This window comes from Phyllobates terribilis, unplaced genomic scaffold, assembly GCF_046119375.1.
Source record: "Phyllobates terribilis strain yellow unplaced genomic scaffold, ASM4611937v1 Scaffold_11__3_contigs__length_659146591, whole genome shotgun sequence".
Lineage (NCBI taxonomy): Eukaryota > Metazoa > Chordata > Amphibia > Anura > Dendrobatidae > Phyllobates > Phyllobates terribilis.
This window is the reverse complement of record NW_027362771.1, coordinates 337,895,317-338,182,509: the sequence shown is the minus strand read 5'-3', so window position 1 is coordinate 338,182,509 and position 287,193 is coordinate 337,895,317. Positions and strand designations below refer to the sequence as shown.

The 287,193-nt window shown below is 44.1% G+C and overlaps 3 protein-coding genes across 4 annotated transcripts; 2 read left to right on the top strand and 1 right to left on the bottom strand.

Annotated features, from left to right (window-relative positions):
- Nucleotides 1-13,354: 13,354 nt before the first annotated feature.
- On the top strand, nt 13,355-105,375 carry ISLR2 (immunoglobulin superfamily containing leucine rich repeat 2). The gene is made up of 2 exons (XM_073652773.1): nt 13,355-13,576; nt 101,059-105,375. Exon 2 carries the CDS (start codon nt 101,067-101,069, stop codon nt 103,095-103,097), a length of 2,031 nt encoding a protein of 676 aa, XP_073508874.1. The 5' UTR covers nt 13,355-13,576; nt 101,059-101,066; the 3' UTR covers nt 103,098-105,375.
- Nucleotides 105,376-125,174: 19,799 nt separating this feature from the next.
- On the top strand, nt 125,175-128,603 carry LOC141166254 (immunoglobulin superfamily containing leucine-rich repeat protein 2-like). 2 transcript variants are annotated; one of them, XM_073652772.1, is made up of 2 exons: nt 125,175-125,597; nt 126,229-128,603. In XM_073652772.1, the coding sequence occupies exon 2, from the start codon at nt 126,246-126,248 to the stop codon at nt 127,356-127,358; it is 1,113 nt and encodes a 370-aa protein (XP_073508873.1). In that variant the 5' UTR covers nt 125,175-125,597; nt 126,229-126,245; the 3' UTR covers nt 127,359-128,603. The 2 variants fall into 2 exon arrangements, with proteins under 2 accessions (XP_073508873.1, XP_073508872.1); XM_073652771.1 differs by having other exon boundaries at nt 125,185-125,597; nt 126,243-128,603.
- STRA6 (signaling receptor and transporter of retinol STRA6) lies at nt 127,540-238,295 on the bottom strand. Its single transcript, XM_073652770.1, has 18 exons — nt 238,140-238,295; nt 233,596-233,723; nt 233,410-233,476; nt 231,553-231,638; nt 231,307-231,446; nt 227,724-227,890; nt 223,847-223,966; nt 185,468-185,535; nt 182,015-182,085; nt 173,947-174,008; nt 173,691-173,853; nt 163,928-164,003; nt 162,393-162,526; nt 162,157-162,274; nt 159,838-159,933; nt 149,732-149,895; nt 149,200-149,316; nt 127,540-127,986 (listed from the first exon to the last, which is right to left on the bottom strand). The coding sequence occupies exons 2-18, from the start codon at nt 233,694-233,696 to the stop codon at nt 127,826-127,828; spliced, it is 1,911 nt and encodes a 636-aa protein (XP_073508871.1). The 5' UTR covers nt 233,697-233,723; nt 238,140-238,295; the 3' UTR covers nt 127,540-127,825.
- Between the last annotated feature and the right edge of the window lie 48,898 nt (nt 238,296-287,193).

Genomic DNA, 287,193 nt, shown 5'->3' with positions numbered 1-287,193 from the left:
GGATGACCTGTCTCAGCACTGAGACGTGTCCCGGAGCAGAGCAGGGACAGAAAGTTGTATTGCACCTAAGAGGAAGTGTGGCAGGAGAAGAGCCACAAGCCAGAGACAAGAGGCGAAGTGAGCCTGTCTTGGCAGATAAAGGACCTAATTTACCAGACTTTGGTGTCTGAGGCTGGGAGGATTCCACATCCCCCAGCAGATAACCAGTCCGCAGGGGACTGTATATTCCTTGGCCTAAGAAGCCTGGAGGCCCTGCCACAACAGAAGGGACCAGCAAAACCGTACAAGGCTGGGAGCAGAAAGGAACCCACGTCGCAGGTCATACAGGCGAGAATACACGGAGAGCTCGGAAACGTGGGTTGTTACCCTATAAGGAGGAGATAGCCAGAAGGAGTGCAGGAAGCACGGTAGGCCTACACCCTCACCCTGACCAGGGCCAATTTCCCCATTGCTCTCAAACATCCAGGTCTCCTCCTAGCCGGGACTGTTTGTGGGTCAGTTTACCTGTTCTAGTAAAGACCCTGGACTGCAACCTGTTGTCTGTGTGCTCCTTGCTCCTCCAGCACTATTAGCACTGAGACTCTCACTACCATCACTCCCACCATCCACTACACTGCCCTGGGGCCGCACTCTTCCCGTGGGGAGTCACACCATCCCAGCTGCATACATCATCAGCCCCAGCGGTCTGCCTTGCAGCGGCGGTTCCAAATGACCGCAAATCCACGGGTGGCGTAGTCGGACATAATCATCAGCACATAACGGACTACCACTGGCCTGACCACCCTGAGCCACGGAACCGGGTTGCTACTACTACTCCCATCGTTCCCCTACTGCCCGGATCCGAGTGCCCCACGGCCCAGGGGGCGAGTCAGTCCCTACCCCATTCCTTTGAATGCAAGCGCAAGTATGCAGGCAGCCACCCACCCACAGGCTGCAATACTATACTGCCAAATTTTTGACAGCTGCTTTCACTTGAAATGTGGCCTTTTAAGCTCGTGGAGGTGGAAGCTTTTCACAACCTCATGCCGGCGGTGGCCAGGTGTCCATACTCGGTCCCCAGCCGCCACTATATTTCCCGGTATCGCCTCCACCTTCCACAAGCACGGGTCCTACAGCATTTCCAGTGCCCTCCCCAGTGCACTTACTGGGAAGGACAGCCTAAACACAAACAAAGGTGAATGTGGCCAGGGACGGTACGGAGCCAGTCCACAACTTTTTCTGCTAAGAGTTGTATTTAGCTCGGTGAAAGGACTGGCATAGAGGGAAACCGTATGTACCCTGCGTGTCATTTCTTCCAGGAAGTCCTGTAATTGAGCTTGTTGTAGAAGCAATGGCAGACCGTCCAACATCAACTTGCACTTGTCGGTGGTGCTTTGACACACACACACATCTTTCTTTGCGCATTTAATTTCTTCAATACAAAGTTGGACAATGGCCTGATCTGTAATACATTTTGAGAAATAACATGCATAAGCATGGCCGATCCACATTAAAAAAGCAGCCATAGAGTGTCCGGGAACCTTCCCCCACACTTTTCTTAGCCAGGGCTGCTTTTCGGCAGGGTTGGACGGGCTCACCAGAGAATCGGAGATTCCTCCGGCGGGCCCTTGGTTCTCCTTCAGGAGAGTTCATAGTGCCGAGGTGAGGCCATGATGATGATAGAGGCCACCATCTGCTTAGTTTTCTGTTACTTGGAATGCAAGTGCAAGTATGCAGCCAGCCACCCACCCACAGGCCGCAACACTAAACTGCCAGATTTCTGGGCAGCTCTTTGCACTTGAAATATGGTCTTTTAAGCATGTGGAGGCGGAAGCTTTTCACAACCTCATGCCGGTGGCGGCCGGGTGTCCATACTCGGTCCCCAGCCGCCACTATATTTCACGGTATCGCCTCCGCCTTCCACAAGCACGGGTCCCACAACATTACCCGTGCCCTCCCCAGTGCACTTACTGGGAAGGACCGCCTAACCACAAACACGTGGACAGGTGAATGTGGCCAGGGATGGTACGGAGCTAGTCCACAACTTTTTTTGCTGAGAGTTGTATTTAGCTCGGTGAAAGGACTGGCATAGAGGGAAACCGTATCTACCCTGCGTGTCATTTCTCCCAAGAAGTCCTCTAATGCTGCTTGCACTTGAAATGTGGTCTGAACATTACTACTGGTACTTTTCTGTGGGAATTTGCTTGCCTCCTACCAGCCTGGAATATTTCCAGCAAACTATGGTATGACGCCATGGTATTAGCACTGCCCCCAGTACCAGTAGCGAAGCCATCCCCAATTTCCTTCTCAGGAATTTTATTTGGTAGACTGAGTGGCTGCCCAAATACATTTTCTCACAAAGGAGCTGAAGATACAGTGGCAATAGGTGCAAGTTTCTCCAGCCTGTTAGATATTAGAGGGTGAACGGCAGCACATTGGATCAGTGGTTAGCACTGAAGCCTTTCAGCACTGGGATCCTGGGTTCAAATCCCAGCAAGGACATCTGCAAGGACTTTGTATGTTCTCAATGTGTTTGCGTGTGTTTCCTCCTCAGTAAAAAAGCAGCCATAAAGTGTCCGGGAACCTTCCCACACACTTTTCTTAGCCAGGACTGCTTCTCGGCAGGGTTGGACGGTCCCACCAGAGAATCCTCTGGTGTGCCTTGGCTTCTACCTCAGGAGAGTTCATGATAGCGCTAACTTTGCAACTGCTATGGGGCTCTTGAGTGGGTGAGAAAGGTTAGCCCTCAGAATCAAATCCTCTGGTGGGCACAATGTTTTTCAATCTGAAACAGCTTCTCAGTGGGAGTTGTATTTCACCACAGCCATATTCTTTAGCTCGGTGAAAGGACTGGCATAGAGGGAAACCGTATCTACCCCGGCTGTCATTTCTCCATCACCAGGTTCCACCCATTGTCACACACGACCATGCCTGGCTGTATGTTCAGTGGTGAGAGCCACAGATCAGGCTGCTGTGTTACAGCTTTCAACAACTCTGCAGCGCTGGGCGGTTTGTCAATTAAGCATTAAGCTTGTTATCTTCAGCACAGCCTGTTGCCGCTTGGCCAAGGCAGTGCTGCAGTGCTGTCAGCTTGTGACTGATGTGGTCATTTCGGAGATGGAGGAGGAGGTGCATGAGCTGAACAATGTGATTACATTGAGGTTAAATTGGTGACGCTGTTTTTTATACTAAAGAAAGACCCTATTGTTTTGGGGGTTTTTACGTTATTTTTTAAGACAAATGCATTCACCGGGAAATGTCACTTTAACATTTTACAACCTTATCTGGCAATGTGGTGTGTGACACATCATCAGACACATCCTTTTCTATTTATGATGGAGGAACTCTGAAAGTCATAAAGCCTATTTTTACAGGGACATCAGACGGTCCTTATTATTCTTAAAAGGCCAGCAGTCAGCCCTAGCTATTGTTAGAGAGTCATCAGCCGGCTATGCTTTGTTGTTCCTATTATTAACAAGTGGGTCTCCTATACTGTTATTGCGTATCCAGTGACTGCAAGGGCTGCCAAAAATTTGGACGCAACCCAATACCCCTTTGAAGAGATATAGAGGAGGGTCTCAGTAAAAAAAATGTTACCATTATAAAGGAGCGGGTGTCCTATAGTGGTAATGCCCATGCTGTGACTGCAAGGGCTGCCAAAATTTGGGAAAAACCCCACTAAGAATTTAAAGACACATAGAGCAGGGCCACAGTAACAAGGTACAACATGTTCCCATTAGAAAGGAGAGGGTCTGCTATACAGATATAGGGTATGCAGTGAGTCCAACGGCTGACCAATTTTAGGAAAAACCCCACTAAGAATTTAAAGACACATAAAGCAGGGCCACAGTAACAAGGTACGACATGTTCTCATTAGAAAGGAGAGGGTCTGCTATACAGTTATAGGGTATGCAGTGAGTCCAACGGCTGATCAATTTTAGGAAAAACCCCACTAAGAATTTAAAGACACACAGAGCAGGGTCACAGTAACAAGTACAACATGTTCCCATTAGAAAGGAGAGGGTCTGCTATACAGTTATAGGGTCTGCAGTGAGTCCAACGGCTGACCAATTTTACGAAAAACCCCACTAAGAATTTAAAGACACACGGAGCAGGGGCACAGTAACAAGGTACGACATGTTCCCATTAGAAAGGAGAGGTCTGCTATACAGTTATAGGGTATGCAGTGAGTCCAACGGCTGACCAATTTTAGGAAAAACCCCACTAAGAATTTAAAGACACATAGAGCAGGGCCACAGTAACGACAAATTCCCATTAGAAAGGAGAGAGTCTCCCATAGTGTTGGCCTATGCAGTGAATGCAAGGGCTGCCAAAAATTTGGAGGCACTTCAATGCCCCTTGGAAGAGACATGGAGGAGGGCCTCATAAAAAAATGTTCCCATTAGAAAGGAGCGGGCCTCCTATACCAGTAATGCCCATGCACTAAGTGTATGGGCTGACAAACATTTACCCCTGGGGGGTACACATGAACATACTGTATAAAAAAAAATTTTCACGGGCATCATAAACACCCTTTAAAAAAATTATGAGGGTGTTGCATCACGGACCATGGTCACCCTGGTGATATGGTGGTGGAGGATGAGGAGAAGGAAGAGGACAACAGCAAATAGACAAAATCAGGAACCGTATACCCATGTTTTGGTGTGAAAAGGTGCATGGGAATACACCTCCCAAAAAAAGACACTGGATTTGAGTTTATGTTACGCTGCTATCATTCGGTGGTGTTGAGAAGTCTGGCCCAATCCAGCCCTTGTTCACTTTAATAAGAGTCAGCCTGTCAGCATTTTCAGTTGACAGGCGGATGCGCTTATCAGTTATAATTCCACCAGCGGCACTAAAAACCCGCTCTGATAAAACGCTGGCGGCGGGGCAGGCCAGGACCTCCAAGGCATAAAGAGCCAGTTCATTCCACGTATCCAGCTTGGATACCCAATAATTATAAGGCACAGAGGAATCACGGAGGACGTTGGTACAGTCGGCAAGGTACTCCCTCAGCATCTTCCCAAACTTTGCACTCCTTGTGAGAGTACCCCGCGCCTCAGGGCCTGTGTGATGTGAGGGTCTGAGAAAACTCTCCCAAAACTTTGACAGTGTTCCCCTGCCTCTGCTGGATTGAAGTTGTGTCTCTCTCGCCTGTACTCCTTGGTTGTCCAACGAAGTGTGCCCTCTGCCGCCAGCGTTTTCAGATGGGAATTTTTTTAATAGTTCCGCAACAAGGGCCTTCTGGTACTGCCCCATTTTTGTAGACCTGTCCACCTCAGGAATAAGAGATATAAAGTTCTCCTTGTAGCGTGGGTCTAGAAGTGTCACCAACCAGTAATGACTGTCACCCAAAATTTTGAGAACGCGAGGGTCATGGGAAAAGCAGCAAAACATAAACTCAGCAATGCGTGCCAGACTACTAACAGGCAAGACTTCCGTGTCCTCACCAAGAGGATGACTGAACATGCTCTCCTCCTCCTCCTCTCTGTCCTCTGGCCATCCACGCTGAACAGACGGCATGACAGCTGTGCAGGTAGTACCGTCTATAGTGCATGAAACTAGCTCCTGTCCTTCCTCCTCCTCCTCTTCTTTGTCACCCAATCCACGTTGGGATGAGATGAGGCTTGGCTGTCTTTAATCACCCAGTATGGTTCCTTGCTCCATCTCATCGTGCTCCGCCTGCAATACATCCTCTTTGATTGTGAGCAGAGAGCATTTCAGAAGACAGAGAAGTGGGATGGTGACGCTAATTATGGCGTCATCGCCGCTCACCATCTTGGTGGAGTCCTCAAAGTTTTGGAGGATGGTACATATGTCTGACATCCATGTCCACTCCTGAGGTCTTATGTGTGGAGTCTGAACTGAATACCGACCGCATTGTTGATGCTGGTACTCAACAACTGCCCTCTTCTGCTCACAAATCCTTCCCAACATCTGCAGTGTAGAGTTCCAACGCGTCAGGACATCACACACCAGTCTGTGAGCCGGAAGCTGCAAACGCTGCTGAAACACTGCAAGGGCGGCGGAAGCTGTAGCTGACTTTCTAAAATGGGCACACAGGCGGCATACTTTAACAAGCAGATCCTGCAGCTCCAGGTAGGATTTTAGAAACCGCTGAACCACGAGGTTAAACACATGGGCCAGGCATGGTATGTGTGTGAGCTTGCCTCACCTCATAGCCGCCACCAGGTTCCGGCCATTGTCACACACGACCATGCCTGGCAGTAGGTTCAGCGGTGTGAGCCACAGATCTTCCTGCACTTTCAGAGCTGTCCACAACTCTTCAGCATTGTGCGGTTTTTCACCTAAGCATATTAGCTTCAGCACAGCCTGTTGCCGCTTGGCCGAGGCAGTGCTTCCAGCTTGTGACTGATGTGGTCATTTCGGAGGTGGAGGCTGAAGAGGTGGAGGAGGCTGAGGAGGATGAGGTGCAGGAGCTGTAGACCGTGGGGGCAACCCTGATTGACCTAGGGCCCGCAATCGTTGGCGTCGGGAGGACGTGTTCCGTCCCAAGGTCCGACTGGGTCCCGGCTTCCACTATGTTAACCCTGTGTGCCGTCAGCGAGATGTACCATCCCTGCCCACAAGCACTTGTCCACGTGTCCGTGGTTAGGTGGACTTTACCGGTAACTGCGTTATTGAGAGCACGGCTAATGTTTTGGGACACGTGCTTGTGTAATGCGGGGACGGCACACCAGGAGAAATAGTGGCAGCTGGGGACTGAGTACCAAGGGACGGCCGCTGCCATCAGGTTGTGGAATGCTTCCGTCTCCACGAGCCTAAAAGGCAACATTTTGAGCGCAAGCAGTCGTGAAATGTGAGAATTTAGTAGTGTGGCCTGTGGAGCGTTGGCTGCATATTTGCGCTTGCGTTCCAAGGACTGGGGTATGGACAACTGAACGCTGCGCTGGGACAAGGACATTGACGTGCTTCCTGATGCTGCTACTTGAGAGTGTGCAACGACAGGTGCAGGGCAGGAGGCGTCTTCGCATGCACCATGGACAGGGGATTGGCTTGCATGCACAACAGCGGAAGAAGCAACAGTGCCACCTGCAGACACTTTTCCTGAACCCTGGGGTGCTTTGCTGCCATGTGCCTGATCATGCTGGTAGTGGTCAGGCTGGTCATTTTGCCACCCCTGCTGATGCTGGCCTGGCAGGTGGTGCAAATGGCCTTTTTGGGGTTATCGGCAGAGTCTTTAAAAAACAACAAGACTCGGGAAGACCTAACAGTCGTACTGGCAACTTCCTTCAGGTTGGTGTTACGGGGAACGGTTGCCTGCCTTCTGTCTGCGGCCACCACACTGCTTCTTTCTGCCTGTTGGGGTGCTCTTCCTCCCTCTCCCTGTGTGCTGCTGTCCTCGCTCTGCATGTCCTCCTGCCAGGTTGGGTCAGTTACTATATCATCCACCACCTCGTCTTCCACTTCCGCACCCTGGTCCTCCTACTGACTTTCTGGCAATTGAGTCTCATCATCGTCCACCTCTTGTGACACTTTCCCACCGTCGCCTTCGTGTGACCGTGGCTGCTCAAGTATTTGGGCATCGCTAAACGCGATCTCCTCTTGCCCCGCTTCAAGTGGACCGGGCGAGAGGCCCAAATCTATAAATGGAAAAGTGAACAGCTCTTCAGAGTGTCCAAGTGTGGGATCAGTTGTCTCTGGTTACTCGGCATGTTGGGAGGAAGGAGGATCATGGTGTCAGGGTGTGGAATATGCGGTCCAGACTCACGGCTACTGAGACTTGACCGTGTGGAAGACAGTGTTGTGGTGGTGGTGGCTAAGTGACTGGAAGCATTATCCGCTGTCCAACCAACAACCTTTTGACACTGCTCTGGGTTCAATAGTGGTGTGCTGCGGTCCCCTAGAAATTGGGACAGGAAGGTCAAGCGAGAAGATGTGGGTGTTTGTTGTGGTACAATTTCGGCTTGCCCACGGCCTTGTCCTCGGTCTCTGCATGCACCATTACCATCACGTCCAGTTCCCCGTCCCTTGCCACGTGCCTTGCCCATTTTAAATGGAGGACAGTATCTTCCACGCTCACTACAAATGACTGAGTTTGGAGCGAACTTATATGTGATCCGTGTGATAGAGAAAACAGAGTTTTAAATACCTGGCCTGTAGGTAAGTAGTTTGAACAGCAAACTGCGGTGACTTGCTTCAATGACACACTAAAGGAAATTTTTAATGGAGGCCAGAAATGGCAGTATTTTCTGACAACTTATATGTGATCCATGTGACGGAGAAAACAGAGTTTTAAATACCTGGCCTGTAGGTAACTAGTTTGAACAGCAAACTAGTGTGAATTGCTTCAATGACACACTAAAGGAAATTTTTAATGGAGGCCAGAAATGGCAGTATTTTCTGACAACGTATATGTGATCCGTGTGACGGAGAAAACACAGTTTTAAATACATGGCCTGTAGGTAAGTAGTTTGAACAGCAAACTGCGGTGAATTGCTTCAATGACACACTAAAGGAAATTTTTAGGAGGCCAGAAATGGCAGTATTTTCTGACAACGTATATGTGATCCGTTTGACGGAGAAAACACAGTTTTAAATAGCTGGATTTCTAGCGCTCTAATATGGAAAGGACCTGGCTGTATTCTGCAGTGCCAACAAGCAAATGGAGCAGAAAAAATGGTGTTCTCTGGATTGCTTTTTAAGCAAATAATGAGGATTAAGATCCAAAGAAAAGTATTCCTGGCCCCTGAGACCTGGGCCTTTGTATAGAAATATCTAACAGCAGCAGAAGGCAGAATTGGAATGGAGCCTCTTGTGCTATATTCACTGCAGTCTGCTATATACACTGCCTGCCTATACACCCTGCCTGCCTGATTTCTCTGCAGATAGATTAGTCCTCAGAAGGACTGTTTGTTAAGATGGATATGTGTAATGTACGGTTTTTCTCCCTACACTACCGAATACACAAGCAAATCTGTCCCTGACGCAGCAGCACCTCTCCCAAAACAAGCAACTGGCGCAGAAAAACTGTGTTCTCTGGATTGCTTTTTAAGCAAATAATGAGGCTTAAGATCCAAAGAAAAGTATTCCTGGCCCCTGACACCTGGGCCTTTGTATAGAAATATCTAACAGCAGCAGAAGGCAGAATTGGAATGGAGCCTCTTGTGCTATATGCACTGCAGTCTGCTATATACACCGCCTGCCTATACACCCTGCCTGCCTGATATCTCTGCAGATGGATTAGTCCTCAGAAGGACTCTTTGTTAAGATGGATATGTTTAATGTACGATTTTTCTCCCTACACTACCTAATACAAGATCAAATCTCCCCCTGACACAGCAGGAGCTCTCTCTACACTGTCTGATCCGGAGTAACTGTGACGAGCATGGCGGCGCCAGGTCTTATATAAACCTGATGACGCTGTGCGGTCAGCCAATCACTGTAATGCCCACAACCAACATGGCTACGGCATTACAGTGCATGGCAGGCAATCCCTGCATGTTCATTGGCTCTCTAAAGCTCGCCAAACATGCAGGGAGGGGACTTGAGTTCCCGCCCGAGCAACCCGGAAATATTCGGCGAGCGCCGAGCATCGCGAGCAGTGAGATGCTCGGGCGAGCACCGAGCAGTAGCGAGCATGCTCGCTCATCAATACTCCTCACATAACAATGCTTTTATTGTCTCTGAATATTTCTATCTCTCCATCCAGTTCTCTCTTCATCACTCTACCTGTGTGTCTGATACTCTCATCACCTTGTATATCTTGGCACTACTAACGCTCCCCAGTCTATTCTGCACTAGATTACTCAGGTGTGAAAAAGAAGGAATTACATATCACGTTGTTGAGTCTCAGATCCCTAGAGCTAAGCGAAGAGCAGACAGTTTGCAGATCTGCTTATTTTCTGCATGAGAGAGTAGATATCAGCTGTACACGTACAGTATGCTCAGAGTAACATATTCCTACATACTGGGCGTGCCCTGCACATAAACAGTGGATGACACAAAGAAGAGCAACATTCTGCATAAGCATCAGTGAGAATACACATACTATTAGTACGCTACTCAAAGTAATGATCAGACAAGGACATGATGAATCAGCTAGTCATGTGGCGAAGACATAATATATGCCACTCATTGTAACAGTAGTCTTTTAGGTGTACATTTCAGGGTGGTCATGGATGTTAAGGATATAACAATTCAACCATACAGTACAACCATCAATTTGACTAAAATGATTATAACTGGAGTAATATTTATTAGATAAATCATTTAAAAGCTGAAAGCCTTATTGACCTATTTATTGTTTGTGTATTTATTATTGCAAAATGTTATTGTATGTCATAATAACAAATAGGAAAGAATGTCCCATGAAGTTTAATCATAGCTAAATATTTTTTATCTATAACCTCCCTAAAGAAACACTGGCAAAACTGAAAGAGTATGTTATGGCTAATGCAGAGTGTAAGGATATGGTGTATGACATGAGGATTGAAAAACCAAACAATGACTCTTTGTGTAATGCATTGCTTTAAACTAGGTATGATAGTATACTATTTTTATTTTTATTGGCAGTATGGCTTATTGGCTCCTCTTTTCCGTTACCTGGCCCATTGACCCCACCCTAGCTATGCTAATGTCACACAGTGATGATCATTTGGGGGTACTTTGATATATACAGCAGTTTTCTGCAAGCTGTGGCTCTACAGTTCAAAGTTTATTATTCTTAGCGGTGTCAGTGTCAGTATGCCTTTCCTTAGATTTACATGTATTTTATTTCATATACAATATGCTGACTCTTGGAGTACCGCCTCATAAGTCTACATTGAAATGCTGCTGGTAATTATAGACTCATCATACAGAAAATGCAGTCTTTAGGACCAGGCATTACTAACAATCTTAAGTGAGATCAGATTAATGGAACCCACTGAAATGAACAATTAAATTTTTTTGTGTCTAAGCACAGTGTAATGGCATTTTTATTTTCCTATGACTTGCATGATATTTATGCATCTTTACAGCTCAACCAGTAAAGTCCCTACAGTACAAGCTATAGAACACATACTTTATAACACAACAATCATAACACCACCTGTATATCAAAACCTGTACAGCACAGCCTTAGAAAGACAACCTGTATAGCATAGTCTATATATCAAAATCTGTACAGCACCGACTGTAGAAAACAACCTATATAGCATAGGCTGTATGACTTAGCATTCAACATGCAGTAGATGGGATTGAATACACTATAAAACAAAGCGTGCAGTGTATAACAAGGAGCCTTACATGTTGCCTGTTCACTGATCACTATTGTGTTCCGCCACGATGACGACGACAACAATGATAATCAGCCTGATCCAGTGTATTATAAAACAGTATATAAGCCAAAACAACCCCTTCAATGAGCCCTGAATCCAATCCTGTCCGTTTTATCTATCAATAATATTTCAGATTTTACTTTGCTGTGCAGTGATAGATAGATCGATTGATCGATCTAGGCAGACATATAATTCACACACACAAACAAATATAATACATACATGCACAAACACACACACAGATATAATACACACACACTAGAAGATCTATATACACCCACATACACACACTAGTTTATCTGTATATACACACATAACACACACACGGGCACACAAACACACTTGCTGATCTGTATACACATACACACACACTAGCTGATCTGTATATATACACACACACATATTAGCTGATCTGTGTATTCACACATACCACATATGCACACTAGCTGATCTGTATATATAAACACACATGACACACACACACTTGCTGACCTGTGTATATATACAAACACACACATACGTACTAGCTGATCTGTATACACACACGCACACACACAGTAGATGTTTTATATATATATATATATATATAGTATATGCACACATAACACACACAGACATTCAAACACAAACACACACTAGCTGATCTGCATACATACACACTAGCTAATCTACAGTATATACACACATACATTCACACTAGCTGATCTGTATAGGCATACACACTAACTGATCTGTATAGGCATACACACTAGCTGATCTGTATAGGCATACACACTAGCTGATCTGTATAGGCATACACACTAGCTGATCTGCATAGACACATACACACACTAGCTGATTTGTAAACATACACACGCTAGCTGATCTGTGTACACACACCTACACACATTAGCTGATCTTTATAGACACATACACACACACACACACACACACTAGCTGATATGTATACACATAATAGCTGATCTGTATAGATACATACACACATTTCCACTAGCTGATATGTATACACACACACTAGCTGTTCTGTATACACACATACATACACACTAGCTGATATGTATACACACACTATCTGATCTGTACAGACACATACATACACTAGCTGATCTCTATAGACACATAGACACTAGCTGATATGTACTGTATGCACACTAGCTGATCTCTGTATACATACACACACTAGCTGATCAGTATACACACACATGCACACTAATTGATCTGTACATACACACACACTAGCTGATCTGTATACATACACACCCTAGCTGATCTGTATACACACACAACACACACGCACTAGCTGATCTGTATAGACACATACACCCACATACACACACACAACTAGCTGATCTGTATATACACACACACTAGCTGATCTGTATACATACACACCCTAGCTTATCTGTATACACACACACAACACACACACACTAACTGATCTGTAGACACATACACACACACATGCACACTAGTTGATCTGTATATATACACACACACACTAGCTGATCTGTATATACATACATTCAAACTAGCTTTTCTGTATACACACACACACTAGCTGATCTGTATACACACATATTCACACTAACTGATCTGTATACATTTGTTCTAGGCAGATGGATGGGAAGCACATGAAGATGGCAGGCAGCAGGCTGGAGCTAGCGGAGCTGCCTATGTATATTCATACCCACACCCTTATTACACTGCTGCCTATTTTTCTCTCTCTGGAGTATTCTAAGCTGTCGAGAAATTAAAATCTGGTAACAAAATCAATTATTTATATCGCTTCCTGGAAGGAATGATGAATAAGGTGAACAGAAATGTGTGGAGTTAACCCATTAGACATCGGACTTCTCCAGACGTGTGACATGTATACATATCGGTGTGTGTCTAGCATGAATCGCCAATCTGATTGCTGGAAGCTATTTACATTCAATTACCCCGACAGGCATGTAACCCTGGAATAAGGGAAGAGAGGTGAAGAGCAGAGCTGCAGAGGGAGGGACAGGCACATGTATGGGGTGGAGGGACACTTGTGTCATTAATGTTTCATTTTATTTGCTGAGGGGGGTTCCTGCAGCTTTAGCCCACTCACAATCTACAGTAGTTGGGGTGGGGTGTGGGAGTGGACTAACCATAGTGCACAGATTTCTGATGGGAAGCTGAGAAAACCCACAAACCCCTAGTTCTTTCCTTCATGCCCTAACACCTGCTGCCAATGTAATATTCTTGGTACTCCTGTTTTGGCAAGTTTTAAACTTTGGATACCTGTTATACTGGAGCCCTGACACGCACCCTGGAGGCACAGGCAGGAGGTAAGCCTTTGCTTTCTAGGAAAAGAGCATTGGGGATGGGTATAGCTGGTGAATGCAGAATGTGGCTGGGTACCTATACAGCAAGACTGTAGCATGACATGAGCTTAGTGGTGATCAGCACTACACAGAGAATACGTGTGATCACATAACCATAGGCACTAGTAGACTGTCCTGCATGCTGCCCACAGACAGGGCACACTGAGGTCTCTGCGATGATCAGCGATCAGGCTGCACGAGTGATAGTGATCTGGCAGCAGTCTATGGGGGGATTACACTGGTGGGATCGTGCAGGCAGCTGCAGGATCCGATTCTTATCTATCCTCTGAGGAGATTTTACTTCCAACAAAAGCAACACGTTGAGGCTGCAACAATGTATTCCTTCAAGTGGCTGCGAATTAATCAGCGAGAATTTATTGCAGCACCGTGGACAGCTCCTGATGAATTCAATGAGCCTCTCCCGCTTTATGCGTCCCATAGGAGAGGACCCTGTGCTTTATGGCTGGCCACATTCACTTACACATACTGCATGGGGCTCGCCTGTTCACATGTGCTTTTAGAAAAATGACCTATTGTCTATGTGTCCAAGGATTCTCTTTTTCTATATATCAGGCCCTATACAGCAAAGCATGTATGGTTTTGTTTGAATATGTATACCACTATTTATGTATGTATGCAGATAATAGATGGTTATCCATATCTGGATCTAACTTTGTGTATATCTCTTTATGCCCACATGCGTGAGTGTGTATATATATATATAGTGTATGTGTGTTTTATGTACTCACGTAGGTACCTATATCATATGAATATTTATATATATATGCAGCCTGTATATATGTTTAGACATATATATATATATATATATATATATATATATATATATATATATAAAAGTACAGTGTGCATATATTGCCAGACTTGTATAGAGTATAGATGCATACATATATACATACAATGTGTGTGTATAAACATGTACACATACTCATGAATCCATATGGCCATATAAGCATACACACGGAGATAGAGTTAGGTATAAATATCCATACATCATGTTCATGCATACATATATACTGTTACACTAACACACACAAAGATATGAATGAATGAGAATGCCTCTCTATGTCCATATGTCATATGTTTCTTTAGATCTATCATGTTTGTATATCTATGTCTATGTCATATAATTTTAGACTCATACATGTACCCCTACATACATATATAGACTGTATATCTATGTATTTATCTATCTGTGTGTTAATATATGCATGCACGTGCCTTTCTCTTTAGCTATCAATCTATGACACTATTCATCTAACCTTTTATACAAATATCTCCTCGATTATCCCTCTGTAGTTTCTTTGCCCCCCTTCCTCCATCTCTCGCCCTCTCCCCCTCTGTTCCTCTGTTCTCCCTGCGTATGTTTAATGCATGTATAATTCCCTTGCATGTCTGCATTAGTTTCTTTCTGCCCTCTCAGCATGAGACCACTGGGCTTTTCAGAGCAGGACAGGCTGAATTTGTCCCCCCCCAACCTGCTCTCTTTGTGGCTGCAGCATTTAAGGTTAATTTAGCAAATGACTGGGACAGGACACAGAGAGCATGAATGGTGCTAGGCAGAGCTGGGAGGAGAATTAAAAAGAAAAACAAGGATTAAGAGAACAGCACATTTTCTTGCTAGCCTCAGGCAGTGTGTCAACTTTTAAAGGGTTTTCTTTTTTTTATCGGAGATGTGGGCACCAGTGTGTTTTCTCTTGGGAAGGAGGGAAAGTCATTGTTGAGGTGACATTTACTATGAGCAGGTTACATGAAAAGAGGAATGTGGAAATTAAATCAACAGGAGGAGAGAGAGGGGAGGAAATATGGGCTCTAAACTAATGGATTGTGAATTAAAAGAGGGCAAAGGCATACTGATTGAGATGAATGGAAGGGAATAATGACACCGAATATGAAATCCACAGTGAAAATTGTTATAAGTATGCAGGATCAGCAAAAACAGATCTACTGAAAAAAAAAAAACAGAAATTGTGAATCTATAAAAAGTAAATGAATACAATTTTAAAAAATAGGATAATGTGTTTTTGGGGGGTGAGAAGAGTTTTGTAAGACAGTAGAAAATTAATTGGAATCTTCTTTATTCTAGAACGTGTGCCAAGGTCACAGAGGACAATGCTGGGGCACACACTCAGCACTCATAGAAACATATGGACGAATGCTGCAACTCTCATACTGTGTGCATAAATACAAAGGGGACTAATGCATGTTATATGGATAAAGAAACCAGCACCATGCACAGGGACATAGCAAATTCAAAGAAATCTCAATAATTAAAATACTTTAATAGATGCAGTTATAGAAATAAATAATAACTAGATGAACAAATGCAGTGGATAGTTGTATAAACCAAATAGAAAAAAATAGATGTAGACAATAAATATATAATACCTACACAGCAGATTTATACGACAGAGGATAGATAGTAGAGTTAAAAAAATGACGCATTTAGTAGAAAAACATCTAGAGTGTTTTTAAGAATTTGCTTTACTATATCAGCGCTTACATTATAAAGAATACCCTTGTCACTTTTCACCTGAATATGAATACCTTCCATTACCTCTACATACATGAATATAAAGGAGTGTATATAAAAAAAAACCTATATACATATGTGTGTATATGTATATATATATATATATATATATATATATATATATAAATTAATAAAATTGAATCAATATATTTTCCATCTACATTGTGCCTTGTACTCTTTTCTTTTATAGGTTTTCTCATATTATTGTACTCATTGGCCTTTTACCCTATGCCTATTTTAGATATGTATGTCTATCTATCTACACCTATATATATATATATATATATATATATGCACTTACATCACACCTACTTTTTACATTGTTGTAGTATTAGTCACAACATCAAATAGCTTCTGAAAACCTCTGCAAATGATATCCATAAGCGCAATGGTAAAATATACATTATTTTTGAGCTATAGATTCATTTGGATCTTCGTTAAAATACTGCTAATCGATTTATACATGCCAGGGCTCCAAATTACACTGTTTTGCTATTGATTTAATTTTCCCTCATTTACATTCGATTTTGATTAATTTTTAAATGCTTTTTGCGCACAGACTGATTAATTGTATGTTGCAACGATATAACAAACACTAGCAAGAGACACATATTCAAATAATAGAAATTCATATATATATATATTTTTTTTATATAAATATTCACTATTTCCTGTAAACGAATTATGAAAACACACAAGAAGCAAGAAATTATTTATTCCACGCCAAACAGGGTGAATTAAATAGCGGCCAAAAAAAATGACATGTCTATACTGTCTCCAAGAAACAATTAGCGGATCAGATAGATGATAAAAACCTGTAGATAGATATCAGGTTAGATAGATAGATATAGATAATATATAGACAGACAAACAGATAGATTGATGATGACAGGCAGATAGACAGACAGGTAATATTCAATGTGTAAAGTTATCTCCCTTTATAAGTTCTGAAACCTATTTTTTATATTATTTCTTGATATATCAGCTTATATGCCATATTTGCCTCCTCTGATACCAGGCCATTATTATGATCACGCTGTATTTCCACCCTGTATTGTTGCATGCACTATAGTTCTTCACATATGTCATTTCTGCAGACTGCTTATATTATTGATATTAGTTGAAGTGGATTTATCATCAATCAGTGGCATAAATTGTCTGTTTCCCAAATCAAAACTTCACACACAGAGTGCTAGATTGCGTTTATTGCAGAGCATCAGGCTATGATGTGGAGGTAACATTCAGAGATGGAGGTGAGATGCTCTGCAGGGTGCTCTGCATGTCCCTCCATTAGCTGCACAGTGATTACACGGCTGATAAACTGCAGTCATCCTGGACAAGATAATAGAGACACTTCTCTCTGTGACGATGTGCCCTGCTCTCTCTAGCATGGAGGGATTAGCAGTGGAAGTAGAAAGGGAGGAGGGGGAGGCTGCCATTGTTGTCATGAATGCACACATTCCACAGGCACCTGTTGTCTTGAGTTGTCTTCTCCAAGGCTGGAGAATGCCACCACAGTGCAGACCTATTGCTTTTTCAATGTCAATGACTGTGTGATGATGTAACCAACAGCTTTAAGTACATGGACTAAGGGGCTATGGTGTAGGCTGTATGCAGGCTCCGAAGTCACTGTTGTCATTACTATTAATATATTATGTTAACATTTTTAAATTCCTAAGTGTTCACTATCAGATTTGCTGCTCTTTACATTGACACTATAAGAGTGTGTGCACATACAAGTAACAATTAGAATTTAGTTGGAGAATATATGCAGAAGTAACCCTAACCCTAACCCTAAGGTAGTAAGCTCAGTGACACTATATACAGTCATTGCTGAAAGTGTTGGCACCATTGAAATTGTTAAGTATTTCTCACAGAAAATTATTGCAACATTTTGCAACACACAAGTTTATTTCCTTTGTGTGTATTGGAACAACACAAAAAAAAACAGAACAAAAGGCAAATTGGACATAATTTCACACAAAACCCCTAAACTTGCCCAGACAAAATTGTTGGCACCTTTCCCAAATTGTGGGTAAACAACTTTGTTTCAAGCTCGTTCAAACTCATCTGTGTCAAGTAACAGGTGTGGGCAAAGTGAAAATTACACCTGAAACCAGTTAAAAAAAAAGGGGGAAAAGTTGACTCAATTTTTGCATTGTGTCAGTGTCTGCCACACTAAGCATGGAGAAGATAACTGTCTGAGGACATGAGAACTAAAATTGTTGAACAATATCAACAATCTCAAGGTTACAAGTCCATCTCCAGGGATCTTGATGTTCCTTTGTCCACAGTGTGCAACATAATCAAGATGTTTACAACCCATGGCACTGTCGCTAATCTCCCTGGATGTGGACGGCAGAGAAAAATTGAGGAAAGGTTGCAGCGCAGAATAGTCCGAATGGTGGATAAGCAGCCCCAATCAAGTTCTAAAGAAATTCAAGCTGTCCTGCAGGATCAGGGTGCAATAGTGTCAGTGTGCACTATCCGTGGACATTTGAATGAAATTAAATGCAGGAGACCCACTGCTGGCACAAAGACATAAAAAATCTAGACTGCAGTTTGCCAAAATATATACGTGAGTAATCCAAAACCCTTCTGGGTAAGCATCTTGGGGCCAGATGAGAATAAAATAGAGCTTTTTGGTAAAGCACATCATTATACTGTTTACTGAAAATGGAATGAGGCCTACAAAGAAAAGAACATAGTACCTACAGTCAAATATGGTGAAAGTTCAAAGATGTTTTGGATTTGTTTTGCTGCCTCTGGCACTGGGTGCCTTGACTGTGTGCAAGGCATCATGAAATTGGAAGATTGCCAACGGATTTTGGGTTGCAATGTAGTGCCCGTGTCAGAAAGCTGGGTTTGCGTCCTAGGTCATGGGTCTTCCAGCAGGACAATGACCCCAAACATACTTCGAGAAGCTCCCAGAAATGGATGAAAACAAATCGCTGGAGAGTTCTGAAGTGGCCAGGAATGAGTCCGGATCTAAATACCATTGAACATCTGTGAAAAAATCCTAAAATTGCTGGTCAGAGAATGCACCCTTCAAATATGAGAGACCTGGAGCAGTTTGCAAAAGAAGAGTGGTCTAAAATTCCAGTTGAGAGGAGTAAGAAGCTTGTTGATGGTTATAGGAAGCAATTGATTGCAGTTATTTATTCAAAGGATGTGCAACCAAATATTAAGTTGAGGGTGCCAAAAATCTTGCCCAGCCCATTTTTGGGGTTTTGCGTGAAATGATGTCCAATTTGCCTTTTTTTCTCAGTTTTTTTTGTGTGGTTCCAATACACACAAAGGAAATAAACATGTGTATAACAAAACATGTGTAATTGGGAGAAATGGGAGTTGTAGAGTGATCCTGATAAGGTATAAGGTATGTGGGTAGCGAAGGCTAGCCTGTTGACCAAGCATGAAAAGGAAGTTCGGCACTCACCGTTTCCTAAAACCAGTCCGGGACATACAGACGGTGTACAGGGAGTGTAGGGAAATTCAGAAGACGATGGCCGTTTCGCGTTTAGCACAACGCTTCTATGGGTCCTGTTATCATAATACGCAGTAAATTATAGCTTGTTGCACGTGGGACTGCGTGGCTGCTGACTGGTTGGGGTGCCCATGTTAACCTCTGTCTAACACAGAAAGTTCCTACAATGGGGAGTGTGAGAGTGTGATCTCAGGTCAATGCTCTGCCAAGAAATCTTGGTTCCTGGCATTTGTTATGCACACGCCCGGACTGACTGGCGTGTGCGGGAGAAGTGGTTCCACTGGACCATGGACCGGAGAGTGCCTGGAGGGGCGTGACTAAGTATCTGGCCGATCCGACCAAGGTGGCACGACGGCATACGACGCCAGTGCACCAGGGAGAAACCGGGCAGAGGGACCAGGTGCTACTCCAGGTCAAACTCCGGACACGGGGGTTGACCCACACTGGGATTACTGGAACAGGCAGGTTAGGCTGGCACAGACTGGTGGATGTAAGCAAACACGGCAGGTATGCAGATGGGTGGATACAGGCGAGTATGCAGGCAGGGAGGTACTGGCCGAAAGGACGGGCTGGAGCACAGAAAGGTTAAGACCCAGTACAGACTGGGTCACAGAACCGCAGATTCGGTAGACAACCACAGCAGAGAGGGAACGCCCGAAGCAGTGGGCAAGAACAGAGCAGGACGGGGCTGCAGGAGCAGCGAGCACAAGCAGGGCAGGACAGGACTGCCGGAGCAGCGGGCAGAAGCAGGGCAGGACAGGACTGCCGGAGCAGCGGGCAGAAGCAGGGCAGGACAGGACTGCCGGAGCAGCGGGCAGAAGCAGGGCAGGACAGGACTGCCGGAGCAGCGGGCAGAAGCAGGGCAGGACAGGACTGCCGGAGCAGTGAGCAAAAGGGTCAGAGCGGAGCAAGGCTGCCGGAGCAGTGAGCAAAAGGGTCAGAGCGGAGCAAGGCTGCCGGAGCAGTGAGCAAGGAGTCAGAGCAGGACGGACAGGGCTCTGTTCACACGGAACAGACAGGAAGGGAAAGGCAGAGCCAGATACCCACAGGGTATTTGAAGTGAAGTAGCAAGTGGACCACAAACTCACAAACGGGAGTACAGAGACAACAAGCAGGAGTTAGGTACGAGTTCAGACTCTGCAAAAAAAGGAAAGGAACGGACATAGAGGCAAAACAGGTAAAGGATAGGAGAGAGTTCAGACTGGAACTGAGTGTACGGAAGAGACCGACACTGCAGCGGGATACAGGAGCGGGTCTGGGAATACGGCCCCCAGAGAGGCGGGATGAACAGGCAAGGAGCGAGTTCAGACAGGACAGACAAGATACAGGAGCGGGTCTAGGTAATCGGCCCCTAGAAGGCGGGAGGAACAGGCTAGGAGCGAGTTCAGACTCTGCAGAAAGATGCAGAAAACAGACAGAGGGAAAAGGGAGACAAGGTTAAAGTAGAAACGAGGCACAGACAACAGGGAACAGAGGAACGGGAACAGAGACAGCAAGGCAGGAACACAAACAGGACTCTGTTCAGACGGGAACAGATACCGCAAGGCAGGAACACAAACAGGACTCTGTTCAGACGGGAACAGATACCGCAAGGCAGGGACACAAACAGGACTCTGTTCAGACGGGAACAGATACCGCAAGGCAGAGACACAAACAGGACTCTGTTCAGACGGGAACAGATACCACAAGGTAGGGACACAAACAGGACTCTGTTCAGACGGGAACAGATACCGCAAGGCAGAAACACAAACAGGACTCTGTTCAGACGGGAACAGATACCGCAAGGCAGAGACACAAACAGGACTCTGTTCAGACGGGAACAGATACCGCAAGGCACAGACAGGCAGATCTAGGAATACGGCCCCTAGAAGGCGAAAGAACAGGCAAGAAGCGTGTTCACAAGAACAGACCACAGTTCAGACACAGAACTGGAAAACAGGCAGGAAAACAGGATAGGACCTGGCATGTCAGAGACAAAAAGCCGACTGACAGGACACAATGCTCAGGCGCCATCTTGAGGAAGAAGGTGGTATAAATACCCAAAGATGGACAGCAATAGGCTGAAGGTGCAACAGGGGCGTGTCCGCAGCAGGTACAAGAAACAGGAAGTTCAGCGGGCATCGCCCTATGCAGCCAAAACAGACAGCAAGGAGGGAAGCCAGAGAGACATTCTGGACTGGAGATCAAGTGCGCGCTCTTGCACAGTGGGAGATGGACCACCATGCAAGGACGCCGCCAGGTATGTTACAGTACCCCCCCTCTTACGCCCCCTCTTCTTCAGGCCTGCCAGAATCTTCCGCAGGGAATTCGAGGACCAGTCGTTCACATCAAGGAGATCACTTCCACTGTCCACAGGAAAAATTGATCTCATCTGGTTAGCTAGGATGCTACCTCCTATCCAGCCATCCTTAGCAACAGACGAAATGGGTGGAGTACCAGGAACAGCACACAAGGAAGTCTCTCTCCACATATTTTCAGGTGGCACCCCAGAGGGTACAGGAGACAACTGGAAGTCCTTCTCCGGGTTGGAGGGGGACAGAGACTTGGGGGTAATCTCTGCTTCGAGGTACATCTTGTCAAGCTCACAGGAAGAAATAGACGGGTTATCAGGTACATAATGAGGAAAAGTCACTGTCTCTTTGTTATCTGGTGGTACCCCGGAGAATTCAGGAAACAACTGGAGGTCCTCCGCCGGGTCAGAAGAGTGCAGAGGCTCAGAGAAAACATCTGCTTCAGAGTACACTAGGTCGGACTCACTGGAGGAAGCAGGCGAGGTATCGGGTACCGAGTATAGGAAAGTCTCTGTCCATTCACCACCAGGTGGCACCCCGAAGGGTTCTGGAGACAACTGGAGGTCCTCCGCCTGGTCAGAGGGGTGTAGAGACTCAAGGGTTACCTCTGCTTCAGAGTACACAAGGTCGGACTCACTGGACGAAGCAAGCGAGGTATCAGATCCAGGATATAGGAAAGTCTCTGTCCATTCACCACCAGGTGGCACCCCGAAGGGTTCTTGAGACAACTGGAGGTCCTCCGCCTGGTCGAAGGGGTGTAGAGACTCGGGAGTAACCTCTGCTTCGGAGTACACTAGGTTGGACTCACTGGACGAAGCGAGCAAGGTATCAGGTACAGAGTATAGGAGAGTCTCTGTCCTTTCGCTACCAGGTAGTACCCCGAAGGGTTCTGGAGACAACTGGAGGTCCTCCGCCTGGTCGGAGGGGTGTAGAGACTCGGGGGTAACTACCACTTTGGGGTACCCATTCTCAGGCTCACAGGACGAAGCGGACAAAGTATCGAGTACCGAGTGTAGAGAAGTCTCTCTCCATTTGTCATCGAGTGGTATCCCGGAGGATTCAGGAGGCAACAGGGGGTCCTCCGCCAGGTAGTAGAGGTGCACAGACTCAGAGGTAACCACAGCTTTGGAGCATCTTTGGACATGCACACCGGTTAAAGTGGGTGAAGCATCTGATGCCGGGTGCAGGAAGTTCTCCTGTGTGGAGTCTGGATGGGCAGAAGTCTCTTCGGGCAGGAGAACCGGAGCACTACCCACGCACATTACCCGTTGGGGCTTCTCCGGAATACAGGGAGATGAAGCTTCAGTAGGGACTTCAAGGTTGGGGTCAGGAGGTCTCAGGGAGGACAGACCCTGGCGTGACGGCTTGCCTCTACGTCTAGCACGTCTGGACTGCCTCTTGAGGTTGGGAGAAGTATTCCGGAAAGCGTAGTCACCCTGTGAGGATTCTGGGTGGGCAGTAGTCTCATTGGGCTGGAGGACTATTGCGCTACCCACACACATTACCCATCGGGGCTGCTCCGGGATATTGGGAGGTGAAGCTTCAGCAGGAGCCTCCGGGTTAGGATCATCGAAGACCATTAGAAAGGCCACCAGGAAGGCCATTAGGTCCAGGAGGATCGGATCCTGTGTTTCATATAGGGGGTTGATCCATTCCAAGGCATCACCCGCTAGGTAAGACATAATGAATGCCACCTTAACCCGATCGGTGGGAAAACATAGAGGGTAGAACTTGAAGTGTAGCATGCATTGCTCCACAAATGCACGACTTTGTCTTGGATCCCCATAGTAACGTGGCGGATCCGCAGGAACGAGAGCAGATAGATCCATCTGGACGGGTGCGTAATTAGCCTGGAACTCAGCTGAGGAAAAAAAAATTTATTTATTTATTTTTAATGCATGTATTCGCTGGAAAACTTCTCAGAGCGCGAAGGCCGTGGGGCTCAACGGGAACCATGGCCTGAGCATGCTGTTATGCACACGCCCGGACTGACTGGCGTGTGCGGGAGAAGTGGTTCCACAGGACCATGGACCGGAGAGTGCCTGGAGGGGCGTGACTAAGTATCTGGCCGATCCGACCAAGGTGGCACGACGGCATACGACGCCAGTGCACCAGGGAGAAACCGGGCAGAGGGACCAGGTGCTACTCCAGGTCAAACTCCGGACACGGGGGTTGACCCACACTGGGATTACTGGAACAGGCAGGTTAGGCTGGCACAGACTGGTGGATGTAAGCAAACACGGCAGGTATGCAGATGGGTGGATACAGGCGAGTATGCAGGCAGGGAGGTACTGGCCGAAAGGACGGGCTGGAGCACAGAAAGGTTAAGACCCAGTACAGACTGGGTCACAGAACCGCAGATGCGGTAGACAACCACAGCAGAGAGGGAACGCCCGAAGCGGTGGGCAAGAACAGAGCAGGACGGGGCTGCAGGAGCAGCGAGCACAAGCAGGGCAGGACAGGACTGCCGGAGCAGCGGGCAGAAGCAGGGCAGGACAGGACTGCCGGAGCAGCGGGCAGAAGCAGGGCAGGACAGGACTGCCGGAGCAGCGGGCAGAAGCAGGGCAGGACAGGACTGCCGGAGCAGTGAGCAAAAGGGTCAGAGCGGAGCAAGGCTGCCGGAGCAGTGAGCAAAAGGGTCAGAGCGGAGCAAGGCTGCCGGAGCAGTGAGCAAGGAGTCAGAGCAGGACGGACAGGGCTCTGTTCACACGGAACAGACAGGAAGGGAAAGGCAGAGCCAGATACCCACAGGGTATTTGCAGTGAAGTAGCAAGTGGACCACAAACTCACAAACGGGAGTACAGAGACAACAAGCAGGAGTTAGGTACGAGTTCAGACTCTGCAGAAAAAGGAAAGGAACGGACATAGAGGCAAAACAGGTAAAGGATAGGAGAGAGTTCAGACTGGAACTGAGTGTACGGAAGAGACCGACACTGCAGCGGGATACAGGAGCGGGTCTGGGAATACGGCCCCCAGAGAGGCGGGACGAACAGGCAAGGAGCGAGTTCAGACAGGACAGACAAGATACAGGAGCGGGTCTAGGTAATCGGCCCCTAGAAGGCGGGAGGAACAGGCTAGGAGCGAGTTCAGACTCTGCAGAAAGATGCAGAAAACAGACAGAGGGAAAAGGGAGACAAGGTTAAAGTAGAAACGAGGCACAGACAACAGGGAACAGAGGAACGGGAACAGAGACAGCAAGGCAGGAACACAAACAGGACTCTGTTCAGACGGGAACAGATACCGCAAGGCAGGAACACAAACAGGACTCTGTTCAGACGGGAACAGATACCGCAAGGCAGGAACACAAACAGGACTCTGTTCAGACGGGTACAGATACCGCAAGGCAGGGACACAAACAGGACTCTGTTCAGACGGGAACAGATAAAGCAAGGCAGAGACACAAACAGGACTCTGTTCAGACGGGAACAGATACCACAAGGTAGGGACACAAACAGGACTCTGTTCAGACGTGAACAGATACCGCAAGGCAGAAACACAAACAGGACTCTGTTCAGACGGGAACAGATACCGCAAGGCAGAGACACAAACAGGACTCTGTTCAGACGGGAACAGATACCGCAAGGCAGAGACACAAACAGGACTCTGTTCAGACGGGAACAGATACCGCAAGGCACAGACAGGCAGATCTAGGAATACGGCCCCTAGAAGGCGAAAGAACAGGCAAGAAGCGTGTTCACAAGAACAGACCACAGTTCAGACACAGAACTGGAAAACAGGCAGGAAAACAGGATAGGACCTGGCATGTCAGAGACAAAAAGCCGACTGACAGGACACAATGCTCAGGCGCCATCTTGAGGAAGAAGGTGGTATAAATACCCAAAGATGGACAGCAATAGGCTGAAGGTGCAACAGGGGTGTGTCCGCAGCAGGTACAAGAAACAGGAAGTTCAGCGGGCATCGCCCTATGCAGCCAAAACAGACAAACAGACAGCAAGGAGGGAAGCCAGAGAGACATTCTGGACTGGAGATCAAGTGCGCGCTCTTGCACAGTGGGAGATGGACCACCATGCAAGGACGCCGCCAGGTATGTTACAGCATTCATATGGATATTACTTTGACATGTATTACCTACATATAGTAGCAGACCATGTACTCTCCTTCATGGCAGCAGTATTCCTTATGACCTATTTCTTCAGGATAATGTTCCCTGCCACACTGCAAAAATTGTCGTGGAATGGACTTGAGCCACATGACAAAAAGTCCATAGTGATTTGACCTCCAATTCCCCAGATCTCAATCCAATCAAGCAACTGTTGGATGTGCTGAAAGGTCCAATCCATGCAGGACTTAACTTCTATATTTACCGAACGTAAAATGTTAGTCACTTTATCTTTACTTCTGTTGCATACTTTAATATGTTGGTTACTTGATTTTATGCTATTACTAATATATATGTGTATTGCAAATTATGCTGATCCCCTATTTGGTGCAGCTGGCTTGCTATTGCTGTCTTTCTGATATACAGTACAGCTCTACTATTCTCAAAATGGCATTTGATAGAGACGCATGTGACCAGATTGGTCCTGTACTGCACACGGAAAAGCTGTTTTCAATTAGAGGAGACTGATGGACATTTCTGATCACAGGCTCCTCCATCAGCGGCCATTTTATGAACAGGAGCGCAGCACAGGCTGCGAGGAAAGCTGCACTAACCAGCAGGCAACGCATAAAGGAGAACCTATAATACTTATATATTAATAAGTGCCACAAAATCATGTCCCCAACACTTGTTGAAATAAAGATAAGGTACCTTGATTCATTACAGCTGTTTTGGTGGCATAAGAGGTTCAAGTTCTAACTAACGTTATGGTGGCTCATTGGTGATGAGATATATATATAGCAAGAGACAGAGAGAATTTATACTAACAGTAGAAGTCATGATTTAATATGGTTGTGTAGTAAATGGTTTAAATTATATAATTTCTTGTGATTTTCTACAATGGCGTAGCATTGAGATAAGACTAAACCTACTAAAATCTATGCCAAGATAGAGTCTTTTAGGCTGCAATTATACAGACTCTTCTTGGATATTCTTTATGATGCATTTTCAAGCAGAACAATTTTAGATTTTAGAGAATGCTACATGCCATTCTATAATATGTTCTAGACGGGAAGTCTTTGATTTTTGTACAATGACTTATTGAAATATAAAAAAAAACAAATTATAAAGATATTCTATATACTGTAATATCTTTGAGATTTTCTTTAGAAGTATATTTTGGAAGGCTTCCTAAAACTGTTTCATTATTATAAGATTTAGCTACATCCCATAACAGTTATTGATTCCTAGTATAAAAAAAAAACATTTCAGAATGAACAAAGGAGCCAAACTGATGGGTAAATAAGATCCACTTCCTTAACATGGATCCTTGTGACGAATTTGTAAGGTAAGGGGTTGTGGAAACAGTCCTGGCATAAATGTGCATTTCCATATGAGCTATTTGCCCATTTTTATGCTGCTTTTCTCCAAGAGCAATTTTTTTCATTTATCACAGTGTGTAAGTGGACAAGATAATCATTTCCACCATTGTGAGGGGAGAAATTTATCTGCGATGCACTGAATTATTTCTATAACAACCACCATTTTTGCTGCAATTGTAAAAAGCGATGACAAAAGAAGATCTTACTTTATGGAATACTTTTTATTTTGTTCTTACTATAATGGAAAAATTTTTATGCAAAGATTGTATAAATCTTAAAAAAAGTATTGTTGAACAGCAGGTGAAATAAGTATTGAACATGTCACCAATTTTCTAAGTAAATATATTTCCTTACTCAGACCACAATATGCAGATGGGTATATTCAGTTTTATTAAGTATTCATATACAGTAGATTATGTTGCTTTTTATGACCCTTTTGGCATAGGTTCAGCTCTGTAACACTGTATAAAGTACAAAGCAAGTTGACAGAAGAATAAAATATATACAGTCATGGCCGAAAGTGTTGTCACCCTTGAAATTGTTCCAGAAAATGAAGTATTTCTCCAAGAAAATTATTGCAATTACACATGTTTTATTATACACATGTTTATTTCCTTTGTGTGTATTAGAACAGCAAAAAAAAAACTGAGAAAAAAGGCAAATATGGCATAATTTCACACAAAACCCCAAAAAAGGGCTGGACAAAATTGTTGGCACCTTTCCAAAATTGCACGTAAACAACTTTATTTCAAGTATATGATGATTGTTCATACTCACCTGTGGCAAGTAACAGGTGTGGACAATATGAAAATCACACCTGAAACCAGATAAAAAGAGAAGTTGACTCAATCTTAGCATTCTGTGTCTGCGTGTGCCACACTAAGCATAGAGAACAGAAGGTGAAGAAGTGAACTGTATGAGGACTTGAGATCCAAAATTGTTGAAAAATATCAACAATCTCAAGGTTACAAATCTATCTCCAGAGATCTTGATGTTACTTTGTCCACGGTGCGCAACATGATCAAAAAGTCCAAAATTCCAGTTGAGAGGCGTAAGAAGCTTGTTGATGGTTACATGCAGCGATTGATTGCAGTTATTTATTGCAAAGGGTATGGAACCAAATATTAAGATGAGGGTGCCAAGAATTTTGACCACACCATTTTTGGGGTTTTGTTTGCAATTATGTCCAATTTGCCTTTTTTCTCAGTTTTTTATGTTGTCCAATAAATACAAAGGAAATAACGTGGGTCAGCATGAAAGGAAGACACAATCTAAAGCAATGGCATAGCCATTTAAATTACAGTGGATTCACTTGTGACCTGACCATATAAGTGGCATTTCCAAGCATTTGAGGCACATGGCCTTATTTTCTGGGAAAGATCCGCTTTTAACAGTATCAGTAATCTCAGTAATCTCCATTACCTCTCTAACCTGCGATCCCCTATTTCGTAGACTACAAGCCATTTTTAGCCTACAGCCTATATGATGTCAGTGTCTGCCACGGGACATCAGCATTTAGGCGCAGGAGGTGCCATGGCATCATGGCAATGCAATGTGTATGCCGTGGTCCAAAAGGTGCCACTGTTACTTTGTAAAGTACACTGCTCAAAAAAATAAAGGGAACACTCAAATAACACTTCCTAGATCTGAATGAATGAAATATTCTCATTGAATACTTTGTTCTGTCCAAAATTGAGTGTGCTGACAACAAAATCACACAAAAATCATCAATGGAAATCACATTTATTAACCAATGGAGGCCTGGATTTGGAGTCACCCCCAAAATTAAAATGGAAAAACATACTATAGGCTGATCCAACTTTGATGTAATGTCCTTAAAATAAGTCAAAATGAGGCTCAGTATTGTGTGTGGCCTCCACGTGCCTGTATGACCTCCCTACAACGCCTGGGCATGCTCCTGATGAGGTTGCGGATGGTCTCCTGTGGGATCTCCTCCCAGATCTGGACTAAAGCATCCGCCAACTCCTGGACAGTCTGTGGTGCAATGTGACGTTGGTGGATGGAGCGAGACATGATGTCCCAGATGTGCTCAATCGGATTCAGGTCTGGGGAACGGGCAGGCCAGTCCATAGCTTTAATGCCTTCATCTTGCATTAACTGCTGACACACTCCAGCCACATGAGGTCTGGCATTGTCCTGCATTAGGAGGAACCCAGGGCCAACCGCACCAGCATATGGTCTCACAAGGGGTCTGAGGATCTCATCTCGGTACCTAATGGCAGTCAGGCTACCTCTGGCGAGCACATGGAGGGCTGTGCGGCCCTCCAAAGAAGTGCCACCCCACACCATTACTGACCCACTGCCAAACCGATCATGCTGAAGAATTTTGCAGGCAGCAGATCACTCTTCACGGCGTCTCCAGACTCTGTCACGTCCGTCACATGTGCTCAGTGTGAACCTGCTTTCATCTGTGAAGAGCACAAGGCGCCAGTGGTGACTTTGCCAATCCTGGTGTTCTGTGGCAAATGCCAAGCGTCCTGCACGGTGTTGGGCTATGAGCACAACCCCCATTTGTGGACGTCAGGCCCTCATACCACCCTCATGGAGTCGGTTTCTAACCGTTTGTGCAGACACATGCACATTTGTGGCCTGCTGGAGGTCATTTTGCAGGGCTCTTGCAGTGCTCCTCCTGTTCCTCTTTGCACAAAGGAGGAGGTAACAGTCCTGCTGCTGGGTTGTTGCCCTCCTATGGCTACCTCCACATCTCCTGGTATCTGCTCCATGCTCTGGACACTGTGCTGACAGACATAGCTACCCTTCTTGCCACAGCTCACACAGATGTGCCATCCTGGATGAACTGCACTACCTGAGCAACTTCTGTGGGTTGTACTGTAGACAACGCCTCATGCTACTGTACCTCTAGGGGTGAGAGCAATGGCAAAATGAAAAAGTGACCAAAACAACAGCCAAAAAGGATGAGAACAGAGAAATGGTCTGTGGTCACCACCTGCAGAACCACTCCTTTATAGGGGGTATCTTGCTAATTGCCCATCATTTCTACCAGTTGTCTGTTCCATTTGCACAACAGCAGGAGAAATTGATTCACAATCAGTGTTGCTTCATAACTGGACAGGTAGATTTCACAGAAGTGTTATTGACTTGGAGTTACATTGTGTTGTTTAAGTGTTCCCTTTATTTTTTTGAGCAGTGTACAAAGGAGCACAAAGGAGGCACTTTTACTGTATGGTTTATTATGAGGGCACAATACTGGAACTATCTGTTTGGAACTATTATTTTTTAATAGCACTGTCTATCTGCACAATTGTTTTTAGAGGCACCATCTGTGTGGTACTATTGACCTCCTGCTTGGGCCTGGGCTGGGAGGAATCCTAGTGCACGGCCTAGCTCAGCGGCCGTGGGCGGGCCTTTGCCCGTGACGGGTGCGGGGCCTGCTACTGCTGACATGATCGGAAGTGCGTCATCAGCGGCCGGCCATCGCAGCAATGACCCAGTCAGGCGGCCTACTTCTCCCCCTGGTGAGGACCTGCGGCTGCGATCATCCGCAGCTGTCAGTGAGGACCTGCGGTGCAGAATCCCCTCCAAGAGCAGTGAGGACCTGCGGCGTGGTCTCACCACATATATATCGGACGGTGAGCATGGGGTCAGTGGGTCCCCCTTTTCTGCCCAGCCCATTTGTCTATCCCCAGTGCCAGGGCCTTTCTCCCAAAGCTACCCTGGTTGTTCCGGATTGCAAGGATTCACCTCCCTGCCCTTGTCACCATCTGTAGGGGACCCGTACATCCCCTTGGGGGTCACCTGGGGGGGTCACATCTTTATAGAATTCGGGCACAGAGGACCTGGGCGGACGTGTGGATGCGAGATTTTCAGCTGGTGGATTCACAGCTCTTGCGTGGCCTGCTGAGTATTACTCCATGTCTTGTCCGTTTCCCGCTATTTTAATGTCACAGGGTATAGTGAGCAGTCAGGGTACAGGGGTACTAGGCAAGGAGTCAGGTTCAGATAGTACGGCGAGACCCTCACAATTTTTCTCCTGTCGCAAGGGGTAGCAGGAGTTCAGGATATTTTGGCTACTATAAAAGACTGACGAGGTTAGAAAGGGGTAGTCGAATTCCAGCGCAATTGTCGGCTTGGTTCCTACCAGGGGTGGGCATAAATAGTGAAGTTATCAGTAGCTTGGACGATACTTTTCAGTTTCAGTTTAGACTGAAATTGTCAAGGGTGATAAGATTTATTTAGATGATAAAGCGCGAGACGAAGTTTATGTGCATGCTTCGAGAGCCCATTGGGGGCCCAACTAAAAAATGAGGTGAGGGAACAGATTTGGAAGGACGAGTATGTCAAAATCTTTTCCCTTCTACCTCTTGAAAAATTTAATCTTGATAAAAAGAAGAGTGATGACAGTAAAAAAGAGGATGAGAAAAAACGGAGATGGAGTTTAATCCCACAGACTTTTACTAACTGGATGCAAGCATTTGCGATTTTGGCAAGTGTTATAGGCGAAAAGGCACCTGAGAATTGTTCTGGCCTGTTTTGTTATTTTGATTCCATAGGTAAGGCATATAGAGTTTATGGGGGATCAAACTTGGCTGAGATATGATGAACAGTTTCATCAAAGGAAGGCTATTAGACCGGCAATTAGATGGCATAAAAAAGACATTGGTTTGTGGTTGAGAGTAATGGCCCAGGCTAGGTTTGGGCATTCCTTTCAGGGCGGGGCCAGGTCCCCCGGCCAAGCGGGAAGTACAGGAAGTGTTAGTTTAGCAGGACAATCTGGTGGGCAGTAGCCGGGCTTGTGTTGGCAGTTTAATGAAAGCCAATGTAAATTCGGAGCTGGCTGTAAATACAAACATGTCTGTTCCTACTTTAACGGGTCATCGCACGGAGCCGGGCATTGTTTTAGAAAGTTCAAAGGGAAGGCTCCTTCCCTTAATTCCCAAGGGAGTGACTCCAGTGAAGCTACCCGGGATGCTTCCCTTCCTAAATAGGTTCCCTGATAAGGTTAAGGCTGAGTTGTTGTTAGATTTTGAAGAGGGCTTTTGGATTCTGGCTCCTACATTCGTTATTCCTTGTAATAGGAATTTCCAGTCAGCTTATCAGCATCCTACCGTAATTTCTGATAAGCTGGCGAAGTAGGTAGTGTTGGGCTGGATGGCTGCGCCCTTTGAGAGTTTACCATTTCCTGATTTGGTAGTTTCCCCGTAAGGGATTGTATCCAAAAAAGAGCCTAAGGCCACGGCCCCACTATTAGTATTTGGTCAGTATTTGATGAGTATTTATTCTCAGGATTGGGAGTCAAAACCAGGTGAGGAACAATCAGAGAAAAGGTATAATAGAAACAAGTGCACCAATTTTGCATTTATCACCCACTCCTGGTTTTGGCTCCAACTCCTGAGAAAAAATACTGACCGAACACTGATCAAATACTGATAGTGGGGCCGTGGCCCAACAAGTTTTGTTTAAGTCACCACCTCTCTTATCCACGGGGTCGGTCGGTTATTGATGGTATTGCACCTGAGTTGTGTTCGGTGGTTTATACATATTTTGATGATGTGGCTCGTTGGATTAAAAAAATTGGTAAAGGGACCTTGATGGCAAAGATGGACATCGAAGTGGCCTTCAGATTATTGCCAGTACACCCGAATAACGTTCAGCTACTGGGTTGTTTTTGTGACGGGGCATATTTAGTAGACCCCAGTGTTGTTCCCTCTCTTGTTCATTGTTCGATACGTTCAGTAGTTTTTTGGAGTGGGTGGTCTGAGAGGTGTCTGGTGGGGCACCTATTATTCATTATTTGGATGATTTTCTGTGTTTTGGTCCAAAGGATTCCCCGTTGTGTGAATCCACATTGCGTAACATGAAATGGGTTGCAAAACTTTTCAGAGTTCTGTTGGCTCCAGAAAAAACAGAGGGCCAGGCCTCCTGCATTTGTGTTTTGGGTACTATCATTGACTCGGAAAACTGGGAATTTCAGCTACCTGAAGAAAAAGTTTAGGCTCTGAAGGCAGAAGTTGCTAGGGGTTACATGTTAAAAATCTCACTTTGAGAGAAATTAAGTCTCTTCCTGGTAAGCTTAAGTTTGCTTGTATAGTGATGCCTATGGGGTATGTTTTCTCTTGTAGGTTAGCCAGTTCAACAGCTGGAGTTAAGGTCCCACACCATAATGTTCGATTGTCAAAAGAACATAAGGATGATTTGGCAGTGTGGTCGAGTTTTTTTGAATGTTACAACGGTTGTTCACTGTTGATGGATGAGGTTGTGGACAATTTTGATTTGGAATTATTTACAGATGCAGCTGGCAGTTCAGGATTTGGTACTCATTTTCAAGGGCAATGATGTACTAGTGAATGGCCTGCTAGTTGATGATCGGCAGAGTTGGTATAAAATGTGACTTTTGGAGATTTTTCCAATACTGATATCAGTGATGTTGTGGGGGTGACATTTTCGCAATAAACGTATTCGTTTTCATTGTGACAATATGGGCGTCGTACTAGCAATCAATAGTGTGACTGCATCTTCCACACTGGTGATTCAAGTGTTACGGCGTCTTTTGAGGGAGTGTCTAATGTTAAATGCTTGTGTTACAACGTCACATGTGCCCGGTTTTCAGAATCTGGTTGCTGATGCCCTCTCTCGTTTTAAGTGGGATCGTTTCCGGTCACTGGTTTTGGATGCAGTGGATAAAGGGCTGGATTTCTCAGCACTTAAGGAACTTGGTGTTTGAGCAGGCCAATCCTTGATTAGGGCATCTCTGTTTGTCAGCACGTAGATGGCATACAAACGGTTTGGGAGTTGTGGGAAAATGGATTAAGAGTTGTCGAGCAGGTTTTGTCTAAGGATGATCAGGTAGGATAGTTGTTGTCATGGTTAAGCGAAGGAGCATTAGAAAATTTGTCGGTGTCAAAGGTAAATCGTTTAATTTCGGGTTTGGCTTTTGGTTTTAAATTAAGGAGTTGTAGGGACTTAAAGTATTTTTTGGTATGGCAAGCCATTAAGGGTTTTCATATGGGCAGAGAGTGGAGAGATGGATGGCGCCCAGTTTAGTTTGAATTGTTAGAATGCTTGGGTAGGGAACTAAGGGGCGTTTATCGCTTGGAATTCGAGGTTCGGCTATTTCAATTGGCTTTTTCCTTGGCATTCTTTGGAGCTTTAAGGGTCAGCAAATTAGTTGCTCTTTCTAAGAAAACAGTTGGGGCGCTTTTGGCTAGAGATGTGATTTCTACAGAAAGAGGTTTGGAATTTTGGTTACGGAAATCAAAGACGGATCGGATAGGTAAGGGTAAGCGGGTATAGTTAGGAGCCGTTCAAGGGTCAGTTATGTGCCCTTTACGGACTTTTGAATGTTTTAGGGGTGTTTGTTGTAGAACAAATGGCCCGCAGCTGCGTCATGAGTATGGCACGTTTTTGTCAAAATATCAATTTGTGGAAATTTTTAGGAGGTGTTTACGTCGTTTGGGTTTGGATCTCTTTAGGTTTGCTCCACACTCTTTCTGTATAGGGGTAGCTACTGAAGCGTTTTGAGTCCTGAAATTGTAAAGCGAATAGGAAGATGAGAATCTCTGCGTTTTTTGTCGTACGTTAGACATGATGCATTAGTCGCAGTTTAGGTAAAGTGGTACATTTTGGTATGTTATGGCTAATTCTATTGTTTTTATACAAGTTCCCCTCTTTTGATTTTGATTATGGACCATTCCTACATTGATTGGGGCACCGCCCGGGCAGATGTGAGAAGAGATGGGAGACAGTTCGGTTGTCCGAATGAAAATGCAGTTATCCGATGGCTCGGTTTTAAGGGTGTGTGGTGGAACGGGTTTTACGGGAAGTTCATAATTTCGTTCAGTTTGATCGACCCCAGATATATTGCTATTGCATGTATGGGGCAACGATTTGGGGGTATGCCCATGTAGGGATTTAATCAAGGATATGAAGCATGATTTTTTATGGCTTTGAACATCGTTTGCTGGGATCGAAACAGTTTGGTCAGAGATTGTTCCATGGAGGAAATGGTGTAATGCGCAGTCCATGGAGAAATTAAATAAAGAAATTAAAAAGGTGAACAGGACGATTTCGAATATTGTTTCCCGTAATGGAGGCGTAGCAGTACGGTATTTTGATTTGGAGAATGGTAGTGAAAATTTTTGGTTAGTGGACGGAGTACATTTGAATGCCGTGGGTATCAATTTATGGTCCTTAGCATTACAGGGGGGCATCAAATGAGCAATGTTTTTGAAGGAAAGGGTGGTCTCGAGCATTTGAGGTTTCAAATACTCTCGTGGTAGCGTGTATCAGGGTCTTTGAAGTTGGTTTTAAATTGGTACGGGGGAGTCATCAAAACATGGATCCCTCTGTGATAAGTTGGTTTTTGGGTCTGGTGATTGGTGGGGCTTATGGCAAAGGAATGTCGAGACCTGGTTTTGCAGTTATCCGTTAATGAATCCTTTGAGTTTTTTGATGATCCTGAGCCTGTGAGTTGCGGCTGGGAGTAAGTGTGGTTAGTCAATTTTGGGTCACCAGTCTTTTTGTAGCTTCAAGGACCTTATCATGTTTAAAAAATGTTATAAATGTTGCAATGTTTATAATAAAAGGCTGTTGTGGCCAATTTTGTCCAACCTATGGTGTCTGTCGTCTTGATAGGTATAATAGGGTTGGTGAAGGGTAGGTGTCTAGTTTCATAAGGAGTATAATGGTGATGAGAACCAGCGGATAATTGACAATACCAAGGTCATGGCTGAGTAGAACTGGTACCTTAAACCATGCAGTCACTGTATGATGGTAATATTCATCTGTATATCATCATTTTCTTTAGTAGCAGTATGACTATATTATTGAGCTACCATGTAGTGGATATATCAAAAGGAGGCTGGGGAGAATACAAAGCTCAAAAGGGGTTTAATCCGGTGATGACAACCGTTTAAATGTAGAGTGATTGCTCACCTGATGGAGTTGCATATGCAACAATCTTTAGGCAAAAACCAGCTGCTGCAAACCCATGGGTCACCAGACCAAAGGAAATGCTGTGTGGAGATAGAGTAGTTTATCTGCGCTGTTGGTGATGTTCCATGGAAAGGACCCAGACAGTAGCATAGCTACCGGGGGATCAGAGAGGACGGTGGCCCCAGGCCCCGTGCTCTCAGGGGCCCACAGGGAGCTATGCCAGTGCAACTGTAAGGGCGTGCGCAACACGCTGATACAGTTACACTCTGGGGCAGAGCAGGGAGACTCGATATCCCTGCACTGTCAATCGGCCGCTATGGGCCCTTGAGCAGGAGGGGGTGCCCCCCAGTGCCAGCATCGGGCCCCTCTGCCCGTCACCGCAAGTTCAATAATGAGAGAGGGAGCTCGACACGACCTCTCCCATCAGTCGCCTGATGCAGACAGTGACGGGGCGAGATGATCATTTGGCGCCCGCTGTTCTGAGATGTACGCTCGGAGCAGCACGGGGAACGAGGAGGAGAGGTGAGTATTGTATTTTTTTATGGGGGTGCATCATACTATATACTCTGCCTATGGGGGTGAATCATACTATATACTCTGCCTATGGGGGTGCATCATACTATATACTCTGCCTATGGGGGTGCGTCATACTATATACTCTGCCTATGGGCGTGCATTATACTATAGACTCTGACTATGGGGGTGCATTATACTATATACTCTGCCTATAGGGGAGCATTACACTACAGACTCTGCCTATGTGGGTGCATTATACTATATACTCTGCCTATGAGGGTGCATCATACTATATACTCTGCCTAAGGGGGTGCATTATACTATATACTCTACCTATGGGGGTGCATTATACTATAGACTCTGCCTATGGGGGTGCATTATACTATAGACTCTGCCTATGGGTGTGCATTATATATAAACTCTGCCTATGGGGGTGCATTAAATTATATAGACTTTCCATGGGGGTGCATCATACTATATAGACTGCATATGGAGGTGCATTATACTATATAGACTTTGTCTATGAGGGTGCAGCATACTTTATAGACTGCTTATGGGGGTGCATTATACTATATAGACTCTGGCTATGGGGGTGCATCATACTATATACTGTGCCTGTGGGGCAGCATCATACTATATAGACTGCCTATGGGGGTGCATTATACTGTAGACTCTGCCTATGGGAGTGCATCATACTATATAGACTGCCTATGGGGGTGCATTATACTATATAGCCTGCCTATGGTGGTGCATTATACTCTATACTCTGCCTATGGGGGTACATTTTACTATAGACTCTGCCTATGGGGGTAAATTCTACTATATAGACTGCCTATGGGGGTGCATTATACTATATACTCTGCCTATGGGGGTACATTTTTTATAGACTCTGCCTATGGGGGTACATTATACTATAGAATCTGTCTATGGGGGTGCATTATACTATATGGAGGCCTATGGGGGTGCATTATACTATAGAGGCCTATGGGGTGCATTTTACTATATAGAGTCTGCCTATGGGGGTGCACTATACACTATATGGAGGTCTATGGGGGTGCGATATACTATATAGAGTCTGCCCAAGGGGATTACATTATACTGTATGGAGGCCTATGGGGAGTTCATTATACTATATAGAGTCTGCCGATGGGGAGTGTATAATACTATAGAGGCCTATGGGTAGTGCATTATACTATATTGGGGACTATCTAGTACATTATACTATATGTTGGCTACTTTTGGGGCCATCATACAGTGTGGGAGCTAATGTGGGGTCTTTGTATAGTGTGGGGGCCATCACACAGTGTTGGAGCAATCAGTCTGGAGGCTACTAAGGGGTCAGTATACTGTGTGGGGGGTACTATACAGCGAGGGGGAATTATACTATGTATAGGAGAGCATTATACTGTGTAGAGGGAAGCTGTACATGAGAGGAGACTCAGGACATTATTAAATGTTAAGAGGGCACTTATCGTTATAGGGGAACTCAGGTTATTGTGACTGCCAAAGGGGCACACAGAGGGCACTATTACTTTCTAGGGTGCAAAATGTGGACTTTGTTTTCTAGGGCATTTCTATAGTCTAGAGGTTTGTTTTACCATTTAGGGGGCACACAGTACCACACAGCAGGTGCAGTAATAGGGACACGGCAGCAACGGCTCAATATTGGGGTATCAGCAGGATGAGGTCTTTGTGCAGGTTGGGAATAGATGGGGATGGTGCCTAGAATGTAAGGCGTCAAATGTGTCTTTGTTGTAATCTCTGTAGACGAGTCATGGATGGAGAAGTTGTCGTGTTGGTCTGGGCAAGCTTGAAAATACGGGAAAAGTGAACAATTTCATCAGAAAGAACGTCACCTGTAAGGTACTATATATAACTGTACTGTAATCTCTTCAGTGTTCTGCAGTACTGATATCTACCACTTTATGGTCACCATATAGCAGTAATATCAGTGTTGGTTTTTGTATAGAGATTTATTTTAGTAACAGCGCGGTCATCTGTTGAGGTTCTCCTACATCCACTATTAGGCTGAGTTCACACAATGCGTTTTTCATGCGTTTCCGCGGCGTTTATGCAGTTGCGGAAGAAGGGCAGCAATGTTCCCCAATTGAAATCCGCATGTGCTATGCCCATGATGTGGATTTTTCCGCAGCGTAAACGCTGCGCTCAAAAATCCACAGCATGTCAATTAATTTTGCGGAAACGCTGCTTTTTTGGCGCCACTGACTTGCATTAGACCGCATGGAATCCGCATCACTGTAAATGTTGATGCGCTTTTCATGCGGTCTAATGTGCGGATGGTACCCGGGTGTGGATGAGAGGACTCTCATCCAGACCCAGGTACCATTAAAAAAAAAAGAATAAAATAAAAAATATATATATACTTACCTTCTGACGGCAGGCGCAGCGCTCCTGCTTGGTTCCCCGCACTTCGCCGTTGAATGAAGAAGGACCTTCGCTGACGTCAGAGTGATGTGACGGGTCACGTGACGCTGACGTCGGCAGGTCCTTCAGTCTTCACTGCCGGTAGCCGGGACCGAGCGAAGCAGGACACCGGGGGCCATCAGAGGGTAAAGTATATATTTATTTTTTATTTTTTGACATTCACACACTATATAAATCCATGCCGGTTGCATGGATTTATATAGTGTGAAGTTGACAAGCACTATCCAAGTCATGCTAAAATCGCTTGGGAAGCGCTTGTCAACCCGCATGCGGAAATGAAAGTGAAGACCGCTTCATTTCCGCATGTCCCTGGCAGGAAACCGCATGTACAATCCGCATGCGTTTTTCCTGCCAGGGAGATGCAGAAATGCTCAGGAAAAAATCCTGAGCATTTCTGCATCGTGTGCACATACCCTTAGGGTGCTCCACCATAGTTGTAATCAGGTTTACCTGGTTAGGGGCCCACTTAGAAGTTTAGCCCCCCCTGAACCAAAACCCTAGCTACGCCTCTGGACCCAGGAAATACAGGATGATTAAAATGAGGTTTTAATATCTACACGTTTCGAAGCTATCCAACTTCTTCCTCAGGATACAACCACAGTGAAGATCCATTTACAAACAGACAGATTTGTAGAGTAGGTTCATGTTTGAATAAGAGCGCCAAAAGGGCACATGTCGTGTCAAAGTGCAACATCAGTCCATTGTAACGGGATCAAATGCAATTGCACAGGGGATCAAATAAAATAAAGAACATACCATACTGAAAGATTAAAAACCTTTAAAAAAATTATTTATAAAAATTATGGTAACAATTTTCTATTAAAATGATGAAAGTAAATATAACATTAGAATTATTTATTAAAAATATATGTGCTGGTAGGATTGAACCAGTACTAACACATCTCGAAATTGTTCAACTGATGCTTGTTGGGCGGAGAGCCACAGGAAACAAGTAAGAACAAATGAAAAGAACGTGTCTAGAAGAAAATAGTATCTAGTGTAGAACAAGTAAAGTTACATGTGTAGACAAAGTATTTAAATTGTTTTAATTATTTTTCATTATTTATATTAAATAAATAACTGAAATTGGGTGAAAAAAATGTTGAAAAGGAGTGGAAACAAAAATATGGACAATAAAAAACACTTACCGATAACAGAAATCTAGATAGGTGAGTTCAGTTAACAGTTTGAAACATAATGAACATTATGCTGAGCCACACAGGAGTGCTTGATGAGAATTCTATCATCTGGTGAAATGGTGAGTAAGTTCAATAGGAATCAGCAAGACTGCAGAGTAACATTAAAAACTATTAAGAATAAATTATTCTTGTGAAGGGTTAAAAGCGGGGCTGAATTTAGCCCTCATGCTGTCCTAGGCACTTTAAAAGTAATAAAAATAAAAGACCGCACTCGGGTGACCAGAGCAGAATGACAGGGCAGTCAGGGCAGAGTGGTGGGTCAGGGCAGGGCGGTTAGGGAAGAGCAGTCAGGGCGGTCAGGGCACAAAGGTGGGTCAGGTTAGGGCAGAGCGGTGGGTCAGGGCAGGGCAGAGCAGTCAGGGCGGTCAGGGCAGAGCAGTGGGTTAGGGCCGAGTGGTGTGACAAGGCAGGGCTGTCAGGGCAGAGCAGTCAGGACGGCCAGGGCTGAGCGGTGGGTCAGGGCAGGGCAGACAGGGCATAGAGGTGGGGCAGGTCGGTAAGGGCAGAGCAGTGGGTCAGGGCAGGGTGATCAGGGTAGAGTGGTGAGTCAGGGCAGAGTGGTCAGGGCAGAGCGGTGGGTTAGGGCAGGGCAGTCAGAGCAGAGTGGTCAGGGTGATCTGGGCAGAGTAGTGGGTCAGGTCAAAGCAGTGGGTCAGGGCAGAGTGGTGGTCAGGGCAGAGCAGTGGGTCAGTGAAGAGCAATGGGTCAGGGCAGAGCGGTGTGGCAGAGCAGAGCAGTGTGAAAGGGCAGAGCGGTCAGGGCAGAGCGGTGGGTCAGGGCAGAGCAGTGGGTCAGTGCAGAGCAATGGGTCAGGACAGAGCGGTGTGACCAGGGCAGAGCGGTGTGGCAGAGCAGAGCGGTGTGACAGTGCATCGTGGTCAGGGCAGAGCGACCAGGGCAGTATCACAGACCTGTAGATCCCTTAACTCCCCCTCCCCCACCATTAGGTGTGACAGTGCAGGGCTGTCAGGGCAGAGCAGTCAGGGCCGCCAGGGCTGAGCGGTGGGTTAGGGCAGGGCAGTCAGGGCACAGAGGTGGGGCAGGGCGGTCAGGGCAGAGAAGTGGGTCAGGGTAGGGTGATCAGGGTAGAGAAGTGGGTCAGGGCAGATCGGTGGGTCAGGGCACAGTGGTCAGGGCAGAGAGGTGGGTTAGGGCAGGGCAGTCAGAGCAGAGTAGTCAGGGTTGTCTGGGCAGAGCAGTGGGTCAGGGCAAAGCGGTGGGTCAGGGCAGAGTGGTGGTCAGGGCAGAGCAGTGGGTCAGTGAAGAGCAATGGGTCAGGGCAGAGCAATGTGGCAGAGCAGTATAACAGGGCAGAGCAAGCAGGGCAGAGTGGTAAGGGCAGTCAGGGCAGAGCAGTGGGTCAAGGCAGAGCGGTGGGTCAAGGCAGAGCGGTGGGTCAAGGCAGAGTGATGGGTCAGGGCAGAGAGGTGTGACCACTGCAGAACGTTGTGGCAGAGCAGAGCGGTGTGACAGTGCATCGCGGTCAGGGCAGAGCAACCAGGGCAGTATCTCAGACCTGCACATCCCTTAACTCCCTCTCCCCAACCACTAGGTCCAGGCACAGGCCAGGGATCACACCATGCCAGACTTCTAGAAACCAGATCCCTGTCCTGTTTGTAGAACACATGAAGAGGGGATAGTAGCATAAATATGAGTGAAGGTGTGCAGGACATCTACACCAATGCTCCAGTCCTTGTGTGATACACTCCCCTTCTCCAGAGAAATGATGTTGCCAGTCCTGAGTCTCCTGTCCTCTCCTTCACACAACCAGAACACAGCAAGCAGAGTTAGTGCAGAACTGCTGTACTTACACTGTGCTGCTGCAGGACGATCTCATGGAGCAGCAGGGGATAACTGGAGGCTCAGAGCTTCCTCCTCCCCAGCACTGCCTTTGTTTTTCCCTATGCACAGTGTGCATTGCTGTAATCTTTCTTCTGATTGGTGGAGCATTGCACAGCAGCCCCTGCTGACTGCCCTTCCACCAATCAACGCTGAGCTTTCTTTATTTTACTGCCTCACTCTGCAGCTGTTTTTCTAAGTTTGCCCACTGACAAAGACATGAACAGTCTTTAATTTTAAAGGTAGGTTAATTTTAACATTGAGAGATAGAATATCCAAAAAAATGAAGAAAGTCACATTGTATAAATTAGATCAATTTATTTGAATTTTGGGTGAGAAATAAGTATTTGATCCCTTACAAACCATTATGAGTTCTGGCTCCTATAGACCAGTTAGACGCTCGTAATCAACTCGTTACCTGCATTAAAGTCAGCTGTCTTACATAGTCACCTGTATAAAAGACTCCTGTCCACAGACTCAATTAATAAATCAGACTCTAACCTCTACAACATGGGCAAGACAAAAGAGCTTTCTAAGGATGTCAGGGACAAGATCATAGACCTGCACAAAGTTGGAATGGGCTACAAAACCATTAGTAAGATGCTGGGTGAGAAGTATACAACTGTTGGTGCAATAGTAAGAAAATGGAAGAAATACAAAATGACTGTCAATCGACATCGATCTGGGGCACCATGCAAAATCTCAACTTGTGGGGTATACTTGATTATGAGAAAGGTGAGAGATCAGCCTAAAACTACACTTGGGGAATTTGTTAAAGGGGTTGTCCGCTACTATTAAAAATAGGCCAATGTATTTTTATGATGAATAGAAGTATCTTTGTAATTACCTTCTGTTGCTGTTCTTGCCTGTGAGCGGCGCTATCACTGGCTGCTCACAGGCATCACGTGACCCGCTACTGATGTCACATCAAGTGAGGCGTGACATCAGTGACGCAATCCCCGTGGTGGCTGATGGGCTGTGGGTGGGGTTACCCCGCTCGTCACACCCAGCATCCACCGCGCGCTTTCCCAATGAATGAGGAGAGGGACAGCTCGCTGTGGATGCTGGGTATGATGTGTGGGGTAACCCCACCCACAGCCCAGCATCCACCATGGAAGGCAGAATTGAGTAATTCCTGGCTGCATCCGGAGCACGACGTGACATCAGCATGTCAGAGCCGGCTGCAGCCGGAGGTCATGCGATGCACAGGCAAGAACAGCAGCGGAAGGTAATTATAAAAGATACTTCTATTCATCATAAAAATACATTGGCCTATTGTCAGAAGTAGTGAACGACCCCTTTAATGATCTCAAGGCAGCTGGGACCACAGTCACCAAGAAAACCATTGGTAACACATTACGCCTTAAAGGTTTAAAATCATTCAGTACCCACAAGGTCCCCCTGCTCAAGAAGGCACATGTGCAGGCCCGTCAGAAGTTTGCCAATGAACACCTGAATAATTCTGCGAGTTATTGGGAGAAGGTGCTGTGGTCAGATAAGACACAAATTGAGCTCTTTGGCATTAACTCAACTCGCCTTGTTTGGAAAAAGAGAAATGCTGCCTATGACCCAAAGAACACTGTCCACACTGTCAAGCATGGAGGTGGAAACATTATGTTTTGAGGGTGTTTCTCTGCTAAGGGCACAGGACTACTTCACTGCATCAATGGGAGAATGGATGGAGCCATGTACCGTAAAATCCTGAGTGACAACCTCCTTTCCTCCGCCAGGACATTAAAAATGGGTCGTGGCTGGGTCTTCCAGCAAGACAATGACCCAAAACATACAGCCAAGGCAACAAAGGAGTGGCTCAAAAAGAAGCACATTAAGGTCATGGAGTGGCCTAGCCAGTCTCCAGATATTAATCCCATAGAAAACTTATGAAGGGAGTTGAAGCTCCGAGTTGCCAAGCGGCAGCCTCAAAATCTGAATGAGTTAGAGATGATCTGCAAAGAGGAGTGGACCAAAATCCCTCCTGACATGTGTGCAAACCTCATCATAAACTACAAAAAACGTCTGACTGCTGTGCTTCCCATCAAGGGTTTTGCCACCAAGTATTAAGTGTTGTTTGCCAGAGGAATCAAATACTTATTTCTCACTGCAAAATGCAAATAAATTTATCTAATTTATACAATGTGATTTTCTTGATTTTTTTTGGATATTCTATCTCTCAATGTTAAAATTAACCTACCCTTAAAATTATAGACTGTTCATGTCTTTGTCAATGGGCAAACTTACAAAAACAGCAAGGGATCAAATAATTATTTCCTTCACTATATGTAGGAGTTGTGTGGTCCTCCCGACATATAGTTTTCTGCATGAACATATCACATAGATGACAAAATTTGTGGAGCAAGACATATGGCTATTAATAGGCACTGTATGCCCACTATGTGTACAAGTAAAGGAAGTAGGTCCATGACAAAGGCATGACGACACAGACAATTTTTTATGTTGAACCTGAAAATGACATTAGGGGAATGCACTGGATTTACTATGTCTTAGATATTATAGGATCCAGATCTTAGTCAGAACCAAAATGTTTTTAATTGTAGGGGCTCTCCAGAAGGTGATGTCTGGGTTTCTGGGCAGAGTTTTTCCAGGATATGATCACCTAAAAGGATATACCAATAATCCTGAAGGATTTTATGGATATTTTTGTGACAACTATTATAAGTGGTGGTGATGAAGTTATATTTCAATTTATCATTTTTGACCTGTTTCTTATTATTGCTAATTAGTGTGATATGTTCATGATCTGTTGTGTTCAAAAAGACTAGTTTCACAAGATCCTTAGGATATTTCTGCGCTAAAAACCTCTCAAGAAGAAAGTTTGCTTGGTTGATAAAATCTGAGTTCAAAGTACAATTTTTATGGATCCTTTTATATTGATTTTGTTGTATATTTTCAAGATATTTTGTGTAGTGTCCACTATTGAAATGGATATAACTTCATCTGCCTTTTTACAGTAGGTTTTCATGAAAATGCGGTTATTGAGAATAAAAATAGTTAAATCCAGAAAATTGATTCTATCTGGATTAGTGAGGGGGGGGGGATAAACCCCAATTATGGATGTTAATTAGAGATTATCAAGCCCGAACTTAAAAGTTGGGCGATTGTACCGAACAGTTAGTGTCTGGTGCTAAATGCCAGACATGGACTTCTCCTGGAAATCTGTTACAATGTTTGGAGTTCCGGGGAAAGTCTGTTGCAGAGAGAGAGAGAGAGAATTTTGCAGCCAAAAGTTTGGGTCCTAACTGTTTTCAGTTAGGTTAGGGTTCTGGTTCAGGTTCGGGTACAATTCTGGTACACAAACTAAGCTTTGGAATAAAGTTTAGGTTGAGTACCAGATCCCGAACTTTCATGGGTCCGCTCATCCCTAGGGCTGACATCATGGATCAAAGTTTGTATGTCCCTTTTAGAGTTATCCCACATGATGAAAAGGTCATCAATTAATTTTTTGTACAAGACAATACTTTCCTTATAGAGCTTATTGTAGATGAAAAGTTCCTCAAATACTCCCATAAATTTGCATAAGTTGGTGTGACTTTTGAACCCATTGCGGTACCGCATACTTGATGGTAATGCTTTCCCAGAAATATAAAATAATTGTTTTTTTAAAATGAAAGAAAGACCTGTGTGCATTAATGTTTTGGTCTTCAGAGAGCCTCTCAGCTGCTATTAGTAGTGATGAACGAACGTGCTCGCCACTGCTCGGTACTCACCCGAGCATCACGGTGCTCGACAAGCTCAGCGAGTATTTCCGGGTTGCTTGGGCGGGAACTCGGGTCCTCCCCGCTGCATGTTTGGCGCTCTTTAGAGAGCCAATGAACATGCAGGGATTGCCTGTCATGCACTGTAATGCCGTGGCCATGTTGGTTGTGGAATTACAGTGATTGGCTGGCCGCACAGCGTCATCAGGTCTACCCCGGAAACAGGCAGAGTAGGGAGAGGTGCTGCTGAGTCAGGGAGAGATTTGCTTGTTTATAGTTAGTATAGGTATTCAACATCATATATATATATATATATATATATATATATATATATATATATATACATCTGAACTAACAGTCCTTCTGAGGACTAATCCCGGTGCATATTTTCAGTGATGAAGGTGATAGCAGGAGTTAGGCAGGCAGGCAACGTATGTGGCAGACTGCAGTGCATATAGTGCAAGAGGGTCCATTGAATATCCTGTTAGTATAGGTATTCCACAACATACAGTATACAGTATATATAAATATATATCCATCTGAACTAAGAATCCTTCTGAGGATGAATCCAGCTGCATATAATCAGTGCTAGGCAGGAGTTAGGCAGGCAGGCAGTGTATATGGCAGACTGCAGTGCATATAGCGCTAGAGGGTCCATTGAACATCCTGTCTGCTGCTGCTGTAATAATTACAGATATTTGTAGACATAGCCCCAGATATCAGGGGCCAGGGCAATTTTTTTTTATCTTAATCCTGGTTATTTGCTTAAAAAGCAATCCAGAGTACACCATTTTTCATCTCTATATGCTTGTTAGCACTGCAGAATACAGCCAGATCTGTTCCATATTTCAGCGATAAAAATCCAGAAATTTGAAATGAACACTTTTCCGTTCTGTTGCAGTGTGTCGGTCAAGTTATTCACACTAGGTGTCTGTGAAGAATAGTATTGGTAAATTACAGGCCTGCTATTTAAAACCATGGTTCTCCTTAAGACATATCACCTATAACAGTGTTCCAAAATCAGCCATTTCTTCCATTTTCATTTTGTTGCAGTGTGTCGGTCAAGCTATTCACACTAGGTCTCTCTGTAGAATAATATTAGTAAATTACAGGCCTGCTATTTAAAACCGTGGTTCTCTGTCAGACATATCACCTATAACAGTGTTCCAAAATCAGCCATTTTTTCCATTTTCATTTTGTTGCAGTGTGTCGGTCAAGCTATTCACACTAGGTCTCTGTGTATAATAATATTAGTAAATTACAGGCCTGCTATTTATAACCGTGGTTCTCTGTCAAACATATCACCTATAACAGTGTTCCAAAATCAGCCATTTCCGCCTTCCATTTCGTTGCAGTGTGTTGGTCAAGCTATTCACACTAGGTCTCTCTGTAGAATAATATTAGTAAATTACAGGCCTGCTATTTAAAACAGTGGTTCTCTGTCAGACGTATCACATATAACTGCATTCCAAAATCAGCCATTTCTCATTAAAGTGGAAAATATTGTCGGCCATTTAAAATGGGCAAGGTGCGTGGCAAGGGACGGGGAAGTGGACGTGATGGTGATGGTGCATGCAGAGGCTAGGACAGCAGCACACAGGGGGAGGGAGGCGTAGCACCATAACAGACAGGAATAAGTAGTGTGGTGGCCGCAGACACAAGGCGGGAAAGCGTTCCTTGTAATGCCAACACTGCGGAAGTTGCCAGTACAACTGTTAGGTCTTCCCGAGTCAGGTTGTTTTTAAAGACTCTGCAGATAACCCCAAAAAGGCCATTTGCACCACCTGCCAGGCCAGCATCAGCAGGGGTAGCAAAACTAGCAGCCTGACCACCACCAGCATGATCAGGCACATGGCAGCAAAGCACCCGACTAAGTGGGCCGAACCCCAGGGACCAGCAACAATTTCTGCGGGTGACACCACTGCTTCTTCCGCTGTTGTGCGTGCATGCCAATCCCCTGTCCATAGCGCTTGCCAAGATGCCTCCTGTCCTGCATGTGTCATTGCACACTCTCAACTAGCATTATCAGCAAGTACGTCAACGTCCTTGTCTCAGCGCAGCATTCAGTTGTCCCTACTCCAGTCCTTGGAATGCAAGCGCAAATACCCAGCCAAAGCCCCACAGGCCACACTACTAAATTCACACATTTCGTGAATGCTTGCGCTCGAAATGTTGCCTTTTAGGCTCGTGGAGAGGGAAGCTTTCTGCAACCTGATGGCGGCGGCCATCCCTCAATACTCTGTCCCCAGCCGCCACTATTTCTCCCAGTGTGCCATCCCCGAATTACACGAGCACGTGTCCCACAACATTAGCTGCGCTCTCAACAACGCCGTTACTGGGAAAGTTCACCTAACCACGGACATGTGGACAAGTGCTTGTGGGCAGGGACGGTACATCTCGCTAATGGCACACTGGGTTAATATAGTGGAAACCGGGACCCAGTCGGACCTTGGGATGGAACACGTCCTCCCGACGCCAGGATTGCGGGCCCTGGGTCAATCAGGGTTGCCCCCTAATTCTACAGCTCCTGCACCTCCTCCTCCTCCTCTTTAACCTACATCTCCGAAATGACCACATCAGTCACAAGCTGGAAACACTACCATGGCCAAGTGGCAACAGGCTGTGCTGAAGCTAATAAGCTTAGGTGACAAATCGCACAATGCTAAAGAGATGTCGACAGCTCTGAAAGAACAGGCATATCTGTGGCTGACACTGCTGACCCTACAGCTAGGCATGGTCGTGTGTGACAATGGCCGGAACCCGGTGGTGGCTCTGAGGCGAGCTCACACACGTCCCATGCCTGGCCCTTGTGCTTAACCTCGTAGTTCAGCAGTTTCTCAAAACCTACCCATATCTGCTGGATCTGCTTGTCAAAGTACGCCGCCTGTGTGCCCATTTTAGAAAGTCAGCTACAGCTTCCACCGCCCTTGCCATACTTCAGCAGCGTTTGCAGCTTCCAGCTCACCAACTGATCTGCGATGTCCACATGCATTGGAACTCTACATTGCAGATGATGGGAAGCATTTGTGAGCAGAAGTGGGCAGTTGTTGGCTACCAGCATCAACAAGGCCATCGGTATTCAGTTCAGACTCCACACATAAGACCTCAGGAGTGGACATGGATGTCAGACATATGTACAATTCTCCAAAACTTTGAGGATTCCATCAAGATGGTGAGCGGCGATGATGCCATAATTAGCATCACCATTCCGCTTCTCTGTCTTCTGAAACGCTCTCTGCTCACAATCAAAGAGGATGCATTGCAGGCGAGATAGAGCAAGGAACTATAAAGGGTGATTCCACACAGCCCAGCCTCATCTCATCCCAACGTGGATTGGGTGACAATGAGGAAGAAGAGGAGGAAGAACAGGAGCTAGTTTCCTGCGCTATAGACGGTACTACTTTCAAAACTGTCATACTGTCTGTTCAGCGTGGATGGCCTGAGGACAGGGAGGAGGAGGATGAGGAGAAGAGCATGGTCAGTCGTCCTGTTGGTGAGGACACGGAAGTCTTGCCTGTTAGCAGTCTGGAACACATGGCTGAGTTTATGTTATGCTGCCTTTCCCATGACCCTCGAGTTGTCCAAATTTTGGTTGACAGTCATTACTGGTTGGTGACACTTCTAGACCCACACTACAAGGAGAACTTTCTGTCTCTTATTCCCTTGCAGGACAGGCCTAATAAAATGGTGCAGTACGAGAAGGCCCTTGTTGCGGAATTATTTAATAAATTCCCATCTGAAACGCTGGTGGCAGAGGTCACAGTTCGTTGGACAACCAAGGAGTGCAGGCGAGAGAGACACAAATGCAATCCAGCAGAGGCAAAGGAACACTGTCAAAGTTCTGGGACAGTTTTCTCACACCTTCCCATCGCACAGGCCCTGAGGCGCGGGCTACTCTCACAAGGAGGGAAAAGTTTCAGAAGATGTTGAGGGAGTACCTTGCCTACCATACCAACGTCCTCCGTGATTCTTCTGTGCCTTATAATTATTGGGTATCCTAGCTAGACACGTGGCATGAACTGGCTCTCTACCCCTTGGAGGTCCTGGCCTGCCCTGCCGCTAGCGCTTTGTCAGAGTGTGTTTTTAGTGCCTCTGGTGGAATTATAACCGATAGGCGCATCCGCCTGTTAACTGAAAATGCTGACAGACTGACTCTTATAAAAATGAACAAGGGCTGGATTGTGCCAGACTTCTCAACACCACCGAATGATAGCAGCGTAACATAAACTTAAATACAGTGGTTTTTTTTGGGAGGTCTAACTCTATTCCCATGAACCTCTGTCTTCATACCCAGACATGGGTATACGCTTCCTGATTTTGTCTATTTGCTCTTGTCCTCCTCCTTCTCATCCTCATCTTCCACATGCTCCTCCATATCACCACTATATCTACCATATCACCATATCTACTGTACGTCTCTTGCAAGGGACATTGGATTTCCTCCAAATTTTTGGCAGCCATTGCATTCATTGCATAGGCAAACAGTATGGGAGACCCACTTCCTAATAATGGGAACATTGTTTTCAGGAAGCCCTCCGACCTCTACGTCTCTTGCAAGGGACATTGGAGTTCCTCCAAATTTTTGGCAGTCGTTGCATTCACTCCATAGGCAAACAGTATGGGAGACCCACTTCCTAATAATGGAAACATTGTGTTCACGAGGCCCTCCGACCTCTACATCTCTTGCAAGGGGCATTGGAGTTCCTCCAAATTTATGGCAACCGTTGCATTCACTGCATAGGCCAACACTATGGGAGACCCACTCCTTTTTAATAGGAACATGTCGTTACTGTAGCCCAGCTCTATGTGTCTTTAAATTGTTAGTAGGGTTTTTCCTAAATTTTGGCAGCTGTTGGACCCACTGCATACCCTATAACTGAATAGCAGCCCCTCTCCTTTCTAATGGGAACATGTCTTTACTGTGGCCCAGCTCTATGTGTCTTTAAATTGTTAGTGGGGTTTTTCCTAAATTCTGGCAGCCGTTGGACTCACTGCATACCCTATAACTGAATAGCAGCCCCTCTCCTTTTTAATGGGAACATGTCGTTACTGTGGCCCAGCTCTATGTGTCTTTAGATTTTTAGTGGAGTTTTTCCTAAATTCTGGCAGCAGTTGGACTCACTGCATACCCTTTAACTATATAGCAGACCCTCTCCTTTCTAATCAGAACATGTTGTTACTGTGGCCCAGCTCTATGTGTCTTTAAATTGTTAGTGAGGTTTTTCCTAAATTTTGTCAGCCCTTGCAGTCACAGCATGGGCATTACCAATTTAGGAGACCCACTCCTTTATAATGGAAACATTTTTTTTACTGAGACCCTCCTCTATGTCTCTTCAAAGGGGTATTGGGGTGCATCCAAATTTTTGGCAGCCCTTGCAGTTACTGCATATGCAATAACAGTATAGGAGACCCACTCTTTAATAATGGGAACAACAAAGCATAGCCGACTGCTGGCCTTTTAAGAATAGCAAGGCTGTAAAAATAGTGTTTGTAACTTTCGGAATCCCTCCTTCATAAATGAAGCAGGATGTGTCTGATGTCGTTTCACACACCTAATGGCCAGATAAGGTTTGTAAAATGTTAAAATGACATTTCCCGGTGAATGCATTTGTTACGGTTGAAAGCAATGCAAGAGTGCAAAAATGCATCAAAAATGCTATGTGTGAACATAGCCCAAGGTGTGGAGGAGCATTTTTGTTTTTGGCTATTTATTTTGCCTTATATACAAGTCATTACCCTGGAAAGGATGTTCTTTAACATATTTTCCAGGAAAATACTTCTGACAACATTGTTGACAGCAGTGACCTGGGAGTCAGAAATGCTTCCAGGGGTCTCCCCCATGCTGTTCCCATGTAATCTGAGCACTGTTCCCACTGATTTGGGCAATTTTTAGGCTTTCTGCAGACCGCCGGGGGGAGCCGCCTGAAAAGTGCTCGAGTTTCCCATAGACTTACATTGGGCTCGTTACTCGGACTGAGCACTCGAGCATTCCCATTTGCTTGACCCGAGCAATGAGTACCTGAGCATTTTAGTGCTCGCTCATCACTAGCTATTAGGTATTTTTCCAAAAATAATAATCCCATATCATGAGAGATATTAGAATAAAGTGAAGTAACATCTAATGTAAGGAATGTGAAGTATGAGTTCCATTTTATATCCTGCAATAGATGTATAGAATCCCTGAAATGGCTGGGTAAAAGGAAAAGACATGAGGCTGCATCATTCTTTCGATATATTCAGATAAATTGCTGGTGAGTGAACCTATACCTGAAATTATAGGTTTACCTGGTGAGTTCTTGAGGTTTTTGCGAATGTTGGGAAGGTGATAAAAAAATGGAGTGGTGGGGCATTTAACCATGAGGAATCTTTTCTCTTGTGTGTTCAGAACATTATCGTTAATTGCATGCCTGATGAGAGAATTGTAAAGGGGAATTATGTCAGAAATGGGATCCGAAGGTATCCTCTGAATAGGTGGAATCTGAAATAATTCTATTGGCCTCATTGCAATCGGTGTAATCTTGTATGACGATGCCTCCCCCTTTATCAGCAGATCTGATAACAATATTATTATTATCACAGAGAGAACGAAGGTTTTTTTCTCAGTGGATGTGGGATTATGTGAATTTTTAGTGAGACATTGTACTATATCTGTAAAGGATCTGAATTTGTTTAGGACCAGATCATTGAAGGTGCTGATGTGATGTCCCTTACTGTCTTATGGATAAAAGTAGGACTTAGTTTTGAGATCAATGTGATGATTTGAGTTTCTTTGTGATGGCAAAGTATTGGGTTTAAATGTATCTTTAATGATAATAAAGTGTTGCTTCAATATAATTTTCCTGATGATAACTTGCAGGTTCAACAAAAGGTGAAAATCTTTTGGTTTATAAATTGGGAAAAAAGAAAGGCCCTTCGCTAAAAGGGATTTTTCAGCATCTGAAATCTGACAGCTAGACGGATTAAAGACATTGGTGGGTTCTATTAATGTGGAGTTGGTGAGAGGCCAATTTTTCTTTTTTTCATTTCGGCCTGCTCTGGTTCCTCTAATAGATTTCTTCTTTTTCCCGATTTGGGGGGAAAAAATGGTTTATATGGCCTTTTAGGGGGGGGGGGGCGACATTATGGGGAAATGGGGGATATGATAGGTCAATTTGAGACATTATGGGGCAATGGGGGAAAATTATGACACAATTAGTGGGGGATTGTGAAAGGGGGCATAGTACGAGGGTCAGTCAATAAGTAATGCCTCCTATTTTTTTTCTCCTTTTAATTGGCAAGAAATTCAAATGCAGTTACATAGGTTGAAAACCACAACATTAACGATTAATTTGTCATTTTTCAATATAATCTCCATCCATTTCCACAGTCTTGGTCCACCGTTTAACAAGGGCATGTATTCCAGCATGGTAAAAAGCATTCTTGGGACCCACCGTGCACAAACTTTTCTGTATCCCAGTTGTCCAATAATTTTCATCACACTGCCTTTACTGAGGCAGATAATGCCACACAATTCATCTGCAGTCACCCGGCGGTCACCACGAATGATGTCATCAACTCGCTGAATGTTGCTTGGAGTCACTGCGGTTACTGGCCTGCCACTCCGCATTTTGTCAGCCAACGGTGATGGCCCTTCAGCTGTGTTACAGCGACGAACCCATCGTCTAACAGTACTGACATCCACTGTTGCATCACCGTACACATTTTTCAGTCTCTCATAAATTCGAATGGGCGTTTCACCTTCTGCATGCAAGAATTCAATCACAGAACGTTGTCTAATATGAACATCGATGTCAGCCATTTTGCAAACGGATACAGTCCTGCCACCTGTTGGTGCAGGAAGTTGCAATTGCTGTGGATTGGAGTAGAAGGTTTGAGGAATTGTGCCAAATTCGAATATTTAACATAACTACTAGTGTTGAGCGAGCACTAAAATGCTCGGGTGCTCGAAGCTCGGGCCGAGCTCGCCGTGATACTCGGGTGCTCGACCCGAGCAACGAGCCCAATGTTAGTCTATGGGAGACTCGAGCATTTTTGCGGTGGCACCCCCGACAGTCTTTTAAAAGCCTAACAAGTGCCCAAAACGATAGTGACAGTGCTCAAATGACATGGGGACAGCATGGGGATCGCCCCAGGAAGCATTTCTGACCCCCAGGTCACTGCTGTCAACAACTTGGTCAGAGGTATTAAGCCACTTTTACAGGCTCACAATAAAACGTCCAAAAAAAAAAGTGAAACTTTTTTCCTGTGAAATATGTTAAGGAACATCCTTTCCAGGGAAAAGACTTGTGTATAAGTTAAAATAAATGATCAAAAACAAAAATACTCCTCCACACCTTCGGCTATGTTCACAAGTAGCATTTTTTATGCGCTTTTGCACTTTTGTATTGCTTTCAACTATGACAAATGCATTCACCGGGAAATGTAATTTTAACATTTTACAACCTTATCTGGCCATGTGCTGTGTGACACATGCATAAAGTGCTGAAAAGACATGGGAACAGCATGGGGAAGACCCCTGGAAGCATCTCTGACTCCCAGGTCACTGTCTAAAAGTGTGCCCATCATAAGTGATCCTTGCCGCATCAGAAGATGCAGACTTGCAACTATCCCCATGCAAGTTCTAGTCCCAGGGCAGTGTTCAATTGTACCTCCCCCATTCCTTGCAATACAAGCGCAAGTATGCAGCCTGCCACCCACCCACCCCCAGGCTGCAATACCATACTGCTTGCTTGCTTGAACTTGAAATTGGGCCTTTTAGGCATGTGGAGGCGGAATCTGGCCACCACGTCATGGCTGTGTTGGCGGCCTGGAATCCATACTCAGTCCCCAGCCGCCAGGCGGCCGGGTGTCCATACTCGGTCCCCAGCCGCCCCACGGCCGGGTGTCCACACACGGTCCCCAGCCGCCTGGGGGCAGCCGGGTGTCCATAAACGGTCCCCAGCCACCCCTATTTCTCCTTGGAACATCCCCCCCACACACTTTTCTTATCCCGGCCTGCTTTAGGCAGCATTGGACGAGCCCACCAGAGAACCAGACTCCTCCGGTGGGCCCTGACTTCTCCATCGGTGGAGTTGAGAGTGCCAAGGTGAGGAGCATGATGATGATGACAGAAGTTAGCATCTGCTATGTTTTCTTTTAATGCAAGTGTAAGTGTGCAGCCTGCCACCCACCCACCCCCAGACTGCAATTCCATACTGCTAGCTTGCTCTTGAAATGGGGCCTTTTAGTTTGGAGGAGGCCGAAGCTGGCCACTACCTCATGGCTGCTTCGGCAGCGAGGTATCCATACTCAGTCCCCAGCCGCCCCTATTTGTCCTGGTGTGCCTAATACATAAGATTAAGCGCGTATACCAAAACATTACCTGTGCCCTCCCCAGTGCATTTAGTGGGAAGGAGAGCCTATTCCGCTGTAGTGTGTGCATGCCAAACCCCTGTTCATGGTACATGCGAAGATGCCTCCCACCTTGCACCTGTCATTGCAGACTTGCAACTATCCCCATTCAAGTCCTTGTCCCAGGGCAGTGTTCAATTGTACCTCTCCCATTTCTTGCAATGCAAGCGCAAGTATGCAGCCTGCCACCCACCCACCCCCAGGCTGCAATACCATACTGCTTGCTTGCTTGCACTTTAAATTGGGCCTTTTAGGCATGTGGAGGCGGAATCTGGCCACCACGCCATGGCTGTGTCGGCGGCCTGGTATCCATACTCAGTCCCCAGCCGCCTGGTGGCCGGGTGTCCCCGCTTTCTCCCCAGCCTCCAGGGGGTGGCCGGGTGTCCATACTCGGTCCCCAGCCACCCTTATTTGTCCCGGTAACCTTTCCCACACTTTTCTTAGCCTGGCCTGCTTTAGGGCAGCATTGGCCGAGCCCACCGGACTATCAGACTCCTCCGGTGGGCCCTGGCTTCTCCATCAGGGGAGTTGAGAGTGCCAAGGTGAGAAGCATGATGAGGATGATAGAAGTTAGCATCTGCTTTGTTTTGTTGTAATGCAAGTGCATGTATGTAGTAGCGGCTAGGCCTGAGGTGGTCAGCGTTTTGGCGCATATCCTACCTCCTCCGAGGATTGCTGGATGTTTTCCTGCTACTATCCAAGTTCTATGACTCCCGTTAAAACAAAGCTTCAGGTGATAAATGATGGATGAGGTAGTGGCAAAGGAGAAAGAGCAGGAGGAACAGGGACCATTCACATCAATATCAGGCCAGTCAACCAGATATGTCTTGTAGGATATGTTTCTGTAACAAAAGGAGCGGTTCGGCTATGCAGTTATAGGGCATACAGTGAGTGCAATGCCTACCAAAAATTTCGAGGCACTCCAATGCCCCTTGGAAATGACATGGAGGTCAGAGGGCGTTAACTAAACCTTTTTTTCCATTTATAGCAACTGGGTCTCCTGTGCACTGTTGGCCTAAGCAGTGAATGGAAGGCTTTCCAAAAATTATGAGGGACTGCAATGCCCTTTACAAGAGCCATGTGTGGCACCCCAGGGTTCTGGTCACCACAGTAATAGAGATATTACGTCGGAGAGCAAGTGGGAGGTTTCCTGGTCAGGATCCCTTAAACATGCAACATCCTCCTGCCCCAGTCCTGGGAGGGGAGAATTCTGCCCTTATAAACTGGATCTGGGGCTGCGTTGAGTGAGTCAGAGAACAGAGAACAGTCAAAGTCAGAGTGAGAGCAAGGGAAAGTAACAGCAAGGAGCTCTGTAGGAGCTAGGAGCTAAAGACCAGGGGCTGGAAGCTGAGCAGAGCTCGCCCTGGCAGAAGACAATAGGAACCGGACACAGGAGTCCGAGGCTGTGAGGACTTATATATCCAGCAGCAGAAACCAGCCGGCAGGGGATTTCAGGTCCTCTGGCCATAGAAGCCCGGAGGCTCAGTCACAAGCAAGGGACCAGCACCGCCGTCGTGGAGCAGAGGCTAACAGAAGGCCCCAAGTCACCAGCCATACGGGTGAGCACTACACGGTACACTCAGGGACGTGGGCTACTTCTACCCGCTTACAGCAAGGTAGCCAGGAAGAGTGCAGACAGACGGCTAGGCCTACAACTCCACCTGGCCAGGGGAACTCCTGCTTGCTCACAGACTGACCAGGCCTCTTATGCTACCCAGTACTCCCGGGAGGGTCTACCTTATAATCATCAGTAAAGACCCTGAACTGCACTGCAAAGACTCTGAGTCGTTCCTGCTGCGCTCGTGCACCATCACCCCCATCATCCACACTCACTGCCCTGAGGCTATACTCCTCCCATGGGGAGTTATCCCATTCTCTGCTGCGCACACAACACCAGCCTCAGCGGTCTGCCTCGCAGCGGTGGTACTCCCTGACCGCAATCCACGGGTGGCGCAGTCGGACAATTAACCTCAAAACCTAAGAAAGACTGCCACTGTTTTGACCAGCCTGAGCCACGGGACAGGGTCACCGCCACGGAGACTACAGACCCCAGAGACCTGGCACCGGGTATCCCACACACGTGTACACACGGCCCAGGCGGAGTGTCACATGCAGTACAGCATATTACAAACATAAGTCCCATTATTGGGGAGTGGGTGTCCCATAGTATTTGCTTATGCTTTCCAAGCAAAAGCTGCCAAAAATTAGGATGGGGCAACTTGCAATGCCCCTTACAAGAGCCATGCAGTACAGCATATTACAAACATAAGTCCCATTATTGGGGAGTGGGTGTCCCATAGTATTTGCTTATGCCTTGCAAGCAAAAGCTGCCAAAAATTAGGACGGAGCAACTTGCAATGCCCCTTACAAGAGCCATGCAGTGCAGCATATTACAAACATAAGTCCCATTATAGGGGAGTGGTTCTCCCATAGTATTTGCTTATGCTTTCCAAGCAAAAGCTGCCAAAAATTAGGACGGAGCAACTTGCAATGCCCCTTACAAGAGCCATGCAGTACAGCATATTACAAACATAAGTCCCATTATTGGGGAGTGGGTGTCCCATAGTATTTGCTTATGCCTTGCAAGCAAAAGCTGCCAAAAATTAGGACGGAGCAACTTGCAATGCCCCTTACAAGAGCCATGCAGTACAGCTTATTACAAACATAAGTCCCATTATTGGGGAGTGGGTGTCCCATAGTATTTGCTTATGCCTTGCAAGCAAAAGCTGCCAAAAATTAGGACGGAGCAACTTGCAATGCCCCTTACAAGAGCCATGCAGTACAGCATATTACAAACATAAGTTCCATTATTGGGGAGTGGTTCTCCCATAGTATTTGCTTATGCCTTGTAAGCAAAAGCTGCCAAAAATTAGGACGGAGCAACTTGCAATGCCCCTTACAAGAGGCATGCAGTACAACATATTACAAACATAAGTCCCATTATTTGGGAGTGGGTGTCCCATAGTATTTGCTTATCCCATGCAAGCAAAAGCTGCCAAAAATTAGGACGGAGCAACTTGCAATGCCCCTTACACGAGCCATGCAGTACAGCATATTACAAACATAAGTCCCATTATTGGGGAGTGGGTGTCCCATAGTATTTGCTTATGCTTTCCAAGCAAAAGCTGCCTAAAATTAGGACGGAGCAACTTGCAATGCCCCTTACAAGAGCCATGCAGTACAGCATATTACAAACATAAGTCCCATTATTGGGGAGTGGTTCTCCCATAGTATTTGCTTATGCTTTCCAAGCAAAAGCTGCCAAAAATTAGGACGGAGCAACTTGCAATGCCCCTTACAAGAGCCATGCAGTACAGCATATTACAAACATAAGTCTCATTATTGGGGAGTGGGTGTCCCATAGTATTTGCTTATGCTTTCCAAGCAAAAGCTGCCAAAAATTAGGACGGAGCAACTTGCAATGCCCCTTACAAGAGCCATGCAGTACAGAATATTACAAACATAAGTCCCATTATTGGGGAGTGGGTCTCCCATAGTATTTGCTTATGCCTTGCAAGCAAAAGCTGCCAAAAATTAGGATGGAGCAACTTGCAATGCCCCTTACAAGAGCCATGCAGTACAGCATATTACAAACATAAGTCCCATTATTGGGGAGTGGTTCTCCCATAGTATTTGCTTATGCTTTCCAAGCAAAAGCTGCCAAAAATTAGGACGGAGCAACTTGCAATGCCCCTTACAAGAGCCATGCAGTACAGCATATTACAAACATAAGTCCCATTATTGGGGAGTGGGTGTCCCATAGTATTTGCTTATGCCTTGCAAGCAAAAGCTGCCAAAAATAAGGACGGAGGAGCTTGCAATGCTGGCACCCTGGTGGTATAGTGGTGGTGGAGGCTGAGGATAAGGAGAAGAAGATAAAACAGCTGAAACGAGAAAGTGTATACCCATGTGTGGGGGTGAAGCGGTGCATGTCAATACACCTCCCGAAATAACACAGTGGATTTGACTTTATGTTACTCTGCTGTCATTTGCTGGCCCAATCCAGCCCTTGTTCATTTTGATAAGGGTCAGCTTGTCAGCATTGTCAGTTGACAGGCGAGTGCGCTTATCAGTTATAATTCCCCCAGCGGTACTAAAAACATGCTCCGATAACACGCTAGCGGCAGGGCAGGCCAGGACCTCCAAGGCGTACAGAGCGAGTTCATTCCAAGTGTCCAGCTTGGATACCCAATAATTAAAAGGCACAGAGGAATCACGGAGGACGCTGGTACGGTCGGCAAGGTACTCCCTCACCATCTTTTGAAACTTTCCACTCCTTGTGAGAGTACCCCGCGCCTCAGGGCCTGTAAGCTGGGCGGGTGTCAGAAAACTGTCCCAGAATGTTGGCAGTGTTCCCCTGCCTCTGCTGGATTGGAGTTGCATCTCTCTCGCCTGTACGCCTTGGTTGGGCAACGAACTGTGACCTCTGCCGCTAGCGTGTTCAGATGGGAATTTTTTTAAGAGTTCTGCAGCAAGGGCCTTCTGGTACTGCCCCATTTTTGTAGACCTCTCCACCTCAGGAATAAGAGAGTGAAAGTTCTCCTTGTAGCGGGGGTCTACAAGTGTCACCAACCAGTAATGACTGTCACCCAACATTTTGACAACGCGAGGGTCACGGTTAAGGCAGCGTAACATAAAGTCAGCCTTGCGTGCCAGACTGGTAACGGGCAAGATTTCTGTGTCCTCACCAAGATGACGACTGATCGTGCTCTCCTCCTCCTCCTCCTCTTCCTCCTCCCCCCTGTCCTCAGGCCACCCACGCTGAACCGACGGTATGACACTTGTACAGGTACTACCGTCTACAACGCATGATAGCAGCTCCTGTTCTTCCTCCTCCTCCTCCTCCTCTCCCTTATTGTCCCCCAATGCACGTTGGGATGAGATGAGGCTGGGCTGTGTGTAATCGCCCGCTACGGCTTCTTGATCCATCTCATCATACTCTGGCTGCAATGACTCCTCTTTAATTCTCTGCAGAGAGCGTTGCAAAAGACAGGCAAGTGGGATGCTGACACTAATGATGGCGTCATCGCCACTCACCATCTTGGTGGCCTCCTCAAAGTTTGTCAGGACGGTACATATGTCAGACATCCAGGTCCACTCCTGAGGTCTTATGTGTGGAGTCTGACCTGAATATCGACGGCCTTGTTGCAGCTGGTACTCCACAACTGCTTTCTTCTGCTCACAAATCCTTTGCAACATGTAGAGGGTAGAGTTCCAACGTGTGGGGACATCACACACCAGTCGGTGTGCCGGAAGCTGCAAACGCTGCTGCAACACAGCAAGGGCGGCAGAAGCTGTAGCCGACTTGCGAAAATGAGCTGACAGGCGGCGTACTTTCACGAGCAGATCTGGCAACTCGGGGTACGATTTAAGAAACCGCTGAACCACGAGGTTAAGCACATGAGCCAGGCATGGTACATGTGTGATCTCACCTCGCCTCAGGTTACGGCCATTGTCACACACGACCATGCCGGGATGTAGGTTCAGCGGTCTCAGCCACAGATCTGCCTGCTCTTTCACAGCTGTCCACAACTCACAAGCAGTGTGAGGTTTATCACCTAAGCTTATGAGTTTCAGCACAGCCTGTTGCCGTTTGGCGGGGGCAGTACTGCAATGCTTCCAGCTTGTAACTGATGTGGTGATATCTGAGATGAAGGCTGAACATGAGGAGGAGGAGGAGGAGGATGCGCAGGAGCTGTACACTGTGGGGGCAACTCTGACTGACATAGGGCCCGCAATCCTCGGTGTGGGGAGGATGTGTTCCGTCCCAAGGTCCGACTGGGTCCCAGCTTCCACTATCTTTACCCAATGTGCCGTCAGAGAGATGTACCGTCCCTGGCCACAAGCACTTGTCCACGTGTCCGTTGTCTGGTGGACTCTCCCAGTAACTGCGTTGTTGAGGGCACGGCAGATGCTTTGGGACACGTGCTTGTGTAGTGCGGGGATGGCACACCGGGCAAAATAGTGTCGGCTGGGGACCGAGTACCGAGGGACGGCCACCGCCATAAGATTGCGGAAGGATTCCGTCTCCACCAGCCTAAAAGGCAGCATTTCCAACGCAAGCAGTCGTGAAATGTGCGAATTTAGGACTGTGGCTTGTGGGGCGTTAGCTGCGAATTTCCGCTTTCGTTCAAAGGTCTGGGATATGGACAATTGAACGCTGCGGTGGGACGTGGACGTGGACGTTGATGCTGTTTCTTGAGAAACTGCCATAACAAGTGAAGACTGAGAGGAGGGGGCATCTTTACATGCAGTATGGACAGGGGATTGCCTTGCACACACAACAGGGGGTTCTATTGCACGCACAACAGTGGAAGAAGCTGACACTGGTCGTGGACCCTGGGTTTCGCCCCACAAAGTCGGGTGCTTTGCTGCCATGTGCCTGATCATGCTGGTGGTGGTCAGGCTGGTAGTTTTGTCACCCCTGCTGATGCTGGCATGGCAGGTGGAACATATGACCTTTTTGGGGTTATCAGCAGAGTCTTTAAAAAAATTCCAGACTCTGGAAGACCTACCGCTTGTACTGGCAATGTCCCTCGTGTTGGTGTTACGGGGAACGGTTGCCTGCCTTCTGTCTGCGGCCACCACACTGCTTCTTCCTGCCTGTTGGGGTACTCTGCCTCCCTCCCCCTGTGTGCTGCTGGCCTCACTCTGCATGTCCTCCTTCCACGTTGGGTCAGTTACTAGATCATCCACCACCTCCTCCTCTTCCACTTGCGCACCACGATCCTCCTCCTCACTTCCTGGCAATTGTGTCTCGTCATCGTCCACCTCTTGTGACAGATTGCCAACGTCGACTTCCTGTGGCCGTGGCTGTTCAAATATTTGGGCATCGCAACATGGGATCTCCTCTTCCACCACTTCAAGCGTATCAGGCGAGGGACCCAAATATGGAAATGGACCAGTGAACAGCTCTTCAGAGTGTCCAAGTGTGGGATCACTTGCTGTCTGATGACACTCGGCATGGTGGGAGGAAGGAGCATCAGGGTGAGGAGGAGTATGCGGTCGAGACTCACGGCTACTAAGAGTTGACCATGTGGAAGACTGACCGGAGGTGGTGGTGCCCAGGTAACTGGAAGTATTATCTGCTATCCAATTAATAACCTGTTCACACTGATTAGTTCTTAATACTGGTGTTGTTCTGTGCTTCCCTAGTAATTCGGTCAAGAAGTGGGAGTGAGAAGATGTGGCTGTTGGTTGTGGCACATTTTCACCTTGGCCACGGCCCCGTCCTCTGCACGAACCATCACCAGAACGTCCACTTCCACATCCCTTGCCACGCGCCTTGCCCATTGTAAATGAAGTAAAATAGCTTACACTTGCACTATCAATGGAAAAAGGATAATAAAGAGTAGATTAGAACCGTGGAAGAGGAAAACCACAGTTATTGTTTACTGGGGTATACCACACTTTTTTAAATAGAGATATTTGCGGCTGAACAGTGAGTGACACACTCAAATGACTTTTTTTTTTAGATACCAAAGGCCCAAAACTGGATAGTACAGCGATTTGACCCGTGGAACTGCGAAACCACACTGGGATGTCGGGCCTACACAAGACTATTTTCAAAAGATATATTTTTGTGTCACAACAGTCAGGAGACACTACTGTTTTTCTTTACGGAAAAAACTACCAAAAGCTGAATAATAGAGATTTTTTACCGTGGGATGGCAAAACCACAGTTATTGTTTACTGGGGTATACCACACTTTTTTAAATAGAGATATTTGCGGCTGAACAGTGAGCGACACACTCAAACTGCTTTTTTTTAGATACCAAAGGCCCAAAACTGGATAGTACAGCGATTTGACCCGTGGAACTGCGAAACCACACTGGGATGTCGGGCCTACACAAGACTATTTTCAACAGATATATTTTTGTGTCACAACAGTCAGGAGACACTACTGTTTTTCTTTACGGAAAAAACTACCAAAAGCTGAATAATAGAGATTTTTTACCGTGGGATGGCAAAACCACAGATATTGTTTACTGGGGTATACCACACTTTTTTAAATAGAGATATTTGCGGCTGAACAGTGAGCGACACACTCAAACTGCTTTTTTTTTAGATACCAAAGGCCCAAAACTGGATAGTACAGCGATTTGACCCGTGGAACTGCGAAACCACACTTGGATGCCGGGCCTACACAAGACTATTTTCAACAGATATATTTTTGTGTCACAACAGTCAGGAGACACTACTGTTTTTCTTTACGGAAAAAACTACCAAAAGCTGAATAATAGAGATTTTTTACCGTGGGATGGCAAAACCACAGTTATTGTTTACTGGGGTATACCACACTTTTTTAAATTTAGATATTTGCGGCTGAACAGTGAGCGACACATTCAAACTGGTTTTTTTTAGATACAAATGGCCCAAAATGGATAATACAGAGGTTTGAACCGTGGAAGTGCGAAACAACACTTCTGTTTCTCTAGCCTACACCAGACTATTTTCAACAGTTATATTTGTGTCTGAAAATCAGAGACACGCTTTTTTTGGGGGGGGGGGGGGACACACCAAAAGGTTAATAAGACGGGTATTTGTACAGTGTGAAGGAGGAAAAAAAAAGGAGGATTTAGATGAAAAAAAAGGATTTTTCCTGGCCCCCGACACCTGGTGCTAAGTCCAGCAATTTCAGCAACAGGAGCACACAGGACTGTAATGCAGCATTTGCTGGTATAACCACTGTGTCTCCTATACAGCCTGCCTGCCTGGTATCTGGGATGGATATTAGTCCTGAAAAGGACTGTTTGTTTGTTCTGGCAGCCTTTACAGACCCTACACTAACTATTTCGCACTTTATATCTCTCCCTAAATCAGCAGCTCTGTCCCTACACTGTCTAATCCGGAGCGACTGCGTCCAAGATGGCGGCGCCCGGTTTTAAATACTCGAGGTGACGCTGTGCGGCCAGCCAATCACTGTAATGCCCACAACCAACATGGCTGCAGCATTACAGTGACTGGCTGGAAATCCCTGCATGTTCATTGGCTCTGTAAAGAGCGCCAAACATGCAGGGCGGAGACCCGAGCTCCCGCCCGAGTAACCCGGAAATGCTCGCCGAACATCCCGAGTAGCGTGATGCTCGGGCGAGTACCGAGCAGTGTCAAGCATGCTCGCTCAACACTAATAACTACCTTATTTAAGGAGAAAAAAAATAGGAGGCATTACTTATTGACTGACCCTCGTATATCATGGGGTGGGGGACTTTATGCAGAGAGGCAGTGTGGGGGAGATATTATGGAAAAGGTCAGTTTGTGGAAGACAGTATGGAGAGGGTCAGTGTGAGGGAACATTATAGAAAGGGGAATATAATGGAAAGGGGCTTTGTGTAGGGATATTTTTGAGAGGGTCAGTGTGGGACGATATTATGGAGAGGGGCATTGTGGAGGGATATTATGGAGAGGGGCAGTGTAGGGGGATATTGTTGAGAGGGACAGTGTGTGTGTGACATTATGGAGAGGGGCAGCATTGGGAATATTATGGAGAGGGACAGTGTGAAGAAACATTATGGAGAGGGGCAGTGTAAAAAAACATTATGGAAAGGGTCTGTGTGGGAAAAGATATTAAGGAAAGGGGCTGTGCGGGGAGATATTTTTGAGAGGGTCAGTGTGGGGGGATATTATGGAGAGGGTGAGTGTGGCATTTAAGAGGTTTGTAAAGGGGGGCATAGTATAGCACAGGGTGCATGGGACTTTGTGCAGAGAGACAGTGTGGGAAGATATTGTGAAAAGGGACAGTTTGAGGCAGACATTATGGAGAAGAGCAGTGTGAGGAAACATTATGGAGAGGGGCAATGTAAGGGAACAATATGGAGAGAGGCTGTGTGTGGGGATATTATGGAGAAGGGCTCTGTGGGGGATATTTTTGAAAGAATGAGTGTGGGCAGATATTATGGAAAGGGGCAGTTTGAGTTTATATTATGGAGAGGGGTAGTGTGGGGGATATTATGGAGAGGGACAGTGGTGAGATACTATGGGGAGTGACAGTGTGGGGAAATATTATGGAGAAGGGCAGTGTGAGGGAACATTATGTAAATGGGAAGCGTGAAGGAACATTATGGAGAGGGGCAATGTAGGGGAGATATTATGGGGAGGGACAGTGTGTGTGGTACATTACAGAGAGGGGAAGTGAGGGGGGACATTATGGAGAGGCGTAGTAGGGGAGATATTTTGTGCAGGAAGCACAGTGAGGAGCAATTATATATTCAGGTGTGCAGCATGGGAGATATTTAGATTTATGGGGCAGTATAATGTTACTTTTATTTCTAAGGGCACCATGTCAGAATGTGTTTCTGAAGACAGGAGAAGAGGGAAGTCTGCAGAGATGAGCTCTGGGTGTGAAATCTCATTATGGCATTTGTGCTACATGGAGACAAAAGGGATGGAAACAACTCCAGTCAGAGAAAATGTCACCTATAAAATACCTGGATATAAATGTTTATTTGTAATATTGTCTGTGACTCATCAGTACTGTGGCTCCTGTATAGTCTGCAGTCTGATGTGGCTGGTTTCCATTGTTAATTACATACTGGGAATTGTAGATTCAAGCAATATAATTATATATAGATCTGACCTAAAATTACAATTAGTTGCTGTACTAAGCTTGCTGCTGTATACATGCACTGATGGTGGTTCTGGTGCTGCATTCATATACTGATGGTGGTTCTGGCACTATATTCATGTACTGATGGTGGTTCTGATGCTGCATTCATGTACTGATGATGGCTCCGGTGCCGCATACATGTGCTGACAGTGATTCTGATCTTGTACACATGTAGATTGCATATAAATTGGAAAAAAAGAAAGGCCCTTCGCTAAAAGGGATTTTTCAGCATCTGAAAGCTGACAGCTAGACGGATTAAAGATATTGGTGGGTTATCCATAATGTGCTTCATGGCTATATTAAAACTTAAAAATCTTCAAAACTTAAGAGATTTCAGGTTATGAGGAGGATTTGGCGGATTTCAGCTCCAAAAACTTAGTTAAAGTTAACATGTGTTCATGCTAATTTTTTTGGAAAAAAAATAAGAAAAACTCCTCACAGCTAAGTTTACATTTTAATAAATCTGTCCATCCCTATAGTGCATAGGAATGGGCAGATTGATTAAAATGTAAACTTAGCTGTCTAACCTAAATGAACCAAAGTGAAAAGTGTTATAATTTTATAAGAAACAATCAATATTTAACAGTATATATAAACAGATATGTGAGATAAAAAAACCTGCAAAATGGTTTAATGAAGAAAAAATAATTACATTCACAATTCAGACAAAACATTAAAACAATTGACAGGAGAAGTAGATAACATATGCACGTAGACAAAATTGTTGGGAACCTTCTTTTAAAGTAATAAAAACCCACAGTGGTCTCTGAAATAACTTGAAACTGACAAAAGTAGTTTTCAATTTAATTTGACTAAATATCAACTAATGAAAATCAGATATTGCTTTGGAATTGTGGTTCAAATGTAAAATTTAAAAAAAAACAATTAAAATGGCCTAATCAAAAATGATGATACCCCTAGAAAGGATTGAAAATAATTTGACCATAGGGACAGGTAAAACTAAGATGTGTCCTGTAATTGATTATGCAGTGCATGGCACCTACAAAATGTAGTCCAAGAAAGGAGAAAGGATAATCAATGAGAAAGGATCACATACACACGTGGTCAAAATTGTTGGTACTTGGTACCCCTCGTTTAATGAAAGAAAAACCCACAATTGTCACAGAAATAACTTGAATTTTTAAAAATTCTGTGGAAGCAGGGTTGAAACGCAATGTCTGACTTTCATTTGTTCATTTTCATAGATTTTTAATTTATTATTACTTTTGTCAGATTCAAGTTATTTCTGTGACCATTGTGGGTTTTTCTTTCATTAAATGAGGGGTACCAACAATTTTGAGCACGCGTGTAAGCATCAAAACTGGACCATAGAGCAATGGAAGAAAGTGCCCTGCTCTAGTGAATCACGTTTTCTTTTACATCATGTAGATACACTATGGGAATAAAGCAAATCAGTGGAAGCACTATGATGCCCGGCTCAATGTCCTACCTAGAAAACCTCGGTCCAGGCCTACATGTGGATTTTACTTTGACATATTCTATCAAGGTAAACATTGTACAGTCAAACTACACCCCTTCATGACAGTAGTATTGTCAAAAGACAGAGGCCTTTTTAGCAGGATAATGCACATAATTGCAGAGTGGTCTATTGGACATGACAAAGATTTCAAGATGATGACTTGGCCTTTACCTTTTCACAGACACATGTGCTCATAAGAAATAACACTATTTCCATTATTTAACTTGTATCCTGTATTTTTCAACAGTTTTCCCCTTTGCAGGATTTATTCACAGTTTTCAGTTGTCTCTGAGCTAGTGGGTAGACTTTAGCTGCAATAATGTCTTCCATACACCGCACACAGGCAGATGCAGTATCAACATGGAAGACGTTACACAGCAGTACTGAGTTGTCTGGCTTTGAATGTAATGCTTAAATCAATATATTTGCTAAAAACTGCACCAAGATCTGCCAGTGTCTGCCTAGTCTCTCATTGCGCTGATCGCTTCTCATTCCTCCTACTCTGTCATCTTTTGATAGAGTTTAGCAAGCTCTGGAATCTGATTCCTTAAAGGGGTTCTCCCACGAACGAAAATTCATTTTAAAAATTGTCTGTGTCTGACCATGTACGGAACACGGTCTTAGCATACCACATCTCCTGGGCAGGGTAAGAAGCCAAACAGTATACTGATATTACATCCAGGGATCACAGAGGATTCATTTTGTGAGGTAAAATATTGTTTTAAAACAGGCAGTGAAATATTTTACCTCACAAAATAAATCCTCTGCGATCCCCTGCTGTAATGTCTGTATACTCTTTTGCTTCCTCCCCTACCCAAGAGATGTGGTATGATCAGACCATGTTCCGTACACTGTCAGACAGAGCCAATTTTTAAAATGAACTTTTATTCGTGGGAAAACCCCTTTAATGAGTTGACAGTCCAGTCTTGCTTTGACCCAGAGTGGATGATGAGTTCAAAATGTTGGAGTAGGGGTAATAGCTCATAAGGGAAGAAAGAAGCAAACTTCTCTGACAATATGTTATAAAGTATCTAATGTTCACCTGCACTATTGATTTATGCAAAGTTTGCTGCAATAACAGTGACAATTTAAAAAATTTGCCACAGAAATATAATTTTGCGGGTTTTGTGGAGTCCTTGCTTAGACAGGTGGCATGGTGGCATGAAGAAGCTTACATTATAGTAGTAAAGTGGTGTTACCATCTTTCCAACTTGTGACGTACATGTGTGCATCTACCACTAGCAGCAGTTACCAGAACTTGCTCTGATAGTTACTGTTTATCTCCTTAAATACAGCGGGTGAAATAAGTTTTGAACATGTCACTAATAGACGTGGAAGGAGCCTACTGAACTTTTAGAATTGGAAAAATGGGCCAAAATCACACCTGAGCAATGCAATCTGACTAGTTTCTCCATACTGGAAGGGTCGTGAAGGTATCGTCACCAACAAAGGCTTTTGTACGAAGTGTTAATTAAATTTCATTAAGTGTGTACAATACTTTTTCACTGTGCCATTTCTCATTATTACACATAATTTATGGACATCTATGGTTTGATTTCTTTGTCCATGTGGATTGGATGGGTTGTTACTGACATCTAGTGAGAATTTCATGCCAATAGCACCTTTAGAAATATATAAATACATTTACTTAGAAAATCGGTGATATGTTCAATACTTATTTGAATTGTTGCATCTGACAGCAGCATTTGTTTTTCCTTGGCATCCAGATATGCACCCATTAACCCACTTGACGTGATGTTGGATTCTGATGGGTTGCAGTTAAAGTTGATTGAACCATTTGAAATTTCAATTCGCTGACTTTTCCGAATTTTCTTTCAAAATTAGATTTTCACCACCAATCTCAATACTGTAAAGACTCCAGTTCCCCTGAAAAAAGGTCTGGAATACTTGGAGGTCTCCTTACACTGTTTCAAACCCTTTTTGAGGTATCTAATGGAAATAAAGTTTTATCAATGTCTAAGTGATATCAACCTATCTGGCTGGATATTTATTTAGCAATAAATAGCAGTATCAAACGTGTTCTGCTTCTTAAATTGTAGAAACTGTCTAAAGAGTATCCCTTTTTGGGGGCAGATGCCTGCCTGTGTGGTGTGTATACATAGGCGGTGCAAATAGAAGGAGCAGTGGCTTTTTTCAGATGGGAGGTTGCAAAAATTATCCCTGTTTGGGGAATTTCAGGAGCTTTTATCACTGCTAAATGAAGAATCAAAAACTTTTTCACAAGGAGTTAAAATATTATCCTTTATTGTGGGAGCAAAAACAGGTGTGCTCAGAACTTTTGAAAGTGAAGAAGTAATGGCTTCTCAATTAGAAGTGAAAAATTATATCTTTTTTTGGAATCCGCAACAAGTTTGCTATTCTCAAAACAAGTAAACAATTACAAAGTTTTTTTTTATCAAGCAATTGTAACAATGTTACTCGCTTGGGAGCCATATGATGTATCACAGGAACGGTTTTTATTTAAAAGTCCGACTAGTTTATTTCAATCCTCATGATCCGCATCACAGGAAAAACTTAAATAAAGGCTTTGTCCGGCACAAAGTGAAACATAAGGTAAACAGTCTGTACAATAGTGTGGGTTCTCCCGCTTGGCTTAGAGTCCAGCTTTTTAGCCCTTTTGCAAAGCCACACAATCTAGGAGGTCTACACACCTCCATACACAGAAACATGTGTCAGACAAACAGGTACCATTTTACAATGTGAACCACATCCAGGGGTTGAGATATAGTGTGCAGTCATCCTGCCCCAACTCTTCAGCTGCTCACAATAAGACCAGACCCTAACATGGCCAAATAACCTCAGGTTTATATCACAGAGGACATGCACCTCTGTGATACATATCTCCCATACACTATGTGTCCAGCAACTACCTTACATACCTCCCCCTCTGCCTTGTCCAGCACCTTCTACCACTAGACACGGGATTCTTGAGAGAGCATCGACATTACCATGTAACTTTTTGGCTCTATGTTCCAAATGGAAGTGGAAATCCTGCAGGGCTAGAAACCAGAGAGTAGCACGAGCATTTTTCCCATTTTTCTCCCTTATCCACCTGATTGGGGCATGGTCTGACACTTTAAATTTTCACCCTAAGAGATAGTATCGTAGTGTGTCCACCGCTCACTTTATGGTCAAACATTCTTTTCAACAATGGAGTAACTTTTCTCACGTGCAAACAGTTTCCTACTCAGGTAGAGAACAGGATGCTCCTCTCCATGTATCTCTTGAGAAAGGACTGCTCTTAATCCGACTTCTGAGGCATCTGTTTGGAGTACAAATTCAGGGGGCTATCAGGACCGGCTGCTTACACAGAGCTATTTTGAAAGGTCGTGTCCGCCTCAACGTCTATTTGTCCATAACTGATTTAGTCCCCTTTAAGAGGTCGATCAGGGGTGCAGCTACTATGGCAAAGTTTGGAATGATCCTCCTGTTGTACCCCACGATTCCCAGAAAGGCCCTAACTTGCTTTTTATGAGAGTGGTCTCGGCCAGTTCTGGATTGTATCCAATTTATTGATCTGGGGTTTCATTTTGCCTCTACCTACTACATATCCAAGGTACTTGGCCTCCTTTTTCCCAATGACACATTATTTTTGATTCATAGAGAACCCCACCTTCCTGGGAGCATAAAACACTGCCTATACCTTTCCCAGATGATTTCCCCAATCCAGGCTGAATATTCCTATATTGTCTAGGTATGCCACAGCGTAATTGTTATTGGGTGCAAAGATCTGGTCCAAAAGCTGTCTTCTCCTTGGCTTTTTGTTAAATGGGGATTTGCTAATATCCCTTCTTAGATCCAAGGTGGTTATATACCTTGCCAGCCCAAGTCTCTCGATCAGTTCATTGATACGCGGCATTGGATATGCATCGAACTTGGAGACTTCATTCTGCTTCCAATAATCATTACAGAATCTTCATTCTGGAGAACAAGGACAATCGGGTTAGACCACCTCTTGGATTCCTCAATGATTCCGAGATTCAGCATACACTTCACTTTAATGGAGATCAGCTCTCGCCGGGCTTCAGGATTTTGGTAGGGCTTCAAGTTCACCCGCACATGGGGATCCATTAGAACCTCGTGTTCTATGACATCTGTACACAGCGGTAAATCTGAAAACAGGTCCCGGTTCTGCTGCAGCAATTCCCGACACTGCTGTTTTTGGGGCCTTCAACAGTGTCTCAGCTACATGCCCCCTTCTGGCTTAACCAGCAAGCATGGGGTTTCCATGGAGTCTTGCCATGCCTTGATAACATTGACGTGGTAGACCTGGTACGGCTTTCGTCTTCCTGGATGATGAATCTTGTAGTTTATTTTACCCAGCTTCTCTACCACCTCATAGGGACCTTGCCACTTGGCCAAAAATGTACTCTCTACCGTGGGAATAAACACGAAGACTCGGTTCCTGGGGTTGAACTGTCTCACCCTGACTGACCGGTTGTAGACACAGGATTGAGCCTCTTGTGCCTGGAGGAGATGTTGTTTTATGATGGGCATTACCTTTTCAACCCTCTCCTGCATTTGGATGATGTGCTCAATGATGCTTTGATGTGGCGTAACCTCGGCTTCCCAGGTTTCCTTACCTATATCAAGGAGACCCTGTGGATGTCAGCCATACAGGAGTATGGAGAATCCGGTAGAAGCTTGTGGAATCTCCCAGATAGAAAATAATAGATATAGGAGGAGACAGTTTCAGTCTCGACCGTCCTTTTCTATGTTCTTTAAGCATACTCTTTAGGGTTTTATTGAACCTTTCTACAAGTCCCTCTGTCTGGGGATGGTATACTGATGTCTTCAGTTGTGTAATTTGCAAGGCCTTACACAGTTCCCTCATCACCTTACTCATAAAGGGTGATCCTTGATCGGTCAGGATCTCCCTCGGTAGTCTTGTCCGGACGAAGATGTGGACCAATTCACAAGCTATACATTTTGCAGAGTAGTTTCTCAGGGGAACCACTTTTGGTTACAGGGTAGCATAGTCGAGAACATGGGGGCTGACCGGTTCCATGGCAATTTGCAGAAATGGTACCTCTATGATGGGTAGTGGCACGAGGGGACTTTGGAAGTGAGAGGTGGGAGCGGTTAACTGGCAGGTGGGACAAGACTTGCAATACCTTCGCATGACCCGTTCTTGGGTTTTGTTGACAAACAGATGGCCTCCGAAGACATATGAATGTCCAACACCCTCCATCTATAGAGTACTGGTATCAGCAATTGCCCCACTATTTAATCTCTGGCCTTAGTAACCCAGTACAATAAGTCGCCCCCACTAATCATAAAATAAGGAAATCAGGTGTCAGCCCCTGGCTCCTGCGCTCTGCCATTTATAATGGTTACATTATTGAACGCTTCTTTTAGAGTTTAATCCCTATGTTGGGAAGAACCAAAATTTTCTCCGGTCACCTGTATCTCGGGAATATCGGGCTACCTCCTCACCTCCCACCATTACACAAAAGTCAGACTCTGGTGTGTTATGACTTCTTTAGGGGCAACCCATCTCTTATCCAAGCAGTCAAGGCCTTTCCCCCTCTCCCACAAAACTCAAAACAACACAAATTCCCAGCCTATAAAAATTGGGTGTAATAGATTCTGGACCATGCTGACCTCATGGGGCTCATTGAGTACTTTGGGTCATCTCAATGACCACTCTGGCCACCGGATGGCCTTTAGCATCCCCGTGAATGCAACGGGCATCTACTTTCTTCCCAGGGATCAGTTGGAGAGGAAGTGTGGTCCTCAAAAGGGTCACCAAACTCCCTGAATCTAGTAGTCCAGTCATTTGCATACTATTCTCTTTCACTGGAGACATTTGGGACCCCTCGCTGGTTGGACAATCCATATGCATAGAATGAATACCGGCGTCCAATACTACAGTCCACTTGTTCAGTGGTCAGTGGACAATGGCCGGATATATGGCCTGGGAAATGACATTTCCAGTAAATTACATAACTCGATAGAACCTTCGGCATGACTTCCGCCACTCCCTAGGAATTTGTACTCCCCACCCCCTTTTGAGCATCCGCCCCCTGATGGGACCCCCAGTATGGAGTGGGTTGTCTCTCCAAGGAACCCTTGACCCCCTGATACCTTTTGACCAGTCCGACCAAGTCATCTGCGTTCCGTGGATCTCCCTGGGCAACCCAAATCTGCATCGTCCTCGGAAGGGAGTGCATGAACCGGTCCATTAAAACTCGCTCCACCATCTGCGCCGGGGTAAAGGACTTGGGCTGTAACCACTTTTGGATGAGGTGCAGCAGATCAAACATTTGGGAGCGTAGGGATTTGCAACAATGATATGCACAGCGGTGGACCCATTGTACCCTGACAGCCATTGTCAACCCAAGCACACCAAAATTTCTGTTTTCAATTTTGCATATTCTCTGGCATCCTGTAAGATTAAATCATAGTAGGCCGTTTGTGTCTCCCTTGTTAAGTATGGTGCCAGGACTTTCGCCCACTGCTCTGACGGCAGTTTCGTCCTATTGGCGACTCTTTCAAAAATGGTTAAAAAGGCCTCTATGTCATCTCTCAGGGTCATTTTCTGCAATTCTCCTCACCGCCTTCCAGACAGAGAAATCATCAGCTGACCTTGGAGTCAGAGCTGCTGCCGTGCCACGATCCACCTTTGTGAGGTGCTGTTGTCAGTGCTGGTTTTGTTGCTGCTACTGCTGTTGCTGAATCTGTTGTTGGTGCTGCTGCTGTTGGAGCTGTTGCAGAAACAGCTTATTTGTTTCCTGTTGTGCCAGCTGTTGTTTTGCTGCTACAGATGTTGCTGCTGCTGTAGCTGTTGCTGGTGCTGCTGCTGCTGGGTTTTCACCAGGTGTTTAATCAGGTCCTCCATGCTGTCTGACTTTGCTCCCTGGCTTATAGCCACCTTCAACCAAGACATGCAGTACTTCTGTAGCAGTTACACGTGTTCCCTGGACTGCTGCCCGCACTTCTAACACCAAATGTAACAATGCTACTCACTTGGGAATGATATGAGTTATAGCGTCTTTTTTGAACACAGCTGCTTTAAATATCAAGAGTAGCAAAGTGTGAACAGTACTGTGTCAATTCCTAAATATCAAGAGTAGCAAAGTGTGAACAGTACTGTGTCAATTCCTAATAACACAGATACAGACTTATATGATACCTATATACCTTTTCTGTCTTCATTCTACTACAGGGTTTTATCATAAATAGGACCTTACCAGGAACATTAGGGATAGCCGCCTTTGAGTGGGGGCGCCATTCTCGTATCTTAGGGTGCCAACCTCCACTGGTAGGTAGAAACAGAAGTAGGTGAAGACTAGGGTATACATAGGTTATTCCTGGCCGCGATTAGTCTCTATGAGACTACCTTTTATAATCAATATTATACACGTGGTTTAGTGTTGGTGTATTTTAGTCCAATCAATAAAATTAAGTTTTAAGGAAATTTATGTTCACCTATTTAAAAATCCAGCTGGTTTATTTTAGTCCTCACAAACCGCATCACAGGAAAACTTAAATGCAACCCTTGTCCGGCACAAAGTGAAACATAAAGTCCATAACATAGTGCAGGTTCACCCGCTTGGCTTCTTAGTTCTTTTGCAAAGCCACACAATCCAGGAGGTCTACACCCCTCCATACACAGAACCATATGTCAGATAAACAGGTCCCATTTTCCAATGTGAATCACACCCAGGGGTCGAGATATGGTGAGCAGCCGTCCTGCTCTAACTCTTCAGCTGCCCACAATAAAACCTGGCCCTAACATGGCCGATTAACCACTCTTAGTACTAGAGCATTACTCCAGGTTTAAATCACAGAGGACAAGCTCCTCTGTGATACATATCACCCATCCACTATGTGTCTGGCTGCCACCTTACGTCTTCCACAAATGCACGTTTTTTAGGGAACAGGCTAATTGTTTTCAAAGTGAAGAAATACTAGCTTGTTGTGAACAAGTCTTTCAAAAAATTAGCCAAGTCAGATGTCTATTTTTTCTCTTGCCTAGTTGGCAGATTGCCAAAAATCGTCAGGCGAAAACATGAAAAAGAATTCCCACACAATATGCAATAATGCAATAACGGCTGATGGAGCATGGGAAAGCTTTTTTTTTAAGGGAGGAGCTGATGGACTGGTCTTCTGGTCACCGGCTGCTCCATCAGCAGTCATTTTATATCTAACAAGAGACGACTATGTAATAGAAGAGGGTACTGTGACAAAAATAAGATAATACGCTATGTAAGGGACAGCAGAGGAAGCTATATAATAAGGGACAGCACCATATATAACTAGAGAGGATGGTACATAATAAGGGAGGGTGTTATACATAATAAGTGAGTACACTATATACTAAGGGACTGTGTTATACATAATAAGGCTACCTTCCTGTATCCGTGTGCAGTGTCAGTGTGCTGCCCGCTTTTACAGACGCATTGAGCATGTGTGACCTGCAGAAGTAGTGCTGCTGCTTCAAAAGCATCCAGCAACTATAAGAGTTAACACAGTCACAAGAGACAGGAAGTGTTGTGCTTCAGAAGCATCCAGCGACTAGAGCGGTTAACACAGTCACAGGAGACAGGGAGTGTTTATCAGAGCCCCAGTGGGACTTTGGAGAACTTGTTATTGTAGTTTGGCTGAAGCCGAAGAGAAAGGTGGTGTGTTATCTGGATCTGACAGAAGGCAGCTGTACAGGATTCAGATCAGGAGGGAAGCTAAACACAGGTCAAATAGACTCCCTGAACTAGCAGTACAGATTATTATCGGGAAGAAAGATAAGGACTGGAAGGAATCCTGTCACAGGGATCATCTCCCTCATCAAACCCTCCCCCCTCCATCTCCATGCAGGATAAAGAATGCTGTGCAGTATTGAGTCCTTGTGAAGGAAAAAACTGTGGTTGTGTATGCATAGAAGTGTGCTGCTAAGAGATCTAATCTATGCTGAATTATGCTACTGAAGAGACTGTAATGCTGTGCCTTGTGAAGAAACTACTGTATTGCTACTGGAGCCAGTTGCTCAAGAAACTCAGACTGTACTGTAATGAAGATTGTTGCTGTAATACAGTATCCCTGAATTGCGCTGGCTGTGCTTCAGATTAAATTCCACTGTTAAACTGTTGAAAAAGACTCTTGTCAGATGTGTCTGGTCAGCAATTGAATCTATCTTGTGCCTGAGAGAAGCTGCAGCCTATGGTCGCCCTGAGTAACGGTTCCCCCAGGATTTCAAAGAATTCATGAAACCCGTCTCGTCCTATCTGAACCTAGTGACGTGCGTGTAGCACATGTCCTATTCTGATCTTCAAAATCGGATCAGAATAGGACATTCTCTGATCCTCACGATCTCATTTTCAGATCCGTGATTTTCACGGATGTGTGACTGGACCTATAAAACTCTAGTCCCTGTGCCGTCCGATAAAAAAATCTGGCAGCACACAGACATATCACACAAATGTGAGAATGCAGCCTAAGCGATTTTACAAATAACATTATCACTCCAAGTCATACAGTGCAGATGTAGAATAATATTTACATCCAGGCACTTATCGCTGACATCTCATCTGATTAGAGTCATTTTCTGCTGTTTCTTCTCCATCTGGTCAGACCTTCATGCCAACATCTCCCAGCCACGACTCGTCTTGTCATGTTGTTCACCGCAGCCCTGAAAATAACAAGGTCACATACAGTATATTGTATACATACATGCGTCTCCCCCGCACTGCGACCCTGAATACAGATATGTACCCCACCATTAATGTACTATTAGCCACTCACTAGTCAAAATATAAAGTGGTAAGCAGCACTGTATCCCCCATTAACTATAATCTCCGCTGCCCAATAAATATAAATTATTCAGTCTCTGTGACTCTCCCCAATTAACTGTAAGGCTATGTGCACATGAAAATATGCAAGATTTTACAGTACAAGCAAAGTGAATGAGATCCCTGAAATTTCATGCATGTACACGTTGTTTATTTTTCCCTTGCAGATTTGCAGCAGATTAAAATCTGCATACTGTCAATTCTTGCAGCGTATTTCACCCATACTAATGAGTGGGGAAAAATAAGCAACAAAAGCATGTCAAAAAGGTGGCAAAAAAGTTATTTAACGCAGTGTTCTTCCTGCCAACACATTAGGACATGCAGCAGAATTTTCTCCTGCAATTCCTGAATGTGTGTGCACAAAGCCTTAATCCCTGTCCTGTCCCCCCCACCATTCATTATAAGTCCTTGATAGCATCATAATGAATTTGGGAGTGGGAGAAGACATTATCAGTTACTGAGCATCCTCCTCCACCTCCCAATTCATTACAAGTCCCTGACAGCATCTTCTTCCACCTCTCAATTCATTATAAGTGTCCGATGCCCTTACTCCTATCATTGCTCTCTCCCACCACCATCATCATTGTTCTCCCCCACCACCTCCAACATTGCTCTCCCCACCATCATCACCGTTGTCCCACACCAGCCTCATCATTGCTTTCCCCCACCACCTCTATCATTGCTCTCCCACACCACCTCCATCATTGCTCTCCCACACCACCTCTATCATTGCTCTCCCACACCTCCATCATTGCTCTCCCACACCACTTCCATCATTGCTCTCCTACACCACCCCCATCATTGATCTCCCACCTCACCCCCATCATTGCTCTCCCACACCACCTCTATCATTGCCATCCCACACCACCTCCATCATTGCTCTTCCACACCACCCCCCATCATTGCTCATCCACATCACCCCCATCATTACTCTCCCCCACCACCCTCATCATTACTATCCCACACCACCTCCATCATTGCTCTCCCACACCACCTCCACCTTTGCTCTCCCACACCACCCCCATTATTGCTCTCCCACATCACCCCCATCATTACTCTCCCCCACCACCCTCATCATTGCTGTCCCACACCACCTCCATCATTGCTCTCCCCCACCACCTCCATTATTGCTCTCCCACACCACCTCCATCATTTTTGTCCCCATCATTGTTTTCCCCCACCACCCTCATCATTGTTCTCCCACACCACCTTCATAATTGCTCTCCCCGTCATTGATCTCCCACACCACCTCCATCATTGCTTTCCTGCCACCACCTCCATCATTGCTCTACCCCTCCACTCCCATCATTGCTCTCCCTTACCACCCCCATCATGGTTCTCCCCCACCACCTCCATCATTGCTCTCCCCCACCACCCCATTATTGCTCTCCCACACCACCTCCATCACTGCTCCCCCCCACCACCCTCATCATTTCTCTCCCCCACCACCCCATCATTACTCTCCCCCCATCACTCCCATCATTGCTCTCCCCCATCAACCCCATAATTGCTGTACCCCACCACCCCATCATTGCTCTCCCCCACCACCCTATCACTGCTCTCCCACACCACCTCCATCATTGCTCTTCCAGACCATGCCCATCATTGCTCTCCCCCCACCACCCCATCATTGCTCTCCCCCACCACCCCCATTGTTGCTCTTACTCACCACCCCATCATTGCTCTCCTTCATCACTCCCATCAGTGCTCTCCCCCACCACCCTCATCATTGCTCTCCCCCACCACCCCATCATTACTCTATCCGATCATCCTCATCATTACTCTCCCCCACCACCCTCATCATTGCTCTCCCCCACCACCCCCAACATTGCTTTCCCCTGAGTATTGGTTAAAAAAAAAACACACTCACCTCTCTGCCCATTTCCCAGCAGCATCTTTGTCCGCGGTAACTTTCTCACTGACACAGGCACGTGGTGTGCTGATGTCATCAAGCTGCGTGTGCCTTTCTCAGAGGGCAAGCGCTGAGCGGGCAGGAAGCAGAGGATAGATCCCTGAGCTCTGCTGCCATTTACTCCTGTCTGCAGTGGAGCTGCAGGGATCGCTCCCTGCCCGCCACACATGAGAGGGCAATCTGGCTATGGGCCACCTGGAGGCTCGAGCTCCGAGAAGCAGGCTAGATTGCTCTCAGTATTAGCCACCCGGCAAGGGCCCACTTGCACCTCTGGGCCCCGGTGCAGCTATGTCCGCACCTGATCAGTACATAGTCTGCGTGTCATCCGTGTGCAGTCTGTGATTAACATTGCAAAGTATAGAAGAAGCTTTGTAATTTATTTATTCATCTGTGAAAACACTGATGACTGGTGGTAAAAACAAGCACAGAGACTATTCACTGATTACACTGGAACCATTTTACACATACGTGTTTAAACACGGACATGTGGATGAAGCCTAAAGTGCCCTTTCCCTCTAGATAGTAGTTAAGGCCCCCATACACATTAGATTAAGCTCGGCCAAACCCGCCGATATCAATGTGCTCGGCCAACAATCTGATGCTAGATTCACACATCCATGTGAGTGTTACAATCTGAAAGAAAGGGGCTGATTTTTTTCTCGGTTGTCATCCTAGTTGCTTAAATTTTTTTCTTCCGTTTTTTTTTTTCACTGAAGAGGTGCTCGCTTCCAGGCAATACAAAACCCTTGGAAGGTCACATTTTTATTCAAGTTTATCACTAAGCAGCAAATGCAAACAAATCCCTTTTATTTAGAGAAGCCGAATACATCAAGTCGGCGTGAGACTGCAAGTATGCAAATCGCATGCATGAGGTCACATGACCGCTTTCTTGCATCAGGGAATCGTAATGGCGTGCACCACAAGCTGTCACGATGCAGCAGTCACATGCAGTGACTGCAGACTCTTGTTCAAAGTCTGGGCAACCCCTTTAATGCTATTGGCTGTATGTTTGGGCTTGTTGTCCTGCTGCAACATAAATTTGGAGCCAGATGCCTCCTTGATCATCTTGCCACCTGCTTCAACTAGACGTCTACGGCCGAAAATGATGCACGACAGAGCACATGCTGACTCCATCTGCATCATTATAATCAATGGCCCGTCAGCGCATATCACTGAATACTGCTTTATGGGGATTCAGATCTAAGCCCAGATAAAGCCACTGAACGCATTTACACAGAACAGGCAGTCAATCACCCGATGCATGAGCAAAATGTTCGTCCATTGAGTGGAATAAGTTATAAGCTTGCTTAGAGAGGTTGTCCACTACTTTAACATAACATTGATGATCTATTCTTAGGATAGGTTGATAGGTCAGCAGTCTGATCGTGGGGGTGCAACACCCGGCACCCCCATCGATCAACTGTTCTTGATGTCGGCAGTGGCTGGAACTGCTCAGTTACGGAGCTGCACAGCTCCGTCTACTGTAAAGTGGCCGTGGTCAGGTACTGCACATCGGACCCTTGCACTGAACAGATCCATAACTAAGCAGTTCTGGCTGCCAACACGAGTACAGCTGATCTCACCCCCACGGATTAGACACTGATGACCTATCCTGAGGTCAGGTCATCAATGATAAAATAGTGGACAACCTCTTTAAATATCATTCTTCTTGGCAGCGGATAATCCTGTATAAACATGCTGCCGAGAATAATCCTATTACACAGTATGTGCTGCACAGGAGCATAGTAAAGGAGTTGTCTAGGTTTGTCATGTCATACAAGTGAACTAATTGAGGTCGCGCACATCTAGTCGGACTGCAGCCACAAGAATGCATATCGCATATCTGTGGTCACATAACCAACCGCTCTCACCACCGGTATTGGATAATTCTAACAGCGTGTGGTGCACATGCTGTGAGGATTCAGAAGTTCGCAGTCACAGGCTATTAAATGACTGCAGATCGGCATCATAAAACCGGTTGGCAGTCATTTAAATACAGCGATTGTCGAATAGAAATGTCTCCTTAGATCCAAGTACCTTATTGGTTGGTACACAATGTACCTGGGACATGAACTATGGCCTCCACACTGTCTACATCTTCAGTACCCCTCCCCATGCTGCCCTCTCTCCATACAGTGCCCCCTTTTCACACCATCCACATTGTGCCCTCACGCTGTCCCTCGTATACTGCTCCCCCCCATACTGTGTCCTTAAACTGTCCTTACTTTTGCATACTGCCTCCCATACTGTGCCCTTACTTTGTATACTGAGTGAATGCCCCTATTCCCCCTCCCAAAATAAAAGTTTCTCACATCTTCAGCTCTACTATGGAGCACTTACCTTCTCTCTTGTCTTCACCTCCTTTGTGGTGCTCTATCACACACAGCCTGTGTCTCCACACACACCTCTATCTCACACACCCTGCACCCCATGTTCCACATAGCCTGCACCCCTCTATCTCACAGCCTGTACCCCCACGCACCCCACTCAGTCTGCACCTCTCTATCTCACTAACTCACACACCCTGCACCCCCATAACTCACACACCCTGCGCCCTCTATCTCACAGTCTATACCCCCATGCTCCACTCTCACAGTCTGCACCCCTCTATTTGACTAACTCAAGCAACCTGCACCGCTCTCTCACGCACCCTGCACCCCCATATACAACACACCCTGCACCCCTTTGCATGCCTCTATCTTACGCATCCTGCACCCCCTTGCACCCCTCTATCTCACGCACCTTACACCCTTATATCTCACGCACCCTGCACCCCCTTGCATGCTTCTATCTCACACACCCTGCACCTCCTTTCACCCCTCTATCTCACGCACCTTGCACCCCTCTATCTCTTGCACCCTGCACCCCTCTATCTCACACACCCTGTATCTTCTTGCAGCCCTCTATCTCACAGACCATGTACCCCTTTGCATCTCTCCATGAACACAGCTTTGTGTTGGAAATGGGTCCTCCCTCTCCTCCAGCTTCATGTCAGAGTTCAAAGGCAGACTGTTCATCTCTTCCAATTAATCAAATGAAAAAGTTGTTCTGAGGCATTATCTTTCTGAGCCCCTGTGGAGCTCAGGGTTATGGGACTAAAAGGCAGAACAGTAACAAAAAAAGGTGTCAGTGAAAGTATTACGGCAGCAGAGGAGGTGAGTAAAACACTAATTCAAGCTGATGGTGTCACTGTCAAAGGCTACATTACCATGCTGTGACTGAGACAAGCAATATGACATATATGCCATTACGATCTCTGCTTTCTTCCCTGTGATATGCTTACCAGAGGCAAAGTAGGCCAATTGGGACCTGAGTTTCATACTACTTCTGGGCACTGTTAGCGGCTCCCATATTTTTGACTGTGCTATGGGTAATTTTTTTGTCTCACAGCATTGTCATTGCCAGTGCCAAATTTTGTTTTTTCATAGATTTTGGACACAAATATGACTTTTAAAAAACTTTAACAACCTTTAATAACATTTTTTATCAGCCACACCTAAGCAACCCTGGAAAACTATGAAATCAACCACAAGTGCAAGACAGGGTTCATGTGACAGCCAAAAAGGCTAATGCAACATCTGCCTCCCCATAATATTGGTGCAGCATGAATGTGTCTCCAAATCGATAAATTAAACAGGTGTACCAAAACAGATCTAAACCATTAAAAGAGAGTCTGTCAGCAGGTCAGGTTTTTGCTATCTGACAGCAGCAGGTTAGGATAGAGATCCTCATTCCAGCAACATATCCAGCTACAAGTTGGGCTTAATGAGATAGTGATTTTTGCTAAATACTGCAATGCTGTGGTATTGTAGAATATACAGCAAGATATGAGATGATTGCAGTGTAAAGTATCCCATTCAAAATAAAGACATTGAAAAAATATATTTGATATTTCCACATTGGCTAAAGTCCGATCTATTAAAATCCAAAATTGTTCAACTCAAATGGTAAATGTCCTATGTAAAAAAATAATCGAAGTGCTAGAATTTCCATTTTTTTTTTTCCGGTTGCCACTGCTCCATTAGAAATGCAATCAAAAACTATAAAAACATCAAATGTACCCCAAGAGTGTATCAGTATTTATAAATTAAAATGTCAGCTCACCAAACAATAAAAAAACCCTCAAACAGCTCCATCGAGTAGCAAGTATTTGTGAAGTGTAGAGGAAATTATGCATGCTTTCCTTATTATTTAAAAAATATGAATCTGAAAATTGTGTATTCAATCCTCCTGAGTCAATACTTTGTAGGTCCACATTTTGCTGCAATTACTGCTGCAGGTCTTTTGGGGTTGTCTCTACCAACTTTGTACAACTAGAGGCTGACATTTTTGCCCATTCGTCTTTGCAAACTAGCTCTCGCTCAGTGAGATTGGATGGTGACAGATTGGATGAAGATAAAAAATTTCAAGTCTTGCCATAGATTTTCAAAGGGATTTAGGTCTGGACTCTGACTGGGCCATTCAAACACATGAATATGCTTTGATCTAAACCATTCCATTGTAGCCCTGGCAGTTTGTTTATGGTCGTTTTCCTGCTGGAAGAAGAACCTACGCCCCAGTCTTATGTCTTTTGCAGCCTTTAACAGGTTTTCCTCTATGATAGTCCTGTATTTAACTCCATCCATCTTCCCATCAACTCTGCCTCTGCTGAATAAAACCATCCCCACAGCGTGATGCTGCCACCACCACATTTGATGGTGGGGCTGGTGTTTTCAGAGTGATGTGCAGTGTTAGTTTTCAGCCACACATAGCATTCTGCATTTAGCCCAAAAAGTTCTACTTTGGTCTCATCTGACCAGAGCACCTTCTTCCACTTGATAACTGTGTCTCTTACATTGCTTTTTACAAACTGCAAATGGGACTTCTTATGGCTTGCTTTAAAAAATGGCTTTCTTTTTACCACCCTTCCATAAAGGCCAGATTTGTGGAGTATACGACTAATAATTGTCCTGCGGACAGATTCAGCCACCTGAGCTGTGGATCTTTGCAGCCTCTCTAGAGTGATCATGGGCCTCTTGGCTGCTTCTCTAATTAGTGCTCGCCTTGCTTGGGATGTCAGTTTATGTAGACGGCCATATCTTGGTAGGTTTTGGCAGATTCTCAGAGATTCTGCTATTTTTTTTAAACCAAACACTGCTTTATAACTTTATCCCTGACCTGTCTAGTGTTTTTCTTGGTTTTCATGAGACTGTTTGATCCTTAATGTTCTCGAACAAACCTCTGAGGCCTTCACAGAACAGCTGTAGTTATACTGAGATTAAATTACACAAAAGGGGATTCAAATTAGTAAATATGTGACTTCTGGAGGCAATTGATCACTCAGGATTTTAATTTAGGGGTATCAGACTATAGGGGGCTGAGTACAAATACATGTCACAGAAAAGGAAAACCATGTATCATTTCCTTTACACTTCACAAATATTTGCTACTTTGCTACTTTCACATAAAATCTCAATAAAATACATTTAAGTTTGTGAGTGTAATGTTAAAAAAATGTGGAAAAGTTTACAAACTTTTTCAAGGCACTGTATTTTGATGGAAAAATAAAAGACAGGGAGGAAGAGACAAAAGCACAAAAAGCAAAATAGGCCACAATGGAAAGGGGTTATTGTTCTGGATGATCTGTGTATATATTGATTGAATATGATAATAAAAGACTAATAAATGTCAAGATTTCTACTATCAATCACATTCTAATATATTTTTGTTTACCAGGAATATTACTTTTACACTGCTGATCCTATCATTAGTACAGTTGACTCTTTTAATAATAACCGCCGCTATTATATTGTATATGAATTGGCGCTAATATAATGTCATACAGTTCTGTTTCATCACATTAAAGTTTAAAATAAACTAAAATGATCGTCTAATGTGGCTGAAAATATAATCTGATTATGTAAAGGCATCTGATAATGAAAATAGGCTATTACATATCCACAGGATAGGTGATAACTTGTTGGTCTGACCAGAGGCATAGCTAGAGGTTCAGCTCAGGGGGAACGAAAGATCTAAATGGGCCCCTAACGGTAATCCTAATTACAACTACAGTGGCGGACCCTAAGGCCATGGCCCCACTATCAGTATTCGGTCAGTATTTTTTCTCAGGAGTGGGAGCCAAAACCAGGTGAAGAACAATCAGAAAAAAGGTATAATAGAGACAAGTGCACCAATTCTGCATTTATCACCCACTCCTGGTTTTGGCGCCCACTCCTGAGAAAAAATCCTGACCAAATACTGATAGTGAGGCCGTGGCATTATTGTGAGTATAGGAGAACCTCAGGAGCTGACCCTGCTGTCACTGAAAACAAATCTCTATACAAAGACCAGCACTGATATTACTGCCATATGGTGACCATATAATGATAGATACCAGTGCTGCAGAATACATAAAAGATACAGTTACAGATAGTGATTTATAGCTGGCATTCTTTCTCATGGAGTTGTTCACTTTTTCCCGTCTTTTCCATCTTGCCCACACTGACATACCATCTTCTTCCAGCCACGACTTGTCTGCAGAGATTACAATAAAGACACATTTGACTTCTCACATTTCCAGCACCGTCCCCAGCTATTCCCAACCTTCACAAACCCCTCATCCGGCTGATACCCCGCTGTTGAGCTGCTGCTGCCATATGTGTCTTTATTACTGAACCTGCTGTTTGGTACAATAACAGCACTCCTTTTTCTGCCCCACATAATAATGCCCACCACTGTGCCCCTTAGCAAAGTAAAATGCCACCATTGTGCCCCCTAGATGGTAAAATTGCCCCCTAGAAAATGAGAAAATATTAATGCCCTGTGCGAATGCCTTAGAAAACAGTGTCCATATTTTGCCTCAAGAAAGTGATAATTACCTTTGACAGTTACAATACTCTGAGTGCCCTTATAACAATAATGCTTCTTAAGTGCCCAATTATTCAATAATGTCCCATGAGTTCCTCAAGTACTGCTCCCCTATACACAGCATGATGGGCCAAAAGCTCCTTTATACGTAGTACACTGGACCCACAGCTTCCCTGTTCACAGTATAATGAACCCCACAGTAGTCCTCAAACGGTATAATGGCCTCCACACTGTATGAGGTCCCTCCACAGTGGCCCCCACACTGTATGAGGACCTCCCACAGTAACCCCCACACTGTATGAGGGGCCCCACAGTAGCCCAGACACTGTATGAGGCCCCCCCACAGTAGCCCCCACACTATATGATGTCCCCCACAGCAGCCCCCACACTGTATGAGGGGCCCACATTAGTCCTTACAATGTACTTACAATGTATGAGGGTACCCCACAGTAGTCCCTACAATTTATGAGGTGTCCCCTACAATGTATGATGGGTTCCCATACTTTATGATGCCCCCACAGTCACATGATGCTGCCACACTTTATAATGCCCGCACAATTGCTCGATAATTAATGATGCCCCATAATGCCCAGCTACTTGCGGTCGTGTCGGAGCAGACATCACAGGACAATTCAGAGATCTCATGGGTTCCGTGCCTTGATCTGCACCTACACAATATTAGGAAGCGCCACCACTTTGGAAATAGCACAGTGCCCCATGTAATGTAATGGGGTCTGTACTTTATAGGGGTTGTGTGGGTCTTACATGTGCATAGTGGCAGCATGAAGTCAACATTAAAATGCTCAGTTTCACACCAGTAAAGGTCAGATACACACAGGCAGAAGTTTGGAGAGTTGTGGAGCATAGCAGAATGTGAGTGCATAATAGCTAGCTACAAGTAGGGGAAAGTAGCACTTGCTATGTAGGGTTTGTTACCCCAGGCTATACAAAGTGCCACACAGGGGCAAAACAAGAAAGTCTAGCTTCTACTGTCATACAGATCACCTGCAAAACAGGGAACAGGGTACCACCAATGTGGGAAGAGAGGGAGTACATCCATTCATCAGAGATCAGAGTAGAGAACTTATTTCCATGAGTGAAGAGTACAACTGACAGGTGAAGTTTAGTTGCGCACAAGCGGTGAAGAGAGTGCCACACCAGAGGGAATATTTAGGCTAATTTATGTAAGTGAAGAAGTGTTCCAGCTTTGTGATGGTGAGGAGACTAATGCTAGAGTATGAGTTGACTGATGTGGTAACTGTATGTGTAGGCTGTTGGAGTGCACTAGACTCGCAGACATACTACAGCTGTACATTGCTGACAAGAAAGATGGCCAAAAAAGGGTTTTAAGAGTTAAAACAGAGAGTACAGGAGTTGTAGATGAATCTGCTTAAAATAATAATAATAACAATAATCATAATGCCTTAAAATAATGGCAAGTTGGACCTGGCATTACATTTCACCACTTTCCTATGTGTGGGTGGAGGTTATATAGATACATCCTGATCAACAGACATTATTTATATCATGCATGTGCCCTAAGTGGGGTTTTATTCAAGAAATTCATGGTTGAAATTTTCAGCTAACCGCTGTCCGTATACATTAATAAGAGCAACAAATGACGATGTTTAATGGTTTCCGTGATAGTTTCAATTGCTTATTTTTCATGTGCATTAGCACTATGAGCAGAGTCATCTACTCGCCTACACACTTGTTCTATTCTTCATCTCGGTATAACAGCACAGGACAGCTATGGATGCTGTAATTGTCGAGCAGCCTTTTATGACCGATTATATAGTATAAAATATACATACAATACCATTTGGGAAAAACAGTTTTGCATTAGTATGAGACGTGATATGCATAGCTGAATTAAGAATATTTATCTGATGTAAATGTTTAGGGATATCTACCATGGATGACTGTGCCATAACAGGTGATAGCATTTTCTAGTATACTTTGGAAATTTGCGCCTCACTTTTTTGCTATCAGTGAATGCATACTCTATTGGTATTTCCTCTTCTTAGATCTCTCTTAAATCCTTGAAAGAACCTTAAAAGATTCATGAAATACATGGGTTTATTTTCAGAATATCATATATATATTTTTTTAATTTCTTCTATCAACTTGCGTTATACTTTTTACATTGTTACAAAGCTGAACCTATGCAAAAAAGGAAAAAAAAAATCTTTTGGGTATGAATACTTAATAAAACTAAATATAAACATCTGTGTTTTGTGGTCCAGGTATGGATCAAAATGCATGGACCCGCTGTGGATCTCCTGACTCAAACTTGAAAGACTCAATGCTAATATACCCTATGGAAACAAACACGTTAGAAATGGGAAAACACCACTATGGCTAAATAAAACTGTAAGGTGTTCAATAAATTACAAAAAAAAGCATTTACGGAGGGTAGTGACAAGATATTAAAATGACAGAAAGAATAATAAATTGAATATAAAATAAAAAATAAAAGGCTAAGGAGAAGGCTAAATTGCCATGGAGAGTAAAATAATCCAAAAATATTTTCAAGTATATATACAAAAAGAGACTTAAAAATAATAGTGTTGGCGTTCTCAAAAGAAATCTGGGTGAAATAGTGGAGGAGGTCGAGGAAAAGGCCAGTCTATTAAAGGGATTCTTTTCTTTTGTATTTGCAGAAGAAAATCCCATGACAGAAAACCCATAAATTCTCAATTAAATGTCACCTGCCTACCCAGCAGAAAGGACAGCACACCTTCAAAAATCATTGGGGCTGGATGGAATACACCCCCGAGTTTTGCAGGGAATTAAGTACCAAGATTGACAGGTACGACTCACATAGGACATTAATTCAAGAAAAATCTCAGGAAAAAACAGCCTTACCCACTCCAGGTCAGATTACCAATACACTAGCAGGGTGCAGAAGACCCCCATGAAAAAAGGCGGCTGCAGCACAGGTGCAAAATACTGATGGAGAAACTACTCACAAACCTACCAATTCATGGAAAGAGTGGTTTCCTAAGATTACACAGAAGAGGCTTGCATAGGGCACCAGTCACACAGATACGTGTGATGCACAGTGTCTGGCTTAAAGCCTATTGATGACGCCCATACTATTAGATCAGGCTGGCTGCCCAGCACTATATAAGTGCACCCCACAAGACAGACACCCCAATTCACCCAACCAACACTAAGGGCCTTGCTGAATCCTGCAAAAAAATTGGAAAAAGTGCAACAAAAAAATGAAAGATCATGTATAAAATACATGAGGTATAGATTGATATTTTGGCAAAAAAAACGCAAACATGCATCCCACATCAATGGTCCTCATACTTGCGAATCCCTACACTAAGTTCAAAAAAGGCTCACAAAGGATATTTATTCAAGAAAAATCAATAAAAAAAAATAGCCTTGCCAATTCCAGGTCAGATTACCAATGCACGAGCAGGATGCAGGAGACCCCCATGAAAAAGGTGGGGGCAGCACAGGTGCAAAATACTGATGGAGCAACCACTCACAAACCTACCAATTCATTGATGGTGTGGTTGCCTACTGTTAAAAATGCACACAGATGAGGCTTAATGAAACAAATCTTCCCTAGGAAGATGAAAGATGATGTATAAAATACATGGGGCATTGGTTGACATTTTAGCCAAAATACGCAGGCTCGCAACCCACGTCAAGGGTCCTCATACTTGCAAGAACCTACACTAAATTCAAGCTGGTTGTATAGTACATAGATTTAGTATATAAATGGACAGTACAGAGATTTTTCTGATCATCTTTATACACTGTAGCCTGAAATGATGGCAAGAGGCAATGTGGAGCTGTTATCATCTGCCTCATGGGAGTTTTGCCTTCCTTGGAATTGACAAATTAGGTTATAGATTATAGGTTGAACTTGAAGGACTTTTGTCTTTTTCAAACCTTAAAACTGTGATATGTTTCAAACTCTCAGCTACAAGAAGAAATAGATTTATTTGAGTTTTCAACCTCTTGAAGTAAACAAGAATATTTACTGAAGTATAGCATTCCCACAACATGATGCTGCCACCACCATGTTTGACATTGGGGACGGTGTTTTCAGCGTGATGTGCAGTGCTGGTTTTCCGCCACACACAGTTCTTTGCATTTAGCTCCAAAAGTTCTACTTTGGACTCATCTAAACAGAGCAACTTCTTCCACATGCTAGCTGTGTCCCCTACATGGCATGCGGAAGATGGTGCTCTGGTCAGATGAGTCCAAAGTAAAACGTTTTTTTTGGCTAAAAGAAAAATGCTATGTGTGGAGGAAAACTAGCACTGCACATGACCGTAAAAACATCCCCACAGTCAAACATGGCGGTGTCTGCATCATGCAGTAAGGATGTTTTTCTTCAACATGTATAGAGAAGCTGGCAGAGTTGATGAGAAGATTGATGGAGCTAAATACAGGACAATCCTGGAGGAAAACCTGTTACAGGCTACAAAAAACTTAAGACTGGGGCATAGGTTCACCTTCCAGCATGACAACGACCCTAAACATGCAGCCAGAGCTACAATGGAATGGTTTAGATCAAAGCATATTCGTGTGTTTGAATAGCATAGTCACAGTCCAACAAATCTAACAAATAAAGTAGCACTCTGCAACGCTAAGTATGCAAACATGAAATATGTGAAATTTGAATTGCATTACTGATCTAGAAAATAACTGAGAAATCTTAGAGCATAAATTAGCCAATTCAAGTTTCCCCGTAGCCATGGTAAGGCGTTTCTCATTGCAAGGAACCTACTTAATGTGAATCCTCTCTTAGAGACTAAAGTCTGCATGTGTATGGGAAGGTAAGATCCTGCTGTAATTAAAACCGCCTGAGGCTTAGGGGTGGAGTGTTCAGTCAGAAAGCCTATGTATACAAATTTCAAAAGACTGACCGTCACTTCCAAAACAGAAAACTGATATGTACAGGTGCTTACTAAGAGTAGCCATCTCCATATATACAGTGGGTACGGAAAGTATTCAGACCCCTTTAAATTTTTCACTCTTTGTTTCATTGCAGCCATTTGGTAAATTCTAAAAAGTTTTTTTTTCTCATTAAAGTTCACCCCATCTTGACTGAAGAAAAAAACAGAAATGTAGAAATTTTTGGAAATTTATTAGAAAAGAAAAACTGAAATATCACATGGTCATAAGTATTCAGATCCTTTGCTCAGAATTGAGTAGAAGTACCCTTTTGAGCTAGCACAACCATGAGTCTTCTTGGCAATGATGCAACAAGTTTTTCACACCTGGATTTGGGGATCCTCTGCCATTCTTCCTTGCAGATCATCTCCAGTTCCGTCAGGTTGGATGGTGAACGTTGGTGGACAGCCATTTTCAGGTCTCTCCAGAGATGCTCAATTGGGTTTACGTCAGGGCTCTGGCTAGGCCAGTAAAGAATTGTCACAGAGTTGTTCTGAAGCCACTCCTTTGTTATTTTAGCTGTGTGCTTAGGGTCATTGTCTTGTTGGAAGGTGATACTTTGGCCAAGTCTGAGGTCCAGAGCACTCTGGAAGAGGTTTTCATCCAGGATATCTATGTACTTGGCCGCATTCATGTTTCCATCAATTGTAACCAGTCGTCCTGTCCCTGCAGCTGATAAACACCCCCATATCATGATGCTGCCACCACTATGTTTCACTGTTGGGATTGTATTGGACAGGTGATGAGCAGTGCCTGGTTTTCTCCACACTTACCGCTTAGAATTATCACCAAAAAGTTCTATCTTCGTCTCATCAGACTAGAGAATCTTATTTCTCATAGTCTGGGAGTCCTTCATGTGTTTTTGAGAAAACTCTATGTGGGCTTTCATATGTCTTGCACTGAGGAGAGGCTTCTGTTGGGCCACTCTGCCATAAAGGCCCGACTGGTGGAGGGCTGCAGTGATAGTTGACTTTGTGGAACTGTCTCCCATCTCCCTACCGCATCCCTGGAGCTCAGCCATAGCAATCTTGGGGTTCTCCTTTACCTCTCTCACCAAGGCTCTTCTCCCACGATTGCTCAGTTTGGCTGGACAGCCAGGTCTGGGAAGACTTCTTCCATTTAAGGATTATGGAGGCCACTGTGCTCTTAGGAACCTTGAGTAATGCAGAAATTCTTTTATAACCTTGGCCAGATCTGTGCCTTGCCACAATTCTGTCTCTGAGCTCCTTGGGCAGTTCCTTTGAGCTCATGATTCTCATTAGGTCTGACATGCACTGTGAGCTGTTATATAGACCGGTGTGTGCCTTTCCAAATCAAGTCCTATCAGTTTTATTAAACACAGCTGGACTCCAATGAAGGAGCAAAACCATCTCAAGGAGGATCACAAGGAAAAGGACAGCATGTGACTTAAATATGAGTGTCTAAGCAAAGGGTCTGAATACTTATGACCATGTGATATTTCAGTTTTTTTTTTTAATAAATTTGCAAAAATTTCTACATTTCTGTTTTTTTAGTCAAGATGGGGTGAAGAGTGTACTTTAATGATAAAAAAGTTAACTTTTTATAATTTAACAAATGGCTACAATGAAACAAAGAGTGAAAAATTTAAAGGGGTCTGAATTCTTTCCGTACCCACTGTAACTAACAAATAAAGTAGCACTCTGCAACGCTAAGTATGCAAACATGAAATATATGAAATCTGAATTGAATTACTGGTCTAGAAAATAGAAATAACTGAGAAATCTTAGCGCACAAATTGGCCAATTCAAGTGTAACCGGCAGCACTCCACCCCTAATCCTCAGGGCAGTAATGCAATTCAAATTTCATATATTTCGTGTTTGCATACTTAGCGTTGCAGAGTGCTACTTTGTTTGTTAGTTATATATGGAGATCGCTACTCTTACTAAGCACCTGTACACACCAGTTTCTTTGAGAAACTGTGGAAAGACTTAAAAAATGCTGTTCACAATTGCTCTCCATGCATTCTTACTGAGCTAGAGCTTGTTTACAAAGAAGAATGGGGAAAAAAATCTTCCTCATATGTTCAAAACTGGTAGATACATACCCCAAAAGACTTGCAGCGGTAATTGCAGCGAAAAGTGGTCGTACAAAGTATTCACTCAGACGGCTGTATACAAATAAATATCCCGATTTTCAGATTTATATTTTTAAAATAATTAGAAAACCATGTATCATTTCCTTTACACTTCACAAATACTTGCTACTTAGTGTTGGTATGTCACAATAAAAATCCCCATAAAATACATTTAGGTTTGTAGGTGTAATGTGAACATTTTTTACAAAATTTCATAGGGTATGAATACGTATTCAAGGCACTGTATTTGAAAACTAAATAGAGAATTTATGAAAAAAAAATACTTTCCAGACTGGTGCTATTTCAGCGATGTTGGTGCTGTGTCTCTCAGTGGTCACATAACACTTTTGTGTCATATGAGCTCTGCAGCCAGTCAGTAGCTCTGCAGCCTTCTCTATTTAGCCAGAGTGAACGTCCACTGTAGCAGAATACTTAAAGGCTGCAGTTGATCAGTGACCGCTGGATGGCTGCAGTGCTCACGTGACTTAATATCACCCGAGCATCAAGAGACCTGGCACTGGCATTGCAAGAACAGTGACGGTGCAGGAGGTGATTATAAGGGTTTTTTTTATTTTACACAGGAGACTATAGAATTTAAGAAGAGAACTTCCAAGTAGTGGACACCCCTTTAAGAATTATATTTACAAATTATAACACAAATTCAAGACATTTTTTTTTTACAAATGGTTCTGATGTAGTAAGACTGTTATGTTTCATCTGTTATGAAAGTTGTCTTTTTAAAAGGGTTGCCAATGTTTTTTTTGTTTGTTTTTTAAATGGGCAGAAAGCTGGTGGTTCCACAGTTTTTTATTTCTCTTTTTAGGGAAGGTGGGGGGGAACTGACGAATCAGAAAGTTGGTGGGCCTGCAGTGATGAAGTTCCTCCACCCCCCTCATGTGACTCTGTGGCCTCACTGGTGATGGTGGAACTGACGTGCCCCCTGGGGCCGTGAGGTACTCAGTGCTGGGCCGGTCAGTGCTGGGGATGTCACGGTGGCAGTGACCCGGTCCGTGACCCAGGGCGGTCAATTAAAGGAAAAGTAAAAGGGGAATAAAGTTTTTAGAGATAATGTTCGTGACGCCACCTGTGGTGTGCGGCTACATGGGGCCGCCGGTGCGGTGCAGATCCACTGGAGCAGATGGTGATGCAGCAGAGTTGGTTCAGCTCTCCACAGGCAGAGCTAAGCTCCAGGGCAGTATATGAAGAATTTTGGAGGTAGATGTTGTTGGTGCGGTGTAATGCAGGTGATGGCGCAGATAATGACCAGTCAACAGATTAATGGCGGTTTCCTCTATCTTTACTTGCGCTTTATTAAAGCAGACCGGGGCATGGGTACTAGCTGGTAGTAGAGGTCCAGGCGGCCTGGAAGCAAGTTGGGGATCCACCTCGCCAGGTAGAGTTGTAGGCTTTCCCTCTGCGCTAATCTCTTTGGTCCTGCTGCTTGAAGCTATGCTGCGGCCCTCGTCCATGAGTAAAACGTCTCTTCCTCACCCGTATGGCAGGCTGCTCGGGCGTTCCTCAAGTGTCGCTCCCACGTGGCGGCGCTGGGCCCTATGATGCTGCTGAGCTGCCGAGCATATGATGGGGCCAGGAGACCTGCAGTCTTCTGCCCTCCGGATTTAGCTGCTGGGCCTTCAGTGCCCCACAACCACGGACTCCGGTGTCCAGTTCCTTTGCGCTTCTCTCTGGGGTGAGCTTATCCACAGCTCCCTTCCCCAGGTCCTTCCTCGTCACTCTCCTGTCTCCAACTCCTCTCAACTCACTCTTACTAACCCCGACTCCAGATTCAAGTTTTTTAAGGGGAGGAGCTCCCCTTTCTGGTCTGGAGCCAGGAAAGTGTTGTATGCTGGTAAACCTGATTAGATGACCCCTCCTTGCTTCCAGGCATGGCATCAACCCTTGTGAGGGAGGCAATGCCACTGTGGCAACCGGACCCCTGGGGTGCCACAGAACTGTTGACAAATCACTGCAAAAATCCTTTGTAATTTTGCTGTTCACTACACTAAAGAAATAAAAAGAATGAGAAGACCAATTACTTTTAGTAGTCCAAACAGTTTTGAACTCATGGGGGACATCATGAAGCCATGATATTCATTGTCATGTGATGTCCAACTTTTGCTTTTGAGTCCTGAATCTTCACGAAATCTAAGTAGGTCTATTCTATGCTATTTTTGTATTTTCACCACAAGCACTATTTTTTTACTCATTTGTAGCTACTATATCTGCAGCTCTACTATGACTACAGTTGATAAGCTGTCAAAATAGATTGTGTACACAGGAACTAATGGCTGTGACAAGGATCAAAGACTTTGACAGTTGCATTTTTAGGGTTGCTGCAAGCAATTTACCTATACTGAGAGCACCACTGTCAACTGTAGAGGATCATCTGTCTGGAATTACCCTTTAGCCAGTTTCAGGCAGTCATATGAGACTCAAAACTAAAATCCATCTTTATTGTGATCAAAGTTTGATTCAACAGGACAGATCTGAAAATGTGACTGTATTAAGGTGTTCTATCTATCATATACAGAAATCCACTTTAGTTTATAAAAAAATAATCTTTATTTATATATATACTAAAAGGAAAACTCACAAGACAAAAAAATATTCCGATAAATGTCCACACGAGAGAGAATAGGGAGCCTATCAGGGCAAAAAAGGGGAAAACTATGCTTTATTCTCCCTATTCAACTAACCCTATAGGTAGCCCTGCCTAACCGCAGAGGTTGTCAAGATAGGGGCTCCCGCTCAATGTAGGCTGACCCTAAAAATACTCTAGGGAGCCCTGTAATAGCCAACTAAAAATAGAAATTCTCCCAATAAAGAAAGACAGAACAAAATATCCACAGGATAAATGGACTAACAGAGAGATAAATAGTGTTTAAAGCACTGATAAGATAAGCAACTAATATAACAACAAACAACTAAAACAACTAATATAAAGTGCTCAAAGTCAAAAAACATAAATAATAAATGAATAAGCACCCTACAATGTTTATATCAGGGGTGCACAACATTTTTTGGTCCAAGGGCCACATTATCATACTGAACCAATCCGAAGGGCAGTAAAAAAAAAATAAAGGGGTATTTACATGAATACATTTGCAGAACCAAGTTTTGAGTATTTTAGTTCACCCAAGTTTTGGGTGAACACACCCAAACTTAAACTGGAATTTTTTTTTTAAGCAGAAACTCAATTATATCCTCCTCATGATCTCAAAACTAAATTTTGAGGATTTTTCAGTTTTAACATGAAGCATGGTATGGATTGCTACATGTTCAAAACCATCGTCAGTACATGAATACATCACCGAGCTTAGTAAAGTGATCAGTTGCAGTTTCAGGTCAGCCCCATATACAGTCATGGCCAAAAGTTTTGAGAATGACACCAAAATTATATTTTCACATGATCTGCTGGCCTCTGGTTTTTATTAGTGTTTGTCTGATGTTTATATCACATACAGAAATATAATTGTAATCATATTATGAGTACCAATAGGTTATATTGACAGTTAGAATGAGTTAATGCAGCAAGTCAATATTTGCAGTGTTGCCCCTTCTTCTTCAAGACCTCTGTAATTCTCCCTGGCATGCTCTCAATCAACTTTTGGACCAAATCCTGACTGATAGCAGTCCATTCTTGCATAATCAATGCTTGCATTTTGCCAGAATTTGTTGGTTTTTGTTTGTCCACCCGTCTCTTGATGATTGACCACAAGTTCTCAATGGGATTAAGATCTGGGGAGTTTCCAGGCCATGGACCCAAAATCTCTATGTTTTGTTCCATGAGCCATTTAGTTATCACCTTTGCTTTATGGCAAGGTGCTCCATCATGTTGGAAAAGGCATTGTTGGGCGCCAAACTGCTCTTTGACGGTTGGGAGAAGTTGCTCTTGGAGGTCATTCTGGTACCATTCTTTATTCATGGCTGTGTTTTTAGGCAAGACTGTGAGTGAGCCGATTCCCTTGGCTGAGAAGCAACCCCACACATGAATGGTTTCAGGATGCTTTACAGTTGGCATGAGACAAGACTGGTGGTAGCGCTCACCTCTTCTTCTCCGAATAAGCTGTTTTCCAGATGTCCCAAACAATCGAAAAGGGGATTCATCAGAGAAAATGACTTTGCCCCAGTCCTCAGCAGTCCACTCCCTGTACCTTTTGCAGAATATCAGTTGGTCCCTGATGTTTTTTTCTGGAGAGAAGTGGCTTCTTTGCTGCCCTCCTTGAAACCAGCCCTTGCTCAAAGAGTCTCCGCCTCACAGTGCATGCAGAAGCACTCACACCAGCCTGCTGCCATTCCTGAGCAAGTTCGGCACTGCTGGTAGTCCGATACCACAGCTGAAACAGTTTTAAGATACGGTCCTGGCGTTTGCTGGTCTTTCTTGGGCGCCCTGGAGCCTTGTTGACAACAATGGAAGCTCTCTCCTTGAAGTTCTTGATGATGCGATAGATTGTTGACTGAGGTGCAATCTTTGTAGCTGCGATACTCTTCCCTGTTAGGCCATTTTTGTGCAGTGCAATGATGGCTGCACGTGTTTCTTTAGAGATAACCATGGTTAACTGAAGAGAAACAATGATACCAAGAACCAGCCTCCTTTTAAAGTGTCCAGTGATGTCATTCTTACTTAATCATGACTGATTGATCGCCAGCCCTGTCCTTATCAACACCCACACCTGTGTTAATGGATCAATCACTAAAACGATGTTAGCTGCTCCTTTTAAGGCAGGACTGCAATGATGTTGAAATATGTTTTGGGGGTTAAAGTTCATTTTCTGGGCAAATATTGACTTTGCAAGTACAGTAATTGCTGTTAAGCTGATCACTCTTTGACATTCAGGAGTATATGCAAATTGCCATTACAAAAAATGAAGCAGTAAACTTTGGAAAAAATACTATTTGTCTCATTCTCAATACTTTTGGCCATGACTGTACACTTGTATCATGTAAACCTGCAACTCCCAGTATGTCCTTAAGAATGGTAAGGAAATGCTGGAAGTTGTTGTTACCAGCCATCATCAGACTGTGGACCATACAGGAACCACAGTACTGATGAGATGCAGGAAGAATCACAAATAAACATTTACATTCAGGTACCTTATAGGTTACACATCTTCTCTGATTGTTCCCATCCCTTTTGTCTCCACGTAGTACAGATGTCATGATGAGATTTCATGCCAAAAGGTCGTCTCTGCAAACTTACCTCTTCTCCATCTTTAGAAGCACATCCCAACACTGTGCCCTTAAAAATAAAAGTATCATTATACTGCCCCATAAATAAAGATGTCTCTCATGCTGCACCCCTGAATAAATAATTGCCCCTTACTGTGCCTCCTGCACAAAATATCTCTCCCACACTGCCTCTCTCCATAATATCCTCCTCACAATGTCCCTCTCCATAATATTCCCCCCACATTGCCCCTCTCAATAATGTCCCTCCCACAATGCCCCTCTCCTTAATGTCGCCCCATACTGCCTGTCTCCAATATGTCCCCCCCACACAACTCCTTTCTACAATATTACTCCCCACACAGCTCCTCTCTCCGTAATGTCCCCCATATCTCCTCTCTGTAATATCCCCTCACACAGCTCCTCTCCGCAATGTTGCCCCACACAGCTCCTCTTTGTAATATCTCCCCACACAGGTCCTCTCTGTAATATTACCATTTATACAACTCCTCTTCATAATTTTACCCCCCACACAGCTCCTCTCCATAATATCCCCTCACACACAGCTCCTCTCCATAGTGTCCCCACACACAGCTCCTCTCCATTATGTCTCCACACACAGCTCCTCTCCATAATTCCCCCCCCAGACAGCTCCTCTCAGTAATTCCCCCCACACAACTCCTCTTCATAATATTCCCCCTAGACAGCTCCTCTCCATAGTATTACCCTTCACACTGCTCCTCTCCGTAATACCTCACCCCACACATCTCCTCTCCATAATATCCCCACACACAGCTCCTCTTCATAATGTCCCCATACACAACTCCTCTCTGTAATATCCCCCCACACAGTTCCTCTCTGTAATTCTGCCACACACAGCTCATCTCCATAATTCCCCCTCACATAGCTCCTCTCCATAATATTCCTCCCATACAGCTACTCTTCTTAACATTCCCCCACACAGCTCCTCTCTGTAATTTCCCCCCAAAAAATAGCTCCTCTCCTTAATTCTCCCCCCACCCAGCTCCTCTCCATAATTCCCCCCCACACACAGCTCCTTTCTATAATTTGCCCCACACACAGCTTCTCTTCATAATATTCCCCCCAAACAACTCCTCTCTGTAATCCCCCACACAGCTCTTTTCCATAATATTATCTCCCCACACCCTGCCCCTCTTCATATTATGCCTCCTTCAAAATCCTCTCCCTTGTCCCATAATGTGGCCTAATAGTAACAGCAACCCCCTCCTCCTACAATAGGATGTTTAATCTTTGGCTCCTCCTGGAGTGCTTTATTTTTCTGGCGTGTCCTTGCCTCCTATGCACTACTGCGCTGGTGACAGCAGCAGTGTGATTAGGTCACAGCATGGCATGGTGACCTCATCGCGCTGCTGCACGTCAGTCCCGGTGCCGAAGTGTTTAACTGTATTTGCATCTCATAGACGTGAATACAGTTGAATATAGGGAGGTGGGAAACCGGAGTCTCCCGGTTCTTTGCAGGCCGCACAACATCCTTCGGCGGTCTGCATGCAGCCCACAGGACGTATGTTGTGTAGGCCTGGCTTATATGATATATCATATCAGCACCAACAATATCGTTCACAATACAAGACAAAAGGACCCCTCATAGCTTCCAGTTCCCCGCGACCTCTGTGCGTTTTCCCATTGTAGATGCCGGTCCATCAGGTGGCAGAAAAAAGAAGTGATCCATCAAATGAGGCTTTTTGGAGTCATGACTAGTGTTGAGCGAGTATGTTGTGTTCCGAGTATGCTCCGGCCGAGCTCCGAGTATTTACAGCTGCTTGGTGATAAGGTTAAATCGCTCCCGTGTGCATGATTTGCGACTGTTTGACAGCTTTATTACATGTGAGGAATGTGTAAGAAATAGACATTCCTCACATGTATTAAAACTGTCAAACAGTCGCAAATCATGCACACGGGAGCGATTCAAACATATCACCGAGCAGCTATAAATACTCGGAGCTCGGCCCGAGCATACTCGGCGAAAGGGTTAATAGAACATACTCGCTCAACACTAGTCATGACGCATGGATGTCATCTTGTATTAAGGTGTTCCAAACCTGACCATGGGCTATATATTTCCTGTTTTCATTTTTTTCTGAATACAGATGTTCCTTCAAAAAGGCACTAAAGAAAAGCCTAAACGTACATTTATGTTCAGATTGTAAAATGAAAATTCTTAAATGCTTTAAAAAACAAACAAACACTTTATACAGATATAATGGGTTTGGATTTCTTTACATATTATACAAATATCATATACTACCTATTCCAACATAATTAAACTCATTTTTGAGTTTTTTCTCTTAATATACTCTACTATAATTCAGCAAAACAAGAAGTTATAAGGGTTTCTCTGATGTTAAAAATGTTTTCTTTTGTTAAGCATGAGTTGAACTTATGTCACGCCATCCCTGCGGCCAATCAGTGCTGGCTTCACTTTCCCTTCCTTCAAACAAATTAAGACATCTAGAAGAAGTAAGAGAGCAGCCCCAGCTCCACTTCCTCCAGATGTCAATTATGTCACTAGGAAAGTAGAGTGAAGCCATCGCTTATTGGCCACAGGGATCGTGTGATATAAAAATGTCCCGCGATCCCTGGGAGAGCCATTGCCAATACTACTGGAACGACACCGGTACCAGAGGTGAGCATAGGTGTTATTATGTGGGGAAACAGGGATTCAGAAGGGTTTGTCCTTTAGTTGCAAATGTTTATTTTTAGGCTATTGTATAATATTACACTTATTAATTACAGCAAGTTATTGTTTTACCCTTTGTTTTATAATATATATATCTGTCTTGCAGGCAGAAGGATGGGTACACTCCTTTTCCTGTATATTGCTATGTTTCTTCTGAGGACAACTTTCAGCTGCCCTGATGCATGCTCCTGTGTGGACAAATACAATCAACAATTTGCTGATTGCACTTACAAGAAGCTCCAAAAGGTCCCAACTGGATTCCCTTCCAATGTCACCACCTTAAGTCTTTCAGCCAACAAAATCAGTGCTTTAAAGAAATCTAATTTTGTTGGAGTGCCACAGGTGACCTCTCTGTGGTTAGCTCATAATGATATTAGTTCCGTTGAAAGGGGTACTTTAGCAACTTTGGTGAATCTTAAGAACCTGGATATTAGTCATAACCAACTAGTAGAATTCCCATGGATGGACCTTTCCAGCCTTCCTGCTCTTCAACTGCTGAAAATGAACAACAACCGTATGGTCAACCTACCCATGGATGCCTTTGATAATTTAAAAGATCTTAGGTCACTCCGAATAAATAATAATCAGTTCACTGTTATTCGGGAAGGAACCTTCAAACCTCTTGTTTCTCTTCTTCACATCCAGATCTACAATAATCCCTTCCACTGTACTTGCTCACTCATGTGGTTGAAAAAATGGATTGAAGAAGCTCAAATCACTGTAGCAGAAAAGGACTTGATAGTATGTGGTACCCCTGAAGAGCTCCAAGGGAAAACACTTATTAAAATTCCAGATTTGCAATGTGAGGCCCCTACTGTGCAACTAAGCTACCATCCTAATCTTGATAGCACAGAGTTATATGATGGATTTACTCTCACTTTACACTGTTTGGTCAGTGGAAATCCCAAGCCAGCAATCCAGTGGAAAGTTCGCAATTCAACCCAAGAGACAGAGATTAAACTGCCCAGTGATGTCGCCAAAGCAGAGTTATATGGAAATTTTCTGGTTTATCAAAATGGAACGTTGGTCATTCCTCACCTTAGCAAGAAATTAGAAGGGGCATATACTTGTATAGCCACAAATGAAATGGGAAGTAGCCAGAGCTCAGTTAATGTCTCTGTTGCAGGCACTCAAAAATATCCCACTAAGGTTGAGGATCCAGCTGCAGGAAAGATACCTACAGACACGAAGAAAACAGCAGATAAGAAAATAGGAAACAGTGTTCTTAAAGTAGATAAAACAGAGGAAAAATTGAATTCAGTCGAAACAACGTCAAAGGCAGGTTCTGAGGTTAAGAAGATAAATACCATAGAAAACACAGAATCAAATGAGAAGAAATGTGGACCCAGTGTAGGAGGCCTTCATGTTTCTAACCATGCTTTCAATGAGAGTAGCAACTTGAAACCTCATGTGTTTGATCTAGGAGTTATAGCACTTGATGTATCAGAGAAAGATGCGAAAGTGCAAATAACTCCATATCATACCAATTCTGGTAAGCAGAACTTAAAGATGCTATACCTCTGCCAGGAAAGTCCTAAAGGTTTTTCTTTGGTTCAGTGGTCAGAAATTGAGGATCGAGTAAACTCCTACTGGTTTCAAGGGCTAACACCTGGCACCAACTATTCTGTATGCTTAACATACAAAGGTGAAGACTGTCAAGTGCAGGTAGTTTTTACCACAAAGAAAGAAGTCCCCTCTTTGATCATTATTATTATAGTGAGCATTTTCCTTCTTGGTTTGGCCACCATACCTCTAGTGGGAGCCACATGTTGTCATCTGCTTTCTAAATATCATGGTAAAAATTATAAATTAATAATGAAGACCCATAAACAAGATCCAATGGAGAAGCACATGGCTGCTGATTTTGACCCCAGATCATCTTATGTAGAGTCTGAAAAGAATTTTGAGACTAGTGAAGCTGGAGGAGAAGAAGGAGAAGCAGAGGCAGAAGCACAACATGCAGAAGAAGTTGAGAATGGGGTTGAAGGAAGTGTAGTAGATGAAGCTCTTCCAAGCTCTCAATCCAAAACCAACCAGGAAGATTTTGAGGTGGGATCTGAGTACAGTGACAAGCTCCCTTTGGGAGCTGAGGCTGTTACCATCTCTGAAGAAATTAATGGAAACTACAAAGAACCTGCCCGCTGATTTGATAAGATATCGAGACATCACCTTCATTCAATTCCTTTGATTTATCCGCAAATGTATTCAAGAGTGAGATCTTCTTTAATTCACTAATTCATCAGTATTCCTGTGAAACCCCTGCAAGAATGTTAATGATCAAACCCTCCAGTCTTCAGAAATGTGATCCTCTTCAAGAATTTACAGGTGAAAGGAGAGTAAAGCAAACACACAAGTTAAGAGGTGCAATGGTAAACTTTACTAACAACAATAATGGCAGTATTCTTACCACTGTTTGTCAGCTGGAGAATATTTCTCACCAATCCAAAGCCTCAATGACAAGATTCTGCTCACTATAGCAGCAGACACTTCGGCTTATGGTTTCATAACACTGCACATTTGTATGCATGCCCCGTGTGTCGCATATCTGTGTGCATCAAAGTGTTAATGTAGCAATGTATGTGAATATGCCACAATTTTAGGTTAGTTTATGAAAAAGTGTGTAAATGTTTTGCCAACTGGTGAGTGCACAGTGCGTATATATTTATAGGTAAATGTATATAAAACAGTTTCTCTGCAGAGAGCACTTATGACATAGCATGGCGTATACCTGTATCTACAATATACACATACATAGCATCCTAATTATTGGCAATGTACCTTATTGATTCAAGCATTTGCCACACATATACACATTATTTGTATATGATGAGCTACGCAGGGTTTGGATGTTCAAAAGATCTAAATGGAATTTTAATTACAATGGCGTCTTGAAGCCACCAAAAGTAACCAAGAGGATGAAACAAAGACTTCTAATATGATGAACCTATAATTCTACTACAGTATCCGAATGCTTTCATCTAATCACGACTACAGCTACCAATCCTAGAGACACACACTATATATCTATTCTTTAATAGATGATCCAATGCTTCTCCATCACCACTTAAAGTAGAAAATCAGATCTATGTGAATCCCAAGGAGATCTAATTACATTAAAGCTGGAGGATTATGGAAGAAGGATGAGTAATGCGGCTGCACCTGCTCTTCATCTTCTCTGAGCTACAATACTGTATACAACCTGCTAACAGTGCCTCTCGGGACTACATCAATGTCCCTCTGCTGTGAGCCAAAGGGTCTCATGGTTAACCTCTAACTGCCCTGAAGAGATGACAGCACAATGTTTCTATCAATCAGTTTTTTTGCTATCTAAAGTCAGAGGGTATAAAGTTTTAGTTTTGGGGTCTTCATTTTGTAATGTTATGGATAAATTGATTTTGAAAGTCAATTTTGGACATTGCCTTCAGTCTACTAAGGACCTGTAGTTGGTTTTCATTTCTTTTGACTACAAGTATATAACATTTGTTATGATGTTCTGAGTAGAAATAAGTTACAAATATTAATCATAGATTTTTCTTATTAAATATTGTTTTTACGCTTTTTGAACCTAAGGACGATTTCAGTAATGTTATTACATTTTCTATTGCCTCCTAGTTTATATATTCCTATAAAGTGTCATTAGCACCTGAGTTTAGTTCAGTCCTCTTTTACAACTGGGATACTCAGCAGGGTGGAAAGAATAATTTGAGAAATTTCCAAATTATGATTTACTATTTAATAATTATTGCTGGACCCACAGGCCCACAAGTGTAAATTCTTAATACAAATCTAAGCAACCTTGATTTACCAATGATTGCCAATGGCTGGCACCTAAAACATGAACGTGTTACTGCAGGTATATACTAAATTTACAGGATAAATGCATATACATACAATCTCTAGATGTGTATGCTGCACATATTCATGCACTTAACTGTAACGTTCTCAGTGCCTGAACCATATCCATTGTTAAAAATGTACAAGATTTTTACCTTTGTACTAAACTCTTTTGTTGTGGCTTGATACTTTGGATATTTTGAGTATGTTTTTTTATTTTTATAGTTGTGACTTCTTTGAATACTAGGGGAATAATATAAATGTTACATGGTATAGTTTTTAAAAACATGGTGCTCATTATACTAAATTCTGGAAAAAGAATTGTGAAATCTAAAATGCCTCAGAGGATCATTTACAATTATTAAGAGTGTTGCAAAACATAGCAAACATGCAATTAATTATTTTGTGATATAAAGCACCCATTGTATCTACTCAAGTAACATTTTCCATTAGGGCACAATTACTTACTGGCATTTTCTCAACAGGGTAAGCAATGTTGTTGGTTATAGTTGGCATAATATATATATATATATGTATGTATATATATATATATATATATATATATATATATATATATATATATATAAAACATTAGGCTTCTGCCGAAGAACAAATTAAATCTCTCCCAAATTTTACAAGTTTACCGGTTTTGAGAGAGCTTACAGAACTTAGTGGTGTAACTTAGTAAGTAATTGGTAATAACAATCAAATCCACATCTGCTGAGGTCACAGAGAAGTTTATCAAAACTCATGCAAAGGAAAAAGGAAACAGGTAACCACAAAAAATCAGGAGTATAGTTTGGATGGGATTGGTGGAATAAATGCCAGGGGGGCTGGGTGCCAAATGGCAAATCAAGACAATAATGTTATGAGATATATGAATATGTATAAAGATTTCTACAGCCATTGGTGCCCTAACCCCTGTCATATTCTCCTTTTTACAAGGAAAGAACATTTTTAGCTTTTTTCTCAATTTTAACGATAAAAATATATTGTTACAAAACAACACTAAACCATCCATCTTGCTCAAATTAAACTTCAGGTCAGCTCATTTTTCCGTTCCAATGAAAGAAAATTGGCGAGACATGAGTGGAGGGAACGAAGTGCCTCTTAGTGTAGGTCATGCATGACTAATGGTAGATCTGGTCCTTATAATAGCTCAATGATCCAACAATTAACCATGGAAAGTCCAAAGTCATACTAGACTGTACTTTGATGTGTCATCTTAAGTTCAAGAATCTGTAAAAATCTCAATAAATTATTCATTTGAAGAAAGTACTCAGACAGATGAGAAATTCAGCATGGTGGTATACATCCATTTGTTACCTATAGACACACATGCATTTAATATATATAAAGCACCATCCTTAGTTAGAAATTGGAAATAACTGCTATTTCTAACTTAATATATATATATATATATATATATATCGCACAGACCAAAAGTTTGGACACACCTTCTCATTTAAAGATTTTTCGGCAATTTCATGACTATGAAAATTGTACATTCACACAGAAGGCATCAAAACTATGAATTAACACATGCGGAATTATATACTTAACAAAAAAGTGTGAAACAACTGAAAATATGTCTTATATTCTAGGTTCTTCAAAGTAGCCACCTTTTCCTTTGATGACTGCTTTGCACACTCTTGGCATTCTCTTGATGAGCTTCAAGAGGTAGTCACCGGAAATGGTCTTCCAACAATCTTGAAGGAGTTCCGAGAGATGCTTAGCACTTATTGGCCCTTTTGCCTTCACTCTGCGGTCCAGCTCACTCTAAACCATCTCGATTGGGTTCAGGTCTGGTGACTGTGGAGGCCAGGTCATCTGGCGTAGCACTCTATCACTCTCTTTCTTGGTCAAATAGCCCTTACATAGCCTGGAGGTGTGTTTGGGGTCATTGTCCTGTTGAAAAATAAATGATGGTCCAACTAAACGCAAACCGGATATAATAGCATGCCGCTGCAAGATGCTGTGGTAGCCATGCTGGTTCTGTATGCCTTCAATTTTGAATAAATCCCCAACAGTGTCACCAGCAAAGCACCCCCACACCATCACACCTCCTCCTCCATGCTTCACGGTGGGAACCAGGCATGTAGAGTCCATCCGTTCACCTTTTCTGCATCGCACAAAGACACGGTGGTTGGAACCAAAGATCTCAAATTTGGACTCATCAGACCAAAGCACAGATTTCCACTGGCCTAATGTCCATTCCTTGTGTTCTTTAGCCCAAACAAGTCTCTTCTGCTTGTTGCCTGTACTTAGCAGTGGTTTCATAGCAGCTATTTTACCATGAAGGCCTGCTGCTCAAAGTCTCCTCTTGTTGAAGAGATGTGTCTGCTGCTAGGACTCTGTGTGGCATTGACCTGGTCTCTAATCTGAGCTGCTATTAACCTGTGATTTCTGAGGCTGGTGACTCGGATAAACTTATCCTCAGAAGCAGAGGTGACTCTTGGTCTTCCTTTCCTGGGGCGGTCTTCATGTGAGCCAATTTCTTTGTAGCGCTTGATGGTTTTTGCAACTGCACTTGGGGACACTTTCAAAGTTTTCCCAATTTTTTGCACTGACTGACCTTCATTTCTTAAAGTAATGATGTCCACTCGTTTTTCTTGCCATAATACAAATTCTAACAGTCTATTCAGTAGGACTATCAGCTGTGTATCCACCAGACTTCTGCACAACACAACTGATGGTCCAAACCCCATTTATAAGGCAAGAAATCCCACTTATTAAACCTGACAGGGCACACCTGTGAAGTGAAAACCATTTCCGGTGACTACCTCTTGAAGATCATCAAGAGAATGCCAAGAGTGTGCAAAGCAGTCATCAAAGGAAAAGGTGGCTACTTTGAAGAACCTAGAATATAAGACATCTTTTCAGTTGTTTCACACTTTTTTGTTAAGTATATAATTCCACATGTGTTAATTCATAGTTTTGATGCCTTCAGTGTGAATGTACAATTTTCATAGTCATGAAAATACAGAAAAATCTTTAAATGAGAAGGTGTGTCCAAACTTTTGGTCTGTACTGTGTATATATATATATATATATATATATATATATATATATATATATATATATATATACTCGGATTAATTAATCCGAGACCCAGTTGCAATTATTAAAATAATCTTGTGAATCCGCTACTCATATAATACAGAAATGGCTACCTGTAGACGATTCCTAAGCACCTATATTCCTACAAAGTGTTGTATGGGAGTAACCAACTGAGATACCTACACATTGCACCAGCATCTGCGGGAACTGTAATCTAAACTGTGAATACATTTTTAATTATTTTCATTAATATGGACCAATTACATCAGATTGTTGCTACTGTTCATAAAATATTAACACTCCCACTAAAGCTGTTGACAAACCTTTATTGTTTGAATCATTGCCCCCTTATGACAAACTGATCCTAAGGAGTGCCACTTCTGCGATGTCAAGTGACTAGATGTAACCTGTTAGGAAAACTGGTAGAAAGTGTATTTTTTTTAGTGTCACCAAATGGGGCAATTTAGTATTGCACAATTTTAATTGACTTTAAAGGAGTTGTCTGGTTAAAACAAGTTATCAGCTAATCCAAAAATAGATGATAACTTAATGATCGGTTGGGGTCTAAGCGCTCGGACCTGCGCCAGTCTACGCAACACTTTTATCCCTGTTCGAATGGAGGAGCAGTGTGCATGCTCGACTGCCGCTCTATTCATTCCAACCTGTTGCGCCATCTTGTAACAGGAATAAAAGTTTCCCAGTGGGAATAAAAGTGCCCTAATCTGCTGATTGGTGCTGATCCCAGCGGATGGACATCCACCGATCAGGAAGATATTGTTTTAACCGGACAACACCTTTCATGGGTTCTTAATCTAAAGCTATATGCAGTGGGACCTCCATACAAAGAAGCTATTTGCAGAATTTATTGCCTACTGGCTAGTAGATGAGTTTTTTTTATTCTATTATTATTTCCTAATTACTGATAATAATAATACTACTTACATACATTGAATGCTTTTTGAAAGTTAGCTAGTGAGAAAAAAAGTCTCAGCAATGGAGGAAAGGGAGAGGAAAATGTTTCCATATTGCATAGCTGTATATCTTCTTTATTTTTGCTTTAAATATTGTTTTTAATGCAAAAATACATAAATGGCAGAGCTTTTCATTTATGTATATGTTGAAAACTAAATATGTTTGTCACAACTGGTGGTAATTAATGGAAAAAGCCAAAGTTTTGTAAAGTTCAAAATTATAACCAATTTGATATTGTATGAAGGATAAACAATGTATCACAATTCACTAGAACATGCATCTACAGGTGTCCACAGTAGCCAGTCTAAAACCAAGCTTAGCAGTAGTTTGCCAACAGCGGACCTGGGCCAGATATGATTACCAGTAAACCATAATTCCTGCTATTTTTGCATACATATTGTATTCTTTCTGCTCAACTGACTAGAAATCGTACAAAGTTATCGAGACGCTTGCTGTAAAGCATCATTTACTGATCTCTATATCGCTCACTATTTGCAGTTTTGTTTTTCACTCTGTACTATTTCCCTAAAGATGTGTAATGTAATTAGTAAGATGTTTGTCATTGTGAAATGTTGGCTAAGAATACGGAGGCACTGAGATATGTTGTATACAAATCCAATAAAATGCTGTAATATCAGGACGACTGGAAGTGGATGTTATTCTCACGGTGACTCCAACGTGTGCAGCATTTATTCCCCTCTCCTGCGTTCTTCTGCTGTTTTCTATCTAGCTTTCACCAGAGTCTTTTATTACCTCCCAATCGCACAATGTCATCTTAAAATATTTCCTTTGTCTCTGGAAGCATTTGACCGTATCTCTTCAAATAGTCCAAGTAAATTTGAATCCAAGATGTAATTTAATGCGTGCTTTATCTCGCCACACAGTTCACCAAACCAAGTATCAGAATAAAAAATATACTGTATAGCACACTGACGTCTCAGCGTTCGTTTACACGATGCGATCACAACTGGCAAGCGATGTCAGACAAGTGTTTATACAGGACGAGAATCGTGAATGAAATGGTTAAATAATGATTGTTCCACTCCTCCTTTTTGCTGGTCTAATTTTTGAGTCAGTGAACAATCTCCATTTACTTTCTACAATCTTCAAAAAATGAATGAGAATTTTTCGCATGCCTAAACGATTTCATGCACAATGAATGAGCGCTTTTGAGCACATCAGTTCAGTCGCTCAACCCATTCATATTACACAATTATTGTGGACAATGGATCGTTAGCATGAAAATCTGGGCTCCCTCACACCACAATATGCGTCGGACGAATACTATACGATTTTTTATCGGATAGCACTCGGACCAATGTTATTCAATGGGGCAGTGCTGATGCACGGTATTTTTTACTGAAAAAAATCACAGCATGCCACTCACCCATTCAAGTCTATGGGTGTGTGGAAAACATCGGACTGCACTTGGATAACATCCGAGTGCAGTCTGATTTTCGCGGACTCACAGAATGGAGCAATTTTGTTCTCCATCTTCACCTCACAGTCTGCTCTGATTTTCTCATACAAGAGAATTGGATCACACCATGCTGACAATCGCATCAAACTGTGATCAGAGTGTCATTTGCATAATCGGCCCGATTCTCGCGGATGAGAGAATCTACGGCCATCTGACTGTAGCCTCTGAGAGATTATCGACCTGTGTAAATGGGCCTATAATCTTATTTACTAGAACTATTTGAGGAACTGGACCATTCCCTAATAATAGACTGTGCATTAGAATTAAGTCAGCCAAAGCCATTAGTATTGTTGGAATTGGCCGACCATCCAATCTGTATGGGGGCCTTGACACTCTACCCCATGAGATGCTGTCAGTGGAGATAAGGGTCAAAAGAAAAAATTGGGGGAAGGAGGGAAGGAAAAGTTCAGCACACCAAGTGTGGATGGAATGCCTCCATCAAAAACTGCGCTGCACTGACTCCAGACCGGATTCTGGGCAGAGAGCAATGTAAAGAAGAAAATTTCCAGCATCCGCCATGGTATAAATTGTTAAAACATGACTTTTAATTGCGTTATTTCAAATATGTCAGAACAAAACATTTAAATAAAATCGGGGAGACAAAAAAGGGAGTGGGGTGGGGGAAAAAAAGACGGGATTAAGAACGTTCAGCTCCAAACGCGTAGACCTGTGTTGTCTCCCCTGTTCTTTCCCTACCACCCTTCTTTTTTTGTCTCCCTGATTTTATTGAAATGTTTTACAATTAAAAGTCATGTTTTAACAATTTCTACCATGGCAGATGCTGGAATTTTTCTTCTCTAACGAGATAAAAGTAAAAAAATCTAAATTGAAATGCCCAGTCCTTTTGTTTCCGCAGAGGTGTCTATCAGCAGCTTTCCCTCTTCTTCCCATACAGAACACATGCAGGCTCGGTCAAGTGTTCATCACATGTGGACGTTGGGAGAGATAGGTGTCTATAGGTACCTTAAGGAGTGGTGTTGCCTTACTGTGCCTCTTTGGAAATTCTTTCAAGACATACAGTACAGACCAAAAGTTTGGACACACCTTCTCATTTAAAGATTTTTCTGTATTTTCATGACTATGAAAATTGTACATTCACACTGAAGGCATCAAAACTATGAATTAACACATGTGGAATTATATACTTAACAAAAAAAAGTGTGAAACAACTGAAAATATGTCTTATATTCTAGGTTCTTCAAAGTAGCCACCTTTTGCTTTAATGACTGCTTTGCACACCCTTGGCATTCTCTTGATGAGCTTCAAGAGGTAGTCACCAGAAATGGTTTTCACTTCACAGGTGTGCCCTGTCAGGTTTAATAAGTGGGATTTCTTGCCTTATAAATGGGGTTGGGACCATCAGTTGTGTTGTGCAGAAATCTGGTGGATACACAGCTGATAGTCCTACTGAATAGACTGTTAGAATTTGTATTATGGCAAGAAAAAAGCAGCTAAGTAAAGAAAAACAAGTGGCCATCATTACTTTAAGAAATGAAGGTCAGTCAGTGCGAAAAATTGGGAAAACTTTGAAAGTGTCCCCAAGTGCAGTTGAAAAAACCATCAAGCGCTACAAAGAAACTGGCTCACATGAGGACCGCCCCAGAAAAGGAAGACCAAGAGTCACCTCTGCTTCTGAGGATAAGTTTATCCGAGTCACCAGCCTCAGAAATTGCAGGTTAACAGCAGCTCAGATTAGAGACCAGGTCAATGCCACACAGAGTTCTAGCAGCAGACACATCTCTTCAACAACTGTTAAGAGGAGACTTTGTGCAGCAGGCCTTCATGGTAAAATAGCTGCTAGGTAACCACTGCTAAGGACAGCCAACAAGCAGAAGAGACTTGTTTGGGCTAAAGAACACAAGGAATGGACATTAGACCAGTGGAAATCTGTGCTTTGGTCTGATGATTCCAAATTTGAGATCTTTGGTTCCAACCACCGTGTCTTTGTGCGACGCAGAAAAGGTGAACGGATGGACTCTACATGCCTGGTTCCCACCGTGAAGCATGGAGGAGGGGGTGTGATGGAGTGGGGGTGCTTTGCTGGTGACACTGTTGGGGATTTATTCAAAATTTAAGGCATACTGAGCCAGCATGGCTACCACAGCATCTTGCGCGGCATGCTATTCCATCCGATTTGCGTTTAGTTGGACCATCATTTATTTTTCAACAGGACAATGACCCCAAACACACCTCCAGGCTGTGTAAGGGCTATTTGACCAAGAACGAGAGTGATGGGGTGCTACGCCAGATGACCTGGCCTCCACAGTCACCAGACCTGAACCCAATCGAGATGGTTTGGGGTGAGCTGGACCGCAGAGTGAAGGCAAAAAGGGCCAACAAGTGCTAAGCATCTCTGGGAACTCCTTCAAGATTGTTGGAAGACCATTTCCGGTGACTACCTCTTGAAGTTCATCAAGAGAATGCCAAGAGTGTGCAAAGCAGTCATCAAAGCAAAAGGTGGCTACTTTGAAGAACCTAGAATATAAGACATATTTTCAGTTGTTTCACACTTTTTTTTTAAGTATATAATTCCGCATGTGTTAATTCATAGTTTTGATGCCTTCAGTGTGAATGTACAATTTTCATAGTCATGAAAATACAGAAAATCTTTAAATGAGAAGGTGTGTCCAAACTTTTGGTCTGTACTGTATATTCAATGACTACACATGATTTGAGACAAAATACTTGGTACAATCCAAAAGAGTCCTATGATCATATTCATCATTTATTTTTACTTGAAAAAAAGCAGTCAACTAGAAGGTATAACAATATATTCAGTCGTGTTGAATTTGTCCTTACTTATTTAATGGAGGATCTGCAGCAGAATCTGAGGCTGAAACTCAGATCACTGCTGCAAAATGTATTTTAATATGCCAGGAATGGGACTTATCTGTGTAGGACTAATCCATAGTCTTTTCAATGGAATCTATGCTAAAGGAAGTAGCATACAATTTTTCACAGATGTTCTTTTCCTTGCTGTTGACAAAAAACACTGCAGCCATTTTTATAGTACGTGTGTTTGGTTACAAAAGTCCCATTCATATGTATTGGATACAAATATTTAGCAGATTTAATGAGTAAAATCCTCATCAAATTCTGAATGTGTGAACGGCGCCTTACCGCGTTCTTCTGTCCCTCCTACACATTCCTATCGTATTTTCGATGCATATTGTCAGACTTCATTTGATGTACATTATTTTCTGTTTCAATGTCCTTTGCACGTGGGATATGATGTGAATTAAGCGTGGAGATATTTCTGCTCCAGGCCTATGTCTCACACATAGTATTTTCCAGCTTCCTGCACAGAGGCTGAAACCTGTCAGTTCCAGATTGCTATCATGTTGCTCTGTAACTCCTGCCTTACATCATTCCCAGGGGCTTTGTACAAGGGCTGGCACTCTAGATCCTTTTTTAGGAGTAACCTTGGCTTCTCCCCCTACCTCTTGTCTTCCAATTTGCTTTCACACTGTCTCTCAATTATTCTGTCAAATTCAGGAACGGTAAATAGACGTGTGAAGTCTGCACGTGATACAATGGTGGCAGATGAACAATTACTAACAAATCACCTGACAAGAGGCAGAAGGAATTTAAATAAAGACATGGGTGAAGAATAGATTACAGAGTGACAGATGAACATATCACATGCCACATTCTGCGATTTGGTATTTTTTGCCTCAAAAAAACATTATCATTTCTACTTAATGCACATATGATCAAATTTTTTTCAAGACTTAGTGAATAATATCAAGATCTATATGCATTTGCATATGCTGGTCTCGGACATCTGTCAGATGCTGTCCACTTTCAAGACACTAACAGGGAGTCTGTGTTTTCATAATGGTACCCAGGTATATAAAAAGTTGTTGTTGACTTACTTTTAAAGGGAATCTGTTAATAAGATGACCTCCCCTCCATACCTCATATTTCAAAGACATGTAGGTTTTTGAAATATAAATCCATTGACACCTTTATATGCTCTATTTGTTGCTGTATTCTTGAGTACTCAGCATTTTATTTAATATGCAAATGAGACGTTAAGTGCTATGGGTGTGACAGAGCACTTCCTGAGCTTCTGCCTCCCGAGGTTGTTTCCTTGCCCAGCACCAGCCTTGTTTAGCTTGATTGATAGCTCACTGTGGGAGGCCAAGGAATTCAGACAGTCAGCTATCAATCAGGTTTGTGTGGGGCAGGAAAGCAACATCAAAAGGCACAGGCTCAGGAAGTGCTCTGTCACACCCATAGCACCTAACATCTAATTTGCATATGAATTTAATTGTTCAGTACCCATGGAATGTAGCAACAAATAGAACATAAAAGGTATTGATGGATTTATCTTTCAGCAATCTGCATACTCATCTATGCAGGGTTTTTTTGGATTGGGGTTTATCTTACCGACAGATTCCCTTTAAGAAGGTTACTATTGACCATATCTTGTAGATAGTGAACCCGAGTAAATGCTGACACATCTTCCACATTTATATTATGGCCATAGAAATCTCATGAGCGTAATTAGTTTTAAATAGCCTATTTTATACAGGAACTCGGCAGTCCATCCTTCATGTTTATTCATAGTGAAATCTAAATGCCAACAGATTGTTCTCAGCACTGGCACTTATTCAATCTGAAAACTGGCAATGGCCCATGAAATATTCAGAGCTCCTTATTTTCCAATTTTCAGGATAAATCCTGAGTGTATGAAAGTTACTGTCATGGACGGTTTATCATATTCGATAGTTCCACTGATCATGATCAATACTGATTCATCATGGTCCACAAAAGAACATTCAGTTATAGGAGAACAGACTATATTTAGGCCACACCACTGGATGATTTAACTGAGGTTTAAGAAAGTAACAAAACATATGTTCTTTACTCAGAATGATTTGTGTGGTTGCATGCATCTCTTATATTACTTTTGTACATTTCATGCATTCCGGTAATGTTTTAGTAGGCGATATTCACATGGTTTCCAGCTCTATTCTATATCATTACTTCCTCTCTAGAATAAGTCGTCCACCTCTAGAATTTGCACTGGTGATGTATCAGATGAATCACGCAGTGTTCATGGTTTGGGTAATGGCCTTAGTCATGGCACTTATGTCTTGTTCTCAGTCTGTCTATCCCTCCCTTCATCGCTTCCCTCCCATCCTGAAGTCTCTCACTCCAGCGCCAGTGATTTCAAGCATTGCTCTCCATGTCACTGCACACATCTCTCTTTCTCTCTGGCTTCCTGCATATCAAGCTGGCTCTCCCCACCACTCTGTCAAATCCCCCAGGCTGTGATACTTGGAAAAGCTTTTATCGGAGGTGTGATTATTATCTGACCTCAATCTGACAGCTGAAGAAGGGGAGTGTGGTGGTTTGAGTAGGGGGAGGATGCTAAGGCCAGGAAGGGGTTAAGAGGACAAGGATGAAACATACGAAGATGGAAAATGAACGCAATTAGAACACAAAAATGAAAAGCAGATGTGAAAAACATGATTTGAAAACATCAATATGAAGAATAAATAGCAATATTATATTTGTTTCAGAATTGAGAATGACTGTAATAAATCATGACTGGTTTGGAGGCTAGATAAAGCTCCATGTGAACTTTTTAAGTTCCACACCAGATAGAGTATACATGCAGGGTGGCATCTTCAGATGTACTTATGTGAGATGCCTCTACTCACCTTGTCAAGAATACAGCATAAACTAAATACACAGTTCCAAAAACCACTGTGTTGTGCAGGGTCCCTGGTGCAAAGGTTCAGCTTGGACCCATCAACCTTACTCCATCGCAGATGCAACGTCTCTTCAGGACCACAGCCAGTCCGTAACCTTCAGATACATTACTGAGTCTTTTAATCTGAATAAACACAGATGTAGAAGACGCCGATATGACAGCTGTGGCGCATTATGGTAACAGAGTAGCATGCCTATGAAGAGGGGAGCACATAGGGCCGTTACCATCACGCTGTGTGCCGAAACTCTATTCTCTTCGCCCAATGCCCCCTCTTCTATTAAGGACTGAGACTAGAGTGTGTGCTGCAGTGAAGGATTTACTGTACTCACTGTTACACCATTCATAGGACCGGAACCGACTTCAAACAAGACAGGAGATCGTAGATCCGGGTTAACTGACTCACTTTTACTGTGCAATTCTTCTACACATAGTTGCAGCATACAGATCAAGGTAAGTTCTTTAGTTAGTGAAGTACCCTAGGTTATGTGCCTTTCCAGTGTTCGTTCTCGTCCTGTCCTGAGACCAAAAATCATCCACTTCTTCTACGACCCAGCTGAGAATCTCCCCTGAAGGGATATGGAGGGCTCACCTTGAGCACGTCTAACAGGCTATAAGCCTAGAACTGTGCTGGCGTCCAGATTCAGAATCAAACGTGCCCTCATTCTGTTCTGACAACTTGCGCCATTAAAACACTTTCTTCACTGCTGTAACTGCTTTTGGAGTCTATTTTCCTGTCTGCTCAGTCTTTCTTCACACTCCGCTTTTTCTCTCTCTGATATGGAACAGGACCTACACCGGTCTTGTGCATTCGGGTCCAGAACTTGGGTGGCCTAGCCACAGACCTGCCCCTATTGGCTCTCTGACTAACTCTCCACCCGACTGTCTGTAACCCAGAATTATTTTCTGTAAAAACTGTTCTAAACCCCTCCCAGTTGATGATGCAACCCCTGAATTAACCCTCTAATGTCTAAGCAGTGTAGTGTAACTAAATCCCTACCTATTGTATGGTTCCCCCTCTGGGCAGACCTCCCGCATCTCAGGGATGGCATTAGGCAGAGCCTATAGGAGAACCAGCATACAATAACGACCATAGGGATTACACACAGCAAACATTTATCATATAAATAAAACAAAGATATAACAGATATAAAACAAACTTAGCAACCCCCCTTGGTGACTCGGCATCTTCTTCACTCACCACCCTCCTACACCTACACTATTTGTGTACCATAACCCCAGTTCAAAGTGAATGAGAATGTCCATGCTGTGCAAATAGTGTACATTACCGTAGTGCAAAATTTCAATAATCTTTTCAATAATCATTAAGTCATTAAGCCAACCCCAAAGTACCAATAATATATGTCTTTATTAATTATATGATATGGGTTTAACAATGTGTCACGCATGGATATGGTGGCAGAGAAAAAGCAGACTCAGTTCATGGAATACATATCACACAATGATCGGCATAATGATTATCAAGTGAATAAAGAATAAAATTGTGTCAGATAGGACTACACTTCTAGCAATGCATATACTTTGGTTGGCTTAATAACTCAATGTGGAGATGCTTTATGTATTTTTGCTCTGTCGTGTATATTGCACATGGACACCGAGCAGCCACCTGAAATGCAACAGCTCATAACTTAGGTACATTGGGAGTTGTATAACAACTATAGGGCTCTAGGGATACACCAGAAATATGGTGTAAACATTTTTAAAATATTGTGCCAACATTTTTTAGAACTTTTGTCATTTTTCCAGTAGTTTCAACAACTGTTGGGCAAAGCTAAGTGGGGAGTGAGCATGACTAATTTTGGCCGACACATTTGCCATAATTTGCGTCGTAATTGACATTTGGTGCATCTTACTCTACTGGACTCTTAATGTTAGAACCTTGCTGTTAGGTTTTTTTTCCTTTGCTGGTCACATGACCTTGTTGGCCTATTTAATCCTGCTCCGCCCTTCTGGCTTTGCTGGACTTCATTGTATATCTACTTTCTAGCTAGCCTGTGCTCTGTATCTAACTCTGTTAGTTTGCTTGGTCTACGGACCTCTAGGTTCTATCTATTTTGTTTGTTCGTCTGTCTGCTGCTATTTCTGTTAGGAGGTGTCCCATATTCCTCCCAGTCCTTAGTACTTGTAGGGATTCCCTCCCCAAATCTATAGGTCTCCGTACAGACTAGATTAGGACTTTAGCAGGTCTGATCGCAGGATCAGGTTCCCTGTTACATCGTAGGGATTCAGCTGAGTCTTATAGTAGGGACAGATCTCCTCTCTTTCCTTAGCTTTGGTAGCAGAACATAACAGTAAGTCCAGCCTGTAAATTCTCTAAGGAAAGATTTTTTTTTGTTCCATCATGGTGTCGGTTCAGGATTTGGCTAAACACCTGCAGGGACTCTCTCTGGAAGTGGCCGAGCTCCGTCAGCACGTGAGTAACTGTCCTGAAGCATATTTCTTGGAGCCTAAGGTATGTTTGCCGGATTTATTTTTTGGTGAACATCGAGAATTTTTTTCATTTAAAAATGCTTGCTTATTGTATTTTCGTTTGAGACCCAAGTCCTCTGGGGATGAATCCCAGCGCGTAGGGTTCATAATGTCACTTTTGCGCAAAGAGCCTCAGGAGTGGGCCTTTTCTTTGCAACCTAGTGATGCATGCTTCAGATCAGTGGATAGTTTTTTTTCTGCTTTAGGACTATTATATGATGATCCTGACCGTGTGGCATCAGCTGAGACTGAGTTGAGACGTTTAAAACAAGGATCAGGTAATATGGAAAAATATTGTACACATTTTCGTCGTTGGTCCACTCAAACAGGGTGGAACGATTCTGCTCTGAAAAGTCTATTTCTTGCTGGGCTCAGTGAAAAGGTTAAAGACCTGCTAATTGCTTATCCTACACCTGAGGATTTGCAACAGGCTATGCAATTAGCTATACGGGTGGACAGAAGACTGCGTGCTAGGGTTAATGAGAGCAAATCCTCTGCTATGTCAGTTTCTGGTTATGATAATGTGTGTACTAACAGTGGTGAACCGATGGAGATTGGATCGGTGGCACCTCGCTCTCAAGAAAAACACCGTCGTTTTTCAGAAGGCTTGTGTTTCTATTGTGGAAAATCTGGTCATTTGATTAAAGGCTGTGAGATTCGTATGAAGAAAGAAAAAAAAATGGTCAGTCACGCCCGTATTGCCTGTTTAAATTCCAAGGGTATATTTTTAGCTGCTTCCACGATTGCTCAGGAAAAATTAATGGAATTTCGGGTGTTTGTTGATTGCGGGTCTACACTGAATGTTATTGATGGGGGATTCGTGGAAAAACTCAATTTAAAACCTGAACCTTTATCATCCCCCATTGCTGTGGTTTCTGTGGATGGCTCCCCTTTGAAGAATATTACTCTCAAGGTCAGTGAATTTCCTCTCACTATTAATGGTGTTCACCATGAGAAATTGGATTTGGTAGTGTTGAATAACTTGCCTTCTCCAGTAATATTGGGTTTGCCCTGGTTAAAATTTCACAATCCTGTACTGGATTGGTCTACCAGTGAAATTAAATCCTGGAGCCATAAATGTTATGACAAGTGTTGTAACGGGCGTATTGCAGCTTTGGATAGGGGAGAATTGCCTGTTCCTATTCAGGATTTTTGGAGAGTTTTTTCTGAGAAAGAATCGCAGGTTTTGCCTCCCCATAGAGACTATGATTGTTCTATTGAATTTGTCCCTGGAGCGACTCTTCCTAAAAGTCGTTTATTTAACCTTACTATTCCTGAGAGGAAGGCTTTGGAGGAATACATACAGACAAGTTTGGCCGCCGGTCACATTAGGCCCTCTAAGTCTCCTGTGGCGGTTGGATTTTTTTTTGTAAAAAAAAAGGACGGCGGTTTACGTCCTTGTCTGGATTTTCGTGAGATTAACAAAATTACGGTACGCAATCCTTACCCACTGCCATTGATTCCTGATCTGTTTAACCAGTTATTGGGGGCCAAGTGGTTCTCTAAAATTGACCTTAAGGGGGCATACAATCTGTTGCGCATGAAGGAGGGTGATGAATGGAAGACTGCTTTTAACACTCCTGTGGGTCATTTTGAGAATCTGGTTATGCCTTTTGGTCTCACTAATGCTCCTGCATTTTTTCAGAATCTGATTAATGACATCCTTAGACCTTTGATCGGTAAAAATGTGGTTGTGTATTTGGATGACATTTTGATTTATTCGCCAGATCTGGAGTCTCATTGGAGGAGCGTACGTGAGGTATTACAGTTATTAATGGACAATTCGCTTTTTGCTAAGCTGGAGAAATGTGAGTTCGCTGTACAGAGAATTAGTTTTTTGGGCTACATTATCTCCAGCAAAGGTTTTGAGATGGATCCGGTTAAGGTTCAGGCTGTGCAGGAATGGCCTAGGCCTATTGGTTTGAAATCAATACAGAGGTTTTTGGGTTTCGCCAATTACTATAGAAAATTCATAAAAAATTTTTCTAGTATTGTCAAACCTCTGACTGATCTCACCAGGAAAGGTGCTGATGCGGTTCAGTGGTCTTCTGAGGCCATTGAAGCTTTTGTGTATCTCAAGGAGAGGTTCACCTCTGCTCCCATCCTTATGCAGCCTGATGTTACTAGGCCGTTTTTGGTTGAGGTTGATGCTTCCTCTGTGGGGGTTGGCGCAGTATTGTCTCAGGATAACGGGGATGGATTACATCCCTGTGCATTTTTTTCAAAAAAAATTTCGGAGACTGAATTGAATTACGATATTGGTAATCGGGAATTATTGGCTATTAAACTCGCATTTGAACACTGGCGCCACTTCTTGGAAGGTGCGGAATTTCCCGTTCAGGTTCTTACGGATCATAAAAATCTGATATATCTTGACGCTGCCAAGCGCCTGAATGCCCGTCAGGCTAGGTGGGCACTGTTTTTCTCGCGGTTTAATTTCTCCGTTACTTACATCCCTGGTACTAAGAATGTTAAGGCGGATGCCTTGTCTTGCAGTTTTTCTCCCATAGTCGGTGCTGAGAAAGAGGAAAACATTTTACAAGAAGGTGTTGTGATAGCTGCTTTAGACTCCGTTTTGGAAGATGAGATTCTTAAAGCTCAGGAGAATGCCCCATCTAACACTCCTCATGGGAGGTTGTTTGTGCCTGGGACCTTTAGGAGAGATTTGTTTGTTGAGTGTCACGAATCTCGGTTGGCAGGTCATCCCGGAATCTCTGAGACCAAGAGACTGGTGGGTCGCAGTTTTTGGTGGCCTGGATGGCAGAAGGAAGTCATTAAGTGGGTGCGCCAATGTACTATATGTGCTAGATCTAAGTCCTCACATACTCCTGCTGCGGGGTTGCTTTGTCCTTTGGAGGTCCCCAGTGCTCCTTGGACACATTTGGCTATGGACTTTATAACTGACCTTCCCCCCTCTGAGGGTTTTACTGTCATCTGGGTGGTCGTGGACCGTTTTAGCAAGATGTGTCACTTGGTTCCCTTCGTCAAACTGCCCTGCGCTAAAACTCTCGCTAAGGCCTTTGTCAAGGAAATTGTCAGACTTCATGGCGTTCCTACTGACATTGTTTCTGATAGGGGTCCTCAGTTCGTGGCTCGTTTTTGGCGTGCCTTTTGTGACAGGTTGGGAATTCATTTGTCGTTTTCGTCCGGATATCATCCTGAATCTAATGGCCAGACAGAAAGGAAAAACCAGGATGTTGAGCAGTTCTTGCGTTGTTTTGTGGCAGACAATCAAGAGGGGTGGTCTGAGTTTCTGCCACTTGCCGAATTTGCTCTGAACAATCATACATCTTCTTCTGCTGGTTGTTCGCCTTTTTTTTGTTGTTCTGGGAGACATCCGTCGTTTGGGTCGTTCTCCAAGTTGGGATCTGCCGTGCCTGAGGAGGAGAATTTTTCCGGTGATTTGGAAAGAGTTTGGACGGATGTGCGTGGTAATCTTCAGGAGGCCAACAGAAAATCTAAAGACTACTTTGATAGGAAACGACAGGAGGTTTTGTTCGCTGTTGGTGACATGGTTTGGTTGTCCTCTAGGAATCTGCGGTTGAGGATTCCTTCTAAGAAATTGGGTCCCAAGTTTGTAGGGCCATTTAAGGTGCTTCAGGTTGTCAACCAATCTGCTGTTAGGTTGGAGGTTCCTACCTCCTGGAGAATTAATCCGGTCTTTCATGTCTCTCTGTTAAAAAAAGCTGTTGTGTCGGATGGTGACGCCTCTGCCTCTGTTCCTCCGGTGGTGGAGGACGGGGAATATGAAATTTCTCGCATCCTTGACTCTAGACGGTATAGAGGTAGTTTGCAGTATCTTGTGGCCTGGAAAGGTTTCGGACCCGAGGATAACTCTTGGGTGAGGTCAGATGATGTTTCCGCGTCCAGACTTATCAGAGCGTTTCACAGGAGATTTCCTGATAAGCCTGGTCCTAGGGGATCCGGAGGATCCTCTTAGAAGGGGGGGTACTGTTAGAACCTTGCTGTTAGGTTTTTTTTCCTTTGCTGGTCACATGACCTTGTTGGCCTATTTAATCCTGCTCCGCCCTTCTGGCTTTGCTGGACTTCATTGTATATCTACTTTCTAGCTAGCCTGTGCTCTGTATCTAACTCTGTTAGTTTGCTTGGTCTACGGACCTCTAGGTTCTATCTATTTTGTTTGTTCGTCTGTCTGCTGCTATTTCTGTTAGGAGGTGTCCCATATTCCTCCCAGTCCTTAGTACTTGTAGGGATTCCCTCCCCAAATCTATAGGTCTCCGTACAGACTAGATTAGGACTTTAGCAGGTCTGATCGCAGGATCAGGTTCCCTGTTACATCGTAGGGATTCAGCTGAGTCTTATAGTAGGGACAGATCTCCTCTCTTTCCTTAGCTTTGGTAGCAGAACATAACACTTAATCATGACTTGAGTACAAACTGCCAGTCTTAATAAATCGGCAGTTATATCATGAGGATAGCTTCCACTATACTAGAGCATGCCACATGTCTTCACCCTGAAGATGAAACTCCCCCATAACTGGAACTCACTACTGCCAAGGATCTCTCAGTCTGTCATACCTGGAACTAACATTATGTCACATCAATACACATAATACCCTATTGGCCACTTACATCACTGATGTGCCCTACTTTATAAGACTGCTTTGAGCAATAAGCTAGTCTTCTGCTTCCTCCCTAAATGAAGTATGATCCATCACCTCATACCATTTTTAATCACTTGTGCCAACTAGAGGGCGGGAAACCTCGAACTTGGGCCTCTTCCATGGCCGTGGTCAGAAAGTGAAAAAGGAATGAGAAGATATCATCAGGCCACGACTAGCAAGCCTCAGTACCTTGTGTGCTGGGCCTTGAGGAACCACGGACTTACTTCAATTTATGCAACCCATAAAGTTATACCACTGCATTTGTGCTTTGTGTACCTAAAGGGACTAATAATAATTGCCTCCTCAATGTCGCATAGACAACTGCCTCTATTAAACATTAAAGTATTGTCAACGCTATGATCATAAACTGTGCCAAAACCTAGACATGGCATGTCCCCCCTGGAGAACATGGACCACAGTTTAGAACCAGGGCCTTGATATAAAAGGAAGATGTTGAAAGCCTATCTTTATAGTCTCAGTTTGATAAAAAAATTTCAAACATGGTTTAGATCATGTGTATTTGTACAATCGTTATATAGCTCGTCATGTGCAACTTTGTTACTTTTTATTATGTTTTTCTCAATTAAATCCTTTAATTATAAAAATGCAATTCCATTTGCAGTTGCGAGGACTGGTTCTCAAAAATATACTGTGGCAAAGCCATTATGAAACTTTACTGCAGTTTAGGTATGGTTCTTCCAGTGCTGAATGTATTGATTTAGGCTTATGCATCAAAATACCCATGATTATTAGTGTTGCGTTAACATTTTATTGCACTTTTAATTAAATTAGAGTCATAGGACTAAGGGGCTGTTTTAATTATTGCTGCCATTTAGTATTACTGGTCAATATAGGCCTATAAATGCACTTTGTGGTATAAGCTATAAAAAATCAGAATCCCACTGGAAATAAATGTCAGCAGCTAGTTTACATCATCCCAAAGGTAGTATAATAAAATGGAATTTCATTATAAATTGAGAATATGCCATGAGCAAGAATGTTTCTCGTCTAGGCCTTCTCCATAAAACCCATTCAGCAAGAAACAATCCTGATGTTTCCAGCTTCTGGATTGTATTATGGGGAGATCTCCATTACTAGCAGGAGTTATTCTATTCTGTTTCATCTCTACATTTTGACCCTATGTGATTGGTGTGTGCTATATGAATATACTGAAGTTAATACCTACTATACAACATAAATCAATCATGCTTCTTAGAAAGTTCAACTACAAAACGTTTAACTTGCTCAGGATCTAAGCATAAGTGTAAAACTAAAAGAAAGTATGTAATATAAATCTAAGGAATATGTATATTTTCATATGCATCACAACAAGGAAAATCAATTTAAAGAGGTTGGCCAATACTTTTTTATTGATAGACTATCCTTAGGATAGACCTTCAATATCTGATCAATGGGGATGCAACACCCAGTACCTCCGCCTATCAGCTGATACCGGCACCAGTAAGTTCTCGGATGCTGCCGGAACACAACAGCTCTGTCAAAACCATAGTGCCCGCGGCCAGTTACTGGTGATCCATTTACTTTTAGGTATTTGTGTATTTCGCTTTCATCTTTGTTTTTTTTCTGTCTAATGGCCTTATGTGAACATGCATTTACATTTTGCATGCACATCAATTTACGTTTCAGTTCAGACTCCCAGGTTTTTTCTTTGTAGTCCAATGTGCTTTAGTGCATATAAGGGTGTGGCCGACCTTTGTCTGAGCTTAAAGGTTCAATCTGCCTCTCAGGTCCAGGCTTCTACTAAGGGTTCAGTCTCTCTGCCCTTATCCATATGTATGTCACTTGACAAATGGTAAGGTCTTAATATTAGAGTTAGGACTGTCCCATAAGGGTTGCCGTGATGTTGCGGGATGGCTTTTACATTATTTTGTTCAAAATTTATGTTAACTAAATACCCCTTATTATTTATCATTATTTTTATGCATTGTGCGATTTATCCATTTACTTCTAGGTATTTGTGTATTTCGCTTTTGTCTTTGTTTTTTTCCCTTTAAGTATTAAGTAGTGACCAACCCCTTTAAATATTTTTCAAGAAATGTTATTGCAATCTATAAATGATATTTCAATGGTTCACACTACTTCATGGCACTTTACGTTGCTAACCAGAATCCCATGTTGTGTTTTGATGAGACTCTGAAGGCCAAATCAGACTTGTCCGCAGATGGGAGCTATAATTTAGATATTACTGCGAAACTATGTAAACAGTATTTTGGAAGCAGATTTCTTCCTTTAGAAGCAAAGGAGTTTACATAAACTGATTCTGGACTACAGGCACTGACAGACATCACAGCGGAGGAGGGACAAAGACAACAGGCTGCAGAATTTTATGCTTTAACTCTGGCTAAAGGACTTTGGGCTGTACCCAGCCTGTTAGAGGAAGAGAAAAAGAAGGGCTGAGTTTATTTTTGTTATCCAAATAGCGTGGGAGAAAGCTGTATTCAGGTAAGAGGAGTAGGATTGTGTACTGTAAATTGCATGATTGTATTGCTGAGAAAGAAGTTAGAAATAGAAACAGGTAATTAGGATGTAATAAGCCAGAAGTGTGAAGAGGATTTACAGCAACGTAAGCATTCTTTAACAGAGCAACTGAGGAGTAAGAAGACGACGTATCAGTGAGCTCAGCGGGACAGCTACATATATACATACATAGTGATGATCACCGAGAAAGGCTAAAGGATCAAGGTCAAAGAGGGGTCGTTGTTATTAAGCGGAAGTGGGAGCTTCCATATCTTATACTTAGAACATTTGGTTATGTCATGTGAAAGGAAAGTGTGCGAACAGGAGTTGGCAAAGATCCTACAGTTCTGTTGCCAAGAAGAGGAATTATGTACAGAACACGGAGAAAGACTGACTGAAAGAGAAATGGTTAATATAAAAAGGGGAAAGTATGAGAAGTAAGAAGGAGAATGTTCTTGCTACAAATATCAGGATTAGGTTAGAGATACTCACCTATAAAACATGCATGGAGAGCGAATTCTGGTGATAAAGTGCATGCTGGTTGTTTGCCATCAATGGTAAAAAGTAGTCATATATTGTTATTACCTGACTATTTTGTCCAAAATCTCTTTCACAGATTTTTTTTTCCAGATCATGGGCACGTTTATTTTTTTATTTGCCGTTGTTGGATACCTGTGCCTGGTGCCAAGCACATCTTGTCCAGCCACCTGCCAGTGCATTACTACTGCCCGCCCTTCGGCAGACTGCTCGTATAGAGAACTATTGAATGTACCAGTAGGCTTCCCTGAGAATCTAAATCAGCTCTCCCTATCTGTTAACAGCATCAGTAAACTTAACAGAACCTCCTTTGCTAATATTTTAAAACTGACATCACTGTATCTGACATATAACGAGATAACGACTATCAATCCTGGCACATTCCAGTTTCTAACCAGTCTGATAAGTCTAGACATAAGTCATAACCTGCTAAATGAGTTTCCTTGGACAGATCTTTCAACACTTGAAGATCTTGAGCTCCTGAACCTCAACAACAACCAACTGGTTACTATTCCATTTGGAGCATTCAACAATTCTAAACGACTGAGATCTCTGCAGCTCAGCAACAATCAGTTGTATTCATTGCCCGAAGGTCTTTTTGATCCATTGACCTCTCTGACACATGTTCAGCTGCACAGAAATTCCTTCCATTGCTCTTGCTCCTTGGCATGGCTAATAGTTTGGATTCAAAGAACTTGGACCACGATCGATAGAAAAAAAGAAATTATCTGCCTATCTCCAAAGGATTTAAAGGATATCTCATTAGACAAGGTACCTGACTTACAGTGTAGAAAACCAGTGGAAATAATTAGCGATAGTCCAGTTTGGGGTGATACTTTGTTGCTTTGCAAAGAGGTAGGAGTGCCTTACTTCATGAATCAAAAAGACGGAGATAATCAAATCCACAAAGACATTAAGGTATCAGTTAGAAAATGTATGAATGGAAGTGTCTCAGTAACTCCTATTAAGCAGGGTACTGCCTATGTATGTCGTGTATCCAACCACACAACAGAGAATACTGAAGAACTTTCAATCACTCTTCTTCATCATCAAATTTCAGGTTGGCAAGTAGATCCAGAAGAGAAACTTCTGCTTCTTCTAGTGACTGGAAAAAAGGGGTCAATCACAAATACGGGGTCATCAATTATGGACAGGCCTATGCTATTATTTCAGGCTTTGGTTTTGGTATTATGGCTAAAAGTCTCATGAGAACAATGGAAAAAAAAATAACTGGCTGTGTTGGACGTTTTTAGATATTATATGATATTACATATGCAACATGCAGGGAACATATTCTGCATATAAACCACTGTAGTGTATAAACTTGCAGATTCAAATTCACAATTGGTATTTTGAACAGCAGAAAAATATACCAAAGACATAGAAATAATAAAGTAGACAACACACATATATTTAGTAGTATATATAAAAGACATAACAAGATTATATCTACATAACAAATTAGGTCATCAGAGTCATGTGAAGCAAGTTATTGTTAAAAGCAAATGAAACAATGTTCTAGTGGAGAAATATATTTTACTAAACTACAAAAATAAAGGGGGCCACCATCCCCTTATAAAACCCCACCCTGTCCAGCAGTGCTTCTAGGGGATAGGAGGGAAGGGAGGTCGGAGGTAGACTATGTTACTGGAATGTCACTGGTTGTTGGCCGGGTGCTATTTAGAACGTGTGGGAGATCCATTAATGGTTCTTGATCCCCGATGGCTGGCAAGAGATGGGTTGTGGATTAGAGTATATGCAAGACCCCAGCGGGCTCGGGCTACGTGAGAACGTGCTCCCTTCAGTGGTCGACCATCTTCTGGCATCAGATGAATTCCTAGACAAAAAGAAAAAGTGCTCAGTAATTTGTGAAGTGGAATTTAATGGTAAAATGCTGATAAATAGAATTAAGCTGGAAGAAATTTATTTAATTAATAAAGAAGGGTAATGATGGGTTAATTACTGCAAGATGGAAAAATGTATTCATAGCTTTGTATGAATATGGAAATGTTTACTCTCAGGGATAGGATATCTTACATTACACATATAGTAATATTCTTGGGTAGAAATGCCATGTTGGCATTAAATGGTAGGTGACAAATGTAAAATGAAGGAAATGTATACAATGTAAAAAAAAATAAAGTATGATGTCTTAATTAGTGTTGAGCCACCCCCGTAGTGTTCGGGTTCGGTTTGGTTCGTCGAACACCGGGATGTTCGAGGAACTGTTCGTCGAACACCTTAGAACACCATCGAACACCGTTAAAACCAATGGCAGGCAAACAAAAACACATAGAAACACATAGAAAACACCTTCAAAGGTGTCCAAAAGCTGACAAACTGCTCAGAAGATGCTCTCTTTAAAAAAGCCGGCCGGCAATTCAGCAGCGGCATACACCGGTACCCGACAATTTAGACAAGAAGGAATAGAGCATCACACATAGATTAGATAGATAGAAACATGTCAGTCACAAATATATGAAGTACAGTGACAGTGTTGGTTACTGTACTTGTCATTTAGTGTAAAGGATTTATTTAAAAAAATATTAGTGTTTTCATGCACCGTCTCTTTAAAAAAGCCGGCCGGCAATTCAGCATCTGTACACGACAATTTACAACAGAAAGAATAGAGCTTCACACATAGATTAGATAGATAGAAACATGTCAGTCACATATATATATGAAGTACAGTGACAGTGTTGGTGACTGTACTTGTCATTTAGTGTTAAAATAAAGGATTTATTAAAAAAAAATTGGCGTGGGGTTCCCCGTAATTTTAGTCTCTAGCGGAGGTTAAGCAGACGGCTGGGGCAGATGTTTGAAGCCTGGGAAGGGGGTAATACCCATGGAGCTTCCCAGGCTACTAATATCAGCCCCCAGCTGAATACCTAGCCTTTACTAGCTATTAAAATGGGGGACCCCCCAAAAAAAATGACGTGGGGTCCCCCCTATTTTAATAGCTAGCAAAGGCTAGGCAGACAGCTGGGGGCTGATATTAATAGCCCAGGAAGGGTGACCCGAATATTGTCCCCCTCCCAGGCTAGAAACACCAGCCGTCAGCCGCCCCAGAAATGGCGCATCCATAGGATGCGCCAATTCTGGCACTTAGCCTCGCTCTTCCCACTGCCCTGTAGCGGTGGCAGTGGGGTAATAGGGTTGGGGTTGATGTCAGCTTATAATGCCAGCTGACATCAAGCCCAGGTTAGTAATGGAGAGGCGTCTATAAGACACCCCCATTACTAACCCCATAGTGAAAGTTAAAAAAAACACAAACACCCAGAATAAAGTCCTTTAATTGAAATAAAGACACAATTCTTTATTGTTCTAAATTAAACCATACTTACCGTATCTCCCATTCCAGCTGAAGCCAATGATCTCCTGCAATAAAAGAAAAATAATAAAGCAACATCATCCTTACCCTTCCATGGTTCCCAGGACAGCTTCAGCTCTGCTACATCGAGATGACAGGCTGGACCGCAGCAGAACGCTGCCATCCAGCTTGCCATGCCGCAGACACTGAGAAGCGCAGGCATGCTTGCGCTCCTCAGTGTCTCACTGTGATGGCATCCAGATGAGCCGAGGTCATGTCCAATGAACTCGGCTCACCTCATGTACGTCACTGACAGCGTGGGAAAATTCTCCTGCACTCAGCGCTTCAGTGTGAGAATTCTCCCACGCTGTCAGTGACGTGCATGAGGTGAGCTCATGTCCAATGAACTCAGCTCACTTCATGCACGTCACTAACAGCGTGGGAAAATTCTCCTGCACTCAGCGCTTCAGTGTGAGAATTCTCCCACGCTGTCAGTGACGTGCATGAGGTGAGCTCATGTCCAATGATCTCAGCTCACCTCATGCACGTCACTGACAGCGTGGGAGAATTCTCACGCTGAAGCGCTGAGTGCAGGAGAATTTTCCCACGCTGTCAGTGACGTGCATGAGGTGAGCCGAGTTCATTGGACATGAGCTCACCTCATGCACGTCACTGACAGCGTGGGAGAATTCTCACACTGAAGCGCTGAGTGCAGGAGAATTTTCCCACGCTGTCAGTGACGTACATGAGGTGAGCCGAGTTCATTGAACATGACCTCGGCTCATCTGGATGCCGTCACAGCGAGACACTGAGGAGTGCAAGCATGCCTGCGCTTCTCAGTGTCTGCGGGATGACAGGCTGGATGGCAGCATTCTGCTGCGGTCCAGCCTGTCATCTCGATGTAGCAGAGCTGAAGCTGTCCTGGGAACCATGGAAAGGTAAGGATGATGTTGCTTTATTATTTTACTTTTATTGCAGGAGATCGTTGGCTTCAGTTGGAATGGGAGATACGGTAAGTATGGTTTAATTTAGAACAATAAAGAATTGTGTGTTTATTTCAATTAAACGACTTTATTCTGGGTGTTTGTGTTTTTTTTAACTTTGACTATGGGGTTAGTAATGGGGGTGTCTTATAGACGCCTCTCCATTACTAACCTGGGCTTGATGTCAGCTGGCATTATAAGCTGACATCAACCCCAACCCTATTACCCCACTGCCACCGCTACAGGGCAGTGGGAAGAGCGAGGCTAAGTGCCAGAATTGGCGCATCCTATGGATGCGCCATTTCTGGGGCGGCTGACGGCTGGTGTTTCTAGCCTGGGAGGGGGACAATATTCATGGCACCCTTCCTGGGCTATTAATATCAGCCCCCAGCTGTCTGCCTAGCCTTTGCTAGCTATTAAAATAGGGGGGACCCCACGTCATTTTTTTGGGGGGGTCCCCCATTTTAATAGCTAGTAAAGGCTAGGTATTCAGCTGGGGGCTGATATTAGTAGCCTGGGAAGCTCCGCTGGTATTACCCCCTTCCCAGGCTTCAAACATCTGCCCCAGCCGTCTGCTTAACCTCCGCTAGAGCCTAAAATTATGGGGAACCCCACGCCAATTTTTTTTTAAATAAATCCTTTATTTTAACACTAAATGACAAGTACAGTAATCAACACTGTCACTGTTCTTCTTATATATGTGACTGACATGTTTCTATCTATCTAATCTATGTGTGAAGCTCTATCTTTCTGTTCTAAATTGTCGGGTACCGCTGTTGAAATGCTGGCCGGCTTTTTTAAAGAGACGGTGCATGAAAACACTATTATTTTTTTTAATAAATCCTTTACACTAAATGACAAGTAGTGTAAGCAACACTGTCACTGTACTTCATATATATGTGACTGACATGTTTCTATCTATCTAATCTATGTGTGATTCTCTATTCTTTCTGTTCTAATTTGTCGGGTACCGGTGAATGCTGCTGCTGAATTGCCGGCTTTTCATGTTTCACTGTGAGCACTGTTCCCATCGATTTGGGCAATCACTGTAATGCCACAACCACCATGGCTGTGACATTACAGTGAGTGGCAGACAATCCCTGCATGATTGGTGCTCTAAATAGCGCCAGACATGCAGGACACGCTTTTGGTGCACGAACAGTTATCGAACATAACCTCGAACAGCCAAATTTTTTGCAAATTGTTCGGGTTCGTCGAACAACTCAAACACCGCCCAAAACAGCTCGAATTTGAGATTGGCGAACAGTTATAGTCGAACACCGCTCATCCCTAGTCTTAATGTTGGCAGATATTGTAAATGACTGCACAGAGAATGGCTGCAGTTGTTACATATTAAAATTATGAGAAAACTAATGCAAATAACTAGCATTAGAGAGAATACAGTATATAACTTTTCCTGTAGGGCTTTAGGCTGCACGACACTCCTATTATGGGTGCACAAATAGGGTTCCGCTCCAGAATAGATAATAAGATGAATTTGGCACTCCAAAATAGATGCAAAAATAAGATTTTTATTGTACATATTTTCTACTGTTTGCATTAGTTAACATTTCGGCCAAGCTGTGACCTTCTTCAGAACAGTTTACTGCTCAACAGCAAGCATATGGTGCTTTTCACCAGCGCCGGTCCATAAACTTGGCCTGCTCCAAGCACACATCACCTTTTGGTACAATCACCTTCTTAAGCCATATGCCTGCGGTTGAGCAGTAAACTGTTCTGAAGAAGGCCACAACTTGGCTAAAACGTTAACTAATGCAAACAGTGGAAAATGTGTACAATAAAAATCTTATTTCTGCATCTATTTTGAAGTGCCAAATTCATCTTATTTTCCTGTAGGGAGCACTGCCTAGGAATAATAATAATAATAATAATAATAATAATAATAATATTGCACGAGCATATAGCGTTTTACATTTTAGAAGGTACACATGTAAAAACACTAACTCAGGGGTAGAAATAAAGAGGTTGTCCATTTTATCTTTATTTTAACAAATGAGTTGGGGACTTCATATTAGTGTTTGCCACTAAATTAAGGTATTACCACTGGTGGCCTCAGAAAAAGACCCCTGTGCAAGAACAGTATATGAGCCATTTTCAGCTCAATAGTTTATCATAATGCACAATTCCACCTGCTTTGGAGATGGAAATGGGCCCTGTTACCTCTTGGGACCCTGTGTGGCCACACAGACTGCACAATTGATATGTCTGCCAGTAGGTATTACCTTTTGAGAAGTGCTACCGACTTGTTAGTGCAGCTTTTCTCACAGACTGTACAGAGTTTTTGTTCTCATAATGGCTGCTGAAGCAGAAGCATGTGACCAGATCTGTCCATCAATCTCATCCAATAGCACCTCAAATGGGAATGGACGGGTCTGGTCACATGCTGCTTCATCAGCAGCCATTTTGAGAGCAGACATGTTGGTCAGTCTGTAAGGAAAGCTGTACTAACAAGTGTAGGAGGAAAACCTGAAATACTTATATATTAGTAAGTGTTAAAAAATCATGTCCCCGTCACATTTGCTAAAAAAAAAATGGCCAAGCCCTTTTAACCTTTAAGTAACAACTAAAGTTCCGAATTATATTAAACATTGCACTAGAATCCATAGATAAGGTGATACCAATGCTGTGTGTGCCATATTTGACTCTAAAACCAGAATATATCTCATACTAGTAAGTATCTAATGCAATAGAGTTGTTCAGATCCTAATTAAATTAGTCTTTGGTAAATTGTCTATTATTTTTTCGACATGAAGTTAAGAAGACCTAACATCAGCACTGGGAGGGAGGGCAGAAGCCCTGATTTGATTTCTATCTCCATGCTCACAAACTGCATTAGCAAGAACTTGGTCTGTACAATTCCAAGCAATAAAATCACTTATATTCACTGTCATATTGGATTAAAGTCTGGTCACTTCTCTGAAAAATAAATTGCTTTTAAATGTGATTTTTTTTATAGTTTTAAAAAAGTGAGAAAACATAAAGATAGAAACACTTCCCAACAGAGAATACATGTGCAGCAGTGATCTATATGAGGTTTTATTATACTACTCCTCTGGTTCCATGTTAGCAGGATCCATGAGGGAAATGAAGGATCTTTCTTGATCACTTTGAGAAATCCATCATCTTCTCTTTGTGTTATCTTGTATTGATTTATAATGAATATGTTATGTAGACATATGTACAACTCAAAAGTAAGCAAATGTATACTGTACTCTCACACAGGTAGTTATTAGTGTTGAGCGAGCATGCTCGACACTGCTCGGTACTCGCACAAGTATCTTACTACTCGGGATGTTCGGCGAGCACCAAGCATTTCCGGGTTACTCGGGCGGGAGCTCGGGTCTCCGCCCTGCATGTTTGGCGCTCTTTACAGAGCCAATGAACATGCAGGGATTGCCAGCCAGTCACTGTAATGCCGCAGCCATGTTGTTTGTGGGCATTACAGTGATTGGCTGGCCGCACAGCGTCACCTCGATTATTTAAAACCGGGCGCCGTCATCTTGGACACAGTCACTCCGGATCAGCCAGTGTAGGGTCAGTGCTGCTGAGCTAGGGAGAGATTTATACTACAAAATAGTTAGTGTAGGGTCTCTAAAGCCTGCCAAATCAAACAAACAGTCTTTCTCAGGACTAATATCCATCCCAGATATCAGGCAGGCAGGCTGTATAGGAGATGCAGTGGTTATACCAGCAAACGCTGCATTACAGTCCTGTGTGCTCCTGTTGGTCAAATTGCTAGACTTATCAGCCTGGTCTCAGGGGCCAGGAAAAAATTTTTTTTTTTCATCTAAATCCTGTATTTTTTTTTTGCTGAGTCAGACTGTCCAAATACGCATCTTATTAACCTTTTGGTATCCCCCCCCCCCAAAAAAAAAATTGAGTGTGTCTGTAACTGTTCAGACACCAATATATCTGCTTAAAAGAGTCTGGTGTAGGCCAGAAAAATATAACTGTGGTTTTGCAGCTCCACGGGTCAAATCTCTGTATTATCCTGTTTTTGTCATTTTTTGCCATAAAAAAAAACTGTAATAGTGTCTCCCTGACTGGTCAGACACCAATATATCTGTTTAAAAGAGTCTGGTGTTCTGGTGTAGGCCAGAAAAATACAACTGTGGTTTTGCAGTTACACGGGTCAAATCTCTGTATTATCCTGTTTTTGGCATTTTTTGACGTAAAAAAACTGTAATAGTGTCTCCCTGACTGGTCAGACTCCAATATATCTGTTTAAAAGAGTCTGGTGTTCTGGTGTAGGCCAGAAAAATATAACTGTGGTTTTGCAGTTCCACAGGTCAAATCTCTGTATTATCCTGTTTTTGGCATTTTTTGCCGTAAAAAAAACTGTAATAGTGTCTCCCTGACTGGTCAGACACAAATATATCTGTTTAAAAGAGTGTGGTGAAGCCCAGAAAAATATAATTGTGGTTTTGCAGTTCCACGGGTCAAATCTCTATATTATCCTGTTTTTGGAATTTTTTGCCGTAAAAAAACCCCTTAATAGTGTCTCCCTGACTGGTCAGACACCAATATATCTGTTTAAAAGAGTCTGGTGTAGGCCAGAAAAATATAACTGTGGTTTTGCAGTTCCACAGGTCAAATCTCTGTATTATCCTGTTTTTGGCATTTTTTGCCGTTAAAAAAAAAACTGTAATAGTGTCTCCCTGACTGGTCAGACACCAATATATCTGTTTAAGGCTGTGTTCACACGATGCGTATTTCATGCGTTTCCGCGGCGTTTTTGCAGTTGCGTAAACGCCGCGGAAACGCATGAAAAACGCATGGTAGAAGGGCAGCAATGTTCCCCAATGGAAATCCGCATGTGCTGTGCCCATGATGCGGATTTTTCCGCAGCGTTAACGCTGCGGTCAAAAATCCGCAGCATGTCAATTAATTTTGCGGAAACGCGGCGATTTCGCCGCCATTGACTTGCATTAGAACGCGCCAATTCCGCAAGACAGCATTTGTACTTGCGTAATTGGTGCGTTCTAATGTGCGGATGGTACCCGGGTGTGGAGGAGAGGAGAGTCTCATCCACACCCAGGTACCATTAAAAAAGCTGTAAAAAGAAGAATAAAATAAAAAATAAATGTATTCTTACCTTCTGTCGGCCCGTGCAGCGCTCCCGCTTGGTTCCCGGCACTTGCAGTGAGTTGTAGGACCTGCGGTGACGTCAGAGTCATGTGACGGGTCACGTGACGCTGACGTCGGCAGGTCTTTCAATTCAAAGTTGCCGGCAGCCGGGAGAACGGAGTGAGCAGGACAGCGCGGGCCATCAGAGGTAAGTATATACACTCTCTCGGTTCACACTGTATAAATCCATGCTGTTTGCATGGATTTATATAGTGTGACCTAGTTATCAAGCACTTTCCAGGTGATGCTAAAATCGCCTGGAAAGCGCTTGTCAATCTGCATGCGGAAACGCATGTGAATCTGCATGTGGATCCGCATGTATTCTGCAGGAAAAACGCATGCACAATCTGCATGCGTTTTTTCTGCCAGGGAGATGCAGAAATGATGCAGAAATTTTCTGCTTCATTTCTGCATCGTGTGCACATACCCTTAAAGAGTCTGGTGTACGCCACATAACTATAACTGTGGTTTTGCAGTTCCACGGGTCAAATCTCTGTATTATCCTGTTTTTGACATTTTTTTCCATAAAAAAACTGTAATAGTGTCTCCCTGACTGGCCAGACACCAATATATCTGTTTAAAAGAGTCTGGTATAGGCCAGAAAAATATAACTGTGGTTTTGCAGTTCCACGGGTCAAATCTCTGTATTATCCTGTTTTTGGCATTTTTTGCCGTAAAAAAAACCTGTAATAGTGTCACCCTGACTGGTCAGACACCAATATATCTGTTTAAAAGAGTCTGGTATACACCACATAACTATAACTGTGGATTTGTAGTTCCACGGGTCAAATCTCTGTATTATCCTTTTTTTGGCATTTTTTGCCGTAAAAAAAACCGTAATAGTGTCTCCCTGACTGGTCAGACACCAAAATATCTGTTTAAAAGAGTCTGGTGTAGGCCAGAAAAATATAACTGTGGTTTTGTAGTTCCACGGTTCAAATCTCTGTATTATCCAGCTTTTGGTATTTTTTCCGTAAAGAAAAACAGTAATAGTGTCTCCCTGATTGTTCAGACACAAATATATCTGTTTGAAAGATTCTGGTGTACGCCACATAACTATAACTGTGGTTTTGCAGTTCCACGGTTCAAATCTCTGTATTATCCACTTTTGGGCCTTTTTTACATAAAAAAAACAGTTTGAGTGTGTCGCTGACTGTTCAGCCCCAAATGTATCTATTTAAAAAAGTCTGGTATACGCCAGTAAATTAGAACTGTGGTTTTGCAGTTCCACGGTTCAAATCTCTGTATTATCCAGCTTTTGGCCTGTTTTACGTAAAAAAAAAAAATAGTGTCTCCCTGTCTGTTCAGTCACAAATATATCTGCTTAAAAGATTCTGGTGTAGGCCAGAGAAATAGAACTGTGGTTTTCCTCTTCCACGGTTCTAATCTCCTTTATATTACCCTTTTTCCATTGATATTGCGAGTGTAAGCTATTTTACTTCATTTACAATGGGAAGGTGCGTGGCAAGGGACGTGGAACTGGACGTTCTGGTGATGGTGCGTGTAGAGGACGGGCCGTGGCCAAGCTGAAAATGTGCCACAACCAACAGCCACATCTTCTTGCTCCCACTTCTTGACCGAATTACTAGGGAAGCACACTACAACACCAGTATTGCGAACTGATCAGTGTGAACAGGTTATTAATTGGATAGCAGATAATACTTTCAGTTACCTGGGCACCACCACCTCCGGTCTGTGTTCCACACGGTCAAGTTTTAGTAGCGGTGAGTCTAGACTGCATACTCCTCCTCACCCTGATGCTCCTTCCTCCCACCATGCCGAGTGTCGTCAGACAGCAACTGATCCCACAGTTGGACACTTTGAAGAGCTGTTCACTGGTCCATTTCCATATTTGTGCCCCTCGCCTGCCCCGCTTGAAGTGGTGGAAGAGGAGATCCCATGTAGCGATGCCCAAATATTTGAACAGCCACTGCCACAGGAAGTCGACGCTGGCAATTTGTCACAAGAGGTGGACGATGACGAGACACAATTGCCAGGAAGTGAGGAAGAGGATCGTGGTGCGCAAGTGGAAGAGGAGGAGGTGGTGGATGATCTAGTAACTGACCCAACGTGGCAGGAGGACACGCAGAGCGAGGCCAGCAGCACACAGGGGGAGGGAGGCAGAGTACCCCAACAGGCAGGAAGAAGCAGTGTGGTGGCCGCACACAGAAGGCGGGCAACAGTTCCCCGTAACACCAACACGAGGGACGTTGCCAGTACAACCGGTAGGTCTTCCAGAGTCTGGAATTTTTTTAAAGACTCTGCTGATAACCCCAAAAAGGCCATTTGTACCACCTGCCATGCCAGCATCAGCAGGGGTGACAAAACTACCAGCCTGACCACCACCAGCATGATCAGGCACATGGCAGCAAAACACCAGACTTTGTGGGGTGAACCCCAGGGTCCACGACCAGTGTCGGCGGGTGTCACCACTGCTTCTTCCGCTGTTGTGCGTGCAATAGAACCCCCTGTTGTGTGTGCAAGGCAATCCCCTGTCCATACTGCATGTAAAGATGCCCCCTCCTCTCAGTCTTCACTTGTTATGGCAGTTTCTCAAGAAACAGCATCAACGTCCACGTCCACGTCCCACCGCAGCGTTCAATTGTCCATATCCCAGAGCTTTGAACGAAAGCGCAAATTTGCAGCCAACACCCCAAAGGCCACAGTCCTAAATTCGCACATTTCACGACTGCTTGCGTTGGAAATGCTGCTTTTTAGGCTGGTGGAGAGAGAATCCTTCCGCAACCTTATGGCGGTGGCCGTCCCTCGGTACTCGGTCCCCAGCCGACACTATTTTGTCCGGTGTGCCATCCCCGCACTACACAAGCACGTGTCCCAAAACATCTGCCGTGCCCTCAACAACGCAGTTACTGGGAGAGTCCACCTGACAACGGACAAGTGGACAAGTGCTTGTGGCCAGGGACGGTACATCTCCCTGACGGCACACTGGGTAAACATAGTGGAAGCCGGGACCCAGTCGGACTTTGGGATGGAACACATCCTCCCCACACCGAGGATTGCGGGCCCTATGTCAGTCAGAGTTGCCCCCACAGTGTACAGCTCCTGCGCATCATCCTCCTCCTCCTCCTCATGTTCAGCCTCCATCTCAGATATCACCACAACAGTTACAAGCTGGAAGCACTGCAGTACTGCCTCAGTCAAGCGGCAACAGGCTGTGCTGAAACTCATAAGCTTAGGTGATAAACCTCACACTGCTTGTGAGTTGTGGACAGCTGTGAAAGAGCAGGCAGATCTGTGGCTGAGATCGCTGAACCTACATCCAGGCATGGTCGTGTGTGACAATGGCCGTAACCTGGTGGCGGCTCTGAGGCGAGGCGAGATCACACACATACCACGCCTGGCTCATGCGCTTAACCTCGTGGTTCAGTGGTTTCTTAAATCGTACCCCGAGTTGCCAGATCTGCTCGTCAAAGTACGCCGCCTGTCAGCTCATTTTCGCAAGTCAGCTACAGCTTCCCCCGCCCTTGCTGTGTTGCAGCAGGGTTTGCAGCTTCCGGCACAAAGACTGGTGTGTGATGTCCCCACACGTTGGAACTCTACCCTCCACATGTTGCAAAGGATTTGTGAGCAGAAGAGAGCAGTTGTGGAGTACCAGCTGCAACAAGGCCGTCAATATTCAGGTCAGACTCCACACATAAGACCTCAGGAGTGGACCTGGATGTCTGACATATGTACCATCCTGACAAACTTTGAGGAGTCCACCAAGATGGTGAGTGGCGATGACGCCATCATTAACGTCAGCATCCCACTTGTCTGTCTTTTGCAACGTTCTCTGCAGAGAATTAAAGAGGAGGCATTGCAGCCAGAGTATGATGACATGGATCAAGAAGCCGAAGCGGGCGATTACACACAGCCCAGCCTCATCTCATCCCAACGGGCATTGGGGGACAATGTGGGAGAGGAGGAGGAGAAGGAGGAGGAAGAACAGGAGCTGGTATCATGCGCTGTAGACGGTAGTACCTGTACAACTGTCAAACCGTCGGTTCAGCGTGGGTGGCCTGAGGACAGGGAGGAGGAGGAGGAGAGCATGGTCAGTCGTCATCTTGGTGAGGACACGGAAGTCTTGCCCGTTACCAGTCTGGCACGCATGGCTGACTTTATGTTACGCTGCCTTAACCGTGACCCTCGCGTTGTTAAAATGTTGGGTGACAGTCATTACTGGTTGGTGACACTTTAGACCCCCGCTACAAGGAGAACTTTCACTCTCTTATTCCTGAGGTAGAGAGGTCTACAAAAATGGGGCAGTACCAGAAGGCCCTTGCTGCAGAACTGGTAAAAAAATTCCCATCTGAACACGCTAGCGGCAGGGGTCACAGTTCGTTGCCCAACCAAGGCGTACAGACGAGAGAGACGCAACTCCAATCCAGCAGAGGCAGGGGAACACTGTCAACGTTCTGGGACAGTTTTCTGAGACCCGCCCAGCTTGCAGGCTGTTATGCACACGCCCGGACTGACTGGCGTGTGCGTGTTTAGTGATCCCACTGGACCATGAACCGGAGAGTGCCTGGAGGGGCGTAACTATGTATCTACCCGATCCGACCAAGGTCGCACGACGTCTAACGACGCCTGTGCACCAGCGAGGAACCGAGCAGAGGGACCAGGTGTTACTCCAGGTCAGACCCCGGACATGGCTGTTGACCCACACCGGAAAATACAGGAACAGGCAGGTTAGGCTGGCACACTGACTGGTGGGTATAGGCAGGCACGGCTGGTATGTAGACAGGCGGGCACTGGTAAGCACGACTGGTATGCAGGCAGGGGGTACTGGCAAGCACGGCTGGAGTGCCGACAGGGAGGCACAAGCAGGTTGGAGCACAGACTGGATAAGGTCCAGTACAGACTGGGACTCAGGAACAGAACCGCAGATGCGGTAGACAAGCAGAGCAGAGCAAGACCGCCGGTGCGTGAACAAGAGCAGAGCAGGGCGAGGCTGCCGGAGCGGTGAGCAAGAGCAGAGCAGGGCGAGACCGCCGGAGCGGTGAGCAAGAGCAGAGCAGAGCGAGACCGCCTGGAGTGGTCAGCAAAGGCAGGGCAGAGCGAGACCGCTTGGAGCGGTGAGCAAAGGCAGAGCAGAGCGAGACCGCCTGGAGCGGTGAGCAAAGGCAGAGCAGAGCAAGGAAGCCTGGAGCGGTGAGCAAAGGCAGAGCAGAGCGAGGCCGCCTAGAGTGGTGAGCAAAGGCAGAGCAGAGCGAGGCCGCCTAGAGTGATGAGCAAAGGCAGAGCAGAGCGAGACCGCCTTGAGTGGCGAGCAAAGGCAGAGCAGAGCGAGACCGCCTGGAGCGGCGAGGAAAGGCAGAGCAGAGCGAGACCGCCTGGAGCGGTGAGCAAAGGCAGAGCGAGACCGCCTTGAGTGGTGAGCAAAGGCAGAGCAGAGCGAGACAGCCTGGAGCGGTGAGCAAAGGCAGAGCAGAGCGAGGCCGCCTGGAACGGTGAGCAAAGGCAGGGGAGAGCAAGGCCGCCTGGAGCGGTGAGCAAAGGCAGAGCAGAGCGAGACCGCCTTGAGCGGCGAGCAAAGGCAGAGCAGAGCGAGACCGCCTGGAGCGGCGAGCAAAGGCAGAGCAGAGTGAGACCGCCTGGAGGGGTGAGCAAAGGCAGAGCAGAGCGAGACCGCCTTGAGCGGTGAGCAAAGGCAGAGCACAGCGAGACCGCCTGGAGCGGCGAGCAAAGGCATAGTAGAGCGAGACCGCCTGGAGCAGTGAGCAAAGGCAGGGCAGAGAGAGACCGCCTGGGGCGATGAGCAAAGGCAGAGCAGAGAAGACAGGGCTCTGTTCACACGGAACAGACTAGAAGGGAAAGGCAGAACCAGAAACACACAAGGTACTTGCAATGAAGTAGCGAGTGGACTCTAAACTCACAAACGGGAGTACAGGGACAACGAGTAGGAGTTAGGTACGGGTTCAGACTCTGCAGGAAAAGGGAACGTACGGGCATAGAGAAAAACAGGTAACAGGCTAGGAGAGCATACAGACAAGAACAGACACAGCAGCAAGATACAGGAGCGGGTCTAGGTATGCAGCCCCTAGAAGGCGGAACGAACAGGAAGGAGCGTGTTCAGACAGGAACAGGCAAGATACAGGAGCGGGTCTAGGTATGCGGCCCCTAGAAGGCGGAAAGAACAGGCTAGGAGCGTGTTCACACTGGCCTGGAAATGCAGCCTCCAGGAATGCGGACAGACAACAGGCTAGGAGATAGTTCAGACAGGACCTGGCACATTCAGAGTCAAGGAGCACACTGAATGATAGAGTTGCTCAGGCACCAGCTTCCAGGTGAAGCTGGTTTAAATATCCAGTGACAGACAGCAATAGGCTGAGGACGCATTAGAGGTGTACCCACAGCAGCTACAAGAAACAGGAAGTAACCGGGCCGCCGCTCTAAGCAGTCAGAACAGAGACAAACAGACAGCATGAATAGAAGCCAGGCTAGCAGACTAGACTGATGATCAAGTTTGCGATCTTGCATAGTGGGAGATGGTGCCCTATGCAAGAACGCCGCCAGGTATGTTACACAGGCCCTGAGGCACGGGGCACTCTCACAAGGAGTGGAAAGTTTCAAAAGATGGTGAGGGAGTACCTTGCCGACCGTACCAGCGTCCTCCGTCATTCCTCTGTGCCTTTTAATTATTGGGTATCCAAGCTGGACACTTGGAATTAACTCGCTCTGTACGCCTTGGAGGTCCTGGCCTGCCCTGCCACTAGCGTGTTATCGGAGCGTGTTTTTAGTGCCGCTGGGGCAGATAAGCGCACTCGCCTGTCAACTGACAATGCTGATAATCTGACCCTTATCAAAATGAACAAGGGCTGGATTGGGCCAGACTTCTCATCACCACCAAATGACAGCAGAGTAACATAAAGTCAAATCCACTGTGTTATTTCGGGAGGTGTATTCCCATGCACCGCTTCACACCCACACATGGGTATACGCTTCCTCATTTCGGCTGTAGTTTGCTCTTCTCCTTATCCTCAGCCTCCACCACAACTATACCACCAGCGTGACCTTGGTCCATGTTGCCAGCATTGCAAGTTCATCCGTCCTAATTTTTGGCAGCTTTTGCTCGGAAGGCATAGGCAAAGACTATGGGAGACCCATTCCCCAATAATGGGAATAATGTTTTTAAGATGCTGTACTGCATGGCTCTTGTTTGCCAGCATTGCAAGTTCCTCCCTCCTAATTTTTGGCAGCTTTTGCTTGGAAGGCATAGGCAAAGACTATGGGAGACCCACTCCCCAATAATGGGAATGTTTTTAAGATGCTGTACTGCATGGCTCTTCCAAGGGGCATTTAAACCGTCTTGTTAAGCTACTGCAACCTCCACGTCTCTTCCAAGGGGCATTAAAACCGTCTTGTTAACCTACTGCGACCTCCACCAATTTTCCCAGGGGCATTGGTATTGTCTTTTTATTCCACTGCGACCTCCACGTCTCTTCCAAGGGGCATTAAAACCGTCTTGTTAAGCTACTGCGACCTCCACCACTTTTCCCAGGGGCATTAAAACCGTCTCGTTAAGCTACTGCGACCTCCACCACTCTTCGAAGGGGCATTGATATTGTCTTTTTATTCCACTGTGACCTCCACGTCTCTTCCAAGGGGCATTTAAACCGTCTTTTTAAGCTACTGTGACCTCCACCACTCTTCCAAGGGGCATTAAAACCGTCTTGCTAAGCTACTGCGACCTCCACCGCTCTTCCAAGGGGCATTAAAACCATCTTGTTAAGCTACTGCGACGTCCACCATTCTTCCAAGGGGCATTAAAACGTCTTGTTAAGCTACTGCGACCTCCACCACTTTTCCCAGGGGCATTAAAACCGTCTTGTTAAGCTACTGCAAGCTCCACGTCTCTTCCAAGGGGCATTAAAACCATCTTGTTAAGCTACTGCGACCTCCACCACTTTTCCCAGGGGCATTGATATTGTCTTTTTATTCCACTGCGACCTCCACGTCTCTTCCAAGGGGCATTAAAAGCGTCTTGTTAAGCTACTGCGACCTCCACCACCTTTCCCAGGGGCATTAAAACCATCTTGTTAAGCTACTGCGACCTCCACCACATTTTCAAGGGGCATTGATATTGTCTTTTTATTCCACTGCAACCTCCACGTCTCTTCCAAGGGGCATTAAAAGCGTCTTGTTAAGCTACTGCGACCTCCACCACTTCTCCAAGGGGCATTAAAACCATTTTGTTAAGCTACTGCGACCTCCACCACTTTTCCAAGGGGCATTAAAACCATCTTTTTATTCCACTGCGACCTCCACCATTCTTCCAACGGGCATTGCATTTCCTCCTAATTTTAGTCAGCTTTTGCTTTTCAATGCATAGGCGACCACTAAGGGAGACCCACTCCCCAATAATGGGTAGAAGGTTTTTAGTATGCTGTAATCCACGTCTGTTTCAAGGGGCATTGCAGTTCCTCATAATTTTTGGAAAGCCTTCTATTCACTGCTTAGGCCAACAGTGCACAGGAGACCCAGTTGCTATAAATGGAAAAAACGGTTTAGTTAAGGCCCTCTGACCTCCATGTCACTTCCACGGGTCATTGGAGTGCCTCGAAATTTTTGTTAGGCATTGCACTCACTGCATGCCCTTTAACTGTGTAGCCGAACCGCTCCTTTTGGTACAGAACAATATCCTACAAGACATGTGTGGTTGACTGGCCTGATATTGATGTGAATGGTCCCTGTTCCTCCTGCTCTTTCTCCTTTGCCACCACCTCATCCATCATTCATCACCTGAAGCTTTGTTTTAACGGGAGTCATAGAACTGGGATAGTAGCAGGAAAACATCCAGCAATCCTCGGAGGAGGTAGGATATGTGCCAAAACGCTGACCACCTCAGGCCTAGCCCCTGCTACATTCCAAGAAAACAAAGCAGACTCTAACTTCTATCATCATCATCATGCTCCTCACCTTGGCACTCTCAGCTCCCCTAATGGAGAAGCCAAGGCCCACCGGAGGAGTCTGGTTCTCTGGTGGGCTCGTCCAATGTTGCCCTAAAGCAGGCCGGGCTAAGAAAAGTGTGTGGGAGGATGTTCCAAGGAGAAATGGGGGCGGCTGGGGACCGAGTATGGACACCCGGCCGCCCCCTGGTGGCTGGGGACCGAGCGTGGACACCCGGCCGCCAGGCAGCTGGGGACTGAGTATGGATACCTCGCTGCCGAAGCAGCCATGAGGTAGTGGCCAGCTTCGGCCTCCTCCAAACTAAAAGGCCCCATTTCAAGTGCAAGCTAGCAGTATGGTATTGCAGCCTGGGGGTGGGTGGGTGTTTGGTTGCACACTTAAACTTACTCTTGCATTCCAAGAAAACAAAGCAGATGCTAACTTCTATCATCATCATCATGCTCCTCACCTTGGCACTCTCAACTCCCCTGATCGAGAAGCCAGGGCCCATCGGAGGAATCTGGTTCTCTGGTGGGCTCGTCCAATGCTGCCCTAAAGCAGGCCGGGCTAAGAAAAGTCTGTGGGGGATGTTCCATGGAGAAATAGGGGCGGCTGGGGACTGTTTATGGACACCCTACCGCCCCCAGGCGGCTGGGGAGCGTGTGTGGACACCCGGCCGTGGGGCGGCTGAGGACCGAGTATGGACACCCAGCCGCCCCCTGGTGGCTGGGGACCGAGCGTGGACACCCGGCCGCCGGGCGGCTGGGGAATGAGTATGGATACCTCGCTGCCGAAGCAGCCATGAGGTAGTGGCCAGATTCGGCCTCCTCAAAACTAAAAGGCCAAATTTCAAGTGCAAGCAATCTAGCAGTATGGTATTGCAGCCTGGTGGAGGGTGGGTGGCAGGCTGCATACTTGCGCTTGCATTGTAAGGAATGGGGGAGGTACAATTGAACACTGCCCTTGGACAAGGACTTGCACGGGGATAGTTGCAAGTTTGCATCTTCTGATGCGGAAAGGATCACTTCTGATGGCACACTTTTAGGCAGTGACCTGGGTGTCAGAGATGCTTCCAGGGGTCTTCCCCATGCTTTTCCCATGTCTTTTCAGCACTGTATGCATGTGTCACACAGCACATGGCCAGATAATATTGTAAAATGTTAAAATGACATTTCCCGGTGAATGCATTTGTCACGGTTAAAAGCAATACAAAAGTGCAAAAACACATAAAAAATGCTACTTGTGAACATAGCCCAAGGTGTGGAGGAGTATTTTTGTTTTTGGTTATTTATTTTACCTTATACACAAGTCTTTACCCTGGAAAGGAAGTTCCTTAACATATATCACAGGAAAACCGTTTCAGTTTCGTTTTTGAACGTTTTATTGTGAGCCCGTAAAAGTGGCTTAATACCTCTCACCACGTTGTTGACAGCAGTGCCCTGGGGGTCAGAAATGCTTCCTGGGGCGATGCCCATGCTGTCCCCATGTCTTTTGAGCACTGTCACTATCGTTTTGGGCACTTTTTAGGCTTTCTACAGACTGCCGGGGGTGCCGCCACAAAAATGCTCGGGTCTCCCACAGACTAACATTGGGCTCGCTGCTCGGTTCGAGCACCTGAGTATCACGGCGAGCTCGGCCAGAGCTTCGAGCACCCGAGCATTTTAGTGCTCGCTCAACACTAGTAGTTATAGGAAAAATATATGTCAAAAGAGTGAACATTTCATGGGTTTACTTTTTTATGATTACCTTAACAATTAGCCCATATATACCACAAATGATCTTATGCTTGGCTAAAACGAGCTCTCAGAGAATACAGAGGTTCTGAGAAGAGCCTCACTCTGCCTCCTCCTGTCCCTTCCTCTGCCACCAATGATTGACAGCTTCATATTTATAGTCAAAATGTGGATCTGCTTTAAAGCATTTCTATATTGTTTTGTAATGTTGCCCATATGAGTAAGCACTAAGCACAAGTAACTTGGTATTACAATTGATGGGCAGGGGAAATATAGAGGAATTTTTGTTTGCAAAGCATAACTACAAAAAAAGTTATGGATATCCCACCCACAGAAACTGTAATGTATATAGTTGGTCCACAGACTTTGTCTAGCATAACATTTTAATTGAGTATTAATTTTTATATGGGGAAGGGAAAGGGGAAAACGGGAAAAAAATGGAAACAAGGGAAGGAAAATATTGATTAAGTAGGGGCAACAAGGAAAGAAAAGGAAAGAGGAGGAGGGTAAATAAGGAGAGAAAAAAGATTGTATAGTCATATAGCATAACATTTTATACAGCTGTTACTTTACGGTTATCAGTTTGGGGGCTAAATGGAAGCATAAAATACAAATACAAAGTAAGATACAATAAAGAGAACCTAACAGCTGATACATGCTGCCCAATATAAGAGCAGCATGTATCAAACTCTGGCTATATGATCTCAGCCAGGTATATTTGACTCTGAAATGCTGTGGCGTTTCAGAGAACAATATAATTGAATAGCCGCCTGGGACCGAGCAGTGGTGTAGTCTAGTTGAAGAGGAAAGTCCCAGGCAGGTTCCCTGGATTGAAAGGTCTATGTCTACAGTACAGACCAAAAGTTTGGACACACCTTCTCATTTAAAGATTTTTCTGTATTTTCATGACTTTGAAAATTGTACATTCACACTGAAGGCATCAAAACTATGAATTAACACATATGGAATTATATACTTAACAAAAAAGTGTGAAACAACTGAAAATATGTCTTATATTCTAGGTTCTTCAAAGTAGCCACCTTTTGCTTTGATGACTGCTTTGCACACTCTTGGCATTCTCTTGATGAGCTTCAAGAGGTAGTCACCGGAAATGGTTTTCACTTCACAGGTGTGCCCTGTCAGGTTTAATAAGTCAGATTTCTTGCCTTATAAATGGGGTTGGGACCATCAGTTGTGTTGTGCAGGAGTCAGGTGGATACACAGCTGATAGTCCTACTGTATAGACTGTTAGAATTTGTATTATGGCAAGAAAAAAGCAGCTAAGTAAAGAAAAACGAGTGGCCATCATTACTTTAAGAAATGAAGGTCAATCAGTCCGAAAAATTGGGCAAACTTTGAAAGTGTCCCCAAGTGCAGTTGCAAAAACCATCAAGCGCTACAAAGAAACTGGCTCACATGAGGACCGCCCCAGGAAAGGAAGACCAAGAGTCACCTCTGCTTCTGTGGATAAGTTTATCCGAGTCACCAGCCTCAGAAATCGCAGGTTAACAGCACCTCAGATTTGAGACCAGGTCAATGCCACACAGAGTTCTAGCAGCAGACACATCTCTACAACAATTGTTAAGAGGAGACTTTGTGCAGCAGGCCATCAGGGTAAAATAGCTGCTAGGAAACCACGGCTAAGGACAGGCAACAAGCAGAAGAGACTTGTTTGGGCTAAAGAACACAAGGAATGGACATTAGACCAGTGGAAATCTGTGCTTTGGTCTGATGAGTCCAAATTTGAGATCTTTGGTTCCAACCACCATGTCTTTGTGCGACGCAGAAAAGGTGAACGGATGGACTCTACATGCCTGGTTCCCACCGTGAAGCATGGAGGAGGAGGTGTGATGGTGTAGGGGTGCTTTGCTGGTGACACAGTTGGGGATTTATTCAAAATTGAAGGCATACTGAACCAGCATGGCTACCACAGCATCTTGCAGCGGAATGCTATTCCATCCGGTTTGCGTTTAGTTGGACCATCACTTATTTTTCAACAGGACAATGACCCCAAACACACTTCCAGGCTGTGTAAGGGATATTTGACCAAGAAGGAGAGTGATGGGGTGCTATGCCAGACGACCTGGCCTCCACAGTCACCAGACCTGAACCCAATCGAGATGGTTTGAAGTGAGCTGGACTGCAGAGTGAAGGCAAAAGGGCCAACAAGTGCTAAGCATCTCTGGGAATCTCCTTCAAGATTGTTGGAAGACCATTTCCTGTGACTACCTCTTGAAGCTCATCAAGAGAATGCCAAGAGTGTGCAAAGCAGTCATCATAGTAAAAGGTGGCTACTTTGAAGAACCTAGAATATAAGACATATTTTCAGTTGTTTCACACTTTTTTGTTAAGTATATAATTCCACATGTGTTAATTCATGGTTTTGATGCCTTTAGTGTGAATGTACAATTTTCAAAGTCATGAAAATACAGAAAAATCTTTAAATGAGAAGGTGTGTCCAAACTTTTGGTCTGTACTGTATATGAGTATGTATAGTCAATCCAGGGCAAGATGTGTTGGGTAACATGTATCAGATGTTAGGTTCACTGTAATTCTTACTTGGACCTGCCTTTATGATCACAGGGTACACCAAGACTGTACTATGAGTAAGAATGCTGCATGCGTCCGCAAAGCGTCAATAGAGATAAAATATGGACACCCTGTTTTTTTACATAAATTTTACAAAAATTCTAAATGAATTTGAGGTTTTATTTATGTATGTGAACTGGATATTGTAGTACTTTTTCTGTGCTCACAGGATACATTAACCTGTTGTAACAACCAGTCAGCAAGCAAATTTGAACAACTAAGCCACAAGTCTAATCCATTATTTTTTCAGCTTTATTAGAAAAATAAAAAAATAAACTGCACCCAAAGAATAGTACAACATTACATCTTTGCCAAGGTAATTGGGCTCCGTCTTTCAATTTCATTTTTTGGAAACCCTACTAATATTCCAGTTTAAGGATAGTGCAGAAATGCCTCACCTTCTTCCAGGTCAGGCTTCTTCCAACTAGGAGGCTTCAGAAGCAAACAAAAAGCTGAAACCAGTGGATGACACTCGCTGACCTCCAACAGTAAGAAATTGCAGTAGTTCCTGTAGCCTACCATAGCAAATAAAAAAAACTATCGTTAAGATGATTAAATGTAGTCAACGAGGACATAAAGAGATAAATAGATTATGAATATAATAGTATTAATGCTTCCTGATGAGGTATTGAGAAAGAAGATAATGATTTCTAAGAATATTATAAATTAAAAAAAAAAGAAAGCAAAGTTTAGAGCACTATGAGTATAGCAATCTGAAAATAAAATGGCAAGCTTCACATTTTTGCAGCTGAGTGCTGCATCGGGGTTTCCATCTAAATTTCCAAAAAACGTGATTCAGAAGTAATGCCTGGCAGAGCCATTCTCATAATGAGGAGTCACTTGGGTCTCTGGTCTGTGTCTGTCATTTTTAGGTGGACACCAAAGCATGAAGAACAAAAGCCATATGGGTGTAAGATGCTTAAAACTTGCCTGGATCCCATCCTTGTACACTGTGTTGTAGTAAACTCAAGTCCAGACGACAGAAATGGATGATATTAAAAATAACTGAGACCACAAGACGTGCGATGGAGAGTAATCCACCTCGTAAAATATTCACCGGGAGGAAGATATATGTGAATATGAAGAGACTTCTCCTAAATGTATTGATAGAAAAGGTATTTTAATATGCGTATTTATATCATTTAATTTATGCCATAAATCACAAATAGTTATTTTACTCAAAGGAAAAGTGATAAACTTTACTAATACTGAAGTATCCAAACTAACAAATTATTACCAATAAGCGATAAAATATTTACTAGGTTTACACCATAATCAATGTCATATTGGTGATTAAGATTTCCAGAAATGAGGTAAAGCAAAGCATTCTTCACTCCCTTCATCAAATGTCTCTTGTGAAGTGATGCTGTCCGCTTGTCACACTGTGGTTTTATAATAATTGAAGGTGAAGTCATTTAGCATTTACATCAATTAGGTCATGCAAATTATCATTATCTATATCGCATCACTAAGGTTCAGATTTATGCTTAAAGGGAACCTGTCATGTCCTATAACACTATTAACCTGCAGGTATAGGGTTAATCTGGAGGTTAATAGCATTATGAAGGTGCCCTGCTGCTGTACTGAAAGTGCGGCAACCAGGAGAAAATGAGCTTTAATTCTCCCTAAAGCCGTCAGCTTTTTTGTGCCTTTTTGACTGAAAGCCGGTGGCTCCCAGGAGAAATTGAATTCATTTTCTTCTAGGTGACACAATTTCAGTACAGTGGCTGGCACTGACTGACAGCTGGCCCTAATGCTGATCTGCTGCCGCTGTCTATACACAGAGTGGTGACTGAATCCGTGCCAGCTCCGCCCCCATGACTGAAACTCGAACGTTAGCGGGAGGAATAAAGTTAATATTCTCCCGGCAGCGGGTGTCTTAGTGCTGGCGCCAGGCAGGTTCAGAGCGCTATTAACCTGCAGATTAACCACATATCTTCAGGTTAAAGGGATTGTGCCATGAACAAAAGTATGTTTTAATCAACAGATCCTGGAATAAAAATAAGTTCCACAATTGGATGTGTTTAAATAAAATGTTCCTGTGCTGAGATAATCTTATAAATGTGCCCCTGCTGTGTACTGTGTAATGGCGGTGTCTGACCGTGCAAGAACATGGCCTGATCATACCACATCTCCTGGGCAGCGGAGGAAGTAAAAGAGTATACAGACATTACAGCAGGGGATCACAGCTGTTCCATTTAATGAGAGTATTCTTTTAACCCTATAGCTGAATGTTAACAGCATTATAGGACATGAGAGGTTCCCTCTAAAGATCTTGTCCCCTTTTCTTTATGGCATTCTTCGAGTTAGTTATAAATAAGAAGTACAATGCACCGAATCCATTAAGATGCATGTGCCACTAAATAAATTCAGCATACTTTCACTGTGGCGTGCGCCTCCCTGTGATTTGCCAGAAATGCTTTTCCAGTCTGGCGTAAGAAGCGCAATCAGTTTTAGGCCAGTTTCACACGTCCTGATTTTTCCAGTACCGGAAAAACCCACACCAGAGATATCCAGGTCTGTGTGTGGCACACGTGTGGCAACTGTGTGCCGCCTGTGTGTCGCATCAGGAGCACACATACAGGCATCTGGGAATCAGTGTACAGTTAGCGCTGTCCCCAAGCACCGGGTGCTGAACGCTGCCCTCATCATTGTCCCTTGCTTGCGCTGTGATCAGCATGAGCAAGGAACAATGTTGGAAGTAGTAGTTTGCGCCAGCAGTGTCCATGTGTAAAAATAAGAATAAGATAATAAAATCCTTATACTCACCTGTCTGGAGATGTAATCCTCTGATCACTGATGCCAAGGAGCCGGGGAGAATGAGCCGCTCCAGCGAGCGAGCACTGAAGTAGCGCTGAGCTCAGAAGCGGTGTCCTGTCACTCAGTGAGCTCCGCTCAGTGCAAGGCCCCACTCGCTGGAGCTCATTCTCCCCGGCTCCTCGGCATCAGCGGTCAGAGGATTACAGTGGGGGACATCTCTAGACAGGTGAGTATAAGGATTTTATAATTTTATTCTTATTTTTACACATGGACACTGTGAGATCAGACTGCTACTCCCAACTGTTATGATCTGCTACAAGAACTAAGGAAAGATAGGAAAACTGTCCCTACAATACAACTAAGCTGATTCCCTACGATGCAGCGGGCAACCTGTTCCTTGTGAACAGACCCGCCTTCGTCCTCAGCTAGTCTGAACGCAGACCTATAGATATAAGGGAGGGGTCCCTAAAAGTACTAGGACTGGGACAAAATTGGACACCTCCTAGCAGAAGTTGTAGCGGAGCAAAAAGACAAACAGACAAAAATACTTAGAGGTCCAAGGACCAAGCAAACTATAGAGATAGGTACAAAGCACCTGGCTAGATTAAGAGTCAAAGTAACACTGAAGTCCAGCAAAGCCAGAAGGCCGGAGCTGGAATAAATAGGCAGCAAGTCACGTGACCACAAAATAGAAAAAAACTAACAGGAGGGTTCTAACAGTACCCCCTCTTCTATGAGGATCCTCCGGATCCTCCAGGCCCAGGCCTATCAGGAAACCTCCTGTGAAACGCTCTGATAAGTCTAGGAGCAGAGACACCATCTGCCCTTACCCAGGAGTTAACCTCAGGACCGAAACCTTTCCAAGCGACGAGATACTGCAATTTCCCTCTATGCCTTCTGGAATTCAGGATACGAGAAATTTCATATTCACCGTCTTCCACCACCGGAGGAACTGTGACAGTGGCATCCCTATCCGATACATTAGCTTTTTTCAACAAGGAAACATGAAACACCGGATTAATTTTCCAGGAGGAGGGAACCTCCAACCTAACAGCAGACTGGTTAACCACCTGAAGCACCCTAAATGGTCCCACAAACTTCGGACCCAATTTCTTAGAAGGAATTCTCAACCGCAGACAACCAAACCATGTCACCAACAGCAAACAAAACCTCTTGACGTTTCCTGTTAAAATACTTCTTAGACTTTTTATTAGCCTTTTGAAGGTTACAACATACATCAGTCCAAACTCTCTCCAAATCACCGGAAAAATTCTCCTCCTCCGGCACAGCCGACACCAATTTGGAGAACAAACCAAACGACGGATGTCTCCCAGTACAACAAAAAAATGGAGAACAAACAGCAGAAGAGGATGTATGGTTGTTAAGAGCAAATTCAGCAAGTGGCAGAAACTCAGACCACCTCTTGATTGTCTGCCACAAAACAACGCAAAAACTGCTCAACATCCTGGTTCTTTCTTTCTCTCTGTCCATTAGACTCAGGATGATACCCAGATGAAAATGACAAATCGACTCCCAACCTGTCACAAAAGGCACGCCAAAAACGAGCCACAAACTGAGGTCCCCTATCAGAAGCAATGTTGGTGGGAACGCCATGGAGTCTGACAATTTCCTTGACAAAAGCCTTAGCGAGTGTCTTAGAGCAGGGTAGTTTAATGAAAGGAACCAAGTGACACATCTTGCTAAAAAAGTCCACGACCACCCAGATGACAGTGAAACCCTCGGACACAGGAAGGTCAGTAATAAAATCCATTGCAAGATGCGTCCAAGGTGCACTAGGAACCTCCAGAGGGCAAAGCAACCCCGCAGCAGGAGCATGTGAAGGCTTTGACCTGGCACACACAGTACATTGACGCACCCATTTAATGATTTCCTTCTGCCACCCAGGCCACCAAAAACTGCGACCTACCAGTCTCTTAGTCTCAGAAATTCCTGGATGACCTGCCAACCGAGACTCATGATATACCACAAACAACTCTCTCCTAAAGGTTCTAGGTACAAACAACCTCCCATGGGGAGTGTTAGATGGGGCATCCTCCTGGGCTTTCAGAATCCCATCTTCCAAAACGGAGTCCAATGCTGCTATCACAACTCCTTCCTGTAAAATGCTCTCCTCCTCCTCGGTACCAACCATGGGAGAAAAACTGCGAGATAAAGCATCAGCTTTAACATTCTTAGTACCCGGGATGTAAGTAACAGAAAAATTAAACCGCAAAAAAAACAGTGCCCACCTAGCCTGACGGGCATTCAAGCGCTTGGCAGCATCTAGATAGATCAGATTCTTATGATCAGTGAAAACCTGAATGGGAAATTTAGCACCTTCCAAGAAATGACGCCAATGTTCAAATGCGAGTTTGATAGCCAGCAATTCCTGATTACCAACATCGTAATTAAGTTCGGTTTCAGAAAAATTTTTCTAAAAAAAAGCACAGGGATGAACCCCATCCTTGTTCTCCTGAGACAAAACCGCACCGACCCCCACCGAAGAAGCATCAACCTCGACCAAAAAAGGCTTGGTCTCATCAGGCTGCATAAGGATGGGGGCAGAACTGAACCTCTCCTTGAGATACACAAAAGCTTAAATGGCCTCAGTAGTCCACTGGACCGTATTCGCACCTTTCCTGGTGAGATCGGTCAGCGGCTTAACAATTATAGAAAAATTCTTAATGAATTTTCTGTAATAATTGGCGAAACCCAAAAATCTCTGTATCGATTTTAAACCAATAGGCCTAGGCCATTCCTGAACAGCCTGAACCTTCACCGGGTCCATCTCAAAGCCCTCGCTGGAGATAATGTAGCCCAAAAAACTAATTCTCTGCACAGCGAACTCGCATTTCTCCAGCGTAGCAAAAAGTGAATTGTCACTTAATAACTGCAATACCTCACGTACGCTCTGCCAATGAGACTCCAGATCTGGCGAATAAATCAAAATGTCATCCAAATACACCACCACATTCTTACCAATCAAAGGTCTCAGGATGTCATTAATAAGGTTCTGAAAAAACTCTGGTGCATTGGTAAGACCAAAAGGCATAACCAGATTCTCAAAATGACCCACCGGAGTGTTAAAAGCAGTCTTCCATTCATCACGCTCCTTCATTCGCAACAAATTGTATGCCCCCCGGAGATCAATTTTAGAGAACCACTTGGCCCCCACTAACTGGTTAAACAAGTCAGGAATTAACGGCAGTGGGTAGGAATTGCGTACTGTAATTTTATTAATTTCGCAAAAGTCCAGACATGGACGTAAACCGCCGTCTTTTTTTTTTACAAAAAAAATCCAACAGCCACAGGTGACTTAGAAGGTCTAATGTGACCAGCAGCCAAGCTGGTCTGTATGTATTCCTCCAAGGCTTTTCTTTCAGGGATAGTAAGATTAAATAAGCGACTCTTGGGAAGAGTAGCTCCAGGAACAAACTCAATGGTGCAAATGTAGTTCCTATGAGGAGGTAGAATTTGCGACTCCTCCTCTGAAAAAACCTTCCAAAAATCCTGAATAGGTACAGGTAATTCCCCTCTTTCCACAGCAGCAAAGCGACCGTTACAACATTTATCATAACACTTAGGACTCCAAGATTTAATCTCATTAGTAGACCAGTCCAGTAAAGGATTGTGCAGTTTTAACCAAGGCAAACCTAACACTACTGGAGAAGGTAAATTATTTAATACCACTAAATCCAACTCCTCTTGGTGAATACCATTCATAGTGAGGGGAAATTCAAAAACCTTGTGAGTAACACATTTCAAAGCAGTGTTATCAACAGCAACCACAGAAATAGGAGATAACAAAGGTTTAGGTTCCAATTTAAGTTTTTCCAAAAATCCCTTATCAATCACATTCAGTGTAGAACCACAATCCACAAAAACCTGAAATTCAATCAACTCATCCTGCAATGAAGTACTCCCGGAAAGAAATACTCCCTTAGAGTTTAAACAAGAAATACGGGCGTAACTGACCTTTTTTTTTTCTTTGTTTAACAGAAGCTCACAGTTCTTAACAAAATGGTCAGATTTACCACAGAAAAAACACAATCCCTTGGAAAACCTGCGGTCTTTTTCCTGAGAGCAGAGTGGCATCACCCCTATCTCCATCGGCTCTCCGTCGTCCGAGCAGACCCTCTGATGACTAGGAGCTGCCATAGCAGGATTTTTCTCCTCATTAACCCTGGCACGCAGTCTCCTGTCCACCCGTATAGCTAATTGTATGGCTTCTTGCAAGTTTCCAGGGGCAGGAAAAGCAATCAGCAGATCCTTAACCCTACCACTTAGACCAGCAAGGAACAAACATTTTAACGCCAAATCACTCCATCTCACTTCAGAAGACCACCTTCTGAGGTGTGTACAATAATTTTCAGCATCACCTGACCCTTGCTTTAAACGTCTCAGTTGTGTCTCAGCAGAAGAGACTCGATCAGGATCGTCATACAACAACCCCATAGCAGAAAAAAAATCCTCCACTGACCTAAAACACGGATCATTAGGTTGGAGAGAAAAGGCCCATCCCTGTGGTTCCTTGCGCAAAAGTGACATGATAAACCCAATGCGCTGTGATTCATTCTCAGAGGACCTGGGTCTCAAATGAAAATATAATAAACAAGCATTTTTAAAGGAAAAAAAATCTTGTTGTTTACCATAAAAAAAATCAGGCAGTCCTACCTTCGGTTCAACAAAATGCGCTCCAGGACAGCTACTCACGTGTTGCTGGAGCTCGGCCACCTCAAGAGACAATCCCTGCAGGCGTTGAGCCAATTCCTGAACAGACACCATGCTGATCTCCGGATCTCGTTCCTTAGGATTTTTTTTTTCTTTTTATTTTGGGCTGGACTTACTGTTATGATCTGCTACAAGAACTAAGGAAAGATAGGAAAACTGTCCCTACAATAGAACTAAGCTGATTCCCTACGATGCAGCGGGCAACCTGTTCCTTGTGAACAGACCCGCCTTCGTCCTCAGCTAGTCTGAACGCAGACCTATAGATATAAGGGAGGGGTCCCTAAAAGTACTAAGGACTGGGACAAAATTGGACACCTCCTAGCAGAAGTTGTAGCGGAGCAAAAAGACAAACAGACAAAAATACTTAGAGGTCCAAGGACCAAGCAAACTATAGAGATAGGTATAAAGCACCTGGCTAGATTAAGAGTCAAAGTAACACTGAAGTCCAGCAAAGCCAGAAGGCCGGAGCTGGAATAAATAGACAGCAGGTCACGTGACCACAAAATAGAAAAAAACTAACAGGAGGGTTCTAACACCAACATTGTCCCTGTTCAGCTCATGCTGATCACAGCGCAAGCAAGGGACAATGATGGGGAACAGCGCTAACTGTACACTGATTCCGAGGCATCCTTACGTGTCACACTGATGATACACTGATGTCATCCGTGTGTGTTCAGCGTGGGACATTTTGCAGACCGTGCAGCGTGTAAAAAATGGACATGTCTACGTGTGGAGCACACGGACACACAGTCCGTGGAAACACACTGACATGTGCGCAGACCCATAGATTTGAATGGATCTACATGTGTCAGTGTCTCCAGTACTTGTGGAAACTGTCACTACACGTACCGGACACACTGATTTGTGAAAGAAGCCTTAGTAAATTTGACGGGAGAACAAAGCCACGAATCTAGTGTGAAAACACCAAAACACTTTTCAAAGTCTAGAAAACGGGTGTAAACACTTTGATGAATTGGCCCCTATAAGTATAAAGTTGTATGCGAAAAATGCACGTGTTCAGCCGACCATTACAAACAAGCACAGCCAACCTCAAACATGATATAAGTGGGTTTAACCTGGCAATGCTCTACAACAGAATACCATTACAATGTGTCTTGTTGGATGTCAAGATTTTTTTCTTCCATATTTTGTATCAATTTGTGAATTATTGCGTACATGTACAGTATCCACAACCATGTACATAAGTCTTAAAATTATTATTTTGTTTATTTTGCGAGAGAAATATAATCTTGTTTTCTGATAATAAACATCTAATAGATAGGAAGGGCTTCAAGGCTAAAGCCATTGGATGTTAACCATTGAATGGTGGAGGTTTTATCTCTCATGCAGAGATTGACGTCAATGGATAAAGGCAGAGTTTCACACATGACCGTCTGTGCAGAGCAACTGTCAAACCACAGACATGGAAGTGAAACGTTTCTTTTTTCTCATCTATCCTCACTCAAGCATTGATGTGTGCGTACATTAAAGCAATATATATTTTATCTCCAAATATAGTTGTCAACTATACTGTACATTGAGGCATACAACTATTTCTCTGCATGAATTTTTATAGTTTCCCTGATAAAAAGAGGCCGGCATCCAAGCACCACATCGCAGTCCACATATATTTATATAAGAAGCATATTCTGCAGCACAGTCTAGAGCAGGGGTCTCAAACACGCGGCCCGCGGGCCGCATGCGGCCCCTGAGGCTGCTTTATGCGGCCCGCAGGCACAGACCCCTTGATGATCCCGACCAGGTCCAGGAGGAGCCGCCGACAGCAGCGCTGCATTGCCGCACAGAGACTGTTTCCCAGCACTGCATTTCCAATGCCAGTCGCCGGCCAATCAGAGGCCAGCAGCTGATATCTGCGTGTCGGCGCAGCGAGTATGACGTCATTGCCATATGCAGATGTCAGCTGCTGGCCTCTGATTGGCCGGCGGCTGACATTGAAAATGCTGTGCTGGGAGACAGTCTCTGTGCGGCAATGCAGCGCTGCTGTCGGCGGCTCCTCCTGGACCAGGTCGGGATCGTCAAGGGGTCTGACTCTGTGGTGCCTGCGGGCCACATCTGCAGGAAGGCCGCCGAGGGAACGGAGGACAGGTGAGAATCATCTTTTTTTTTTTTTTATGTGTGTGAAGAACAGCACAGGGGGCACATAGCCACAAGAGGGGACCTGGATCGGGTACATAGCCACAGGATGGGGACCTGGATGGGGCACATAGCCACAAGAGGGGACCTGGATGGGGCACAGAGCCACAGGATGGGGACCTGGATGGGGCACATAGCCACAGGATGGGGACCTGGATGGGGCACATAGCCACAAGAGGGGACCCGGATGGGGCACATAGCCTCAAGATGGGGACCTGGATGGGGCACATAGCCACAAGAGGGGACCTGGATGGGGCACATAGCCACAAGAGGGGACCTGGATGGGGCACATAGCCACAAGAGGGGACCTGGATGGGGCACATAGCCACAAGATGAGGACCTGGATGGGGCACATAGCCACAAGATGGGGACCTGGATGGGGCACATAGCCACAAGATGGGGACCTGGATGGGGAACATTACTACAAGATGGGGTCCTGGATGGGGCACATAGCCTCAAGATGGGGACCTGGATGGGGCACATAGCCACAAGATGGGGACCTGGATGGGGAACATAGCCACAGGATGGGGTCCTGGATGGGGCACATAGCCACAAGATGGGGACCTGGATGGGGCACATAGCCACAAGATGGGGACCTGGATGGGGCACATAGCCACAAGATGGGGATCTGGATGGGGCACATAGCCACAAGATGGGGACCTGGATGGGGCACATAGCCACAAGATGGGGACCTGGATGGGGCACATAGCCACAGGATGGGGACCTGGATGGGGCACATAGCCACAAGATGGGGACCTGGATGGGGCACATAGCCACAAGATGGGGACCTGGATGGGGCACATAGCCACAAGATGGGGACCTGGATGGGGCACATAGCCACAAGATGGGGATCTGGATGGGGCACATAGCCACAAGATGGAGACCTGGATGGGGCACATAGCCACAAGATGGGGACCTGGATGAGGCACATAGCCACAGGATGGGGACCTGGATGGGGCACATTAGTACAAGATGGGGACTTGGATGGGGAACATTACTACAAGATGTTTGCCATTATTACTATATGATGCTAATTGTAAGACAATATTACTGAATGTGGCCAATTGGGGGAAACAAAATTGTAAAAATCAAAAAAATAAAAATAAAGCATGAAAAAATATTGGGCACTAAAAATGCTGTTTTATATGTAAACTAAAGTAAACACAAAAAAGTGCACGTTTATTATCGCCACATCCATAACGACCCAAGCCATAAAAAAATAAACACGGAAAAAATGTTCAAAAGGTGTATACAAAAAAAAATGGTATCACTAAAAATGTCACATTGAACAAAGAATGCGGCCCCCCAAATTCAAATTTTTTCCATGTGCGGCCCATATACCCAGCCGAGTTTGAGACCCCTGGTCTAGAGAATAGTGACGTGTACAGTACCTGTTAGTGATCTGCCATGGACTTCCTTGCAAGAAAATGAAACGTGTACAAAGGTGCTGAATTAATGTGACTAAGAACAACAGCAACCAGAATGGCCTGAAACACAAAAATTTAGAGATGATTGAATCTCAAAAGAATCATTTCTTGTGATTGTATCAGTTATTTGATGCAAATTGAATGTTTCTTATTATGCTATGGGATTTCTCTATGCCCCAGAGTGTAATAAAGGTAGAATGTAAAAAAAAACGTGTCTTGACATTACAACGTGCGTCGCCCAAAGCCTATCAGTGCCTCTGGCACGGCACACAGGAATATCAGAGGACTAGTAGCACGTTTTTTTTTTAAACCATTTGCCAGCCCTCTAAGTTGTAGTAAAATAGCAAGCTGGATGTTATATTGCTGAATTTGTATACAATGAATTGCAAAAAAAAGAAAAATACAATTCAATTCGCTGTATATAATATGCAAGTTATGAAAGAGCTCATTCTGACGTCCGTGCAACTTGGTCCGAGCACGGTCCGCAATGCACGGACTGGCAGTGAGTCTGCTGTCCTGAACTCAGCATCCTCATCCTGAATTCAGCAGCCTCCTATACATATAGGAGGCTGCTGAATTTGGGTCGGGAGATGTGCGGCCAGTCTGTGGATTGTGGTCCGTGCTTGGACCGAGTTTCACGCACGTCTGAATGAGCCCTTAGTGACGAAATGCAATTCGCTTTCTGAGTCTTGACAGATGTTTCTCTGAATCCAAATCCACAGTTAACTTTAAAATCATAAATATCCCTAGCACTGTACCATGTTACTCCATATACTGTACCTACCTGTCATATGCAATGTACTTTCTAGAAAGATATCTTCTGGCCTTATAATGTTGATGACACAGAGTATCTTCAGGATAGGTCATAAATATCAAATTGGTGGGGGCCCAACACTTGGTACCCCCACGATCAGCTGTTTTTAGCAGCATTCGGATGTCAACAGTGAATGGAGCTGTAACAGCATAGCTCCGTTCAATGTCTAGTGGAAATTGATGAGACCTGCAGCTCAACTTCTTCCCAGTTTCTGCCCTTGACAACAGCAAGTAACACTGTACGGAGCTGTGCTGTACCGCTCTGTAAACTGTATACATCCGACTACTATCGGTGCTGATAACAGCTGATTGGTGGCGGTCTGACACATTGCAACCTCACAAATCTGATATTGATTACCTATTCTAAGTATAAGTCATTAATAGCTAAGTGGACAACCCCTTTAAATACTTGCTTCTTCTGGATTCAATAATAATAAGGAAGGTTCTACTGAAAGACTGAGAACTATCTCTGTATGCACAATCACCTGGGGAATGCAGACAATGACTGGGAGGTCCATCTACTGTACTCTGAGCCCAGAAATAGCAGGGATTTAAATTAAAGAGGTTGTCCAATACTATACATATTGCCCCCATCGATTTAAAGAGTGGAAATAAGTGTTTCTGTAATTACCTTGTGTTGTCATTCTTGCCTGTGAGCGGCGCTATCGCTGACCGCTCACTGGCCATCACGTGATCCCCTCGTAAACCAGTGACGCGCTCCCCACTGATTGATGGGCTGCGGGCAAGGTATCACCGCACATCAAAGCCCAGCATCCACGGCGCGCTTTACCGCTCCTCTGCATTCGTTGGAAAAGCGCTCACTGGATGTTTTCCCAATTTTTAATGTGATAGTTGAACTTTAATGGCATTTATACAAGACTTTTTCAGTCAATGATTATGAATCTGATGGACATTTCTATTAGCCCTCGCTCATATTAAAAATTGGATTGCACTCGGATCAATGTTATACTATGGGGCAGTGCAGATCTGCGATTTTTTTTCTCATATCGAATTGCCCTGAGGAAAAAAAAATCGCAGCATGCAGTGAGTGCATCCGAGAATTAGATCTCACTCACCCATACAAGTCTATGGGTGCATGTAAAACATCGGACTGCACTCAGATATCATCCAAGTGCAGTCCGATTACCACGGACGCCGCTAATGGAGGAGATGCAGAAATTACTTTCTCCGTCTCCTCCACACGTGTGCAACGATTCCCTCATGCCCCCGATTCTCTCGCATGTGACCCCGGACTTATTGCAAATTTCAGATGTCTGTTGCCATTTGTAAAAAAAAAAAAAAAGTATTGTTACATTTTTATGCTATAATCGTGATTGCGAGGAAATAAAGACAATGAACAATTTCTGTTTGAAGTAGCAATACTGTTTCCACAGATCACATTTTTTCTTTAAAGATGTGCATTAAAAAAAACATTTGCTGTGTAAATTACTGTGCATGAATTCTACCTACCATGTTCTCTCTAGGATATGGAGAATTATCTGGAACTTTCCATATGCGATTGGAATAATGATAAGGAAGGTAACAACCAGATGTACTAGAAACAGGACCACGTGCTGTAGGATAAGACCTTTAGGAACAAGTACAAACACTGTTCATGTACAAATACTTTCCCCTAGTCATCGTCATTGGTTGTTAATGCATTAACAAACAACATTGGGCCTAAAAGTTCCAATCAGAAGCACTACCTGTACAGGTCACCGCAGCTTGGTAACTAATGTGACTCATCCAGCTGGCCAGGGCTGGTGGAGATGGATGAAGAGAGCGCGGCTGTAGAAAGACCTGTGAGACCTGACCAGCACACAGAGACTGCAGGGCCCATCTGGAAGGACAATTAAAGGTAAATGAGGACATAGATAAGAGTGGACGTGTCATAGGTATGTCGTAACCTTAAGGCTATGTGCACACTGTGCGTTTTATATGCGTTTTTGGTGCGGTAAATCCGCACAGAATTGGCACCAAAAACGCACTGCAAACCTTATCCCAGCATTTTCTATGAGAATTTGCAAGATCTGTGCACATGATCAGGAATTTTCCTGTGCATTTAAATAAACAGCATGTCCATTCTTGGTGCGTTTTTCCTATACAATGCATTGGAAAAAACACATGACAAATCCGCAGGCAAAAACGTATCAAAAACGCTGGGGAATTTCCTCAGCGTTTTTGCTGCCAAGATGTGCAGAACCTTGCGGAAACACTGCAGAAATTTCTGCAAGCAAATAATGATTGTGCGCACATACCCTAACATGCAGGCCTGGATAGGGGAATTAAAATTGTGGGTCTTAATCCCAAATTATATCTCAGTATTCACACAAAGCTACTGTACTTATACTTGGGCTTAAAGAGGGTTTCCCTTTTTCTGTTAGATGCCATTATAGCTCTCACATGTGAGATGAGAACAATTATTTTCAGAATCCTGACAAGCAAATCTTCATATATGTATATACGAAGATCACTGTGTTTGTAATGACTCTATATAATATATGAGTTTCACTTTTGTGTTGAAGAACTGAAATAAATAAACTTTTTGATGATATTCTAATTTTGGGAGATGCACCTGTACATTGTTGCACAGCCAGGCAATGTTGCTGTTTATTAGACTGAAAAAGTAGGATTACACGAAGGAAGTTATAATGGACGCAAATAGGTTATCACCCAGCCTTTCATGATGGAACCAAAAATTGACCAACAGAGGTTTTAATGGAATGTGTCAGCAGGTCGTGTTATGTAATCCAAGAGCAGCAGTACGGCATGATGTAGGGTCTGAGAGCCTGATTCCAGTGTTGTGTCTCTTACTAGCCTGTGTGTTACTGTTTCAATAAAATCAATGTTTTATTAGCAGGAGATTATCACTAGAGGACTAGGTGTCTCATGCCTCCTAGTCAACTGCTCTGTATAGCCACACCCCCACCACTGATTAGCAGCTTTCTGTCAATCTATGGTGTGGGCGAGGTTATACACAGCTCAGCATTTGAGCACTGCTGGATCTGCAACAGATAAAAGAGTTATTGTATCAAAATGGCAGAAAGCAGAACAGTATTTGGCACATCACTAGAATTAGAGTCATCATGCTGCTATCAGATTACATAGCAGAAACCATTCCCTTTAAACAACTTGACTCCGGAAAAATCAATATTAATTTCTGTCCATTCAAGGATATGGTGGGAAGCTTTCAATACCAGAACAAGAGTGGTGCTGTATCTGGAAAAAAGTGAACCCTCACCTGTGTTGAACCAGCGATCGCAGCAGCATTGCTATTGTAACAGCACAGGACAATACCAGGGCAGCAATGTAACAAACTGTAGGGGAGAAAATGCATAAATGGCAAATTTACTCACAAAGATACTTTTTCTGCAATTCTCTGATTATAACAAAAATCACTGCTACTTATTACAATCCTTATAACAACCAATAAGTACACTTGACTATTCTTAAGAAATTATTTACATAGGGAAGTCCTCAAAAAATTGGGCAGAAAGTAGAATGTAGGTAGTGTGTGCTATCAAATTTCACAATTCTACCAAGCGTGAGATAACAGGGATGTATGTGCTGCAAATATCAATTGAAAAGCATACTGTCACTATTATAATACTGCAGTCTCATGGAGATACACGTAACCTCCGTATAAAGGCACGTTTATGTAAAATTATAGACAATATAAGTGACTTGCCCCCTGGGCCCCGCGTACACGTGTAGTGAGTTACCCGGAACCAGGTCTCTGGGGGATGCTGGGGTTTGTAGTCTCCGTGGCGGCGACCCGGTCCCGTGGCTCAGGGTGGTCAAACCAGTGGCAGTCTTTATAGGGTTTTTAAGTTAATTGTCTGACTACGCCACCCATGGATTGCGGTCAGTGCGGACCGCCGCTGCAAGACAGACCGCTGGGGCTGATGGGGTATGCAGCTGAGGTAGTGTGACTCCCCACGGGAGGAGTGCAGCCCCAGGGCAGAGAATGTGGATGATGGGAGTGATGATGCGGGCGTCTCAGTACTAATAGTGCTGACGCGGTGAGAAAGCACAGAGACAAGGTGTTGCAGTTCAAATGCTTTACTCACAGTTCTCATCCAGGTCACTTGTGCGCAGGTAGGACCGCCCGAGCCGTGCTGCGTCCACCAGGCAAGGGGCTCGGTCAACCCCCAGGTAATTTCGGAGTGTGGCCCAGGACTCCCTTCTATTCCTTTCTCTGGCCGTGCCCCACCAGGGACACTACTTTTGTCCAGCTGCCTCGGGCCTTCTCTTGGGAGGGCTTCATGCTCACTGCCCTGACCCTATGTGGTATGCCTTTCTAGTAGGTGTAGTGAGGGGTCGCACCAAGATATGATCGCGACCACCGGTCCTTGGCTGAGGATTAGTCGCCTCCACCAACTTGGGATCCGGTACCCTGTTCTGCCAACCCGTCACCCGCAATCTCCTGGGCCTTTGGGGTTCCTTCTGCCTTCGTGTCTCTGGGCCTCTCTTGGTGTTCTGTTCCTTTCCTTCTTTCCTTTCTTTTCCTTTCAGTTTCTGTCCTCTCTGCTGGCTCTGGCCTTCACTCCAGGCGTGCCTCATGGAGCTGGGCCCTGGCTGAGCCACCGCTCCCTGTCAGCCCTCTCCGGCTGAGCTCCTTCTCTCACTCCTCTCCTCTGACTGTCTGAACTTCTAAGATGGTGCCCACCTTATATACCTCCCTCTCTGTGTATGAGCCCAGGTGACTTGCAACCAATGGGCTCCTACCTATGCCCAGAAACGGTCCCCTCCTGCTCCTACATCACTGGGTGTGCTTCCCCCTCCCCACTCCAGCCAGGGACAGATGCTGTCGTGCCTGCACTTCTGTCTCGTGGGAGCACCGTTGAGCTGTCCCCCTGAAATGGGGTGTGTGTGATGCATGCAGCTAAACGAGCCCTGTTCCACACTCCCTCCTTACCCGGGAGTGGAATACCACACCTCTGGGTGAGGTGCAATACCCCTGTAGCGGCCAAACCCTCGGGGCGCTACATTCCCCCCTGGTAAACCACAGCACGTCCTCGGGCTGGAAAAGAATAAAAACAATTTAAAACATACAAAATTTTTAGAATGCATTCGCATATAAGACACTAACTATTTAACCCCTCCCTTTATGGGAGGCACTTTTCTCTTTTTAACGTTACTGATACACTTTCTCTTTTCTTTAACATTCTTCTTTCACTAGCTATGGTCAAAACTACCGGAACTCTTTTGACATATAAAACATCACATAAAACATTTTGCATTATTACTCTAGCAGCATATAAAACCTTTTCATGTAAAACATTTTCAAGTGAAACAATTTTTTTTTTTCAAAAACACATTCTTGAGCTCTGGCCGCGGTGCAACTTGCGACCAGGTGTTCCTTCTTCTTAAAGGTGCAACAGTCCAATTAATTTGTTCTGAGGTAGACGTTGCAGTCTTTTTATAAAACCAGTAGGGGGCGCTTTAAGAAGCGCAACTATTTACAGGGGATTGGCCGTTCCCAGTCCTCGGCCAGGTAGAAAAGGGGGAATGGCTGTTCTCAGTCCCCAGCCAGATAACTTCGGGATTTAGAGGGCAACTTTTATCAGGAAACAATCTCATCAACAATCCTCATACCCTGACGGGTAACTTATTACAGTTCCACTTTACCGTTCACTGGTAACGGTGTCCTCCTGATGCTCCTTGCTCTTCCGGGTAGTCTTCGGATCCGTCCGGACCCTCTGGGTACTCAGTGTCTGGGCGGTACTGCAGTTCCTCCTCAGTCAAGCGGTGGACATGGAGGGCGTACAGTCCTTTGGCGCCCTTGTGCCGGGTGTAAGTGACCACGTCACCGGGGTACAGGTCACGTCCGTGATGTCCCTCTGGCAGGTGACTCTCAACGTCTCTCCTGGTCACGAAGACGTCGGTTGCGGCCTCAGGGTCTCTAATGAAGCCCCAGCCGTGCCCCAGCTGGAACTTTACTACGGTCCCGGTGGCTCGAGGAAAGCGAATGGCTTGGGAGTCCTGGCGGGCCCTCCGCTTTTGTTCCGCGCTTCGGGCTTGGAGTCGCTCCTCCCTGATGCGTCTCTGCTGCCGCTCTCTCTCGAAGATGGCCAGCTGCTGACAGCAGGACTCCAGGCGACGGGCTGCGTCCACCCGGGTTTCTTGGGGGAACCCCATTAGATTTTCGCCAGTGGGGTCCCACTCAAATTGGGCGTCTTCCAGCGGGAGCGAGGTGTTCTCTACGGGCTCCGGAGCCGGTATCAGAGGCTCGTGCGGGGGCTGGGTTTTCCAGGCCTGACCGCTGGTCAGTTCAGCCGGCCATTCCAGCGGCAGTCCATCTGGACCAGTATGATGGGCAAACAGGTCCACGCCCAGCGGTGGTATGGCAGGGGACCCCAGTCGGGGAGCAGCGCCCGGGGGCACTCGGCCTTGCGACCAGGCCGGTGGTCATCTGCTGGTCGTGCCCGGGAGTGGTGCAGTCAAGGTAGGGGGCGCTGGTGAGGCAGTGGCGCCCGGGTGCACTAGGCCTTGCATCCCGGCCTGTGACGTCTCTCTCTTTACTGCGCCCGGGTTCAATGGGAGTGATGATGCGGGCGTCCCAGTACTAATAGTGCTGACGCGGTGAGAAAGCACAGAGACAAGGTGTTGCAGTTCAAATGCTTTACTCACAGTTCTCATCCAGGTCACTTGTGTTCAGGTAGGACCGCCCGAGCCGTGCTGCATCCACCAGGCAAGGGGCTCGGTCAACCCCCAGGAAATTTCGGAGTGTGGCCCAGGACTCCCTTCTATTCCTTTCTCTAGCCGTGCCCCACCAGGGACACTACTTTTGTCCAGCTGCCTCGGGCCTTCTCTTGGGAGGGCTTCGTGCTCACTGCCCTGACCCTATGTGGTATGCCTTTCTAGTAGGTGTAGTGAGGGGTCACACCAAGATATGATCGCGACCACCGGTCCTTGGCTGAGGATTAGTCGCCTCCACCAACTTGGGATCCGGTACCCTGTTCTGCCAACCCATCACCTGCAATCTCCTGGGCCTTTGGGGTTCCTTCTGCCTTCGTGTCTCTGGGCCTCTCTTGGTGTTCTGTTCCTTTCCTTCTTTCCTTTCTTTTCCTTTCAGTTTCTGTCCTCTCTGCTGGCTCTGGCCTTCACTCCAGGCCTGCCTCGTGGAGCTAGGCCCTGGCTGAGCCACCGCTCCCTGTCAGCCCTCTCCGGCTGAGCTCCTTCTCTCACTCCTCTCCTCTGACTGTCTGAACTTCTAAGATGGTGCCCACCTTATATACCTCCCTCCCTGTGTATGAGCCCAAGTGACTTGCAACCAATGGGCTCCTACCTATGCCCAGAAACCGTCCCCTCCTGCTCCTACATCACTGGGTGTGCTTCCCCCTCCCCACTCCAGCCAGGGACAGATGCTGTCGTGCCTGCACTTCTGTCTCGTGGGAGCACCGTTGAGCTGTCCCCCGGAAATGGGGTGTGTGTGATGCATGCAGCTAAACGAGCCCTGTTCCACAGTCCCTCCTTACCCGGGAGTGGAATACCACACCTCTGGGTGAGGTGCAATACCCCTGTAGCGGCCGAACCCTCGGGGCGCTACATTAGCACTCGCCGAGTTGCAATAATGACAAACTTCCATGCAGACAAAAGGATTGAGTTTGATTTTTATTTCTAAATAAAAGAAATACTGGTTCCCCACAACTGCTTGGATTTCCATGTTTTGGCTGCAGCGGTGACATCATATCAACAGTACGCATCACCGCTGTAGTCAATCAGTGAGCTCAGCTCCTATGGCATCTACCTAGGAACAGCTGCTGAGCTCAATGATTTGCTAATGCCCTTTAAGGCCAGGACATGATCTCATGACCAGAAGATTTCTAGTGCAAATAACAGTGGGGTCTATTACTGATACAGGGGTTTAAGGCTTGATGACTCCCGAATAACAGAACAATTCAGAACAGTCTTTGGTACGACAAGTGTTTACAATTGTTATGTCCAGGTAAGATGCAATAAGTTCCACTGGAAATATGGAGCCTCTCTCCGTACTCGCACTCTCTCAGTACTCAAGAGCACTGTGTTCTTTCCATCAAGTAAACTCTCCATCAACCTCCCAAAGATGACACAATGGATCGGCTCCACACAATGTTGGTTTGATATTAGTGGTGGTTTTCATCTCCCAGAGATTTTCCTTGCTATCCACACAAAATCAATGGGCACATAATTGGCATAGCCTTATTCTACCACTACTCACAGATTCTCTACCTCCAACAAGCCTGCTATGGCTTGGACTTTGACTTCTCTTAGATCCATACTCACTTTTTACTTTCAGAAAAGTGAGGCTAGACTCTCCCCTCTATAGGCCTAAATTTCTTCTACACTGTACAGCTTGGCTTGCTTTTTTCCTACGTCTCACTGAGAGACCTGACCTCTGCGGACACTGATTGGCTGCAGTGGTAAATTGCCGCCCTCGATATAAGAGGAAGCAGAAAGACTGATAGAGGGTACAGGCAGCGGAGTAGTAGTGGGGGTGGGTAGGTAAGTATATATTTTTTTTTTAGCGCATGCGGTACCTGGTTGTAAAAACAAAAATAAAAAACGGTGGACAACTGACTTAAGGAAGCCTGAGTATCTTGCGTTGGCCATACACACCACGATAAACATGCCTATTTGCCTTAGTGTGACATGCAGAAGTAGTGCTGTTGCTTCAAAAGTTTCCAGCAACTGGAGGGTTTAACACAGTCACAGGAGACAGGGAGTGTTTAACAGAGCCCCAGGGGGATTGTGGGGGAGTTGTTTACTGTTCTTTCTGGAGCCATAGAGAAAGGTGGCGTGTGATTTGTATCTCACAGAAGACAAGGGAACAGAATTCAGGTCAGGAGGGAAGCTAAACACAGGTCAGATAAACTCCATGAGCTAACAGTGTGGAGTATTATCGGGCAAGAAGATAAGGACTGGAAGGAATCTTGTCATAGGGATCTTCTCCCTCATCAAACCCTCCCCCCTCCATCTCCATGCAGGATAAAGAATGCTGTGTACTAGTGAGTCATTGAGAAGGAAAAGCCTGCTGTGTATGCATAGAAGTGTGCTGCTAAGAGATCTCATATATGCTGAATTATGCTACTGAAGAGACTGTAATACTGTGCCTTGTGAAGAAACCACTGTATTTGTTACACGCATGCTGCTAGTTTCAGATAGGGGCGAGACAGGTTAAATGAATTCTTTGGAATCCTGGGGGAAACGTTACTCAGGGCGACCATAGACCATGTGATGCAGCTTCTCTCAGGCACACAGGGGTGTTGACCCTCAGGCAAAGACAGGTAGGTTGTTTCACTTGTTGACCAGACACAATTGACAAGAGTCCTCATAAACAGTAGAACAGTAGCATTTAATAAGAAGCCACAGCCAGTGCAAGTTAAGTCTTATGAGCAACAGGCTCCAGTGACAAACAGTTTCCTTAGTAGCACAGCAGTTCACAGTCTTCCCAGTAGTACAGGACAGCACAGTTCTAATGCAAAGGCACATTAATGAACACAACATTCTTTACAGCACAGTGAGATGGAGGAGGCGGGGAGGGGTTGCGGAGTGAGATGATCCCTGTGACACCATTTCTTCCAGTCCTTATATTTCTGCCTGACAATACTCTGCACTACTAGTTCAGGAACTCTACCTGACCTGTGCTTAGCTTCACTCCTGACTTGAATAATTTTCACTTGCAGGGGCACTTCTGTGAGATACAGAACACACAATCCATCTTTCTCTTTGGCTCCAGCCAGACAGTAAAAAACTTCACCACAATCCCCCTGGGGCTCTGCTAAAACCCTCCCTGTCTCCTGTGACTGTGTTAACACCTCTAGTTGCTGGATGCTTTTAAAGCAACAGCGCTACTTCTGCATGTCACATATTGTTACTGGAGCCGGTTGCTCAAGAAACTCAGACTGTAGTGTAATGAAGATTTTTGCTGTAATATCCCTGAATTGCACTGGCCGTGCTTCAGATTAAATTCCACTGTTAAACTGTTGAAGAAGACTCTAGTCAGATGTGTCTGGTCAGCAATTGAATCTATTGTGTGCCTGGGAGAAGCTGCAGCCTATGGTCACCCTGAGAAACGGTTCCCCCAGGATTCCAAAGAATTCATGAAACCCGTCTTGCCCCTATCTGAACCTAGCGGCGTGTGTGTAACATAAGCTAAGTGTTTATGTTATTTCAATGAATGGTAGGAAGTAAACCTTTGGTATACAGTGTCTTCCTTGTGAATAATGAATCCGGCAGGTTAAACTCTAACATGATAGATCCATCTTTCATCCCACATCTATTATCAGGGGAGTGACTAGCGGCCCCCATATGTAGAAGATAGCCTTTTTATGCCTCCGACATCAGATAACGTTTATCTTTTATCAAATGTGTTTAGCCAGCGTTCTCTCAGTGCCATTTGGGGTACTGGAGTTAAAAAGACCAACATAAAAAAGTAGCAGAGTAAGATGCTAAGCCTATGTGCACACAATGTTTTTTTAGGTTGGAAACTACCTGAAAGTGCACCCTATAAGATGAGCATAATGCACAACAATGTCAGAACAACATTGCTGTGAACAAGTTCCGTGTTATGCCACTTTTTTAATTGCTTTAATGTTCGGAAAGCCTGAAACAGTTAAAAGAAGAGACATGCTCATTCTTCGGGTGGTTTGACTTCTCTCGGAAGTTGCCCACTCTCTATACGTCACAGTACAGACTAAATGACGTTGACAGAAGAGCCGCCGCTAGAACCATGGCAAAACCTAAAGTGTTTTCCTTAAGTGGCTGTGTCTGGAAAAATTTGGCAGCTGCACATACCTTTAAGGCTTCCCAAGGCCTCCAGAAAGCCTGAAACCTGCCACAGATGATTTTTACTGGACCAGATTCAATTGCCCCTTTACTATCATAGGAGGCCCTTGTGATGTCAGCTACATTGTCTCAGATTTTAGCATCACATATAGCATGCACATATTTCCTATGGAAAACTAAAGTACCTAAATTAACAGGATTTTCCAGGATTTTATTACATTTGCTGTCAAATAGCAGGCAATGTAATGTCATGTATGGTACATAATGAGGAAAGTGATTGGCTGCAGCAGCCACTTGAATAATGAGCGACATGAGACCAAATACGGGGACTATAGCACTGGTTTGAAGGGGGATTTGGTAAATTAGGCTAATTATGCTCAGATTATCTGGTCTCTGGCTCGCAAGCAAAGAATGACCTTCTACATTAGAGTCACATTTTCTACCCCCCTCCTACAGTGGGTCCGGAAAGTATTCAGACCCCTTTAAATTTTTCACTCTTTGTTTCATTGCAGCTATTTGGTAAATTCTAAAAAAGTTCATTTTTTTTCTCATTAAAGTACACTATGCACCCCATCTTGACTGAAAAAAAAACAGAAATGTAGAAATGTTTGCAAATTTATTAAAAAAGAAAAACTGAAATATCACATGGCCATAAGTATTCAGACTCTTTGCTCAGAATTGAGAAGAAGCAACCTTTTGAGCTAGTACAGCCATGAGTCTTCTTGGGAATGAAGCAACAAGTTTTTCACACCTGGATTTGGGGATCCTCTGCCATTCTTCCTTGCAGATTCTCTCCAGTTCCGTCAGGTTGGATGGTGAACGTTGGTGGACTGCCATTTTCAGGTCTCTCCAGAGATGCTCAATTGGGTCAGGGCTCTGGCTGGGCCAGTCAAGAATGGTCACAGAGCTGTTCTGAAGTCACTCCTTTGTTATTTCAGCTGTGTGCTTAGGGTCATTGTCTTGATGGAAGGTGATAATTCGGCCAAGTCTGAAGTCCAGAGCACCCTGGAAGAGGTTTTCATCGAGGATATCTCTGTACTTGGCCACATTCATGTTTCCTTCAATTGCAACCAGTCGTCCTGTCCCTGCAGCTGAATAACACCCCCATAGCATGATGCTGCCACCACCTTGTTTCACTGTTGGGATTGTATTGAGCAGGTGATGAGCAGTGCCTGGTTTTCTCCACACTTAGAATAATCACCAAAAAGTTCTATCTTCATCTCATCAGGCCAGAGAATTTTATTTCTCATGGTCTGGGAGTCCTTCATGTGTTTTTGAGCAAACTCTATGCAAGCTTTCATATGTCTTGCACTGAGGAGAGGCTTCCGTCGGGTCACTCAGCCATAAAGTCCCGACTGGTGGAGGGCTGCAGTGATGGTTGACTTTGTGGAACTTTCTCCCATCTCCCTACTGCATCTCTGGAGCTCAGCCACAGTGATCTTGGGGTTCTTCTTTACCTCTCTCACCAAGGCTCTTCTCCCACGATTGCTCAGTTTGGCTGGATGGCCAGGTCTAGGAAGACTTCTGGTGGTCCCAAACTTCTTTAAGGATTATGGAGACCACTGTGCTCTTAGAAACCTTGAGTAATGCAGAAATTATTTTGTAACCTTGGCCAGATCTGTGCCTTGCCAGAATTCTGTCTCTGAGCTCCTTGGGCAGTTCCTTTGAGCTCATGATTCTCATTTGGTCTGACATACACTGTGAGCTGTGAGGTCTTATATAGACAGGTGTGTGCCTTTCCAAAACAAGTCCTATCAGCTTAATTAAACACAGCTGGAATGGACAGCATGTGAATTAAATATGAGTGTCTGAGCAAAGGGTCGGAATACTTATGACCATGTGATACTTCAGTTTTTCTTTTTTAATAAATTTGCAAAATTTTCTACATTTCTGTTTTTTTTCAGTCAAGATGGGGTGGAGATGTACTTTAATGATAAAAAAATGAACTTTTTAAAATTTACCAAATGGCTGCAATGAAACAAAGAGTGAAAAATTTAAAGGGGTCTGAATACTTCCGGACCCACTGTATATATTACCAAGGCTTTTTTTCATTGGTCACACTTGTCATCAGTATGCACTTTTTTTTTAATTTGTCCTTCTGTATAGAGAAGAATAGTGAGCTATGCTTTTTTTTTCTTTACATAAAATAACATATTGTGGCATATAGAAAAAATAAATGTAGTAAATGTAAAACAGAATTTAAAAACATATAAATATTCTGCATTGTCTCTCACCTTCCACTGCCCAGATATAGTACACAATGTAGTCCACTGCTTTTTTCTTATCTTCATCAACAGTCACTCCAAATCCAGCAAACATGAGTATAACTTCTGCATCAATAGCGCTGCGTATCTTTTGTACTGTTGGGAGGAAACCTGCCAGAAGAAGCAGCGCCACCTGTAGGTTGCATGGAGGAAAGGAAAGTTACAAAGTTAGTCCTCCTCGCCAGAATTACAAACACCTAAGCCAAGTGTATCCCCTACAATTTACCTGATAGACAGATAACACAGATACAGTAACTGACAGCAAGGATCTTTGTGATAAGTGAACACCTGTGGGAAAGAGAAAACTTCGGTGAAGCAGAAAACAACCAATAATTTTTCTTCTTTCCAAATTTTTTACTAAACATTTTTTAAAGATTACAGGGAATCTTTCACCGGGTTTTTGACACCAAATGTAAGATGCAGCTTAGTGTAGAGACAAAGTGCAGTGCCGATGTCCCTGCACGCTGCCTCCCTCCCCCAGCAGGGACGCAGACTAACTCACCGCCGCTGCCCTCGTCCGGCTCCTCCTTCTTCTTCCATCTCTGCTGTTGTCCAGGGTGCGTGCACGGCACTCAGATGCCCGGACACTGGGTTTAGGACGTGCACATGCATGCTGCCTTCTTCTTAAAGTGGCCGCGCGCCCAAATTTCTTAAAGTATCCCCAGCCAATGGCTAGGAGACACTTACTATTTAAGTCACCTCCACCTGCATGGAGGTGCCTGTGCAATGTTGTAGTCTGTTCTCAAACACGCTTGCTATTTCTCAGGTCCCCAGTGCACATATTTCAGTATACCTTTCAGCTCATCTGTCTGCCTGTATATCAGCCGTGCCCGCTAGCATCTGACTGCTTGTGTATCAGCCATGCCCGTCTGCCAGCCGTACATCTGCCGTCCACACATGCAGTGCCCATCAGTACATCTGCTGGGCCCGCCTGCACCTGCCGAACCAATCTGCATATCAGCCAGACTAGTCGGCACTTCCCGGGCTAGTCTATATATCAGCCGTATCCACCTGCACCAGTCTTGTTAGTCTGTCTATCAGTTGGACCCATCTGCATCTATAGTTCCTGTGTTCCTGCAATTTTCAATTTACAAACTTTGAATTTTCATGCCCTTAAATCAGAGATATACAGTATGTCACACAAAATACTTAATAAATAACATTTCCCAAATGTGTCTACTTTACATCAGCACAATTTTGGAACCAAAATTTTTTTGGGTTAGGGAGCTATAAGAGTTAAAAGTTGACCAGCGATTTCTCATTTTTACAATAAAATTTACAAAACCATTTTTTTAGGGACCCATCACATTTGAAGTCACTTTGAGGGTCCTTTATGACAGAAAATACCCAAAAGTGACACCATTCTAAAAACTGCACCCCCAAGGTGCTCAAAACCACATTCAAAAAGTTTATTAACCCTTCATGTGCTTCACACCAATTAATTGAACGTGAAAGGAAAAAATGAACATATAACTTTTTTTCACTAAAATTTTATTTTAGACCCCAATTTGTTTATTTTCACAAACGTATCAGGAGAAATTGGTTGTGTAAATTCTCCTGAGTACGCCGATACCTCATATGTGGAGGAAAGCCATTGTTTGGGCGCGCGGCAGGGCTCGGAAGGGAAGGAGCGCCATTTGACGTTTTCAATGCAAAACTCACTGGAATTGACAGCGGACCCCATGTCACATTTGAAGAGCCCCTGATGTGCCTAAACAGTGGAAACCCCCCACAAGTGACCCCATTTTGGAAACTAGACCCCTTAAGGAACTTATTTAGATGTGTGGTGAGCACTTTGAACCCCCAAGTGTTTTGCAAAAGTTTATGACGTAGAGCCGTAAAAAAAAAAAACATTTTTTTTCCACAAAAACTATCTTTTTGCCGCAATATTTTTATTTTCACGAGGGTACCAGGAGAAATTGGACCCCAAAAGTTGTTGTACAATTTCTCTTGAGTACGCCGATACCTCATATGTGGGGGAAAGCCATTGTTTGGGCGCACGGCAGGGCTTGGAAGGAAAGGAGCACCAATTGATGTTCTCCATGTAAAACTCGCTGGAATTGACAGCGGACCCCATGTCGCGTTTGGAGAGCCCCTAATGTGCCTAAACAGTGGAAGCCCCACACAAATGACCACATTTTGAAAACTAAACCCCTTAAGGAACTTATTTAGATGTGTGGTGAGCACTTTGAACCCCAAAGTGTTTTGCAAAAGTTTATGACGTAGAGCCGTGAAAAAAACAAACATTTTTTTTCCACAAAAATGATCTTTTTGCCGCAATATTTTTATTTTCACGAAGGTACCAGGAGCAATTGGACCCCAAAAGTTGTTTTGCAATTTCTCTTGAGTACGACAATACCTCATATTTGGGGGAAAGCCATTGTTTGGCCGCACGGCAGGGTTCGGAAGGGAAGGAGCGCCAATTGACGTTTTCAATGCAAAACTCACTGGAATTGACAGTGGACCCTATGTTGCGTTTGAAGAGACCCTGATGTGCCTAATCAGTGGAAACCCCCCACAAGTGACCCCATTTTCGAAACCAGACCCCCAATGAATTTATCTAGATGTGTGGTCAACACTTTGAACCCCCAGGTGCCTCTCAGAAAATTATAATGTTGACTTGTAAAAATAAAAAAAAACATTTTTTCCACAAAAATGTTAAAAAAAATATTTTCACAAGGGTAACAGGGGAAAGTGGACCTCAAAATCTGTTGTCCAATTTCTCATGAGAACGCTGTTACCCCATGTGTTGGAGAAAACTACTATTTGGGCGCATGTCATAGCTCGGAAGGGAAGAAGTGACGCTTTGGAATGCAGACTTTGATGGAATTGTCTGTGGGCGTCATGTCACATTCTCAGAGCCTAAACCGTGGAAATGCCCAACAAGTGCCCCCTTTTTTGGAACTGATACCTGATTTGTGAAGCTTATAATGTAGCGTTATACGTCAGTTGTGTAGGACAACCTGACGAACACTACACAACTGACTTATGACAACGTGACGAACACTACGTCAGCTGTGTAGTGTTCATCAGGTTGTCAAACGTCAGAAATTAATTTAATAGTGCATGGAAGTATGGTATCTTTTGAAGCATTCTTTCATGCACAGGTCAGGTTTGTTGGGGCAGGTGTCACATTGATAAATGGTGTCCTTGCGTATTCCCCTTTTTAACACTCGGCACCTCTTTTGTGACTTACCTTTTTTTGCGACTTGAGGGATGTCCCCTGGGAAATGCCGGCCTGGTACAATTCGAGGTCCTTCAGTTCCGGAGGTACTGGAACCCGCTCTGTCACCGCTGCCAAATATCAGATCCTTGATAACTGTCTCCTGAAAGTAAAGATACGATGTAGAAATCTGGCCTGCACATTGTGACAGAAGGAACGCGTTGTGCATTGCCATCTGTACAAGGTGAACCGCCAATTTCTTGTACCACACCTTGGCCTTTCTCAAAGCACTGTACGGCTGGAGGACTTGATCATAAAGATCAACTCCCTCCATGTACTTGTTGTACCCCACTACAGTCTGGTTTGACGACCTGTGTAGTGGAACCTCGTACAGTGCTGAGGGTGCTGCCATCACCATGTATGGTGATCAAGACATCCCTCTTGTCCTTGTCCTTGACCACCAGGAGGTGGTCGCTACATTGGGCTCTGCTCTCACCCCTTCTGAGCAGCTGCCCAATTAGCGTCTTCGGGAGGCCCCTCTGATTTTTGTGGACAGTAACGCAGGCTGCAGTACGTCGCGCAGGGAGGGACTTGAAGAGAGGGATACTTGTATAAAAGTTATCCACGTACAGGTGATAACCTTTATCCAGCAGTGGGTGCACCAAGTCCCACACAATTTTCCACTAACTCCCAGAACAGGGGGACATTCAGGGGGTTCAATCCGGGAGTCCTTCCCTTCATAAACTCTAAACTTGTGAGTGTACCCTGAGGTACTCTCACAGAGTTTATACAGCTTGATTCCATACCTGGCCCTCTTACTGGGCAGGTACTGCTGGAATCCAAGCCGTCCCTTAAAAGCAATTAAGGACTCATCCACACAGATGTCCCTTGTTGAAGTGTTCGATGACCGGCCGAACTTTGAAAAAACGATCAAAGTTCGGGTCATCGCGTGCAGGACATCTTGCATTATCGTTGTAATAATTAGAAAGGAGTGTAAGAGAAAATATATATGTAAATGTGTCTATTTAACCATAAAACCTATATATATGACACATAAACTAGATATAATATAAAATATAACATTTATTGATGATAATTTAAAAATGCATAATAAAAAATGGGGAAAGGAATCACAGAAAAGAAAGGCCACAGAGGTAAGTATCAGCAGTACTCAGATGAACATGCACAAAAATAAAGTAAATATATCAACCAATTCTCCACATAATATTTTAACACTTCATGTGGAGAATTGGTTGATATATTTACTTTATTTTTGTGCATGTTCATCTGAGTACTGCTGATACTTACCTCTGTGGCCTTTCTTTTCTGTGATTCCTTGCCCCATTTTTTATTATGTATTATCGTTGTAATGCAAGAACTTGTGGATGGCCTCAAAACGTGTCCGGGTCTTGACCATTCGGAACACTGGAGTGTTATACAAAATGTCAACACTCCAGTATTGCAGAACTTCTCGCTTCTTCAGGATCCCCATATGAAGGACCAGGCCCCAAAACTTCATCACTTCTACTGCGTCTACAGGAGACCAGTTAGAAAATGATGAAGAGGGGTTTTGTTCCAAAAACTGATGAGCGTACAAATTAGTTTTGCCCACCATGAGGTTTATAAAATCCTCACAGAAAAAGACTTTGAAAAAGTCTATTTCTGTGAGGCCGGTGGTGTCAAAGTTGATTCCTGATTCCACCACGAAATCAGGAATCAGTGGCTCATAATTTTCGGGGGACGAGGTCCATATGGGGTCAGTAGTGGGGGGGCGCTGGTTCGTCTTCTCTCCTGGGATGACTGTGGGGCGGTCCAGCGGCACCTGAGGAGGAAGAAGAGGAGGACGACGAGGAGTCGGAAAAATAAAGAAATGTGGGATCCTCGCCCTCGCTGTCAGTGTCTGAGGCAAGAAAAGCGTATGCCTCCACTGAATAGCTAGTTTGGGATGAGCGGGACATTTTTTTTTTTGTTATGTATGTGGTGCGTGTGTGTCTGTACTTTATTTAGAGCGTGTGTGTGTCAGTATTTTATTTAGAGTGAGTGTGTGTCAGTGTGCTTGGTGTGAACTTTTTTTTCTAAAAAAAAAGGGGAAAAGGGACTACTGTATGCGGTACAAACAGCGGGCACGAGGGTGGGTCAGTGAACTATGTCACCGATCAACGCTCGGCAGCTGCTGGATGTGCACACGGATGTGTGGGGAGTGGGAAGAGGGGCATTGGGGTGGATGAGGGGAAATCAGAGATGGACTTACCAAAGTCTTCTCTGTTCTTCTTTCAGCAGCAGGCTCTGGAGCAGGATCAGCAGCAGGACCGGGGCAGAAGACCCAGGAGCTGTAGACCAGGCCCGGAGCAGGAGACCGTGCCTGGAGCAGGAGACCGTGCCCCGAACAGGAGACCGTTCCCGGAGCAGGAGACCGTGCCTGGAGCAGGAGACCGTGCCCGGAGCAGGAGACCGTGCCCGGAGCAGGAGACCGTGACCGGAGCAGGAGACGGTGCCCGGAGCAGGAGACGGTGTCCGGAGCAGGAGACGGTGCCCGGAGCAGGAGACCGTGCCCAGAGCAGGAGACGGTGCCCGGAGCAGGAGATGGTGTCCGGAGCAGGAGACCGTGCCCAGAGCAGGAGACCATGCCCGGAGCAGGAAACCGTGACCGGAGCAGGAGTCGGTGCCCGAAGCAGGAGACCGTGCCCAGAGCAGGAGACCGTGCCCAGAGCAGGAGACCGTGACCGGAGCAGGAGTTGGTGCCCGGAGCAGGAGTCGGTGTCCGGAGCAGGAGACGGTGCCCGGAGCAGGAGACCGTGCCCAGAGCAGGAGACGGTGCCCGGAGCAGGAGATGGTGTCCGGAGCAGGAGACCGTGCCCAGAGCAGGAGACCATGCCCGGAGCAGGAAACCGTGACCGGAGCAGGAGTCGGTGCCCGAAGCAGGAGACCGTGCCCAGAGCAGGAGACCGTGCCCAGAGCAGGAGACCGTGACCGGAGCAGGAGTCGGTGCCCGGAGCAGGAGTCGGTGCCCGGAGCAGGAGACCGTGCCCGAAGCAGGAGACCGTGCCCGGAGCAGGAGATTGTGCCCGGAGCAGGAGACCGTGACCGGAGCAGGAGACGGTGCCCGGAGCAGGAGATGGTGTCCGGAGCAGGAGACGGTGCCCGGAGCAGGAAACCGTGCCCCGAGCAGGAGACCGTTCCCAGAGCAGGAGACCGTGCCCGGAGCAGGAGACCGTGCCCAGAGCAGGAGACCGTGCCCGGAGCAGGAGACCGTGACCGGAGCAGGAGTCGGTGCCTGGAGCAGGAGACCGTGCCCAGAGCAGGAGACGGTGCCCGGAGCAGGAGATGGTGTCCGGAGCAGGAGACGGTGCCCAAAGCAGAAGATGGTGTCCGGAGCAGGAGACCGTGCCCAGAGCAGGAGACCATGCCCGGAGCAGGAGACCGTGACCGGAGCAGGAGTCGGTGCCCGGAGCAGGAGACCGTGCCCAGAGCAGGAGACAGTGCCCGGAGCAGGAGATGGTGTCCGGAGCAGGAGACGGTGCCCGGAGCAGGAAAAGGTGCCCGGAGCAGGAAATGGTGCCCAGAGCAGGAACTGGAGCCCAGAGCAGGAACTGGAGCCCAGAGCAGGAGACCAGGACCGGAGCTGGAGCTGGAGACCAGAACCGAGAGAATTAACAAAAAAAATCCTGAAAAGCAGCAAGCACAGACGTTGATCAGTGACGTAGTCACTGGTCAGTGCTAGGCCGCTGCAGAACACACGAAAAAAAAAAAACTGGTGGGAAGGAGGGTAAAAAGAGGAGGAAGGGAAGAGGGGGGATTGAGGTGGAAGAGGGGAGAACAGAGATGGACTTACCAAAGTCTTCCCTGTTCTTCTTTCAGCAGGCTCTGGAGCAGGATCTGGAGCAGGAACCGCAGCAGACACCTCCCTGTGACCGCCCGGTCACCTGTATTCAGGTACTCTGATTGGAGCGATCAATGTCATCATCGATCGCTCCAATCAGAACAGTCTGGGGGCTTTCATCACATTACAGGAGGTCATGGGGCGGTGACAGGCAGGTCACAAGCCGGTCACTACCCCATGACCGCCCTGTCACCACGCGGTCACGCTACGACCGGTGCGATCATAGCGCTTTGGGGTCAGGGCTGGGGTCTCCTAGCAACAGCCTAGGATCGGTGCTGCACATCACTGTTTCTGGCAATCTGCTTGCCGGAAACAGTGAGAATGCTGTGACTGGCTGTTCAGAATTGAACAGCCAATCACAGCGATCGTGGGTGCAGGGGGGCTGCGACATCCCCCGGGATGCCGGCGCCATCTACCCTGAGGTAAGATGGTGCCGGAAATTTAATGTGATCACCGCGACTTTGGTCGCGGCACCGCATTAAAGACCATGACCTAATAGTACATCATTGGTCAAATCGGCCCAGGTCACCATGATGTACTATTAGGTCACACGTCAGAAAGGGGTTAAGAAAATATATGTAAAAAATGCAGTTGCATTTTAAGTGCAGAATCCTAGTGTTTCTGCAACAAAAAGCACATAAAAGAACATTGTGTCAAATGTGCCTCAAATATGCATAAAAAGGGAAACACTGCAAAAAAAAGCAGAAAAAAATGCAGCAATCATAGCAAAATGCTATAATGTATTTTGGTGTGGATACCTGTAGAATAAAAAAGCAGTGGAAAAAAAAGCTACATTTTTGCACATGAGCTTAAAGGGGTTTTCACATTACTCGGTCAACCCCTTCTCAATCCCTATGTTTCCCCTAGTAAAATAATAGCACCTATACTCCTAACACCGCCGTTCCAGTGGTGTCGGCACTGGCTCTCGGGTATTGTGGCACCTTGCTATGTCATGGTTGCCCTGCAGCCAATCAGTGCAGGCTTCACTTTCCTGATCTTCGGGCAAATCATATACATCTGGAAGAAGTGAGAGCCAATGCCAACACCGCTGGCGCCCACACTCGAGATAAGCATAAGTTTTGTTATTTTACTGGGTGGAAACATAAGGATTTAGAAGGGGTTGCCCGAGTAGTAGATATCCCCTTTAATGTGCAATAAAATTGACCTTCATGATCGATACTTTACCCTGTATTTTTATAGTGTCAGTAGAATAAGACAATGAAGCAATGAAGGGGACAAGAAGTATTTTACCTGTAGTGGAAGAGCAAAGATAAGAGCAGAGATTAAGTGCCACCTGTGAGCCAATACTGACCGAGTCTTTGCTGTAAAACACAGAAAGGAAAAGGTAGTTTAGATAGGCATACATACCTGTAATATTTAAAAGTAAATAAATCTGAAAATTAACATGAGATATATTTGGATAATAAGATGAAAAAATCAGCAACGAATCTAAAAGCGATGTGGATCTGTACTTCAAATTTTCCTGTGGATTAATTTTTTAACTGCATTTCATTCATTGCATTACAGAGAGTACAATGAGAATAGAAGAATTACAAAATGACAGTCATGCTGTGAAAAATCCACAGCATGTCATCAAATCCAATTGGATTTGGTATTCTGTTCACGTGTGGTGTGGATCTAGCCTATTCTTTATGTAATAAATATCTTGAAATATTCTAGTTTTCATACTGACCACTAAAAAGGTGAAAATAGGCTGATGCCTCTTGTTTTCAGGAGCACACGCTATAGCTTGCAATAGGATGACAAGAGTCATCTTAAGGGTATGGCACAATGAGGCCCCGATTAATCAAGACCATTTTTTTTCATTCTGGTCTTGATGAGAAGAAGTGCTGGAGCCAATGTTCCTGATTCAGTAACAGGTGCGCACGGTTCTTAATGAATCCAGTGCTTCTGAATAGCAGCTTGTGCCACCATGTGCGCCTCACCATAGATCTTGGCGAAAATGGCGTAGGAATGCCAAAAGTCCCTCTCTGTGACTGTATTAACATGATTTCAGCCAGCTATATTTCACTCAGAGAAAAACATACTAAGTTTAAAAGCCACGGAGGTGAAGCCACACTGGAGACTTGTCAGACAGGTGGGGCCTCGGGTTCTCCCCACCCACTCCCTTTGAGTGACAATTCTCTTCGTGCATGCATGTATTGTGAGAGAACTGTCCCCTCCAGGGGAGAGGGCAGGGAGAAGCCGCCAGGGATCCACTTGTCCATCTTTTAAAGTTTTTTTTCTCTGAAATGCCGCATCTTTTCAGTGTTAAATGGAATCTGTCAGCAGGTTTTTGCTATTTAATCTGAGAGAATAATGTAGAGGCAGAGAACCTGACTCCAGCGAGGTGTCACTTGCTCAGCAGCTTGTTGTAGTTTCAATATGATCAGAGTTTTATCAGCAGAAGTTTATCACGGTTGGACTACATGTCGAATGCAAGCCAGACCAGCAAATCTGTATGAGCCCACCACTGATTGGCAGCTTGCTAACAATGTACACTGTATACAGGAAATTGACAATCCGCATTGTGGGCGGGTTATACAGAGCTCAGGATTATGACCACTGCAACATCTACAGCAGGGAAAACATGGATTCTATTAAAACTACACCAAGAAGTACAGCGATAATACACCAAGTGATACATCGTTGGGACAAGGCTCTCTGCCCCTACATCATGCAGCTCTCATATTCCATAGCAAAAAGCTACTGACAGGTTCCCTTTAAACATGTAGTAAAAAGCAGTGATATCCTTGACGAGCTCTTGCAGAATGTGCCATTAATGAGGAGAGACTGCTTATCTGCTGGCCAGGCGAAATCAAGCAGAACCAAATTGTGCTGGAAGATTTGCAGGGGGAGCGACTTTGTGTGCTGGACCTGATCAGGTGACCCAAAGGAAAGACTTCCTTGATATAAAAGCGCCAAATCGCAGGAGACTTTGGCGCCAAAAGAGAGCAAGGTGCAGATGTGCACTGGAGAAGATGCTGCAGCCATAGTGACAGGCCACAGTAGGAAGTGTGTGTCAGCAGGGTGCTGGCTGCTTGCAGACAAGGTCCAGACGACACCCGGTGAGCCTCAGAGTTCAAACTGTGCTAGTAAATACTAGGATCTGCGCCCTACAACGGTCAAGCTGAGAAGATCTGCAAGTAGACAGTGGCAGGAAAGGCATGCCTGCGATTGCAGAGAGACAACTCGAGTGAGCAAGGCTGTCACTTCCAACTATCACCTACGGTACTGGGGTCAGCTGGGATTAGGACAACAGGTTGGAAGGGGGCGGACTAGCAAAAAAAAACAGTGACTCCCGCTAGGGCCAAAACTGCAGAAGGAACTTACGTGGTGACTCCCACCAATGGGTGCACCACCCTTGTTAAAGGGACATTAACGTTAAATAGTGAAAGACTTTATTTGATATTCCAAGCTTATGGTTATTCGTTCCATTGTTTATTTGCCTAGTTACTAACACTAATTGTTCAGAGTTACTCACTAAATTACGGTAAAACTTTCTAGTGCATTTAAATAGAATTAAATCGATCACCGACTATTGTTGCTTTGTGTTCTCTGTGCGTTGCATCCAGACACCTGCATTACACATACCTGGCTGAAATCATGCAGCTACTGTCTGATACACACTGCCCATGAATCTGCTGGTATATCAGCTGTCAGTTTCTCTATGGGACACTTTAGATGGGTATAGCACTTTGTGGTTTGCATAGAGGTGTAGGAAAAGTGGGGAGGGTGCTGGAAAAGCGATGTGCTATGTTTTGCAGAGACAAGTCTTGGTTGGAAGAAATCTTCAAGATGGTCTTGGTTGAATAGAGGAGAATAGGGAAATGAATGACTATGATCAGAGAAAACAGATACATATTACACGATCTGCAGAGCACCTGGTAAAGCTGATTTTTACCATTATGATGGTAGTATCACGTCGGACTGCATGTAACATTTACTACGCTGTGTGTACTCAGTTATCTCTGTGTGTACTCAGTTATCTCTGTGTGTTACCTACACTGTTACATAGGACTGCAGGTGACATCCACTACATTTACAGACAGGGCAAATATCCTGCCATTTTTGCTGCCTTTACTATGGGTGTGGAAGGGATATATAAATGTGTGTATTCTAAAAAAGGGATGTAGTCTACAAAAAAGGGATTATTTTGGCCCCAAAATTTTGCATGGTGCACAGCGTGAGCCACATCACGGAATCGCCCTGAAGACAGTTTTCAAAAGTTGACAAATATGCACTAAACACACAGTCAGTTGGCTTAATTTTAGACAACTTTCAAAGCCAAGAGACTGAAATTCATTTTTAGCAAATTTGGTGTAGATTAGCCCTTTTTTAGACACTTTCTAAAATGGTCTAAAACCTTAATAGATGTGGTGCATGGCCAGAATTCTGACTGAATTTTAGAGTGAATTCTGGTGTATTTTAGTTAGTGAATCTCCCTTACTATTTCTCTTTTTATACTTACAGTCAGTTCTGAAATCTGAATTATGACATTTTTCACTTCCACTACATGAGCCTCAGGGAGCGAGTAATAAATTATAAAGAATCTATGACTAGTGTTTCAAATTGCTAACATCACAAATTTGAAACATATGTTAGAAATGTAGCGGCCTGTGCAAATACAAAACATAATATGAAACAAATGCATCTATTTGCATAATGTGTAGTTTCTAGTGAATTTACTTTGCATTAACAGACCTGGTTTTGGATGCTTTCCGCTTCAAAAGTCCCTTCAGGTATTTGAGGTAATAATTTCTTTCTGACATCTAAAAAAAGAAAAACAAACAACATTCAAAACTGCTAATCTGATTTCATTATCCAAACTTGTTCTTTAAAGTAAGGTGCATAAAATGTCTCACAAAATCAATGAATTTATTAATATAAAGAATAAAATCAAATATCGAAATTTAAAATGAAACAGAGAGCCTCAATGGAGGGCTACACCCACACACATACACAATGCATATGTGGCGCCCCTGAGGGTTCAGTCGCTACAGGGAAACTGCATCTCATAAAAAGGTGTGGTATCTCCTCTCCCAGGTAAGGATGGAGCATCACACAGGACCCCAACCCACACACTCAACACTACACCACTCCTGTTCTGTAGGGGGCCAGATAGCACCATAGTGCTGCCCCGGGCTGGGATAGAGGAGTTGGGGGGAACCAAAGAGAGGGGGAACTAAGTAGTGGGTGAGGGTGGGGGAGCATTTACATTAGGACATTAGCATAATCTTATATATAGGGAAGCCATCTTAGGTTCGTGGTCTTTTGATTGTGGGTCTACAGCTGGGGTCCAGCAAGAGGCTGCAGCTGACTGTAGATTCACGGTCCTCGCCCTCAGGCCTTGAGGCGAGGAGCAGGGCGGAGGTAACGGATGACTCTACCCTGGTCAAGGTCCCGAACCCAAGAAGGCCAGGAGGGGAGCAGAGGAGATAGGCTCCACAGGCGAAAGGAACCCAGAGGTTGCGGACGGAGCGGAGTCGCCATCCCGTACACCCCAGTCGGGCCCTGCCTCAAGAGGGGGTACCGGTCCCCAGTTATCTGACTCTGAACTTCAAGTCTTAGTTGGAAAAGTCCGGAGGCTTAGTGGATCGCAGGGGGATGCAGACAGTCGCCACCTGTATACCCTTATCTGAGTTCATCCAGAGGGGCCCAGCCCAGCCCCAGCACACAGATGGACCGGGAGCTGTACGCTGCCTGTTGGGATACCGCAGTACTCGGACGGGACTCAGTGGGGAACATGTGGAGAAGAGGAACGGGAAAGGAACATACCACCGGGGTCTTGACAGGTGCTCCAAAGTTACCGGGGAAGTGCTGAGCCCCACCCTGGTGGCCGCAGCAAGCCACGTGGAAACAGAGAGAAGCTTTGTGACTATTGAGAGACATCAAGTGAGTAAAAGACTCAGATGACTTCAACACCCCGTCTCTGTCTAATTCTTGCTACGCGGCGCTGCACCCATCATTGCACTCCTACACCTCAACATCACTGCCCTGAGGCCTTGCTCCACCTGTGGGGAGCAATACCAACATTGCCGCCTAATAGACCTGCCTCAGAGGACTGACGCGGCGCTGGTGGCCTTCACCAGAAACCACAGGTGGCGTAGTTGGACATTATCCCCTTATCCACCATCCAAAATCCCCCTTCCCTATTAAAAGTGACCGCCCTGGGCACGGAACGGGCCAAGGCCGCGACTGCATTCCCCCCGAACCATCTGCAAAGGCCCGGCTAAGAGTATCACCCATATCCCAGGGTGGGTGTCACACATAATCAGCCAAAATGTCATTGCCTCAAGAGTAAAACTCAGTAAAAGAATAGGGCCAAATACAGTTAATGAAAACTTACATAGTGTAACTGTGATATGGTCCAATAGTGGGGAAGCCCAGGAGCCCCAACGCGCGTTTCACCCAGCTTCATGAGGGGTCATGTCATGACACTGTATTTGGCCCTATTCTTTCAGTGAGATTCATCACTGTGTAATGAGAAGTGACAGTTCCTGCCCCATCATCAGGGTGTGGCAGTGATAGAGGCAGGGGGAGTGACTGCAGCACCTCTCCCTGATGACCATCCATTTCAGGGTGATGATAGAATCTGTAGAGTGGCAATGTAGTCACATATCCTTGCTCTTTCCGCTGCGATTGATTTGTAATGTCATCGGTAAGTGCTGGTGAAAGAAGATGTGGTAAGGGAACGTAGCGCCGCCCCCTGATAATGTCCTGTTTAAAGTGGGGTGATCAAAACTGCTGGGAATTGACTGAAGGGCCATCCTCCTGGTGACGTTTCGTTTGAGAATCCCCAGTCAATATTGGGACTTGAATGTAACATAACTGGAGATAAAGTAAAAAAACAGATATGGAGATCTGAATAGGCAGATCTATCAAATGCATCATAATGCTGGATAATAAATGTGGTACAAATTTTGGGCACTTTTGCCTATCTACAATTACTTCCTCATTGGCTTACTTAGGGCAGACAGTATTTTACACAATAAGTTTGGCACTATTTAGTGCATCTTAAAAATCACACCCCTTTCCTGCTAAGCTACGCCTCTTAGGGCTTCTGCAGACGACCATATTTTCAGTCTAAGTGTGATTCGACAAAACATTGCATCGCACTCGGACCAATGTTATTCTATGGGGACGTACACAAGTCTGATGTTTTCCTCGGACCGAGTCTGACCGAGGAAAAATATTGCAGCATGCCCAATTTGCGTCCAATATTCAGATCGCACTCGGCCATGCAAGTCAAAGAGTCTGTGGAAAAAATCAGACTGCACTTGGATGACATCTGAGTGTGGTTAAATTCTGAATGACTGACAGAATGGAGAAGAAGGGAAAAAAAAAATGTTCCGCAAGAAAATCGTATCACACTCTGATCACACTCTGATCAGAGTGTGATTAGCATAATCGTCCCGATTCTCTGGTATGAGAGAAAATACCGTCATGTGACCTAAGCCTTAATAAGTGAAATACCAAAAGTGTCTAAAATACCTAATATACATGACAGCATGTTCATGAGAATTCTGGATCAATTTAAGCAAGAATTCAATGCACAAATGCAATATGGAGGAAGCAAGCCTGGTCGAGAATAAGGTCTCGTGATCCTTCTCTGATGGAATCTTCTGCAATGTGTAAAAGTGCAGTGGCCATTTTACGTGATTTAAGCAAAGAGAATCGCAAATTGTTCCAATTCGCTGATTTCAGTGAACTCCTAAAAATAAAACACAAATTCCATTTGCATTGAATTGATTTTCTCATGTCTAATGGCTTGTTTTATCTCATGCTGTACTATGGAGGCTTCACTTACGGCACATCGAGTGCCTATACTGTAGGTTTCAGTCTAAGACTGGGGTCAGATGAGAGTTTGAAAAATCATCTGATTTTCATCCAGGTAACGATTTTCATTCCGTTTGTCATCTGCATATCCACCGTGTGCTCATGTGGTATCCATATTTATACATCAACAACTTAAAATGTACATGATCAAATACAGTTTCCTAGATTAATAATAGCAATGCATCTGTAAAAATTGGATGTTATACGTATAATAGATATGGGATCCGTTTTTTTCCCCATCTATAGACGTTAATTGGAGAGTCTCATCCGATATACAGAAGAGAAAATTGCATGCTGCAATTTTTTTTCACATGGACACTTGGTCCGTGTGGGAAAAAATGTCATCTGAACAGAGCTTTTGAACTGCACTAGTCAGTATGGGGTCCAATTTTTAATTGGACAGCACATGTCCATACAATATGCCCTAACATGCGTTCATGCACTAAGATGCTTTCGATGAAAAGTATGCTACAGTGTGCAAATTTGTGCCAAAGCACAGAAAGAAAAATGTAAAGGATAGAATGTGATTATCGGTAAACAAGGCTAAGGGCTCAAAATTATCTGTGTTTAAAAAATAAAATCAGATTGCACTGTGACTAATGTTATTGAATGATTCTGTGTTCATCTGCGATTTTTTTTCTCAGCTCAGATCGGACTGAGAAAAAAATCAGAGCATGCAGTGAATGGCACCGTATATTGGATGAGACTCGCCAATGCAAGTCAATGGGTGCGAGAAAAAAATCTCACGGTATACGGACCATGCTCACCCATCTCATAGGAAAACCGACATTTCATCAGCCAAGTACAGTAAATTGATAGCGTAAACCGTCAGAATAGAATAGATATATAGATAGAATAGATAGAAAGATGTAATTGAGATATATAATTAGTGCAGGGCATGTGTTTCTTACTGTACATGTATTTAGCTAATAATTAAATAAATAAAAGAGAAACGACGTGGGGTCTTATTTTTCTTAACAAGCTGAGGGAAAGTGAACAACTGAGAGCTGGTCTGGGAAGGGGGCAATAAACATGGAGCTTCCCAGGCTATTAATATCAGCTCATGGCTGTCTACTTAGCCTTTACTGGTTATTAAAAAGGGGGACCCCAAAAAAAATGATGTGAGGTCTCGCCAACTTTTAATAACCAGAAAAGGCTAAGCAGACAGCTGCAGGCTGATATTAATAGCCTGGGAAGAGGCCATGGATATTGGCCCCTTCCCAGACTAATAACACCAGAGCTCTGCCGCCCAGAAATGGCACATTCAATAGATGCGCCAATTCTGTAGCTTAGTCTTGGCTTTTCCTGCTTGCCTTGGTGCGTACGCAAGTGAGATAGTGGTTTTGGGGTTGATGTCAGCTTTGTAATGTCAGCTGACAGCAAACCCAGCGCTGCGAACGCTGACGTCAGTAAGGCTATCGCAGTTCATAGCCGATGAACTCCGGTTACCTTATTGATGTCACCACTCGTCATTGCAGGCGTGTTCTCACGCTGCTGTCACTGTGTTGCTGCTGGCGAGCTGAGCGGTCGCATTAACTCATGTCACTTCTCAACACACCATCCGGATGTAGCAGAGTTGGAAATCATCGCGGGATGAATTTATGGCGGACCCCTTTGGAATATTGATTTGTTAAAGGCAATAAATGGGTAAAAGAAGGTCAGGGAGTGCATTGTACAAATAAAGGACTTTTCTCTGTGTGTCTGTTTTTTGCTTTTACCTTACGAGGTTAGTAATGGTGGTGTGTTATAGAAGCCTCTCCATTATTAACCTCTGGACTTGATGTCAGCTGACATTACAAAGCTGACATCAACTCCAAAACCATTAACCCGCTTGCCAATGCACCAGGGCAAGCGGGAAGAGCCGAGGCTAAGCACCAGAATTGGTGCATCTAATGGATGCAACATTTCTGGGCCAGCTGAGGGCTAGTTTTATTAGTCTGGGATGGGGCGAATATCGATGGTCTCTTCCCAGCCTATTAATTATTAGCCCGCAGCTGTCTGCTTTCCCTCAGCAGGTTAATAATAATAAGGGGGACCCCACACCATTTTTTCTTTTATTTATTTATTAGCTAAATACAAGTACAGAAAACTACACACACAAAGCACTGACTGTGCCATCTCTTGGATTAACTTTCTAAATATATTTCTTATTTTGAAGAGATACCTGGCTTTTTTTGCTGAGCTCATGATGTAATATTGGTAAACAATCATATTAAATCCATATTCCATAAAGATACAAATGTATTCCTAGAGAAAAGCACATAATACTATTGTTAGCATTATGCACTATACTTGACGAAAAACTACTTGCTGTGGAAAAGCTAATGTCTACCCAGCAACACAAGACATTCATGTGGAAGATTTGTCTGCACTGCAGTTTATAGTGCATAGAGAAATACAGATACTGTAGGCTGCTTGGATCCTGGTGTTTGCAGCTGAGGCGTCAGTCAAATCCGGCAGATGTCCTTTATGCAAATGATTTCAATTCTGCTGACCAAAATCACTACCACTCAATTAGTGATTTGCAATTGAATTACAGCTCGCACTTCATTTTGCTACTAAAAGGAATATAATTTCTCATTGGAAAGCACACAAATATTTACACATGTACATAATAGCGTTACACCTAGTGATGAGTGAGCACTAAAATGCTCGGGTACTCGTTGCTCGGGTCGAGCAAATTGGAATACTCGGGTGCTCGACCCTAGCAACGAGCCCAATGGAAGTCTATGGGAAACTCGAGCATTTTTCAGGTGACTCCCCCCGGCGGTCTGCAGAGGGCCTAAAAATTGCCCAAATCGATGGGAACAGTGCTCAAATGAAATGGGAACAGCATGGGGAAGACCCCTGGAAGCATCTCTGACTCCAAGATCACTGCTGTCAGCAACGTGGTCAGAGTATTACGCCACTTTTACGGACTCACAATAAAACATACAAAAACGAAACAAAAATGGATTTTCCTGGGAAATATGTTAAGGAACATCATTTCCAGGGTAATGACTTGTATATAAGGCAAAATAAATAACCAAAAACAAAAATACTCCTCCACAATTTGGGCTATGTTCACACGTAGCGTTTTTGATGCGTTTTTTCACTTTTGCATTGCTTTCAACCAAGAAAAATGCATTCACCAGGAAATGTCATTTTAACATTTTACAACCTTATCTGGCCATGTGGTGTGATAAGACTGAAAAGTGCTGAAAAGACATGGTAACAGCATGGGGAAGACCTCTGGAAGCATTTCTGACTCCCAGGTCACTGCCTAAAAGTGTGCCCATCATAAGTGATCCTTGGCGCATGCGAAGATGCCTCCCGCCATGCACCTGTCGTTGCAGACTTGCAACAATCACAGTCCACGTCCTTGTCCCACTGCAGCGTTCAGTTGTCCCTACCCCATTCCTTGGAATGCAAGCGCAAGTATGCAGGCAGCCAACCACCCACCCACAGGCTGCAATACTATACTGCCAAATTTTTGACAGCTGCTTGCACTTGAAATGTGGCCTTTTAGGCTCGTGGAGGCGGAAGCTTTTCATAACCTCATGCCAGCGGCGGCCGGGTGTCCATACTCGGTCCCCAGCCGCCACTATATTTCCCGGTATCGCCTCCGCCTTCCACAAGCACTGGTCCCACAACATTACCCATGCCCTCCCCAGTGCACTTACTGGGAAGGACCGCCTAACCACAAACACGTGGACAGGTGAATGTGGCCAGGGATGGTACGGTGCCAGTCCACAACTTTTTTTGCTGAGAGTTGTATTTAGCTCAGTGAAAGGACTGGCATAGAGGGAAACCGTATCTACCCTGCGTGTCATTTCTCCCAGGAAGTCATGTAATTGAGCTTGTTGCAGAAGCAATGGCAGCCTTTCCAACATCAACTCGCACTTGTCGGTGGTGCTTTGACACACACACATCTTTCTTTGCGCATTTAATGTCTTGAATACAGAGTTGGACAATGGCCTGATCTGTAATGCGTTTTGAGAAATAACATGCATAAGCATGGCCGATTCACATTAAAAAAGCAGCCATAGAGTGTCCGGGAACCTTCCCCCACACTTTTCTTAGCCAGGGCTGCTTTTCGGCAGGGTTGGACAGGCCCACCAGAGAACCGGAGACTCCTCCGGCGGGCCCTGGCTTCTCCTTCAGGAGAGTTCATAGTGCCGAGGTGAGGCCATGATGATGATAGAGGCCACCATCTGTTTAGTTTTCTGTTACTTGGAATGCAAGTGCAAGTATGCAGCCAGCCACCCACCCACCCACAGGTCGCAACACTAAACTGCCAGATTTCTGGGCAGCTCTTTGCACTTGAAATATGGCCTTTCAAGCTCGTGGAGGCGGAAACTTTTCACAACGTCATGCCGACGGCGGCCGGGAGTCCATACTCGGTCCCCAGCCGCCACTATATTGTGTCTGCTGCTAGAACTCTGTGTGGCATTGACCTGGTCTCTAATCTGAGCTGCTGTTAACCTGCGATTTCTGAGGCTGGTGACTCATATAACCTTATCCTCAGAAGCAGAGGTGACTCTTGGTCTTCCTTTCCTGGGGCGGTCCTCATGTGAGCCAGTTTCTTTGTGGCGCTTGATGGTTTTTGCAACTGCACTTGGGGACACTTTCAAAGTTTTCCCAATTTTTTGCACTGACTGACCTTCATTTCTTAAAGTAATGATGGCCACTCGTTTTTCTTTACTTAGCTGCTTTTTTCTTGCCATAATACAAATTCTAACAGTCTACTCAGTAGGACTATCAGCTGTGTATCCACCTGACTTCTGCACAACACAACTGATGGTCCCAACCCCATTTATAAGGCAAGAAATCCCACTTATTAAACCTGACAGGGCACACCTGTGAAGTGAAAACCATTTCAGGTGACTACCTCTTGAAGCTCATCAAGAGAATGACAAGAGTGTGCAAAGCAATCATCAAAGCAAAAGGTGGCTACTTTGAAGAACCTAGAATATAAGACATATTTTCAGTTGTTTCACACTTTTTTGTTAAGTATATAATTAACATGTGTTAATTCATAGTTTTGATGCCTTCAGTGTGAATGTACAATTTTCATAGTCATGAAAATACTGAAAAATCTTTAAATGAGAAGGTGTGTCCAAACTTTTGGTCTGTACTGTACGTGTTCTATCTATTTTTTCATGGATACAACACGTACCCATTATAATCTATGGGGCTATTCACATGTCGGTGTTTTTTCATGGATCATGTCTCTTTTTCTCCGATATCACGGATGAAAAGAGACAATACAAATCTATGGGTTCATGAAAAACACGTAGAGCACAAGGATGGCATCAGTGTGCTATCCATGTGCTGCATGTATTTAACAATGCAAAGGATAGGAGAAGCTTTGTAATATATTTATTTATCCATCCGTGACAAACACTGATGACACTGATGGTAAAAATGGACACACGGACTATACACTGATGACTCACTGATGGTAAAAACAGACACACGGATCATACGTTGATGACACACTGATGGTAAAAACAGACACATGGACCATACACTGATGACACACTGATCAGAAACACTGATTTCACTGGTACCATTTTTCACGTATGTGTTTAACACGAACGTGTGAATGAGGCCTTACTGTATGTGCATCTGCCCTTTTTGTGTCGCCTTTTTCGTGTAAAGGGGGAAAAAGGGGTCAGGCTTGTGGAATTTCAAGATCACATTCTATTGCTCTAATTGGAGACTCTCCTATTCACATTGAAAACACATGCACACTCAGTTGAACCAAATGTGCATGTGTATTGGGGGTTCAGGCCACGGCCCTACTATCAGTATTTGGTCAGCATTTTTTCTCAGGAGTGGGAGCCAAAACCAGGGGTGGGTGATAAATGCAGAATTGGTGACTTGTTTCTATTATACCATTTCTCTGATTGTTCCTCACCTGGTTTTGACTCCCACTCCTGAGAAAAAATACTGACCGAATACTGGCTGGTATGGCTGATCTACAAACAAATGTTCCATGAAAGATCTTTTGCCCTCGATAAAGAACATAATTTCTGACTATACAGTGGCTGTTGCATGCCCCAACAGGGAACAATGGATTAGGCCGCTTGACTCCAATGCTCAATACTTTTGATCTCCCGCTATATAAGCCTCCCTTTTTGACCAAATGAAAAAGCATCGTCCAAATGCTAGCCAATGTGTATAGACACCATTAGTTTTGCGAGAATGTTACTCTACTTCTTCCACATGGAGACAAAAAAATATTGTCCTTCAGCTCATGTGACTACACAGAACTTCTTCATTATCTGCCTGGAGCTGGTACGTACAGGTACATACAATACTAGCATATGATCACAGAGCTATATTCTGGCTTTCACTTTAGCGAAGATGTGACTAAATGATTAGTCTTTTTATATGGCTCTGCAGCCTGATGGGGTACTGCTTCTGCATTGTCAAGCACTGCAATTAAAGTCTCAGCAATCTCTACCAAGGCCACAGTACATTGCCAGGCCACATTGAGGCAGTTAATTGCTAAGAGCAACTGGAACACAAAGCTTTCTGTTTCCAAGGAGAAAGGACCTGAACAGCTAAGACCTTGATGTGTATGAATAAGTATATATAAAGCCATGGTAACACAAACACACACATACTCACCTTTACATAAAGTCTGGACACAATTATAATTTGACAAAAGGTTGTGTTCACACATAGAAGTGAAGTTTCAACATATCCGCCAGAAAATGCTCCCAATGTGCAAATGAGTATATCTCTATAGATCCAATTCTTGCTCAAAAAACAGTTTTCAAACAAAAAAAGCTTTCAAACAAATAAAAACATACTCTTGTATACTTTACAATGGTAGCAAATTGGTGACATATGCAACGGTGTGCATACAATTGTATATGTTCAGCCAGTACATTCTGCTTCTACTTTGGGACATGCTGTTAATGCTTATGCTGAGTACTCTTATGCCGTCTATTTGGGCATGTGGGTCATAGAAAGTAGAAGAAAATCATACATTGATATCTGCGATCTTATTCCAGAGAAATCCATGTTTTTCTTAATATGTAAATGTGCTGCTAAGATCCATGGGTCGGACATAGATTTCCCTAAGAATCTGCTTCCAGAACTTTTTTTAAATTAAAAGAAGTATTATCAATGTGAGACATGTAGATCAAGAGAGTGAGCTGTCAGTCATTACATGACTCATATTGGTAACGCCCCTTTTAATTTAAAATAAGCTCTGGAGGCAGATTCCCAGGAGATCTATGTCCAGCTCATAAATCTTAACAGTTTATTCTCATACAAGAAAATACTGGATTTCTTAGCAATAAGACATAGGATCACAGATAACAAGGTATCATTTTATTCAGCTTCCTATGACCTACATGCCCATATAGATGGCGTAGGAGGGTCAATCCTACTTACAGATTCCCTTTAAGTTGACAGTCTTAGACCTCATACACACGTCCGTTTTTCACGTATGTATTCTATCCATGATTTTCACAGAAAGAACATAAACCAATTAAAGTCTATGGTGCTATTTACATGTCCTTGTATTTTTGCAGATTGTGTTCAAAAAAATCATGGAGACGTGTCCATTTTTCATCGGAGGTATCAAAATCACCAATACAAGATTATGGGTCCGTGAAAATAATGGACAATCCTTGTGCTGTTAGTGATTAACTTGGTAATGTATAGGAGAAGCTTTGCAATTTAATTCTTTGTTTCATATGAGAAAATCATTGATGAAACACTGATGGTAGAAACTGACCCACTGACCAAACACTGATGAAAGTCAGATCTAAAACAATAATGACAATCAGAACATGAAAAATCACTAAAATCTGAATGAGGCCTTAGTATATTCCCCTTAGGTGTGAAGGAAGCCTAAACTAGAGTGTGAGACATTTTGTGGATACTGGAATCTCATGCAATCAGCTTTGAAATTGAAATAATAATTTTGTTTGAGGAAGGAGCAAATTTCCTTAAAAAGGTGGCAAAATTGCGCCTTCACACGGAGACATTTCATAAAATCAATATTCTACACACTGTGATTAAGACACGTAGAAGAAATCAATTTTGTGCTCTGAATGGTTTTCGCGTTTTATCAATCATTGCAGAAAAAAGGCAGCTGCAATTAGCGATCAATTGACCTATTTCACTAGTCATTTCATCAAGCTCATTGTTATGAGACACTGGTCATTTTCTATCCTACTCTCCTATTCAAAAGCAAAAGCCTTACACAAAGAAAAGAATTTATCTCAGGAATATATTTATTCCTAATGCTGCAGTCCATGCTATTGCAAATACAATATTTTACCCTGTTCAAGATACAGTCATAGTAAATACAATATTGATCAACCCACAGTAACAAATATAATGGTATTTAAAACCCTTCTCATGACAATTGATTTTAACAATTGATCACACAAAAATACATGAAAATTAAGTAAAAATTATTTCAACTGTGAAACTGTTGAATATTTTATAACAAGATAACTGACTTTAAGGCTACGTTCCCACAACAAGTATTTGGTGACTTTTTGATGTTACAGATTTTCTGCACCTATTATGTAAATTAGGTTACTTGCGTTTTTTTCATTGCGTTTTTTTTTCATGTGGTTTTATTTTGTTTTTGGATCTGCTGTTTTTGTCTCTTGTTAGTGTGTTTTTGATACTTCCTGGTATTTGGCTTTGACAAAACTTTGTTGATATAGTCATGTGTGGATTAGGCTGCGTGCACACGATGCGTTTTTCATGCGTTTCCGCTGCGGAATTTCAGCAGCGGAAACGCTTCAAAAACGCATGGTAATCCGCACCCCATGGTCCCCAATGGCATTCCGCAATGTCAATGCACATGCTGCGGATTTTTCTGCAGCGTTTCTACAGCGCTCATAAATCCGCAGCATGTTCATTAATTTTGCGGAAGCGCCGCCATTGACTTACATTGAGACGCATAGAATCCGTGTCTGTACATTTGTACAAGCGGATAACATGCGTCTCAATGTGCGGATGGTACCCAGGTCTGGAGGAGAGAAGACTCTCTTCCAGACCTGGGTACCATTGTACCTGTAAAAAAAGAATAAAATAAAAAATAAAGTTTATATTCACCTGTCCAGCGGCTTCTCTCTGCTTGCCGGCAGCGCTTCTCCTTCCAGGACCTGAGATGACGTCGCGGTCATGTGACCGCAGGCTGTCTCGCAAGATGCCGGCAACCCGGAAGAAGCCAGGACGAGCGCTGCAGCACACGCCGGGGCATCGGGGGTGAGTATAGCTTTATTTTTTTTATTTTTACAGTCACACTGTATAAATCCATGCCGTTTGCATGGATTTATACAGTGTGATCTAGTTGTCAAGCACTTTCCAAGTGATGCTATCGCCTGGAAAGTGCTTGTCAGTCCGCATGCGGAAAAAAATGCGTTAACGCATGTGGATACGCATGTGAATCTGCATGTATTCCGCAAGTATTCTGCAGGAAAAACGCATGCACAATCTGCATGCGTTTTTTCTGCCAGGGAGATGCAGAAATGCTGCAGAAATTTTCTGCTTCATTTCTACATCGTGGGCACATAGCCTTATATGCGTTTTTAGTGATTTAGTCTGCAGCAGAAACGCACTAAAAGCGCATATGCGTTTTTTACCTGCAGATTTTCTGCATCTAATGCAATTCTATGGGGAAAATCTGCACATAAAACTCAGCGTGCCCACAAGTTAAACTGACATGTTGTAGATTTGAAACACGCACCGCAGGTCAGTTTACATTGCATGAAAAAAAGCTCAGTGGGCATGAGATTTCTATAAATCCCATCCACTTTGCTGGAACTGGAAGACACTGCGTTTTAGGCGCAGCGAAAATACACAGAGTCAAAAACTCACCAAAAACTCATTGAGGGTACACAGGTTAAGTCAAGCTGTATTCTTACTTCACCATTTGCGGCTTATTGTTATGGTATTGCCATTTTTCGCATCAAATTCTTCAAAATGGTGCATATGTAAACAAATTTGCGCAAAGTCAAAATAGTCACACTTTTCGCAAAATGACAATTTGCATAAAAATAACTGACATAAATAAAATTACTCTAGGTGGGCACAGGAGTACATCTGAGACAAATTTTGTGACTTTTTAAAAAGTGAATCAGTCAAAAACTCTGGAACCCCCAAACTCTGCCCACAATGGCCAACATAAAAAAAACAGGGGAAAACATATAAAATAAACTTAAAAAATGCTAATTAAAACACTAAAAACTAGACAAAAAACAGGTACAAATGCAATAATGAATCAAGCCTTATGTTTTTCAATACATTGAATGTGTATTTCCATATCCATATACTATCAAAAAAGTATACTGACATTTATAGTGCAGTAGCTATAGGTTTCTACAGAAACCCTGACCTTTTAGAACAGCAAAAAAATCCTCAAAAAGCTCTATATTAACGTTTTTTGCTTATTAATGAATGCATGTAGCAGACATATCTGTGTAGAAATATAGTTGCATACCTTTGTGTCCCTAATGACAGTAAAACATTTTACTTTACTGAAAAGTGTGTATATACACTATATATATATATATATATATATATATATATATTGCCCAAAAAAATAAAGGGAACACTCAAATACCACATCCTAGATATTACTGAATGAAATATTCCAGTTGCAAATCTTTATTCACTACATAGTGGAATGCATTGAGAACAATAAAACATAAAAATGATCAATGTAAATCAAAATTACTATCCCATGGAGGTCTGGATTTGGAATGATACTCAAAATCAAAGTGTAAAGTCAGGCTGATCCAACTTCAGTGGAAATGCCTCAAGACAAGGAAATGATGCTCAGTAGTGAGTGTGGCCTCCACGTGCCTGTATGACCTCCCTACAACACCTGGGCTTACTCCTGATGAGGCGGCGGATGTTCACCTGAGGTATCTCCTCCCAGACCTGGATTAAAGCAACAGTCAACTCCTGGACAGTCTGTGATGCAACGTGGCGTTGGTGGATGGAACGAGACATGATGTCGCAGATGTGCTCGATTGGATTCAGCTCTGGGGAACGGGCGGACCAGTCCATAGCTTCAATGCCTTCATCTTGCAGGAACTGCTGACACACTTCAGCCATATGAGGCCTAGCATTGTCCTGCATCAGAAGGAACCCAGGGCCCGATGCACCAGCATATGGTCTCACAATGGGTCTGAGGATCTCATCCCGTTACCTAATGGCAGTCAGGGTACCTCTAGCTAGCCCATGGAGGATTGTGCGGTCCACCAAAGAAGTGCCTCCCCACACCATTACTGACCCAATGCCAAACTGATCATGCTGGAGGATGTTGCAGGCAGCAGAAAGTTCTATATGGCGTCTCCAGACTCTGTCACGTCTGTCATGTCTGTCACATGTGCTCAGTGTGAACCTGCTTTCATCCGTGAAGAGCAGAGGGCGCCAATGTGGAATCTGCCAATCTTGGTGTTCTCTGGCAAATGCCAATCGCCCTGCACGGTGTTGGGCTGTAAGCTCAACGCCCACTTGTAGACTTCGGACCCTCATACCACCCTCATGGAGTCTGTTTCTGACAGTTCAAGCAGACACATGGATGTTAGTGGCCTGTTGGAGGTCATTTTGCAGGGCTCTGGCACTGCTCCTCCTGTTCCTCCTTGCACAAAAGAAGAGGTAGCGGTCCTGTTGCTGGGTTGTTGCCCTCCTATGGCCCCCTCCATGTCTCCTGGTACAGTATCTGCTCCATGCACTGGAGACTGTGGTGACAGACACAGCTACCCTTCTAGCAACAGCTCTCATTGATGTGCCATCCTGGATGAGCTGCACTACCTGAGCAACTTCTGTGTAGACACCGCCTCTTGCTACTGTACCTCTAAGGGTGAGCACAATGACAGATGCAAAAGTGACCAAAACAGCAGCCAAAAAGGATGAGAACAGAGAAATGGTCTGTGGTCACCACCTGCAGAACCACTCCTTTATAGGAGTTGTCTTGCTAATTGCCTATCCTTTCTACCAGTTGTCTTTTCTATTTGCACAACAGCAGGAGAAATTGATTCACAATCAGTGTTGCTTCATAACTGAACAGGTTGATTTCACAGGAGTGTGATTGACTTGGAGTTACTTTGTGCTGTTTAAGTGTTCCCTTTATTTTTTTGAGTAGTATACATATTTATTTTTTTATTTTACTCACTTATATAGCGCCATTAATTCCACAGCGCTTTACAGACACTATCAGCACTGTCCCCTTTGGGACTCACAATCTACTTTCCCTATCAGTATGTCTCTGGAGTGTGGGAGGAAACCCGAGAACCCAGAGGAAATCCACGCAAACACGGGGAGAACATACAAACTCCTTGCAGACGTTGTCCTTGGTGGGATTTGAACCCAGGACTGCAGCGCTGCAAGGCTGCAGTGCTACCCACTGAGCCACAGTTTTGTTTTTTTGTTTTTTGTTTTTTTGCATGTGAAGAAATATTTGAGAGATTCAAAGAATAAGAGGAAATCTCCTGAACTCCCAGAAGCGTGGGAAAATTTAAAGGGTGTCTGTCAGCGGGATTTCACACCAAAAATTATTTATATGTACATGTAGCGCTTTCAAAGACAGGTCCTGAAATATTTCCTCCATTACTGAGAAATCAGTGTTTGAATTGATATGCAAATTATACTGTAGTCTCTGTCACTCCAGCTCAACATAGCAACTGATAACGTGGGTTGCCTGAGTAGTGGACAACCCCTTAAAGGAGAGTCTAGTCTGTGGACATTTTTTTTTGCATACTTTATTGTAGTCTTGTAGTTTTTATAATAAAAGAGCAATGACAATCAGAATACATAAAATGTGATCAAATAAGTCGAACAGAGGATTAGATATGAAGGCTCACCACAGCCTTAGTCCATATAGTGTTTCCTGGCTTAGGGGGCATGGGTGTTAATGCTCTAGCAAATCGTCCACTTCACAAATATAGAGAAAAAGAGAGGCACATCCAAGGAATAAAATAATAAAATCTTCTTTATTGCTTAAGAAAAATGGATAAAAACTTTTGCAATGCAAAATGTTATGATAGTCATGAAAGACTGACGTTTTTATGACGTAACAACAATGCCCTTACTCTTAGTCATAGACAAATTTGTCTGACCGTCTAATGTGTATGAAACGCCAAGACAGATTATTGTGGAGTGAGTTAAGGATGCACCATGTCCGATTTTGCACTGCCGATCCTGTTGTTCTCCTGAGAGGAGTCTAGGAGCGGCTCTCTCATAGGGAATACAAGAGCTCTAGGCAGAGTGAGCGCTCCTGTATATGGCAGATTTGAGTGAGATAGCTGCCAGCTGAATGATTGTTCGAATCATCATTCGGACGACAACTGTCTAAAGGATAAGGGTGGCTTTAGGCTCCTGTCTCTCTTTAGAGAAAGATTTTAATGGGTTACATTAAATGCACTTAACATTTTCACAAATTATGTAACAAGAGTATACAGTATATCCATACAATCCATCACACGTGATCCAATGATTGTCTGGAAATGAAGTACCCTACTTCAGCTTTATGTTAAGAGTTATTAACATGCTAAATGGATGCCTGATTACTAGGGATATCTTGTACTTTCAATAAAAAATTCTAATAAAATAGAGTCTTCATAATGACCTTAGTGCCTGTACAATACAGACAGTGGCGTGTTTGTGACATCACTTATCACACTGGGTGAAAGGTTTGTGCACAGTTATTAGGGCTCAGTCACAAATCAGCAAAGAGCACCAAACAAGTACACAGTACACATGTTAATATGTGGTTAAACAAAACAACATTAGTTTGTGCTATCTTTTGCAGTTTTGCTTTTTATGTAGGGGGTGAAAAATGCCACAAAAACACAAAAGACCTAGAGCATGCCACAACTGGTGTTGAAGCCTCTGTGGCCTTTCACAACTTTTTAACTTTTTCTTCGCTGGAGATCTTTTCCCCTTTGTGCTGCTATTCAATCAATCTGAACCAGGGAGGATCCCTCCGAGGGTTTTTTTGGGGAAGAAATAACGATTCTACTACTGGTGAGCTGACTCTCCCTTCTATTTTTCCTTGTAAATTTTTCTTTAGCAGGGACAGGGAAAATGATCCGATTGAGGGGATGATGGATGGTGCGAAATACAAGGATATTCTTGAGCAAAACCTGTCAGTGATTTGAGACTGGGTTGGAGGTTCACCTTCCAACAAGACAATGACCCAAAGCATACTATTAAAGTAACGCTCAAGGACATCCAATGGCTGGATGTCCTTAAGGACAAAAATGTCCAGGAAGGATAGGAAGTTTTTAAAAATGAGATTCTCAAAGCACAATCGTTAACAATCCCGAAAAGTAGGAAGAATGGGAAGCATTTAAGGAAACCAGGATGGATGAACACAGAACTTAAACACATGCTAAAAAGAAAGAAAGAAATGTTTATTAAATGGAAAGAGGGAGGCATATCTAAAGAAGATTATAATGCAGTCTGCAGATCCTGCAGGGCACGTATCAGGTTAGCTAAAGCTGACAATGAATTAAGGCTTGCAAGAGATGTCAAAAGCAATAAAAAAGGATTTTGGGGGTATGTCAAAAGTAAAAGAAAAGTCAAAGATGCTATAGGATTTTTACAGGATGAAAATGGAGAAATGGTAAGAGAGGATGTTGAGAAGGCCGAACTTTTTAATTCCTATTTTGCATCTGTTTTCTCTCAGAAAGAAAATGTAACATCAACTGATCTTCACTGTCCTTTTAAAGGAATAGAGGAATCCAAGTTATCTGTAAACAGAAAGATTGTGAGGGAATATTTAGCTAACATAAATGAGTTCAAGTCTCCAGGTCCAGATGAATTACACCCCAGAGTACTGAAGGAGATCGTAGAAGAAATTTTAGAACCACTCTCCATAATCTTTGAAAATTCTTGGAGAACAGGAGAAGTCCCAGAAGACTGGAGAAGAGCAAATGTTGTTCCTATCTTCAAAAAGGGGAAGAAGGTGGACCCAGGGAACTATAGGCCAGTGAGTCTGACTTCTATACCAGGAAAGATCTTTGAACAAATTATTAAACAACATGTATGTAAGTACATGGATAAGAATGAAGTGATTAACCAGAGTCAGCATGGGTTTGTAACTAACAAGTCATGTCAGACTAACTTAATTTCCTTCTATGACAGAATCACTGACTGGGTGGATCAGGGAAATGCTGTAGATATAGTATATCTTGACTTCAGCAAAGCATTTGACAAAGTATCTCACACCATCCTTATTGAAAAAATGACCAAGTATGCAATGCACCAGGCAACTGTTAGGTGGATTCATAACTGGCTTAGTGATCGGACTCAAAGGGTGGTTGTAAATGGCTTCACATCCAGCTGGATGAATGTCTCAAGTGGGGTACCACAGGGCTCCGTCCTGGGACCTGTATTGTTCAACATCTTTATCAATGATTTAGATGAAGGAATTGAGGGTAAACTGATTAAATTTGCTGATGACACAAAGCTAGGAGGGATAGCTAATACTAGAGAAGAGAGAGAGAGGATTCAAAAAGACCTAAATAAACTGGAGCAGTGGGCAGCAACCAACAGAATGGTTTTTAACAGGGAAAAATGCAAAGTACTACATCTGGGCAATAAAAATGAAAAAAGCAGATACAGAATGGGAGGAATAGAGCTAAGCAACAGTAAATGTGAAAAAGACTTAGGTATACTAATAGATCATAGACTGAACATGAGTCAACAGTGTGATGCAGCAGCAAAAAAGGCAAATACAATTCTGGGATGTATTAACAGAAGCATACAGTCTAGATCACGTGAAGTCATTATCGGTCTTTACTCCTCTTTGGTCAGACCTCATCTGGAATACTGTGTACAGTTTTGGGCACCACATTTTAAAAAAGACATAGACAAACTGGAGCAAGTTCAGAGAAGAGCGACCAGAATGGTGACTGGTCTGCAAACCATGTCCTATGAGGTTGCAGGATTTGGGAATGTTTAGCTTGCAAAAAAGAAGACTGAGAGGAGACTTAATAGCTGTCTACAAATATGTCAAGGGCTGTCACATTGTAGAAGGATCATCTTTATTCTCATTTTCACAAGGAAAGACTAGAAGCAATGGGATGAAACTAAATGGGAGGAGACACAGATTAGATATTAGAAAAAACTTTTTGACAGTTAGGGTGATTAATGAGTGGAACAGGCTGCCACGAGAGGTGGTGAGTTCCCCTTCAATGGACATCTTCAAACAGAGGCTGGACAGACATCTGTCTGAGATGATCTAGTGAATCCTGCTTTGAGCAGGGGGTTGGACCAGATGACCCAGGAGGTCCCTTCCAACTCTACCATTCTATGATTCTATGATTCTATGATTCTAAGTGGTTTAAGGGGAAATGTGTAAATGTTTTGGAGTGGCCTAGTCAAAGCCCAGACCTTCATCCAATTGAAATTGAGAATCTGTGGTCAGACTTAAATGAGTTGTCCAATACTTTTACATTGATGCCCTATCCGTAGGATATGATTAACCGGGGTCCCGCACATGGCACCCCCCGCTGATCAGCTGTTATCGGTGCTGAATAATAACTGAATTGAATAGAAGGCGGATGTGCAGTTCACCGCGGCGGCCACTACCACTTGACGGTGGAGCCCCGCAGGCGAGCACTTCCGGCCGGTGGCCGCCGCCGCCGGCACCGATAACAGCTAATCGGCGGGGGGGGGGGGGGCGGGACCCTGGCCAATCATACATTGATGCCCTAGGATAGGACATCAATGTAAAAGTAGTGGATAACTTCTTTAAAGATTATTGTTCAGAGGAAACCATCTAATTTGAATTTGCTGGAGCAGTTTTACCTTGAGGAATGGGCAAAAAGCCTGTGGCAAGATGTGGAAAAATCATAAAGACTTATCCAAAGCAACTTGCAGCTGTAATTGTCTCAAAAGGAGGCTCTACAAAGTACTGACTTTAGGTGGTGAATAGTTATGCACATAGAAGTCTTCAGTTATTTTGTTTTATTTGTTGTTTGCTTCACAAAGAAAAGAAAACCAAATGTTCACAGTTGTAGGCATGTTGTTTACATGAACTGATGCAAACCCTAAAAAAACAGTGAAATATCAGGTTGTGAGGTAGCAAAACATGAAAAATGCCATGTGCAGTGAATAGTTTTGCAAGCTACTGTATATATCAGTAAGCCTGCACTTTGTGTGAATCCAATACATTGGATTCATATTCAGCATTTTTCAAAAAAAACCTTTCCTGATTATAAAGTGTCTGTGTCTGTGGTCACCTGGCAACTCTAAATAGGGATTCCACGGAACAGACTTTGCTTAGCTACTCCAACTATCAGATGCTAGGGGAGCCTTGGCCTTCCCCTTTAAGCCCTGTATAGAGATGTGAACTTACACAGAGAGCCTCTGAGAAGCTGCTGGCTGATGGAGCAGGGTGGCAAAAAAGTGAGCCCGTCAGGTCAAAACCGGGAGTGGAGAAAAGGGACAAAATCATCAGTCAAAGAGAAAAGTCAGTGAACGGACAAGATATGAAACAGTAATAACAACTAGAGCAGAGCACAGAGATGTGAACCAGATAAATATGTAATTAGAAATAGCAGAGGGAAACAGATATTCAGAAGTTTAAATAGAGGACAGACCCAGTGATACGGCCATGTTTGCAAAGTTTTCCAGAAGCCATTTTTCAATACAACAACACCAGGCCACATATTGTTTATGCTACTGTGAGCAGCCTGCATGGCCTAAATGTGCTACCATGGCTTGCAGCTTCTTCAGACTTGTCTCCCATCATGCACATTTGAGATGCCATTGGTCGGAAATTGCAAAGGGAGCTGCCAGCAGCAGATCTTGATGACTTCTATGCTCAAGTGCATTTTGAGTGGTAGAACAATCCTTAGACAACCATTAGCAACCTCATTGATAGCAAGCCAAGGTGTATACGTGTATGTATTTCTGCATGTGGCACTCAAACTCAATACTGAATAAATCGAGATATTTTGAAAATTTTGTTTCCATCTTTTCATCAATTGCATATCATTAACATGTCTACCTTGTCCTGTGATTCTCATAATGCCACGCCTTTTCCTTCCCGGTGTTACAGTTTCAATGTTTTGGTTTGGGAGGGTGTGAGTTTGCTTTTTTTTATCCCCATTTACATTTCTCTCTACATCTTTCTTCACTTTGTATTATATTTTATTGTCTGGAACTAATTATATGAATTTTCCGACTTCATTATCTCTGAACACATGTACCAATATCATTGTATTGAGGAGGTTATATCATGTTAGATGTTAATAACGTCAAACTACTGACAGTACAGATCTGCTTTCACTACAAATTGAAGTGCAGTAAAGGATGGACACAGTATGAGCAGAGTACCTGATGTTAAAGAGGTGTGGATGGTGGGGGTAGTGATGTACTGAGAAGAGGGCCCCCTGCTGAATGTCCATGACAACCACGAAAGTACCAGAAAATTGCTTTGGCAGATCCAGGCGCCTATCTCTACTTGTAAATTGAAAGCAAAGGGGGTATTGAGAAAAATCATTAGTAAGGCTAACAAGACCTAGCTTAGTTAATGGTTGTGGTTGGTAGGCCTGGGGCTTTACAGTTCTATAACAAATTTGGCTCACATTTTTCCTGCATTTAACTGTATATATATTTTATTCATTTATTGTACTCACTTATATAGCACCATTAATTCCTCAGCGCTTTACAGACATTATCGGCATTGTCCCCATTGGGAATCACAATCTAGATTCCCTATCAGTATGTTTTTGGAGTGCGGGAGGAAACCGGAGAACCTGGAGGAAAACCACACAAACACGGGAAGAACATACAAACTGTTAAGGGGACAGTTGCAAACAACTTTATTATAATGGAACGCAACCGACCCTGGGCTCCGCGATGCCGCCTGGTGGACTGCGGCCGAACACCTTCCGGGTAAGAAAGTAAAACAACCGACTTAAATAACAATCCCCTCCGTGTTACAGCACACCGGAGCGGGAATAGGAATTCGCACTATCTCCGTTAACTGCACGAGAGGAGAGATGTGTGATAAAAAATTTATCTGTAGTCCTGTCGCAGCACAGGGACTACACAGTTGGCGCTAGGATGCGTGTGTGACTCACGCCGGCGTGTTAGAGCTCTCAGCCGGCGTGCTACCGGACTGAGGAGAATCACTCCACGTGGCTTACAGGCGGTACCGGGAATACGGCGTCTGCAGACTGCTCGGGGTGTATGGCGACCCCCTAGTCGGAGCCAGACTGTCAGACGAAGCTACCGGCCTATTTCCACTAACCGGCCTATTTTCACTAAACCTGCCTATTTCCACTAAAGCACACGTGGAGCTCAAACGACCAAGCGTCCACACAACACCATCACTGCTCAATGATCAGAGCGCGCCGCCATGTTTGTGGGCGGGCTTTTTAAAGATTAAGCCCTGCCCACCGTTGCACCATTGGTGACATCACCCGCGACCAATCAGGCGGTGCCAGGTCACCGGATCAGCTGACTCCCAAACCACCAATCACGGTCCGCCATGTCACGGGCATGCTCAGTACAGAGAATCCTGGACTTAGGCTTTAGCAGCCCTGTCTCCCTCCGCAACCTATGCTTCATGTTGCTAGGCACAAAGACACAAGAGACAACCTGTAGGTCTCGTGGACCAGCTAGGCATTGGGACTGATGATGATGCTGAGCAGCATCAGCCCTGGCTGGACTAGAATGGGAGACCATAGAAGGTTCTTGACCAATTTCAAATCCAGCAAACACCCAAAGCCTAACATTATCCACCCTTCTAACATCCCCCTCCACTTGATGCTCATTTTCCTCAATGAGCAGGGGAGCATGAATGTGGTCCAAAGGTTCACAGGGATGATCCTCAGGTCCATGGCCCCTCCAGTGTACTGGGTAACCTTTTTTCCCACGAACCATCTTAGACCCCAAAATAGCCTGCACCTCGAGATTATCACCCCTGGTGTCTGTAGCAGGTTGGGGTTCAGCGAGTTTTGTCAGGTGAACGGGTCTAAGAAGCGACACATGGAAAGGGTTGTGACTCCTCAGGTGTCGTGGTAACTGTAACCGGTACATTACAGAGTTTACTTGGGCCAAAATTTTGAAAGGACCAATAAAGCGGGGGGCAAACTTAGCAGATTCCCCGCATACTTTAGTATTGCGAGCCGTGAGCCACATTCTGTCGCCCGGATAGAATACGGGAGCAGGACGACGAAGAGTGTCAGCCGACTCTCTATCCATGGAGTCCGCCACGGGTAACGGGTGGAGAAGACCAGCCGGGCTTTGACAGGAGGATTTATCTCGCACAGAAGGCACACGCAAGAACATATTTCTTAACGTCCTGGCGCCACCGGGGCCACCAATAGGACCGTTGAAGGGACTTTGTGGTACGTTTGACCCTAAGATGGGCTCCGATCTTAGGGGCATGAGCCCAGGAGAGCACCTCATTTTGTAGATTAGCGGGAACGAACGTCCTCCCCGAAGGAACCTGGTTTAAGGACACTGGGGCCACAACGGTAGAAGGGTCAGAGACTACCCTCCGGGTGACTGTAACCATACACTGAGACACACAATTCTCACTCCAGGAAGAAATTCTCCCCGTATTCCAGTCAATGTGTGGAGTGTGACAACGTAACCATGGAAGACCCAATAACACCTCATCTAATCCACTGGGAATAATAAGAAAGGAGATAACCTCCCGGTGACCCTGAGGAAATGACATGGTGAGGCGAATCGACTGGTGGGTGATTTGTGTGTCCAGGAGTGAACCGTTGACTACCGTAATGTTCATTGGTCTTGGCAGTAACTCTATAGGGATGGCATGCCTCTGGGCAAACGTAGATGACAAAAAATTACCATCGGCGCCAGAATCCACCCACGCCTTGGCAGTAACTGTGGATGCTCCGCAGGACAATGTCACCTTTTACAATAATTTGGAGGAAGAAGCCCCAGAATCTAAAACACCTCCTCCAACGGTGGTTAGACACACTCGTTTACCCGACTGCTTGGAACCCTTATTAACGGGGGACTCCAAGATATGTGCAGGTTGGGAACGAGAAGAGCTAGACTCAGTTCGGGGTATATCCATAGCCTCAGGCTCCGGGTCGGGGGTTTGGAAATGGGTCTAGAGAAGGATGGTGCCAACCGATACTGAGGTCTGGCGACCTCCAGCTCTAACTTGTGTTCTGCATGACACAAATCTATTCGGTTAGCGAGAGATATTAACTCCTCCAGGGAGGTTGGAATCTCTCTGGTAGAGCATTTTTAATATGCCCAGCCAGACCCTTCCAGAACACCGGGATTAAAGACCGCTCAGACCAATCCAATTCAGCCGCTAAGGTTCTGAATTGGATGGCATAGTGGCTGGCGGTGACTGAACCCTGGACCAACGCAAGAAGCTTAAGAGCCGTATCATGCGTGACCTGAGGACCTAGGAAAACACTCTTTAGGGCATTAAGAAAGAGACCCGCATTAGCCACTACCGGGTCATTGCGCTCCCACAGAGGAGTAGCCCACTCCAGAGCCCTGTGGGAGAGTAACGAGATGACATAACCCACTTTAGCCCTTTTGGAGGGGAACCGTGCCTCCATCATCTCCAATTGAATGGAGCATAGGTTAATGAAACCTCTGCAGAATCTGCTGTCACCAGAAAATTTTTCCGGGAGAGCAAAAAGGGGTAATGGAGCAATTGCAGCTGCCGCAGCATTTACCGCAGCCGAGTTAACCAGATTGGCTGCTAGAGAAGTCGCCTGGGTTGCTACTGCAGTGATATCAGCTACCGGGTCAGCTTGTTCCAGAGTCCTAAGTCTGGTCTCAAGTGGCTGTATATAGCGCTGCAGTTGCTGGTTGTCAGTCATGTTCGGCAAGACCCTGGTGCTCTGATACTGTTAAGGGGACGGTTGCAAACAACTTTATTATAATGGAACGCAACCAACCCGGGGGTCCGCGATGCAGCCTGGTGGACTGCGGCCGAACACCTTCCGGGTAAGAAGGTAAAACAACTGACTTAAATAACAATCCCCTCCGTGTTACAGCACACCGGAGCGGGAATAGGAATTCGCACTATCTCCGTTAACTGCACGAGAGATGTGTGATAAATAAAGTATCTGTAGTCCTGTTACGGCACAGGGACTACACAGTTGGCGCTAAGATGCGTGTGTGACTCACGCCAGCGTGTAAGTGCTCTCAGCCGGCCTGCTACCGGACTGAGGAGAATCACTCCACGTGGCTTACAGGCGGTACCGGGAATAAAGTGTCTGCAGACTGCTCGGGGTGTATGGCGACCCCCTAGTCGGAGCCAGACTGTCAGACGAAGCTACCTGCCTATTTCCACTAAAGCACACGTGGAGCTCAAACGACCAAGCGTCCACACAACACCATCACTGCTCAATGATAAGAGCGTGCCGCCATGTTTGTGGGCGGGCTTTTTAAACATTAAGCCCTGCCCACTGTCGCACCATTGGTGACATCACCCGCGACCAATCAGGCGGTGCCAGGTCACCGGATCAGCTGACTCCCAAACCGCCAATCACAGTCCGCCATGTCACGGGCATGCTCAGTACAGAGAATCCTGGACTTCGGCTTTAGCAGCCCTGTCTCCCTCCGCAACCTATGCTTCATGTTGCTAGACACAAAGAGCCAAGAGGCAACCTGTATGTCTTGTGGACCAGCTAGGTGTGGGGACTGATGACAATGCTGAGCAGCATCAGCCCTGACTGGACTGGGATGGGAGCCCACAGAAGGCTCTGGATCCATTTCAAATCCAGCAAACACCCAAAACCTAACACAAACTCCTTGCAGATGTTGTCTTTGATGGGATTTGAACCCAGAGCCCCACCACATCTAGGCTGCAGTGCTAACAACTGAGTCACTGTGCTGCCCAAGCATATGCTAATTATGTGGCTTCAATGACATTTTGAAATATTTATCTCAGCCGGAGGCGTCATGCGTCAGAAGCGGTGGGCCCCTGGCTGTCTCCTCCACAGGTATATATCCTTGTCTTTTTTGCTTCTTTGAGGCATAGATCTTGCTGTTCAGGTTTAAATTTGATTATTCCCACTGTGACATTTATACTTATTACTATTATTGCTCTTTGCTCATTTTATTATTCAGCTGAATGTCATTATATGCTTCACATATGATATATGATATATATTTTGTGTAACTGTTGGGGATATATAGTCCTGCTCATCATTATTGGCACCCATGAAGTTTAAGTACATAATGTGGAATACTCCTGAAAAAAATGAATCAAGTGAAACAGTTTTTTGCATAGAGCACTCGTGTTAAATACAAAAGAGCAAATGATAAAGAATAATTTAAAACAAAAAACAATGAGTTGGAAAAATAGAAAAAACTAAAGCTTGCTGTGACACTGGTATTGGCACCCTTTGCATTAATTTAGTATGGAAACACATTTTGACTCACCTGTGGTAAATCACAAAAGAGATTCACCTGTGATTAATTGTCGGTGCCCATGTGACATGAATTAGTCAATGAATGATGACTTCAGTGTTTTAAAAAGCCATATTGTAAGCCCTATTCCTTTGTCACAATGGCGAAGACAGAGGACCTGACTGAGGACATCAGAACTGCTATTATTAACAAACACAAGACTTCCAAAGGGTATAAGGCCATCTCCAAAGACCTTGTTATCCCAGTTTTAACATTGCACAATGTTATTAAGAAGTTTGCCAAACATGGAACCGTCAAGAACTTCCCTGGACGCGGAGGAAAGAGGAAAATTGACAAGAGATGTCTTCAAAGGTTGGTGCGAATGGTGGAAAAAACACCACGTCAAACATCCAAAGAGCTGTACGCCAACCTGAAACAGTCTGGGGTCATAGTTTCAACAAGTACCATACGCCGCACACTAAACCAAGCAGAGCTTTATGGGTGAAGACCAAGGAAGAAACCATTGCTGAAGAAAAGACATACAAAGGAAAGACTGATCTTAGCCAAAGAGTACATTGACAAACCACAATCCTTCTAGGAAAATGTTCTGTGGACAGATGAAACAAAAATAGAGCTTTTTGGCAATGCAGAGCAAAAGTTTGTTTACAGATGGCACAATGAAGCTTATAAGGAAAAGAACACCTTACCAACAGTTAAGCATGGTGGAGGATCCATAATGGTTTGGGGATGCTTTGCTGCATCCGGTACTGGAGGCCTTGACCGTATCACAGGAATCAAGAAATCAGAGAATTATCAAGAGATTTTAGAGCGAAATGCCCTATCCAGTGCAAGAAAACTTGGTTTGAGTCGAAGATCATGGGTCCTCCAGCAAGACAATGATCCAAAGCACAAATCCAAGAGTACACAGGTTGAAAAACAAAGAAATGGACTGTGTTAAAATGGCCAGCAATGACATTGAAAATCTTTGGAATGAGCTGAAATCTGCCACAGGGAAAAAGAACCCTGTAAACAGTCAAGAGCTTGAACAAACTGCAATGGACGAGTGGGAGAAAATTCCAGTCGAGAAGTGCAAGAAGCTTATAGATGGCTATAAAAAACGTTTGGAAGCTGTCATCAATGCCAAAGGGTGTGCAACCAAGAATTACCGTATTTTTCTGACCATAAGATGCACTTTTTTCCCCTCAAATTTGGGAGGAAATTGGGGGATGCATCTTATGGTCTGAACGTTACTTTACCGGATAGTTGCGGTGTTGGTGGAGCGGGATCGCAGGGCCCTCCCTCCTTCAAGAACACAGTGGCGGTGGCGGCGGCGGCAGCAGCAGAAGAAGAGGTGAGATGCTGTCGACGATGAAGCGGTGATGCAGAACGGCTGGGGCTTGGGCCTAGCTGGGGCCAGGACCTGTGCGTGGCCAGGGCTAGGGCCGGTGTCGGGCTATGAGCGGCGTCTGGCGGTGAAGCAGAGTGGCAGATCGGCCTGCGCGGCTTTTCGGTGGCAGCGGCCATCTTAATGAGGCCGAGATCTACAGGAAAATGGCTGCCCGAGCCAGTGCATCTGCAGACCGGGAGCCCCAGCTACCATTTTCCTGTAGATCACAGCTTTAGGAAGATAGCCGCAACCACCGGAAACCCGCACATGCCGCTCAGCCTCACCGCCCAACGCCGCTCATTGCCCGACACAGGCCCCGACACAGCCCGGTACAGGCCCCAGCCAGGTACAGGAACCAGCCAGGCTAAGGGTACCAGCCAGGCACAGGTCCCGGCCCCAGCCCCGGTCAGGCACAGGTCCCGGCCAGGCACAGGTCCCCGGTCCCAGCCCCGGCCAGGAACAGACCCTGGTTCGGCACAGGCCCAGGACAGGCACAGGCCCCAGCTAGGCACAGAACCCACAGCATCTCACCTCTTCTGCTGCAGCTGCCGGGTTCCTGAGGGAGGGATTGGAGGGCCCTACGATCCTGCTCCACCACCACCGCAACTCCCCGCTGCTGGAGCACCGGCTTTTTGCATCCAGGGTCCGCAGCATTCCTCCACTTCCGCTGGCTTCCTGAAGGACCCTGCCTCCTGTGACCCTCACTCCACTTTGGTACATTTCCATTTATTTCTAAAGATACTGTACAGTCTATGAAAAAAATGAAGGGGTACTAATAATGGTGAGCAGCACTGTACATACTGTATAGATGTCCAAGTTTTCCCACCTTCAGCAACATTGTTTGCTACCTAATTTTTTAATTGTTTTACATTTCTTATATATGTTTCAATAAAGATTATTTGTTGTTGTCTACTTGGTCAATCTTATTGGTGGTATATTTGATATGTGACCAGGTCCCAGTTATATTGATTGTGGTTTTAGGTGTGTACTTATCTCCTCAAAATACAATAAAGGGGGGAAATACATTTCAATAAATATTCAATAGAGAGGGTTCAGGGATTGTTTGTTGGGCTTTTTTTTCTTTTCATTATTTGTGGGACTTGTTTATATGAGAACTAAATGTACAATATACAAAGTGGAGATCTGCATGTCGGTCATTTATATCTACTGGTACATTGCTTTATTCTAAATAATAAACATGAATGAGGCAAAAGCAACAGTAAAGAGTATGTTAGTTGCAGAAATAAAACAGATTGTTCACAGGTCGGGAAAAGATTGAGAATAGCACTGTTATCACTCCAAATAAAGAAGCAAAGCGTTTTTCTAAGGAAAACAGTTCTAGAAAATGTCCCCGTTTTCTTTAGCCCACTGCAATCATAACAAAGAATCCAATACTGGACCTATCTACTTCCCCCTTCAGAATTACTATTGTAAAAAACAAACTAATTGAAAAACATATAGTAATCTGGCAATTACCGAAATGCAGTGGTACCGCAAACTGAGTATCCTGTATATGGAACCTGCTTAGCAGACAATGCAGATAAAAAGGTGTTAGGCCTTATGCATATGGTCCAATTTGCATGCAGTTATATGGCAGACATTTTAGGTAGAACCATAAAACAGTGTCACTTGGTGACAACATATCCAAGGCTCACATTGCTCAGCTTGAGGGTAGTATAGTGTGGCGCCCCTGGGGGTCCAGTTGCCACAGAGGTACTGCATCTCAGCCAGAGGTGTGGTACCCCACTCTCAGGTAAGGAGGGAGCACTACCCGGGACCCACACACTCACATCCAACACTACACCACTCCATTAGGGAAGGGCAAGATTTCTCCTGAGGAAGAGCACAAATCCGTTCCCTGTCTTGAGGATGGAACTAAGTAGAGGAGGTGGGTGGAGGAAGGAGTTTAGGGGAGCACTGGAGGTAGGACTGAATGTAGAGGGGACCACGTAGAGTGACAGTTGGTGACGAGGGTCACATGACAGAGTATAAAAGAAAGGGTAGAAAGATCTAGAGGGGTCCTAGGAGCAAGAGCGCAGTGAGTGAGGACCGTCGAAGAGTTAGTTAGTCAGTCAGAACAGTTGGTGACAGGAGTCTGTCACAGGGAGTGAAAAGAGAAGACCGGAGCAGTGAGAAGGGCTCTACAGACAGAGAAAGGATCTTAGGGGCACCGGAAGTGCGGAGTCCACCCGTGTGCCCGAGTTCACGCTGACCATGAACGGATCAGGTCGCAGTAGGGGGATAGGCCCCAGGCTAGTGGAGGACTTCAAGACTCAGCTAGTAAACCGGAGGCTGCGGTATCTCTAAGTGCCGAGGCCAAAAACCACACATATTCGCTGGAAAGGTGGCCATATAGGACCAAGGGGACAGAGCGGACGTCGCCCGACAAGGCCCGGGGCCACTGGCTCGGGACACTGTGTGTGAGGCACAGGGCAGGAGGGCGAGAGCCAGCGCAGAGAGACGACCCGGGAAGGTACACAAGAAGGGGGTCCCGATCAAGTGCACCCAAGTTATCCGAGAGTTGGCTGGATCACTTCCCCGGAGGACACAGGACTCGGTGGGCTGTTATAACCTGGCTAGCATTTGTAATCTGGAACACCGTAAAAACTGTGAGTAAACACTTGAAGTCTGCACCCCGCTGTGTCCTTGACTTAATTGCTGCGTCACCTGCCTTACACTACAACACCAACATCAAAGATCATCTCTTTAACTGCCCTGGGGCCTAGCTCTACCAGCTGAAGCATCTCTGCTGCGTTACCAACAGCCCCAGTGGATCTGAACAGCAGCGGCGGCCACCTATAGCCGCATACCACGCGTGGCGTCACGAAACTTTATCCCCAAAACTTTATTCCCCTCTTTTCTTTACTTATTGACCACCCTGGGCCACGGACCGGGTCACGTCACCGTGACTACCCCAAAAGAACCGACCGGCCCGGCTACCGAGTACCCCACGGCTCCAGGGGGCGCGTCAATAGCATTGTTTTAACTACAAGGAATCTGAAAATTCAGTTGGCATAAATGCTATTTTATATATTTATGCAGAAAACCTGTTTCAAATTTAAGACAGGGGCAACATTTCTCCTTAGGGAGAAATGTTAAGCATGTCCTCACCGTGACATGTTTAACATGTCACTCTCCGCAAGGAGAAATATTACCCCTTAGATACCGGTCTGACGCCTGTCATCCAGCCAAACCAGAACTCACACTTTGCACTGATGAGGGGCAGTACCCCGAAACACAGTCTCGGCAATTTGGGGTTCTGGCTTATATCCTAAATCATGTGATAAGGCTCGTTAAAGGGTCACTATTGACTTTGAGGATTGCTACTTCCTGAAAGTGGCACTAGAGTTCTAGTCCTCTTCCTCTCTGAAGAGACAATTTGCAAATTTAAGACACACATAACCATTAGTGTTGATTGGGCAGTGAAATGCTTGAGTGCTCGGTACTCAAATCAAGCACGTCGGATGATTGTATGTGCTCGACTCAAATAGCGAACATAATGGAAGTGAATGGCAAATTGGAGCATTTTTCCGGAGGACGGAAAATCTCTCTCTCCCTCTCTCTCTCCCCTCCCTCTCTCTCTCGCCTCCCTCTCTCTCTCCCACCCTCTCTCTCTTTCTCTCTCTCTCAACTCAGATAATTCACTTACGAGGATTTGAGCACCACGCGATACTCGGCACTGCTCGCTACTCGAATGAGCATCCGCTGCTCAATCGAGTATCGAGCATTTCCGTGTATGCTCACCGATCACTAATAACCATATAATATGGATCTGTGTTGTGCAGATCTATATTACAGAACCAATAACCCAATGATATAATATGATGGTTCACTAGCTTATTAAAGTTAATCTGTCATGTCTCCAATCACTATTAACCTAAAGATATAGCGTTAGTCTGCAGGTTAATAGTGTTATGAAGGTGTCCGTAACTGAAAGCACAGCTAACTGGAGAAAATTAACTTTAATCTTCCCAGCAGCCTCTGGCTTTCAGCCAATGAGGTGTGCTGGCACCGCTTCAGTCACCGCTTAGTATATAGTGTGGGAGAACAGACTCCATTTTGTGTCCTATCCATATTGTCTTATAACTCCTGTGACATGGTGTGGTGATCAAATAACACTGCTAGGTTGGGATGTTTCACATTTCTATTTACACCCCTAAAGTTCGTATTGGCTCATATTTTGGAGGGAACTTTTCCTTTATCTGTGACACTACTTAAGTAGTTTGCATGTGTTCATAAAGCAGAAATCCTGAGTACATCATACAAGGCTGTGCTGTATTAATTTCCTGAGCCCTCATCAAAACAAATATTATTAATTTGGCGTTCAAAAGGCATAGAAGAAAGTGGATTTCACTCACAATAATGAGCTGAATGCAATGCAAGCACCGGCTTGACGCAGATGCAATAAAGTATCCTGAGGTAAATCTATAATTCTTTGAAACTATTCGCCTGTTTGATTTTGCTGATTGTATATATAGCTAGGGTATGTATACATAACCTTTTTTTCAGGCTGGTTTGGAGCCTGTCTGCTCTGGAAACCACCTGAAAAAGTGGTCAGAAAACACTCAAAAGAATCTTCCTATTCATTTCTATGTAAAAAAAAAGACATGCTTTTCATATGTTCAGGCTTGTTAGCATCTTTTAAACGCTAACGATTTCAAAAAATGCTGACTGGTTAAAAGAAGTAAGCTATTCTTCAGGAGTTTTCCTCTTGGATGATACTTCATACTTTACAATATAAGTCAATAAGAAGGCAAAAAAATGCTTAGAAGATGCTAGGGCAAATCTGGCCCACAGGGTGATTATATTTAGCCCGCAACAGTAGAACCACCACCCCTATGTGGGGGGTCCATTATTATGTATGGAGGACTATGTGGGGCCCTTATTCTGTATGGATGACTGCATGGGGCCCATTATTCCGTATGAAGCACTATGTGGGGCTCATTATTCTGTATAGAGGACTATGTGGGGCCCATTATTTTCTATGGAGGACTATGGCGGACCCATTATACAGTATATTGGTTGGCCCGTGACTTTTTTTTTGTCCAAGTTTTTCCATTTTGACCCTCTTCATATTTGAGTTTGACATCCCTGCCTTAAGGAGTACGCGTGTTCAGTGGGATGAGCCCTGGCCCTTGCGGTCTTTCTAAAGACCGTCAGGCCAGCGGACGAGAGCACCCCCTGACCCTCATGTCTCCACATGTTTTACCTGCAGATTTCATCCTTTTTAGCAATTCCTCTGCAAATCCATAGCAAAATCTAAATATTACAAATCTTTTTCAATCCATACACTTACTGTTTAAACATTGCCATATATAACATTATGCCAAATACATACTTACCAATAGTCACACCACAATATTCAGGACATTTTTAAACTCTGCCTCCAGGACCACCTAGGATTACCCCAAAGTGCTCAAAAAAGCCCACTTTGAATCAAGATTTCATGGGACACCTAAATGATTATCTAAGGCATGAAATGTTTGCATATTTCTTCAGTATACAGTGAAGTATTCAGACCCCTTTACATTTTTCACTCTTTGTTTCATTGCAGCGATTTGGTAAATTCTAAAAAGTTCACTTTTTTTCTCATTAAAGTACACTCCGCACCCCATCTTGACTGAAAAAAATAGAAATGTAGAAATTTTTGCAAATTTATTAAAAAAGAAAAACTGAAATATCACATGGTCATAAGTATTCAGACCCTTTGCTTAGACATTCATATTTAAGTCACATGCTGTCCATTTTCTTGTGATCCTCCTTGAGATGGTTCTACTCCTTCATTGGAGTCCAGCTGTGTTTAATTAAACTGATAGGACTTGATTTGGAAAGGCACACACCTGTCTATATAAGACCTCACAGCTCACAGTGCATGTCTGACCAAATGAGAATCATGAGCTCAAAGGAACTGCCCAAGGAGCTCAGAGACAGAATTGTGGAAAGGCACAGATCTGGCTAAGGTTACAAAAGATTTTCTGCATTACTCAAGGTTCCTAAGAGCACAGTGGCCTCCATATTCCTTAAATAGAAGAAGTTTGGAACCACCAGAAGTCTTCCAAGACCTGGCCATCCAGCCAAACTGAGCAATCGTGGGAGAAGAGCCTTGGTGAAAGAGGTAAAGAAGAACCCTGGTGAGAGAGGTAAAGAAGAACCCCAAGATCACTGTGGCTGAGCTCCAGAGATGCAGTAGGGAGATGGGAGAAAGTTCCATGAAGTCAACTATCACTGCAGCCTTCCACCAGTCGGGCCTTTATGGCAGAGTGGCCCGACGGAAGCCTCTCTTCAGTGCAATACATATGAAAGCCTGCATAGAGTTTGCTCAAAAACACATGAAGGACTCCCAGACTATGAGAAATAAGATTCTCTGGTCTGATGAGATGAAGAAAGAACTTTTTGGTCATAATTCTAAGCGGTATGTGTGGAGAAAACCAGGCACTGCTCATCACCTGCCCAATACAATCCCAACAGTGAAACATGGTGGTGGCAGCATCATGCTATGGGGGTGTTTTTCAGCTGCAGGGACAGGATGACTGGTTACAATTGAAGGAAACACGAATGAGGCCAAGTACAGAGATATCCTGGATGAAAACCTCTTCCAGAGTGCTCTGGACCTCAGATTTGGCCAAAGGTTCACCTTCCAACAAGACAATGACCCTAGGCACACAGCTAAAATAACAAAGGAGTGGATTCAGAACAAATCTGTGACCATTCTCGACTGGCCCAGCTAGAGCCCTGACCTAAACCCAATTGAGCATCTCTGTAGAGTCCTGAAAATGGCTGTCCACCAACGTCCACCATCCAACCTGACGGAATTGGAGAGGATCTGCAAGGAAGAATGGCATAGGATCCCCAAATCCAGGTGTGAAAAACTTGTTGCATCATTCCCAAGAAGACTCATGGCTGTACTAGCTGAAAAGGGTGCTTCTACTCAATACTGAGCAAAGGGTCTGAATACTTATGAGTCATGACCATGTGATATTTCAGTTCTTCTTTTTTCATAAATTTGCAATAATTTCTACATTTCTGTTTTTTTTTCAGTCAAGATGGGGTGCAGAGTGTACTTTAATGAGAAAAAAAAACTTTTTAGAATTTACCAAATGGCTGTAATGAAACAAAGAGTGAAAAATTTAAAGGGGTCTGAATACTTTCCGTACCCACTGTAGTTTGACATTTGTAGTTAAGGAATAGTACAGTTTTTTATATGTATATATTTAGAGTATATAATTAATAATCCATTAACCCATCAAATCGGTAAATGTAGGTAAAGTTTGAATGGGTCACATCGATGCATTGCTGTTATATTGTATGCATTTAATTTGCACAATAATAACTATTGAGAATCGAGAATAAGGATTACCGTATATTTTATAAATGAATGTGCACTTGGTGCTTAGTCTAAATGTTTGCCTGCTTGAAGCTGGGCTTTATGCTTCAAGAGAGCATTAACACCCTTGAAATGGCTGCCACAGCAATTTTCATGCCCCACACGGCACAGCCCGTCACCCACAATTATTTCAGGACAGGTATAATGCAGCAACTGATGCATACATTCTGTCAGCAGGACTATTAGTAAATGTATGCTTCCAGGGAAAATGACTGATTTGTGTGTTACATCTGCATAACGAAGTGGATAATATAGTTCATGTGGAATTCAATTATGAAAAATCAAATAGAGGGTTAAATAAAGCTTGGTAACGGTTAAGGACTCTCCAATGGATACCTCCAAATAGGCAAAAAATACATTTAATTAGGCAGAAGTGTTAATGTTAGGTATGTGCAAGTGTCACAAGTGGAAACTATATCCATAGTGATTGAGTATGCATGATTATACCAGTTGGTGAACATCCCAATTATTACGGCACCTCAGCACTGAAGTACATTTATACTAATTTTAGCAGTACGAATCTTTCAGGAATTTTCTACAGCTTATGAAACATATTAGCCAAACTGCTATCTTTCTACATGATGTTCTTCATTGAACTGGTAGTAGATTTTTGGTACGTTATGCTTAGTGAGGCTATGTTCACACGTTGTGTTTTTGCTGCATTTTTTTATGCTAATTAAAAGCAACTTATTACAGTGCCTGCAAAAGCTATGAGATTACAGATATCTCATCTACACGCTTTTTATTCTGTTTTTTTACCCATAGAAAGCAATGAGTAAGTGCAAAACGCAGCAGAAACGCTGCTCTTAGTGTTTGCAGCATTTTTGGTGACAAAAAAGGCAAGTATAGTAGGATGTGAAAACTATTTATTTTTGTGATTTTTCCAAGGTTAAATCACAATGTATTGGTGTCCTCACATGAGCTGTTAGAAGTACTACAGTTTAACTAAATTAGTGAAATGTGTAAAAGTAAACAATGCCCAATGAACTGAATCCCTACCAATGTGTAAAAGTAAACAATGCCTGACCAACTCAATGCCCTAACAATGTGTCAAAGTAAACAATGGCCTACCAATTCAACTGCCCCCTGCTGTTTATACATAAAAATGTTTTATGGTTTCATGTTTTGCATTGGAGGCCTGCCACCTTGTACCTTGTATTGTTCATGCTTGCAAGGTGGAAGCAAAGCTGAACTTTGATATCCTGAAAAACGCAGCAAAAAAGTCATCAAAACCTGCATTTTTGCCGTAGCTTTTTTACGGCAATGAGATCAGATTCTGACTGCAGAAAAAAAAGCAAAAGAGCAATGTGTAAACATAGCCTAAATCTCCCAACAAATCAGAATACGACAGACATTCAAAAGTTTGAACAAACAAACAGTGACCCTGGTAATATTTTCAGAGACACCTATAACTCAACAGAGTTAGAAAATAATTAAGTGCATTTACAGAAATTACAGAAAAATCAGATGCCCTTGAAAGTCACTACAACAAAAAATATTTCTTGGAAATATTCATAGAACAGATTCTATAGAAATGTAACAGAAAGAAAGAAATGTAGAAAGGGCTTTATTTTATATCAATGTAACCTAAATTCTCACCCATCCACTATAGTCACATCACCTGATAATTAATCAGATAAAGTCTGCGTTAAGTAACGGCCGGTCACCAAGGGAACCAGGCTGATTAATCACATGGGACAGATTTTTGGGACAATGAGTCTATTCAGTGGGACTTCGCTCCCCACTTGAAATCCCTTTACAGGGACATGACTTAGGTAACATCTAAAGTGGGCTGCAACAATGCCAACTTTCCCTAAGACTCAGCTTGCCAGGAATCAGGATGGTAAGAGGACGGCAGTGTGTAGTTATATGTTCAGTTCTATCTACAGCAGGAGTATGTCCAGAATGTGTCCTTCTACACTTCATAAAATCATCTAATCTATATGGACATCAGTGAACTCTACCATGAAATATCCCATTAACTATATGAATAGACTACGGCATAAATCAATTACAATTAGGTCACTATTAACATTCCAAAATTAATAAAATCCACACCTTTTATGTCATCACTAAAGACATAGAAAGGGTCATCTTGACTCAGATAACACTGGACAGGGATAGATATCATCGTGCAAAAAAAAGTGTAACCTGACATCTAACTTGACATCGGTCAATGGCTTGAGCAATGTTACATTACTAGTGACAAGTTATCAGAATAGCACATTGTGGGTCATGATAACCTCTGCCACATCTGTATATTAGGTGATATTTGGCTGCCGATGATAATAATGATCTGTGGCTGGACTGTTATACTGGCATTGTGGCTTGGCATAATATATAAAAGGAGCGTTGAGGCTTGCACGATTATGAGGGCACTGCGGCTGGCTCTGCTACGGGGTCACTGTGCTTTCACTGTTATGGGTGCATTGTGACTGGCACTTTAAAATATGCAGCTTGGCATAATATATAAAAGGAGCAAGCACTGATGCTGGCTCCATTATGGAGGCACAGTGGGTGGCTCTACTATTGGTGCACTCTTCCTTTGGCCACCATGAACCAGCCTCCATCCCAAGAATACTTTATACAATTATGATATAATAAAACTGAACCTGCCAAAATGACAGAAGATACAAGTATGTAGAATAGGCAAGGAGATTGGAGAAGGCAACTTTTATGTCTAAACACGATATAAAACTTTACTGAAGATGTCTGCCTTGTGTTGTGATGTAAGAAGATTTCGCGTTAGTAACTGATGAGTTAGCAGCTTTTTATAAAACAGCATAGAGCAGGAAATACAACGCTTTAACGCGCCATACACCTTGCCAATAATTATCTTATATAGTGAAGTGAGGTACATTAACATATGTGAACAATAGTCCAGAATTAAGAAAAAAAATAACAGAATCCAACAACCCAATCCCTCCATTAATACCCACAGCGGGGCATAACTCAGTTGGTGCCAGCTCACACTAAACCCCTCTATTTTTATACAGAGCGGAGAAATCTTGCCAGACATCTTTTCAAGCTGTCAGTCATTCTTAAACACAGCATGGCACATTGCATACAGTATAAGCCTCTATGCTAAGCACACAATCTATGCAGAAAGAAGATTACTACCTACCTGCTCGGCGTGAGAGGGCTGGCGAACTTTTTGAAGGAGAAGAGTAGGATAGATGACACTTAGCAGAAGAAGGCAGCAAATCTGTGGCACAGTTGCTAATAAGGAGTAATATCTGTAGAACTGAGAGTGAAAAGAGAAAAGAACCATTAGATTTGCTATCTATGGCGCAGAGTCAAGTTTCTATAGACACTGCTGTTGGTTCTTGTCACATGGCAGAGAATTGCACCGCAAAGCCTCACCACAAATTACCGCAGTTAGATAACTAGCACAAGTGAAGCACTAAACCACCAAACCATAGCAATTCACATTAAATCAGGTGTGATTTTATGGTTGTGTGGTTTTGGACTACATGACAAAAACTGTCAATCAACTGCTACCTTCATATGCAGTAATTCTAAAAATCTATCAACTTCCTATAAATGGCCTTCTGTATTAAAAGCTACTAAAGCTATGCACATAAACATCTGTCCAGCTATGATGACTATGTCTGCCATCAAGGTCACTGGTAATCTCTTATTAGACAGAGTGAAGGAGCTGCTCAGCTGAAGGTACTTGAAAATGCTTCAAATAGGATTTATTGTTAGTATTTCATATCCATTGGTTACACCGTGGTAAGTACAGTATTACATTAATGTTTTAGATGAAAACCCTTCACCCTAGTTGTCCCTATGTGGGGTTATCCCACCCCGTAGCCTGGACCCCTTTGACCTAGAGTGGGGAAAATAAGTATTTGTTACAGTGTCAATTTTACAAGTTTTTCCGTCTACCAAGAATGGAGAGGACTGTAATTTTTATCGTAGGTACACTTCAACTGCAAGAGACTGAATCGGAAAAAAATCCAGAAAATCAAATTGTATGATTTTCCATAATTAATTTGCTTTTTATTGCATGAAATAAGTATTTGATACAACAGAGAAACAGAACTTAATATTTGATACAGAAACTTTTGTTTGCAATTATAGAGGTCAGACGTTTCCTGTAGTTATTGACCAAATTTGCACACAATGCAGCAGGGATTTTGGCCCACTCATCCATACAGGTCTTCTCCAGATCTTGCAGGTTTTCGGGGCTGTCACTGGGCAACATTGAGTTTCAGCTCCCTCCAAAGATTTTCTATTGGGTTCAGGTCTGGAGACTGGCTAGGCCACTGCAGGATCTTGAAATGCTTCTTACGGAGCCACTCCTTAGTTCCCCTGGCTGTGTGTTTCAGGTCATTGCCATGCTGGAAGACTTAGCCACGACCCCTCTTCAATGCTCTTACTGAGGTAAGGAGGATGTTGGTCAAAATCTCGCGATACATGACCCCACCCATCCTCACTTCATTGCGAGTCATCATGTGCCTTTTGCAGAAAAGCACCCTCAAAGTATGATGTTTCCCCCAACATGCTTCACAGTTGGGATGGTGTTCTTGGGGTTGTACTCATTCTTCTTCTTCCTCCACATATGTGGCACCCTTGAGGGTTCAGTCGCCACAGAGGTACTGCACCTCACCTGAGGTGTGGTGTCTCCCTTCTCTCAGGTAAGGAGGGAGAGCTGCACAGAACCCCAAAATACCCGCATCCAACATCACACTGCTCCAGGCCAGCCGGAGGGGCAAGACGCAATGTAGTTTTCTGCTGAGCCCTGGCCCTGGCTGGAGTAGGGGGAACCCAAAGGTAGGGGGAACCGATAGTGGGTGTGGGTGGAGGAAGCAGATACAGGAAGCACTTATACAGTAGATATAAAAGGGGAAGCCATGTTTTAGGGCAGAGAGTTGAGCAGTGGAGTGAGTGGAGTTTAGTGAGGGCTGTTCAGTGGAACAGTCCGGGAGCAGAGGCTCATCAGGAGCTCTGCTCCACAAGTTAGGGCCCAGGATAGAGGCCCCAGAGGGGAGCAGGGAGCAGGATCCATTCTAAAGAAAGGATCCCAGGGGGTACGGCGCGTGCAGGACGGCACCCGTACGCCCCGCTCCTGCCAGGTGTCAGGAGGGATCAGTTGCTTCATTCTAATCTCCAGGGGGTCAGATTGGTCCCGGATCCGACGTACAGGAAGGACTTCAGCATACCCGAGCAGTATTGAGAGTGGGCAGCGTAGGGCAGCGGTGAGAAGGACCAAGTGTGAAGACGGTCAAAGTAGGAACACGTGAAAGTGGGGTTCCGCCAGGCATTCCTAAGCTGCTTCAGGAAGGACTGAACCCCAGGCCGGTGAACGCAGCGCAGCGAGGGAGGCCTTCACCTGTAAAGTGCACTTGAGAATTGCCTAAAAACTGTAAGTAAAACCTTGGACGACTGCATCGAACAGCCTCTGTCTGTTTCTTCACCGGCGCAATTATTCCTCACCGCACCACAACGCCCAGCGCCGCCTTCCATCTATTTACACTGCCCTGAGGCTCGCTCCACCTGTGGGGAGCCATTCCATCACAAGCTGCCATACCATCTGCCTCAGAGGACAGTTGCAGCGCTGGTGATCCTCACCAGACACCACGGGTGGCGTCACGAACTCTCTGAACTTTTACCAATAATTGATACCTCTTTGTGCACTGACCGCCCTGGGCCAGCCACCGTGATTTCCCCCAAAGAGTACCCCGAGGCCCCGGGGGCGAGTCACATACGGCGAGTGGAGTTGATACCAAAAAGTTCTATTTTGCTCTCATCTGACCACATGACCTTCTCCCATACCTCCTGTGGATCATCCAGATGGTCATTAGCATACTTCAAACTGCCTGGAAATGTGCTGGCGTGAGCAGGGGAACCTTGAGTGCCCTGCAGGATTTTAATCCATGACAGCGTAGTGTGTTAATATAGGTAATGTTTGAGACTGTGGTCCCAGCTATCTTCAGGTCATTGACCAGGTCCTCCCATGTAGTTCTGGGTTGATTCCTGACTTTTCTAAGAATCATCCTTACCCCACGAGGCGAGACCTTGCATGAAGCCCCAGACCGAGAAAGATTGACAGTCATTTTGTGTTTCTTCATATTCTAATAATTGTGCCAACAGTTGTTACCTTCTCACCAAGCTACTTGCCTATTGTCCTGTAGCCCATCCCAGTCCTGTGTAGGTCTACAATTTTGTCCCTGGTGTCCTTGGATAGCTCTTTGGTCTTGGCCATGGTGGAGAGGTTGGAGTGTGATTGATTGAGTGTGTGGACAGGTGTTTTTTACACAGGTAACGAGTTCAAACAGGTGCAATTAATACAGGTAATGAGTGCAGAGTAGGAGTGCTTCTTAAAGATAAACTAACAGGTATTTGAGAGCCATAATTCTTGCTAGTTGGTAGGTGATCAAATACTTATTTCATACAATAAAATGCAATTTATTTATTTAAAAATCATACAATGTGATTTTCTAGTTTTTATTTTTGGATTCTGTCTCTCACAGGTGAAGTGTACCTACGATAAAAATGTCAGACCTCTCAATTCTTTGTAGGTGGAAAAACATGCAAAATTGTCAGTGTATCAAATACTTATTTTCACCACTGTATATGCATTGAACATAGCCTTTGCATCTGATGAAGGGTTTTCACTCGAAATGTTAACGTAAAACTGTACTTACCTTTAGGTGTGCAGTTCCTTCTCTCTGTCTACTATTGGTCTACAGTTGTGTTATTGTTCTCGTATGTAAACATTTCTTTTGATAGCCAGGGTGTAATTTATATATAAAAAAATACTAATAAAATCAACCTCACTTTTATAAAGATAACCCATTTTTTTCCTGGAAATGGGAGTAACTGCGGCATCATGATTCATGGCATCACTTCGTAGTACTAGGAGTCATCCATTTGTCATATATTTTTTCTATGTTTAGTCTAAAGTATTTGACTAGTAATTTAGTATTATGCTTACCATGGTTTTCTGTTCTTTCCATTTACCTAGCATTGGTTTATATTCTTTAGTGTCTTACCTGTGGTGTCTGTGGACATTCCGCCTTCTGCCATATTAATGCCCCACAGTGCATCCATGATAAGATCGTGCCAGCTACATAACCAGGTATTTTTTGCACACTGTGACTTGCTAGAAGTGGGTAATACAATGCAGGGTAATAGAAAAGAGCGAAGATTTTCCAAATATCTGCAGATAAATAATATTATATAGCATGAGAAAATAAAAACTAAGAGAGCAAAAAATTATAACATGAACATCTGTATTGAATTGTTTAATCAGAATACTGATAATGCATTAAATGGGTTTTCATGTTATGGAAAATCCCTGTATCACCGCTGCAGTTTGTTTCTAAAATAACAAATTGTGCTTTACTTACCATCCCCAGGTCCGGGCTTAGTCTTCACTGTTTCCAGTGTCTGTTGATGTCGGCAGCGCTGATGTCAAGTCGACAGTGTTACAGCTAATATTTGAGCTCAGCAGCTCTGAGTGGCACCAACTAGGGCAAAGTCTCTCAGTTCAGTTACTGACAGCAGCACTCTCGTGATGTCAGTGCTGCAGACAAGAACAGACATGGGGAGCAGCAGTGGGTACAGAGTCTGGTCCTGGGGAAGTCAGGTTGTTATTTTAAAACAGCCTACAGCTGGGGGACAGGGGTTTTCCAAAAGTGTAACTCCTTTAACCTTAGTGTTACACTAATGTGTGTAATATTGATAGATCACATGTAACAATGATTTTTACATTTATTTGGTACAATTTTCTGTTTTTTTTAAAAGAATTTTCAGATCACTGTTTGATACAAAATATTTAATATAAACATGTTAGAAAAGTATACATACAGTAGCAATGAAAAATATTAAACTCCCCCATTGCAAATTAGGCTAGGTTGCAAATAAGTTTCTGTTTTTTTCAATAAACCTATCAAGGAAGAACAATTTAAATACTTCAGCCCCAAAAATTGAAATTCAAGTTATTTTTTTTTTTAAAAATTGAATGACAAATTGATTCACTACAAATTGCAAGTACTCAAAATGCCCTGAAGAGACATATACAGGGTGGGCCATATATATGGATACACCTAAATTAAATGAGAATGGTTGGTGATATCAACTTCCTGTTTGTGGCACATTAGTATATGGGAGGGGGAAAACTTTTCCAGATGGGTGATGACCATGGCGGCCATTTTGAAGTCAGCCATTTTGGATCCAACTTTATTTTTTTCAATGGGAAGAGGGTCATGTGACACATCAAACTTACTGAGAATTTCATAAGAAAAACAATGGTGTGCTTGGTTTTAATGTAACTTTATTCTTTCATGAGTTTTTTACAAGTTTATGGCCACTTATAAAATGTGCCCACCCTGTATTACACTCTAAGGTCTCACTGGACTATACCCAATCAATTTCAAGTTCTTTAATGCAAACCCAGTCTTAGTAATGTGAAAGTCATCTTACGATATATAGCTATGGGTCAATGTATGGTAACCTTACTGCTGTGTTGCCACACACTATCTGTAATGCTTATTTACTGTATTATTGCTTTCTCTCACTACCTCACAGGCTAAGCAGTGAGCTGTGACATCCTCTCATTATCCAGATTCACAACAAAATGGCTGATGTGATCCCTTGATGACAGGATGTGCTATACCTTATGATGTGATAGCTGCAAGGCACTATGGAGAAGCCCACCTGGCTGTACACAAGGTCATTTGAGCCATCTATGGTATGGCTGATCAATCTTCTGTAATTTGTAAAATTGCAGCAGACATTTTTAGAGACATTTTTAGAGATTAAGGCAATTGATTTTTAAATTGTTAGAATTCCATGGGTTCAGTGAATTTCTAAAAATTCTACATAGATTTGATGTACATAGAATCAATTTGCTCATCTCTAGTATGTGACCTCTCCAAATTCAGCACAAAAGGCCACTTTTAATTATTACTGCAGTCTCAGTAATTACTCATTATTACTCAGAAACTTGTTATGACCTTCTACCAATGTGATACATAGCAAGACACCAGCTTCTTGCAGCATTCCCGAGGGTTCTTAGCCCATTCCTCTTAGTCAATGGCCTCCAATTCACTAATATTATTTAGTTTACAAGCAGCAACCACCATCTTGTAATCTCTCCACTTATTGCCTATGGGCTCAGGTGACTGTAATGGCCTTTCATGACTTTTCTAAAACCAAGCCTTAGTAGACTTTGAGGTGTGCATGGGATGATTGTCCTATTGGATAATCCAATGACAGCCAAGTGTCAGCTTCCTCGCATAAAGCATGATGCTTTCTCCTAGCAATTATTGCTACTCGAGGGAATCAACCTTGCCCTTCACATGTACAGGTTTCCTGTGCTAGAGAAAGCAAAGCAGCCCTAGAGCATCACCATGTCACTGCCATGCTTCATTGTAGGCAGTGAGTTTTTTTAGTACTGTTGGAACAATGCTTATTATTGTGTACATTGCATCAACTACTATTTACTACTGTTTAGTAGTGCATGAGTTTCTGTCTCCAGCAGTGGTGTTGTACTGTCAATAATGCATTGTTAAAAAAAACAACAACATGAAGTTCCTGTTCAATGTGTGTGTAGCTGCTCACTTTGCAAGTTGACAGACAAGATGCTAAGATCTTAATCTATAAAAAATACCAGTTGTAAGCTGTGTTATCTTTGTTCCTGAATAAACCATATTCATTGTTGAACGGCTGGACAGTACAAAGTGCCAATAAATACATGTTTTATTTTTCCTCTTCCAGATATAATGCTGATCCACAGGCCCAAAAAATTTCAGTTTTGGTTCATATCAATAGTATTCTAAAACTTCTATAGCTTATTTCAGTGGTTTTGAGCATATTAAAGCCAAGTTTTCTTGTGTTTTTGAGTCAGTGAAGGTTACGTCTTAGAGTTTAGGTACATCTAGCATGTACCTTATAGTGCAAACTGAAATCTAAGTGCCTGCTGCCACCAAATCTTGCTGTAGGTCTTTTGTGCTCATTTGTGCCTCCTCAGGAGTCTGGTGGCAGCCAGTGAATGAAAGCTTCTTCTTTTTGCCAGTCCTATATCTGTCAGTTTAGCAAGTGTCCCTTTAATCTTGAAATTGTGAACAATGTTTCCTACTACATTCCTAAAAACATTCCCTTTTTTCAGAAGACGTCCTGGAAGATTTTGAAGTGGCCGTCACAGTAGCCTGACTTGAACTTCACAGAAAATGTTTGGTGAGATTTGAAGAAGGAGGTTACAGCATGCAAACTGAAGAATATTAGTGAACTGGAGGTCATTGTCAATAAGATATGGATTAGGATTCATCAGGAATACAGGAATACAGCCAAAAGCTGGAATCTGGCTAGGCATCACATTTGCAGCAGGTAGTAACAGCCAAATTGTGCTCTACTAAGAATTAAAGATGCTTGTCTGAGAATGCAGTAGTCATTAAAAGTAGCATTTTCTAATGACTTTGGAGAAAACACTTGTTATATTAGTTGTGTTGAGATATTTCAATTTTGACTGCCTCAGCTTCAATCTCTATAGCTATACCACTGTCCATCTCAATAAGACAGGTATTATGCAATCGCTAATCATACTTTGTGAAGGTAGAACAGTATTGTGAATACCTTTGTAAGGCCCATCACTGTTTGGCATGAAATTGAGAGCAGTAGGGTCTAAAAGCATCCGAAAGATTGATGAAAACAGCAACCCAAAAGCAGCACAGGGCACCCAGCTGTTTCCAGAACCTTCTAGGAGATTTAAAGGGCTGTAAAGATAAGTATATTAAAGAAACATGATGAATGATACAGAAGAAAGAATGACTGAATGGAGGATTGGTTTATACCAGAAGGGAGATGATGACAACAAAATACCTTAGAACACCAGGGAGGCCCCAACACAAAGAGGTGCAAAGTTTTTGCCTTCGAACCAGGAAACATAGAAGCAGCAATGTACATAGCTAGAAGGAGATACACGTGCATGATAAATGATAAACATATTATATAAAGTCAAGAAGAGTTAATGACAATGTAAAAATCAAATTGAATTCACATAGAATACTAAATAGTAGTAAAACATGTACCTTCTAAATTTTCTGTAAATGACATGGAAAACTTCTTAAAGGATAACTGCACTCTTAAAAATCTTGACAAATGATAGAGATATGTTGAACTGAAGAAACAGAAACCCTTAGTTGTAGAAGCAGAAACACTTAGTTGAACACTGCTCTTGTTTGCCACTAAAGGACCCATGCAAATTAGGGTAAAGTTGCCAAACCTGCAACTATCAGAGGGATCTGATATATATTGGGGCCTCCCAACTTCCCCTGATAGATGATGTCAGAGGAGGATCTCAGAGTTGTATTCTTAACAGGCGATCATTTTTTTGGTGGGAAGGTAAGTCACTGCCAGAGGAGTCTGGCTGTGGCACTAAGAGAGAACACATGAGCACTTGACCGAAGTTAGCTTGCCTATGGAGATCTTGGCCAAACTATCATAGAGCCAACACTTATACCACTGGCGGACACAGACAGAAAAGGGCCCCTGTGCAAGAACAATATATGGGCCCTTTGCAGCCCAAGAACTCCTAAAAATGCAAAATAGCTCCTGCTTTGGAGGTATAAATTGGCCTCCTTACCTCTTGGGCCCCTGTGAGGCTGCACATGTTGTACCAATGAAATGTCCACCCCTGACTTATACAATGTGTATGGCCAGCTTTAAAACAGACTTAATGGAAAGAGTACTTCCTCAGTGTTAGGGGAGTGGAGCACTTCTGCTCTTTAGTGATCAGTGGGGGTCTCAGCACTTGTACCCCCACAGATCATAACTTCTGACATGTCTCTATGTTGTGCAGTTGCAATTTATCTATGGATCCCTAATGAAATTTAGTTTTCAATTAAACTAATGAAGATAAGGAAATAAGCTTTACTTTTCGCAGTCCCGTTGCACTTTTGCTATAATACTGAATATATAAACTATGTATGCAGTCGCAGGTTTACAGTTCAAGCAGTATTATTTTAAGAAATCCAAAGTAGGAACAAGTAAAAACTGGTGCAAATTCAGAACGGCTGCTATTGTCTCCAGATTATGGGATACAAAATTGAATAATGATACACCCACCACAGCCCTCCCATAAATCTGCCCTTGATATGTAAAATAAAAAATTCTTATTGATAGAGAATTTTATGACTAAGACATGTTGGTAGCTAAATAAAGTGCAAAAGCACATTTTTCAGAAGGGCTAACATTCAGCAAAACAGATGAGGTCTTAAAACTGAGCTCCCGTCACCATTTGGGTCATATTTTAAATAATCTAAGCAAGCAACCACGTGTGTAAACTGGATGCATAAGCAGCCAGTATCATTGCCTTTAGCAGGAAATATTTAGATCCCATTAACATCACTAAGTTACAAGTTAACACAAATGTAAAGCCTAGAAGATGCCAATATAGGTGTCATATGTATAATTTTTATTTTTTTAAATTTTTTTTCCTTTGGCCCGTATTTAAAAAATACTATATGCCAGGATATAACTCTAGCGAGTACAGTAGTTGGGGGTCACATCTAAGTCCCAGTGCCTAATGGTCTTTCTATCCCATAGGAGTAGGGTACTACCGTAATAGTCAAGGGGTCACCATAATGTACCACACATGTCACCAAGCAACATTATTTATAATTTTGATTTAATAATAATAATAAAAAAGAAAAAGTAGTAATAACTTTATACACTCACTGATACTGGTGCCAGGATGAGGTGGTATAATCCATCAGACATGGTTGGAAAACATGGTAAGATAATTCTAGAACAAAATTAAACTTTGATATTTAGCACTTTCTGTTAGTTCATGTTATGTATCAACTAAAATGGTTTCTAATAACATAGAAAAATACTTTCAAAGCAGAGAAAAGTTTCACTTACTCATGGGGTGGTATTGTTGGTTCCTGGGGATCATCAATATACCAGTCATCATAAAGCAGGTCATCTTGTCCCGGGTCAGGACTTGGCTCTAGACTTGACATAATGTTTCCCACTCACTGCTCCTAAAACTGGACGAGAAAGAGTCTACCTTATATAACCATGCTCAGCTGACTGCCCTGCACAGCATCCTTTTGTTTAGAGGATTACATACATTCCCTCAGAAGAATAGCCGGAATGAGCAATGAATGGAATAACAGAGAGACTTTAGGGTTTGGAAGAATATAAGAAATATGTCAATGATGTCAATGCACAATGGACAAATCAATGTAGAAGACACTAAGTGAGCAGTTACAGTGGGGAAAAAAAGTATTTAGTCAACCACCAATTGTGCAAGTTCTCCCAATTAAAAAGATGAGAGAGGCCCGTAATTGACATCATAGATAGACCTCAACTATGAGAGACAAAATGAGAAAACAAATCCTGAAAATCACATTGTCTGATTTGGAAAGAATTTTTTTTCAAATTTTGGTGGAAAATAAGTATTTAGTCAATTACAAAAGTTCATCTCAATACTTTGCTATATATCCTTTGTTGGCAATGACAAAGGCCAAACATTTTCTGTAAGTCTTCACAAGGTTGGCACACACTGTGTCTGGTATGTTGGCCCATTCCTCCATGCAGATTTCCTCTAGAGCAGTGATGTTTTGGGACTGTCGCTGGGCAACACGGACTTTTAACTCCCTCCAAAGGTTTTCTATAGGGTTTAGATCTGGAGACTGGCTAGGCCACTTCAGGACCTTGAAATGCTTCATACGAAGCCACTCCTTCATTGCCCTGGTGGTGTGCTTGGGATCATTGTCATGCTGAAAGACCCAGCCACGCTTCATTTTCAATGGCCTTGCTGATGGAAGGAGGTTTGCACTCAAAATCTCACGATACATGGCCCCATTCATTCTTTAATGTACACGGATCAATCATCCTGGTCCCTTGGCAGAGAGACAGCCCCAAAGCATGATGTTATGATGTTGCCACCCCCATGATTCACAGTTGGTATGGTGTTCTTTGGATGCAACTCAGCATTCTTTCTCCTCCCAACACGACGAGTTATGTTTCTACCAAACAGTTCTACTTTGGTTTCATTTGACCATATGACATTCTCCCAATACTCTTCTGGATCATCCAAATGCTCTCTAGCAAACTTCAGATGGGCCTGGACATGTAATGGCTTAAGCAGGGGGACACATCTGGTACTGCAGAATCTGAGTCCCTGGCGGCCTAGTGTGTTACTGATGGTAGCCTGTGTAACATTGGTCTCAGCTTTCTGCAGGTCACTCACTAGGTCCCCTCGTGTGGTTCTGGGATTTTTTTTCACCGTTCTTGAGATCATTTTGACCCCACGGGGTGAGATCTTGTGTGGAGCCCCTGATCGAGAAGATTATCAGTGGTCTTGTATGTCTTCCATTTTCTAATTATTGCTCCCACAGTTGAATTTCTTCACACCAAGCTGCTTGCCTATTACAGATTCAGTCTTCCCAGCCTGGTGCAAGGCTACAATTTTGTTTCTGGTGTCCTTCGACAACTCTTTGGTCTTCACCATAGTGGAGTTTGGAGTGTGACTGTTTGAGGTTGCGGACAAGTGTCTTTTATACTGATAGCAAGTTCAAACAGGTGCCAATACTACAGGTAACGAGTGGAGGACAGAGGAGCCTCTTAAAGAAGAAGTTACAGGCCTGTGAGAGCCAGAAATGATGCTTGTTTGTAATTGACCAAATACTTTTTTTTCCACCAAAATTTGAAAAAAATTTCTTTCCAAATCAGATGATGTAATTTTCAGGATTTTTTTTCTCATTTTGTATCTCTTAGTTGAGGTCTACCTATGATGTCAATTACAGGCCTCTCTCATCTTTTTAAGTGGGAGAACTTGCACAATTGGTGGCTGACAAAATACTTTTTCCCCACTGTATATGAGTGACTATGGCCTTTACGTAACATTAACTTGAACTTTTCTACCCCCTTTTCACATGTCTAATCCTCTTTTACAATGGCAGACCAACATGACCCCCAACAGCTTATTAGTAATATGAGAGTGCTAATTAATACAGTCGTCCATGTCACATGAGGGAAGATCTGACAATGACATCCTAACAATGGCTGATTATTCCGGATCGCTCAGCCTTATTGCTCTGTTATCATCCAGTTATTAAACACTTATTACTTATCTTTAATGATATTGGCTGCTGTGTACCTTGGTGTATAGGCCTGATATAACCTATAGCAATAATCTGACTTCTGTTTTTTTTACATTTGATGATTACCTGGTATGTCAAGTAATTGTGTATAGAGGAATCTGAGCAGGAAGTGAACATGGCAGCTAGTCCAGGCTTGTAGCTCTCTCTGAATCAAGGTAACTACAGTACACTGCATTGATGCAGATTTAACTATCTAGTGTAGTTTTCCCATTGTAGTTAAGCAGAACAGAAGTGTTTGCAGGGTTTGGACAGTCTGAGGATTATTGATATGGAGGCCAGAATAGCTGTCAGTAATACCAAGTCTTTACGGGGTAGATGCAACAGATTGCTTTCAAAATTGTCCATCAAGATCAGTTATACCTGCCATGTTATTTGAGCAGAATTTACAAAATTACACCAGCTTTTACCTGAGACTGAGTCTCCTGGCTCATAAACATCAAAATTCCTTTGATCCAACATCTGAAAATTACTAATTTTGTATTTTAATGATGTTTTAGATTTTCCTAAAAGTTCTCTATCTCTACCATTATACAAGTAAATGACAAATATACCAAAATAATCCAGACATTTGTGAAGTCCTATGAAATGATTTTGGATTAAAAGAAAGTTTCTCCATTTTTATTGCTATTATTGATTATTCTAAGCTGTGTAATAGAAGTCGCATCATTCACTATGAATTTTCCTGTACTAACCTTTTTATTCTTTTATTGTACCCTTTTCAGTTTAGATTACAGCCAACCAAATTGTGTCATCTTTTGTTTGAAATAAGAGGTCTAAGACCTTCCATACCTTGAAATAATAATATATTATGTCTTCCCATTTGTTAATTATTTAGACCTTATTTTGTGGCTGTTCTCCGCTTTAAAGTATTTTCGTGTAATAAACATTGTAATACATTTCATATTCTAATCTACAGTAAATAGGCAAAATCCGCATTTGCTTAGTATTTTGTAAAATGCCGCTCACGTACAGACTACCACAAAGTGATGTAATTGGTCCTGTACCAGTGCAGGAACTATTATCTCTCAATGTCTGCTAATGCTACTGTGGCCTGGCTTCCCAACATCTCATAAGTAATGTAATGGTGGCCATTCTGGAACTGAATGGTCGCTTATTTGTGAATTTATGAGGAACCTTTATATTACCCCTATCTATCACCACCAGGGAGCAGCCCCCCTACTATTTATTGACATCTCCTCCCCTCTTTGTGGGGGTAAGTATAAGGCTTTTAATAAAATAGGTTATAATTCTTTCAAACACTGAATGTTGGGGTGAGAGGCCATCTGAGATTGGGGGAGGACGCATGTGGGTTTAAAGAATACAAATGCAAAACAAGAAATTGGAAATATTTCACTTTCTAACTAAAAAATATTAGGCTGAAATTGTTAAGAATTTTTATTGTTACATATTAGCGTGACCAAAAAATCTTGGCATTTTATGCAGGATATAGTTTTTTAAAGTCAAGTAGCGTTACAACTTGAATGTACAAAGTTTCCAATATAAGTATGTGATATATATTATCGCATAAACCATAATGAAAAAAAATCATTAAAATAAGTATCATTTTACAAATATCCTTGTAATATTAAACAGTGTAGTGATGATCTTTTCTAGCTGTTAGGTATATTGTGTAGCAGGATATTCATACAAAATATTCTAAATATATATTCATAGACTGTATTCATGGACATCTGGACTCAGCGACATGCAAAAATATGAAGAATGCCAGATAATACTAGATAATTATATTATTGCATTATATTATTTCTTTTCCCCATAGAAACATATCATACATTTTCTTACTGTGACATGACTGGCTTCATATTTCTTTAAAACCAATATTATAACCAAGTTACATTCATTTTACCACTCTAGCCCTTACACTAATGAAGTCCAGGGTGTCCAAACAGCTAAAAAGTTAGGAAAGTAAATGGTCTGTTTCACTACATTGCATTACAATTTCATTATCTGTTCTTTTTTCTGTATCGTGAAGTAATTGCATAAGAAGTTATGTCCTCACTACATACAGGATCCTGGTCTAATTCTAAATATTATCATGTGATAGTCTCAGGTTAGATCTATAACTGCAGAGTATGCAGCAGTCAATACAATGTAACAACCTGAAAAGTTTCTAAGAGTCTCTGCCATGAGCCACAATGTAACAGAAAGGTCGCCCTTACCCTACTGTGCTGTCTTCTCATAGGCAGAGAATAAAATCTAGTAACTGCATCCAACTTTACAATATTTTTTTATTTGAATATGTATCCGCCTGACAAAAGCAAAAAAATAACAAACCTTTTGTCCTATGGTGGATGTGGCCCTCCCTGTATGCTGCAGGTGCTGAGCAGCAGAGACACCTGTATCCTGATAGAAGAGAAATATGTGCACGCTCTCCTTACTGCTCTGGTCTGGAAGTGATGGGGGGGTGATTTATCTGAGATGAGGAGGTGGGGGAGAGCGCCCAGACAGAGCAGGCAAAGTTCAGTGGGAGGGGGGAGAACTTTACACCCCGCACAGCAAGAAGGTAGTGGATGTTATCCAAGAAAAGGGGGTGTGGATGTTGGTACTGGGACTCATACGACTACATCAGCAACATTAATAACTTCCGAACATACCTCAAGTCTTTGTGTAATCCATAAAAACACTTTATTGTCTACCTGAATCTTGTCCTTTTGATCCATCTGATACTGTGATTGTAGCTGAGTAATTCACTCATGCAGCTCAGTTAATAGAACACTGCATTCATTAACCAGTTAATTCACATCTATTAGCTTGCTGTACAACTGTGATTTCACTGACTTTTAGCTTCTCTTAGGAACCTCACTGTATTTGATAAAGTGGACCTCCATGACTAACAATTGGGGTTACATTGTGTTCTAATTGCCCCCAGATCTACTAAAGATGTCTTTTTTCATGGAAAGAAGCTGACCATACACATTAGATGACTGTCGGCCCAACGACGCTTCGGGCCAATTGTCCAGCTTACGGCCATCTCAGTCATCCACAAGAGCGCTCCTGTGTTCCTTATGACTGATATGACAGCTGGCTGCATATCTCTGGGAGAACAATGCGATTGGCAGTCTGAAATCGTACTTACGTGATCGACATCTCCTCCAACCATCAGCTGGCCGGCAGCGTCGTACACATTAGACTGTCTGCTGAATCCATTGATATCAGGGATTTGGCAGACATCAGTTTAATGTGTATGGGGCCGTAAGTCTACCTATGTATTCAGTGGATGGATTCTGTCTAAATATACAAAGAAGCACCTGTAGGTGGGTGTGATCCCTGATATGAGAACCGCTGTCTGACACCTCTGGCAACTGCATATCTTCCCTGACAACAAATCAATTGGACACTTAAAGCACTACTCCAGCATTTTTTTTATTTCAGAGCTGGGGTGGTTTGCTTATCTAAGTTCCTTGACTCTGGTAATATACTTACCAATCACCGACTTCTGCTCTTGGCAGCGCCGTTCCGGTCCCGCACCACAATCTTGTGACCGCAACTTCTGAACGAACGGAAGTCGGAAGTATCGGTCACAAGCTCTGAAAAAAAGGGCTTGATCACATGAGTGATGATTCCGTCTTCCAAGAGAATTGGAATTCTGTCAGAATTTGAGCCGAGTGTCAGTTTACTGTGATCGATTCTCTCTTATGAATCATATCATAGGTGAGGAGAAGACGGAGAGCTTAATTTCTCCATTGTCTGTGTCCGTGCAAATCAAACTGCCCTCAGATGTTATCCAAGTGCAGTCCGATGTTTTACACGCACCCATAGACACGAATGGGTGGCGTGATCCGATTTGTGGAGCCACTTGCAACATGCTGTGATTTTTTACCACAGACAACCAATTTGGTCTGTAGAAAAAAAACGCAGATCAGCACTGCCCCATATTATAATACTGGTCCGTGTGCTATCCGATAAAATATTGGATAGCACTCGTTCGAGTTACACACTCGTGTGAGCGAGCCCTAAGTCTATGGTAGCCTCGTTCTGCTCCTCATAGACTTACACTGAGAAGTGACTTCCGGATTGTCCAGCAAACACTTGAGCGCCCTGGCAGGTCGCAAACAGCAGGAGGCTGATCAGAGTAGCATTGATAACAGATGAAGATGGCTGGTAAGTATGAGACTAGGGGCAGGGAGCTTAGATTTGTAGCACTACTCCAGCAGTAAAATAAAATAAAAAATGCTGGAGTACTTATATATCTAAAGTACTTTAATATAAAGTATACTTTATATTTACACTGTCCAATCTTTCGCTCCCTCAATATCATTTATCAGGGGACAGTCGGGATCTCCCACTACACATAAGTCTGAGGTGTACAGAGACCTTTACTCCAGGGGACTACATATATATCCATTTTATATAGAAAATGGCAAATACAATAGAATTTCTAAAACAATTCTAAATCACTTAGTCATACCCGGTCTCACAGTTCTGTATTTCTCTCATAAACCCTCCAGCTGTCAGAGAATTAAAACTGCAGCTGCTTTTCATATAGTCTATCCTATCAAGAAGAAATACTCCGCGACCCTGGTTGATACCATGTAGAGGTTTTGTTCCAATGATTGATACAACACAAGGGGTTTAGCAGAGAGCATATCCCTGAGCATTGTAATCTCCAATGTAATAAAACACACACAGTTTTATGAGTGCTAAATACAAAGCAAACAGACTTCTGATAAAGCAGTAAGAAGAGTTAACCCTTATAGTTCTGCAATATGAAATAATGTATGGAATATACATATTGGCATATCTTCATTAAAATAAAATATCAGAACTCACCTGCATGAATACTCCAGGTCACAGCACAAAGGGTCGGGTGTGTGGGACCATTTTATGCATGAAAAGAAAAAAGTCAGTTTTTCCGTCATATATCAGTTGGCAGCTCTATGTTCAACTGTACATTACAGATAGAGAGCAATCAAGCACTTGACGACCTATCTTACCTCATCAGACCATAGACCTCTGCTTCTGGACCATGATTTGTGGAGTTACTCAGCCAGCAGACTAGGCTCTCTACATGGAGAAAATGTTTTAATGTTAATGTGAACTTGATGCTTTATGAGTCATACAGATTTTAGTGTGGAACAAACTGCAGTAATATTGCACTCCTAAAAGGTGAATGCTCAATTAAGGCAGAGATGTCATCTGACTCCAGTGTCTACAGGGAACTGAGGTAGTCTGAGATCCACCTCCTGTCTCAGTATTGATCCTAGCTTCTGCTCTCTTCCCACCATGTAGCTCTGCCTTTTCAGTCTCAAGATCACTAAGCCTTTCAAGGCATAAATATGACATTGAGGACAGAATTAATACAAAGGGATTAAAGGTATGAGAGAATTGACAGAAACATTTTAAAATATATGATTTCAGCCCACTTCTGGAACAAGAAAGAATGAACATCCTTAGATCAAATGTACTGATCATTTCATGACTCAAACACAAAGGCCCTAATTTATCCAAACTGGCATTGTTCACATCAGTCTTGATGAGGGATGGTGGTGGAGTTAGTTAGATAAGTGGCATGCGCCTCCATGCACCTCGTCACAAATCTTACTCTGGTCAGAAACTGAATTATGATTTCGGACATAAGGTACACCCCAGCTCATCATGAATTAGACGAGCTGTGATGTCGTGTCAAGCCTCCATTCTACCCTGTCCCACCCCATCCTATTTTAGAAGAGCTGGGTGAAACTGATGTAAACTTGCCGGCAATTCTCTGCTCGACTTCCTTGGCACTTCCACCACTTACTAAGCCCCTATGATGTCGTCATGTGAGGCTTAGTTGACGGCAGAGGCACTCAGGATGCAGAGCAGGGGGTTGCTAGTGCAAAAATGGACACTGCCCCTTTCTGGTTATGGTAGAGAACAGAATTTGAAGCCCAAACAGAGTAGTTCGAGCCTTTTCGCTCATCTCTACTGGTATATTAAAAGCATTTTCTTACATTTCAAAGGTTTCCATAGCCTTTAAGAAAAATACGATCCCTCAAAAACACTTTTGGCTCCCTAGCTTTAGCAGGGTTAGATACTATTATGCATTCTGCGGCTTTTAAATGCAATATTTCGGCCACAAAGGGTTAGGGACATTTGACTGACTAGAAAATTTTAAATTCTGTTCCCCAAAATCCTATTCTCAATACCTGTATTGTTGTGTCTGGACACTCAGGATCTATGCCTTGACTCTCATGTTTGATATATATGACACAGCTACCTTCGTAGGGTTAGTGGTCAGGCTCAGAATACAATGACAACTGCATGAATAGTGACAACTATATACCCTGCCAGATATTCTCCAAGCATAGATGCTTTGGGAATTTTATGATCATTTAGGGTCTCATCAACCCTCACAGATAATTTTATATTGCAGCATATTAGCTATGTAAAAAAAGCCTCATAAGCAAAAAAATAAACCTGAAAGGAAACAGTTAACAGTACATGTAGCTCTATTTGCATGCAACTTGTTATAAAATCAGAGGAGCTAAGCAAAGTGATATATAGGAGGGCTTTTATTATTTCATTATGTGCTACATACCTGTGCCAAATTTATCAATGTTTTATGCATTTTAATATACAATTTTTAGTGCCTATGCCAAAACTTAAAAATAACAACCAAGTGCCATGGTTAACCTTTTGGCGTGAAGTACAACACATTTATGATTGTGTTTCTCTTTAACATTCACAAAAAAGTTGCATGTTCTAAAAAGGTTAAAGCTGTTTTATGTTGCAACTATTTGTAATACGTAGAAAGTTGCTATTTGCACACAACTGTACATGAACTGACACAATTTGACACATTGCCCTCCCACTCTTTTGTAACATTCATTTGTAACTTTTAATTAAAGTGCAACATTTGATAAATATGGAGTTGCGGAGTAGAAGTGAGCACACTAAAAATTTGGCGTAAATTAACCATTTTTGATAAATGTGGGCCGATATTTTTTAAAATGTATTGATATATTTCCCTGCTAACTATGAGCAAATGCAGTGGCCAGTATAATTTAATGATTGACAATCTTTCCGAAATGACTGTGTATACTGAAATATCTGTCAGTCACTATGTAGGACCACCCAGTGGACTTATAAAGCCACAGTGAGCAGGGCATCAATGTTTTGCCACAGGTAATTTAAATTTTTGCGCTTTTGTTTTTCCCTCTCCTTCTTCCAAGAGCCATAACTTTTTTTTTATTGGTTGACATAGACCTATAGAGGCTTGTCTTTTTTGTGGCACAAGTTCTAGTTTTGAATGACACCATTCCAAGTGCAGTAAATGGAGAAAAAAATGCTGCTGTTTTGTCGGTTGTGTTTTACGGTGCTCATTGTGCAGTAAAAATGGCCTAGCCACATAGTTCTCCTGGTCAATATGACTACGGCAATACCAAATTTGCGTAGTTTTTTTATTTTAGAGGTGAAATAATTTGAGAAATTTGTAAAAAGAAATTTTTGTTTTGTGTTGCTATTTTCTGAGACCCATACATTTTTTATTTTTAAGTCATTGGAGCTTTTTTTTGGCATGTTCAGCAAACATTTTTATTGATTCCATTTTGAGGTACATACAATGTTTTGATTGCTTTTTACTTTATTTTGCGGGGAGGCATTGTGACCAAAAACATGTCAGTTTTGGAGTTTTAATATAGCTTTTTGCTTTATGTTGTTTATTGCATAGGTTTGGAGGGGGGCTATTGCGCACCTAGAACGACGTGTTCCCTGAATCGCATGGCTTCAATGCTGCTGTCAGAGATTGACAGCACCATTTAAGGGATTAACATCAGTGATCGGAGCATAACTTGCATCGTTGACCTAACATGCAGATACCGGCTGTATAATACAGCTGGCATCTGCCGGGTATGGTGCAGGTCAGCTACTGAGCCCACTCCATACACCTGCATCTGGTGTGTAATGCACATGTACTGTATGTCACATGAAAGAGTTTAAATTATTGCAATTAAAAATTAAACTGAATTTTTTCCCACAAAACTATATATCAATATGTTCATCCCAGTGGCATAACTAAAAGGGAACATGTCATATCCGGTAACACTATTAACCTGCAGATATAGGGTTAATCTGCAGGTTAATGTTATGAAGGTGCCAGACTGAAGTGCTTAAATTAAAGCTCATTTTCTCACACACTTTCAGTACTGCAGCCGTACACCTTCATAATGCTATCAAACTTCAGTTTAGCCCCATATCTGCATATTGGGATAATCTGCATGTAATAGCATTATTAATCTGCTTGGCACTGGCACCTAGACCCCTGCTGCCGGGAGGAAATGAACTTTATTCCCCAAGAAGCCTCCCGGTTTCAGTCACGGGGGTGGCGCCAGCGCTGGTTTAGTCACCCCTCTGAGTATACAGAGTGGCAGCCGTAACCATGCCCCCGGCCCTGACTGACAGCCAGCCCCAACACAGAGCCAGTGTCTTTTTGGGCTCCCCTAGGACCCTGGGGCTGATTGTAACTAGTGTTGAGCCACCCCCGTAGTGTTCGAGTTCGGTTCGGTTCGTCAAACACCCGTGTGTTCGCCGAACTGTTCGTCGAACTGTTCGTCGAACACCTTCGAACACCGTTAAAACCAATGGCAGGCAAACAAAAACACATAGAAACACATAGAAAACACCTTCAAAGGTGTCCAAAAGCTGACAAACTGCTCAGAAGACACAATTAACACATGGAAAAGTGACAAGTACATATAGTCATGTGAAAAGAAAAGAGGTGGAGGAGTAAAAGGAGGGGGAGACACAGATATAGGCATGTCATGCCCTTCTAAAATCCAAAAAGTGAGAAGCCGACACGTTCAGTCCGCTCCTGCCCGTGCCACCTCCGCGTCGCCGGGTTTGTGCCAGAGCCGCGGTGAACCCTGACGGCCAGCCCCCCTCTCCCAATACTGGTGCCTGTCCGCTGGTGGGTCGAGCGAGCCCCCCTGTGGTGGAGGCAGCTCTAAGCTTTTTAATTTAAATTGTCTCTCTAATTTGAATGAATACACTTTAAATCCATTTACAAGGATCTATTGGAGGGCAAGTCTCATGCCAGCAGCCGCGTAATTCCAGCTCCAGTAGCGTCCACTAAAGCTGCTGCAGTTAAAAAGCTTTTATAAGGATCGAGCTCGGCTGTCCACCGCAAGGCATCCTACTGCCAGTCCCAGCCCCTATGCCTTGGGGTGCCTCCTGATGCTCTTCACTGAGTATCCCGTGGTCCCGAAGCATTTCCTTTGAAAAAATTAAGTGTCCAAACTACAGGTGGTGTAGCTTGCTTAACAGCCGGGATAATCCGCTGACTAGCAGACACTGCTACTAGGCACAAAGTATTTCCTGGGCTAGATGCAGTTAAAAATTTGTAATTAGATACTCTCGTTGGATGCTGAGAAAGCATTCCATAGAGTCTCCTGGCACGCCATATATGATTCTCTTAAAAAGCTTGGGGTAGGGGTCTAGGGGACCCTTTTATAGCCAAAATCACGGCCCTGTATCGCAATACGTCACCTAGGCTGAAGATAAATGGAACTGTAGCACCCTGAGGGCTCGGTTGCTACAGAGGTATTGCACCTCACCCAGAGGTGTGATATCTCACTCTCAGGTAAGGATGTAGTGTGGATCAGGACCCGACACCTGCATGCATTACACCACATTGCCGTGGGGCAGGGCGACCAATATGCCCCTGAGATGGGCACGACAGTCCCTGTCCCTGGCTGGAGTGGGGGGAGCGAACACTGAGGAAGGGGAACCCTGTAGTGCAGGAGCAGGGAGGAAGCAGTTCCTGGGTGCATTGAGAAGGGAGTATAAAAGGTGGGCACCATCTTAGTTCAGTGCAGAGAAGTCTGAGCAGAAGTGGCAGGGAGCAGGGGTTCTGCATGAGCTCTGCTCCGGAGGCGGGCCTAGTAACAGAGGCCCAGGCCTGGAAGAGGGAGAAGGAAGGAAGAGGAGCGGAGAAGGCTCCAGGAATGAGGAACGAAGGGATCCCAGGGGTGCGGACGGGCGAGTCGCCACCGCACGCCCGAATCCACCTGCGTGGAGGGGTCAGGCCAAAGGGGGAGACCGGTCCCCGAAACTAGTGGAGGCAGGAAACGACCCTCAGCTAGAAACAGGAGGCTGTGACATTTTATGTGGCGCAGCCCCTCGCTACACCCGCTAGGAAGGCACCACATAGGGTCAGGGAAACTGGCGCCAAGTTTACCAAGAGGAGGCCTGAGGCAGCCGGACAGAAGGGTTGGTAAGAAAGGCCAGACAAAGGACACACGAAGGGGGTCCTGTGAAGCGCTCCAAAGTTATCTGGGAGTTGTCTGAGCCCCTCACCTGGTGAGCACAGTACGACGTGGGCAGCCGTTACCTGCAGACGTGGTCTGGATAATAAGAACTGTGAGTAAAGGCCCTGGACTGCATCACTGACTCCGTGTCGTTACTGCTGCTGCCCTGCACCATCACCCCCATCCTCCGCATACACTGCCCTGAGGCTATACTCCTCCCGTGGGGAGTTATGCTACGCTCTGCTGCACCCACAACACCAGCCTCAGCGGTATGCCCTGGAGCGGCGGTTCACTCTGACCGCAATCCACGGGTGGCGTAGTCGGACATTTAAACATCAAAACCACATAAATAGTTCCGCCACTGGTTTGACCGCCCTGAGCCACGGAACCGGGTCGCCGCCACGGAGACTACAACCACCAGCATCCACCAAAAAGGGTCCAGCTCCGGGTGTCCCAAGGCCCAGGGGGCGCGTCAGAACATTTTCATCACCTTTCACAATCACCAATGGGACAAGGCAGGGATGTTCTCTGTCCCCTCTCTTATACATCCTAGTGACGGAGCACCTGCTCTCATCAATTCGCCATAACCCCAATATTAGGTGGATTGAGGTGGGAGGCACCGAGTACAAGTGCTCTCTATTTGCTGATGATGTCCTAGTATATATCACTCAATCACATATATCCATCCATGCTGTTATGGCTGAAATAGATCACTTTGTTACATGGTCAAATTTTAAAATCAATGCAGCGAAGTCTGAGGCCCTCGATGTCTCCCTCCCCAAAGCCATATAGGATTCCATCCAGTCCAACTTTCCCTTTGCCTGGCCCTCACAGGGTATCAAATACTTAGGAATTCCTATTCATAGAGACCTCTCCCATCTATGTTATCTTAATTTTGGGCCTTTTATTGAACAACTCCATACAGACCACGGTTGGCAAGTTAGAACTGTAAGATTCACTACGTGAACCACTGGTGATTTGTGGAAAAGCACATGTACACTGTGTTCCAAATTATTATGCAAAAAGTGTTTAGGAGTGATAAGGGAAGAATTTGTTTGTTTGTCAGTTAAACTCATTGATGGTGATGTGTGTCAGGGCTCTTTATATCACTGTAAGCAATTGCAGACACCTGTGCTAATTAGTTTGGCAGGTGTGTCCAATGAAAGGCAAGACTACTTAAGAAGGCTGTCTCACATTATTAAGCAGCCTACATTTTCTGCCAAAATGGGAAAGAAAAAGGATGTGTCGGCTGCTGAGAAGCAACAAATTGTGGAGTGTTTAGGTCAAGGCATGACTACAATCAACATTGTGCGATGATCAGGATGAAGTGTCTTGGCAATCAAGAAGTATGTAGCTGATTCACAGTACACACGTGTGCGTGCTGATAAGGGCAAATTGAGGACTCTTTCCTACAGGCAATTACGTCAGGTTGAAAGAGCAGCGGCAAAAAAGCCTTGTCATAGCAGCAGACAAGTTTTTGAAGCTGCTGGTGCCTCCAACGTCCCCCGAACAACAAGATGCAGGGTCCTTCAGAGGTTTGCAGCTGTGCATACGCCATCCTGTCGACCTCCTCTATCCACTTCACACAAGCAGAAACGGCTCCAGTGGGCCAAACATTACATGAAGACTGATTTCAAAACTGTTTTGTTCACGGATGAGTGCCGTGCAGCGCTCGATGGTCCAGATGGATGGAGTGGAGGATGGCTGGTTGATGGACACCCCACGCAAACACGGCTACAGCGCCAACAAGGAGGAGGTGGAGTAATGTTTTGGGCTGGAATCATGGGGAGAGAGATTGTCGGCCCCTTTAGGATCCCTGAAGGCGCTAAAGATGAACTCCATAATGTATGTGGATTTTCTCAAACAGCACTTACTGCCATGGTTCAAGAAGAAGAACCGTGTATTTCACAGCAAGATCATTTTTTTGCATGATAATGCACCATCTCATGCTGCACATAAAACATCTGCATCTCTGGCTGATATGGGCATAAAAGGGGACAAACTTATGGTGTGACCCCCATGCTCCCCTGACCTCTACCCCATTCAGAACCTTTGGAGCATCATTAAAAGGAGTGTCTATGATGGCGGGAGGCAGTTCACATCTAAGCAACAGCTCTGGGAGGGTATTCTGTCCTCATGCAAAACAATTGAAGCAGAAACCATCCAAAACCTGACAAATTCAATGGACGAGAGAGTTCAGAAGCTCCTTTCGAACAAGGAGTCCTATGTGAAAATGTAACATCACCTAGAATAAAGTTTTGAGTTGAAAACTGTTTGATTTCAGTTTCTAACAACCTGCTAATGCTTATAATTTCAAAAATGACCATTTTTTTGGTCTTTATTAAAATGAAAAGGTTGATCGAAAAGTTTGGGGGATCTAAGAGTGTGGCAACCCAGTAGTCATGATTACTTCGAATTCTGACAATATGAGGGTCATGCTGCAGGTAGTGCAGCAAGAAGGCACTTATGTGTCTTGCGCATCTCGGAGCCCCAAAATTATTTTCCGGGCTAGATGCAGCTAAAAATTATTATTAATTTTAAATCTGGTGAAGCTTTAGTATAGATGGCCTAATAGGATCAGTGCTGCACACTGCTACAAAGCCCAAATTATTTTCCAGTCAAGATACAGATAAACATGATTAGTAATTTTAAATCTGGTGGAGCTTATTATAGATGGCCTAATAGAATCAGTGCTGCACACTGCTACAAAGCCCAAATTATTTTCCAGCCAAGATACAGATAAACATGATTAGTAATTTGAAAGCTTAAAACGGTTGGTAGCGTGATTTTAACCAATCATCAAGCTTTTACTCTCCCCAGGATGACACAGGGGTAGAAAAGTCGTTTCGGATCCATGATTTGTTCATCTTTATGAACGTGAGTCTGTCTACATTATCAGTGGAGAGCCGCGTGCGCTTATCTGTCAGCACACCACCAGCAGCGCTGAACACACGTTCAGACAGAACGCTGGCTGCGGGGCATGACAAGATCTCCAAGGCGTAAGTGGCTAGCTCCGGCCATTTATCCAGATTGGAAGCCCAAAAAGAGCAAGGGTCCAGTGACACAGTCATGGCTTCAATGTTTACTTGGAGATACTCCTGTACCATCGTCTCTAGGCATTGACTATGTGTCAGACTTCTTGTCTCCTGTGGCCTTGCAAAGGATGGGCTAAAAAAGTGGTGAAATGATTCCGCAAAATTGATGTTACCAGCAGATACTGTGGTTCTGTTACGGTTTGAGTGCTGAACACTTGACGGTCCCACGGTTGGCAAGTTGGAACTGTGAGATTCACTACGTGCACCACTGGTATTTTGTGGAAAAGCACATGTAAGATTCTGCAACAGTCTCTGCTGATACTCCTGCATGCGTGCATCCCTTTCTATGGCAGGAATAATTTCTGCAAATTTACTTTTGTACCGGGGATCTAACAGTGTGGCAACCCAGTAGTCAGGATTATTTCTAATTCTCACAATTCGAGGGTCATGTTGAAGGTAGTGCAGCAAGAAGGCACTCATGTGTGTTGCGCATCCAGGAGCACCAAGTCCCTGTTGTGTTGGTGGCGAGGTAACAATCATGCTTCCTTCCTCTGTCCTCTCCCCCCAACCTCGCACAACAGAAATGTGATCAAGGTCTCCCTCATCTGATGAGTCTTCCATCAGTTCGTCCTCCACTTCTTCCTGGGCTCCTGCACCTTCCTCACTAGTTTGGCTGCTACCATGCGCCCTGGTAAAACCATCTCCCCCACCCTCACATGCCTGCCGCCTTGGTGCTGCCGACCGTCTGGACCTTGCAGATGTTAGCCCTTCCGCATACAACTCCTCCTCCTCTACTTCCTCCACCTCCTCTTGTGCCACCACCTGACTCCGAATTCTGTTTAACATGTGCTCCAGCATGTAAATCACCGGAATAGTCATGCTGATAATGGCATCGTCAGCACTGAACATCTTCGTCGCCATTTCAAAACTGTGCAGAAGGGTGCATAGGTCCCTGATCTGAGACCACTCCTCCAGCGTGATTTGCCCCACCTCTGGATCTCGTTGGCCCAGGCTATACGTCAGAACGTATTGCACCAGGGCTTGTCGGTGCTGCCACAGTCGCTGCAACATGTGCAGAGTTGAATTCCACCGGGTAGGCACATCGCATTTTAGCCGGTGAAGTGGCAGGCCCAACGACTTCTGTAGAGATATAAGTCGCTGAGCTGCGGGATGCGAACGTCGGAAGTGAGCACACAGCGACCGTGCCCTCTGCAGAAGGCCATCTAGTCTGGGATAGTGGGCTAAAAATTGCTGGACAACCAGGTTCAACACGTGAGCCATACAAGGCACGTGTGTGACATTGCCCCGGCGAAGGGCCGCACCCAGGTTTGCAGCATTGTCGCACACGGCCTTCCCTGGTTTCAGGTCCAGTGGAGACAACCATTCATGAAATTTGTTCTCCAGAGCTGACCACAACTCCTCAGCTGTGTGACTCACATTTCCCAGACATTTCAATGTAAAAACCGCCTGATGCCGTTGAGCCCTTCTGCCAGCATAGTAAGGAGGTGTGCAGGATCCCTTCTGCACAGTTAGAAAGCTTGTGGCATGACCAGACAGGCTTTGGGTGCAGGTGGAAGACCGAGAGGAGGTTGAGGAGGCAGAAGCAGTGGAGGAACTTTGACATAAAGAGGATTGACGCACAACTCGTGGGGACGGCAAGACTTGGACAGCAGCCCCTTGTCCTGCTGTCACCATAGTTACCCAGTGCCCAGTCAGCGACATGTAACGCCCCTGTCCATGCCTACTCGTCCAAGTGTCTGTGGTGAAATGCACCCTGTCACACACAGAGTTTCTCAAAGAAGCGGTGATGTTGTGTGCGACATGCTGGTGGAGCGCAGGCACACCTTTCTTTGAGAAGTAGTGCCGACTGGGCATCTGGTACTGGGGCACTGCGACGGACATAAGGTCTCGAAAATCCACCAGGCGGAAAGGCAGCATTTCTGTAGCCAAGAGCTTGCAGATGGTGAAATTCAACCTCTTAGCTTTCTCATGGCTAGGAGGAAATGGTCTTTTACTTGTCCACATCTGAGGGACCGAGGGCTGGCTATTGTGCTTAGACGGGGTTGATAAGGGTGTCCCCGGCAAACTGCCGGTCTGTGAGGAAGATGCAGGCGGACATGTTAGGTTGCCTTGATCCAAAGGTGGTGCTATCGATGTCGGACAGCGCTCAACACCAGCTGTTGTTACCACCTCCAAAGAAAATGATGACCTGCCAATCACACTGGCTGTTGCGGGTAAAGAGGTGGCAGGTCTGCGCCCCAAAACAGGTGTGACTGCTGTCCCCCCAGTCACAGAGGATGAAGAGGCCGCGGATGCACAAGATATGGCAGACGGTGGTTGGCCCGGCCGGCTAGGCCGCATTGTAGCACACTGAGCTTCCCACTGCAACTTATGCTTCATGTCCATGTGCCGGTTCATGCATGAAGTACTCAAACTATGTATTTTTTGGCCTCTACTTAGCTTTTGCTGACAAATGTTACAGATAACACGAGTTGCGTCATCTTTATCGATCTGAAAAAATGCCCAGGCTATGCAAGGCTTAGCACCCATGCGACCTAAAGAGCCACCACGACTTGTGGTGAGAGGCAGAGTTGTGTTTGAGGATGCAGTTGTTGACGTGCTTCCAGTACTACGTCTCTGTCCAGGAAGGCGCAACCTGACCTCGTCGTCACTAGCATCTTCCTCCACCTCCTCTGCTGACCTCATCTCTTGGCTGACTGTGGGTTGACAGTAAGTGGGATCTCCAACCTCATCATCATCACCCTGTGCGTTATCACACCCGTCGTCCTCAGAGCCAACCTGTTCCTGCCCTGACAAAAAACTAAAGTTGTCGCTCCAATCAGGTATTTGAGTCTCATCATCGTCTTCCTCATTGTCTCCACCAACAGGAGTTACAGTTTGGGAATGAGGGTCTACATTATGGTCAGAACCTTCTGCGTCTGGTCCTGGATCCGACTCATAAAGATTCTGGGCATCAGTGCAGATCATTTCCTCGTCTGGATTCACAGAAGCGCTGGAGTCGACCTCTGATTCCCAGGCTATAGTATGAGTAAACAGCTCTGCAGACTCAACCATCTGTTCTACCTCATACTCAGACGGACAGCTGGAGATTTGGGAGCTGTGAGGAAGCAAGTGCGATTGGGGTGACACCTTTGAGGACTGGAGTATTTGTGATGTTGAAGTTGATGTGGAGGAGAGCCCACTTAAAGGAGCACTTGATATCCGTTGAAGCACCTGCTGTTTTTGTGCCTCATCTGGAATTTGTAGCGATTGGCGTGGCCATAAGAAAGGGATCTTATCACATTGTCCGCTAAAAGAAGTAGACATTTTAGTTTGGCTGGAAGATGGTCTTTCTTCTGCAGATGTTACTGTTGCTTTAACACCTACCCCACGGACACAACCTTTTTTCCCCTTCCCAACACGCCTATTCCCCTTTCCACCAGCAGCAGGCCTTTTTCCACTCATTTTGGTGGTTAACTAATTCACAACTCTGGAGTTGTTTGCACAAAAAAACAATGGATGGGAACCGAGCAGAGCTGAGTGGCCAAACTGTGGTATTAGGCCAAAACTATTGGCTGGGTTAGATGCAGAAAAAAATTATATTCAATTTGCAACCTGATGGAGGTCAGTATAGATGGACTAATAGAACAAGTCCCACACACAGCTAGAAGCCCAAATATTTTTTCAGAGGTAGATGCAGAAAAATTTTTTATTCAGTTTGCAACCTGATGGAGGTCTGTATAGATGGATTAATAGAACAAGTCCCACACACAGCTACAAGCCCAATATTTTTTCAGAGGTAGATGCAGTAAAAAAATATATTCAGTTTGCAACCTGATGGAGGTCAGTATAGATGGACTAATAGAGAAAGTCCCACACACTGCTAGAAGGCCAAATATTTTTTCAGAGCTAGATGCAGACAAAAAAATATTTTGAATTTGCAACCTGATGGAGGTCAGTATAGGTGGACTAATAGAACAAGTCCCACACACTGCTAGAAGGCCAAATATTTTTTCAGAGCTAGATGCAGAAAAAAATTATATTCAGTTTGCAACCTGATGGAGGTCTGTATAGATGGATTAATAGAACAAGTCCCACACACAGCTAGAAGCCCAAATATTTTTTCAGAGCTAGATGCAGATAAAAATTATTTTTAATTTGCAACCTGATGGAGGTCAGTATAGATGGACTAATAGAGAAAGTCCCACACACTGCTAGAAGGCCAAATATTTTTTCAGAGCTAGATGCAGACAAAAAAATATTTTGAATTTGCAACCTGATGGAGGTCAGTATAGGTGGACTAATAGAGAAAGTCCCACACACTGCTAGAAGGCCAAATATTTTTTCAGAGCTAGATGCAGATAAAAATTATATTCAATTTGCAACCTGATGGAGGTCAGTATAGATGGACTAATAGAACAAGTCCCACACACAGCTAGAAGCCCAAATATTTTTTCAGAGGTAGATGCAGATAAAAATTATTTTTAATTTGCAACCTGATGGAGGTCAGTATAGATGGACTAATAGAGAAAGTCCCACACACTGCTAGAAGGCCAAATATTTTTTCAGAGCTAGATGCAGATAAAAATTATTTTTAATTTGCAACCTGATGGAGGTCAGTATAGATGGACTAATAGAGAAAGTCCCACACACTGCTAGAAGGCCAAATATTTTTTCAGAGCTAGATGCAGATAAAAATTATATTCAATTTGCAACCTGATGGAGGTCAGTATAGATGGACTAATAGAACAAGTCCCACACACAGCTAGAAGCCCAAATATTTTTTCAGAGGTACTGTAGATGCAGATAAAAATTATTTTTAATTTGCAACCTGATGGAGGTCAGTATAGATGGACTAATAGAGAAAGTCCCACACACTGCTAGAAGGCCAAATATTTTTTCAGAGCTAGATGCAGATAAAAATTATTTTTAATTTGCAACCTGATGGAGGTCAGTATAGATGGACTAATAGAGAAAGTCCCACACACTGCTAGAAGGCCAAATATTTTTTCAGAGCTAGATGCAGATAAAAATTATATTCAATTTGCAACCTGATGGAGGTCAGTATAGATGGACTAATAGAACAAGTCCCACACACAGCTAGAAGCCCAAATATTTTTTCAGAGGTACTGTAGATGCAGATAAAAATTATTTTTAATTTGCAACCTGATGGAGGTCAGTATAGATGGACTAATAGAGAAAGTCCCACACACTGCTAGAAGGCCAAATATTTTTTCAGAGCTAGATGCAGATAAAAATTATTTTTAATTTGCAACCTGATGGAGGTCAGTATAGATGGACTAATAGAGAAAGTCCCACACACTGCTAGAAGGCCAAATATTTTTTCAGAGCTAGATGCAGATAAAAATTATATTCAATTTGCAACCTGATGGAGGTCAGTATAGATGGACTAATAGAACAAGTCCCACACACAGCTAGGAGCCCAAACATTTTTTCAGAGGTACTGTAGATGCAGATAAAAATTATTTTTAATTTGCAACCTGATGGAGGTCAGTATAGATGGACTAATACAACAAGTCCCACACACAGCTAGAAGCCCAATATTTTTTCAGAGGTAGATGCAGAAAAAAATATATTCAGTTTGCAACCTGATGGAGGTCAGTATAGATGGAGCAATAGAACAAGTCCCACACACAGCTAGAAGCCCAAATATTTTTTCAGAGGTAGATGCAGATAAAAATTATTTTTAATTTGCAACCTGATGGAGGTCAGTATAGATGGACTAATAGAGAAAGTCCCACACACTACTAGAAGGCCAAATATTTTTTCAGAGCTAGATGCAGATAAAAATTATATTCAATTTGCAACCTGATGGAGGTCAGTATAGATGGACTAATAGAGAAAGTCCCACACACTGCTAGAAGGCCAAATATTTTTCAGAGCTAGATGCAGATAAAAATTATATTCAATTTGCAACCTGATGGAGGTCAGTATAGATGGACTAATAGAACAAGTCCCACACACAGCCAGAAGCCCAAATATTTTTTCAGAGGTACTGTAGATGCAGATAAAAATTATTTTTAATTTGCAACCTGATGGAGGTCAGTATAGATGGACTAATAGAGAAAGCCCCACACACTGCTAGAAGGCCAAATATTTTTTCAGAGCTAGATGCAGAAAAAAATTATATTCAGTTTGCAACCTGATGGAGGTCAGTATAGATGGACTAATAGAGAAAGTCCCACACACTGCTAGAAGGCCACATATTTTTTCAGAGGTAGATGCAGAAAAAAATATATTCAGTTTGCAACCTGATGGAGGTCTGTATAGATGGATTAATAGAACAAGTCCCACACACAGCTAGAAGCCCAATATTTTTTCAGAGGTAGATGCAGAAAAAAATATATTCAGTTTGCAACCTGATGGAGGTCAGTATAGATGGACTAATACAACAAGTCCCACACACAGCTAGAAGCCCAATATTTTTTCAGAGGTAGATGCAGAAAAAATATATTCAGTTTGCAACCTGATGGAGGTCTGTATAGATGGATTAATAGAACAATATTTTTTCAGAGCTAGATGCATAAAAAAAAAAAAAATTATATTCAATTTGCAACCTGATGGAGGTCAGTATAGATGGACTAATAGAATGATGCTATGCCCAAAAGATTTTACTTCACTAGGTGCAGTAAAAAAATTGGTATTCTATACACAGGTGGTATATCTTGCAACACAGATAGGCTACTCCACTGACTAACACACTCTGCAATAGTCCAAAAAGGATTAGCTTTGCTAGATTCAGCCAAATGCTGTGAAAAAAACTTGCACAGCACTGGCACAGACCTGCCTGGCAAAAACTGATAGGAACTGATGTAACCTAGTCCTGAAAAGGACTCCAATTACAATTAGTCTTTACTCCCACAATCTATCTATTTAAGAGCACAGACCTGCCTGATAAAATTCGTAGGAAATGCTGTAACCTAGTCCTTAAAAGGACTGCAATCACAACTATTCCCTACTCCCAAGCTATCTGTATATTTGTGCGAAAATTGGCTTGAAATTAACAAGGTATAGCGCACACAGCAACAGCGGTGCCGTCTAACACGCAGCTGCAGCAGTGAGAAAATGGTGGCGACGGGGAAAATGGCTTGGTCTTATAGGGCAAGGACATGTGACATACACTGCCAATGACACATGCCCTTGCTTGTGTGAATAAAAGCACTTCGCTCCGTGTGTGCGCTGCTGATAGGCTGACAGATTGCACCTCCCCACTGTAAATGCGGGAAAGAGAAAAAAAAAATGGAGATCTTCATTGTTCCTGCAGAGATCCATCCCCTGCCCCTCCCCCCACCCCGCTGTACACTCAAACTGTGTATTAACATTAATTTTCATCATTACTGAGAAAAAATCCAGTTATGATTTTGGTGCACGAACAGTTATCGAACATAACCTCGAACAGCCGAATTTTTCTCAAATTGTTCGTGTTCGCCGAACGGCTCGAACACCGCCCAAAACAGCTCGAATTTGAGATTGGCGAACAGTTCGAGTAGAACAACGCTCATCTCTAATTGTAACTGCAACCCTAGCACCCATGGAAGTTTCACCCCTATCTATACCATGCTGATAGCAAGCAGGACAGTGTGAAAGTCTTTAAAGGAAAAGGTCATCTTCCAGAAACCATCATTACATCATAGAGTGTTTTCACAGTAGGTACTTAAATTTGTCCTGATTCTTGATCAGTGTCCTGTTCACATAGCCGGCTGCAGGAAAAAGAAATACTCAGCAGTCTGAAGAAGTGTTTACATCTGTGTGCGGCTATTAATGACACAACCACTTTCTAGTTTATTAACTTAGACTTTGACAGTTGATAAGGACAATTCTTTTCCCTGCTATCAGCCAAGGGATCTGATAATGCCCCAAACCTTCCTACACTATGGTAAAAGCTAGATTCTTTTTGTTGATATACATGATACATTGATCTCCTTGAGAATGCACTATAACTCGAAACTGTGTTATATATCTATCTTTTCTATTGTGGACACTGCTGTTTATAAAGTTTGCTCTAGACATGGCCTAGATTTACTCCTAATTGCTTTAAATTTGTAATAACATTACTTCAATTCGGTGTCAATTTTAATAAAAATCAATAACGACAACACATGGTAAGAACCGTCCCAAGACTGTAGCAGCAAGCAGGCGAAGGGAAATGTGCTGCCCCGGCCGGGCCGCTGCGGTCACGGTACTGGTGCACGGCGGTCTGAGTGCTGGTATGGTCCGACCTGGGGCGCGCGACAGTCTTTATCAATTGTGGGGGTTAATAATAAAATAATAAAAAGGGTTTGTGACGCCAGTTGGGATGTTCGGCCTGGTATGGCTGGGCACTGATGAGGGCTCCTGGGAGTTAGGTGGTGATGAGCTGTGCCAGATGATTAACCCTTCCCAACCAGGGCTGGCTTCCAGGGGAGTTGGAGCAGGAATAGCACAGCAGGAAATAATTAGTTTTAGACAGGGTAATAACCATTTTGTACCTTTTACTGGAGTTCTGCCAACAGTTCCAGAAGCTTCTATACAGTTCACATATAGGGTTTTGGACAGACCTGCATGATGGGGGTTCAGATTCTCTGCTGTGAGGTTGTGTAGCCTTCCTACTGCTAAGTATATCTCTGGGAGAAAGGAGAACCACCGAATGTCCAGTCCAATATTCATGAAACATAAACTATATATATATATATATATATATAAAAGACCTTTATTGAACAAAAATTGGTCATAGTGGTGATACAAACACAGGATTGTCCGCAAACACCAAAATGTACATGCAACATCAATGTAACAAAATCAATTATACATTGTCCAATTAGATCACAATGAATATGCATCACAATGTCCTAATGGAGGGATCGCGGATAACCCGAAACGCGCATAGGGGTTAGCCGCGATCCCTCCATTAGGACCCTACACCTAGGTAATGTCAGCCATTTGGTTCCTTTTTTCCTGCTACTTCACATGAGTACTATTTTTCTATACAGCATATCCATATAGGAGATTTGACATCATTCATACATACTATAGCGGGTTGCACATTGTGCCTACTTACCATAAGCAATTTGCATGTTATTTTGGCACTAGCAATATACCTTAAGTAATTTCCATACAATATTGGCATTATTATTGTACTCATGGTGCCTACTTACCTTAAGCAATTTGCATGTTATTTTGGCACTAGCAATATACCTTAAGTAATTTCTATATAATATTGGCATTATCATTGTACTCTGTCTCATTTTATATATTATACATCATTAGGCACTAATCACTGTCATTAATGTTGATAATTGTTTGATTGCCTCTGACATACCTATTACTATTTCTGTGCATTGGTGTATTGTGGGATTCAAATGGATCATGTTCATTGCAACTGTTGCATATTCATTGTGATCTAATTGGACAATGTATAATTGATTTCGTTACATTGATGTTGCATGTACATTTTGGTGTTTGCGGACAATCCTGTGTTTGTATCACCACTATGACCAATTTTTGTTCAATAAAGGTCTTATATATATATATATATATATATATATATATATATATATATATATATATATACAGTACAGACCAAAAGTTTGGACACACCTTCTCATTTAAAGATTTTTCTGTATTTTCATGACTATGAAAATTGTACATTCACACTGAAGGCATCAAAACTATGAATTAACACATATGGAATTATATACTTAACAAAAAAGTGTGAAACAACTGAAAATATGTCTTATATTCTAGGTTCTTCAAAGTAGCCACCTTTTGCTTTAATGACTGCTTTGCACACTCTTGACATTCTCTTGATGAGCTTCAAGAGGTAGTCACCGGAAATGGTCTTCCAACAATCTTGAAGGAGTTCCCAGAGATGCTTAGCACTTGTTGGCCCTTTTGCCTCACTCTGCGATCCAGCTCACCCCAAACCATCTCGATTGGGTTCAGGTCTGGTGACTGGAGGCCAGGTCATCTGGCGTAGCACCCCATCACTCTCCTTCTTGGTCAAATAGCCCTTACACAGCCTGGAGGTGTGTTTGGGGTCATTGTCCTGTTGAAAAATAAATGATGGTCCAACTAAACGCAAGCCGGATGGAATAGCATGCCGCTGCAAGATGCTGTGGTAGCCATGCTGGTTCAGTATGCCTTCAATTTTGAATAAATCACCAACGGTGTCACCAGCAAAGCACCCCTACACCATCACACCTCCTCCTCCATGCTTCACAGTGGGAACCAGGCATGTAGAGTCCATCCGTTCACCTTTTCTGCGTCGCACAAAGACACGGTGGTTGGAAGCAAAGATCTCAAATTTGGACTCATCAGACCAAAGCACAGATTTCCACTGGTCTAATGTCCATTCCTTGTGTTCTTTAGCCCAAACATGTCTCTTCTGCTTGTTGCCTGTCCATAGCAGTGGTTTCCTAGCAGCTATTTTACCATGAAGGCCTGCTGCACAAAGTATCCTCTTAACAGTTGTTGAAGAGATGTGTCTGCTGCTAGAACTCTGTGTGGCATTGACCTGGTCTCTAATCTGAGCTGCTGTTAACCTGCGATTTCTGAGGCTGGTGACTCGGATAAACTTATCCTCAGAAGCAGAGGTGACTCTTGGTCTTCCTTTCCTGGGGCGGTCCTCATGTGAGCCAGTTTCTTTGTAGTGCTTGATGGTTTTTGCAACTGCACTTGGGGACACTTTCAAAGTTTGCCCAATTTTTCGGACTGACTGACCTTCATTTCTTAAAGTAATGATGGCTACTCGTTTTTCTTTACTTAGCTGCTTTTTTCTTGCCATAATACAAATTATAACAGTCTATTCATTAGGACTATCATCTGTGTATCCACCTGACTTCTGCACAACACAACTGATGGTCCCAACCCCATTTATAAGGCAAGAAATCCCACTTATTAAACCTGACAGGGCACACCTGTGAAGTGAAAACCATTTCCGGTGACTACCTCTTGAAGCTCATCAAGAGAATGCCAAGAGTGTGCAAAGCAGTCATCAAAGCAAAAGGTGGCTACTTTGAAGAACCTAGAATATAAGACATATTTTCAGTTATTTCACACTTTTTTGTTAAGTATATAATTCCACATGTGTAATTCATAGTTTTGATGCCTTCAGTGTGAATGTACAATTTTCATAGTCATGAAAATACAGAAAAATCTTTAATTGAGAAGGTGTGTCCAAACTTTTGGTCTGTACTGTATATATATATATATATATATATATATATATATATATATATATATATAGTTTATGTTTCATGAATATTGGACTGGACATTCGGATGTTCTCCTTTCTCCCTGTGTTGTCATCCGAATGGTCTGCCATTTATTTTGTCCACACAGCATACAAATCAATTTTATGGGTTTTTATATTGAGCTATGAGTCTCTATGAAAAACTCCCATTGTTGTGGATTTCCCTAAGTGTTAATCGTGTTAAGTATATCTCTGGTAGAAGATTCCTTGGATCCCCAGGGGTCCAAGGTAAACAATTACTGGATCCGTGATCCCTTCCAGCGAGCAGGCAGCTTGAATCCTGTGGAAAACACCTACTTTCTCTTGTAGTAGTGTCCCTGATTCTATGCACTGCTGAGCCCCTAGGAAAAAGCACTCCTCTGCCAGTCATAAAGACTTAGTAGTCTTTCAGTTTAGCACAGGCCCTGGAAGTCTCTGTACTCTCAAGAATGAGACACGGCCTTGTGCAGCTTTCCCTTGCAGAGAGCACACTTCTCTTCCTTGCACATGGCACTCCATAATGCTACATCTTCCTCGCACTACAACTTCTAAAGCACCTCCTCCCCTCTCTGAGGGATCGTGCACAACTTCCTGGTTTGGATAAAAGTGCACAGTCCTTCAGTAAGGAATTGGATAACAATGTGTGGATGCAATGATAACAGCGGAGAACTTACCCTCACCATAACTGGCAATACATATGAATTATATTACACATGCAGGCATTTTGTGGCGCTATAGACATGGGCGCCACAGAGACATATAAGACCTGCAATGTTCCCCAAGGAATTTAAATATGCATATAGCATCCTTAGAGAAGAAGTAGCAGTCCTAAAGATCAATATCAACTCTTTAAAGGGCCTTGCCACACTTTGGATAGGAAGTCAAACCACAAGCTACATTTACATATATGTCTTTTGGTGTGTTTGCCCCTTGACCATGAAAAGCAGGAAAAGTGGTTTGGCCTTTGACCGGAAATTTAAGCGTTAAGGTTTTCCTTGTAGAGAACGGCAAGTTGGTGTAGGGAGACTTATAGGCCACTTATAGGCCATGCAAACAGGGAACATTTTTACCCTTTGGACTGCCTAGCAAAAACCTCTCACCCAGCCAGCTAGTTCTCCTAATTTGCACTGATGAGTGGCAAGCAACCCAAATACTTGTCTGCAAATGGAGTGTCTGGTTTGGCTTCCTATCCTAAGTCATGTGGCAATGCCCTTTAAAGGGTAGATGTTGACTTATAGTATTGCTGCCTTGGCACTAGAGTCCCTGTTCTCTTCTGCTCCAAAGAGGCAAATTGCATATAAAAATAAAGCAGTTCTATACGTGCAATGTGCCTGTTACTGTTAAAGAAGCATGTGGCTGTTATAGTTATAAGGATCATTGTGGCTATCATTGCTATGAGGGGCACCATGGATGTCACTTTTACAGGCAGTGTTGGACTGGGGTGCAACCAGCAACTTTGACTCTCAGGTTCAGCTACATGCAAATATTATATTTCACAAATTTCCTAGTGATGAGCGAGCACTACAATGCTCAGGTACTCGTTGCTCGAGTCAAGCAAATTGGAATGCTCAAGTGCTCGACCCAAGCAACGAGCCCAATGTAAGTCTATGGGAAACTCGAGCATCGCTCCAGCGGCTGCCCCCGGGGGTCTGCAGGCAGCCTAAAAATTGCCCAAGTCGATGGGAACAGTGCTCAAATGACATGGGAACAACATGGGGAAGACCCCTGGAAGCATTTCTGACTCCCAGGTCACTGCTGTCAACAATGTCGTCAGAGTATTACGCCACTTTTACGGGCTCACAATAAAACATGCAAAAACGAAACCAAAATGGATTTTCCTGGGAAAAATGTTAAGGAACATCCTTTCCAGGGTAATGACTTGTATATAAGGTAAAATAATTAACCAAAAACAAAAATGCTCCTCCACACCTTGGGCTATGTTCACACATAGCGTTTTTGATGTGTTTTTGCACTTTTTCATTGCTTTCAAAGATGAAAAATACATTCACTGGTAAATGTCATTTTAACATTTTACTAACTTATCTGGCTATGTGGTGTGTGAGACACAATCAGACACATCCATATGGTGCTGAAAAGACATGGGAACAGCAGGGGAAGATCCCTGGAAGCATCTCTGACTGCCAGGTCACTGCTATGAACAATGTTGTCAGAGTATTACGCCACTTTTACGGACAATAAACCATTCAAAAACTAAACCAAAATGGATTTTCCTAAGAAAAATGTTAAGGAACATCTTTTGCATTGCTCTCAGCAGTGAAAAATACATTTACCAGTAAATGTAATTTTAACATTTTACTACCTTATCTTCCCATGTGGTGTGCGAGACATGATCAGACACATCCTGTTTAATTTATGAAGGATGGACTCTGAAAGTTACAAAGCCTATTTTTATAGGGCCATCAGGCATCCCTTACTATTCTTAAAGGGCCAGCAGTTGGCCCTCACTATTGTTAGAGAGCCATCAGCCGGCTATGCTTTGTTGTTCCCATTATTAAAGAGTGTGTCTCCTATACTTTTATTGCGTATGCAGTGACTGCAAGGGTTGCCAAAAATTTGGATGCATGCCAATACTGTTTTCAAGAGAGATAGAGAAGGGCCTCAGAAAAAAAAATGTTCCCATTATAAAGGAGTGGGTCTCCTATAGTGATAATGCCCATGCAGTGACTGCAAGGGCTGCCTAAATTTGGGAAATACCCCAATACCAATTTGATGACACATAGAGGTGGGCCTCAGTAACAACATGTTCCCATTAGAAAAGAGCAGTTCTGCTATACAGCTATTGCGTATGCAGTGACTACAACGACTGCCTAAATTTGGGACATACCCCAATACCAATTTAAAGACACATAGAGGAGGGCCTCTGTAACAACATGTTCCCATTAGAAAGGAGCGGTTCTGTAATGATCCCAAAGGGGCCATTACAAACATTTCTGCATTCATTGGAGTCTGTGGAATTATTTATGCTTTGATGTATTACCTGGTGTCATTCTGTTAAATTAAATGTAAATTGTTTATCTGTAATACCACTGGAGACCAGCAGATGGTGGTATAAGGGTCGGCAACGGACTGTATTGGAGGATGTCTGATCAACATCCGCTATAGTCTGGTCACTATGGTGACCAGGGGGAGTTGGCAGTTAGAGAGTGTCAAGCCTGTCTAGAGGTGAGGCGTAGGTTACAAGGGCTGCTAGGATTAAGTATCTTGCCAGAAAATCTTTTTAGAGCCCATCGCAGCAAGGCCAAACCTTTTCTCATATCAGAGTATCAGTCCCGTCGCCATCCAGCTGGCACCTGTATGGAAAACCAGTATTGCAACTAATTGCTGAAGAACCTGCAGTGGAGAATTGCATTGCTGAAGAACCTGCAGTGGAGAATTGCATTGTTGAAGCAGAGGAACCTCCAGTGAATAATTGCATTGTTGAAGAAGAAGAACCTGCAGTGGAGAACTACAATGTTGAGGCTGAAGAATCTACAATGGACAATTGCAATCTTGAGCCTGAAGAATTTACAATGGAGAATTGTGCTGTAGTAACAGAACAAACTATAATGGAGAATTGCGATGTAATATCAGAAGAGAAGAACCTATAATAGATAGTTCATCATCATCAGAAGAAGAATTGATAAATGAAAACATTGTTGAACAATAGATCCTTGAAGAAGTGATGCCTCCTCAAGATAACCGCTTAATATTGCCGTCTTTTGAAGATGTATCTGACAGCATAGAGCAGAATGCATCTCCAAAACTTCCTGATATTTGCTTATAGTAAATACAGGAAGTATAAGTAAAAAGAACAGTATGATCGCTGGTCTGAAACTTCTGATGACGATATTGAATATATACGTTCATATGCAGAACTTCTCTCACATCAAAAAGATTTCCAGGAAGATATTCCTGAGCCTCCCAGATTATTTATTACCAAAGGAAGTTAAACATCTTCAGGAACTGACTCCCGCAAATAGAGCAAAAAAGTCCTTTAAAAAGCACTCTGGTTCAAATAGTCGTCTATATGAAGCTGATGAAAATATGTTACGGCATCTAAAGGATCGTGAATACAACTGTAGTAGAGGGCAATGAACCATCAGGAGAATTCTTGCAGGATGTGCCAGAGATGACGAAAGATTGCCATATGCTGGCCAGGCGAAATCAAGCGGAACCAAGTTGTGCTAGAAGAGTTGAAGAGGGATCAAATTCAGGTGACCCCCAGGAAGGATTTCCTGGATATAAAAGTCCAGTGCGCCAAGACACAGGGGGATTTGGTGCCAGGCTGCAGAGTGGAGCAGACGTGTTCCAGATGGACCGCAGAGCCCAGCACGACAGCCCTCAGCGGGTGGCCTGCGCTGCACCAGAGTCGGACACCACCTGAGAGGCTCCGGACTCCTCACAGAAGCACCCTGAGCCTTGCACATGTTGGTCAGAGTCAGGACCTGCGCCTCACACTAACTTCCCGGGACCCGACGCCGCCTGTCAAGAGCCGAGGTCTGGATCCCCTTACCCCAAGCGTGAGAGACTACGGTCGACGGTCAAGCCGAGAAAAGCTGAGAGAGGACTTTGACAGGAGAGACACGCCAGCAACAGCAGAGGAATCGCGCAATTGAACAGGGCCGTCACTTGCAACTATCACCTACGGTACCGGGGACAGTTGGGATTAGGATTTCAGGTAGGGTGGGGGCCGATTGGTGTGTGGGAGGCTAAATGGGATCTGATAGACTTTATCTGGAAGAGACTTGTGGTCTAGCGGGAAGAACCGGTGACCCCCGCTAGGGCCATACAAAGAGAACTCACATGGTGACTCCCACGACTGGGTGCATCACACTTTTGCAAAGAACTTTACCGTTATTCACTGAAACTGTTTCTTATTGTTACTCCAAGTTGCTGTTTATTATCCATGTTACTAACCCCCTTGCATAATAGTTGTTATACCTATAAAGTGCTTTTATCAATCCCTGACTGTTCCCGCCTTGTGTTTCTGTGCGTTGAATTCCGGCACCTGTGTTACACAACAGCAAGAAAAATCATGGTAATATTACTGGAACTAGAAATATTAAAGACCCTGAATGTGCTACAAGAACAATCCGCAAAGAGATTTCTAGGTCTGACTTGGACCAAGTCTTCTCTGGTAACAGAACAGTCTCAGATGATCTTACTCAGAACACTCTTGACATGGAAAATGTAAGGTTTACTTGTAATTTAAAGGAGATTTTACGAAAGTCGTCGAAAGAAAAGTACATATATGGATGTTGTTTTCAGACTATTTTCAACTCCAGGAGGATTCCTAGCTGTTCACATTGTACAATGAAGTGTAGAAATCCTCTGCTTATCACTGTGCGTTGCCCATACCACAAGACAGACTTTAGGAGACGTGACAGCAGACACTCAAGCACATACAATACTTCACCCTACTATGAGGATGAATTATTGGATGAAACAGTTACCTATTCAAGGACTATAAGAAAAGTTAGAACTCGAAGATATTCTCCCTTTCACTTCAGTCGATTAAGGAATGAAATGAGTGTATACAATCCAATCACTTAAAGTTGAGTAGTGTTGGCTTGGGTAACGCTGCAGTAGATATACAGTACAGACCAAAAGTTTGGACACACCTTCTCATTTAAAGATTTTTCTGTATTTTCATGACTATGAAAATTGTACATTCACACTGAAGGCATCAAAACTATGAATTAACACATGTGGAATTATATACTTAAAAAAGTGTGAAACAACTGAAAAATATGTCTTATATTCTAGGTTCTTCAAAGTAGCCACCTTTTGCTTTGATGACTGCTTTGCCCACTCTTGGCATTCTCTTGATGAGCTTCAATAGGTAATCACTGGAAATGGTCTTCCAACAATCTTAAAGGAGTTCCCAGAGATGCTTAGCACTTGTTGGCCCTTTTGCCTTCACTCTGAGGTCCAGCACACCCCAAACCATCTCGATTGGGTTCAGGTCTGGTGACTGTAGAGGCCAGATCATCTCGCGTAGCACCCCATCACTCTCCTTCTTGGTCAAATAGCCCTTACACAGCCTGGAGGTGTGTTTGGGGTCATTGTCCTGTTGAAAAATAAATGATGGTCCAACTAAACGCAAACCGGATGGAATAGCATGCCGCTACAAGATGCTGTGGTAGCCATGCTGGTTCAGTATGCCTTCAATTTTGAATAAATCCCAAACAGTGTCACCAGCAAAGCACCGCCACACCATCACACCTCCTCCTCCATGCTTCACGGTGGGAACCAGGCATTTAGAGTCCATCCGTTCACCTTTTCTGCGTCGCACAAAGACACGGTGGTTGGAACCAAAGATCTTAAATTTGGACTCATCAGACCAAAGCACAGATTTCCACTGGTCTAATGTCCATTCCTTGTGTTCTTTAGCCCAAACAAGTCTCTTCTGCTTGTTGCCTGTCCTTACCAGTGGTTTCCTAGCAGCTATTTTACCATGAAGATCTGCTACACTAAGTCTCCTCTTAACAGTTGTTGTAGGGATGTGTCTGCTGCTAGAACTCTGTGTGGCATTGACCTGGTCTCTAATCTGAGCTGCTGTTAACCTGCGATTTCTGAGGCTGGGGACTTGGATAAACTTATCCTCTGAAGCAGAGGTGACTCTTGGTCTTCCTTTTCTGGGGCGGTCCTCATGTGAGCCAGTTTCTTTGTAGCGCTTGATGGTTTTTGCAACTGCACTTGAGGACACTTTCAAAGTTTTCCCAATTTTTCGCACTGACTGACCTTCATTTCTTAAAGTAATGATGGCCACTCATTTTTCTTTACTTAGAATGTGTATTATGGCAAGAAAAAAGCAGCTAACAGTCTATTCAGTAGGACTATCAGCTGTGTATCCACCAGACTTCTGCACAGCACAACTGATGGTCCCAACCCCATTTATAAGGCAAGAAATCCCACTTATTAAACCTGACAGGGCACACCTGAGAAGTGAAAACCATTTCTGGTGACTACCTCTTGAAGCTCATCAAGAGAATGCCAAGAGTGTGCAAAGCAGTCAGCAAAGCAAAAGGTGGCTACTTTGAAGAACTTAGAATATAAGACATATTTTCAGTTGTTTCACACTTTTTTTGTTAAGTATATAATTCCACATGTGTTAATTCATAGTTTGGATGCCTTCAGTGTGAATGTACAATTTTCAAAGTCATGAAAATACAGAAAAATCTTTAAATGAGAAGGTGTGTCCAAACTTTTGGTCTGCACTGTAACTTCAGCCAGTCAGTTAACAGAGGAGGATGGCCAGCAGGCAAGAACATCTGTATTAGTTTCCTCCAAGTCCCAATCTTTTAAAAACATTATATCAAATCTGTGTATGAGTCTGCACTCAAGCCTACAGAATGTTGCAAGAGAGACTGAGCAAGAAATGTTTTTTTCAATGTACAGTTTTTTTTTTTTTCAATATACAGTTATTGCATATGCAGTGGCAGCGGCTGCCTAAATCTACGAAAAACCCCAATACCAATTTAAAGACACAGAGGAGGGCCTCTGTAACAGCATGTTCCCATTAGAAAGGTGCGGTTCTGCTATATAGTTATTGCATATTCAGTGACTACAACAGCTGCCTAAATTTTGGAAATACCCCAATACCAATTTAAAGACACATAGAGGTGGGCCTCAGTAACAAAATGTTTCCATTATAAAGGAGCATGTCTCCTATTCTGTTCTTGCATATTCAGTGACTGCAAGGGCTGCCAAAAATTTGGACGCACTCCAATGCCCCTTGGAAGAGACGTAGAGGAGGGCCTCATGAAAAATTGTTCCCACTATAAGGAGGTGGGTCTCCCATACTGTTATTGCCTATGCAGTGACTGCAAGGGCTGCCAAAAATTTGGAGGTGCTCCAATGCCCCTTGGAAGAGACGTAGGTATGGTGATATGGTAGACATGGTGGTGATATGGTGGTGGAGGATGAGAATGAGGAGGAGAACAACAGCAAATAGACAAAATCAGAAAGTGTATACCCATGTCTGGATGTGAAGAGGTGCATGGGAATAGACCTCCCAAAAAAAAGACACTGGATTTGAGTTTATGTTATGCTGCTATCATTCGATGGTGTTGAGAAGTCTGGCCCAATCCAGCCCGAATTAATTTTTATAAGAGTCAGCCTGTTAGCATTATCAGTTGACAGGCGGATGCGCATATCAGTTATAATTCCCCCGGCGGCACTAAAAACCCGCTTTGACAAAACGCTAGTGGCAGAGCAGGCCAGGACCTCCAAGGCATAGAGAGCCCGTTCATGCCATGCGTCCAACTTGGATACCCAATAATTATAAGGCACAGAGGAATCACGGAGGACATTGGTACAGTCTGCAAGGTACTCCTTCAGCATCTTCGTAAAATTATCCTTCCTTGTGAGACTACCCCACGCATCAGGGTCTGTGCGATGGTAGGGTCTGAGAAAACTCTCCCAGACCTTTGACAGTGTTTGCCTGCCTCTGCTGGATCGTATTCGTGTCTCTCTCGCGTGTATTCCTTGGCTGTCCAATGAACTGTGACCTCTGCCGCCAGCGTTTTCAGATGGGAATTTTTTTAATAATTCCGCAACCTTACGGTACTGCCCCATTTTAGTAGACCTGTCCGCCGCGGGAATAAGAGATATAAAGTTCTCCTTGTAGCGTGGGTCTAGAAGTGTCGCCAACCAGTAATGACTGTCATCCAAAATTTGGAGAATGTGAGGGTCACGGGAAAGGCAGTGTAACATAAATTCAGCCATGTATGCCAGACTGCTAACAGGCAAGACTTCCATGTCCTCACCAAGAGGACGACTGATCATGCTTTCCTCCTCTTCCTCCTCCTCCCTCTCCTCAGGTCATCCACGCTGAACAGACAGTATGACAAATGTGTGGGTAGTACCGTCTATAGCGCAGGAAACGAGTTCCTGTTCGTCCTCCTCTTCCTCATTGTCACCCAATCCACATCGGGATGACATGAGGCTGGGCTGTGTTGAATCACCCTGTATACTTCCTTGCTCCATTTCATCATGCTCTGCCTGCAATGCCTCCTCTTTAATTGTGAGCAGTGATCGTTTCAGAAGACAGAGAAGCGGGATGGTGATGCTAATTATGACGTCATCGCCGCTCACCATCTTGGTGGAGTCCTCAAAGTTTTGAAGGATGGCACAGATGTCTGATATCCATGCCCACTCCTCAGCTCTTATGTGCGGAGGCAGACCTGAATACCGATGGACGTTTTGATTCTGGTACTGAAGAACTGCCTTTTGCTGCTCACAAATCCTTCCCAACATCTGTGAGGTTGAGTTCCAATGCATGGGGACATCGCACGCCAGTCGGTGAGCTGGAAGCTGCAAACGCTGCTGAATCATGGCAAGGGCAGCGGAAGCTGGAGCTGACTTTCTAAAATGGGCACATACGCGGTGTACTTTGACAAGCAGATTCGGCAGATCTGAGTAGGTTTTGAGAAACCACTGAACCATGAGGTTAAGCACATGGGCCAGGCATGGTACGTGTGAATGGCGCTACTTGCTGGAGGGGGCTCTGCACCCGGTGGTCATCTACACTGACCACAAAAACCTCGCTTATTTGCCGAACGCCCAAAGACTAAATCCGCGTCATACCAGGTGGTATCTATTCTTTGCCCAATTCTGCCTCACTCTGCATTACTGCCCTGCAGACAAGAACATTAAAGCTGACGCTCTATCCTGCTCATTCCTGTCTTCCGACCAAGAGGAGGAGCCTCTACATATCATTGACTCCTCCAAAGTGATGACTGTTGCTCCGTTGGACCTGTCTCATCTTCCACCCGGTAAGACCTTTGTAGCGGTTCCGGATTGAAAGAAGGTTCTACTCTGGGGCCATTCATCCAAACTAGCCGGTCATGCTGGCCAGAGGAAGACCTTTCAGCTCGTTGCCCGACATTACTGGTGGCCTTCCCTGTGCAAAGATGTTGCAGACTTTGTCGCGGTTTGTTCCTCTTGTGCTCATAACAAGGTTCCCAGGCACCTTCCAGCCGGCCGTCTCCTTCCTCTTCCCGTGCCTTCCACTCCGTGGCAATACATTGCAATGGACTTCATCACGGACCTCCCTGTTTCTGCTAGTTGTACTGTCATTTGGGTGGTCGCTGAGCGCTTTTCTAAAATGGCCCACTTCATCCCTCTGCCTGGTCCTCCGTCTGCATCTGTGCTGGCTAAGGACTTCATCCCTCACATCTTCCGTCTTCACGGCCTACCCCTCCACATTGTGTCTGATAGCGGGGTTCAGTTCACTTCGCATTTCTGGAGAGCTACGTGCAAGCTGCTGGTTGTCTTTTTGGATTTCTCTTCTGCTTATCATCCTCAGTCCAATGGTCAAGTGGAACGTATCAACCAGATCCTTACCAGCTTTCTTCGGCACTTTGTCAACGCTCACCATAACGATTGGGTTGAGATCCTGCCCTGGGCCGAGTTCTCCTATAACAACCATGAGAGCGAGTCTTCTTCTAAATACCCGCTTTTTGTGGTCTACGGTTGACACCCTCGGATTCCGTTTCCCGTCTCCTCTTTAGTGGACAATCCTGCCGCGGAGTCTCTTGTCAGCGAATTTTTGGCTATTTGGGAAGACACTAGATCTGCACTTTTTCGCTCCTCCGAGCGGATGAAGAGACATGCTGATAAGAAACGTCTGGATCCGCCTCAATTCCATTCGGGAGACAAGGTCTGGCTTTCCTCCAAATATGTTCATCTCAAGATACCTTCTTATAAGTTGGATCCGCGGTTCATCGGTCCGTTCGAGGTTCTGAACCAAATCAATCCCGTGACTTACAAGCTGAAACTCCCGGTCACCTTATGGATTCCCAACTCCTTTCATGTATCTCTCCTCAAACCAGTTGTCCTTAATTCCTTCTCTGACGATCCAGGTACCACCCCAGCTCCGGTCTCCGCTGAGGACGTCTTTGATAGAAAACATTTTGGCCACCAAGAGGGTAAGAGGAAAGACTTTCTTTCTTGTGGATTGGAAGGGGTTTGGCCCGGAGGAGAGGTCTTGGGAGCCCAGGGAGAACATTCATGCTCCTCATCTTCTTAGAAAATTTATTGCGGGCCTAAAGAAGAGGGGGCGTAAAGGGGGAGGGACTGTAGCATCGGCGTCTCTGCTCCTGCCGGGCAGAGACGCCGTTCCCCTCACCGCCGTGGTCCCGGTCCAGCGTCTTCCCACTCCCCTCCTGCTGCTGCTGTGGCGCACACTGCGCACAGCTTCCCGGGCAGTGTGCTTAGGGCGCGCGCACGCTCCCTCCCTTTTAAAGGGGCCGCGTGCACCATCCTAAAGAGTCCCCGGCAAATGGACAGAGGACTTCCCCTTTATAAGGTACCACCTCCAAAATGGAGGTGCCTGTGCAAGGTTGTTGTTCCGTGTGCTAACACTTGCTTCAGCCCTCAGGTCCCGCTGCCTGTCAGTCCTGCCCGCCAGTCTGTCTTCAGTCCAGCCCACCAGTTTTTCTAATAGTTCTGTCTGCCAGTTACCTGCCAGTTACCTGCTGTGCCCGCCAGCCTGTTTACCTAGAGCACCTGCCAGTTACCTGCCGTGCCCACCAGCCTGCCTACCCAGAGCACCTGCCAGTTACCTGTCGTGCCCGCCAGCCTGCCAACCCGGAGCACCTGCCAGTTACCTGTCATGCCCGCCAGCCTGCCAACCCGGAGCACCTGCCAAGTAACCTGTCGTGCCCGCCAGCCTGCCAACCCGGAGCACCTGCCAAGTAACCTGTCGTGCCCGCCAGCTTGCCTACCCGGAGCACCTGCCAAGTGACCTGTCGTGCCCACCTGCTTGCCTACCCAGAGCGCCTGTCTGGCTATCAGCCGTACCTGCCTGCTTATCTACCCGGACCACCTACCAGCCTGCCTGCCGTGCTCATCCGCTGTACCGGTCAACTCCTGTCATCTGACCCGTGGGAGTCACCTGCTCTCACACAAGGTCGGTCCCTGAGTGGCACCTGGTTCACCTGCCTGGTCCCTCCCTGGTTCACGGAGTCAACTAAGCCGCCGTGTGACCTGGGTCAGGCCGAGTAGGCACTTAGTCACGCCCCTCAGGTCCCTCCTTGCACCGAAGCACAGAGGTTCCACCACCCGGACCCGTAACAGGAAGAAGGAGGATCAGGGTGAGGAATATGCGGTCCAGACTCCCAGCTACTGAGACTTGACCGTGTGGAAGAAAGGATGGCGGTGGTAGTGGCAAAGTGACTGGAAACATTATCTGCTATCCAACCAACAACCTTTTGACACTGCTCTGGGACAGGACGGCAGTGATTTTAAATAGCGTGCTTGTAGTTTCCTATTATTCACAGCGACCACGTGTGAATAGCTTCACTGCCACACTGCTACAAACTGTAAATGGAAGACAATATTTTCCACAGTCGCTACAAATGGCTGTATTTGTACTGCAGTTATATGTGATACGTCTGACGGACGCCCACGGTTTTAAATAGCGGGCTTGTAGTTTCCTATTATTCAAAGTGAACACATGGGAATAGCTTCACTGACATGCTGCTACAAACTGTAAATGGAGGACAGTATTTTCCATGTTCACTACAAATTACTGGATTTTTATCGCTGTAATATGGGATCACGTCTGATGATGGAAAAGATCTGGCTTTATTCTGCAGTGCTAACAAGCAAATGGAGCAGTAAAATGGTGTACTCTGGATTGCTTTTTAAGCAAATAATCAGGATTAAGATAAAAAAAAAATTAGCCCTGGCCCCTGATGTCATGGCTATGTCTACGGATATCTGTAACAGAAGGAGCAGACAGAATGTGCAATGGACCATCTTGTGCTGTATATGACGCGCCCCCTGGGACATATTCCTTTTTGAGGGGGATACCCGGCACCGGATCAGATGGGGGGGTTTGTAGTCTCCGAGCGGCTGTGACCCGGCCCGTGCCCAGGGCGTCAAGCTCAGTGTTATGTGGCAGTCCTACAGATGTTATTAAGAGTTCTTTTGTGTCGACTACGCCACCCGTTGTGATGCGGTCACTGGGGCCGCCGCTGCAGCAGGTTCCGCTGAGGCTGATGGTGGATGCGCAGCTTGGTGGGATAACCCCCAACGGGAGGGGTATAGCCTCAGAGGGGACAGGCGCAGAGGATGGGGGTTGTGGTGGTGTAGTGCAGACGGCAGTGAAGACAGAGTCGGGTTGTGCAGTTAAGGGTGTTTACTTACTGCAGATGTTGTACTGGTCACTCCAGCTGCTAGTGACCACCCGAGCCGTGCTGCGTCCACCAGGTCCTGGATCCAGCCAACCCCCAAACAAGTCCGGAGCGTGGCCCTGAGCTCTCTTTCTGTCCCGTTCTCTGGCCGTCCCCACCAGTAATCCACCTAGGTCCAGCTCCCTCGGGCCTTCTGTTGGGACACCCTTGGCCCTGGGTTCCCTGACCCTTCATGTGGTGTGCCTTCGGGGTGGATGTGATGGGTGACCGTGGCAGACGCTGCCCACGGTCTCCGGTCTCTGGCTGGGGAATGTTTTTACCCCCACCAGCTTGGGTCCCGGTACCCTGATGCCGACTCTTCACCCGGTGCTTTTAGTTGGGATCTCAGAGTCCTTCTCTTCTGTGCTCTGGGTCTCTCTCTTTTCTCCTCTCTCACTCTGGGTCTTTGTCTTTCTTCTCTCCTCTGCTCCTGACTTGTTCTCTGCAGCTGACTGACTCTCTGCATCTGATCCTCTGCATCTGACCCTGATCTTAGTTGGTGCCCACCTTATATACACCCTCTATGTGTGAGCTCAGGTGACCAGCACCCAATGAGCTCCTATCTTTACCCAGGCTGCTCCCCCTATCTGCCCCTACACTACATGGGATGTACCACCCCCCTCCCACTCCAGCCAGGAACAGACTCGGTCGTACCTGCACATTTCTAAGTGGGAGTACCGTCGGCCTGTTCCCCGGAAATGGGATGTGTGTAGTGCATGCAGCCTACCGAGCTCAGTTCCACACTCCATCCTTGCCCGGGAGTGGAATATCACACCTCTGGGTTGAGGTGCAATACCCCTGTAGCAGCCGAATCCTCAGGGTGCTACATTCCCCCCTGGTAAATCACAGCACGTCCTCGGGCTGTAAAGACAAAAACACCAAAACATACAAAAATTTTTTTTTTTTTTTTCATATAAACATAATAAAACATATAAAACATTATATATATAAAACTTTTCATATAAACATTCTCGTCGTCTCTTGTTTCAGGTTCCTCCTCCGGACACTGTGCAACGTGTGTCCGGGAAAAGTGCGACAGTCTCTTAGAAAACTGGTTTTCCTATAAAACCGGTAGGGGGCGCTTTAGGACGCGCAACTATATACAGGGGAAGTTGGCCGCTCTCAGTCCTCGGCCAGGTAGAGGGAAGGGAATGGCTGCTCACAGTCCTCAGCCTGTGGGATTAAGGGGTTAACGGGTAAACAGTTCACTCAGCTGGTCCCAACGGGGACTATATATAAGTATCAACAGTTTCTTTGGTACCCGGTCGGGTAACTATTTACATCACTTCTCTGCCGCACTCAACGGCGTCTTCCTCCTGCTCTTTGCTTACAGCTGGTTGTTACTTCAGACCCGTCCGGGTCCTCTTGCTCCTCCTCCTCGCACCGCAACTCCTCCTCCGTCAGGCGGTGTACGTAGAGGGCGTAAGGTCCTTTGGCACACTTGTGCCGGGTGAAGGTGACCTCGTCTCCGATGTAGAGGTCACGACCTCTGTGCCCCTCCGGCAGATGGGACTCCACGTCTCTGCGCGTGACAAAGACGTCGCCGGGGATGTTGTTGTCTCTGATGAAGCCCCACCCGTGCTGCTGGTTAAACTTGATTACAGTCCCGGTGGTACGGGGACTGTGCGCTGCACGGGGGTCCCTCCTGGTCCGGCTCTTTTGCTCGGCGCTCCTTATTTGGGCCTGTTGTTCCCGGACCCGCCTCTCTCTCCGCTCCCTCGCAAACTCCTCGAGCTGTTGGCGGCAGCACTCCGCACGCTCTGCTGCAGCTGCCCTAGTTTCCTGAGTGAACCCCATTAGATCTTCTCCGGTGGGGTCCCACTCAAACTGTGCTTCCGCTAGCGGGGGCGAGATCCTTATTACGGGCTTCGGAGCCGGAATCAGGGGTGCACACATGGCCCCAACCCTCCTCTGGTGCTCCAGTTCGTAATACTTCTGGGGCCAGATGAAAGGCTGCCCATCCGGCCACGTGTGCTGGGCAAACAAGTCCTCTCCCAGACGCGGCACCCTTGGTTTTACGGGTGCGGGCGCGGTGGTGGTGGCGCCCGGGTTGCCCAGGCCTTGCGGCCAGGCCTGGGGCACCTGGAAGGTGAAGGGCACCGTTAATACGGCGGCGCCCTGGGCTACCTGGCCTTGCGACCAGGCCGGAGGCTCCGCAGAGGTAGGGGGCGCTGTTGGTGTTGCGGCGCCCGGGAATTCTAGGCCCTGCGACCAGGCTGGTGGTACTTCCTGCTTGGTCACGCTCGGGGTCGAGGCGTGTGACGTCACAGGGGTCGCGGCGGCGGCTTCCGGTTGGGGCCTAGTCTGCGTCGGTGACATGGCGTTTTCGGGCACAGCAGGGGGACTTTCGGGCTCTGCGACGGGGAGCTGGGGCAGGTAAGCGGTGTCACGGCTTGGGGTATAGGCGTTCCCTTTACCTGCCTCCATGCGTTCGGCTCCCTCCTCGGCGCCGTCTCCGGCCTTGGGTCCTCCCGCGCCATCCTCAGAGGCGGTCTCCTTCCTCATCTCGGCTGGCGTGCTCCGGGTCTTGGTTTCAGCTTGCGTCCTGGTTTCAGCTTGCTGGGCCATCTCCCGGCTCCATTCCGCCAATATCTCGCGCTGTACCCGGGCCATCCTCCGTGCGAGGCCCTCCAGGGCTGTCTGCGCACACTCCCGGTCTCGGGGGAGCTGTGCAAGGACCTCCACTAGGCCTAGTGGGGTCGTGGTGTCCAGCAGGCTCCTGACCAACGGGTCGGTGCTGCTCTGCTCTTCTTCCAGCAGGCTCCTGGCCAGCGGGCCGGTGCTGCTCTGCTCTCTGGACATCTCCGGGTGAGCTTCTCTGCTACTCCTCTCCAGACTTCTTGTCTCCGGGTGCGCTCGCTCCAGACTGCTCCAGGCGGCACCCATCTTCGCTCTTTTCTTTCGTCTCCTCCCACTTCGAGGGCGGTCCCGGGGCAACTCGGTGACTGTCAGCTCCAGGGGTAGTTCTTTCACGCTGACAGACACCTCCAGCATCACAGTCTCTGTTGGTGGGGGCGGTTTCCACTTTTGGCGCCATTTTCTGTCCTGGCCCACGATGGGAGGTGGCCTCTTGCCCTCCTTTGGCACGCCCATAATGGCGTCCGCTGCTCTTCCAAGGCGGGAAATCTGCGGTTTTGGCGGGAAGCGTCGCCCAGTGGCGGGAAACTCTGCAGATGGCGGGAACAAGTTGGAAATGGCGGACAATCGGCGGGAAACGACTGGTGATGGAGTCCGATGGCGTGGACCCTCCGGAACCGGCGGGAGACTTCTTTCTGAGGTAAACTTGCACTTTTCTTCAGGCACGCAGTACCCGGGTGCTGCGGGCACGTAATCCTGCCGACTACGCCAAAGTTGACGCGCCCCCTGGGACATATTCCTTTTTGAGGGGGATACCCGGCACCGGATCAGATGGGGGGGTTTGTAGTCTCCGAGCGGCTGTGACCCGGCCCGTGCCCAGGGCGTCAAGCTCAGTGTTATGTGGCAGTCCTACAGATGTTATTAAGAGTTCTTTTGTGTCGACTACGCCACCCGTTGTGATGCGGTCACTGGGGCCGCCGCTGCAGCAGGTTCCGCTGAAGCTGATGGTGGATGCGCAGCTTGGTGGGATAACCCCCAACGGGAGGGGTATAGCCTCAGAGGGGACAGGCGCAGAGGATGGGGGTTGTGGTGGTGTAGTGCAGACGGCAGTGAAGACAGAGTCGGGTTGTGCAGTTAAGGGTGTTTACTTACTGCAGATGTTGTACTGGTCACTCCAGCTGCTAGTGACCACCCGAGCCGTGCTGCGTCCACCAGGTCCTGGATCCAGCCAACCCCCAAACAAGTCCGGAGCGTGGCCCTGAGCTCTCTTTCTGTCCCGTTCTCTGGCCGTCCCCACCAGTAATCCACCTAGGTCCAGCTCCCTCGGGCCTTCTGTTGGGACACCCTTGGCCCTGGGTTCCCTGACCCTTCATGTGGTGTGCCTTCGGGGTGGATGTGATGGGTGACCGTGGCAGACGCTGCCCACGGTCTCCGGTCTCTGGCTGGGGAATGTTTTTACCCCCACCAGCTTGGGTCCCGGTACCCTGATGCCGACTCTTCACCCGGTGCTTTTAGTTGGGATCTCAGAGTCCTTCTCTTCTGTGCTCTGGGTCTCTCTCTTTTCTCCTCTCTCACTCTGGGTCTTTGTCTTTCTTCTCTCCTCTGCTCCTGACTTGTTCTCTGCAGCTGACTGACTCTCTGCATCTGATCCTCTGCATCTGACCCTGATCTTAGTTGGTGCCCACCTTATATACACCCTCTATGTGTGAGCTCAGGTGACCAGCACCCAATGAGCTCCTATCTTTACCCAGGCTGCTCCCCCTATCTGCCCCTACACTACATGGGATGTACCACCCCCCTCCCACTCCAGCCAGGAACAGACTCGGTCGTACCTGCACATTTCTAAGTGGGAGTACCGTCGGCCTGTTCCCCGGAAATGGGATGTGTGTAGTGCATGCAGCCTACCGAGCTCAGTTCCACACTCCATCCTTGCCCGGGAGTGGAATATCACACCTCTGGGTTGAGGTGCAATACCCCTGTAGCAGCCGAATCCTCAGGGTGCTACATATACACTGCCACAAACCCTGCCAGCCTAACTCCTACTATCAGGATTAATATATGCAGCTGGATTAGTCCTCCGAAGTACTGTTAGTTCAGATGGATATACTGTATATATAGTCCTGGAGTACCACTACCTATATCTATTACACCGCCAATCCTGTCCCTCACACAACAGCACCTCTTCCTATTCTGCCTGTTTCCGGGATAGACTGTGACGAGTCTAGCGTCACCAGGTCTTATATAGACCCGATGATGCTATGCGGCCAGCCAATCACTGTAATGCCCCAACCAACATGGCAATGGCATTACAGTGCGTGGCAAGCAATCCCTGCATGTTCATTGGCTCTCTGAAGAGCGCCAAACATGCAGGGAGGGGACTCGAGCTCCCGCCCAAGCAACTTGGAAATACTCATCGAGCATGTCGAGCAGGGTGATCCATGGGTGAGTATTGAGCAGTGGCGAGCACGCTCCCTCATCACTAAAATTTACCTTTCATCTAGATAATCGTAAATGGGGTAGTTTGTTAAATTAATGATGAGATGTTGCCTTTGTCTGTACTTAGTGAATCAAGATTATAGTGCCAACTACTGCCCATATATAGAGGGTTTGGGGCCCACTCCTGCACAGGGAACCCTCCTCCCCCGGGGATTCACTTGTTTATCTGTGGACCAGTCAACGACTGGTTACAGGGATTAAAATTCCAATTTTAAGTTATTTGCTCTCTGGATAAAACTTATACTGTGTCCCTGGAAACAGTGCACTCTGGAATATTGCCCTTGGCTACAAAAACTGGACAAGATTGCACTGGGTATAAAAGACCTTATTGTATGTTTGTTTATATTTTTATTCTAAAGAAGTAGTTTCAGGCTGAGTGCCCATGTAGCATTTTTCAAGCGTTTATGCTGCGGAATTTCCGCAGCATAAACGCTTGTGAAACGCTAGGTAATCCGCACCCCATGGTCCCCAAGGGGATTCCGCATGTTCTATGCACATGCTGCGGATTTTTCCGCAGCGTTTATGCTGCGTACAAAAATCCGCAGCATGTCATTTAATTTTGCGGAAGCGCAGCGGAACTCCCGCCATTGACTTGCATTGAGACGCATAGAAACTGCGACTGTACATTTTTACAAGCGGCTTCTATGCGTCTCTATGTGCGGATGGTACCCAGTTCTGGAGGAGAGGAGACTCTCCTCCAGACCTGGGTACCATTGTACCTGTAAAAAAAAGAATAAAATAACAAATAAAGTTATACTCACCTGTCCGGCGTCTTCTCTCTGAATGCCGGCATCGCTTGAGGACCTGCGGTGACGTCACAGTCATGTGACCGCAGGCCCTTCACCGCTCTGTCTCGCGATATGCCGGCAGCCGGGAACCAGACAGGAACGGGCGCTGCAGCACACACCGGGGCCTCGGGGGTGAGTATAGCTTTATTTGTTTTAATTTTTACGGTTCACACTGTATAAATCCATGCTGTTTGCATGGATTTATACAGTGTGACCTAGTTGTCAAGCACTTTCCAAGTGATGCTATCGCCTGGAAAGCGCTTGTCAATCTGCATGCGGAAACGCATGTGAATCCGCATGTGGATCCGCATGTATTCTGCAGGAAAAACGCATGCACAATCTGCATGCGTTTTTTCTGCCAGGGAGATGCAGAAATGCTGCAGAAATGTTCTGCTTCATTTCTGCATTGTGGGCACACAGCCTTAGAATATGCCCCTAATATTGCAGTACTACATATTTAAATCATGAATTACATTTATTATATTCTGTTTCAAAGACTGTATTCACACACCATGTGTCATGGTCCAAGTACAGACTATGTTGCATGTGCTAACTGTGGGTTTCCTGACCTAAAATTAATAGCTTCATATACTTCTATAAGACCGTTGAGTCCGGGTCAAGAGACCAACAACCGGAGCATGAATTATGGGCCGTGACACATGGATGTGTGAATTTTCTTGCTGAAATCAATGTGGGAAGAAACACAACTAAACAAGCATCACATGCTGATCAGGACATGAATCAAGAAAGAGTGGCCATGATTACAGCCAAGACTGTGATTGAAGACTTCAATAGTCACAGTTACAACATAGACTTGATGACTACTGAGAATGGCGCACGGAGGTATTAAAACTTTCTATTCTCCTTTTATGTAACAATGCTTATTTCTACATAGGTGACTATGAAAAGGTATTTACAAGTGCTGTTACATGATCTCATTAGTTTAATAGCAAAAATATAGCTAACAGATCCCCTTTAAGGGGTTAATAAACAACATTTCTAATATTTTACTGTTCTATCTCAGAATTTTGAATGATAAGGGGAATTATTGTGGTTCCTAGAAGACATCATATACTCATTTCTGGAAATCTTCCTTTTGCAATGAGTCACTGCCTAATGCTGACTTAACTCTATATGCTATCACTGGGGAGCTTGCGTCATTGCAGCTCCCATTGTTCTGCTTCCAAGGTTACTGGTAGTTCTTTAAAAATGCATTTTTTTGCATTCCTTAAAAAATTGTTACATATTTTATAAGGCTTCAGTTTGTTACAAGCAATTTATATAGACTTGGAAAAAAACATTGTTTGCTCCAAAACACGTACAGTACAAAGGGGTAAAAAACAAAATGAGAAGGTATTAGAAGAGAAGTATTAAAGGAAATCTGATAGCATTATTTACCCTCAAAATGTGTTTTATGAATCTTATAATAAAGTGTCTAAGGATCTGTTTATTTTAACCCATTCGCGCCAAGGCCTGTTTTCGCCTTCGTGATCAGGCCAATTTTTTCAATTCTGACCAGTGTCACTTTATGAGGTAATAACTCTGGAACGCTTCAATATATCCCAGTGATTCTGGGATTGTTTTTTCATGACATATTGTACTTCATGATAGTGGTAAACTTTGTTCGATATAACTCGTGTTTATTTCTGAAAAAGTCGGAAATTTGGCGAAAATTTGGAAAATTTCGCAATTTTCAAACTTTTAATTGTTATGCTCTTAAATCAGAGAGATATGTCACACAAAAGAGTTAATAAATAACATTTCCCACATGTCTACTTTACCTCAACACAATTTTTGAAAGATAATTTTTTTTTTGTTAGGAAGTTAGAAGGGTTAAAAGTTGATCAACAATTTCTCATTTTTCCAGCAAAATTTCCAAAACCATTTTTTTTACGGACCACATCACAATTGAAGTGACTTTCAGAGGCCTATATGACAGAAAATACCCAAAAGTGACACCATTCAAAAAACTGCACCTCTCAAGGTGCTCAAAACCACACTTAAGAAGTTTATTAACCCTTCGGGTGCTTCACAGGTATTAATGGAATGTGAAAGGAAAAAATAAACATCTTACCTTTTCCCACAAAAATGTTACTTAAGCACCAAATTTTTCACAAGTGACCACCTTTTGGAAACTAAACTTTCAAGGAATTTATCTAGATCTGTGGTGAGCACCTTGAACCTTCAAGGGCTTCACAAAATGTTATAATGCTGAGCCATGAAAATTAAAAAACACATTTTTCCCTCAAAAATATTGTTTTAGCCCCAAATTTTTCCTTTTCACAAACGTAACAGGAGAAAGTTCACCATAAAATTTGTTGTGTGATTTCTCCTGAGTACGCCGATACCCCATATGTGGTGGAAAACTACTGCTTTGGCGCACGGTAGGGCTTGGAAGCGAAGGAGCGCTATTTTGGCTGGGATAGTTTACAGACACCATGTCACATTTAAAGAGTCCCTGACATGCCGAAATAGCAGAAACCCCCTCAAGTGACCCTATTTTGTAAACTACGTCTCTCAAGGAATTCATATAGGGGAGTAGTGAGTATGTTTAACCTTCAGGCGATACACAAACTTGTATAGCATTGGGCTGAGTAAATGAAATATCAATATTTTTTTCCTCTAAAATGTTGCTTTGATCCCAAGTTTGCAATTTTCGAAGAGTAATAAGAGAAAATGTTACACAATTTCTCTTGAGTACATCAATGCCCCATAAGTGGTCAAAAAAATTAAGACACAGTGCAAAGCTCAGAAGGGAAGGAGCACCATAATATAGTGCAGATTTTACTGTTGTGGTTTGCGGGTGACATGACCCACTGGGAGAGCCCCTGAGGTCCCAGAACAGCAGAAATCCCCATAAGTGACCCCATTTTACAAACTACACCTCTCAATGAATTCATCTAGGGGTGCAGTGATCATATTAACACCACATGTGACTCACAGAAATTTATACCATTGGGCGGTGAAGAAAAAATAATTCTGCTGTATTTTTACCACAGAAAAACAGTTTTAGCCCCAGATTTTACAATTTCACACAGGGCAATGGGTAAAAATGGTGCTGAAATGTGTCACACAATGTCTTCTGAACGTGGCAATATCCCATATGTGGCTGTACAGTACCACTTAGCCATACAGCGAAACTCGGGAGGGACAGAACGCTATTTGACTCTTGGAGAACAAATGATTGAAGAATAGTTTGCAAATTCCATATACAGAGCCCCCAAATGCCAGAAGAGCAGAATCCCCCTCAAGTGACCCCATTTTGGAAATTATACCCCTTTGGGAATTTATCTACATGTGTACTGCCGATTTTGACTCCATGGGTGTTTTACAGAAACAAACAGCAGTGGATGTTGCTGAGTGAAAATTGCAAACTGCTGTTGTAGTGACCAGTACGTTGTGCCCAGCTTATGCTTCTGGAGACATGCACCTGTAAATTAGGCTGGCTCTCATTGCTACAGAAATGCCAAATATCTGGACCCTAAATGTGTCAGTGACCTGCATGAGGTGAGCTCATGTCCAATGAACTCAGCTCACCTCATGCACGTCACTGACTGCGTGGGAAAATTCTCCTGTGCTCAGCGCTTGAGAAGGAGAATTTTCCCACGCTGTCCGTGACGTGCATGAGGTGAGCTGAGTTCATTGGACATGACCTCGGCTCATCTGGATGCCGTCACAGCGAGACACTGAGGAGCGCAAGCATGCCTGCGCTTCTCAGTGTCTGCGGCATGGCAAGCTGGATGGCAGCTTTCGGCTGCGATCCAGCCTGTCATGTGAATGTAGCAGAGCTGGAGCCGTCGTGGGAACCATGGAAAGGTAAGGATGATGTTGCTTTATTATTTTACTTTTATTGCAGAAGACATTGGCTTCAGCTGGAATGGGCGTGATGGTAAGTATGGTTTAATTTAGAACATTAAAAAAATTGTGTGTTTATTTCAATTAAAGGACTTTATTCTGGGTGTTTGTGTTTTTTTGTAACTTTGACTATGGGGTTAGTAATGGGGGTGTCTTATAGACGCCTCTCCATTACTAACCTGGGCTTGATGTCAGCTGGCATTATAAGCTGACATCAACCCCAGCCCTATTACCCCACTGCCACCGCTACAGGGCAGTGGGAAGAGCGAGGCTAAGTGTCAGAAGTGACACATCCTATGGATGCGCCATATCTGGGGCGGCTGACGGCTGGTGTTTCTAGCCTGGGAGGGGGCCAATATTCATGGCACCCTTCCTGGGCTATTAATATCATCCCCCAACTGTCTGCCTAGCCTTTGCTAGCTATTAAAATAGGGTGGACCCCACGTCATTTTTTTGGGGGGGTCCACCATTTTAATAGCTAGTAAAGGCTAGGTATTCAGCTGGGGGCTGATATTAGTAGCCTGGGAAGCTCCGTGGGTATTACCCCCTTCCCAGGCTTCAAACATCTGCCCCAGCCGTCTGCTTAACTTCCATTAGAGCCTAAAATTACGTGGAACCCCACGCCAATTTTTTTTTTAATAAATCCTTTATTTTAACACTAAATGACAAGTACAGTAATCAACACTATCACTGAACTTCTTATATATGTGACTGACATTTTTCTATCTATCTAATCTATGTGTGATGCTCTATTCTTTCTATTCTAAATTGTCGGGTACCGCTGCTGAATTGCCAGCCGGCTTTTTTAAAGAGACGGTGCATGAAAACATTATTATTTTTTTTAATAAATCCTTTACACTAAATGACAAGTACAGTAAGCAACACTGTCACTGTACTTCTTATATATGTGACTGACATGTTTCTATCTATCTAATCTATGTGTGATGCTCTATTCTTTCTGTTGTAAATTGTCGGGTATCGGTGTATGCCGCTGCTGAATTGTCGGCCGGCTTTTTTAAAGAGACGGTGCATGAAAACACTATAATTTTTTTTAATAAATCCTTTAAGACTAAATGACAAGTACAGCAAGCTGAGCGCTGCCATCCAGCTTGTCATCCTTCAGAGACACTGCAGAGCGCAGGCATTATGGGAACTTCCGATTCCGGTATTCGATATTCTAAAAGTATCGGAACTCGGTATTGGAACTCCGATACCGCGAATATCAGTCGATAACCGATATTTCAGTATCGGAATGCTCAACATTACCTTTCACCATTAAGTCTCTGAGCTGGGCAGTCCCAAAGTTGTCCTGGGACTCCTCCAGGTGAGGGATATTAGTTACAAGGGATGTTTCCTCATTTCCCTCTCTAGCCAGTACAGTAAAAGGAAATTCACTGGTTAAATCATGTGACCTTGTTACCATAGCTGACTCCTGGTGGCATACTGGACTACTAGGTGCTACAGTTTTAGCCCATAAATCCCAGAACAAAGGAAAATCTCATCCTATAACAATAGCATGCAATAAGTCCGCGACAATCCTCGAAAAATAAACTGAAATCTTTTTGGAAAAAGAAAAACAAAGAACTAAAATAATGTGGTTGCATAAATATGTACATCCTTAAACTAATATTTTGTTGAAGTCTTTTAGGGAGGAGTCTATCAGCATGGCACATCTAGAATTAGCAATCTCTTGTCTACAGCCCTCATTAGGTCAATCCACATATTTTCAATTATATTCATGTTTGGGCTTTGACTGGACCATTCCAGAATTTTGATTTTCTTCTGACAAAGCCATTCTTTTGTTGATTTGTTTGTATGCTTAGGGTTGTTGTCATACTGAAATGAGATTTTTTTTATCTTTAGCTTTTATCAGAGGCTTGAAGCTTTTGTTGCAAAATCGACTCTCATTTGGAACTGTATATTATTCCCTCCACCTTGACTAAAGCCCCAGTTCCAGCTATCAAAAAACAGTTCCAAAGCATAATGCTGCCTCCGCAATGCTTAACTATGGGTATTGTGTTCTTTTGGTGATGAGCAGTGTAGGCGTTGTGCCAAACATACCTTTAGGAATTATGGCCATTCAAAGTTCCTCTCATCGGACCATAACATGTTTTTCTACATGCTTTTGGCACAGTTTTTAGATGTTTTTCTTTGTAAGAAAAGGCTTTGCTCTTGCCAAGCCACACAACATGCCAGACATATGTAGAATACCGGAGATTGTTGTCACATTCATTACACAGCCAGTAGTTTCCAGACATTCCTACAGCTCCTTTTATGTTGCTATGGGCTTCTTGGCAGCCGCCAGAACCAATTTCTTTTTAGTCTTTTCATAATTTTTTAATTTTTTGAGGGACCAGTTCTAGATAATGTCACTGTTTTGCCAAGTTTAAGCCACCTCTTGATGACTGTTTTCACAGTGTTCATCTAATGCCTTGGAATTTTTTTTTACAAACTTCTCCTGACTGATAACTTTCAACAATGAGATCCCTTTGCTGTGTTGTAAGCTGTTTACAGACAATGGCTTTTGCTGTAAAATGTAACTAAGAAAATTTCAGGATAATTTTACTTGAACAGCTAAACTTTATATATGGTTTTATATTATTTAAATGTGAACACAACAATATCCCCAAGACAGTGTTCATACTTAAGCAGCCACATTATTTTAGTTTTGTCATGTTTATTTACCCCTTCAAAAATTATTTAATTTTATTTCTCAATGGATTTGTACAGATTATGGATGACATTAAAGGTGGAAAAAGTTCTGAAATTATTTGTTTGGTATGAGATTTTACATGACAAAACCTGACATTTTAACAATGGTGTGTGGACTTTTTATATTCACTGTATGTATATATATATATATATATATATATATATATATATATATATATACATACATATATATACATATGTATACATATATATATATATCTATCTATATATATATATATATATATATATATCTATATACAGTACAGACCAAAAGTTTGGACACACCTTCTCATTTAAAGATTTTTCTGTATTTTCATGACTTTGAAAATTGTACATTCACACTGAAGGCATCAAAACTATGAATTAACACATGTGGAATTATATACTTAACAAAAAAGTGTGAAACAACTGAAAATATGTCTTATATTCTAGGTTCTTCAAAGTAGCCACCTTTTGCTTTGATGACTGCTTTGCACACTCTTGGCATTCTCTTGATGAGCTTCAAGAGGTAGTCACCGGAAATGGTCTTCCAACAATCTTGAAGGAGTTCCCAGAGATGCTTAGCACTTGTTGGCCCTTTTGCCTTCACTCTGCGGTCCAGCTCACCCCAAACCATCTCGATTGGGTTAAGGTCTGGTGACTGTGGAGGCCAGGTCATCTGGCGTAGCCCCCATCACTCTCCCTCTTGGTCAAATAGCCCTTACACAGCCTGGAGGTGTGTTTGGGGTCATTGTCCTGTTGAAAAATAAATGATGGTCCAACTAAACGCAAACCGGATGGAATAGCATGCCGCTGCAAGATGCTGTGGTAGCCATGCTGGTTCAGTATGCCTTCACTTTTGAATAAATCCCCAACAGTGTCACCAGCAAAGCACCCCCACACCATCACACCTCCTCCTCCATGCTTCACGGTAGGAACCAGGCGTGTAGAGTTCATCCGTTCACCTTTTCTGCATCGCACAAAGACATGGTGGTTGGAACCAAAGATCTCAAACTTGGACTCATCAGACCAAAGCACAGATTTCCACTGGTCTAATGTCCATTCCTTGTGTTCTTTAGCCCAAACTTGTCTCTTCTGCTTGTTGCCTGTCCTTAGCAGTGGTTTCCTAGCAGCTATTTTACCATGAAGGCCTGCTGCACAAAGTATCCTCTTAACAGTTGTTGTAGAGGTGTGTCTGGTGCTAGAACTCTGTGTGGCATTGACCTGGTCTCTAATCTGAACTGCTGTT

What these genes read in the sequence shown, in the direction of transcription:
- STRA6 (XM_073652770.1), bottom strand. Translation starts at nt 233,696, where the DNA reads ATGTCAAGTCTAGAGCCAAGTCCTGACCCGGGACAAGATGACCTGCTT. An exon ending in CGGAAAGCATCCAAAACCAG is followed by an intron (nt 182,086 to 185,467) that starts GTCTGTTAATGC and finishes TGTGTTTTACAG; the next exon opens with CAAAGACTCGGTCAGTATTG. An exon ending in CGATCGCTGGTTCAACACAG is followed by an intron (nt 162,527 to 163,927) that starts GTGAGGGTTCAC and finishes TTGTCCTTCCAG; the next exon opens with ATGGGCCCTGCAGTCTCTGT.
- LOC141166254 (XM_073652772.1), top strand. Translation starts at nt 126,246, where the DNA reads ATGGGCACGTTTATTTTTTTATTTGCCGTTGTTGGATACCTGTGCCTG.
- ISLR2 (XM_073652773.1), top strand. Translation starts at nt 101,067, where the DNA reads ATGGGTACACTCCTTTTCCTGTATATTGCTATGTTTCTTCTGAGGACA.